Source organism: Phoca vitulina, unplaced genomic scaffold (genome assembly GCF_004348235.1).
Source record: "Phoca vitulina isolate PV1807 unplaced genomic scaffold, GSC_HSeal_1.0 scaffold53, whole genome shotgun sequence".
NCBI lineage: Eukaryota > Metazoa > Chordata > Mammalia > Carnivora > Phocidae > Phoca > Phoca vitulina.
The window spans coordinates 8,602,755-8,891,112 of NW_022589756.1; the positions used below are offsets into that span (position 1 = coordinate 8,602,755).

Below are 288,358 nucleotides of genomic sequence, written 5' to 3' on the forward strand. Positions count from 1 at the left end.
TTTTTTTTTTAAGATTTTATTTATTTATTTGACAGAGAGAGACACAGCGAGAGAGGGAACACAAGCAGGGGGAGTGGGAGAGGGAGAAGCAGGCTTCCCGCAGAGCAGGGAGCCTGATGCGGGGCTCGATCCCAGGACCCCGGGATCATGACCTGAGCCGAAGGCAGACGCTTAACGACTGAGCCACCCAGGCGCCCCTCTACTTGACAGTTTTATGTATTTAAAAATTTTTAACTTGAAATGTATTCAAGTTTGTTCCGCTGATATTTAATTTCGTAAATTCTAAACTTAAAAGAAAACCCCAAATATGTAATATATGCTAAGCACAGTTCTAAATGCTTTGCATGTATTGACTCATTTAATCCTCACAATTCTATTATTGTCTCCATTTCACAGATGGGGAAAATAGAGGAAGATTAAGTCAATTTCCCAAGGTTGCACAGCCAGTGTTGGTGGGGCTAGGATTTGAGCTATGCAATCTGGCTCCAAAATCTATGCTCTGAAACACTATGTCATACTGCCTCTCCAAACACTGAAACATTAATATTTCAGTATTGCATGAAATAAATACCCGTATTTTGCTTTAGCACAAGGATTATAATCAGCAATTCAAGAGAAATATATTCCAAAAGCTCCACAAATTCCCAATTCACAAATTCATTTGAGGTGTAGTTTATAGATCATCGGTTCAACATTTAAGAGATTTGCTTCCACATCTTGCAGGCACTTAGGGGCATACAGAGTAACAGCAATTTACGTACTCCTCACAACTACCCTTTGATGAAGGGATTATCTGCCCCGTCAAAAATGATCCTCAGCTCACAGAGTCAACGATGTTAGATCTGAGAAAGGCCCTTGGGTGACGTCTATGTGTACCTGATAATCTGCCGCACAACCAATAGCTGTGAGTTGCATTATCGCTGTGTTCCGCAGCGGCGGGAAGAGAAGGGGGAAGCCGCGCCTGCGCGTGGGGCATGGTCTCTAGCGAGGCATTTCCCCGACCTTACGCTTAGCGATTGGCAAAATGTTACCGTGACATTCAGCGATTGGGAGGTAGCCCAAGCTGTCTGCCTCTTTTTTGTCTAAGGACAATTTTTATGGCATAGATAGGTTTTCCCAGTATTATCACGTGTCCCTGCAATTCTCTGCCCCCCAACACTCTCCCTTTTCGCCCACCCTAAGTCACATGCATCCCTTACTTTCTCTTAACCTCCATGTCTTCCCTGCCTCTCTCCTACACCCTCTATTCTACCTACTCTTCACCCGTCCTACATTTTCATCCAATCTCAGCTTCAACCCCTCAGTCGTTAGGGTGCTCTTACAAGGTAAGAGCCCCTGTGTCTCCTGACCGCTCCTCTTTCCTTCTCCTCTCCTGGCCTCTCATGGAAGGGGCCTCCTCACATGCCTTTTTCCTCTGCCATTCCCATACATCTTCTCTGACAGAGATTCTATCTGAGGTATGAAACTGCTCCTGAGAACTTGGGTCTTGGGATGTTCAGTCTAAAAATCCTGCATAACGTTGCCCTTAAGATCCAAGAAAGATTGGCTTGACTGCCCCACGGAGGAGTCGAGAAGTTCGCCCTCATTTCTGTTATTCCCTGACTCTGAGCCCGCCCCCACAACTGGTGTAGCATGTGGGTCTCATGCTCAGCCTGTAAGAAGAGCACTGTACCCACCCAGAAATGAGATTCAGCCTTTCCTCCGTTTCCACCCAAAACCTACTTCCAGGAGGCATTTGTGTGAGGAACAGACCTAACTGAATGTTCAAGAAGAGGCGGGTCGCAATGCTTCAAGGCAAACCGTTTCAAAACGGATATCAGAAATGTCTGTTGTTAGAGAGATTGATGGTTGCCAGGGGCCGGGGAGAAGGGAGGAAGATGGGTGAAGGTAGTGAAAGGGTACCAACTGCCAGTGATAAGATGAGTAATGGACAGCATGGTGACTACAAGTAAGAGTAGTGTATTGGGTCTTTGAAAGTTGCTAAGAGAGTAGATCTTAAAAGTTCTAACCACAAACACACACAAAAGGTAACCATATGAGGTAAAGGGTCTGTTAACAAACCTTATGGTGGTAACCATTTCACAACATATACATATATCAAATTATCACAGTGGACACCTTAATTATATCACTAAGTCTGGAGAGGGGAAAAAAAAAGAAATTTCTGTTTTTAAAAGTCCATCAGCCTGGTTGCTGGCTCTTTGTTATCTTACCCCCCTTATTGCTCTGTCTTTGCCACATCTTATAGCTCTTCTCTTTCTTCCTTTTCCTGTCTCTCTTCCTCACATGCCTTTTCCCAGTTATCCTTGGGAACTACACATTTATTTTTCTCTAATTTACAGGGTAATTCAGCATCCTCACCCACTGTTTTTCAATCTGTGTCATAATCCATTAGTGGGTAGTAGAATCAGTTTAGAGAGTCACAGAGATTTTCTTTTAAATAAAATAGAAAAGATGAGCGTGTGCATAGGAAGAGTAAGTATTGTTTTGTGAAATGTGTTTTGATCATACTGTATAAATAATAAGAGCTATGGTTTAAAAAAAAAAAAGTCTGTAAGATGCTTTCTGGCTCTAAAGGATGATCTTAGCTCCAGGCCCCCCTTTGCTTAGCCATAACCATCAAAGAGCTCAGCAGAAGAGAAGGACCTGCCTCTGAGCATGACCCATTTTTCTTGAAGGCAGTTTGTAAGGTAATTTTAAAATACACCCTAACAGGATTCGCATTTTCTGAAGCGGTTGACTACTTTGCCAGCTTCTGAATATGACCGCAATAAAGCAGAACACTTTGGTCACTACCTATTTTTGCAACTGATCTGATGTTGCTGTTGGACTTTGGGACTTGGTCACATCCGTCAGCAGTGTCCAGCTGTAAAACTGTTGTTTGCTTGTCTGTTTGCTTTCTTACTAAGTAATGTGCAGGGCTGACATCCATCTGGGGACGGGAGATGGAAGTCATCAAAGGGAGTCTCAGGGAACAAAGGAGGATAACTTCTCACGTTATTGGTGTTTCTTAAGGTAGAAAAACAATGATGGCATTTTAGGCCATATTAAAATGCTCCTACGTCAAAGCAGCTGCAGCAAACTGTCCCAAGCCCAGTAGAATAGGAGAGGCCACCATGCCAGAAACAGGCTGGTCCTGCCTACCTGGGGGCAGTATATCTTGATTGCAGGCCAAGGATTCTGGAGTTGGGGGCAGTGTATCTTGATTGCAGGCCAAGTAGTCTGAAGGAAATAAACTTACCAACTCATCTTTTTTACGGGACATGGGATGGAGTGGAGTGGGATGGGAGTGGGAAGGAACTAACATTTATTGAGCACCTGGCACTGTATCTCATTGAGCTCGCAAAACACCCCTGGGGGTAAGTATTATTATTCCTAGTTTTGAACATTTGGGAACTGAGAATCAGGTTAAATGGCATGGTTCTTCCATATTCCTACTGTGGACATTTTTTTTTTTCTTCCTACTGTGAACATTCTAAAGGGTCCCACAGTAGCTATCCGCAGAGCTGAATCAAAGATGGGGCCAATTGTAGTTGCCCGGACATCATCCTCTACAGAGTGCTGACACCTACTGGAAATGTAGAGAGGTGGAGAATGTTTTATTTCCAGTACTTCTCTTGGGGGAAAGCAGAGCGAACAGCTGTAACAAATAGTTGGTGGGCTGCTAAGGTGGGTGGAGTTAACCCCTGGTTGCCAGAGGGCCTTCTGGAGTGTGGGGGAGGGTCGGACTGACGCAGGTTCAAGTTTGCTGGGTTGGTGTGCTGGGTTAAAGATAGAGCTGAATTCTTCGGGACAGCAGAGGCAAAAGCTGAGCAGCTGCCGCCAGAGGGCGCCCGTCCCTCTCCCGGCCTCCGGACCCCTCCACACCTGGCAGCCCTTCGCCCTCCTTCCCAGTATTGAACAGGTAGTTAGAGACTGCGGGGTTTGAAGGCCAAGTAAATCGTTAGCGTCCTGAGGCAACTGCAGTCCAGCCTTGGCTCCATCCGTCGCTCACCTGCCTAGTCTCCATGCACATCCTTTTCATTTCTGTAGTCTGGCCCTCCCCCCAGGGAAGCCCCTCACCTCCCCCCTTACACCACCTCCCACTCCTCTCCCTGTGGGCCATAAAGTAGAAATGAAACAAATTTCCCATAACTGCTTTCCTACCACTAGGCATTTTGTAAGTTACTGTGTATATAAATTGAGGTCATTTAGAAATTTTATGTGACTTTCACTTGGAGTAAATCTTTTTAGTACTTAATAACAGTGTTGCTGGAAATTGTTTTCCTAGGGAGAAAACAGCAAGCCCACCATACCACAACCCCAATAGGCTTCATTTTTCTAACTTTAGAGTGACAGCTATTCAGTTTAAATAGCAAATGTCCAGGGGTGCCTGGGTGGCTCAGTCGGTTAAGCCGCTGCCTTCGGCTCGGGTCATGATCCCAGCGTCCTGGGATCGAGCCCCACATCCGGCTCCCTGCTCAGGGGAGAGCCTGCTTCTCCCTCTCTCTCTGCCTGCCGCTCTGCCTACTTGTGCTCTTTCTCTGTCTCTCTGTCAAATAAGTAAATAAAATCTTTAAAAAAAAAAAAAATCAAATGTCCATGTAATAATGTAGATGAGTCTAAATGAACAGGAAAATCTAGATTTTCCCAAATTCCTTCTTTTAAATTAATTAATTCAGAATGCTGTAGAAAATCCTTAGATCTTTCTTCCACGTTGTGGAAGAAAGAAATGACTGAGAAGATTGGAAAGAGAGAGGGAATCACAGAGGGGTGGGGATAGAAAAAGAAGTAGGAAGGGGCGCCTGGGTGGCTCAGTCCTTAAGCATCTGCCTTCAGCTCAGGTCATGATCCCAGGGTCCTGGGATCGAGCCCCGCATCAGGCTGCCTGCTCAGCGGGAAGTCTGCTTCTCCCTCTCCCACTCCCCCTGCTCGTGTTCCCTCTCTTGCTGTGTCTCTCTCTGTCAAAGAAAGAAAGAAAGAAAAAGAAGTAGGAAGATAAAGAGGGATATAGTGGGAGGAAGGCAGGGAGAACGCTGTGAGGAAGAGGGTAAGAGATGAAGGGGAAGGAGGAGGGAAGAGAGGCATGCTGGGTACTGTACCACCGGCCATGGTGGATTCAATGGGTGGAAAGTAGAGCATGGGTGTTGGTGCTTTAAGAAAGAGTTTTTCTTGGGGCGCCTGGGTGTCTCAGTTGGTTAAGCATCCAACTCTTGGTTTTCAGCTCAGGTCAGGATCTCAGGGTGTGAGATTGAGTCCAGCGTGGAGCTCACACGACGCTCAGCCTGGAGTCAGCTGGAGATTCTTTCTCCCTCTGCCCCTCCCCCAGCTCATGCACTCTCTCTTTCTCTCTCTCTCAAATAAATAAATAAAAAGAGAGAGAGTTTTCCTTGACTATGAGGTAGAGTGTGAGGGTGAAATCAGAGGAAAAGCAAGGGGGAAAGTAATCATAGAGAAACTGCCTCTTCCACCATCTTTCTCAGGGCACATGCTCATCTTCTATATCCACAGCTGAAGAAATTGCAAAAGGAAGGTCCAGATCTATTCCTCTCACAAGGTGAGTGTGCTCCCATCTGTCACGCTGTCTGCTTCCTTTGCACATTTTCCCCACGTCATATGCTAACAGCAGCATCGTACGCCATCCTGGCACAAATACAAAAGGAGGACGCGAAATTAGAATGTGGGGGTGAGGGATAGAGTACAGCTTGTTTTCTGTTTTGGAAGTTGTGGTAATACGTAGGTTACTTTATTTTTTTAAAATCTGAATGTTTTTTGGGGCCCCTGGGTGGCTCAGTCAGTTAAGCATCTGCCTTCAGCTCAGGTCATGATCCCAGGATCCTGGGATCAGGCCCCACATCGGGCTCCCTGCTCAGCAGGGAGCCTGCTTCACTCTCTGCCCCCCACCCCCCACTTGTGCTCTCTCTCTCTCTCTCTCAAATAAGTAAATAAAATCTTTTTTGAAAATCTTAATGTATTTTCTTTTTAACTAATGTGTAACTTATGTAAAGTGCACTAAACATGACAGCTTTTTACATGTGTATTAGTACCGTGTAACCACCACAAACTAGATTAAGATACATGATGTTTCTGGACTCTGATAGGATCCCTATGCCCCCTCCCAGTCAGGAGCTCCCCAAAGGTAACCACTTTGCCAGTGTCTGTCCCTACAAATTGGCTTTGCCTGTTTGATTTACACATATTGGGGGGGGTGGGGAAGAGATCTGTGTGTTTGGGCTTCTTTTTCTCATCATTGTCTTTGAGATTCACCCATGTATGGTGTTGTATATAGTGGTAATTCATTCTTTTTCACTGGTGTGTATCATTCCATTCTGTGAACATATTCATACTTTATCCATTTTGCTGCTGATGGGCATTTGGTTGTTTCTAGCTTTGGGTTATTATGAATAAAGCTGCCGTGAACATTCTTGTACATGTGTTTGGTGGACATAAACACTCGTTTCTCTACTATATATACCCAGGAGTGGAATTACTGAGTCAGAGGGTATAGGCATGTTTAGCTTTAGTAGGTAATGAACCCCTGGTTACTTTAATCCAAAGTGCCTTGGAGAGATAAGAATTCTCCATAGAGATTCTTATCTGTGGTTTTGTAGAAGACTTAGTAAATTATCAGAGGATGGGAAATAGTGAGGGACAGAAGGAGTAAACCAACGGGAGACTATAAAAGAAAAGAAACAGAGAAAGAAAGAAAACAGAAGGAGGAGACAGGAGTCCAGCACATGAAATGAAGATTTGGCTGTGGAATGTTGAGGTCAAGGCAAGTGAAGGTGGTAGAGAGGACACTGTGGCTATTTTTGGATGGTTCTGAGGAGTATTGAATATTCTCTTGCTGATCACAAAAGAGAAAAAAATGGAGAAGACAAAGCTTTTATAAGAGGATAAAATCATTTGGAACCATGTCATTTGCCTGTTAAAATGACTAAATTCATTTCCCCGAAGACAAAAACAAAAATAACTACCCCCTGAAATCTTGTTATGTGGCCATCCTGTGGTGCTGATGGTGACGCCTTATTGTAGATCAAAATTTAATGTCCCCAACATGAATTTTCCGGTCTTATTTATCTGAAATGTATGTTTATTGAAACAGTTTAACTTAATTATTTTAGAGATCACATCCTAGAACAACTTTGTAAGCAAGTACCAAAGTAAAGTTAGACATGTTCTTCATTAACTTAAAATTTTCATATATAGATAGACAGATCCCATCTTACCAGTTAATCTTCAGCTTTCAGGATGACTGGACATCATGTGCCTTGGATACCGTTGGGGGAGGTCTGTTCCTCTTGTCTGGGTTAATTGAGCGAATCATAGCAAGGCTTTGGTTTGCCTTTTCAGATTCCCAGTGCTAAGAGGAAAGAAGGTAGCGTGAATGTGTGTAAATGCTGTCAGAAGTTTAAGATCCCCGCCCCCGTCTGTTGTTCTCAGTCCTAAATTGGTGGTTGGCCACACCTAAGTAGGAGTAACACTTTTCTCTCTTATTCCTTTATTCATTTTACTAACATTTACTGAACACCTCCTCTGTATAAATAACTGTGATAGTTGCTCAGAGGAGATAAAAAAAGAATGACATGATTCTTCCCTCAAGGAACTTATAATCTTATAGGGTAACTCTAGGCATATAAAAGTAATTATAATATAAGGCAAATAAAAGAAGTAATATAATGGATTTATATAAAAAAGGGTAATGGAATCTGGGAAAGCATTGGCTTCTCAAAGAGTTTCTCAGAAGCTGTAGCATTATAGTTGTGCCTTAAAAATGAAGAAATAGGATTTCAGTAGGTGGAGAGTGGAGGTGGGGCGAGAAAGAGCCTAAATATAGGCAAAGGTATGAAAGTACATGGCATGTAGTGAAAATAGGAAAAGTTCAGATTTGCTTTAGATAATTGATCTTTCTTAACACCTGCTAAACCCTGGCTTGAGAGAGCCACTCCCATTTGGAATTATCTCATTCAAGAGAGACCACAACATTTATATAGCAGAGAGCATTTGGAATACAATTGAACTGTCTTTTTTGGGGGGGGAGGGACAGAGGGAGAGAGAGAGAGAAAGAGAAAATCTTAAGCAGGCTCCACCCCAAGCACAGAGCTTGATGCGGTGCTCAGTCTCACATCCCCGAGATCATGACCTGAGCTGAAATCAAGAGTCGGATGCTTAACCGCCTTAGCCACCCAGGTGCCCCCAATTTAACTGTTTTAAACAGATATTTGAGTTGGTCCCATTACAGAAACACATGGAGAATTACATTTCCAGAGGTCTCCTGGTGGAGATGCCTTTGGATGTCCAGCCAACTGAGATCCTTTAGAAGAAGATTCTTTTGCACTTGCCCACTCTCTTCTCATTCCTATCCTGCTGCCTGGTTGACCTGGTGAGTTTCTGAACATTGGCAACATTTTGTGAGACAGTCTTGGGATTCAGTTAAAATGAACACTCCCTCAAGACAAGGCTCTTTAGTTCACTTTTGGTGGTTTGGAGTTCATTCCTTTGATTCAATTCAATCAACAAGTATTTGTTGAGTGCCTACCATGTGCCAGACCAGGGTCTGAACCCTAAGGTACAGTAAATAAGGTAGATTGCCGTCTCCTAGAGCTTCCCTTCTAGTAGAGTGAGACAGATGATAACTAAAGAAATAAAAAAGAAAATTATCAACAAGAATAAGAGCACACACAGAATGAAAATAAGGTGACATAATAGTGAATGGGTGGCTTCTTCTATGGGTCATCCGAGATGGTGACATTAAACTGAGTTCTGAAGAAGCCCTCCATGCAAAGCTATGAGGGAAATGCATTCAAGGCAGAGGCCCAGCTAGTGCAGAGGCCCTAAGGCAGGACCAAGATTGGCATACTGGAGGAACAGAAACAAGGCGAATTTGTCCAGGGCACAGTGAGCAAACAGAGAGTGGGTATAAGATCTTAGAAAGACAGCCCCGAGCAAGGTCACTGAGGACTTTGTGACTCAGGGGAAGGAATTTGGAATTTTTCCTAAGTGCAGTGTGCAATCACTGGAAAGCTTTAAGTGGAGGGATAATTGGATCTGGCATATATTTTTAAAAGGTCACTCTGTTGGGTTTGTGAAGAGGGGACAAGATTGGAATCAGGGAGACCAGCTGGATTGATACTGCAATGGTAAAACAAAGACTAATGGTGGCCTGGACTTGGGTAGCTAGTGGAGCTGTACCCGTAGAGATGGAGAGAAGAGAAAGGATTGGATGCCTTGGGGACATAGATTCTACAAGCAATAAGGAAGATGAAAGAAAAAGATCTGGAAAATTTCTAGATCTTTGGCATAAGCAACTGAGTGGATCGTGCTGTCTTTTTCTGAGATAGGGCTGCCTGAAAGAGGAGCAGACTTGGATTGGGGAAGGGTAGAATCAAGAGTTCGATTCTGAGCAGGTTCACTTGAGATGCCTGGGAATCCATTCAGGTGTCATTCTAGAGTTCTGGGCAGAGGTCAAGGCTGAAAATACAGATCTGAGGAGCCATGAGGCAATAGGGTGAATAACCTAATGCTCTTCATTAAGCTGCTATTGCCTCTGTCTTCCTCTGCCAACACACTCTTCTTTCCAAACCCCTAACCCCACTCTCTCAAGCTTGGGAATCTGCCTTCTCTCTACAAATACAAGGACCTGAGCTGACCAAAGTCCTTACTGACCATGATCATTTTTCCATTTAGAATAGGATCACCTCCCCATCCATTCCCAACACCCTTTTCTCCATTCCCAGTCTGAGATACACCTGCACACACACACACACACACACACACATTCTCGTTCTTGCAGCAAATGTAGACATAAATACAGATTAAGGAAAGTTCACTGAATTTAACAATTGGGAAGGCTTCCAAAATACCAGATAATATAAATTTTAATGATCTTTGTACTGTTACTCAGATGGAAATATTGAACTATAGGTGGATCTAGGTTCTCATGCATAGCTTATCAGTGGCAGGGGCAGACGCTGAATCCAGTTGAGTGTCTCATGTGGGAGACAGCAGAAGCATAGAACTACTATAGCTCACCCGTAACCTCTTCCATCACCAACTTGACCTGATATCTGCATTACACTACCTGTTGCTGTCATTTGGACCAGAGGAAGGAGGAATGAACTGTGATTCCAGAGCCCAGGCACCAAGTGCTGCTCTGAACCCAGAAACCAAAAGAAAGGAAAACAGTTATTGAGTACTTTTATGTAGCAAGAACTATGCTAGGTGCTCTGCAGGTTTCCTATCTTAGTTTCCACACACATCCTGTGAAATGATTCTTCTTCTTTTTTTTTTTTAAAGATTTTATTTATTTATTTGACAGAGAGAGAGATAGCGAGAGCAGGAACACAAGCAGGGGGAATGGGAGAGGGAGAAGCAGGCTTCCCGCTGAGCAGGGAGCCCGACGCGGGGCTCAATCCCAGGACCCTGGGATCATGACCTGAGCCGAAGGCAGACGCTTAACGACTGAGCCACCCAGGCGCCCGTGAAATGATTCTTCTTATCCCCATTTCACAGATGAAGAAGCAGGGACTCCGACTGGTAAATGACATCTTCAAGTTCGGAAATCAAGCCCAGCTCTGTTTGCTTCCATCATCCTCTGTGGTCTCTCCTCATTGTGTGTCCTTGGCCAGGCTTTTAACCTCTCCGGGCTGGGGTTTTCTCATTTATTAAGTGGGACATGGAAAAAAAATCCATTTTTATGGCCTCGTCTAGCTCTAATAGTCTGGGTTCTAAATGCCTTTAAATGTGTTTAATTTGTCAGTTTTCTGAGCGAGAGTTTTGAACCATACTGTGACAAATGCTTTAGCCCGAGCATGATTTCCACCCCTTTGAGGCAGGAGAGGATAATGACCTCGAATTTGGAGCATCTGGCACAAGGGGTTTGTTATTCTGATGCCCAGAAGTAAAAGGCCACTGAGAAATACAAAGGATACTGTCATAGCTTCTTTGTTCCCTTGTTTACAGCTCTTGATTTCTTCTTTCCTTTCTTCATCACTGGAAAAGTCCTTCTCATTTTCTAAATCCTTGTGCTTTGAAGACCCGGTTGGCCAGAGGGATGTCAAAGGAGGCACAGGGTTAAATACAGGAGTGATTTTGTTCACTTCTAGCCGCAGAAGCTTGCCACCGTCACCCCAGACCTTGTGGGTGCTCTTGCCTCCAGTGTGAGGGCAGATGCTTGACGTTCCAGGGTCATCATTTCCTGTAGGCTCTGCCATCAGCAAAGGGCAAATGGCTCTTTTCTTAATTGATGTTTGCCGGCTTGGGGTCAGAAGAGCGTTCTGATGGCAGAAAGGAAAAGCTGCGCCAATCCAGCGGCGTGATGTTTTGGTCACAACCTATCTTCAGGGCAGAAGTTATCTTAGGGTTTGAATAAGTGGTTGTCCATTTATAACATGTTTTAAAACTCTAGAAAGGCAAGCTTTTTCCCTCTGAGTATCCTTTATTCAGGTGAAATTTATTATCCATCTTATTAATTTTTTTAAAGTTTATTTATTTAAGTAATCTCTACACCCAACGTGGGGCCCAACTCACAACCCGGTGGAGATCAAGAGCCACATGCTCCCCCAACTGAGCCAGCCAGGCGCCCTTACCTTATTTTTTATAAAAGATCTAACATGAATGTCTTTTGTCATGAATGGATGTCATGGACTTTTTCTGCCTCTATTGATATGATTGTATGATTTTTTCTTCTTTAGTCTATTGATATGCTGGATTACATTAACTGACTTTTGCATGTTGAACTAGCCTTGTACACCCGGGATAAATCCCACTTGGTTGTGGTGTATAGTTCTTTTTATACATTGTTGGAATCAATTTGCTAATAATTTGTTAAAGGATTTTTGCGTCTATGTTCAGGAGAGATATTGGTTCGTAGTTTTCCTTTTTTCAATGTCTTTGTCTGGTTTGGTATGAGGATAATGCTGCCCTCAGAATGAATTAAGAAGTATGTCCTTTGCCTCTGTTTTCTGGAAGAGGTGGTAGATAATCGATACGATTTCTTCCTTTAATATTGGCAGTCATCAGAGAAACCATCTGGGCCTGGTGCTTCCAGGTTTGAAAAGTTATTAATTATTTATTCCATTTCTTTCATTGATAAAGCCTATTCAGATTATATATTTCTCCCTGTGTAAATTTTGGTAGAAATTATTTTGGTAGAAACGCTTGTGTCTTTCAAGGAATTGACCCATTTCATCTAAGTTATCAAATTTGTGAGCATAGAATTATTTATAATATTCCCTTATCATCCTTTTACTGTCCATGGGGTCAGTATTTACGATTTTTAATTATGTATTTACATAATGTATTTATTAATGTACATGGGATCTTTCATTTCTGGTATTAGTAATTTGTATCTTCTCTTCATTTTGCTTGGTTAGTCTGGCCACAGGTTTATCGATTTTATTGATCTTTTCAAAGAATCCACTTTTAGTTTTGTTGATTTTCTTTATTGATTTTCTGTTTTCAATTTCATTGATTTCTACTCTAATTTTTGTTATTCCTTTTCTTGTGCTTACTTTGGATTTAATTGGCTCTTTAGGTTCTTTACCTTTTTTTTTTTTTTTAAGCTCCATGTTGGGCATGGAGCCCAACACAGGATTTAAACTCATGACCCTGAGATTAAGAGTGAGATGCTTAACCAACTGAGCCACCCAGGTGCCCTAATTTACTCTTCTCTTTGAGTTTCCTAAGGTGGAAGCTTAGATGATTGGTTTCAGGTCTTCTTTCTTTTCTAATATATGCACTCAATGCTGTAAGTGTCCCTTTATGCACTGCTTTCACTACATCCTACAAATTTTGATAAGTTGTATTTTCATTTAGTTCAAAATATTTTAAAATTTCTCTGGAGACTTCTTTGACCCATGTGTTACTTAGACGTATGTTTGTTCTCCAAATATTTTAGAATATCTTTATGTTATTGATTTCTAGTTTAATTTGGTTATGCTTTGAGAGCATGCTTTGTATAGTTGCTATTTTTTTTAATTTGTTAAGATGTGTTTATGGCCCAGAATGTGGTCTGTCTTGGTGAATATTCCGTGTGACCTGAGGGGAATGTGTTTTCTGTTGTCGTTGAGTGAAGTAGTTGGTAGATGTCAATTATGTCCAGTTGATTGGTGATGTTGAGTTCACCTTTGTCCTTACTGATTTTCTGCCTGCTGGACCTGTCCGTTTCTGGCAGACGGCCATTGAAGTGTCCAACTGTAATAGTGGATTCATCTATTTCTCCTTGCAGTTCTGTCCATTTTAGTCTCACATATTTTGACACTGTTGTCAGGCACATACACACTAAGGATTATTATGTCTCCTTGAAAAATTGACTCCTTTAGCATTATGTAATACCTCTCTTTATCCCTGATCATTTTCCTTGATCTGAAGTCCACTTTGTCTGACAGTAGTGTAGCTACTCTAGTTTTCTTCTGATTAGTGTTAGCATGGTATATGTTTTTCTATCTCTTGGATTTTTTTAAACTATTACATGAAATCTATCCCTGATGAAATTATTACTTTGGAAAATATAACTACTCTTGCAGTATAGTAAGCTATTTTCAGTCATTCATACTTTAGTATGAATTAGTATATAAGATCCTTTTAAAGGTAAAGATAATTTTACATGGAAGGAAATGGGGAAGCTGTAAGAGATTAAGGGTCTGTAACTGAGACAGGAAGATGGAAGCTCCATAGAGAGAAAGGAGAGGTAGTCAGATGTAAAAGGCAAATCTTGTGCTCTTTGAGATTTATGCACAAGGCTGATATAGCCTGAATGCTTTAGAGCTTTCCTTTCGAAGTGAGTTAGCAGTTCTGCACTGAGTGTAGACTTGGGTATGGAGGGGTAGTTAGGAATGCACAAGGGCTCCAAGGAATGACCTGGTGACACCTAGTGGCTCCTCATAGGTCTATCTTAGAACTTGCTGTGGTTTCTCTCACTAAGCTTGGGAAATTGAGGGAAAGACAAAACTGATTCCCAGGCTTATTCCCCACGGTTCCCTTTTGCTTCCTTCTTTTAGCCACATCCTCTTTTATCATCCTAAACCCTTTTTACTCAGACTGCATCAAGATAGCACCAGTATGTCTAGCTGTGCTCAGCTCCAAGAAGCAGGACGTTCTTTCAAAGCCCACTTCCTATCAGCGTCTCAGGTTTGAGAGGATCTGTCCAGGCAGGACTGGCCTTCCAGCCAGGCTGAGCACGTGTTGTGTCCTGATGGTGTGATCTGAGGAGTGCCAGCAAGGTTGCCACATCCAAAAAATTTATTTTCTACGCATGCCTAAAATTCCACTCTTAATGATTCAGACCTGTTAACACCTGGTGCCTGGAAGGAAAAGACACAGAAAGAAGATACTGGCTGTTTCCTTCCAATTTTGCTTCATGAATACCCATGACTAGCATTATAAAGGGACTTTTTTTTAAGATTTTATTTTTAAGTAATCTCTATACCCAATGTGGGGCCCAAACTCACAATCTTGAGATCAAGAGTCCCATGCTCTACCAACTGAACCAGTCAGGTGCCCCTAAAGGGACCTCTGAGTATACAAATTGGAATGCCTTACAAATTGGCAGTAAATGCCAACAATATTCAGTACAAGGCCTCGAGGCTTTGGGGCAGGAGAGACAATCAAAGAGGCTTTCAGTGACTATTTCTCAGGGGAAAGGGTAACAGCAATGAGCTGGGTTTGACCAAATTCAGACTAGATCATGCCATTTAATATATGGTCAATTAAATATCCTTGTTTGTATTCAGTATGCTCTATTACTTATATTCATGTAAAAGCAGACGAAATAAAGTTGCATGCTCGCATCCCGCTATCTACTTTGTCTTTATTGCACCATATTTATTGTTACAGTATGATTTGGTAGCTTGACTAAAGTTCTGCTGAGTATTCCCATGACCACTTACTCTAATCTTTCTTCTTCCCATCTGTCTCCCATTCTTTTCTACTCTTCTCCTGTCAACCAATTCATATATAGATACCCCACAGTGATCCACACACATTGTTACTTTATGAAAATGGCCGCCTGTGGACATTCATGAAGATCAAATGCAGACCCATTTTTGCCAAACTTGGCCCAGGCCATAGCTCTAACTCCTATTTCTGGAGCCTTCTAACCAGCCCCCTCAGGCTCTGCTACCTGCAATCCTCCCACGTGCATTTTGATAGCCCATCTAGGGAAGCTTGTCATTCAGCGGGGCAAAGTGGAAATATCCCTGGTCACAGTCAGGAGGTTTGGGTTTGGCCTCCTGTTCCACCATTTTCTACATATAAAGGATTCTCTGACATAAATAGAAATTAACTACTTCTACAAGAGAAAGAAGATCTTACCACGTGGAATGAAAAACGTGAAGAATATGCCAACGTTCAGAGCAGCATTATTCACAATAGCCCAAAGGTGGAAACAACCCAAGTATCTATCAACAGATGAATGGATAAACAAAATGTAGTATGTTTATACAATGGAATATTATCCAGCCATGGAAAAGGGATGGAATTCTGAGACATGCTGCAATATGAATGAACCTTGAAAATATTATGCTATGTGAAAGAAGCCAGACACAAAAGGACAAACATTGTATGATTCCATTTATATTAAATATCTAGAATATGCAAATTCCTAGAGACAGTAAGTAGATTAGATGTTAGTGGAGGTTGGATGAATGGGGGTGTGGGGAATTATTGTTTAATAGGTACAGCATTCCTGTTTAAGGTGATGAAAAATTATGGAAATAGTGGTGATGGTTGCACAATATTGAGAATGTAATTAATGGCACTAAATTTCTCACTTAAAAATCGTCAGTTTTTTTAAAAGATGTATTTATTCACTTTAGAGAGAGACAGAGAGAGAGTTGGGGGGGAAAGGAGGGCACAGAGTCTTAAGCAGACTCCATGCTGAGTGTGGAGCCTGAGGTGGGCTCGATCCCACGACCCTGGGATCATGACCTGAGCCAAAACCAAGAGTCAGACGTTTAACTGACTGCACCACCCAGGCATCCCTAAAAATGGTAAGTTTTATGTTATATATATTTTGCCACAATAAAAAGATAGTAAAAAAAAAAAAACCCTAGGAATTTAATAACAAAACTATAGATGTAACTTAAGATGCATGGCGTGGGCATAGACTCACAGAGCTAGGAAAAGAGTAAAAACTTAGTGGAAACACAAACATGAAGGCCTAGAATCAAGAAAACACAACTTGTTTGGGAATGGCAACCTAGATAAAGGGAAGTTACCAGGAGCAGAGCAACAAGTAAAGCTGGAGGGATGAGTAGATGTCAGGTCAGGAAAAGCCTGTGTGCTGAGTGAGAGTGAACCTGACCCAGGAAAGGGTTCTTAAGTAGGAGGAACATACGTATGATGAGGCTTGCCTGTGAAACAGAGCGTTCCTGCAAGTGTGGGGCATGGAGTGTACAAGAATAATAGTAAAGCAGAGTGATGAGCATGAACACTACCAGGTTAAGCTAGGCAAGAAATAGTAAGTGTGGCCCATGTGCACCACTCCTCTGCACCATATACAAGGCCCCCAAGATCCAGGTTCAGTTATCTTGGTTTTCTTACCTGCCTTCACATAAGCTTTACTCTGTTCTAACGGGGAGGAAGTCCACGTGGGATTTAACTCAGTTGACAAGAATGATCTGTGTGAGCCCTGGAAGCTCTAAGCTAAATGTCTCTCTTGCTGGCAAGGTTCTACCAGGAAAAGGCCCTAATAAGGGAAATACAAGAGGGGTGTTTCCCTGCAGTCTGAGAAAATTCTGATTGCCTCACCCGTGCCCTGAAGCTGCCTGTCCTACTTCTCCTACCCAGACTGGGTGAGCCTCTCTCAGCTCTGAAAGAATGTACTGCCTCCCTTCTGCCGCCTGCTAGGTTTGGTCTTCCTGCCCATTTCCCCTCCCCACTGCCCTGGGACATGTGTGTGGACCCTGCTTCTTACTGAGCCACCCTGCTGCCCATGGCTTGCCACTCACTAGCCCTGCTGTCCTGTTGGAGCCTCTGCTCCTAACCCACAAGGGGCTGCCCCTTCTGTCCACCTTTCACTGGGGTGCTCCCAGCTTGGCTCCGTGCCAGCAGCCTCCCAGCCTTGAGACTCTGTTAAACCACCTCCCCAGGTCTGGTGGTGTGCTGGAGTTCCGACTCTGGGTTCAGTGACCTCGTGTTGGTAGCTTGAGATCGGCCACGGCGGGAGTATCTGCACCACAGAAATCCGTAAACACCACAAATCAGAGCTTTTCTTTCTGGAGGTCCTTTTTATCGGTGCACCACTGACCTGGCTTCTGGTTCTTTCAGAATTTAAACAAACAAACAAACAAACAAACAAACTGATCCAGAAGTGTCAGACAGGGCTTCATTTATCTCAGAGATCTCCTGGGTCCTCATCACCTCAGAAGGCAGGAGGCAGGGCTCAGTGAAAATCTGGAGCTTCTCATCCCACCCATGTAGTAAGGTTAATTGGAAGAGACTGGCTCCGTTCAGAGACCACATTCCACCCTTGTGGGGCATCCTCCCCAAGCTGCAAGGGCTCTCATCAGCCTCTTGCACTAAAGCTGACTTCTTCAGCAGGAGGGCATTTGTGTGTGCCCTCTAGGGATGGGGGTCCTGCTTCCTGGAATTCTCAACCCATATTCTTTCTGCCCATGCTCCTGAGGTTCAAATGCGAGGGGTGCTGCCCTCCTCCCAGGCATTTGGACACATCTTCAAGCCCTTCCTGCAGCAGGCTGGACACATCAGATACATTATTTATGAAGCCTCTAGGCTATTTTATCTCATTAACATCCCTGGTTTCAACTAAAAAGGCCTGGATGGTGTTAAAGGACAGAAGGAAGAAAGTTGTCATCAGTTTGGTTTGACTGGGTTTAAGTTGTTCGGGTTTTGGTACATGTGAGATGGTATACATTCTACCATTGCTCTTGCCATTGGGTGGGTGCAATTTTCATGAGATTACCCTTGAATCCTGTGATGGGTTGAATTGTGTCTTCTCTCTGCTCCCCCAAATTAATAGATTAAAGTCCTAATCATCGGTACCTCAGATCATGACCTTATTTGGAAATACGGTTGTTGTGGACATAGTTAGAGAAGATGGAGTCATACCGGAGTAAGGTGGGCCCCTAATCCAATATGACTGTCCTTATGTAAGGGGACCGTTTGGAGACAGGCACACGTATAGGAAGAACATCATGTGAATGTGAAGATGGCCATCTACAAACCAGGAGAGGGGCCTGGAACAGATTTTTTTTTTCCTCACAGCTTTCAGAAAGAACCAACCCTGCTGATACTTTGATCCCCGACTTCCAGCTTCCAGAACTGTGAGAAGATACATTTCTGTTTAAGCCACCCAGTCCGTGGTACTTTGTTAAGGCTGTCCTAGCAGAGTAATACACCTCCCCTACCCCCCGCCCCTCAAACTTATTTCCTTTTGTGTCCCACCAGGGTTTGCAGACAAGTAAAATTATCATAGTTCACTACAGCCTGAGAATTTTTTCTTTTTAGATAACTTTTTTTTTATTACTTAGAGTGAGCTGAAACTGACGTATTGCAATGTCATCCAAAATTAGAACTAGTCCCAACACTTTGGCAGTGTTTAAAAAGTTATTTAATGAAAATAAAGGAATCTTAAGACATATTAAACTCTATAAACTATTTATATTCCTCCAAAGTTTCTTTATATTTGTGAACACATACATTTTCACAGGGTTGGAATCAATGGCCATGCGCTTCCTTTTGTTTTCTTTTCTTTTTTTAAGTAGGCTCCAGCACCGCGCAGAGCCCCGAGGCAGGGCCTGAACTCAGGACCTGAGGAGCTGATCAAGACCCAAGCTGAGATGGAGAGTCAGGTGCTTAATCCACTGAACCACCCAGGTGCCCCAGCCATGTGCTTTCTTGTGTTCTATGTTTTTCATTTAACGTTATTTGTTAGAAACCATTCGACACAATGATACTATTCATATTATTTAAAGAGCTACATATTGTTTTTGTGCCTTTCACGTATTATTAGTCATTTGTTATTTTCTAATTTTTACTATGAATACTTTTGTATAAGTTCCCTTTTTTACTCTTTTGAACTATTTCCTTGAGGTGTATGCCCAGAAGAGAAAACCCTGGATTCCAGTTTCCTAGTTCCTGTTACATTTTTTCCCATATTCTCTAGACAGATTGAGCCCATCTGTGGTTTTACCAGAAATAAAAATTAAGTGCAGATTTCTCCATAATCTTGACGTCATTTCGTCTTACAATTAAAAAAGTATTTTCCCGAGTTTAAAAAGCTTTCCTTAGTCTCCAAGTTCCTTTAGTTTTTACTTATGTCACTACTGGGGGCGGGGGGGCCTCAGGGACTTTTAAAGCATCTGGGTTTATTCTGATACTTTACTGAGATAAGAGCGATATGCAACAGACGCCAGCTCGCTGGGGTGGCCCTGGGTGGTCGGCCTTCCCTCCGGGCTGCAACTCCCACCGCCGCTGCGAGCGCCCCCACCCCGAGCCCCGGTGCTCCCTTTGGAACGGCGCCCACCAGGGGTCAGCGTCCGCCCAGCCTTGGGCTCTGGCTTCCCACAATGCACCGGGCTCCGTAGTCCGCGCGCCGGGAGGTGACCGAGCGGCGGCCGCAGCTGCGGAGCCGGGTGGAGGGTTTGCGGGGCGCGGGCCTGGCGGCAGGGGGGCGGGGCGTCCTGGGGGCGGGGCGGGGGCGGGGCCAGAGGCCGCCGCCTCCACTGTCGGCGGCAGCTGTGCCCCTCCTGCGGGCAGCCGCCGGGGCTTAGGTCGCACCCTTCTCAGCCTCGGAGACCTGTCCACCTGGCGCTGTAGCAAGGTAGGGGGGCTTCTCAGGACCATCCTTTTTTGGGGGGTGGGTGGGTGTAGAGTCTTTTCTTGTTCAAACTGGAGAAGACTTCAGCTGCCAAAATTTCGGCATGGAGCAATCAGGTTGGCTCAGAGAGGTCTGTTTTAAAACTCTTTTGTTTGCATCCCTTTCTTGGTTCCCTCCAGTCTATTGGGCTATGGGAAGCCTGATTTGGGGAGTTTGTGCCTGGGTAATTTCAAGCTCTTGGTTCATCCGTTTTGCCTTGTGTGTGGATGCAAACTCCGGGGTGGGGTTAGAATGTGGGAGAACTTGTGTGGGTGTGGGCTGGGTTTCTTCGGATGTGTGCATGTGTGAGAACTCAGGAAAATTTAGATGTCTGTCGGGGTCTGTTTCACTAGCGGGTGGGGATCCTGAGCCCCCGCGGTTTCAGGTACTCAGCGAGCGGTGTCTGTCACGTGCGCCGCCTGCGCCACCCTATCCGGAGGTGGCTATCCTGTGATAGTGGGTGTCCTCGAGTTCTAATGGACCCAAACACACCGCACCCCAGGACTACTGCCCAGGACACTGCTTCCTGGCAGTCCCTGCTGCCACAGCCAGAGCCCCCTCACATCACAGCTGACCCTAGTTTGGAGATCCTACAATTTGAGCTTTCCAAAAAATAAAGTTTGGCAGATTGAATGCACTGGAATAGGGGGGCACCTGCGATAACTTAAGCTTGTTGGTGTCTGTCCTCCTCAGCCTGTTTCTGGGTCACACCGCAAGGCTCCATTCATTCAGCCTCACTTCCTGGTAATAATACTCCCCCTGGTAATAATGCCAACCCCAAATAATCCCAACCTGAAAACTCCAGGCTGCGGTTCTAAAAATGAAGTCCTTTTGCCTGCATCTAAAGGCTCAGAAAAGCTCTTTAGTCCTCTGATCCCTATCCCCAATGTAAAATAAATTATATTTTTAAAGGTATATATATATATTTTAAAAACCCTCACCCTATGTTATATCCATTCCAATAATTATCAATTGATTGATTTTACTTGTGAAATCCAAGCAGTTTCATTTATTGTTTAATAATAAAGATTTAGAAAACTGAAAGATATATTCTTCAGATGAACACGATCCTAATTAGCAAATCAGCTTATCATAAAAAGCAGAAGCTGGGAAATCAGACAAGCTTGATTCTAAAACATTTCTGCCTCTAAGAAGAGAACGTTGGATGATTAAATTTTCTTTATCGTTCCTTCCAAATGTAAAATGCTACGAATGCACACAGATTCCTTTTTTGCTAGATGCACCTCTTGACTGGAGATAACAATCAAAAATAAGAAAAGTCTTTCAAACTGTTATCACCTTTTAAAAAAAGATTTATTTATTTTAGAGAGAGAGCATGCACAGGGGGCCGGGGCAGACGGAGAGGGAGAGAGAGAATCTCAAGCAGAGTCTGCACTGAGCTCAGAGCCACCAGGGGTCTAGATCTCACCACCCTGAGATCAGGGCCTGAGCCAAAATCAAGAGTCAGACTCTTAACTGACTGCACCACTCAGGCACCCCTCAAACTGTTATCACCTTACCTATGTCCAAGGAAAGAGGGTAGGTCTAGAAATTGTTAGGATTCTAAATTTTTGTTAAGCAGAAATTCTTAATGGTCCTTAACCCTGTCTCTGGGTACTTTGCTCCAAAGTGTTAGTTCTCTATCAAAATGTGAAATTATGAATTTCTCATTATGTATAAAATTCTTTTTGGAAAAGATTTGTATTCTCCACATTTAACATTAATATTTATTTTTTTAATATTTTATTTAGTTTATTTGAGAAAGAGGGACAGTGAGCAAGAGAGAGAGAGAGAGAGAAGGAGCCAGGGAAGGGCAGAGGGAGAGGGAGAGGGAGAAGCAGACTCCCCACTGAGCAGGGAGCCTGACATGGGGCTCGATCTTGAGAATCCAGGATCATGAGACTCTGGGATCATGTCCTAAGCTGAAGGCAGACGCTTAATCGACTGAGCCACCCAGGCACCCCAACATTAATATTTATTTTAAAGCATTGTGTATTTATGAGTAAATACATACAAATCTTTAAAAAACTAAAAAGAAAAAAATTGTCTTAGTATACATCAGTGCTTCCCATCACGAGGTCCTCAGTTAGCGTCAATAAACCCAAAGATAAAACCAAAATCTAGTTAAGTCATTAATAGTCACCAACACCCATAAGAACTAGAGGGCACTGTGTGAAGCTTAAAAGGAGCAGTTTAAGGAGATGTTAAAGATAACTTTGCACAGTAGATTATAAGCATCAGTGAGCCCGTAGCCTCAAGAGAGTCATATGGAAAGACATTGACACCCACGAAAAGAAACTTAAATACAAATTCATGGGCTCACTAAAAATAAGCAGATCAAATGTTTCCCACATCAACTGTAAATCTATGCATTTTAGGTTAACTTAAACAGTTAGCCCATTGCTTTTACAATCTTCCAATGTCCTTATGACTTCAAAAACAGCATAGCCGACATAGTTCTTTCTTCTGAAGGAGGTAAATTGAAAAATTGACCCCTAGCCACAGGCTGGAGTTTACAGGAGTTAGCACAAATGAGCAACTCATAATTTACTCCTTTCTTGAGCATTTATCAAGCACCTACTAAATGCAAGACTGGACTCACTGCTTTAGTCCACTCTTAGTGAAAAATAGCTGTAGGTAGGATCTCTTATTGGGGGCTGTGTCTTCAGGACCATATAATTAGGGGCCAGGATATTTCTCACTCACTAAGGAAGCAAAAGCATCTTTCAGAAGAACTGTGAAGACCAGAGGACCTCAATTTAAAGACACACCATTTATTTTGGAAGGAGACGGGATAGAGGCAGTACCTCTAAATATTTCCCCTTTGGTTTCTAGCCCTTGTGATGCCAGTTAACAACAACAACAACAACAAACCCTCTTCATTATATAGCATGATACTAGAATTATTCTAATAATAGAGTCATGTAATATGACTTTGTAATAATCCCAACTTTGTAATAATAAAAACACCACCCTATTTATTCGTATTCATATATTTATTCAATAAACATCCTAACACTGTGCTAACACTGGAAATTCAAACAATCATCTAACTGCTGGCTTTAAGAAGCTGATTTAGTTGGGGAAATCAACCCACAGATAATTATAAGACAGTGTGTGCTTGGTATGGTGATATCTGCTCTCGCTGCTGTGGGCTCCTCTTCTGGTCTGGTGGGGTCAGAAAAGGCCTTCTGGAAAAGTCAGTGCCTGAAATTCATATTAAAAGATGACTTTTAGCCAGGAATGGGGGAGGGGTTCTCCAGGGAGAGGGGACAAGTATGAATAAAATCTTGGCGGTAAAGTGGCAAGATAGGAGGCCCGGAAAGATTAGAAATAAGACTGAAGAGAGAGGTAGGGGTCAGATCAGAGAAGGCATGTAAGGGTGAGGGGAGCCACTGAAATCTTTAGTGGGAGAACGACGGGATCGTATGTGCTTTAGACAGTCCCTCCGAAACCTGAGTGAAGGCTAGACCTAGAAGGCCAGGAGGCAGGTGGAGTAATAGTGATTAGAAAAGCAATGATAAGGGGCCTGGGTGGCTCAGTTGGTTAAGCGTCTGTCTTTGGCTCAGGTCATGATCCCAGGGTCCTGGGATTGAGCCCCGAGTCGGGCTCCCTGCTCAGCGGGGAGTCTGCTTCTCCCTCTGCCTCTTCCCTCTGCTCATGCTCTCTCTCTCGCTCAAATAAATAAATAAATCTTTAAAAAAAATAGAAAAGCAATGATGAGGGCTTAGCATCTGTAGAATGGCTTTCTCATATATTATTTTGTTTGGGTTTTAGAACCACCCTTTGCAATCAGTAGGGTAAGATTCATATCTTCATTTTCTAAGTGCTTACCTCAGTGCTTTGTGCAACATCATCCTTCACCCTTGTAAAAACTCTGCAAATTAAGCGTTATTAGGTCACTTTACAGAAGCTGATACTGAGACCAGGTCCAGTGTCTAGTGAGGGATTCATTCTGAACAGCAAGTGGGTCCTGCTCCTCTCAAGAATGAGGCAAGACAACCCTTCTCGGCAAATCTATACCCTAGAAACAGCTCTCAGGAGTCAGCATGGCGATGAGCCTATTGCAATGCCCACCTTCTTATGTGGCTCTGTCTCTGCATTTAAAAGTCCCATTGAACAAAACAGTGTGGCAGTTCCTCAAAATAGTAAACAGAATTACCATGTGATCCAGCAATTCCAGTTCTCAGTGTTTAGCCAAAAGAAGTGAAAGGAGGGTCTCCAACAGATGTTTGTATGCCTGTGTTGATAGCAGCATTATTCACAATAGTCAAAAGGTGGAACGACTCAAGTATCCACCAGTAGGCGAATGGATAAATACGATGTGGTCTGTCCATACAATGAGATATCATTCAGCCTTAAGAAGGAAGGAAATTCTGACATGTGCTTCAATATGGTGAGCCTTGAGGCCACCATGCTAAGTGAAGCAAGCCAGTCACAAAAGAACAAATATTGTATGCTTCTATGTATGGTAGAGTCAGAAAGGAGGCTGGTGGTTGCCAGGCACGGGGGAGGAGGAGAATGGGAAACTGCTGTTTAATGCGTAGAGTTTTTGTTTGGGAAGATGAAAAGAGTTCTGTGGATGAGCGGTGGTGACAGTGGCCTGGTAGTGTGAACGTGCTTAATGATGCTGAACTATACACTGAAAAATGGCTGAAGTGATCAATTGTATTTTACCACACACACACACACACACACACACACACACACACACATAAGTCCTATTGAGCATCACATTATGGTCAGATGACCAAAGTCCAGAAACTTAATAAATTTGTGATAAGAAGACTAGGAAGTGCGAGTCAAAAAGTAAAGCAGACATCTCGGAAAACCCAGCCCGAGAAAAGAATGCTGGCTGGATTCCCGGAGGACAGATCACAGAAGTGTAAAGTTAGAAGGTTCCAGAAGCACCCACCGTTTAGTTCAACCTCCACCTTTCACAGATGAGCACAGGGAGGCCCAGAGTCACCGAGTGGCTTGCCCAGGGTCACAGAGCCAGTTCAGGCAAAGGGAGAAGTCAAAGCAAAAAGCTGGCCTCTGCCAGACAGTCGTGCCTGCTATTGACAAGGAACCTCTTTGAACTGACAGAGGTTTGCTCTGGCTTTCTTTTTCTTTTCTTTCTTTCTTTTTTTTTTTTTTAAGATTTATTTATTTATTTGAGAGAGAGAGACAGAGTAAGGGAGGGGGCAGAGGGAAAGGGATAGAAAGAATGTCAAGCAGACTCCCCGCGGAGTGCAGAGACCAACGTGGGACTCCATCTCACAACCCTGAGATCATGACCTGAGCTAAAATCAAAAGTTGGTCTCTTAACCTACTGAGCCACCCAGGTCCCCCCCCCCCCCCCCACCTTTTTTTTCATCTGGCTTTCTTTTTAAGCAGAGAGAGAAACCAAGCTTTCCGTCTTGATCGGTCTTGCTGCAGTCAATTCATAGGATTACAATTACTGAAGAAATTTGGGTGCTTAGAATTGGTGTTGGGTTGCTGGCTTTGTCTAGGTAGCAAGGTGGGAAAGTGCTGATGGGTTAGAGTTTATTCATTCATTCATTCATTCATTCATTCTCAAATATTTGAGGGCCTATGTCATTCCAGATATCCTCTCCAGTTTCCAGTCTTTTTTCATCAAGTAACAGCTATCTGGCAGCTTTATTCTAGATGCTGCCCTGACAGTCACCCTTAGACATAAACTCTAAGTTACATTAACCTTCACTGACTTACAGAAAGGTCAGTAAGGGAACAGATATAATTGGAGGGGAAGTGACATGAGGGGAAGTAGGAGGGTGGCAGATGCCCAAGAGAGTTGTGATTCCAGCGAGGAAGCCACACAGAGCTAAAGGATTCTCACTGGGACGTGTGTCTAGGGGCTGAGGATGCAGCAGGATGGGAGTCCTGCTCATGTAACTTGCCCCTGGCACAGACGAGTGTGGGGACTGCCTAACGTTCTTAGTGCCTGCATGGAGGACCAGTGATACCCACAGTGGGAACTCCAGAAGATAAACAAAAAGAATGATACACGGAGACAAGCAGAGGTAGAAAGAGAGAGATGGGGCAGACAGTGCAACCCGGAAAAGCCCTACGGGTCATGGTATGACACCCCTATCAGGTGGCCCGTAAGGATAAAGCCATGTTGGCTCTTCACAACTATATGCATAAAGGTGAACAGAGCTTTGTTTCTTTTAAATCCAATATTTAGACCTGCCAGCTTTCAAGAGACCTTAGGTATAGGATATGAGGTAAAACAGAACTTAAAAAAAAAAGGAACAGGGGGCACCTGGGTGGCTCTGTCGGTCAAGTGTCTGCCTTTGGCTCAGGTCATGATTCTGGGGTCCTGGGATCGAGCCCCGAGTCAGGCTCCCTGCTTCTCCCTCTCCTCCCTGCTCGCGCTCTCTCTTGCTATCTCTGTCGCTCTCTCTCTCAAATAAATAAATAAAATCTTAAAAAAAATAAGGCACTAGGGTAGTTTAGTAAAACAAGCACTAGATTTGAAACCACTTAAGAAGGAAGGGCACAGGGCCTGGCATAGAGGAGACACAGGGTATATTCTAAACAGATTTAAGATTGTAAAACATAAAAGTGGCCATAGCAGTGAAGCAGAAATAGATTCTACTAGGCACCTGGGATGAGATGCTTTGGTATGGAATTTGGCTTTATGTTTCTTGGAAGCCATGATATAAAAGGAAACAGGTTGGGTTACATCATATTCTTATTCTGGCAAGATAAAATATACAGATTCAACTATAGAGAAGACTTCTTTTTTTTCTGGAACTAAATTAAAGGAAGGATTTATCACATGAGCTCCCTTGAATATAATTTTGAAGCTGTGGACGGTATCTTCAATACCAGTTTATGGTCAACTCTGAAAACGTCATGCAGATGAGTGGTTTTTATGCAACAACCCTTTTAGCTTTGCATAGACACTATCTGGAGTTATCCCTGAAAGTGTAAAGTATTTTTCTGTTAGAACGCTGTTGCAGTAGGATCCCAGGGGAGTCACTTTCAGGAAGTTACCTAAGGATGAGTCATCAGAAGAACCTGGGGAAGTGGGCAGAATTGGACACCTGAGCAGGAAAAGGCTTAACCGTCCATTGAGCTTAGTCATCTTTACTGTCAGAGAGAAGAGTATCCCTTGGCAGGGAACAAGAGCTAAGTGGTCCAACAGGCATTTAAGCTTTGAAGCAAGAATAGAGTAAGCGCTGTGCTAGTCTTGACGCAAGATGGCCGGCTCCAGGGATGATAAGCCCTGCTGCTCATGGGTGGACCGGCAATTAACAAGCAGCCAGTGAATTTACTTCACAGACACTAAACAGAAGGTTGTGAGGTGGTGGAAAGGCCATGGACTTTGAAGTCTGATAAATCAGGTTCAAATCCTAGCTCTGCTACTTACTAGCTATGTGATTTCACAAATTACTTAATTTTTCTGATCCTCCATTGGATTTTAGTATCATCCTTTTATGAGTCATTTTACCGATCAGAGATAAGATGTATAAACCAAAAGAATAATAGTAGCTAACAATTATTGATGCTTACCTCAGATGAAGCATGATGTTAAATGCTTTACGTGCATTATTTTGTTTATTCTTCAAAGCAGTTCTCTGTGGTACATACCACCTGGCACCTAGGTACATATTAGTATTATTAGTATCAGTTATAATAATAGACTGGATAACAGTGAAAGGGGCCATTTTTGCCCTGGGAATTAGTGCCTGGAATAGGGGTCGGCAAACTTTCCTCCACAGGCCAAGTCAAGCCCATATCTGTTTTTGTACAGCTGGTGAGCTAAGAATGGTTTTTACATACTTAAATGGTTAAAAAAAACCCAGAAGAATAATATTTTTGACATATGAAAATGATATAAAATACAAATTTCAGTGTCCATAAATAAAGTTTTATTGGAACACAGCCACGTCCTTTTGTTTACATATTATCTATTCATGATACAACAGCAGAGTTGAGTAGTTGTGACAGAAATACATATGGCCCAGGGGCGCCTGGGTGGCTCAGTGGGTTAAGTGTCTGCCTTCGGCTCAGGTCATGATCCCAGGGTCCTGGGATCGAGCCCTGCATCGGGCTCCCTGCTCAGCGGGGAGTCTACTTCTCCCTCTCCCACTCCCCCTGCTTATGTTCCCTCTTTCGATGTCTCTCTCTGTCAAATAAATAAATAAAATCTTAAAAAGAAAAAATACATATGGCCCACAGTGCCTAAAATATTTACTAGGTAGCCTTTTACAGAAAGTGTTTGCTGATCCCAGATCTAAAAAACAAGACCTCCAGGTGCCAAGGCAGCTAAGGTTAGAAACTCACTCAATCTCAGTGTAAGCAAGACTGCCCAGGAGTGAATAGTAAGAGATGGGATCTAGAAGGAGCAAAACTTCCATTGGCCTCATGTTTGGGCTAGTGGACAAAACGTACAATAGGCTATTCCAGTGCCAACGTAGATGGGTTGAGGAGAGAAAGCTTGGGATGGACCATCTATCTATGAGGAATATGAGCAAAGCTGGTCTGGGGCTGCAATCTTGGACCTGTGAGCTGTTCATTTTTATGCTTTTGTATGTTTGCTTTATGTTTTTGTATTTGTTTGCTTTTCCCTTTGTGTTTCAGCAAAACCTCTCTTTTAAAAATTTGAATCTTATCCAATTTAAGCCAATGGAAAAAAATACTGATTCACACCTGGGCTAGGATAAAGTCCAAACTCTTAACTACTCTTAAGCCCTATAGTGTCTGGTCTGGTCCCTTCTCACTTGTTAGACTCATTTTCTGTCTTCTCCCTACACTCTGTGCTCCATTCATGCTGTGTAACTACAGCCCCCAGAAGTAAGCCTGTTCTACATGCCATGCTTTTTTATACTCTGCTGTTCTGCTTTCCAGGCTTCCTCACTTTCCCTTCCTGGAGAAATTCTCATCCTTCAACACTCTGCTAAAATGTCACCTCCTCCGGGAGGCCTTCCTGACTCTGTCCATGCTGGAAGAGATGATCACTCTCACCTTTTTGCCCCTCTACCTCCTATCACAGCACCTGTCCCTCTATATTTACTTAGTCTACGAATCTTTCAAAGTTAGGGAAGATGTTGTAATCGCTTACTTCTGGGACATGGTAACCTCAGTGTGTGAAGGCTGAGAAAGAGAATCAGAGTACTCTAAAGGAGGAATGAACCTTCCAGCTCAAGAACCAGGAAAGATAGGTAAGAAATGGGGCAGATAAATGAAAATCTAGGCAAGGAGGGCCTAGGATGGCAAAGTTCCTGGTTGGGTTTCTGTTTTTTATTGTTGTTGTTTGTTTTTTCCTTTGTGAAGAATATTGAATAATTCTGTTTAGGAGATACCCTCAACCCTAAAAGACAAAAAACACTATTCAGAGTATTGTTATCATAGCCTCCTGAAGATAGATATCACAAGACTGCATTGTAATTCAAAGAAGACATTTCAGGAAGGGCTGAGATAATTTGGTCCCCACATCATATGATGATGATGATAAAATGGGGTATATGGATAGAACTTGAACACATAAGACAGCTAATTGGCTGGGAGAGGCCATCTTTCGATGCAGATGTCTCATGTGAGCTCTTATCACTCTCATCTGAAACTTAAGAGTCTTGACACTGCAAAGGGACCTTATCAGTAGCCTCTTGGTATTTGGCATTTGGTCAACCCAAGGGTTGTGTCTATTCTTAAGAGAACCATTGCTGGTAACGTGGATCTCCTCATTGGGCTGTCACTAAGATTTAAAAACCTTTATTTTACAAGCACAGTTTGAGTTTGATTTGTTTTGTAAACCCAGATTCCTTATCCTATTCCAGCCTGTTGAATCTTATTGGCCACTTTGGGCTCTGTCACACCATTTTGTGAGAACTTCCTGTGGTTTATCTCCATCATGTTGGCAGTTTCTGGTGCAGAAAGGCTGAGTGTCATCAGCAAACCTAATAGTTCCTCTTTTAGATTAGTAATGAAGAATATTCCAGTACTAACATATTTTTTTTTTAATTTATAAGAGACTTTTTTATAAAGGTGTTTTTCATAAATCAGTTGTCTCATTGTAAGCAAACATTTAGTTTCAGATTCCATTCTTTCTTCGACTACCAGATTTGTGTAAAACGAGGGAATGGTCTCTCTCATCAAGTGGGCTCTTGTAGCTTTCAGTCAGCTCTTTTTTTATTATCCTAGTCTCTCTCCTGTTCCCCACAGCAAGTTTCCAAACAGATCCATTCTCCTTAAACCTCCCACCCCCCAGGTTTCTGCAAAGGACCATGCCCACTACTTTTGGAGAAGATAGAGGCTGGCCAACAGTAACTCCTTGGGTTCTTGCTGCCATGTGAACTCATCTGGTTAATTCTGCATGCATCCTGTGCTCTTTCTATTCAGTCCCAACTCAAGAGGTACCCTTCCCTTGAAGTAGGGCCAACCTTTAAGTCTGTGCCGGGCTGGTTCTCTGAACCTTCTCCCCCCTCCTTCTCAGGGACCTCTCTCAGTGATTGCTGAGTCCTTCTCATTAGCCTTTATATATGCTTCTATCCCATCCATTTGAAAACCTATCCCTCAGGCAGCCCTCCTCTTCACAACTCAGCTTCTTAATTTAGAGCTGTTTCTATTCTACTTCCTCATCTCAGCATCTCAGCTCCCTTTTAGTCTGGCTTGTATTCCCATCACTCCACTGATACTGTCCTCACAAAGGCCACCAACTACTGCCTTGTTGCTAACCCCAATGCTTTTGTCTTATCTCTCAAAAGCATTTGACTTTACTGACCACATGCTTCTTTTCCAAGAATTATCTTCATCTGGCACTATACTTTCCTGGGTTCCTTTTTCCTCTTGCTTTCTTCTTGGGCTCATCGTCCTGTGTTATCTCTTCAATGATAGTTCTACCCTGGGCTCTGTACTCCCACTGTCCCCACTCTTCCCAAGGCTTTTTTGATTACAAGTAATAGGACCCCAACTCAAACTTAACTAAACAATCTACCAACCAAACCACCATCACCACCACCAAAAACCACAGCGAAGCAAATACACTGATTCATGTGCCCATAAAGTCCAGTGGTAGAGCTGGGATAGCTGGTCCAGAGATGTAAAATAAGGACATCACAGCCTCACTCTCTCTCTCTTAGCTTTGTTTTCGTCTCTGTTGGCTCCATGCTCTTTCCAAATGATGGCAAACTGCCTGTCAGCAACTCCCGGCTTATATCCAATTCTCTTAAAAAACAATGGAAAAACTTCTACCCAATTTCTTAATTTGGAATTCTAGGAATCATTTTTTGACTCCTCTTCCCCTACTGGTTAATCACCATGTCCCATCCCAACTTCTAAATCTCTCTTCCTCCCTGCTGCCAGTATTTTAGTTCAGATCACCACTTTTTGTCTAGATTCCTGCAACAGCCTCCCAGTGATTTTCTCGATCTTTTCTTTACATCACAGCCAGGGTCATCTTTTTTTTTCTTTTAAGATTGTATTTATTTGTTTGTTTCTTTGTTTGTTTACTTATTTATTTATAGAGAGGATGATCCAGGGGAGGGACAGAAGAAGAGGGAGAGAGAATCTCAAAAAGGCTGCGTGCTGAGCACAGAGCCTGACGCGGGTCTCTATCTCACTCCCCTGAGGTCATGACCTGAGCCAAAATCAAGAGTTGGATGCCTAATCCACTGAGCCACCCAGGTGCCCCAGCCAGGATAATCTTTTTTTTTAAGATTTTTATTTATTTATTTGAGAGAGAGAGAGAGAGAGAGAGAGAGAGAGAAAGAGCACAGGCAGGGGGAATGGCAGGCAGAGGGAGAAGCAGACTTCCCACTGAGCAAGGAGCCTGATGCGGGGCTCCATCCCGGGACCCTGGGACCATGACCTTAACCGACTGAGCCACCCAGGGTAATCTTTTGAAAATGTTAATTTGATCCTATCACTTGCCCATACAAACTTTGATGACCCCCTGCATTGGTAGGAAGTTAAAGGCGAAACTCCCTTTTAGGTTCTGTAAGCACTTGGGTGATAGGGATCCTACTTACTCCACTTTTTTTTTTTTTTGAAGATTTTATTTATTTATTTGACAGAGAGAGACACAGTGAGAGAGGGAACACAAGCAGGGGGGGTGGGAGAGGGAGAAGCAGGCTTCCTGCAGAGCAGGGAGCCCGATGCGGGGCTCAATCCCAGGACCCTGGGATCATGACCTGAGCTGAAGGCAGATGCTTAACGACTGAGCCACCCAGGCGCCCCTTACTCCACTTTTCACCTCATCCCTGTTCCAGGCAGTTCGGCCATAGATGCCAGATTAGCCACCTGTCTCTAGCTACGCTCCCCTTCACGTACTGCTCCCTCCACCTGGACCATTTCCCTCTTGAGCGCCCTCCTCCTGAACCTCTACTTATCCTTTCAGGTCTCACATTAGGTTTAACTGTACTGAGAAGAGCCTTCTATACTGTATGATGTACATATTTCTTCCTGTTAGAACATTCTAGTTCTCCCGTTTTAGCAATGATCATACTCTATTGTAATTGTTAAATCATCCGTATCCCTCAGCAGACCATGAAGTCCACGAAGGCAGGTATTTCCCTTGTTTTGTGAAATATCCCCAGCGTCAGAGTAAGACACTCAATAAATATTTGTTTGAATTGTGAGATTAAATGGGGTATTTATTATTGTGCTAGGGGATTTTCCAGTTTTCTTCTAGATTTTAGAATCTGGATTGATTCAATAAACTACTGGAAAATCTAGAATACAATGTCTACTCCTTTTTTTAAAAAAAATTTTATTGAGAGGGAGAGAGAGAAAGTGCGAGCACAGAGGGAGAGTGAGAGGGAGAAGCAGACTCCCCGCTGAGCAGAGAGCCTGAGGTGGGGCTCTATCCCAGGACCCTGAGATCATGACCTGAGCTGAAGGCTTAACAGACTGAGCCACCCAGGTGCCCCTGTCTACTGCCTTTAAAAAAAAATATGCTTATTGATCCTCCTTAAAGAATAGTAGAGTTTTAGAACTGAAGAGAAACCTAGTCATCATCTAGCACTATTTCACTTCATTTGGTAGTTGAGGAAGAGGGAACTCAGAGGGTCTGTAACTTGTACAAGCCACAGACCTAATTGGACTTGAACTCAGTCTAGAGTGGCTTCTCCTTCCATGATATCATGATATCAGCACTATTAACAGACTAGTGTAGTATGATTTTTATATTAATTCAAAGAACTCTTATTGCCTCTAGCCTCACATGTTCTACTTTTTATTTTTTATTTTTTATTTTTATTTTTATTTTTTTTAAAGATTTTATTTATTTATTTGAGAGAGAGAGAGAATGAGAGACAGAGAGCATGAGAGGGGGGAGGATCAGAGGGAGAAGCAGACTCCCTGCCGAGCAGGGAGCCCGATGCGGGACTCGATCCCGGGACTCCAGGATCATGACCTGAGCTGAAGGCAGTCGCTTAACCAACTGAGCCACCCAGGCGCCCAGATGTTCTACTTTTTAAAATGTACTTACTGGTCTTGTACGTCTCAATAGATTCCAACAGTTTCTCAGGATGAAAAACCACTCCCTGGTCTGTAGAGGCCCACGTGTCTTCTGGAGTCCTGCTCCCAGGTAGGGTTGATATGTATGTCACTGGCTCTCTAACGCACTGCCCAAAGCACTAGAAGTTACACATCAGATTCAGTGGCTTCACTGTTTTGTCTCAGAAGGGTAATTACTAAGTAGATGCCATCTGGATTTGATCTGAGGAACACTCATGTTGTGTAAAGGAAGTAACAGACTTCTGTTTAACTCGTATGAACTCTGTTCTCCATTGCCTCTCTGAGGCTGACTGACTGATGTCCATTATGAAACAGGAGCTTGAAAAGAGAATTGCTTCTCTAAAAACCAAGTTGAGGTGTGGAAAAGACTGGATGAGAGTAACTTACTAAGAATAATTATAATGGAACTTGGATATGGGTGAGAAGACAAATATGGGGGAGAATTGTTAAGTAAAATTTTTTTTAATTTAAAAATTTAATTTATTAACAACTTTTTAAAAACTTTAAGGAAACCAAAAATGGGCCCACTTAACCAAAGCATTATGACACTCTAGTTAATGGACCTATTCCAAAAGAAAATCCTTGATGGTTCATTCAGAGATTGTGTATAAATGTTCTTCAAGCATTAATTTAGAATAAAATGTGCAATATATTTTCATTATGATGCCCTGCTTCTCAAGGGCTAGAACTAGCCCTACATATTTCATTTCTTCTAAATCTTTCTGTGCCTAATACAACATCCTGCATATGCTTCTGATGATGGAATTTTATTTCCCTAGCGATTAGTGGGGCCAGCTACTTTCTTTTTTTCTTTCTTTCTTTCTTTCTTTCTTTCTTTCTTTCTTTCTTTCTTTCTTTCCTTCTTGATTGGCCATGCACTTTTATTATTCCTATTTGAGAAGAGACGGTACTATCAACTAGTCTTTCTTACTCTGGGTCAACATTATTGTTTTGTTTTCATCTTTACTTCCTTCTTTTAAACTTGCAGACACTATTTCTTCCAAAAAGGAGAGAGAGAAATGGAATATATAAGGAGATGTTCAATCAACCAGTCTCTATCGGGGCTTGGCATGTATTTGTAGTTCTTGATACTAAAAAAGAAACTAAAAATGAAGTGAAAGACAGTTAAGATATATTTAAAACAGATGTTCGTGCTTAAATTAAAAAATTCCAAGTGCAACCCTTTGACCTAGCAAGTCTACTTCTGGAAATCTATCCTATGAAAATAATTAAACACATGCAAAAAGATTTCGCTCTAACATGTTCAGCTCAGCCTTGTTTATAATGGAGGTGAATTAGAAACAACTTGAATTTTGAGCCATGGGGACTTAACATATAAATACAAGGGGATTCCTTAGTTAAAAATGATGTATTTACTGACATATAAAGATAGTTACACTTTATTAATTGGAAAAATGTAAGCTATAAAGTATGTACAGTTTCATCCCATTTTTGTAGAAGAAAAATATGCAAAAATGACTAGGAGGATAAACAAAGATTATATGTAATGAAATTAATTTTTATCCGTGTTTTAAACTTTTCTACAATAAATTTCTATAAAGTTATTTTATATGACCTTTTTCTTGAGAAGTAATTGGTTATAAATAAATATGGAAATATTTGAGGTCTTATGAATGGGAAAGGGTTTATTTTACTTTCTTGCCTTGATACCGTTCTTTCCTAGATGCAGTGGATTCTAAATCAGTAGCTACGTTAGTTGGAGTCTTGTGAGAAGAGAGCAGGTAGCTTGGGTTTTATTTCTAGTTTACTTATTAATTCTCCTTATAACCTTGGGACATTTCTTTTTCAACTTTTTGTCCAATGACTCTCTCTGTAAAATGTGGAGGACTTCCTCATTACTACCCCAGCAGAGATATTGGAAATATTATTGGGCTCTACTCCTGGACTAGAACATAGATACACATAATAAATACTAAATTAAGAGTAACCAATTTAGGGACGCCTGGGTGGCTCAGTCGGTTAAGCGGCTGCCTTTGGCTCAGGTCATGATCCCGGGGTCCTGGGATCGAGTCTCACATTGGGCTCCTTGTTCAGCGGGGAGCCTGCTTCTCCCTCTGCCTGCTGATCTCCCTGCTTGTGCTCTGTCTCTCTCTCTGACAAATAAATAAATAAAATCTTAAAAAAAAGAAAAGTAACCAATTTCTTGTAAATTTCATAAGAATTCACCTGGCCACCCAGAGTAACTTGTCATTCTTACCCTAACTACTCTGAACATGCACTAAATTGACAAGTTAATTCTGAGCCATTACTTATTAATGAATTCAACAAATATCTGAAAATTGACAGTCTGGATTCAAATCCTGGCTCTTCCCTTTACCTCTGTGAGCTTGGGGAAGCAAGTTAATTTCTCTGGGCCTCAGCTTCCTCATGTATAAAACGGATAGTATAATACATTGTTGTTGGGATTAAAGGAGATACAAAATGTATAATGCCAGGTACATAGTAAGCTCTCAATAAATAGTAACTATTAAGTGCCTAATATGTGCCAAATACTGAGATTCACATTCATTCATTCAACAAACATTTATTATTTAGTATGGGCCAGAGTTCTAGGTGCTTGGGTCACATCAGTGAACAAAAGAGACAAAACAGACTCTCCTGTTACTGTGGAGTTAACATTCTAGCAAATGCAAAGATTAAATACAATGTAGTCCAACCCGTGGTTATTGATAATAAGAATTTCTATTATTACTATTAATATGTCATGTGCCAGCCACTGTGTAAGTGGTTTTTATATATAACCTTATTTTCTCATTAACCATGTGAGGTAGGAATTATTGTTGTTATTTGCTGGTTTGGAAACTGAGCATCAGAGATGTAATAAATTGGGCGCCTGGGTGGCTCAGTTGGTTAAGCGACTGCCTTCGGCTCAGGTCATGATCCTGGAGTCCCTGGATCGAGTCCCGCATCGGGCTCCCTGCTCGGCGGGGAGCCTGCTTCTCCCTCTGACCCTCCCCCCTCTCATGTGCTCTCTCTCTCTCTCTCTCATTCTCTCTGTCTCAAATAAATAAATAAAATCTTTAAAAAAAAAAAAAAAAAAGAGATGTAATAAATTAAGTCAGCAAATAAGTAGAGGAGTTGGTATTCAAACCCACTTAACCACCACACCTTCCTGCCTTCACTTGGTGAATCATTCATTTTTTGCTTATGGTTCCTTCTTCATATTCTTGCCAACACTTTTTGCTCTGCAGTAGGAGCTGCAAGGAAACGACATTTGAGTTTCCCTTATTTTGTATTAAAATACTTAATTATCTCTGCAGGAAATGCTGGGAAGGAATAAATGACTCCCCTCCATGTGTAGAAAAGGGGTCACAATTAGCGGGAGAGAGAAGTCGAGATGCAGCCTTGAGAGAGGCGCATGGAGGGGGTCTGGGGGAGATTCCCAGGGGGATTCCCTTGATGCTGATCATCCTCCCAGGAGGTAAACAAAGAGTTGATGCCTCCGGTTTGTATCTCTTGGTGTTGCATCATCTACATTTCCTGGCTCCTCCAGCTCTAAATATCTCTCCTCCTCTGCAATTGCCCAACTATCTGGAATGTTCATGTCCTCAAAGCCATGTTAGATAACTATCGCTAGAATTTCAGAAATTATTATGATGAAATATTTCAAGGATCTAGAGAAGTGTAAAGAACATGATGTACTCACAACTGTTTGGTCAAATCTTCACATTTTGCCTTTTTGTTCCAGTTGCTTTTTTTTAAATAAAAAATATGAATGTAGCTGAAAACCCCCTGTGTACCTCTTTCCAGTTTCTCTTTCCTCCCTCCCTCCCTTCCAAGAGGCCACCACTGTTCCGAATTATCATTACGGTGCATGCTTTTGTCCTGTCACTTTCTACATATAAATGCGTGGATAAATACACTTAAACATGACGCTCTGAGGCACATTCTTATAGCTGTGTCCTTGTCCACATGGGTGGGAGTTTCTCTAGCATGTTTGTCTAGAGCTGCAATGCTGGGTCATTGTGAATGCACACTGATTTGGCCAAATTTCTCTCCATACTGATTGTACCAGTTGATGGTGTATGTGACAGTTTTTGCTTCTGCACTTAGTTGTGCTTACTCTTGTCTGATTTTTAAATTTTTTTTCCCGGATCTGATGCATGTGAAATGATCTCTCATTAATGGTTTGTATTTACCTTATAATGATGCTGAACATTTTTTCATGTGGTTATTGGCCATTTGTGTCTCCTCTTTGTTGAATTATTTGTTCATACTCTTGGTTTTTTTGTCTGTCATGTTATTCTTTTTCTTGTTGGTGGAAGTAGTTCACTGTATATTCTGGTTACTGATCTTTTTTTTTTTTTTTTTTTAATTTTATTATGTTATGTTAGTCACCGTACAATACATCATTAGTTTTTGATGTGGTGATCCACGATCCATTGTTTTCGTATAACACCCAGTGCTCCATGCAGTACGTGCCCTCCTTAATACCCATCATCAGGCTAACCAATCCCCCCCCCAAAACCCTGTTTGTTTCTCAGAGTGGTTACTGATCTTTTACCAGTCATACATTGTTCAGGGATCTCCATGTCTCTTGCTTGTCTTTTGCTTTGTTTATGGGGTATTTCAGTATACAGACAAGTTTAATTTGAAGGTAGTCAATGATTTCACAATCTTTATTGTGTTTTCAAGTATTATTTAAAAATGTTTTCTCTCCCACTCCAAAATCATATGTGTATTTTTTTCTAAAATTGTTTTCAAGTTTTGATGTTCACATTAATCATGTAATCCATCTAGAATTTATTCTGCGGTTGGTATCAGTTAGGGATCCATTTTTCTTTTTCTTCCATACAGACTCATCAATTGGTCCAGCACCTTTATTGTATAGTCTGTTCTTTCTCCACTGATCTGTTATATCTGTCTGAAACCAAGTTTCCATACAGTTGGGTTCGTTTGGGGGCTTCTTTGGTTGATTGATCTAGATGTCTATTCCTGGGCTAATATAACACTGCCTACATACTGTAACATTTTTTACATCTTGATATCTCATAGGGAGAGGGGGACTAGGTTGTTTTCATTTTGTTCAAAATTATTTTTTGTTATTCTTAGTTTTTTACATTGGATTTTAGAATCAGCTAATTTAGTGTCAGAGAGGTACATGTGTTACAATCAGTGAACCTATACCAATGCTTCATAATCATCCAAAGTTTATAGTTTACATCAGAGGTCATGAGCTTTGATAAATGTATAATGACATATATCCACCATCATAGTAGCATCTAGAATAATTTCGCTGCCCCAAAATCCTCAGTGTCCCACCTATTTATCCCCCTCACTTCTACCTCTCCCTTTGCCCATTTTAAGACTGCGTTGTTTGTTTTTGTGCTGTTGAATTTTAGGAGTTCTTTATTCTGAATATTAAACTTGTATTGGATGTATGATTTGCAAATATTCTCTCCTATTCTGTGGGTTGTCTTTTCACTCTCTTGATAGTGTCTTTTGATGCACAGAAGTTTTAAATTTTTGTGAAGTGCAGTTTATCTATTTTTTTCTTGTGTTGTCTATGCTCTTGATATCATATTTAAGAAACCACTGCCAAATCCAAGGTCATACAAATATGCCCCTATGTTTTCTTCTAAGAGTTTTATAGTATTAGCTCTTAAATTTAGGTCTCTCACTCATTTTGACTTAATTTTTATAAATGGTATAAAGTAAGGGTCAACTTCATTATTTTGCATGTGGATATCTGGTTTTCCCAGCATCATTTTTTGAAGAGATTGTTCTTTCATTTTTGAGAGGTCTTGGCACCCTTATCAACATCAACTGACCATACATCTGGGGGTTTATTGCTAGGCTCTAAATTTTATTCCATTGGTCTATATGTCTATTCTTATTCCAGCACTACAGTTTTGATTACTGTGGTTTTATAATAAGTTTTGAAATCAAGTGGCATGAATCTTTTAACTTTGTTCTTCTTTTTCAAGGTTATTTTGGCTATTCTGGGTCCCTTGAAATTCTATACGAGTTTTTAGGATGGGTTTTTCCATTTCAAATAAAAGATCCTTGGGATTTTGATAGAGACTACATTGAATTTATGTGTTGCTTTGGGTAGTAGTATCGTCTTAACAACATTAAATCTTCTAATCCATGAAAATGGGCTGTTTTTCTATTTATGTAGATCTTTACTTTTTTTCTAGAGTGTTTCACATTTTCTTTTCACAGATTACTTATGTTGGTTGTTTGCTGATACTTGCTAGGAAGATAGTAGCAAATCTCTATAATACAACAGAAGAGGTTTTTCCTGAGATGTAAAGTCTTATAAATGTTACCTAACATGGGAGAAAGCAACATAGTATTACTTTTAGCACCAGAATTGGTTTCCCTAGTGATGATCTTTTAGGAATAAGGAAAAAGAAATAAAAACTTCTCTGGTTTACAGATTCTCAGGAGATTTTGTTGACCTCATTATCCTTAGTAGGTCACAAGAGATTCGTTTCCTCTATGTTGAATTTGATTAAAACAAAAAAAAATTTTTTTTTCAGGAAGATTTTTCTTGTTGAATCCATGTTCAATACTGCAAAATCTTCTCTAATTCCATCTTCTTTTTTTTTAATTTTTAAAGATTTTTATTTATTTATTTGACAGAGAGAGACACAGCGAGAGAGGGAACACAAGCAGGGGGAGTGGGAGAGGGAGAAGCAGGCTCCCCGCGGAGCAGGGAGCCCGACGCGGGGCTCGATCCCAGGACCCTGGGATCATGACCTGAGCCGAAGGCAGACGCTTAACAACTGAGCGACCCAGGCGCCCCTCTAATTCCATCTTCTATCATCATATTCCCATTGCCATCTCTATCATATAATAATATAGGATGAAATACTCCAGGTGTTTGATCCGAAGCCCTATCTTCTGTCTCATACCCCAAGTTAGTCCTCATCCTTCAAACATTTAAACTTACTGGCACATGCCACACCCTCCACCCCCACCCTATCATTAAGTCCACAATATGCTGTGAAAATGACTTAAATTACTCAAATTTTACTAAAACCTTCAGGGAATTAGTTTTCTCAAACTTTTCTGTCTCCTTAAATACAGAGTCTAGCTATACCCAGTCCCAAGAAACAGTTCACATAACTATTCTGCATCAAAGCAGTGCTTAACAGGGAAAACCAAGAGTTACTATTTAGTCAGATCTTTCAGGCTTAGAGGAAAAAATGGCAGTTCTTTGTTTGTGAGCCACAGCAAGACGGGAGGAGGGGAGCAGATTTAGTCTCTGGCCATCTGCATTCCCTTGCATTTGCTTATTGACCTCTGTAAGTTCAGCATGAGTCTTCTAATGTCAGAAGCAAATATGAAATATTCCCTTAATATTCTGGGCAATTTGAAATCTGTCACCTGTTTTAATTTTTACAATAAGTCTACAAGACAAATATTATTATGCCAATTTTATAAGAAAATCAGCCTCAGAGGGATTGAATAACTGGCAGTGGTCAAGCAGAGAGTAAGTGACAGGGCTGGGTTCAGACCAGAGCAATTTCATTCCAACACCCATGCTCTTGTCATTTTCCTAGTCTTGGCTTCATTAATCTTAAACTTTGGGACTAAAAATCATTTATTCCTCAAGAGGTATTTGGCAAACAAGACTCCAGGCATCGTATTTCTCTTTCTGCTATTTATAGAATGATTTAACCTGGTTATAATGTCCTGAACCAGGACAGTGGAAGAACAAGGGGAAGGGACTAAAGGGAGGGCTGCTATTGACGTAGAAACAATAGGAGTTAGTTGGTGATTGAGTGGGTGGGAAGGAGCAGGTGGTGTGAAGATGAGTCAGAATACGGGGTCATTGAGAGCCATTCTGCCTTTTCATATAATCTATTCATTTCAGGGAAGCACCTGCCATTAAAAATGCTTTTCTCTGAGGCATTCTAGACCCTTGTTATTTATAATTTACCATCTGTGAGCAGTCAGAAGTCCATGACACATAGCAGTTTGGATTGAGCTAAGGTGGAATGATCTTGAATTGTGTGTGCTATGAGGCTGGTATATGGGAGGGAGGATCTTAGCTTCTGAGAGCGCCCAGGCAAAGGCCCAGCCTCTTTATCCCACTGCAGCTTTGCTGCATAAAAAATAAAAAAGGACTCCATAAAGGTTGAAATGTCATTTACGTTTTTGAGTTTTAGAATAAACTTTTATACTGGAGTGTAATAGCCCTCTGTTTTTGTTGGTTTGTTTGTTTATTTTGGTCTGTCTAGCACCTTCTGAGTATTGAGATCAGGTGTTCTTCACTTCAACCACGTGATTCTAGAAGGAACTGCCATGCTTTTATCTCTCATTGGTCCAGGGTGGACACCTGACCGTTGCTGGTCAGTCAAAGACTCTTCTCATGATATTTGAACTTAAAACCAGAAAAACATTTGAGCAACTCCTTGCCAGTGGTGATACTTGCCAACCTTTCAGTGGCCGTATTTCCTACTATATGGAGCAGCCAATGAACATGGCTTGTGTGGAGAAGGATAAATGGGAGATGGACAGAGTCTTGCTGGTGTATGTGTCCCTGGGTCCTGTTCTTGTGGTCGCCTACTGCACCCCTGTCTTTTAAGATTTTGTTGTCTAGCCATTCCTTGAATTCTGTCCTCCAACACACTATCTTTTCTGTCATTTGAGTGCCTATCATTTATAATCAAAAGACTAATAAAGGGGGAAGTTTTATGTGATAGCGCAGTTCTCACTTTTGGGATTCAGGGAGGGTTTAGGATAGATCCCTTGCAAACATCAAGGTCCACTCTATTTTTTTTTTTTCAAGTATTGAGGGGCTCGATGTTCCATGTAATTCTACTGACTTTCCTTTAAATAGAACTGTTTTTTAAATGGTACGAAACTTTGTTAACCTCAACTATGCCCAAACCTACTCAAGTAATTTGAATATTAGCTTGTTTCCCACGATTAATAAGGAGCAGATAGAAAAATTGGCCAACTTTCAAAATGTATTTGTTAAGGTTCTGAGATGAATAGGACCATCATCATCATTTGAGTTCGAAGAGCGAGATACTGAGTTTCAAACCCAGTGAGGGTAAGACAGAGGAGGCACTGTCTGTGGCCTGGAGACCTAGGACTGAGGCAGCCATCTCTTAAATGATTGCCCTTTCCTGCCCTGGAACCATGGACAGTTCCACTCTGCCCAGCCTGGCGAGGCAGGTCACACTGACATTCAGTCAGGTAACATGTTCAGCATTATAGGAAAAATTTTTAAAAAATATAGTAGTCTTATTTTTACTGTTTCCAACTGTAAAATTCTTTTTTTTGAAATTGTATTTTATTTTATTATTTATTTATTTTTTAAGGTAAGGTTCTATGCCCAACATGGGGCTTGAACTCGCGACCCCAAGGTTAAGAGTCACATGCTCTACTGACTGAGTCAGCCCGGTGCCCCTACAGCTGTGAAATTCTTATGCTGCCCATTTGAGCTGCCTTTCTTTATCTTTCAAAGTTTCTGAACTATGTAAGAATGGTGGTTTGGTTTTTAATATATACATCTTTCACATTGTGTGCAATATTTTTTGTTTTCTAAGAGTAATCTATGCTCATTTAAAAATAAAACTGGAGGGGCGCCTGGGCGGCTCAGTCGGTTAAGCATCTGCCTTCGGCTCAGGTCATGATCCAAGGGTCCCAGGATTGAGCCCTGCATCAGGCTCCCTGCTCAATGGGAAGCCTGCTTCTCCCTCTGTCCCTCCCCCTTCTCATGCTCTCTCTCTCAAATAAATAAATAAAATCTTAAAAATTTTAAAATAAAAATTAAATTGGAAAGCACATCAAAGCCTAAAGACCAGAAAAAAAAAAAAAATTACCCGTGATTACATGACTTGAAGCCAGCAGCATTCCCATTTGGGCAGATTTCTCTGGTATCTTTGGGGAGTAGTTTCTAAGCTTGACTTGGCAGCCAGCCAGGCATCTGTCCCAGACTCTTTGACCTCCTGCACTTTACTCTTCCCTTAATAGAAATTTACTTCATCGACCCTGCCCTCCCGCTTCTACCCTCCCACAGCAAAAATTAAAGCCAGCTGCTTGAGGATTCTGGTAACTGATGAGGATGGCTGGGCATGAGCCTCCTGGCAACAAGGCAGGCAGGGAGGGGTGGGATCCAGGCTCTGGGGAAGGAGAGGCACCGGGCGGGGAAGGATTTCAGCTGGGCAGGGGCTCAGAGGCCTCAGACATGATGGCACCAGTAGAAAAAACCCTGTGCTGCCATGCAGAAACTATGTGCTCTCGGTCCCTTTCATTTTCCCTGCTGTTCACAGAGCTGGCCAATGCTTAAGTCCATGCCCAACACAGGACGAGGAGGAGTCCCGTGAAAACCAGCCTCATCCTCATTCTGCTGGGCCTGCTGGGAGGGTGTTTTTACATTATTCTCTTCTTAGTTGTTTTAAATAGGAAGACCCTCACATGGTTCAAAATAGATCTATGCCCTTTTAGGCAACAAAAGTCTCCTTCCTTCCCTTCCCTATCACCCTCTTTTCACCCTCCCTCAACTCACTGCTGGTCTCAGCTTTTCGTTTCTGTGTGTATTCACCTAGAGTTTACTTATGAATATTAAAGCAAATACAAATATATTTTGCATTCTTATTTTTCCCTCATAAACAAAAGGATGCATCGTATACATATTTTCTGCAACCTGCTGAGCCTTTTTTTTTTTCTGGTTCTTTTTTTTTTTTAATTTTTTATTGTTATGTTAATCCCCATACATTACATCATTAGTTTTAGATGTAGTGTTCCATGATTTATTGTTTGTGCATAACACCCATTGCTCCATGCAGAACGTGCCCTCTTTAATACCCATCACCAGGCTAACCCATCCCCCCCCCCCCCCCCAGAACCCTCAGTTTGTTTTTCAGAGTCCATCGTCTCTCATGGTTTGTCTACCGCTCCGATTTCCCCCCTTCATTCTTCCCCTCCTGCTATCTTCTTTTTTTTTTTTTCTTAACATATATTGCATTATTTGTTTCAGAGGTACAGATCTGAGATTCAACAGTCTTGCACAATTCACAGAGCTTACCAGAGCACATACCCTCCCCAGTGTCTATCACCCAGTCAGCCCATCCCTCCCACCCCACCCCCCACTCCAGCAACCCTCAGTTTGTTTCCTGAGATTAAGAATTCCTCATATCAGTGAGGTCATATGATACATGTCTTTCTCTGATTGACTTATTTCGCTCAGCATAATACCCTACAGTTCCATCCACGTTGTTGCAAATGGCAAGATTTCATTCCTTTTGATGGCTGCATAATATTCCATTGTATATATATACCACATTTTCTTTATCCATTCATCTGTCGATGGACATCTTGGCTCTTTCCACAGTTTGGCTATTGTGGACATTGCTGCTATAAACATCGGGGTGCATGTACCCCTTTGGATCCCTACTTTTGTATCTTTGGGGTAAATACCTAGTAGTGCAATTGCTGGATCGTATGGTAGCTCTATTTTCAACTTTTTGAGGAACCTCCATACTGTTTTCCAGAGTGGCTGCACCAGCTTGCATTCCCACCAACAGTGTAGGAGGGTTCCCCTTTCTCCGCATCCCCGCCAACATCTGTCATTTCCTGACTTGTTAATTTTAGCCATTCTGACTGGTGTGAGGTGGTATCTCATTGAGGTTTTGATTTGGATTTCCCTGATGCCAAGTGATGTTGAGCACTTTTTCATGTGTCTGTTGGCCATTTGGATGTCTTCTTTGGACAAATGTCTGTTCATGTCTTCTGCCCATTTCTTGATTGGATTCTTTGTTCTTTGGGCGTTGAGTTTGATAAGTTCTTTATAGATTTTGGATACTAGCCCTTTATCTGGTATGTCCTTTGCAAATATCTTCTCCCATTCTGTCGGTTGTCTTTTGGTTTTGTTGACTGTTTCTTTTGCTGTGCAAAAGCTTTTTATCTTGATGAAGTCCCAATAGTTCATTTTTGCCCTTGCTTCCCTTGCCTTTGGCAATGTTTCTAGGAAGAAGTTGCTGCAGCTGAGGTCGAAGAGGTTGCTGCCTGTGTTCTCCTTTAGGATTTTGATGGACTCCTGTCTCACATTTAGGTCTTTCAACCATTTGGAGTCTATTTTTGTGTGTGGTGTAAGGAAATGGTCCAATTTCATTCTTCTGCATGTGGCTATCCAGTTTTCCCAACACCATTTGTTGAAGAGACTGTCTTTTTTCCATTGGACATTCTTTCCTGCTTTGTCAAAGATTAGTTGACCATAGAGTTGAGGGTCCATTTCTGGGCTCTCTATTCTGTTCCATTGATCTATGTGTCTGTTTTTGTGCCAGTACCATACTGTCTTGATGATGACAGCTTTGTAATAGAGCTGGAAGTCCGGAATTGTGATGCCGCCAGCTTTGCTTTTCTTTTTCAACATTCCTCTGGCTATTTGGGGTCTTTTCTGGTTCCATACAAATTTTAGGATTATTTGTTCCATTTCTTTGAAAAAAGTGGATGGTATTTTGATGGGGATTGCATTGAATGTGTAGATTGCTCTAGGTAGCATTGACATCTTCACAATATTTGTTCTTCCAATCCATGAGCATGGAACGTTTTTCCATTTCTTTGTGTCTTCCTCAATTTCTTTCATGAGTATTTTATAGTTTTCTGAGTACAGATCCTTTGCCTCCTTGGTTAGATTTATTCCTAGGTATCTTATGGTTTTGGGTGCAATTGTAAATGGGATCGACTCCTTAATTTCTCTTTCTTCTGACTTGTTGTTGGTGTATAGGAATGCCACTGACTTCTGTGCATTGATTTTATATCCTGCCACTTTACTGAATTCCTGTATGAGTTTTAGCAGTTTTGGGGTGGAGTCTTTGGGGTTTTCCACATAAAGTATCATATCATCTGCAAAGAGTGAGAGTTTGACTTCTTCTTCACTGATTTGGATGCCTTTGATTTCTTTTTGTTGTCTGATTGCTGTGGCCAGGACTTCTAATACTATGTTGAATAGCAGTGGTGATAGTGGACATCCCTGCCGCGTTCCTGACCTTAGGGGGAAAGCTCTCAGTTTTTCCCCATTGAGAATGATATTTGCTGTAGGTTTTTCATAGATGGCTTTTATGATATTGAGGTATGTACCCTCTATGCCTATACTCTGAAGAGTTTTGATCAAGAAAGGATGCTGTACTTTGTCAAATGCTTTTTCTGCATGCATTGAGAGGATGATATGGTTCTTGTTCTTTCTTTTGTTAATGTATTGTATCACGTTGATTGATTTGTGGATGTTGAACCAACCTTGCAGCCCAGGGATAAATCCCACTTGGTCGTGGTGAATAATCCTTTTAATGTACTGTTGGATCCTATTGGCTAGTATTTTGGTGAGAATTTTTGCATCCATGTTCATCAGGGATATTGGTCTGTAATTCTCCTTCTTGATGGGGTCTTTGTCTGGTTTTGGGATCAAGGTAATGGTGGTCTCATAAAATGAGTTTGGAAGTTTTCTTTCCATTTCTATTTTTTGGAACAGTTTCAGAAGAATAGGTATTAATTCTTCTTTAAATGTTTGGTAGAATTCCCCTGGGAAGCCATCTGGCCCTGGGCTTTTGTTTGTTGGGAGATTTTTGATGACTGCTTCAATTTCCTTAGTGGTTATAGGTCTGTTCAGGTTTTCTCTTTCTTCCTGGTTCAGTTTTGGTAGTTGATACACCTCTAGGAATGCATCCATTTCTTCCAGGTTATCTAATTTGCTGGCATAGAGTTGCTCATAATATGTTCTTATAATTGTTTGTATTTCTTTGGTGTTGGTTGTGATCTCTCCTCTTTCATTCATGATTTTGTTGATTTGGGTCCTTTCTCTTTTCTTTTTGATAAGTCTGGCCAGGGGTTTATCAATCTTGTTAATTCTTTCAAAGAACCAGCTCCTAGTTTCGTTGATCTGTTCTACTGTTCTTTTGCTTTCTATTTCATTGATTTCTGCTCTGATCTTTATTATTTCTCTTCTCCTGCTGGGTTTAGGCTTTATTTGCTGTTCTTTCTCCAGCTCCTTTAGGTGTAGGGTTAGGTTGTGTACTTGAGACCTTTCTTGTTTCTTGAAAAAGGCTTGTATTGCTATATACTTTCCTCTTAGGACTGCCTTTGCTGCATCCCAAAGATTTTGAACAGTTGTGTTTTCATTTTCATTTGTTTCCATGAATTTTTTAAATTCTTCTTTAATTTCCTGGTTGACCCATTCGTTCTTTAGTAGGATGCTCTTTAGCCTCCATGTATTTGAGTTCTTTCCGACTTTCCTCTTGTGACCGAGTTCTAGTTTCAAAGCATTGTGGTCTGAAAATAGGCAGGGAATGATCCCAATCTTTTGGTACCAGTTGAGACCTGATTTATGACCTAGGATGTGATTGATTCTGGAGAATGTTCCATGGGCACTAGAAGAATGTGTATTCCGTTGCTTTGGGATGGAATGTTCTGAATATGTCTGTGAAGTCCATTTGGTCCAGTGTGTCATTTAAAGCCTTTATTTCCTTGTTGATATTTTGCTTAGACGATCTGTCCATTTCAGTGAGGGGGGTGTTAAAGTCCCCCACTATTATTGTATTGTTGATGTGTTTCTTTGCTTTTGTTATTAATTGCCTTATATAATTGGCTGCTCCCATGTTAGGGGCATAGATATTTACAATTGTTAGATCTTCTTGTTGGATAGACCCTTTAAGTAGGATATAGTGTCCTTCCTCATCTCTTATTACAGTCTTTGGTTTAAAATCTAATTTGTCTGATATAAGAATTGCCACCCCAGCTTTCTTTTGGTGTCCATTAGCATGGTAAATGGTTTTCCATCCCCTCGCTTTCAATCTGGGGGTGTCTTTGGGTCTAAAATGAGTCTCTTGCAGACAGCATATCGATGGGTCTTGTTTTTAAATCCAATCTGATACCCTGTGTCTTTTGATTGGGGCATTTAGCCCATTTACATTCAGGGTAACTACTGAAAGATATGAATTTAGTGCCATTGTATTGCCTGTAAGGTGACTGTTACTGTATATTGTCTGTGTTCCTTTCTGGTCTATGTTGCTATTAGGCTCTCTCTTTGCTTAGAGGACACCTTTCAATATTTCTTGTAGGGCTGGTTTCGTGTTTGCAAATTCCTTTAGTTTTTGTTTGTCCTGGAAGCTTTTTATCTCTCCTTCAATTTTCAATGACAGCCTAGCTGGATATAGTATTCTTGGCTGCATATTTTTCTCATTTAGTGCTCTGAATATATCCTGCCAGTCCTTTCTGGCCTGCTAGGTCTCTGTGGATAGGTCTGTTGCCAATCTAATGTTTCTACCATTGTAGGTTACAGATCTCTTCTCCCGAGCTGCTTTCAGGATTTTCTCTTTATCTCTGAGACTCGTAAGTTTTACTATTAGATGTCGGGGTGTTGACCTATTTTTATTGATTTTGAGAGGGGTTCTCTGTGCTTCCTGGATTTTGATGCCTGTTTCCTTCCCCAAATTAGGGAAGTTCTCTGCTATAATTTGCCCCATTATACCTTCTGCCCATCTCTCTCTTTCTTCTTCTTCTGGGATCCCAATTATTCTAATGTTTCGTCTTATGGTATCGCTTATCTCTCGAATTCTGCCCTCGTGATCCAGTAGTTGTTTATCTCTCTTTTTCTCAGCTTCTTTATTTTCCATCATTTGGTCTTCTATATCACTGATTCTCTCTTCTGCCTCATTTATCCTAGCAGTTAGCGCCCCCATATTTGATTGCACCTCATTAATAGCCTTTTTGATTTCTACTTGGTTAGATTTTAGTTCTTTTACTTCTCCAGAAAGCGTTTCTCTAATAACTTCCATGTTTTTTTCAAGCCCAGCTAGTGTCTTTATTTTTTTTTTATTTATTTTTTTTTAAAGATTTTTTTTTTCAAAGATTTTATTTTATTTATTTGAGACCGAGAGAATGAGAGAGAGAGAGCACATGAGAGGGGGGAGGGTCAGAGGGAGAAGCAGGCTCCCTGCCGAGCAGGGAGCCTGATGCGGGACTTGATCCAAGGACGCCAGGATCATGACCTGAGCCGAAGGCAGTCGCTTAACCAACTGAGCCACCCAGGCGCCCCCAGCTAGTGTCTTTAAAGTGATGATTCTGAACTCTAGATCTGACATCGTACTAATGTCCGTATTGAGTAGGTCCCTGGCAGTCGGTACTACCTCTTGTTCTTTTTGTTGAGGTGATTTTTTCCATCTTGTCATTTTGTCCAGAGGAGAATAGATGAATGAGAGAACAAAATGCTAACAGGGTAACAAGTTCCCCAGAAAATATACTCTAAACAAATCAGAAAAGACCTGAAGCAGTGGGAAAAGAAAGGGAAAGAGAGAAAAAAGGAAAAAGAAAAAAAAGAAAAAGATAAAGATAAAAACAAACAAAAACAGAACAAACCAAAAAAAAAACCAGAATATGATCAAATATGATCACGCTGGTATATAGATCAGTGCCACACACTAGATTTTGGGTGTATTTTGGTCTGTTAGAAGAAAGTGCCTCCCAAAATTTTAAAGAAAGAAAAACTTATATATGTACAAAAATGAGGGTTGATATGATGAAGGGATGGAATATGACTGTAAAGATGGAAATTATAAAAAATTTTATAAAAGGAATTGCTAAGAAGTTGTTTGAAAAAAGAAAGAAGAGGATTTAAAAAAAAAAAGAAAAGAAAAAGCAGAGAATGTGATCAGGCAGGGGAGTAGAAAAAAACCATACACTAGAGATTCAGGGTATATTTTGATCGGTTAGAAGAAACTATCTCAAAATTTTAAAGAGAGAACAACTTATATATATATGCCAAAAATACGGGTAACTACTATGAAGAGATAGAATATGACTCTAAAAATGAAAAATAAAAATGTTTTTTTAAAAAAGGGATTGATAAGATGTTGGTTGAAAAAGGGAAAAAGAAAAATTCAAAAAAAAAAAAGGTAAAAAAAAAATTAACTTTGAAAGACTACAGAATCATGGTAAAAAAGCCATGGATTCTATGTGCAGTATTCCCCTAGCGCTGGAGTTCTGCCGTTCTCATTGATCGGTAAACTTGGTCTTGGCTGGCTGTTCTCGCTGATCTTCTGGTGGAGGGGCCTGTTGCCGTGGTTCCCAAATGTCTCTGCCGGAGGCGGAATTGCCCCGCCCTTGCCGGTCCGGGCTAAGTAATCTGCTCGGGTTTGCCCTCGGGAGCTTTTGTTCCCTGCAAGCTTTCCGTACAGCTTTGGAGGCGGAGAGTGAAAATGGCGGCCTCCCAATCTCTTCCCCGGAGCCGAGAACTCGGGGCCCCGCTCCTCAGCGAGCCCCCAGAGGAAAGCAGTCAGTCACTCCCGTCTCCCCGGTCTCCGGCCTCACTCTGTGCTCACTCGGCCTGTGACCGAGCATTTCTATCTCTGGCACCCGACCCCGTGTGGAGTCTCCAAACCCCGCAGATCCCTGCGGTGCGCTCCCGCGCCACTCCTCCCAGGGGAGGAAGGGAAATCTCCCTGGATCTGCTGCTTGTTGGGTCTCTGCTGGAGGAGCAGTGGCCTGACTGTGTCGTGGATCACGGTTTATGGCAACCCCAAGCTGAGAGCCTGCTCCTCGCTCCTCGGCTCCGTCTCTGCAGCTGGCTTCCCCGCTCCGATACCTGGGAGCTCTGCCGCACTCAGGCACCCCTGGTCTTTCTGTGACCCCGAGGGTCCTGAGACCACACTGTCCCATGAGGGTTCCACCCTTAGCTTAGCCACTGGAGTGACGTCCCTCAGTGGAGCCGACTTCTAAAAGTTCCGATTTTGTGCTCCGCGGCTCTATCACTTGCCAGAAGCGGCCGATGGAGGCCCATCCCCCGCCGTCTATCCTCCTGAATATCGCCTCGGATTCACTTCTCCGCACGTCCTACCTTCCAGAAAGTGGTCGCTTTTCTGTTCAGAGAGTTGTTGCTATTCTTTTCTTCGATCTCCTGTTGAGTTTGTAGGTGTTCAGAATGGTTTGATCCCTATCCAGCTGAATTCCTGAGACCAGACAAAATCCAGGTCTCCTACTCCTCCGCCATCTTGCTCCGCCCCCTCCTGAACCTTTTTTTTTTTTTTTTTTCTCCCACCTAATAGACTTTGGAGACTTTAAAAAATATCTGTACATTGAAAGCTTCCTTGTGCATGTTTATACCTTCAAAATATTCCATTGTATATATGTAGCATAATTTATTTAACCTTTCCTCTACTCAAGGGCATTTAGGTCCCTTCCAATCTTTTATTTTGAATAATGCTGCAATGAGTAACTTTGTATATATGTTATTTCTTAAGTATGGCCTAAAGGATACATTCCCAGAGGTTAAATTACTGGGTCAAAGGGGACACTTAGTTTTAATTTTGATCTATGTGCCCAAATTCCTTCCACAGGGGATTGTACCTAATTTATACTTCCACTGGGGAAGTATGAGAGTAGTTGTTTCTCCTGGGGGATTATTACATGCTTCTTATATGTGGCTTTGAATTTTTCTTCAGTTGTTTTAACTTGGATGTTGTCCTCCTGGTTAGATGGTAAGTTTATTGAGAGCAAGGGCCAAGCGTTTACTGCTTTTGAATCATCTGCATTTATAAAATACTATCACACGGCAGCCTAGGAATACAATAAATTTGTTTGCAGTGCGATTTGGAAAAAGAATCCAGTTAGATCTTAACGATAAAAGATTTCCGCACTTGGTAAGAGTTCAGCTGAACTGACTTCTCCCCACCCGCAAAGTAATTATGAGGCTTGTTTCATGTAGTTATGGAATGAGTCCTGAGATGAGGTGCTTTGATCTGGGCTTATGGGAGGACTGCACGTGTATGTGGGCTTCTATCCTGGAACCCAGGGTCATTCTGCCAGCTTCAATCCGGTGGTGCCTCAGCATCAGCAAGTCTAACCGCGTGCCTGTCCTGTCATCTCTTTTCCTTCACATGTGCTGGTGCCTGCCCCACAGTAAGCAGGAGAACAAAGAGCTGCTTTTAAACTTTTTGTGTCTACTGCATATGTAAACATTACGTCACTGTAATCTAGCTCTCCTATATCCTAGTAGCAAAAATGTACTGATTGTTCCTTTGTTCTCTTGATGTCTACTCTGTTGGCTTCACCCATATGTATTGTCCCGTACTGGCACCCAGGGGTCTATAGACTTTTTGGCTTGCACATCCTCCAGAGGGATTCTGTAAAATTACATGCCCCCCTCACACGTTTATAGGCTCTATCTAAAATTTTAGGTTTAAATAGTTGTGAAGGATATGTTTTATAGTTTATTGTCAATATTGACTTTAAAAAACAATTGCTGAGTATCCATGTACCTGCATACATGTGTGTGTTAAGCCATTATATACACACACACAAGATATTTATTGATCAGTCATACCAAGAAAATATCCTCTTTCTACTTTTTGCTTTTTTTTCTATTCCTATCTTAATGGGGAGGGTTTTCTTCTCTTTGTTTTGTTTACATACAATGATATCTGTCAACTTTAAGTGTACAGTTTGATGAATTTTGGTAATTGCATATAATTACATAATTTCACCACAAAGAATATTCGTGTTGAGACTTTTGTGTGTGTGTGTATGCATAATACGTGTGTGTATTTACATACCGTGTGAAGCCTCAGCATAAATATAAACGTGCATATATGTATGCATGCACGTATATGTGTATGGGTATTTATTAAAATATACACACCTAAATGTAAAGTCTTAACATGAATATACGCAGATCTATCTATATAATATGTTGGATAAATGTAAACACACATGTATGTATGGTACATTTGTTCTAGTGCACATATAGGGCACACGCACACACTTATATATCCCTATTGAAGCTGTAAATTATATAAAAATATATTTATATTTTGTGTACATATATAAATAATGTATATAATACAATATAAAATATAAATGTATTTATATAAACTATAGATGCTAAACTATAGAGCATTAACACAAATACATAGATAGGTCGATTGATCCAGATGTATGTGTATATATGTATGTGTATGACACACACACACTCAAAACTGTGACATTATTCTTTTATATGTATACAGAGGAATCTAATAGTGTTTGATACCCACCATCATCCAATAAAACAATATAGGAACAAGCTCTCCTTTAAACATCAGAAATTATATATCACTCCTTTTTTTCTCTGAATTTGAATTTCCATTCCACTTCCTATATGGACTTTTCTCGTGTATATTTTTATGCTTGAAAATCTTTCAGTGGTCACCCTATTGTACTGCAATAAATATATATGTATGTATATATATATATGTTAATATTTTTATTTCCTGTGACTGTAGCTCCTATGACCATTGAATAACCTCTTCTGATGGAGTTATCATTATAATTATTAGCAATATACTTGGTCAAAACAACAATATACATTTCAAACCCGTAAATAATTACTAAATGTAAAGTTATATTTTAGTGGAAATATATCCTTTAATGCGAGAGATGGGCTGTTTACCACAATGAGGTTACGTATCTGGGCTTGGTTACTATTCACTGCTAGAGTGGGTCAGGGTTCAGTATCAATTGTGTTTCTCAGTGGAAATGCCGAGGAATCTTGTTCATATGAAAAGAAGATAGGAATGGAAAGAATTGTCTTATAGCACTCTCAGTTAATTCTTTGAGCTCCTCTGAGCCCGAAATCCTATATTGACCTATTGTCAAAAATCATTTTGAACGCTACGTTTGCAACTCTCTTAGGCCTCCTTCAGTTTTTTGAACCCAAGGCATCGGAAACCCCCCGACTTGCACAAGTGCGTGCTACTCAGTCCTTACAGCTGTTTGTTGCCTCGGCACCAACACTGGTGTTCCCAGTCTTTCTGTTTGGTGCCCAGAGAAGTGTGCCACGGTGAGATTGGCACAGGTGAGAGGTGTTCTCATCCTTCATAGAGTGGAAGAAAGCCTGTTGGGGAAAGGAAGAATCTGCTCCTGCCGCACAGGCAAGAGCTCAGGCAGGGAAATTGTTGAATTTAGGTTGCATGTTTATGTTGCGTATATTACGTTGCGTACTGATTCCCTAAACTGCTGGCGTCTCATCCCGTGTCAAAGGTGTTTGCATCCCCCCACTTGAAGACCACTATTTGTCAAAACCCCTCATTTCTTCCACTTTACAAGGTCTCCTTTAAGCCTCCCCTCAGCGGAACATGTTTCAGATAGAGGCTATGGTTATCTCTTTTTTTCCGCAAAACTGCTGGTCCAGGCTGGTCACAGGACTGCATACACTCGATCTGTAGATTCTCTCTAAGCTTAAAAAGGCAGATGCCGGAATTTGGCTGCTCCAGTGGATAAGAATTATGAAGAGACTCTTGGGAAAAGAAGAAGAAAATAAATGAGAAAATACCGCTGTCTCCTTATCCTTTCAAAATACAAGTGGGGCTTGACCTGGTGTTAGCTTAGTCTTCTGTCTTAGCACTGTCAACAGAGTGAATGTGCTCACTTGTCCATTTAAATGGATTCTCAAGGCTGATACACAGTGAAAAGTAAAATTACATTTTATAGCATCTGTGTACTTGTTTAAGCCATGGATATTTTCAGAAGGGTGAATTTGATGTTTAAAATCATGATAGAGGGCGCCTGGGTGGCTCAGTCAGTTAAACGTCTGCCTTGGGCTCAGGTCATGATCCCAGGACCCTGGGATCAAGCCCTGCATTGGGCTCCCTGCTCAGTGGGAAGTCTGCTTTTCCCTCTCCCTCTGCTGCTCCCCCTGCTTGTGCTTTCTCTCGCTCTCTCAAATAATAGATAAAAAAATAAAGTCATGATAGATATACACCTAAAACTAATACAATGTTATCAATTATATCTCAATAAAAATAATAAAATAAAATTATGATAGATGTTCTGTTGAGTAATGGAAAAACAGTCACCTCACCACAAAGCTAAAAAACAGTTTGGTGAAATTGGGTAGAAATATAGTTGCTGGGGGGGAAAAGAAGAAAAAGTCAATTCCATAACTCTGTTATGAATTTATGAATATGGGCTCTTTTAGAGATGCTTGCAAAAGAGGCAGAAGCAGAATAAGTAAGCTTATGGGGCTTTAATACTAAAATATGAATGTTTATTTTATAGAAAGAGCTATTCACTTCAGATAGTCAACATCTCTATCTGTGACAGAGTGACCACTAATAAAAATGCACTTGACAAACAACTGATTCGAGAATGAACAGAGAGAAGTGAAATGGGATTTGGCTGAGTGTCTTAGTCTGTTTGGGCTTCTATAAGAGAACACGATAGACTGGGTGGCTTTTATAGGCTTATATGCCCATAAAAAAAAAAAACAGGCATTTATTCCTCAGAGTTCTGGAGGCTGGGAAGTCCGAGATCAAAGCAACGGCAGATTCACTGTCTGGTGAGAGTCTGCTTCCCCATGGATGCTGTAACCTCACTGCAGAAGGGGGCCAGGGATCTTTCTCGAATGTTTTTATAAGGGCCCTAATCCCACTCATGGAGGGCTCCACCCTGTCAACGGTCCCACCTCCTAATACCAACCCACTGGGGATGAGGTTTCAACACTTGAATCTGGGGGAACACAAACATTCAGTCGATAGCGATCTGCTTAGGTGGCTTCAACAACAGAAATTTATTTTCTCACAATTCCGGAGGCTGGAAGTCCGAGACCAAGATGCCAGCATAGTCAGGTTCTGGCAAGAGTTCTCTTCTGGGCTTGCAGGCACCCCCTTCTCCTTGTGGGTTTACATGGCCGTTCCTCAGTGTGTGTATATGTGGAGAGAGAGATTGAGATCTTTCTTTCTCTTCCTATAAGGCCATCAGTCCTATCAGATGAGGATCCCACTTTTTTAATTAAGATTTTATTTATTTATTTACTTATTTATTTATTTATTTATTTGAGAGAGAGAGAGAGAGGCAGAAGGAGAGGGAGAGGGAGAATCTCAAGTGGATTCTACGCTGAGCACAGAGCCGGACGTGGGGCTCGATCCCAGGACCCATGAGATCATAACCTGAGCTGAAACCAAGAGTCAGATGTTCAACCAACGGAGCCACCCAGGCGCCTCGAGGATCCCACTTTTATGACTTCATTTAACCTAAATTACCTCCTAGAAGCCCTATCTCCAGCTACAGTCACATTGGGGGTTAGAGTTTCAGCATATGAATTGGGTGGTGAGTGGGGGCAGGTGGTGGTAGCAAAATTCAGTCCATAACACCAGGAGTCAGAATATGAGGGTTCTAACCAAGACTCTGCCACTAAGTGGCTATGGTCCTGGTGGGCATGTCACTTGATTGTTTTTCTGGGTTTTAGGGCAAACGTTTTGGTTATGGGGAATGGTGATCCATTCCCTGGTAATACCAGACCCTGAATTGAGGAACAAGTTGCATTTTGTTCACTGTATGTTTACTTTGGCAAAAGAGAGGGCTAATACATTCAAAACTACTTTAAAAATTATGAACACTGAAAGAGAATCAGGAATTTTTAAGGCATTAGCAAGAAAAGTTCAATTTTCCAGAGAGCCCTCTGATAATTAGGATTTTATAGTATGCCAGCACCAAAAGTATGGGGGAGAATCTGTGTAGGGTTGGAGTGATTAAAGAAAGGAATAAGGCCAAAGTCCAAGTTTGAGTTTGGTGACTAATCTCTCGGTGAGCACCAAGGTGGAAAGAAAGAGCAAATGATCCACAGAAGAATACTTAGCATCTCATTCCTAAAATCGCCTGCTGTGATTTCATTCTGAAACCCATGTCACTCTCTCTCCTGGATTTGTTTCGTTTGGTGTGAGCAAACACCTGAAGTAATTTTTTCAGATAGGATGAGTGTTGTAAACTGTCTGAGTGTTTATAGATCTGAATATATTTTGAATGATTGTTTAACCACAGAATTCAGAGCTCCAAGTATTCTTTCTCTTAGGAGTTTGAAGATACTGTTTCATTGTCTTCTAGCAACCCATATTGTTGATGAAGTTTGGTGCTAGTTTAATTCTCTTTCCTCTTTGTATATGTTTTTTTTTCCCTTTCATTGGAAGATTTCAAAATTTCTTTTTTTTTTTAAGATTTTATTTATTTATTTGACAGAGAGAGTGAGAGAAAGCACAAGCAGGGGGAGCAGCAGAGGGAGAGGGAGAAGCAGGGTTCCCACTGAGCAGGGAGCCCGACGAGGGACTTGATCCCAGGACCCTGGGATTGTGACCTGAGCTGAAGGCAGACGCTTAACCGACTGAGCCACCCAGGTGCCCCTCAAAATTTCTTGAAGTTTGAACTTTCCCAAAAAGGTCACTAATTAGGTGTTTGTTCATTCACTCAGCACAGCACTCAGTGGACCCATTTAATCTGAAGACTTGGGTCTGTCTTCAGCTCAGAGACATTTTCTCTAATATCTTTGATGACCTCCTTCCCTTCCTTATTTTTCTCCATTTTGAATTTCTATTGAAGGAATATTGGGCTACCTGAATCTATCATCCATGAGCCTTATCTTTGCTGTCTTATTTCCATATTTTGGTCTATTTGCTCTTTAATCTGAAAGTTTTCCTTTACGTCCAGATCACAAATTGAGTCCTTGCCTGTGTACATTCTAATAAATTCAGGCCTTCTATTGGATTTCCTCCCCCCCCCATAATTATACTTTAATTACCAAGCACTCTTTTTTGTTCTTTTCTAGATCTGTTTTCCATGTATAGCTGGAAGGCAGAAGCTAAATTTGTTTAGGCAGCGAACACTGGAGGTCCCAACTTCCCCAGTGGCTCAGAATGCTGCTTGTTAACAAATTACCCTAATAGTTGTCTGTGGGGCACTTCTGTACTTTTGGTTGCCACCCAGTTTAAAGCTTCTGTGGTACTTCTTTTCAAGACCTATGTTCCCCCGAAATGTTTCACCTGTGGGGCCTTAGCTCTTTCTTTGTCAACCCCATTCTAATGCTCTCTGTGCCCTCTAGGAGTTCTTAGGCTTTCTGGTCCTCTGATGGCTACCTTTCTTATTTTTGTATTTCTGTTATTACTTCATTCTTTCTCAAAATATCTTTCCAGCAAAATATCTTTCAGTGGGATTTTGGATGGGAGAGGGATCTTGTACCCAATTCCTGATTTAAACTGGAAGGCTTCTTTCTTCCTTAAAATTATAGCCTGGTCCTCTCCTCCCCTCCTTCCCACTCTTTGGCTTATCTTCTTAGCTTGCAGGAAGGCTCCCACAGTCAAGCATTCTGGACAATTCTCTAGGCAGGCTGGATTGGGAGGTTTGTAATAGTAGGTTTGTTGAGTCATCACCAGGCACTCTGTGACTGCAAGGATGAGAGAATATGATTGCACTCAGAGCTCCTCCAGTGTTTACCTATGCCCTATCGAAGGAAAATTGTATCAGACAAATTAAATAGGCAAGGAAGACTTTATTCAAGACTAATGCATTAGGGGTCAAGATTTGGGATAGGGGTGAGAGATGGAATTCAACTTTGAATACACAGGAGTAGTGGGGGGGGGTTATAGCCAACAGGCAGGATGAGAGGCATCAATGGATGGAAAATTAGTAAGAGGAACTTGGGGAGCTACCAAGGGTTGGGGGATTGTGTGAAACTGGTCATAAGCAGGCTGAGGATCTGACTGGGACACAGCCTGGTCAAGAAGAGAGGTCAGAAGAGCTGGACCAAAGTTTGGTCAAAAAAGGGATCCTTGTCAGCCCCTTCCTCATTCTGTGTACAGGTACTGAGAATATTTCTGTTCAGTACTGGGATTCTTGGCCTTCTGACCAAGTGGCTATCACCCTAATTGGATGAATAGCCCAGACATAATGTGATACCTCATTCTTATTTATTTATGTATATTTGATTGGTGACATTTCCTTAAAGATTAGTCATTCCTTTGGAAGGCAGAAATGAATTGTGGTTAAGAGAGCATGCTTTGGGGGGCGCCTGGGTGGCTCAGTCTGTTAACCAGCTGCCTTCAGCTTAGGTCATGATCCCAGGGTCCTGGGTTCAAGCCCCACGTCTGGCTCTCTGCTCAGCAGGGAATCTGCTTCTCCCTCTGCCCCTCCCTCCACTTGTGCTCACACTCTCTCTCTCTCTCTCTCTCACTCTCTCTCCCTCCCTCTCTCAAATAAATAAAATCATTTTAAAAAAAGAGAAAATGCTTTGGAATTGGAAGCACTTGGGGGTCAGATCTTTGCTACTTATTAGCTGTATGAATTTGGGCAGGTCACTTAAAAACACCGTCTTCTTAGAGTTAACTATTAATGTAATTATCACTGCTCATTAAGTGGAAGCTACCATTAATATTAGTTTGTTTTTTTTTTTTAAGAGAGGGAGGGGGAGAGGGATAGAGGGAGAGGGAAAGAGAGAATCTTAGGCAGGCTCCACATCTAGTGTGGAGCCCAGTGAGGGGCTCGATCGCACCACCAGACACTCAGGTGCCCCTAATGTTAGTATTATTTTGACCCAAACTCACATCATGTGGATCTCCTCAGGTTAGCCCCAGCAGTATTTCCCATATCATGACTAATATACAAATTTCCCTAGGCCTGGCAGATTGGTGAATATCTACTAGATACCAGTGACCTATAGAGTAGCCATGTTTGTTCTAGTAGAAGCAGAAATGCTGAGGCCCTCAATGGAAGCTATCTTAATTTGGATGGTATTCTAGGGTTCCTTCAGCTTGCATGGCTCTAGCTATAAGGAAAGCATCCTAACTTTATTCCAGTAGGTTTGCACATCAAGGCCATTGGAACACTCTTGTTTATGGCATAATTACCGAAGTGGGTACCTATGTTAGTACTCAGAGTGGAGTGTTAATGTTATACAGCTTATCTGCTCTTTCATGCTTATCAAATGCTTCTCTTCAAGTTACCATCTCCTGCAAAATGCTGGTACTCTTTTTAATGAATTGATATGTCCTCCATGGCTTCTTTGCTTTCAAAAGTACAACAGAAGCTTCCAGAAGTTTGAGAAGGAGTGTGTGTGTATGTGTGTGCGTGCGCGTGCACATACACACAGAAATGGAACAGGATCCTTGCAAATGATGACAACTGCAAATATTATTTCTGCCTTTGATATCACTTCTAACTTCTCTACTCTCTGATAATAACAAAGGAAACTCAAAACCTCCCAGGTTATTACAGTGGGTATCTTAAATGAGCACATGTTCCCCTTTCAGCAAGTCCCAACCTTGATGTCACTTCCAGGGCTGACAGCACGACAGGGCTGAGATCACCACTGAGTCACTGAATCAGAATCACCTCTACTGAAATGTCAAGTCACAGACATCCTTTAATAAAGGGACTTCAGTAGAGGTTGCTAGGAATGGTGCTGATTTTTAGTGAAGTAGAAATTAAAGCGGAAAACAGGTGATTTAGAAAGAAATTTTTGTCCAGTGCTGTATTAGGATTCTTCGGAGAAACAGAATCAACAGGAAGTGTGTGTGTGTGTGTGTGTGTGTGTGTGTAATCTCTTATAGATATAAATAGATTTATTATAAGGCATTGGCTCATGCAATAATGGAGACTGAGAAGTCCTAAGATCTTCAGGCAGCGAGCCAGAGACCCAGGAGAGCTGCTGGTGTAAGTTCTAGTCCAAAAGCCATGAGGCTTGAGACCCAAAAAGAGCCAGTGTTTCAGTTTGATGGCAGGAAAAGACCCATGTCCCAGCTCAAAGCAGTCAGGAAGGAAGAGTTCCCTGTTACTCACCCTTTTTGTTCCATTCAGGCCTTCAGCTGAGGCTCACCCACATTGGGGAGGGCAGGCTGCTTGACTCTGTCTACTGAGTCAAACGTTAAGTTCCTCCAAAAAGACCCTCACAGACACACCCAGAATCGTGTTCAAACATCTGAGCCCTGCTCCCCTCCTGGCCCAGTCAAGGTGACACATAAAATTAACCATCACAAATGCCTCCTCCTCTGTATTATGTTGACATTTTGGATAGTCCTTTCAACTTTTGGAAACATAAAGGAGTGAATAATGTGACAGCAAATCCTTAATTCTTGTGCTCAGAGCCTCATGGTGCCTGCCTTAAATGTTTATTGGACCCTTTACTTAAATGCACTGGATGTTAACACATCAGTCATTAATGAGGTCTTTTTCCTGCCATCAGACTCAAACTGAATATCAACAATTTGATATTGCGATAGTCTTTCAAAATACATATGATCACTTTTCCTTGCAGATCTAAAGACTGCATCTATTACCAAGGGCACAATAAGATTACCTCAAAACTGATTTAGGTGCCACCCCATGTAACTCCCTAAGCTTATCCCTCCTGTGTAGCATTGGGTACACTGTTAACATTATTGGCTTACTTGTCAGCTTCCTTATTGGATGATAAATTCTTAGAGGGCAGAGAGTTTTTGTCTTGCTCATTGTATCCACAATGCTCCTTCCATGATATATGTTCAGTGGATTTTTGTTGGGTGAATGAATCAACATAAGGAGAATTTTTTTTTATTTTTTATTTTTTTTTTTTTTAAAGATTTTGTTTATTTATTTATTTGACAGAGAGAGAGAAACAGCATGAGAGGGGATAGGGTCAGAGGGAGAAGCAGGCTCCCCGCTGAGCCGGGAGCCCGATGTGGGACTCGATCCCAGGACTCCGGGATCATGACCTGAGCCGAAGGCAGTCGCTTAACCAACTGAGCCACCCAGGCGCCCGAGAATTTTTTTTTTAAACCCCCTTGATGTCAGAGCCTGAGCTTGGTGCTGACTATACAAAGGCAAATCAGGCAGGTTTCTGGCCATCAGGGTGATCTAGTCTTATTGAGGAGATAGACATTAGTAAGTACTCTGTAGTATAAGGAAGACTTCACAGAGGATTTGATCTTGGAGTGAAGTTTTAGGGGTTGACTAGAAGTTTGCCAGGAAGACCAGCTGAGGTGGGAACGCTTATAGGAGGAAGGGCATATCAGACTCAGGTACCAACCAGCAGGTGCCAAGACACAAACTTGTGAATTGGCATGGGCCATTCCAAGAACAGGGGGGGTAATTTGCTATTTCTGAAATACTGGTGTGTTGATGAAGGGGAGAATGGATGGGAAATACACTTGGAGGCGAAGCCAGGTTAAGGGGCTTAGAAGTTATCAGGTAAACAATCGGGATTCACGAAGGGGATTTAAGTGAGGAGGTGATGGGGTGGCAGCATGAAGGACGGACTGATTAGGGAAGATGGGCATTGAGAGGGCACACGCTGGGGAAGTGGTGGATGTGGACCTGTTTGTGCTTGCAGACTGGCCAGGGGTGGGTGAGAGGAAGCAGGATGCCAAGGAGTTCAAGGTGACTACGTGGGTGGCAGTGCTATCCTACAACCCAGTGTGTTAAAATAGATGCAAAGTGGGTGTAGGAGGAGATACTGGGTTTGTTTTAGACAGACCAAGTTTAGAAAACTGTGCAGCATTTTGGTAGAAAGGTCCAGAAGGGGACTGGACATGCTGGGGGCTCAGAGACCAGGCCAGGGATGGAGTAATTCTCAAATTTATGCACACCTGTGTTCAAACAGCTAAATCAATCTTTGGGTGGCTGAGATCACTTAGAGAAAGGGGATAGCTCAAGGAAAGAAAAGGCCAGGACAGAGCCTTGGAGCATCAAAATTTAAAGGGACAGTGGGAGGCGTCCCAAAATGGTGAGGAAGCAGAGGCATGGCAGACAGGCAGCGAGCGCTTCTCAAACTCGGGTGTGCCTCAGAATTACCTGGAGATTGGGCGTCTGGGTGGCTCAGTCGTTAAGCGTCTGCCTTCAGCTCAGGTCATGATCCCAGGGTCCTGGGATCGAGTCCCACATCGGGCTCCCTGCTCAGCAGGAAGCCTGCTTCTCCCTCTCCCCCTCCCCCTGCTTGTGTTCCTGCTCTCGCTATCTCTCTCTCTGTCAAATAAATAAATAAAATCTTAAAAAAAAAAAAATCACGGAGAGCATGTTAAAGCACAAGCTCTTGGACCCCCACCTACGGAGATCCTGATTCAGTAGGTCTGACGTTGGCCTGAGGATTGCATCTTGAATGTACGCCCATGCGCTGCCAATGCTGCTGGCCACGAGCCACACTTTGGGGGGCACGAGGATACTCAACGAGGAGGCAAGAGAGTGGTCACTGGAGGGTAGTTTGAGGCTTCTGGGGATGTAAGAACCTTGGGCACGTTTACAGGTTGAGCTGAAGGAGACAGGGAGGAGTTGGGCATCCTGGAGGGAAAGGCAGTGAATCGTGGATAAGATTAAGGGAGTGGACTCACAAGACGATGGAGGTACCAGCGATGGTCCCAGTAAGCATATTAAAGGGCTGTGGTGTCCACTTTAAAAAACAAAGCCCCTTATAAGTAAGCTGACTTTCTTGTGGCTTCTCCTTCCTCTGTTTTGTTTTTAGTACCTACCTCCTCGAGCTGCTGTTCACTTTTACCTTTCTGGCTCTCCCACTGTGCCTAGGAGCCTTTGTCTCTGACAAAATCCTCCCCGTGCTGTCACTTCCATGTACAGATACATAAAGAGATGACTCGCTACAGATGAATGATCAGTAATGAATAGACTTTCAGCAACACAAGGCATTTCAAGGATAAAGGAAAATTTCAAAAACTGTTTGATCATTATTGCTAAAATTGTGTTTCTACCACCTTCTTGCTAGAATTGCCATCAAGAGCTGCTTGACAGCTCCCCTGGGACCTCACTCCCTGGTATTGCAATCATAGTGAAGCACAGAGATGCAGCTCTCTCTCTTCTACTAACGAAAGCCTGCTTCCTTGTAGCCTCAGAGCCCTTGGACAAACTAGAAAAGCTTCAAAAATCACTTTGTATGATGAAAAAACACAACCCCCACCACGATGATAGCTGTGAGCAGTCATATGCCTGTGTGTGCGTCACATTGTCTGAGTTCCAGACAACAAAAATTTATTGAGGGCTTCTCATGGAACAAGCCACCACTGAGATTCAAAGATTAGTAAAATATTGTGGGGATTCTGAGAGGGCCCTTCATGTCCCTTTCTTTTCCAAGTGCTGGACCAAAACGATACAGTTAGAAGAAACAGACTGGGACTGAAATATCATCTTTCTTGCTTGCTAAAGCTGGTCTGGACAATGTGGCTTGCACCTGAGGCCAAAACTGGCTTCTCATTTCTTCCTCCAGGAATTGGACTTTCCCTCTGGACATAGGCAAGGTCACTGGAAATGGCTTTACCCGCCACTGCATGAGGAGAGAAGAACACATGGCCTGTGGGGCAGACATCTCTGAAAGAGGAACTCGAAAGGAGGTTGGGTAGTGCGTGTATAATGACCCTGTACACAGTCTCATCCATCATAGAAGTAATTTGTGTCTTTCCTTGAGGAGTAAGTAAGGGAGGTAGGCAGAGAGAAGGATAGAAGCTTTCTTCTCAGTACTATGGAGAAAGACATTTTCCTATATTCATGATCAAAGCAAGCAATGGGGAGATAGGAGGAGCATGGTTTCACCTACACTCTCCAATAGTTTGATCCTCTAACGCATGGGTTTTATAATTAGCCTGTGGCCAGCCAAGGATGGGGCTGCCCTCTTGTTACACAAGTGTTGGAAGTGATAAGACAGATACATGGGCGATTGTATTCCAGGAATCAGGGGCAATTTGGCCCCACTATCATGGGACCCTCCCTCAAACATATGGCACCCTTGTGTATCTGCCTGGGACCAGAGGGCTGCCCAGCTTTGCCAGCAGAAGTCTCCATAGAGGGATTTACATTGTAAATAAACTCCAGCACTTTCCTATGCTCTGTTCTAGTTCTCATCTCAGGAATGTCCAGCATGTTTGGCCATGAGCCCAAACTGTAGTGTCAGAATACTCTACTAATACCATGTCAGCAAATAAAATGGCCCTGAATTAGAATACTTCTCCCATTATTAAATTCCAAAAGGCAATTTAAGTTCCTGCCCCGAGAAGCTCTCAATCTAATAGAATAAGACAAAGGCTTAAATAAATAATTACAACCCAATCTGAGCATTTTCAAGTCAAAATTAAAACATTTATAACAGCTTAGAGGAGGCAGCATTAATTCTATCTGGGAGAGTGAAAAAGATTTTACATACGTGGTGGCTTTTTAAAAAACCATATTTTAAAAAAAGTTCAAACATGGAAAAGTTGCAAGAAAGGTAAACATTAACTCAGATTCACCAGTTGTTAACATTTTGCTATACCCTCTCTCTCAATACATGCATTTTAGTTGTTATTATGAATTTTGCTGAAACAAATTAAAGTTGCAGACATTACTATCATTTGCCCCTAAATTCCTCAGGATATATCTCTTAAGAACAAGAACATTCTCTTACATGCTCATACAGTGCAATTTTTAAATTCAGGAAACTTAATATTACTATAATGCTATTCTATAATGAGTCCATTTTCAAGTTTCACCCCTGTTTCTATAATGTGTTTTATAGCAGTTTTTTTCCAATTTAACATCCAACCCAGGGTTACACATTGCATTTAGTTATCATGTTTCTTTAGTCTCCTTTGATCTCCCAACATTTCCTCAGCCCACCTCCCACCTCCCTCCTTCCCTCTCAGCTTCCTCTCTTTTTTCCCAACATTGACATTTTTAGAATCTAGGCCAGTTGTTTGGTGAAATGTTCCTCAACTTGGGTTTGTTTGATTGTTATGGCATGGTTAGATTGTTTCATGATTTCTTCTTTTTCTCTTTTGAAATAATTTCAAACTTACATAAAAGCCAGAATTATATAGAGTTTTGCAACCTTTTTTGTAAGTTCCAAATGATTCTTACCCAGATTCACCATTTTTTAACATTGTGCTACATCCACACTTACCATTCTTTCTTCCTCTCTCCTTCTCCCTTTATGTGTGTTTGGTGTGTGTGTGTGTGTGTTGTGTGTACAGAATAGTTATTTTGTTTTTTTTTTTAAGTAAGCTCTACACCCAACATGGGGCTAACTCACATTCCCGAGATCAAGAGTCGCATGCTCCACTGACTGAGCCAGCCACCTACCCCTAGAATAGTTGTATTTGGTTTTTTAAAATTCTGAACCAGTAAAGAATAGGTGTCACCCTTTTAATGACAGCTTAAATTTTTTTAAATAAAAAATTTATATATTTAAGGTATATAACATGATTTTATATGTATATTCATAGTGAAAGGATTATTGCAGTCAGGCTAATTAACAAATCCACTTCTTCACCCAAAAAGAGTTACCCATTTTTTTCTTTTTTGTGGTGAGAGCACCTCAAATCTAACCTGTTAGCAAATTTCCAGTATTCAATACAGTATTATTAACTATAGTCATTATGCTGTACATTAGATCTGTACACTTATTCATCCTATATAACTGCAAATTTGTACCCTTTGACCAACATCTCTCTACTTCCCCCACCTCCCAAACCCCTGGCAACCACCATTCTACTCTCTGCTTCTATGTATTTGACTTATTTAGATTCTACATATAAGTAAGGTCATGCAGTCTTTTTCTTTCTGCATCTAGCTTATTTCACTCAGCTTAATGTCCTTCAGGTTCATCCGAGTTGTCACAAATGGCAGGATTTCATTCTTTTTTAAGGCTGAATAATATTTTATTGTGTATGCACATAAACACATACATAATACAATTGTAGCATATATGTATATCATTTTTAATGCATTTGTCCATTGATGGATAATTAAGTTTTTTTCCCTATCTTGGCTATTGTGAATAATGCTGCAGGGAACATGGAAGTGCATGTATCTCTTAGAGGTACTGATTTCACTTCTTTTGGATATATACCCAGACTAGGGATTGCTGGATCATATGGTAGTTCTGGTTTTTTTAAAATTAAATTAAGTTAAATTAAATTAAATTAAATTAAATTAAATTAAATTTCTTTAAAGTAGGCTCCACACCCAGCATGGAGCCCAACACAGGGCTTGAACTCACAACCCTGAGATCAAGACCTGAGTTGAGATCAAGAGTTAGACGCTTAACCGACTGAGCCACTCAGGCTCCCCAGTAGTTTTGTTTTTAAGGAATAGTTCTTTGGAGGGGGGGGGTGTGGTGACCTCCATAGTGTTTTCCAAAATGGCTGTACCAAAATTATATTCCCACCAACAGTGTACAGAGGTTCTCTTTTCTCTACATCCTCACCAACACTTGTCATCTCTTATCTTTTTGATAATAGTCATCCTAACAAGTATGAGATGATATCTCATTATGGTTTTGATATGCATTTCCCTGATGATTTGTGATGCCGAGCACCTTTTTTGTACTTGTTGACCATTTGTGTATCATCTTTGGAAAAATGTCTATTCAAGATTTTTTCCATTTTTTAATTGGGTTGTTTAGTGTTGTTGTTTTTTCCCACTGAGTTGTAGGAGTTCTTTATATATTTTAGATATTAACTCTTATCAGATATATGATTTGCAAATATTTTCTCCTAATCTGGAGATTGCCTTTTCATTTTATTGATTGTTTTCTTTGCTGTGTAGAAACTTTTTAGCTTTTTTATTTCTGTTTTTGGTGGCTGAGCTTTTGTTGTCATATAACTGACAGCTTTGCAGGTAGGTCTTGAGGAGGATAAAGAAGCTTGCCAGTTGGACAAAAGAACTTGGGCGTGGGAAGGGAATTATAGCCAAAGGGATCTGCATGTGCAGAGATGTAAGCCAGTATGTACATGAAATAGTTGGCGAACAGCCAATATTTTAGAGTAACTGGTCTGGAGGAGAAGGGACCAGAAAGCCAGTTGGAACTTATCATGTTAAGGAATTTGGACTTTGTTCCATAGGAAAAAAAGAAAATGTTGAAGATTTTTAAGCAAAGAGATGATAGTATCACATTTATTTTTTTAGAAAGATGAACTCTAGGGCAATTTGGAGGAGAAAAGGGCAAGACAGACCAAATAGGCAGATAATGCACTGCAGCAGGTGGTGAAGAGACCTGAAGGAAGGGGTGTAGGGGAATGTTTGCTGAATTCCTACTATGTGCTGGCCATTTTGCTATCACAAAAACCTGAGGTCAGAGAGGTTGAGTAATTTGGCCAAGAACCATTGTAGTTAATATTTAGACCCAGGCCCATGAGACCCTAAGGCCCACTCAGAACTACAGTGAGGTCATGAGGAATGGAGACAGGAATGATCACAGCTGGTGTTAATTATGAAAATGACTACTAGGGAAGGGAAAGAACTGGGGAAATCAGAGAAAATGATGGTTGCGTTAACAGTACTTATAAACGTGGTTTAGATGGGTGGGTTTATGAAACACCTAGGGTGAGATACCTAGTGGGCATTTTGGCTCAAGAGCTCAGAAGAAGGGTCTGGGCTCACGGTAGAGATTTGGCTGCTAAAGTCATGAATCCGTGCACCCAGTGAGTGCTGAATGAGAACAGAAGATGGCGAAGGGCAGAATTCTTGGCACACCTACATTTAAAGGTGGTGGGGAAAGAAGAGTCAGTGGGAAAAAAGAGAAAGGGTGGTGAGAGAGTGATGTTATGAGAAGCCGGGATTGGACCATTTCAAGAAGCTGGGTGACGAGGACTACCAAGTGCTGCAGAAGAATTGCAAAGGGAGGCCTGAAAAGATTCATTGGCATTTACTCAATGAGGAGGTCTCTGGTTACCATAATGAAAGCAATTTTAGTAGTTTGGCAGAAGCCAGCCTTCTGGATATTACAGAATGAATGGTGGTAGAGGAGTGGACATAGAGTAGAGATGACTCTTGAGAATTCTGGTGAATGAGGATGATGATAACAGTTAAGAGGGCTTACTTACTATTTGCCAGGCACTGGGCTGACAATTTACACTCATTAACCAATTAATGAGTTAATCCTTACCACACTCCTATGGGGCATATACTATTATTATCCCCATTTTCTGCTGAGGAAATTTTAGCCAAGAGAGTATATACAGGTTAAGTAATAAGCCCAAGGTTTATACTACTAATAGTAGATCAAGGATTCAAAATCTAAATCTTTTAGAGTTCAAATCTGGTGTTGCAAGATGGTGGTAGTTTGGGCTTGAGCCTGGGTATAAACAGTGGGGGAAATCCCGGTAGTGAGGAGAGTATTGACTATATGTATTAAAGAGAATAATTGATGGAGCAAGGTCACAGGATGGAAGGATATCAGAGCACCTTAAAAAACAGAGTGCCCAGTTTTGGACATCTCTTTTTTGTAAAAGACCAGAACAGATGAGAGAAGAACCCATGAATATGGACCCAGATGTCAGCTAAGGTAGATTTTTTTTTTTTTTTTTTTTTTTTTAGATTTAAGTAAAATTGGCTTACTTAAAAAAGTTCCCATTCCACATTGGGACTTCATTCGAAAGTTCAATGTCTACTCCAAGATTTTTGTTAATTCCTGGAAGTCCATCGTATGGTTTCTTTGGCTTTTGAGTTTCTGCTTCCACTCTTCATCCACTTCTTCATCTCACTTGTAATTCAGTTTCCATGTTCCTATTCCTTGGTTTCATGTTGAACCAGCTGTAGAACTCAGACCAGTCCCCTCTGCGTCTTTTTTCCTATATTTCCCCCAAATCACTCACATAAGGCATTTGTGCATGTATCAGATATTACTGAAGTCTTCAGGGATTTTATATCCTTAGCAACACAAAACAACGTGAAGTCCAATAATAGAAATTTCTATTTTAAACATGCTTTCAGCTCGCCCATTGCTGGAACTCTCTCCCCAAGCTTCAACCTCCCACGCCATCTCTCCTTACACTCCTCCCATTTCCTCTCCTCTTTGCCCTGTTCCAGTCTTCATATTCTTCTTCTTTTTTAAAATGCAGATCTATTTATCGATCTCTTTGTTTCACAATTTTATTACAAGCCAAGCTTTCTTCTTCCATACTCCAAGTGTCATATCAAGGTAGTTTCTTCAGTAAGGCATTTTCTATCCCTGAGAGGAACTCTGGCATCAGCTGCTAAAACAATAATCTTTTCACCTCAGTACTTAAAGATGGTTTAAATGTGGGAGGAGAGAACTTAAAGGGATTATGTCTGTTGCTTCTATTTTCTCAGTGAATATGAGATATGCTCTTCTCTTGAGGTAGGGATGGGTCTAGGAGAGGTCTGACAGCTAAGGTGAGGGTTTCTGTCAATAGAAATTTACCGGGTTTCTAAACTATGATAAAATACCATATTTACATAGAATGATTCCTTAAACTAAGCCTACAAAAGTGTAGAATTGATTCTCTTGCTGGAGATGGATGATTCAGTTTACTGAGTGCTCTGGTCAATATGAGAAAAGTAGAAAAAGCAATGGAGAAGGAAAAAGTCAGCATAAGTAAACTAAAGTCAGGATACTGGAGATCACAGTCCTTGCTAATCCTTTCTCTCCCCCAACACAGACATGAATACACACACGCTCAGCAGTTTCGGCACCACCCTGGGGCTAGATAGCTATTCATCTTGCAGCTGAAAAAGGATAAAGGAGTCGCATAGTTATTTGTTGTCCCATAACAAATGACCTCAAATGTAGTAATTTAAAACACAACTACTAATTATCTCTCAGTTTCTGCAGGTCAGTCATTTGGGAGCAACTTAGCTGGGTGGTTCTGGCTCAGGATCATTCATGGGCTGTGTCATCTGAAAGCCAGACTGGGGCTGGAGGATCTGCTTCCAATCCCATTCACATGGTTGCCGACAGGAAGCTTCAGTTCCTCACCACATGGGCTTCTCTACAGTGTTGCTCATGACACGGCCTCTAGCTGCTTTCAGAGCGAGCGATCGAAGAAAGAAAACCACCACAGTGAAAGCTGAAATGCCTTCTGTAACTTAATCTTAGGAGTGACATACCATCACTTCTGCAGTGTTTGGTTGGTCACAGATCATCTGTGGTACAGTATGGAAGGGGACTACATGAGGGTGTGAATACTAGGGGCAGAGATCACTGGGGACATTTTGGAGGCTGGTTACCACAGGAGTCTTTGCAAAAACATTTTGTGTGTGTGTGTGTGTGTGTGTGTCTCTGTGTGAGCTCATACCTTAAAATGTGTCGAACTACACCCCATACGAAGGGGATGTAGTTCAACAGTTAGTTGACTTCTGGATTTAATAATACTAGGACTGGGTAAAATAACAAATAATTGGTGGGGGGGGCACTAAAATATGTCTCAGGATTTTGTCATGTAGGGAAGATTTTTAAAAAGCTGCCATTTGGGCGCCTGGGTGGCTCAGTTGGTTAAGCGACTGCCTTCGGCTCAGGTCATGATCCTGGAGTCCCAGGATTAAGTCCCGCATCGGGCTCCCTGTCAACAGGGAGTCTGCTTCTCCCTCTGACCCTCCCCCCCCTTAATGTGCTCTCTCTCTCTCATCCTCTCTCTCAAATAAATAAAATCTTAAAATAAAATAAAATAAAATAAAATAAATAAATAAATAAAAAGCTGCCATTTACCATCACTTCTATTTTATAAAAAGGAATTTTGACATAAGAAAGGGGAAAGGACATAATCTCCAAATAAAGGACAATCTTTAAATTGAATAAATTTAGCTTTATTAAAAGCTCAATAACTTGCCTTTGCTTTTCTCATTTAACTGTGGACTGACAAAAATTTCATCCTATCTTGGTCCACAGACTGTCATTCAGGAACTACTGAGAACAGACATGGAATGTTCTAGTACCTTTAGTGATGAGTATGAGAATCATGTAGAAACACGCAACAATCCATTCAAAGTAAGTTCAAAAAGAAGTTGAAATGGTTGATACATAAAGATAGCAATTTTATAAAATTATGCTTGTGAGTTGGAAGGGAGCAACAGAACTGGCAAATATTTATCAGTTTTTGTGTTTTTTTGCTGTTAATTTGTGTTCCTACCAATATTTAGATGTTTATTATTTAAGATAATTAAAGATGAAATATAAAAAAATTGACCACTATTGCAGCATATTTAAATGTACCTAAAAGTAATACAAATGCATGGTGATGTTTGAACTTTTAAAATATTTTCATATTTAGTATATTTTACATTCATTCATCCTTTTTCTAAAAAATCAGCTCTTCATTTTATAGGTATGCATTTCTTTATAACCCACACAATGTTATTATTTGTGTCCCTTATTACAGAAGATGAACTATGTGGGGGCACTGACTGGCTCAGTCAGCAGAGCACTCTTGATCTCAGGGTTGTGGGTTCAAGCCCCTGTTGGGTGTAGAGATTACTTAAAAATAAAATATATATAAAAAAGATGAAATATCTGACACTATCCATTAGAGGTGAACTTTGGATTGTTAGCTGTGGCCCCCAGAATTGATGGATTTGTAGAAATAAACCATTTTCATTTGGTTTCATTTTTGACCTATGGCATAGTGTTTGCAAGGCTGAAGGCATGGACTGAGGAAGGGATCAATGATTAGCTTGTTCTGGCATTGACTGGATCCCACTAGAATCATGGTCTTCTCATTTAGGTTGAGAATTAAACTTGAGCAATATTTAGGAAAATAGTGAAAAACTTTCTCTTCAATAAAATCTTACTGTAAACATTCATGAGTTGGTTTAAAACCTACACATTTTTCTTTTTTTTTTTTTTAAGATTTTATTTATTTATTTGACAGTGAGAGAGACAGCAAGAGAGGGAACACAAGCAGGGGGAGTGGGAGAGGGAGAAGCAGGCTTCCTGCGGAGCAGGGAGCCCAACGCGGGGCTCGATCCCAGAACCCTGGGATCATGACCTGAGCCAAAGGCAGACGCTTAACGACTGAGCCACCCAGGCGCCCCTAAAACCTACACATTTTTCTCTTGATAATCTGGTAGAAACTACTGTTTTTGGTTGTTTTTTTTTTTTTTCAAATATACATGAACTCCATGTTATTACCAAGTTATATATATATTTTTAAAGTTTTACAAAGTTTTTTTTAGCATTATTACTTTTATAAATTATGCTTTCAGTTTTGATTTTATAACCAAATTGGTTAACTAAGAAATTGATGTTCTGTAAGTACTTCTATGACATTTTGCCAATTTTCAATTGGAGTGCTTTGTTTACTTGAGGTATTTTTAAGTGAAAGTAGCGAGCATTTGATTTTTTGAATCTATGGGTAGCTTTTTTGGTATAAGGACAATCCTGAAGTCATAGAGCTGCATAGAGTGAGACATTGGAACTCAGCTGTCAATGCTCTCCCTAATTTTTCTTCTTTTTTTTCTGGTTACAACTCTCATGCTAAATTCTGCAGACACTCAGACATGCCGTGTTGTGGCATGTTGTGTCTAACTGAGCACATTTTTGCTACTCACTGGCATAAGTTAGGGTAAATGTTAGGTGCCTGTATTTTTGCCATGCGGGAACATATGTACCATTATTTGGAACTTCCAGGAGCAAGCTTAGGACATTTTGATGACATTTTGTTATCTACCGACCATCAAACATGACTGCCCCTGCAAAGCTATGCTGACATGGTGGGGAGAGAATAAGAAGTCACAAAGGAGACAGCACTTGAGGAAGAAGGGACCTTAGAGACAGATACATTATATTTTAGGGATGATAGCTAATTTTGAGAATGTTAACTGGTCATTACAGATTACGTGTCTTATGTAGATAACAGGTTTGAGCCAGGCTAAGCTTCCTAATGAATGTGAAACTAGTACAAAATTTCTTTTTCACAGCCACATACAAGGTAGTGAGTACTATGACATGAGGCAAGGAGTTAAATCCTTTTTTTAAAAAAAGATTTTATTTATTTATTTGAAAGAGAGAGAGAGCATAAACAGGGGGGAGAGGGAAAATCAGGCTCCCTGTGGAGCAGGGAAGCAGGGAGCCAGGACCCCAGGATCATGACCTGAACCAAAGGCAGGCGCTTAACTGACTGAGCCACCCAGGCGCCCCAACAAATCCTTTTTTTGACAATAATGTGTGCTCTGTCTTAGAGGTTATGTTAACTGAGTGTTCTTAGTACAATCTATTTGCAAACCATCAAAACTATTCCAGGTTTTGCCAGATAAAAGACAGCCTCTTTTAAAGGATAACATCAAAGCCAGGACTTTCAGAGTTAGCCACTTAGCAGGCTGGTGAGTGCTATCCATGGAGCCTCAGAAGATGACCTTTCGTCTTTTTAGCATTGATGGACCAAAGAAAAGAGTAACCTTGGAACTCCAATCTAGAAATTGTCATGCATTGTTCTAATTATAAACCACAAAATTGCTCAATCATTTATATATAGAAAAGATCTTGAATAGTGGCTGTCAGCACTTTCCTTTAAAATCAAAGCACTACAGATAGAACAAGTTCTTATCTGACTTAAACTCACTGATAATTCCTGAATCATACCTTTTGAAGGTTGCTGGGGGTCACCAATGGCTTGCTGGTGATTGATCTGGAAGCCTTGCTGAGTGGATTGTGGGTCTGGCAGTCATCATCATGGAAAGTGACCACCGGCGTATCTCTCCCTCTAAGACTTGAAGTTAACTTTTATCGATTTCTCTTTCCATAAGAGTAAACCTCCCTTCTCCTGGAGATTAACATTTTGGGAAAAATAGGTAATCAGCGGGGATCTTCTAAGGGAGTTCTCTACTGAAATCTATAAAATAAATTTCCTGGTATAACATCACAGTCTCATTAGTATAATCTGTCACACTACATGCATTTTCTCCCTAACATGTACGACTCAAAGTATAATTCCCTTGTGAAAGAAATAAATACCAACTTCTTAGGCAGCCAGTCTTTCAATCTTTGTACCATTTCTACGTTTGAACTCATTTAACAGAATCAGAGGCTTCCGTTAAATCCATTAATGCAACATACAATTCACATTGTCATTTTCAGCATTTCTCTTGCACTGCAGTATAGTATAGTTAGATTTCAGGCTCCAGAGTCAGACTACTTGGGTCCAAATCCTGGCACCACCAGTGACCAACTGTGTGATTTGGACGAGTTACATAACCTTTCTGGGCTTCAGTTTTCTCAGTTGTGAAATGGGAATCGTAACGGTACTTACTATGCAGCGTTGTTAGAAGAACTAAATGAGATAATACATTCCACAAACAGAAATGTATTCACACTAGCTTAAATAAGTAAGGTTTTCTTTTCTTTCTTTTCTTTTCTTAATAGTAAAGCTACGTGAGCAATCCCACGGATACCCAGTGACAGCTGGGATATATGTGACCAGAACTGGAAAGTGAGCAGCCTCTGAGGCTTCTCCCTCCATCTCCCACAGGCTTGCTAGCTTCCCTCTGTATGTTGGCTCTATTTTCTGCAGACCAGTGTTCTTGGCCTATCACTTGCCTATATCCAGAAATTCTTTCCTCCAAATCCATACAATTTATTAGATGAAGCACTCTTACCACCTGACTTCTGCTCCCAAGTTTCTAGATAAGAAGAAGTCCAATCAGCTGGGGCTGGAAGGGATGAAGCCTTGCGATAAGAATGGTGGCTATTTCCAAAGGCTGAGAGTGGCTTGGGGTCTCTAAGGAGGTGGTGTAATGGTGGGGGCGGGGTGGTGATAATTGGCAATGCTAGGATATTCATAGTGACAATGTTCCAGAGTGCCTAAAGGCTCCTCGTTTTGAGCATGAATTACTTATTTGAAAAATCTTTTTATGGAAGATAATATACCTATAGAAAAGGACACTAACATAAGTGTACAACTTGATGAATTTTGATAAACTGATAACCAGTGTAATCAGCATGCAGCTCAAGAAACAGAGCGTGACCAGCACGCATGTAGCCCCTTTTGCTCCCCTCTGGTCACTGCTCCTTACAGGTAGATTAGTTTTGCCAGTTTTGATACTTTGTACAAATGGAATCATAGCCTATGTACTTTTTCATGTCTGGCTTCTTTTGCTTAACATTGTTTGTGAGATAAATAATACATTATATGTTAAAAAAAAAAAGGAGAAGATAGCAGGAGGGGAAGAATGAAGGGGGGGAAATCGGAGGGGGAAACGAACCATGAGAGACTATGGACTTTGAGAAACAAACTGAGGGTTCTAGATGGGAGGGGGGTGGGGGGATGGGTTAGCCTGGTGATGGGTATTAAAGAGGGCACGTTCTGCATGGAGCCCTGGGTGTTATACGCAAACAATGAATCATGGAACACTACATCAAAAACTAATGATGTAATGTATGGTGATTAACATAACATAATAATTAAAAAAAACAACACCTTTTGCACTGAAAAAAAAACACAAAAAAATAAACATGCAAATACCACACAACCTAGCAATTGAACTCTGAATGTTTTTCCTAAAGAAATGAAGAGAAAAAAAAAAAAAACTGTGCACAAATCTTTTTTTTTTTTTAAGATTTTATTTATTTATTTGACAGAGACAGTGAGAGAGAGAGAGAGAGAGAGAGAAAGCGCACAAGCAGGGGGAGTTGGAGAGGGAGAAGCAGGCTTCCCGCTTAGCAGGGAGCCCGATGTGGGGCTCGATCCCAGCACCCTGGGATCATGACCTGAGCCGAAGGCAGACACTTAACGACTGAGCCACCCAGGTGCCCCAAACTGTGCACGAATCTTAAAAACAAAACAAAACAAAACATTGTTTATGAGATTCATCAGTATTGTATATATTTGTAGGGCATTCTCCTTGCTGTAAAGTATTCATTTGGGTGAATACACTACTTTGTTGATCTAGTCTATCACTGATGGACGTGTAGGTTGTTTTCTGTTTCTATTCCTCATGGTGTTGTTGTGAATTTGTTTTGTTGACCATGCACACATTATTACTGATTCCTTTTACCACCACAGGCTCATGCAGGGTGTGCTGAATTATTTTCCATCACATATAATTGAATCGAGGGTCTCTTCCAGGTGAATATTGTTATGCTTTTTATCTGGTGATTTCTTTTTTTTTTTTTTATGTTATGTTAATCACCATACATTACATCATTAGTTTTTGATGTAGTGTTCCATGATTCAATGTTTGCGTATATCACCCAGTGCTCCATGCAGAACGTGCCCTCTTTAATACCCATCACCAGGCTAACCCATCCCCCCAGCCCCCTCCCCTCTAGAACCCTCAGTTTGTTTCTCAGAGTCCATAGTCTCTCATGGTTCGTCTCCCCCTCCGATTTCCCCCCCTTCATTCTTCCCCTCCTGCTATCTTCTTCTTCTTCTTCTTCTTTTTTTAACATATAAGGTATTATTTGTTTCAGAGGTACAGATCTGTGATTCAACAGTCTTGCACAATTCACAGTGCTCACCATAGCACATACCCTCCCCGATGTCTATCACCCAGCCACCCCATCCCTCCCAACCCCCACCACTCCAGCAATTTCTTATCTTTTTATGTTATGAGTTTCATAGTGTGAGGGTAGGGTTATGTTTTAAACATTTTGCATACATGCAAAAAACCCTGCATATATTTTGAGAGGGTGCTCAACTATTTGTTGATGGAATGAATGAATAAACAAGTAAACAATGGTGTATGCCTTTTCCTTTTCTGAAAACATGCCCTATTTATAGGAGAGGCTCTAATTGCTGTATTTAGACAAGGCTGACCTGCTGCTTAGCCAAAGCTGATTGATCAAGGGGTCAGCACAGGACCCAGGCCAGGACAATTGTGTCTCTTTTCCAGGAATTTAAAATCTGGAACGAAAAGAGGGAGACTGGGCACTGCAGACTCCATATGACTGTGCTCTAGAGAGAAGACCCATAGGCTCCTGCTGTTTGGTACCAAAGGCACCCTGGGTTCCTTGAAGCATATAAATATCTGCATACATGACAGTTAAATAACAATGCAAAACTATTTGATTGAGTTCCAAAATGCAAAGTAGAGACAATAAATGCTGTAAAACGTCACAATATGGGGAGATCAGTGAAGACTAGCGTCACTGTATATCCTATTGTCTTAGCTTTCTTTTTTCAGGACAGCCACTGTGAATGTGATTGTATTTCCAAGCCAGAAACTGCAGAGTTAAGACAACAGGACTTGGATCAGGGAACAAAGTGTGGGACTGCAGAGAAGAGGTGGTAGAGAGCCTGTAGGTGAAATTGTTAAGTCTTAGAAATTGATTTAACATGAGGGTAAAGAGAGAAATCAAGATGGTGCCAGGTTTTGAGTTTTTATGTTAGGACAGGTAATGGTAACACCATTACAAATAAGGACATTTGAGGAGAGCAAAGGCGAGGGAGTAAAGATGAGTTCAGCGTGGGATATATTAAGTTTAAAGTCCTGGTGAGACAATCAGATTGTTCTGGTCAAGAATACTGGCTTTGGAGTCCAGAGGACTTGGAGTTCCATTTGTACTTTGCATCCCACTCTGTGATCTTTGGCATCTTATTTATTTGGCTTCTTTAAGTCTCAGCTCCCCATCTATACATTGATAAGGGTTAAAATGAGACAATGCCTATAAAGGGTTTAGCTTATTGCTTGGCAATTAAGTATTCATAAAATATGTATTAATAGGATGATGATGATGATGATGGTGTGCTGATGTCTGGAATGCAGCTTGAAGACAGGGACCAGAGTGCTGTAGGGAGGAATCTGCTTAGAGGTACATGCACATGATGCAAGGGAGCTGTTGACACTGGCAACAAAGAGAGTGTGGAGAGGAATCAGAAAGTAGCCCGTCATATCTTTTCAGGGAACAACACCTCTTAGGAGTCAGGAGAAGGAACAGGAGCCAGAGGAAGAGACTGAGCTAGCACTGTTTGAGAGGAAGAAGGAGAAGCAAGAGAGGACAGGCTCAAAAGATCCAAAGGAAGAGGATGGTTAGCACCCAGGGCTCCAGTGAAGTCAAGGATACACCAAATTTTGGTTGGGTATCCTTTTTCTTTTTAAAGCTTGACTATCTGAAGCATCAAAGAAATCAACCATAGGGGCAACAATGTGTTAAGTCACTCAGATGTGTAAGGAGATATTTAGGCTGAGTCCTCCAGGTAGCAGCTATCTGCAGGTCCTCTCTTGTCACTGTGGAGATGAACCAATACCTTCTAATTCTTACCGTGGCTTCTGGGCTTCTGTGTGTCTCCTCCCACACTGCCAGACTTCTGCCTGCTGCCACGGAGCCCTGGAGGAGAGCCAGGAAGATGAGCTGTTTAAAAAGAGAGAGAGAGAGAGAGAGAGAAAGGAAAAAAGACAGCTTTAGATTATTCAGGGTATTTGGGCAAGTCTTCCTCATTTTCATTTCCTGGAATGTTTCTGATTTTTAAAAATTTGCTTCTCCCCGCCCCCACCGCCCCGCCCCTTTCTTGAACACACCGGTAAAAGTTAGTAAGGTTTTTGTACATACATGACGGTGGTAGGACTTTGAATATTTGTTCATAGAGATAAATTATTACCATAAAGTAATAAAGGTGAGGAAAACAGTGAGGTATGAGGAGAAAGGGAAATAGGGGTGAGTAAGGAGGTGTCAGGAAAGAAGAAAAAGGAGGATCAGAAAGAGGGATGAAAGGTGTGTTCTGGAAAACAGTTTGCTAAGTTTTTAAAAGTTTTGTTTTGCGGATGGAATCCTGAGCTCAGACCGTCCCCTGTGGGAAACTAATCAATCTTCAGTGTTTTCTCGGCCTCCTAGCTAGCGCGTGGGCCTGGGCTCCCCCAGGAAGGGTGTACGGGTGGGATATGGCAGCTGTGGAGCGGTCTCGGGGGCGGGGGGTGCAGTTCGGCCAGAGTGCCAGACCACCCACGGACAGGGATAGGAGCCGGCCCCTGGCCCTCCGCAGCTACTCCAGGTTCTGGTGTGGTTCGGGTTCCCTACTCAGGAAACCCTGGAGTAGAAGCCCTGCTCATTTGGGGATTAAAAACACGTTAAGAAAATACCGAAGCAAATTTGATCTTGGATTCTATTGCATTTATAGATCTTAAGTAACGTTTAAACTCCTTCCTGAGTTAAATATAATGGTCAGGTGTGTCTTTTAGGATTGGTAGAGTTCCTTCGCCCACCCCGCATTGTTTCAGTTAGCCAAAAAGTCTCGTCCTGACTTTGCAGGTGTGAGGAGTGTCTTTTAGGACTGTGGAATAGGTGCCCTTTTAGGTTCACAGGGATCGGCTCTTCAGTATTTCAAACGGTATTGCTTTTTCCTCCTAGTTTTGGTTGATCTTGCCACACGACTGGATTAAGCTATTGTTTTTGTAAAGCCCCGGGGGTTTTTGTTGTTTTGTTAAGCATCCAAGCTGCCTGGCCTTTTCTTTGTTGTTATATTCAAAGTGTTTTCAAAACTCCAGACCATTGCTGGCGACGGTCAGCTCTTTTAGGAAGGCCTTTTCTACCGATATGGGTTTATTTTTGGACTTGGTTTCACCGGGCCCGCTCGAAGCGGCTGAGGCTCTCGGAGTCGGAACCCGTTCCAGAACTGTCGGAGACACTCTCTCCGCACTCCCTAGGTAGGTTTTTCTCAAGGGCGCGGGGCATTTGTAGGGCGCTGGCCTGAGGGCTCAGCGGGGCCCACCGCGCCCTTTCTTCCCGCTCGCCCTGCCAGCCGCCCTCGTCCTCGCTTTCGCCGCGCGTTTCCCACAATCCCCGGCGCCGCCGCCGCCGCTCCCGGACTCAGGCGAGTCCCGCGGCGCAGCCCGAGGCCTCCGCGGCCCTTCGGGCGCTGTCCGGAAAGTCGCGACCGCCCCTCCTCTCCACGCCTCCTGGGCTCGTGAGCGCCCAGGTTCGGCCATTTCCGGCCCCGCGCACTTCGGCAAGTTCCGCAGTCGCTTGTCGGAAATGGCTGCTCGCCGGCAGGGGGAGCGGGGGATCCGGCGCGGCCTGGAAGGCGGGCGGCAGGCGGCGAGAGCGGCTCTTGGGTACCCGAGTTTCGCGCAGGCGGCGGCGGCTCGTCCCTGAACTGGAAGCCTGTCGGACTCCTGGCGGCGGCGGCGGCTGGAGCTCCGAGCAGCCGGGGGCGGCGGCCCGGAAGCGCTCGTGGTAGGGATCGGGGGCTGGCCCCGAGCGCTGGGCACCGGGCGGGAGGGTGGGAGGGACCGGGTCTCGCAGTGCCGGGGCCGCGGGAGCCCGGGGGAGGCTGCAGCCCTGCGCGGCAGGGGCGTGCAGCCTCGGAGTAGGCCTTCCCAGCCGTCTCGGGGGCTTGGGGAGAGGACGTCCAGGGCCTTGGCCACCAGCGAGGAGGGGTAACCGGGCTCCGGGGGCTCCCAACACGACCCTCCCTTCTCCCCGGCGTCCCTTGTAGCCCCAGTTCGGGTTGCCGCGTACCCACCTCCACCTCTTTTTCTGGAAGCTCGGCTTCAACTGTGCATCCTCTTCTGCTGCCTAAGCCTTCCACCTTTCTTTTGCCCCCTGTGTTTGTCCAGGTGCTTGGGTAAGAGCATCTGTCGACGAAGGGGCTGCCCAGGTCTGCCCCCCTCCCATGTTCCCCGTGCACACACTCCCACCATCTGCTTTGCGCTGCGTTCAGACACAGTTGCCTGCAGCTGCTCCTCCTTTGGTGCTTTTCACGGGGTTCACCTCCTTTGATCGTAAGCCCGCAATCAGAATAGCCACTTCCTGTCCGAGGGTCCAGGTGCCACTGTTCTCTGCATCTGGGACTCTTGGAGCACAGGTCCAGCTCTGTAGCGATGGGCCTAGTGCTGCCTGGACAGGAGAGGGGTTGCGGAGTGCTTGTCTACACTACTGAAATCTTAGCCGGGTGACCCGACCCGCGCGCTGCAGGGGAGAGGACAAATCCCGAGCCCTTTGAAGATCAGGCAGGGCTGCCAGACTGCAGATAGTGTGTTTCTCTCTTCTCCACATTGAGCCAGTGGTTCAGTTCCACTTTGTATATCTGTAGCTCTCAAAAGACTTGAATTTGGTGGATCTGGACTTCTTTTCTTTCCTTTTAAAAAATTCTAAGGGCTTCGTCAAGTCCTCTTAGTTCAACTCCTATGGAGGAGGAGGAGGAAATGCAGAACAACATATGTCCATTTTTTTTCCCATATGTGATTACTTAAGAGGTGTCTTTAGTAGTTCTTCCCCTCACTTTGTCCTTTTTTCTCTCTAATTAGGTAGCTTCAGTTTTGAAGGCTGGGCTCCCCATGTTTTCTTTTGTTTTAAAAAGATCTTTGTGTGTTGCGGTCATGGAGACTATCTGCATTTTCCCCTGTTTTGCTCAAGATTAGTCTTGCACTCTATCTACAGTTATTATACGGTATATCCGGAGTTCCTGGGATAGTAACCTGTAGGGCCTTGATAGTCTTGAGTGAAGGTAAGCATTCTCAACAACTTATTTAGCAGGGGGACTTTTAAATATTTCCTGATGAAGGAAAGGCTGTCATCTAAAACTCTAATTTGGTGAGTTAAAAATACCTTATCCTGTGGGAATTTCCTGATCTTCCACCCCTGGGGGAGCCTGAGGAATCATAAGTACTCATAAGTGTGTGGGAAACTCGCTAAAATGCTTTCTAGAGGAAAATTAGAATTGTGGATCATTGGAATCTTGAAACATTTATTTAATACCTAAGATATGGTCAGTGCTCTCAGGGGGCATGCCTCCTAACCAAATGATTGTCAAGAGTGTGTCTTCATTCCTTCATATTTGTCTCCATTTTCTAGGGAAAAAACTGGCATTAAGTGTTTGGCGTGTAGTTTGAATCTTTTAATGATTAGGCCTCAGAGTTTTAACCTATGAGTAAAAAGACTTTAAATGAACAGGTTAGAGAGAAATAGGTAGGGATTAAGCCTGAGTAGTGGACTTCTAGGACACAGTGGAAGGTTCAAAGGATGGTTGGAAGCTGTCAGAGAATGTGGGGATTAGATAAGGACATGCCCTTTCCCTCTGGGCACTAGGCTATCTGTTGAGTGAAAAGTCATTGAGGGGTGGTGCAGGAGTGAGGTGGTGGCAGGGCTGTGTGTGTGTCTGGTCCCTATCAGAGGTGAGACCGGCAAATAATGCCCTGGAGGAGGGTTGGAAATAGTGCCTGAAAAGTAGAGTCAGGTATTAGGAAAATGAAGATCCCTCTAGATCTACTGTTGGTAGAGATTTGAGTGACTCTGCATGTGATAACTTCAGAGTGAGGCAGGGAATGTGAATCTTTCATAAAGTCCTAAAACTGTGCACTTATTTCTGCTGGATATTAAGTTTATATCAGAAAACTTCTGTTAGCATATTTATTTCCATTTTATTTTTATTCCCTCTTAAATTTCAGTAACCCTTTTGAAAACCTGTAATGATCGGATAACTAAGAGGAAAGAGGATTTTTCACGCATATGTATGTTTCATGAAAATATTGGAGCTCAGACACATGTGAGTTTGAGAACTTAAGAGGGACAGAGGTAGGTTCACCTATAAGCATGATCTTTTCCTGCCTGAGCCAGTCCCACACTCCTTGTACATTGGGAATTTTTCACATATCTTTGGTGATGTTACTAGGTGGAAGAGAGGCAGTATTAAACATTTTATAATCTTGAGTGTGTAAGAGGAATATGGAGTCTCTATTTAGCGCACATTTACTTCCTCTACACTCAGACCATAATGTTTAGTGTGGGATTTTGCTCACATGCATCAAAATGACCCAGTAAAATCCTAGGGAGGGAGCCATAGGAAGATGAACTATCTCAGCATTCAGCCACCTGTGTGGTTTGTAACCTAAGAGTGCTTTTACAGAAAAGTAGGTAAACTTTTTCTGTAAAGGACCAAATAATAACTATTTTAGGTTTTGCAGCTATTTAGCTCTGCTGTTGTAGAGCGAAAGCAGCATATACATAATACATATATACAATAAGTACATACAGTAGTACTTACATATAATCCATAACTGAATGAGCAAGGCTGTGTTCCAGTGTAACTTTATTTACAAACCAGGCAGCTGGCTGTAGTTGACCAATGCCTGCCCTAGTGCATCAGTCCCTCATACACATGACCTTACTTTTGTGAATTCCTCCACTTCTGTGCAATACCTTTTAGACTGGTCAGTGATGTTAATGATTACCATCCTGGATGTTTGCTTTGGTGACTGTTTTCTCTGTTATCCTGTCTTCTTATATTGTTATCATTTTAACCTTGTTCTCCAACATTTAACATATTTTAAACATTTTTTCAACAAATGTTTGATATTCTGTGGGAGGAAATGAATTAGATTGGGAATATAGCCTTAGCTTGTATAATAAAAGAAATACATAAATACCTTATGATGGCAGGTTACAATAACGTCTTTTTTTTTAAAATATTTTATTTATTTATTTATTTGACAGAGAGAGACAGCGAGAGGGAACACAAGCAGGGGAGTGGGAGAGGGAGAAGCAGGCTCTCTGCTGAGCAGGGAGCCCGACGTGGGGCTCGATCCCAGGACCCTGGGATCATGACCTGAGCCGAAGGCAGACACTTAACGACTGCGCCACCCAGGCGCCCCAATAATGTCTTAATTACTGTAGTTCTTTGCCATCATACAGTACTTTCATATATTTCTTTGTTACATGGGTTTTGATCTTTACAGTAACTCTGAGAGATAGGAGGCTAAATGTTAACACTATTTCTTCTTTTGAGGGGAAGGGAAGGTAAGAAAGAAAACTGAGATGTAGGGAGGTTTAGTTATTTGATCAAGACCAGTGGTAATAAGTGCAGAATTCTTAATCTGGCCACTATTACTTACTGACCTGTCTCCATTTGAATATGTACAATGACATGAACCTTCCTGGGCAGCCCACTGGAATTTGTAGACTAGTTTTCTTTTTCCTTGTTGAGGTGCAGTTGGCCTCTCTGTAATTGTCACCTTTTAGGGCAGTATAAAACAAGTCTCTGCCTCTTCTCTATGACAGTTCTTCAGATGTTGGAAGGTAACCATCATGTTTTCCCAAGACACAAATTGCAAACTGGTGTGCATGGGTCAAATGATGCCTGCACATGTATCATTTGGCTGCCCAGCTTATGCAGAAACTTAAATTAGGAGTGGACTTTTAGAAATGGGGAGATTTCACATAAAAATTTCTTTCTGGCTTTTCTTGAGAAAAAAAATTAGAGGATTCAGTGATACAGAGCTCGCATTTCTAACAGTAGTAATCTCCCTTAGATGGTAAATATACTCTCCATTTTGCTGAAGTCTCTACCTGCTGACTTCACTCATTTACTTCACTTTGAGGGCTTCTGTAGTTATTAAGATTGCTCTCCTTTTCCTAGGTCTTCTGTTCCACAGGATAAATAGTCCCATTTCCTTCAAATGTTTCTTATTCGACAGTTTCAAATGCCCTCTCCAGCTTCTTAGTCCTCTGCCCTCCATTTACTTTGTTAATGCCCCTCTTAAAGTGGACTCAGCACAGCTTATAGTAGTCAGCATGCAGTGTCACCTTACAGAGAAGAGAGTAACCTTTACTCCTTTCCATTTTGACACAAGGTTTAAAAAAAAAAAAAAAAGGACAGCAGAAAAGCAAGATGATAAGGTCTGTGTTTCCCTAAGCAGTCCTATATTCTTGACTACCTGAAATTATAGTCAACTGAAATCACAACTCTGTGTGTATGTGTATGCTACTGTTAAACCACATAATTTCCATGTAGTTTTGGGATCTAGTGCTGAACTTTGCCTTTATCTCTATTGAATTTCATCTGCTTGGATATCCCAGACTGATAAAATCTTTTTGTATCCTGAAGTTTTTTCCAGCCTTGACTTACCCTTCCCAGCATGAGTTCTTTATCTCTGAAGTGGAGGTGTAAAGGATAAAAGCACTGTGGCTTAGAAAGTAATTGATGAGGACCCTGTTATTAATGGATTCAGTGGAAAATTAAGGGGATGTACCTTCAAAGAGAGCATTATGCTTAAGATCTTGGAGATGAAACAAAAGGTCTTGGGAAGAGCCTTGCTGCCGTCAGTTGACATGTGGGTAATATTTTACCCCCCAGTAAAATATGTATGGGCTTTCTGTGTGCCAGTTGGTTGTAAATCAGTGGAGTCCAAGAATCTAAAGGATCTTTGAGGTCATTTGGTTCAGTCCTTTAATTTATGATTTAAAAAAGGATGAGGAGTCAAGAAGGACAAGAAATTGTGAAGTTAGGGGACCTGATGAATCAGACGGTAATGAGAGAGGGACAGCAAAACTGGAGTCTCAATTTGAATTCACCCGTGAAGGTTGCAGTTGGATGCCTGAGTCATAAAGTTGATTTATATATGACTTAGCACACTTTTACTTCAGTTCTCTGTCTCATTCATAGCGTAAAATAAAAACCATGTTTTCTCGAGACACGGAAACCTTAGAGAAATTAGTTTACACCCTAGGCACTTGCACATCAAGGTGACTGTTCCAGGAAGATACTTTAGCAAAATCCAGCGGAAAACCTTATTTTTGAAAACCTGTTTTTCTTCCCCCTCCCTCCAGTGTAGTGGAATCTGTATTTTTACACTTTGCATTATATTGTGAACATTTTCAAATTTTATATAAAATGATTGAAAAGCTTATCGACAGCTTGATAGTCATTTTAATGACATGGATTTTTATCATACTTGATACTTAACCATGCTTCTAATTTTGAACATTTAATTTAAATTTTTCTTTTTCTTTATGCTATTAAAAAGAATGCTGTGTTCACACGGAATACATTCCTAGAAAGTGAAATTGCTGAACATTTTAAAGACTTCTGTTATAAATGGCGAATTACTTTTCTGTTTACCTTCCAACTGATACAAGCAAGAATACCTGCCACAGTGTGTAGCTAGTGCAGTGCGGGGATGTATAGTACTTTGTTAAGTGGTACACTTTGTAATGTTGTAGTGTGGATATTCTTGACGTTAAATCCTTTTTCTCATTTGTGATTCTTACCTAATAATAATTTCTGGAAGTGGAATTGTAGGGTTAGAGTTGGGCGCACAGTTTCAGGGCATTTATCACTTACTGCCAAATTGTGTTCTGGAATGTGTGCCAATTTTCAGTCATAGCAGCAGAGTGTGGGAATGTTATCCTTGATCCTGGTTAGCACCATATATTATAATTTTACAATTCTTTGCTGATCTGTACGTGGAAAATGTCATTGTATCTTGTTTTATGTACGTTTCTGTGATTTCCAGGATAATTAATCATTTAAAACTATTTATTATTTGGGCCCCTTCTTTTTGTATATCGGCACACCTCAGAGACATTGCAGGTTTGGTTCCAGATCACTGCAATAAATACCACAATAAAGCAAGTCAGATGAATTTTTTTTGTTTCCCTGTGCATATAAAGGTTATGTTTACACTGCAGCGTAGTCTATTAGAATAGTGTACAATGGCATTATGTCTAAAAAATGTACATGCCTTAATTAAAAAAATACTTTATTTCTAAAATATGCTGTCGTCTGAGTTTTCAGCAAGTCAATCTTTTTGCTGGTGGAAGGTCTTGCCTCAGTGCTGACAGCTGCTGATGGATCAGGGTGGTGGTCCTAAAGGCTGGGGTGGTTGTGGCGGTTTCTTAAAATAAGACAGCAGTGAAGTTTGCCACATCAGTTGACTCTTTTCTTTCATAAACAATTTCTCTGTAGCATGTGATGCTGTTTGATTGCATTTTATGCACAGTAGAACTTCTTTCAAAACTAGAGTCAGTCCTCTCAAATCCTGCCACTACTTTATCATCTAAGTTTCTGTAATATTCTAACCCATTTGTTGTCATTTCTACAATCTTCATAGCATCTTCGCCAGTAGTTTCTATCTCAAGAAACTACTTTCTTTGCTCATCTGTAAGAAGCAATTTCTCATCCATTGACGTTTTATCACAAGATTGTAGCAGTTCACTCCCATCTTCAGGCTCCACATCTAATTCTAGTTCTCTCTTTCCACTACATCTGCAGTTATTTCCAACACTGAAGTCTTGAACCCCCCCTCCCCAAGTCCTCCGTGAAGATTGCAATTAGATTCTCCCAGACTTGTTCATGTTGATATTTTGACATCTTCCCATGAATCACAAATGTTCTTAATGGCACCTAGAATGGTGAATCCTTTCCAGAAGATTTTCAATTTACTTGGCCCGGATCCATCAGAGAAATCACTATCTATGGTAGCTATAGCCTCACAAAATATATATTTTTTTAAATAATATGACTTGAGAGTTGAAATGACTTCTTGATCTGTGGGCTGCAGAATGGATGTTGTGTTAGCAGGCATGAAAACAACATGAATCTTATCATCCATCTCCATCAGGGCTCTTGGTCAGGGGTGACCAGGTGCATTGTCAATGAGCAGTAATATTTTGAAAGGAGTCTTTTCTTCTGAGCAGTAGGTCTCAACAGTGTGCTTAGAATATTCAGTAAACCGTGTTGGAAACAGATGTGCTGTCATCTAGGCTTTTTTCCAATTATGGAGCACAGGCAGAATAAATCTAGCCCAATTCTTAAGGGCCCTAGGATTTTCACAGTGATAATTGAGCATTGACTTCAGCCTAGCTGCATTGGCTCCTAACAAGAGAGTCTGTCCTTTGAAGCTTTGAAGGCAGGCATTGACTTCTCTTCTCTAGTTATGGAAGTCCTAGATGACATCTTTCAATAGGCAGCTATTTCATCTACATTAAAAATCTGTTGTTTAGCTTAGCCACCTTCATTAACTATCTGAGCTAGATCTTCTGGATAACTTGCTGCAGCTTCTACAGCAACACTTGCTGTTTTACCTTGCACTTTGATGTTATAGGGATGGCTTATTTCCTTAAACCTCAGGAACCAGCCTCTGCTAGCTTCAGACTTTTCTTCTGCAGCTTCCTTGCCTCTCTCAGCCTTCACAGAATTGAAGACCGTTAGGGCCTTGCTCTGGATTAGGCTTTGGTTTAACAGAATGTTACATGGCTTGTTTGATCTTCTATCCACACCACTTGCTCCATCTATATCAGCAATAAGGCTATTTTGTTTTCTTATCATTTGTGTGAAGACTTTTAATTTCCTTTAAGAATTTTTTCTTTGCATTTACAACTTGGCCATTTGGCACAAGGGGCCTTGCTTTTGGCCTATCTCAGCTTTCAGCATGCCTTCCTTACTAAGCTAATCATTCCTGGCTTTTGATTTTAAGTGAGAGACATGTGACTCTTCCTATCACTTGAACACTTACGGGCCACTGTAGGGTTATTAAATGGCGTAATTTCAGTATTGTTGTGTCTCGGAATAGGGAGGCCCGAGGAGAGGGAAAGACAAGGGAACAGCATAGGTGGAGAAGTCAGAACACACACCACATTTATCTATTAAGTTTGCCGTCTTAGCTGGGCACGGTTTGGTGATGCCCCAGAGTAATTATAGTAGTAACATCAACTGATCACAGATCACCCTAACAAATAAAATAATGATGAAAATGTTTGAAGTATTTTGAGAATTAACAAATGTGACATAGACACATGAAGTGAGCAAATGTTGGAAAAATGGCAGAAAGACTTGTTCGACTCAGGTTGCCACAAACCTTCCCCTTGTAAAAAACACAGTATCTGTGAAGTGCAATTAAATGAGCAAAATAAAATGAGGTATGCGTGTAATTCCTGTTTATTTTCTTTGACCATTGTTGTATTGCTTTACTTCTCTTAAAGTAATGTTATGTTTCAGATGCTTCCCCCAGTCTTTTTATTGAATCTAAACCTTTTAAAAAAATAAATATACAGAAGCCTTTGATTCGTATGTAGTCGAACTTCTACAGATTCTGTTTTTCTTTGATTTCTTATAGACGTGGCTGTACTTTAAGATGATATTACATGTATTCTTTTTGTTCTTTTTGTGGTTTCACTTATTACAATTCCCTCTAGAATCCATCAGAATTTATTTTTGGATTTGGTTTGTCATGCAGGAATCTGACTTTATTTTTTCCAAAAAGCTAATTGTCACATTATTTATTGAAAATCTAGTGTGGTATACTTTAAAGCGACTGCAGCAAGCTTATACTTTTCTTTACAAAACTAATACATGCTTATTGTAAAATGAAGACAAAACGAGTGTTGAGTAAACAAATAGTAAACATGTGAGTAGTAGGGTATAGGTCAATGATTCCCACTTCTTTATCTGTAAAAGATAAATAATACCTAACCCCAGATGGTTGATGTGAGGATGAAATGAGATAATATGTGTAAAGTGTGTTATCTGGAGTACAATGTAAATATAAATAAATATAATTATAACAAATGGAAAGTCTCCCCTACCTTCCATGTCTTCCAAAGGTGTATAATGTAGTCTGTAGAATTCTTACATGAATAAGGTGTTTTGTTGTTTGTCTTCCTTAGTTATCTATAATTACATTGATTCAGATGTCATCAGTCTGAATGAGGGTTGTCATTAATTCTTTGTTAGTCAGTGGTTTTGAGTTAAGAGTTGAGTGCCCTGTGTTAAAATCACCTGGGAGTTTTGTCAAACTACAGGAGCCTGGGCCCCGTGCTTCAGAGTTCTCATTCAGTTAATGTAGGCTGAGCCTGGGTCTGTCATTTGAAGAAAATTCTTGAGTGAGTTGTGAATCTGGTTTGTAACCTTAGTTAAAAACTGACTGGGTGAGACAATATGATTTTGGTTTGTGGGATGTTACCAAACTGGTGGGAAGGGAAACAGATATAGGAAATGGCATAATTTTCAAATTGAAGACTTACCCAAGGTGTTGAGAATTCTGGTTTCAGGTTTATTACTGACTAAACAGGTGACCTGGGTTAGTCAAGAATCTTTGTTTACTTGTTAATACCTTGATTTGTCTGCGCGTGGTATTTGTGGAACATCTTTGGCCTTAGAAATCTGCTCTTGAGTCCAAAGAATACTAGTTTTTCTCTTTCTAAAAACCCTGTAATAAGGGTGGCTTAATGGTGGTTCTCTGTGATTGTATCTTAATCTTGACTCTCAACTCAGTAGGTCAGAGTACAATCAGTTTTTCTTACCTGATTTTGGTTTTTAATTGGTGACAACTTTCTGTTTCCCTTATTTTATATCCAGATTGAGTTTATCCAGTAAATAAGCTACTGTGGTTGTTATATTGTGAAAAACACATGTCCCAAAAACCTGCTAGAACTGATACATACATTCAATAAAGTTGCAGGATACAAGATCAATGTACAGAAATCAGTTGCATTTCTATACACTAATAATGAAGCAGCAGAAAGAGAAATGAAGGAATCAGTCACATTTACAGTTGCACCAAAACCAATAAGATACCCAGGAATAAACCTAACCAAAGAGGTGAAAGACCTATACTCTGAAAACTATAAAACACTGATAAAAGAAATTGAAGATAACACAAAGAAATGGGAAAACATTCCATGTTCATGAATTAGAAAAACAAGTATTGTTAAAATATCTATTCTACCCAAAGCAATCTACACATTTAATGCAATCCCTATCAGAATACCACCAGCATTTTTCACAGAGCTAGAACAAATAATCCTAAAATTTGTATGGAACCGCAAAAGACCCTGAATAGCCAAAGCAACCTTGAAGAAGAAAAGCAAAGCTGGAGGCATCACAATTCCAGACTTCAAGCTGTATTACAAAGCTGTCGTGATCAAAACACTATGGTACTAGCACAAAACTAGACACATAGATCAATGGAACAGAATAGAAAACCCAGAAACGAACCCACAACTATGTGGTGAATTAATCTTCAACAGAGCAGGAACGAATATTCAGTGGGGAAAAAAACAGTCTCTTGAACAAATGGTGTTGGGAAGACTGGACAGCTACATGCAAAAGAGTGAAACTGGACCACTGGCTTATACCAAACACACACAAAAAAACACCTCAAAATGGATTAAAGACCTAAATGTGAGACCTGAAACCATAAAAATCCTAGAGGAGAACACAGGCAGTAACCTCTTTGACAGCTGTAGCAAATTTTTCTAGTTGAGATGTCTCCTGAGGCAAGGGAAACAAAAGCAAAAATAAACTATTGGGACTACATCAAAATAAAAAGCTTCTGCACAGCGAAAGAACAATCAACAAAACTAAAAGGCAACCTATGGAATGGGAGAAGATATTTGCAATTGACATATCTGATAAAGGGTTAGTATCCAAAATCTATAAAGAACTTTTCAAGCTCAACACCTAAAAAAACAATCCAGTTAAGAAATGGGCAGAAGACATGAGTAGACATTTTTCCAAAGAAGACATACAGATGGCTGACACACATGAAAAGATTCCCAACATCACTCATCATCAGGGAAATACAAATCAAAACTACAACAAGATGTCACCTCACACCTGTCGGAATGGCTAAAATTAACACTGGACACAGATGTTGGCAAGGATGCAGAAAGGGAACCCTCTTGCAGTGTTGGTGGGAATGCAAGCTGGTATAGCCACTCTGAAAAAATTAAAAATAGAACTACCCTACGATCCAGCAATTGCACTACTAGGTATTTACCCAAAGAATACAAAAACATTAATTCAAAGGGATACATGCATCCCAGTGTTTATAGATAGCAGCATTATCTGCAATAGCCAAATTATAAAACTAAGTGTCAGCCAAGTGTCCACTGACTGATGCATGGATAAAGAAGAGGTGGTATATATATAGACACAATGGAATATTGCTCAGCCATAAAAAAGAATGAAATCTTGCCATCTGCAGTGACATGAATGGAGCAAGAGAGTATTATGCTAAGCGAAATAAGTCAGAGAAAGACAAATACTATGGATATGATTTCACTCACATATGGAATTTAAGAAACAAAACAAGCAAAGGGAAAAAAAAGAGAGGCAAACTGAGAAACAGACTCTTAAGTATAGAGAACAAACTGATGGTTACCACAGGGGAGGTGGGTGGGGGAATGGGTGAAATAGGTGATGGGGATTAAGGAGTGCACTTGGTGTGATGAGTACTGAGTGTTTGTATGCAAGTGTTGAATCACTATATTGTACATATGAAACTAATATTACACTATGTGTTAACTAACTGGAATTTAAATAAAAGCTTAAAAAATAATCCTAGTGGAAAACAACAACAACAACACATGGCCTCTGTCTCCTTTAGCTTGTGAAGTGCCTACGTGCAGTTCTTACCAGCCATGCTTTATCTACAGTTAGCTTCTCTGGAAAGTGCCTTTTGTTATTTTGAACAATAGAAGAGAGTAGTCAGATTCTTAACAGTAGTGCTAGTATTGGGGAATTGTTTTAGTGCTTATTAACATACTTCCTGATTTTGAACTCAGTACTACCTTGCCATAACAGGCTGTTTGTCATGCCTGTGTTTGGTAGGAAATCAGGAAATGGTGTTCTTTTGGGTTGTTAGTATTTAAAAACAAAACAAAGCCTCTGAAATATTGGTTTCAACAACCTTGCTGAAATGATTTCCTGTACAGAACTATGTTTACCTAATTTGAAGGGCTTGTGGCAGTAACAGCAGCAACGTACAAATAATTCTGTAGAACCTGCACCTGGGTTGTAATGACATTCTGCTTCCTTGATGGACCAATTTGTCTTACATGAAAAAAAAAAGTAGTACTACATGCCCCAGATACACAGGTAAGTCATAGGTACACCGGCAAAGAGATTTTGCTCTGAGTGTATTATTGTCTTTTTTTTTTTTTTTTTGGCAGATAGATTCTTTTTTTTTCTTTTTAAAAAATTTTTATTTAAATTCAATTTAGTTAACATACAGTGTATTATTAGTTTCTGGGATAGAGCAGTTAAATATTTCAAATATGAATATAGTGTTAGCTTTAGGTTCTGAAATAGGATTACTGGGTTGTAATTATAATTATTATCCACGGTTACAGTAGAGCAATAGTAATATGGATAATTTTAAAATAATTTATGCATGATATGCATGTGCAGTGTGTTCCTTGAATTAATATCACAGCAGTTCAGCATAATGGTTAAGGGATTAAGAGTGTGGGCAACTCTAAAATCAACCCTCACATCAAAGCAGGTCTAAGAGTTTGATTTGAAGCCAAGTTTTATTTAGTATGGATGATCTTAGGCAAATTACGTAACCTCTGTGCTTTGGTTTCCTCATGTGAGAATTGTAGTAGTATGTATTTCATAGGATTGTTGTGAAGATTAAGTGTATTAAGGAATATAATAAGTTTAACTGGGTACACAGTAAACAGTAAATGTTAGCTATTATAATTATTGACAATTTTAAAGTCAGTTGAAAGTTTCATTTGGGAACATCTGGGAAGTGTTGAGTTTTTCCATTTCTTGCCCCATTCTCTCTTCATACCTTTCAGATATGATATATGATCGCAGCCCGAATGGAACCAGCCATTCCCTTCTTTCCTCCCTTCTGCTTTTTTTCTCTTCCATTGAGTGTTTTACTTTAGTTTAGTATAGTTTTGCTGATTTTTTTCTGGTATGAAGAAAATTATACAAGTTTACTGAAAAGCATAAAAGAAGACCTGAATAAACAGAGAGATATCCCAGATCCATGATAGGGAGTTTCAGTATCAGAGTGTTTTAGTTTTAAAAGAAGAAAAGTCCAGTCAGTAGGATGGTTTTGTATCCTCAAACTCTTAAAAGCCCAGTCCTGATCATAAGTAATGTTCCTGCTGATAGTTTGCCAGTTGTGATAAGGAATGTTAGAAGAGAAGGCCACTGCAAAGAAAGAGCAATAATAGAGGGCATTGGTATGTTGAGGTATAGGCATGAGAAGATGAGAGGGGAATACAAGTGCATGCAGAATTCTGAATTAGAACTGTAAACCCCAGCTTCTCAGCTCACCTTTTGGACTTTTGGTTTCTTTTGTTGTTGTTTTGTTTTGTTTTTTAAAGACTTATTTATTTGAGAGACAGAGCATGAGCAGGGGGAGGGGAAGAAGGAGAGGGAAAGAGAATCCTGAAGCAGACTCCCTGCTGAGCATGGAGCCTGATGCAGGGTTCCATCCCAGGACCCCGAGATCATGACCTGAGCCATAATCAAGAGATGGATGCTTAACTGACTGAGCCACCCAGGCGCCCTACATCTTAGACTTTTGAATTGAGTTATTGACCACTTCTGCTTTCCAGGAACATAGCTTGTTTCAAGCCCTGGAGTGAGTGGCTAACGGATGCAGAATTCTACTTTGCATTTACCAGCAAAATTTTTTGATTAGGGAAAGGGTAGAAAGTAGGGCATCAGCCATGATTTGAATGGTAAATCTTTATGTACAAGTATTTAGAATTTTTTTTTCTTTCTTTGCTGGGAGAAGAAACTTACTACTGTAACCTCCTTGTAATCATAGATGTACTTAAGGTGTGGATGTCTCTGTCGCTGACCATGGAAAAGAGGTATCAGGAGGAGGTCAAGTTTAGAGAGGTAAATTTGAGTCGTTAAGTTAGGAGGGATAATTGAAGCTAATTAGCTAGGTCCAGTAAGTGAAGACTGAGAGAAGAGGACAAAGGAGGAACTGGTGAAGAACCACTGTCTTTATTTTTTTTCCTTTCTATTTATTTATTTATTTATTTATTTATTGTTTAAATTTTATTTTATTATGTTAGTCACCATACATTACATCATTAGTTTTTGATGTAGTGTTCCATGATTCATTGTTTGTGTCTCACACCCAGTGCTCCATGCAATACGTGCCCTCCTTAATACCCATCACTGGGCTAACCCATCCTTCCACCCCCCTCCCCTCTAAAACCCTCAGTTTGTTTCTCAGAGTCCATAGTCTCTCATGGTTCATCCTCTCATTTTTCCCTTCCTACTGTCTTCTTTTTTTTTTTTTTTTTAACATATAATGTATTACTTGTTTCAGAGGTACAGGTCTGTGATTCATCAGTCTTACACAATTCACAGCACTCACCATAGCACATAACCCTCCCCAGTGTCCATCACCCAGCCACCCCATCCCTCCCACCCCCCACCACTCCAGCAACCCTCAGTTTGTTTCCTGAGATTAAGAGTCTCTTATGAAGAACCACTGTCTTTAAAAGTAGTGAAAGGAGTCAGAGAAAGAGCTGTTGGGGTGGAGAACCAAGAGAGCAGATGATTAAAAAACATAAAATATAAATTAAGTTAGTATGAAATAAGGTGTGTGTGTTTGAGAACGACAGAACATTTTGATAGGAGAAATCAAGGAAGGTGTGAATAAATGGAGAGGATTTCATGCTTCTGGTAAGATTAACTATATGAAAATTATACTTCCCTACTTAAATGCAACATAGTTTTTTTTAATATATTACTGAATTTTGTTCACTAATGTTTTGTTAAGTAGTTTTGTGCCTATATTCATGAGAGCTATTTGTCTGTAGCTTTCTTTTTTTGGTGCTGTTTTTATCTGGTTTTGGTATCAGGGAAATGCTAGGTTTATAAAATGAACTAGGAAGTGTTCCCTGTGGTAGAGATTGTGTCATCTGGGGCTAGAGATTTCTCTTTGGGGAGTTTTAAAATTACAAAGTTGATTTATTTAATAATTATAGAATTAATTATTTCATATTGGGTAAGTTGTGGTAATTTGTGTTTTTTTAAGGAATTGTTCCATTTCATCTAAGTCAAATTTATGTGTGTAGAGTTTTTTAGTCTTCCCTTATTACATTTTTGTGTCTGCAGGGACTGTAGTGATATTCCCTGTTTCATTCTTGACACTGGTAATTTGTGTCTTTTCTTTTTTTGTTAGTTTTTTTTTTTTAAGATTTTATTTATTTGAGAGTGAGAGAGAGAGAGAGCGAGGGCATGAGCTTGGGGGAGGGCAGAGGGAAAAGCAGACTCCCCACTGAGCAGGGAGCCTGATGCGGGACTCCATAACAGGACCCTGGGATCATGACCTGAGCTGAAGGCAGATGCTCAACCAACTGAGCCACCCAGATAGATGCCCCCTTTTTTTGTCAGTCTTGAAGGTTTGTCAAGACAAACCTCTTTGTTTTATTGATATTTCATTTTTGTTTTTTTGTTGATTTTTGCTCTTTATTTCTTTTCTTCTGCTTATTTTGTGTTTATTTTGTTCTTTTTCTAGGTTCTTGAAGTAGGAGCCTAGGTTATTGATTTGAGACTTTCCCTCTTTTCTATTTTTTTTTTTAAAGATTTTATTTATTTATTTGACAGAGAGAGACAGTGAGAGAGGGAACACAAGCAGGCAGAGTGGGAGAGGGAGAAGCAGGCTCCCCGCCGAACAGAGAGCCCGATGCGCGGCTCGATCCCAGGACCCTGGGATCATGACCTGAGCCAAAGGCAGATGCTTAACGACTGAGCCACCCAGGCGCCCCGAGACTTTCCCTCTTTTCTAATGTAGGCCCTCCATGCATAAATTTTCCTCTCACCACTGCTTTAGCCATGTCCCACAAATATTTTTCATGTATAATATGTTATTGAATCCCCACAATAACACTGGAGGCAGGTAGGGATTTTCAACATCACTTTAAGGAGGAAATTATGCAACATTCCTAAATTATGAAAGTGTGTGGACTCCTGAGCAAGTCCAGGTGGCCTTCAAGCCTCCTCCTGGCTGTGAAATTCTCTTTTTATTTTACAATATTTTATTTTCCTTGAACTAAGACTAGGCTATAAATCTTAAACCCGAAGGAAAATGAATATGTAAATTAAAACTTGTAACTAGTATCATTTATTATTGAGCAGTGATCAGGTACCTGAACTTTGTAGTGTTCTGTAGAGGGGATTTCAAAAGTGGTGAGAAAAATAGTTTCTATAAGGAGGTTTAATCCAGCTGGTGAGAAATAAATTACTTAAATGAAATTAATGAAACAGTTGATTAAGTTCTGAATCCTCTGATACTGAATGCAATGGGTGTTTAGAGAGTTGAGTAATCTAGGGTAGTTGAAGAAACCTTTATGAAAGAAAGAAGTCTTTAAAAATGACCCCAAAGGGGGCGCCTGGGTGGCTCAGTCATTAAGTGTCTGCCTTTGGCTCGGGTCATGATCCCAGGGTCCTGGGATCAAGCCCCGCATGGGGCTCCCTGCTCGGCAGGAAGCCTGCTTCTCCCTCTCCCACTCTCCCTGCTTGTGTTCCTGCCCTTGCTATCTCTCTCTCTGTCAAGTAAATAAATAAAATCTTAAAAAAAAAAAAAAAAGAAACTTCAAAAAAAAAGGCCCCAAAGAATAAGTGCATAAGTGGAAAAGAGGAATAATGCCAATCCAAGTGTCTTTTGGTGTGGCTGTTGGGGAGGAGAGATGGAGAAGATTGGAGAAGGAGCACAACTTGAGCCAGCTCTTTCTTTGCATTGGGATAGTGATTTGAAATGTTTTATGTTTTTGTAAGCATGTCTATTCATGCATAGAGAAAAGACTGGAAGAGGTCTCTGGTTTTGGCAAAATAGCAGACTAGATAACTAGAAATCCTCCCACTGCTACAAAATGCATATTGTGCTCTCAAGAAAAAAAAAAAAAGTAAAATATGGTGGGAGCAGGGAAGGTTGGGGATTGAAAAAGCATGTGATGTGCAATTTGGTGTTACAGCCCCTTAGAGTGTTTGCTAGTTTTGGTAACTTGCATTTTAGTTTTCATAGAGACAAAAGAAAAACCTTCAGGCCTGTGAGTGTTAGAATTCAGATACCAGATAAGAGTATAGATATTCAAAGGGCTAAACATTCACTAAAGGACTAGATAAACTAGAAAAAAATCTGCCTGTGAGCACACAGAGAGATGTTTCTGTTAGCCTGAATCCTGGATTCATTGGAGAAGGGAATATGCAGAGAACTCAAGACCATGACTTTCCCTTCATATGGGTATTATATTCAAATTTGCAATACCTGTGGGATCTGGGAAAATCTCCAGATTGAAAATTGACATTAAAAAATGGTTTAAGGCTGATAATATGACAGGTATCTGGAAAACGGAAACTGTTCTAGAGGGACATATCCTCAACCCAGAACACATGTCTATTTCCCAGAATAAAGCACTACCAGAAATGAACTCAATGTAGAATTATAAAGCATGTGAGTAAACAGTCCATTATTCGTCTATAGGCAAGAATTAGCAGATAGAACAAACTAAACACATGAAGAAAAGGAATAGAAAACATGAGAAGGAATAGGTGCTATCATAAACAAAGGCATATTAAAAACAGAGAAGCCAGTAGAACTTCTGGAAATGTAAAATAGTCATTGAAATTAAAACCCAGGTAGTAGAAAAAAAAACAAAACAAAACCCAGTGGGTAGGATAAACAGCTGCTTAGATACAGAAGAGAGAATTAATGAACTAGATCTGGATTTGACAAACTATGGCTTATTGGGTGAATCTGGGATTTGGCTTGTTTTTGTACAGCCTGCATGGTAAGAATGGTTTTTTCATTTTTGTTTTTTATTTATTTATTTTTAATGTTTTTTCATTTTTAAAGGATTGTTTTTTAAAAAAAGGGGACAAAAAATATTCTTTTTTTTTTTTTTTTTTTAAAGATTTTATTTGTCAGAGAGAGAGTGTGCACAAGTAGGGAGAGTGGTAAGCAGAGGGCAAAGCAGGCTCCTGCTAAGCAAGGAGCCCGATATGGGACTCGATCTCAGGACTCTAAGATCATGACCTGAGCCGAAGGCAGACATTTAACTGACTGAGTCACCCAGGCATCCCGACAAAAGAAAATATTCTATCTACACAGACTGTATGTGGCTCCCAAAGCCTAATATATTTAGTTTGTGACTCTTTACCAAAAAAATTTCCTGACCCCTGAACTGGATAGATCTGAGGAAATTTCCAGAGGTAGCACAAAGGACAAAGAGAAAATTTTTAAAAGAGAGGCTTAAAGACATGGAGAATCGAATGAAGAAGTCTAACTTGTATCTAGTCATCTAATAGGAGTTCAAGAAGGAGAGAATGAGGGACAGCCAAAATTCAAAGAGATGATGGCTGAGAATTTTCTAGATTAATGAAAGACATGAATCTTAAGAATCAATATTTAATGAATGCTGAGTGTCCCTTCCCCTACTGCCCCCATTGTATATGTGGATACATACAGAACTCCATAGATGAAAAGATCTTAAATATAACCAGAATGAAAAGTCAGATTATCAATAAGATACAACCATTAGATTGACATTTCACTTCTCAGCAGCAGTGATGGAATCCAGAGGATTCTTCACTTTTGGTGGAAAAGAATTGTGAGTCTAGAATTGTATATCCAGCTAGATCGTCACCATGATTTAGGGTAAAATAAAGAGTTTTCACATAAAAACAGTTTACCACCAACAATCTGTCACTGAGAGGAACTACTTAAGGAAAAAGAAAACCAGAGGGAAGGAATGAATGCAAAAAGGAATGGAATTTTGACTAAGGAAACTGGTAAATATATGGGTCAATCTAAACATATGAATTCTAGTAATAATAAAGGCTAAAAACAATAAAATGTCAGCCAATAATGATGAAAAAGTCAGGAGTAGGTCAGCATAGGTGAAGAAGATCTTTTATTAATTGAGAAGAGGGAGAAAATATTAGAGATATTGTTAAACTTTTGTCTTAAGGATGCATGTTACATTTTAAGAGTAACCTCTGAAGAAGATAAATTGAATGTATAACTTACAGACTGGTAGAGGGGTTTAAAAAAAGGAATAAAAATCTTAATCAACTAACAGAAGACAGGAAAGGGGTGAGGAGCATAGACAAACATAACACAGATTAAGATTGTTATAAGTAAATCTTAATGTATCACAATAAGCGTAAGTGGACCAAACACTAGTTTAGAGAAAAAGATTGTTATATTGGAGTTTTATTTAGAAAATTAAATTTCGTTCTCAGATGTTTATAAGAGGTACCTGAAACACATGGATATAGAAAGTTTGCTAGAAAAAGAATGGAAAAAGTTAAGCAAGGCAAATATTAACTAAGACCTCAGTGTCTGAAAAGGTGGAAACAACCTAAGTGTCCATCAGCAGATGAATGGATGAACAAAATGGGTGTATATACATACAATGGAATATTGTTCAGCCATAAAAAGGAATGAAGTTTTGAGACATGCTACTACGTAGACAGACCTTTAAACATTATGCTAAGTAACATAAGCCAGGCACTTAAAGACAGATATTGTATGATTCTACTTATATGAATATCTAGGATAGGCAAATTCATAGAGACAGAAAGTGAATTAGAGGTTACCAGGGACTGGGAGGAGAGGGAGTTACTGCTTAATAGTTACAAGAATTTCTGTTTGGGATCATGAAAAAGATTTGGAAATACATAGTGATGATGGTTGCACAACATTGTGATGTAATAATGCTGCTGAATGGTACACTTAAAAATGATTTATTTTATTTTTTAGGATTTTATCAATTTATTTGTCAGAGAGAGAGAAAGCACAACGAGGGGGAGCAGGAGACAGAGGAAGAAGCAGGCCCCCTGCTGAGCAAGGAGCCCGATGCAGGACTCGATCCCAGGACTCTGGGATCATGACCTGAGCTGAAGGCAGACGCTTAACCAACTGAGCCACCCAGGTGTCCCTAAAAATGATTTAGATGGCAAATTATATATCCTATATATTTTACCACACAATAAGAAATTATAAAATTGCAAAGAAACAAGTAAATATGACCATGGTTAAGAGAGGAAAAATAGTTAATAGAATCAAATCTGCAGGTGCCCCAGTTGTTGCAAGTAGCAGATAAGAAACTTAATTTTTATAAATATGTTAAATAATGGAAAAGATGTAAAAAAGTGAGTAGATAGAGAACTTCAGTAGAGAAATAGAATCTCTAAAAAAGGGCCTAATGGACATTCTAGAACTGAAAAATAAAATACCTAAAATTAAGAATTTATTGGATATGGGGTGCCTGGGTAGCTCAGTCAGTTAAGCGTCTGCCTTCAGCTCAGATTATGATCCTGGGGTCCTGGGATTGAGCCCTGTGTCGGGCTCCCTGCTCAGCGGGGAGTCTGCTTCTCTCTCTTCCTCTGCCCCTCACCCCACTCATGCTCTCTCTCTCGCTTGCTGTCTCTCTCAAATAAATAAATAAAATCTTAAAAAGAATTTATTGGATGAAATTAACGATAGACTAGGTATAACAGAAGAATGGTTTGGTGAATTCAAAGGTCAATTAAAATTATTCAAGCTGAAGCACTATTAGATGAAATAAAAAATATTGATTTAGAGTAAAAAGGGATAAATTGATGGAGAGTGTGAGATTAGACATTATGGTTTGTTATGGTCCTGTACTAGAGTGAAGGCAGTAGGAATAAATGCAAACATTATTGCAAATTATTATTGCTATTATAAATATTACCATAATTATTATTATAAGAAAGAATGGATATACTTTGACGGGAGGTCAGATGTGGACATAAGCAGTTGGAGGAATTAAAAATAACTCTAAGGGGCACCTGGGTGGCACAGTTGTTTAAGCATCTGATTCTTGGTTTCAGCTCAGGTTGTGATCTCAGGGTCATGAGATTGAGCCCTGCGTCAGGCTCCATGCTCAGTGCAGAGTCTGCTTGAGATTCTCTCTCTCTCTGCCCCTCCCATTCATGCTCTCTCTCTCTCTCTCTCAAATCTTTTAAAAAATAATTCTAAGACGTGTGGCTAGTAAATAGCCTACTATATGTAGATATTGTGCAGGTTATTTTTTATTTACTATTCCTAATTCTCAACAACAATCCTGAGCATCACTGTTATTTTTTTAGTAATGAAAAACTGTGGTTTAGAATGGTTAAGTGACCATCTAATAGTTTACAAAGCTGGGATTTGATCCAGGTCTGGCTAGCCCTGAGGTCTATACTCTTTCCTATATATCACATTATTTCTAGTTGGTAAGACTGGAAGAATGTAGTATCATGGGCAGAACTGAAAGTTATTGGAAAGATGAAATATTTGGAATCATGACTGTGATATATATCCTAGGAGAGGTATCCTTCAGGGAGTTGGAAATGTTGGTCTACTAGTGCAAAACAGAAAGGCTAGAGTCAGAGTAATAGCTCTGGGGATTGAAGCCGTTTAAGTGGACGGATTCATTCCCAGGTTATGTTGAAAACCTTAGGGGATCATTTTCCATATGAGGTAGGAGGAATACTGGGTGCCAACAAAGCAGAAAGGAAGAACAAGTCAGGGAAATAGGTAGAGCACCAGGAAATATGGTTTCATGGGAAATCAAGTAGAAAGTAGAATGAGAAAATGATCAGTGATATAATTCATTAATTTAACAGATATTTATAGAGCATTTATAGTGTGCCAGACACTCTGCTGGGTACTGGTGATATAGCAGTGATCCAAGCAAATGAGATTCCTGTCCTCAAGAATTAAATGAATTAAATGAAAAGATATTATGAAAGAAATCAATAGATCAATGCCAGGAAGTGTCGGGGTAAGAAACTACTTTAAATAGAAACAGCAAGAAAGTTAAGAACTGAAGGATGAGAGTCAGCCAGAGAAACCCTGGGGAAGAGCCTTTGAGATTAAAAGAATGGTAGGTATAAAAGTTCTGAAGCAGTAAAGAGCTTGGTGTAGTTAAGGAACTGAAAGGAGGCCAGTGTAGCTAAAGTTGAGGAAGGAAGTGGAACAGTGATAGCAAATGAGATTAGATGGGTGGTCAGGATCTAGTTATGAAGAGCCTGGCAGTACAATGGGAAATTTTTAAGGAGGGGAGAGACATGGTCTAATTCATATTTGTTTGTTTGTTTAATTGATATGTAAATGACATATAATATCCTATTAGTTTCAGGGTACATCATAGTGGTTTGATATTTTTATACATTGTGAAATGATACCCACAATACATCTGATTATATCTGTCACCATACAAAGTTATTACAGTATTATCGATTATATTCCCTATGCTGTACATTATAACCCCATGACTTATTTATTTCATAACTAGAAATTTGTACATCTTAATCCCCTTTACCTATTTTGCCCACCCCTACCCCACCCAGGCCCCTCTGGTAATTAGCAGTTTGTTTCCTGTATCTATGAGTCTGTTTCTCTTTTGTTTTGTTTTTTTTTGTTTTTTAGATTACATCCATCTGAAATCATATGGTATTTGTCTTTCTGTGCCTGACTTATTTCACTAAGCATTATACCCTCTAGGGCCATCCATGTTGTCTCAGGTGGCAAGATTTCATTCTTTTTTATGGCTGAGTGATACTCATTGTATATATATACACACACCACATCTTTATCCATTTATCTATTGATTGGGCACTTTGATTGCTTCCATAATCTTGGCTATTGTGAAAATGCTACAGTGAACATGGAGGTGTATATATCTCTTCAAACTGCTGTTTTTGTTTTCTTTGCATAAATACATAGAAGTGGAATTGCTGGATGGTATGTTCCATTCTAAATTTTTTGAGGAACTTCCATACTGTTGTCCATTATGGCTGCACCAGTTTACCTTCTCACGATGTACTCTTTTCTCCACATCCTCACCAACACTTGTAATTTTTTGTCTTTTTTCATAATACCCAATCTGATAGGTATGAGGTGATATTTCATTGTGATTTTGATTTGCATTTCCCTGATGATTAATGATGTTGAGCATCTTTTCACGTCCCTTTTGGGCATCTGTATGTCTTCTTTGGAAAAATGGCTATTCAAGTCCTCTGCCCATTTTTTAATCAGGTTGTTTGGTTCTTTGATATTAAATTTTATAAGTTCTTTATCTATTTTGGTATTAAACCTTATCAGATGTATGATTTGCAAATATCTTCTCCCATTCTCTAGTTGCCTTTTCATTTTGTTGATGGTTTCTTTTGCTGTGCAAAAGCTTTTTGGTTGGGGGGGCGCCTGGCTCAGGTCATGGTCCTGGGATCGAGCCCCGCATTGGCCTCCCTGCTCCACGGGAAGCCTTCTTCTTCCTCTCCCACTCCCCCTGCTTGTGTTCTCTCTCTCGCTGTCTCTCTCTGTCAAATAAATAAAATCTTAAAAAAAAAAAAAAAAAAAAGCTTTTTGGTTGGATACAATCTCATTGGTTTATTTTAGTTTTTCTTGCCCTTGCTGAGGAGACTGATCCAGAAAATATTGCTAAGACTGATGTCAAAGAGCTTACTACCTATATTTCATTCTAGGAGTTTTATGGTTTCAGATCTTACATTCAAGTCTTTAATCCATTTTGAATTTATTTTTGTGTATGGTAGATATGGATCCAGTTTCATTCTTTTGTATGTGGCTGTCCAGTTTTCCCAACACCATTTATTGAAGAGTGTATCCTTTCCCCATTGTATATTCTTGGTGCTTCTGTTGTAAATTGACCATACATGCATGGGTTTATTTCTGGGCTCTCTATTCATTGATTTATTGTGTGTGTTTTTGTTCCCGTATCATACTGTTTTGATTACTGTATCTTTGTTTGTGGTATAGTTTGAAATCAGGGACCATGATACCTCCAGCTTTGTTCTTTCTCAAGATTGCGTTAGCTATTTGAGGTCTTTTGTGGTTTTATACAAATTTTAGGATTGTTTATTCTATTTCTGTGTAAAATGCCATTGGTGTTTGGTGGGGATTGCATCAAATCTGCAGATTGCTTCAGGTAGTATGGACATTTTAACAACATTAATTCTTCCAATCTATGAGCACAGTACATCTTTCTGTTTCTTTATGTTGTCTTCAGTTTCTTTTATCAATGTCCTATAGTTTTCAGAGTACACATCTTTTACCTCCTTGCTGAAATTTATTTCTAGGTATTTTATTCTTTCTTTTTTTCCAAGAAGCTTATTGAAATATTGATTCATAGTCCCACTGTTTTAGATGTCTATTAATGACTGCCCAAAAGCAATAGTTTTAGTGCCCCTCAGACTTCTGGAAATTTTAAATGATTCAAGAAGCTCTTGTGAAGATCAAGTTTTCAAATTTTTTACCGGGAACATCCTTAGATCACCTTTGTGCTCCCAGAAAGCATTCATTTAGCAGCAGTCTCTGTTTCAAGCATCCATCTTTCACCTGCAAAGTTGATGGTACTCATTTGATTTTTGCAAAGTCTTACAACTGGAAACAGTTATCAAGATCTAAACCTTAAATGCACTTTACTTGTATGTTGACTTGATTTCACGCTGTGATAGGGCAGGCATACGTGCAGTTATACAGTGAGGCCTCTCTCTTTCACACAGAAGAAATCTCTGCTTATATTAAAAACTCTCTGCATACAGTTGATGACTAGTAAACTAAAATGCATTCAAACCAATCTCCACATATCCTGGCATGGAATTGCAGACTGGGAGCCTCTTGGGACCTCTTAGGGTCCCATGGACAATGTGGCCTAGGCCAGGCTGCTGCCCTCCACACATTCAGGTCAAGGGATCCTCAGACCCATCCCAGCTACAGCCACATACCCCTGCCCTGGTGTCCTGCCTGGTGCCTAAGAGGCTGTGTATCCCAAACCACTTACCATTCTGGAACCAACAACACAGCACATCAGCAGAGAGCAGAGGCAAGGATAAAAGTGACATTTTATTCTTTTTGATGCACTTGTAAATGTGGTTGTTTTCTTTATGTCTCTTTCTGATCACTTGTTATTAGTGTATAGAAATGCTACTAATTTTTGTATGTTAATTTTGTATCCTGCTACTTCACTGAATTCATTTATTCTAGTCGTTTGCTGGTTGAGTCTTTAGGTTTTTCTAAATATAGTAATTACATCATTTGCAAATAGTGTTTTACTTCTTCCTTTTCAATTTGAATGCCTTTTATTTCTTTTTCTTGCATTATTGTTATGGCTAGGACTTCCAATACTATGTTGAATGAGTGGCAAAAGTGGACATCCTTGTCTTGTTCTTGATCTTAGGAGGAAAAACTTTCAGCTTTTCACCACTGAGTGTGATACTAGCTGTGGGTTTGTCATGTGTGGCCTTTATTATGTTAAGGTGCCTTCCTTCTGTGCCCACTTAGTTGAGAGTTTTTATCATAAATGGATGTTGAATTTTGTCATAGGCTTTTTCTGCATCTATTAAAATAATCATCAGATTTTTATCCTTTGTTTTGTTAATTTGGTGTATTATGTTGATTGATTTGTGGTTGTTGAACCATTCTTGCATTCCTAGAATAAATCCCACTTGATTGTGGTGTATGATCGTTTCAATGTATTGTTGAATTCAGTTTGCTAATATCTTTTTTTAAAATCTTATTTTATTTAAATTCAGTTAATTTAACATATAGTGTATTATTAGTTTCAGAGGTAGAGTTCGGTGATTCTTCAGTTCTGTATAACACCCAGTGCTCATTACATCATATGCCTTCCTTAATACCCCTCACCCAGATACCCATCCCCCCACCCTCTCCCCTTCAGCAACTCTCAGTCTGTTTCCTATAGCCGAGTCTCTTATGGTTTGTCTCCCTCTCTGATTTCGTCTTATTTTATTTTTCCCTCCCTTCCCCTATGATCCTCTGTTTTGTTTCTTAAATTCCACATATGAGTGAAACCATGATAATTGTCTTTCTCTGATTGACTTATTTCACTTAGCATAATACCCTCTAGTTCCATCTATGTCATTGCAAATGGTAAGATTTCATTTTTTTGGTGGTTGATTAATATTCCATTGTGTGTGTGTATATATATATGTGTGTGTTGTATATATATAGATAGATAGATAGATAGATAGATAGATAGATACATCTTCTTTATCCATTCATCTGTTGATAGACATCTGGGCTCTTTCCATAGTTTGGCTATTGTGGCCATTGCTTCTAAACATTGGGGTGCAGGTGCTCCTTCGGATCACTACATTTGTATCTTTTGGGTAAATACCTAGTGGTGCAATTGCCAGGTCATAGGGTAGCTCTATTTTTAACGTTTTGAGGAACCTCCATACTGTTTTCCAGAGTGGCTGTACCAGCTTACATTCCCACCAGCAGTGTAGGAGGGTTCCCCTTTCTCTGCATCCTTGCCAACATTTGTTGTTTTCTTATTTGTTAATTTTAGCCATTCTGACTGATGTGAGGTGGTATCTCATTGTGGTTTTGTATTTCCCTGATGCCAAGTGATGTTGAGCATTTTCATGTGTCTGTTGGCCATTTGTAATGTCTTTGGAGAAATGTCTGCTCATATCTTCTGCCCATTTCTTGACTGGATTATTTGTTTTTTGGGTGTTGGGTTTGGTAAGTTCTTTATAGATTTGGGATACAAGCCCTTTATCTGATAAGACATTTGCAAACATCTTCTCCCATTCTGTAGGTTGTCTTTTGGTTTTGTTGACTGTTTCCTTTGTTGTGCAAAAGCTTTTTATCTTGATGAAGTCCCAACAGTTCATTTTTGCTTTTTTTCCTTGCCTTTGGAGATGTGTCTAGCAAGAAGTTGCTGTGGCTGAGATCAAAGAAGTTGCTGCCTGAGTTCTCCTCTAGGATTTTGGTGGATTCCTACCTCACATTTCGGTCTTTCATCCATTTTGAGTCTATTTTAGTGTACGGTGTAAGGAAATGGTCCAGTTTCATTCTTCTGCATGTGGTTGTCCAATTTTCCCAACACCGTTTGTTGAAGAGACTGTCTTTTTTCCATTGGATATTCTTTCCTGCTTTGTCAAAGATTGGTTGACCATAGAGTTGAGGGTCCATTTCTGGGCTCTCTATTCTGTTCCATTGATCTATGTGTCTGTTTTTGTGCCTGTACCATACTGTCTTGATGATGACAGCTTTGTAATAGAGCTTGAAGTCCAGAATTGTGATGCCATCAGCTTTGATTTTCTTTTTCAACATTCCTCTGGCTATTTGGGGTCTTTTCTGGTACCATACAAATTTTAGGGTTATTTGTTCCAGCTCTGTAAAAATGTTGATGGTATTTTGTAGGAATTGCATTGAATGTGTAAATTGCTCTAGGTAGCATAGACATTTTCACAATATTTGTCCTTCCAATCCATGAGCATGGAACGTTTTTCTATTTCTTTGTGTCTTCCTCCATTTCTTTCATGAGTGTTCTATAGTTTTCAGAGTACAGATCCTTTGCCTCTTTGGTTAGATTTGTTCCTAGGTATCTTACGGTTTTTGGTGCAATTGTAAATGGGATTGATTTCTTATTTCTCTTTCTTCTGTCTCATTGTTAGTGTATAGAAATGCCACTGATTTCTGTGCATTGGTTTTATATCCTGCCACTTTGCTGAATTCCTGTATGAGTTCTAGCAATTTTGGGGTAGTCTTTTGGGTTTTCCACATAGAGTATCATGTCATCTGCAAAGAGTGAGAGTTTGATTTCTTCTTTACCAGTCTGGATGCCTTTTATTTCTTTTTGTTGTCTGATTGCTGAGGCTAGAACTTATAGTGCTGTGTTGAACAACAGTGGTGATAGTGGACATTTCTGCCGTGTTCCTGACCTTAAGGGAAAAGTTCTCAGTTTTTCCCCATTGAGAATGATATTTGCTGTGAGTTTTTCATAGATGGCTTTTATGATACTGAGGTATATTCCCTCTATCCCTACGCTGTCGAGAGTTTTGATCAAGAAAGGATGCTGTACTTTGTCAGATGTTTTTTCTGCATCTATTAAGAGGATCATATGGTTCTTGTCATTTCTTTTATTAATGTATTGTATCACATTGATTGATTTGCAGATGTTGAACCAACCTTGCAGCCCAGGAATAAATCCCACTTGGTTGTGTGAATAATCCTTTTAATGTACTGTTGGATCCTAGTGGCTAGTATCTTGGTGAGAATTTTTGCATCCATGTTCATCAGGGATATTGGTCTGTAATTCTCCTTTTTGGTGGGTCTTTGTTTGGTTTTGGGATCAAGGTAATGCTGGCCTCATAGAATGCGTTTGGAAGTTTACCTTCCATTTCTCTTTTTTGAAACAGCTTCAGAAGAATAGGTATTATTCTTCTTTCAATGGGAAAAATGAATTCTTCCCCTGGGAAACCATCTGGCCCTGGACTCTTGTTTGTGGGAGATTTTTGGTTACTCCTTCAATTTGCTTACTGGTTATGGGTCTTTTCAGGTTTTCTATTTCTTCTTATTTCAGTTTTGGTAGTTTATATGTTTCTTGGAATGCATCTGTTTCTTCTAGATTGCCTAATTTGTTGGCATATAGTTGCTCATAATATGATCATATAATTGTATTTCTTCGGTGTTTGTTGTGATCTCCCCTTTCATTCATGATTTTATTTATATGGGTCCTTTCTCTTTTCTTTTTGATAAGTCTGGCCAGGCGTTTATCAGTCTTACTAATTCTTTCAAAGAACCAGCTCCTTGTTTCGTTGATCTGTTCTACTGTTCTTTTGGTGTCTGTTTCATTGATTTCTGCTCTAATCTTTATTATTTCTCTTCTCCTGCTGGGTTTAGGCTTTATTTACTGTTTGTTCTCTAGCTTCTTTAGGTGTAAGGTTAGGTTGTGTATTTGAGACCTTTCTTGTTTCTTGAGAAAGGCTTGTATTGCTATATACTTCCCTCTTAGGACCACCTTTGCTGCATCCCAAAGATTTTGAACATTGTGTTTTCATTTTAATTTGTTTCCATGAATTTTTTAAACTCTTCTTTAATTTCCTGGTTGACCCATTCATTCTTTAATAGGATGCTCTTTATCCTCCATGTATTTGTGTTCCTTCCAAATTTTCTCTTGTGATTGAGTTCAGGTTTTTTTTGTTTTTAATTTGAGAGAGAGGATGAGAGGGGGGCAGAGGGAGAGAGAGAGAGAGAGAGGAGAGGAGAAGCAGACTCCCAACCAAGCAGGGAGCCCAGTGCGGGGCTCAATCCCAGGACCCCAGGATCATGACCTGAACCAAAGGCAGCCGCTTAACCAATTGAGCCACCCAGGTGCCCCTAAGTTTAAGTTTTAAAGCATTGTGGTCTGAAAATATGCAGGGAATAATCCCAGTCATTTAATACTGGTTGAGACCTGATTTATGACCCAGTATGTAATCTATTCTGGAGAATGTTCATGTGCACTTGAGAAGAATGTGTATTCTGTTGCTTTAGGATGAAATGCTCTGAATATACCTGTGCTGTCCATCTGGTCCAGTGTGTCATTCAAAGCCCTTGTTTCCTTGTTGATCTTCTGCTTAAATGATCTGTCCATTGCAGTGAGTGGGGTATTAAAGTCCCCTGCTATTATTGTACTATTATCAATGTGTTTCTTTAATTTTGTTATTAATTGGTTTATATAACTGGCTGCTCCCAAGTTAGGGGCTTAAATATTTACAATTGCTAGATCTTCTTGTTGGATAGACCCTTTAATTATGATATAGTGTCCTTCTTCATCTCTTATTACAGTCTCTGGTAATAAATTAATAAATCTAATTTGTCTGATATAAGGATTGCTGCCCCAGCTTTCTTTTGATGGTTCATTAGCATAATAAATGGTTCTCCACCCCCTTACTTTCAATCTGAAGGTGTCTCTGGGTCTAAAATGAGTCTTTTATAGACAGCACATCAATGGGTCTAATTTTTTTTTATCCAGTCTGATATCCTATGTCTTTTGATTGGAGCATTTAGCACATTTACATTCAGAGTAACTAGTGAAAGATAGGAATTTAGTGCCATTGTATTACCTGTAAAGTCACTCTTTCTGTTGTCTCTGTTCTTTCTGGACTATGTTACTTTTGGGCTCTCTTTTCACTTAAAGGATCCCCTTTAATATTTCTTGCAGGCTGGTTTAGTTTCTGTTTGTCCTGGAAGCTCTTTATCTCTTCTGTTTTGAATGACAGCCTTGCTGGATAAAGTATTCTTGGCTGCATATTTTTCTCATTTAGCACTCTGAATATATCATGCCAGCCCTCTCTGGCCTGCTGGGTTTCTGTGGATAGGTCTGCTGCCAGGCTTATGTTTCTACCCTTGTAGAAATGGGCCTCATGTCCCAAACTGCTTTCAGAATTTTCTCTTTGTCTTTGAGATTTGCAAATTTCACTATTATATGTCGAGGTGTTGACCTATTTTATTGATTTTTGAGGGGGGTTTCTCTGTGTTCCTGGACTTGAATGCCTGTTTCCTTCCCCAGATTGGGGAAGTTCTCAGGTATAATTTGTTCAAATAAACCTTCTACCCCCCCCTTTCCTCTTCCTCTGGGATCCCAATTATTCTAATATTGTTTCACATTTTATAGTATCACTGATCTCTCAAATTCTCCCCTCATGATCCAGTAGTTGTTTACCTCTTTTTCTCAGCTTCTTTATTCTCCATCATTTTGTCTTCTATATCACTGACTCTTCTGCTTCATTTATCTTAGCAGTTAGAGCCTCCATTTTTTATTGCATCTCAGTAATAGCCTTTTTGATTTTGACCTGTTTAGATTTTAGTTCTTTTATTTCTCCAGTAAGGGATTCGCTAGTGTCTTCTGTGGTTTCTTTCAAGCCCAGTTAGTATCTTTATAATTATTGTTTTTAAATCTAGTTCTGACATCTTACTTATACCCATATTGATTAAATCCCTGTCAGTGAATACTGCCTCTTGTTCTCTTTTTTTTTTTTGCGGTGAGTTCTTCCATCTTGTCATTATGTTCAGAGAAGAATAGATGAAAGAGAGAAAAAAAATAAAAAAATAGCAACAATGACACCAGAAAAATATATATTAAACAAATCAGAAGAGATCAGAAACCAAAAAAGAAAAAATAGAGAATAAAATCAAACAGAAGGTGAACAAAACAGAACGTTATAGTAGATCCTGGATGTATTTTGGTCTGTTTGTTAGAAGAAACTAGATCCCAAAATTGTATAGTAAGAAAAACTTGTATATACATATACAAAAATAAAACTGAGTACAATGAAAGGAAGCCAAAAATGAAATCTATATAGAGATATATATATAACATAAATGTAAAAATGGAAATTAGAAAAGACAAAGAGTTGACAAAAGAAGAAATTAGCTGAAAAGGGAAAAAAATTAAAACTGAAAGACTAAAGAATTGTGAGAAAAAACCATGAATTTTATATACTAATTTCCCCTAGTGCTGGAGTTTTGCAGTTCTCTGTGATCAGTAAACTTGGTATTAGCTGGAAGTTCCTGCTGGCTTTCTGGGGGAGGGGCCTGTTCGGCTGATATTCAGGTCTCTTTGCCTGAGTGGAATTGCAACCCCCTTGCCAGGGGCCGGGCTCAGTGTAAGCGGCTCTGGATTGCTCTATGGGGCTTTTGTTCTCTGAAGGCTTTCAGCACCAATTTGGGGGATGAAAACTGCAGCTTCCCAGTCTCCAGCCCTGGAGCTGAAAGTTTGTGCCCCCGACTCTTCAGTGTGCCCTCACAGAAAAGCAGTCAATCACTCTTGTCTCCCTGGTTTCCGTCTGCACTCGGGTGTTCACCCAGCCTGTGACCGAGCATTTTTATCTCAGGCATGCGACCCCGTTTCAAGTCTCCAAACTTAATGGACTCTTGTGGTGCGTGCCAGTGCAGCTCCTCCTGGGGGAGGGAGTGGGGTCTTGCCACAGTTTTGCCTCTTGCTGCGCCCCTCTCAGAGAGCAGTCGCTTGACTGGGCCTCAGTTTGCGGTTTATGGCAACATATTGAGCACAAAGCCTACACTTGGGCTCACTGTTTGCAGCTGGCTTCCCTGCTGCGATGCTTGGGAACTCTGCCACACTCAGGGACCCCTGTTCTTTTTGTGACCCTGGGTATCCTGAGACCACACTGTCCCACCTGGGATTCTGCCCCACTTTGCCACCTGAGCGCCCTTCATGCAGGGGCATCCCCTGCCCGAGCAGACTTCTAAAAGTTCCGTTTTTGTGCTCTGCTGCTTATATCACTTTCTGGTACCAGGCTTACAGAGGCTTCCTCCCCCTGCAATTTATCTTCGATGATATATTGCCTCAGATTCACTTTTCCACACATCCTACCTTGCAAAAAGTGATTGCTTTTCTATTTGTAGAATTGCAGCAATTCTTTTCTCAGATTGCCGGTTGAGTTCGCAGGTGGTCAGAATGATTTGATAGCTATCTAGCTGAATTCCAGGAACCAGACAGAATTAGTGTCCCTTACTCCTTCACCATCTTACCTCTCTCCCCAGTTTGCTAGTATCTTGTTGAAGATTTTTGCATCTGTATTCATCAGGGATATTGACCTGTAATTTACTCCTTTTTTTGTGGTGTCTTTTTCTGGGTTTTGGTATCAGGTTAATACTGGCGTCATAAAATGAGTTTAGAAGCTTTCCTTCTTCAGTTTTTGGGAATAATTTGAGAAGGATAGGTAGTAACTATTCTTTATATATGTTGTAGAATTAACCCGTAAAGCTGTCTGGTTCTGGACTTTTTTTGGGGGGGAGGGGATTTTTAAAATTACTGATTCAATTTCATTACTTGTTATTGGTCGATTCAGATTTTCTGTTTCTTTGTTATTCAGTCTTGGAAGGTTGTGTTTTTAGCAATTTATCCATTTTCCTATGTTTTTCAATTTGTTGGTATATAATTGTAAGTCTCTTATGATCCTTTGTATTTCTATGGTGTGGGTTGTAACTTCTCTTTCATTTCTGATTTTATTTATTTGGGTGCTTTTTTTTCCTTGATGAGTCTGGCAGGAGGTTTATTGATTTTATCTTTTCAAAGAACCAGCTTTTAGTTTCATTCATTTTTTCTGTTGTTTTTCTAGTCTCTGTTTCATTATTTTTGCTCTGATCTTTATTATTTCTTTACTAACTTCAGGCTTGTTTTGTTCTTTTCTAATTCCTTTAGGTGTAAAGTTAGATTGTTTATTTGGGATTTTGTTTGTTTGTTTCTTGAGATAGGCATATATTGCTAAGGACTTCCTCTTAGAACTGCTCTTGCTTGTCCCATTGATTTTGGAAAGTTGTGTTTCTATTTTCATTCGTGTTAAGGTATTTTTAAATTTTCTCTTTGATTTCTTCATTGGCCCATTGTTTTTTAGTAGCATGTTATTTAGTGTGCACATATTTGTGTGTTTTCCAGTTTTCTTGTAACTAATTTCTAGTTTTATACTGTTACTGTTGGAACAAATCCTTGATAGATTTCAGTCTTCTTGAATTTACTGAGACTTGTTTTGTGGCCTAACACGTGATGTATCTAGGAGAATGTTCCATCTGCACTTGAAAAAAAATGTGTATCCTGCAGTTTGTGATGAAATGTTTTGTATATATCTATTAAGTCTCTCTGTCCAATGTGTTGTTTAAGGCCAATGTTTACTTACTGATTTTCTGTCTAGATGATCTATGCATTGAGGTAATTGGGAGTATGATATTCCTTACTGTTATTGTATTATTGTCAGTTTCTCCCTTTATATCCATTAATATTTGTTTTTAATATTTAGGTGCTCCTATGTTAGGTGCATAAATATTTATGCATGTTATATCCTCTTATCAGATTGACCCCTTTATCATTATGTAATGCCCTTCTTTGTGGTTTTTTTTTTTTAAGTTTTATTTATTTATTTGTCAGAGAGCACGCACAAGCAGGGTGAGCAGCAGGCAGAGGGAGAAGTAGGCTCCTCGCTGAGCAGGGAGCCTGATGACTCAGGGCTCAGTCCCAGGGCCCTGGGATCATGACCTGAGCTGAATGCAGATGCCTAACCAACTGAGCCACCCAGGCACCCCCCTTCTTTGTGTTTTGTTACAGTCTTTGTTTTATAGTCTGTTTTGTCTGATGTGAGTATTGCTACTCCAGCTTTCTTTTCATTTCCGTTTGCATGGAATCTTTTTCTATCCCTTTACTCTCAGCCTTTGTGTGTCTTGAGATCTGCAGTGAGTCTCTTAAAGGCAGCATATAGATGGGTCTTTTTTTTTTCTTTTTTTAATTCATTCAACCACCCTGTATCTTTTGATTGGAGCATTTAGTCTCTACATTAAAATAAATATTGATAGATATGTACTTACTGACATTTTCTTAATTGTTTTCTGGTTGTTTTTGTAGCTCTTTTCTATCCCTTTCTTCTCTTGGTTCCTATTCTTGTGGTTTGATGGTTTTCTTTAGTGTTATGTTTGGGTTCCTTTGTCTTTACTTTTTGTGTATCTTTTGTAGGTTTTGGTTTGTGGTTACTGTAAGGTTCATATATATTGACCTATATACATAGCTGATAGTCACTTAGTTAGAACTTAGTTCAAACGCATTCTAAAAGCACTATGTTTATACCCTCCTCCCCCATTTTATGTTTTTGACTTCGTATTTTACATCTGTTTATTTTTTTATCCCTTAACTATTTATTGTAGTTATGGTTGATTATCTTGTTTCTAGTTATGGCCTTTTCTTTTCCACTTAAAGACTCCTTAACATTTTTTATAAGGCCAGCTGGAGTGGGCATGGGCCAAGCGGGCCTGTGGCATGTTGCACAGGAGCTGCCTTGGTGGGACACTGTGGGTTGGGGGTCTGGGGTGTGCTGGGGAGGCCCTAGCAGGCCAGCTAGAGCACCTGTACCTTGCTCCTGTTTGCTATCAAGGTGGAGAGGCTTGCTGGTGCCTCTGACCCCATAGAGTTCGAGCAGTTTTTCTCCTGTTTGGTGTACTCTCAAGAGTTAGTAAATGAATTTCTTTCACTTGTGGTGTAGTTGCCCTTGAAATCACTGTTTTCTCGCTGTACCTTGGTGTACATGAGTCATTGCACAGTTCCCTCAGTAATATCGCTCCCCACTGCAGGATGGTGTTTTGGAGTGCGATTCCTGTCATTATAGTGTCTCTGTCTCTCCTACCCTTTTCTGTGTGTTCCCTCCATCATTATTATTATTTTTTTTTTTTTTGTGTGTGTGTGTGTGTGTGTGTGTGTGCAGAAGCTGTTCAACAAGCCCTCAGTTCTTCTTCAGGAGGAATTGCTTTAAATGTAGGTATAGATTCAGTGTGTCCTTGGTAGGAAGTGAGTTCAGTGTCTTCCTACACTGCCCCCTTGAATCACCAAAATTCTAGTTCATGTTTTAAGATGATGATTGTGGTTGCTGTGTGTAGAATGCATTGTAGGGGCAGGCTGACCAGTTAGGTGTTCACTGCTGGGGCAGATGACAGAGAATAAGGCAAATTATATTGTATTTGGAGTAAAAAAAAATCTCTGGAGATTGTTCCTTATCAGTGTTTCAGTGACATTTATTTCTAGATCCTAAGAACTTCATTATCATTTTCCAGAGAACGACAGAAGAGATTCTGAGGGTTTTCTTTTTCTTTTGTGCTTGAGATAATTTAATTAGCTGTTTAGGAAAGAAAGTTCATGCATGCTTTTGGACACTGATGGTAGTTTTGCTTTATTCCAGTAAAAGGGATAGAACTTGATGGGAGAAATTCTTTTGACTTATTGATTCCCATTAGAACATTCGTTTCTATGTACACCTGTGTTCGTGTAAGTTGGTAGCACTAGCAATATTAGATTTAGTATAGTCAGTTACCAAATGACTTAAAAAAATATTTTGTTTAGACTCTGTGAAATATATTTTAGAGTTTTAAATATAAGAAATTCCAAGCATATGTAAATACAGACTACAGTATAATAAACTCCCGTATATCCCCATCATTCTGTGTCAACAATAGCTAGCTCATGGTTAATCTTGTTTCATCTGTACTTCCAAACACTCTTTACCACCCTCATTCATCCTGTTTATTTTTAAGCAAATTCCAGATAAATTGTTTTCTCTATAAAAGTCTCAGTATATACTTCTAAAAGGTAGGGATTATTTTTTTACAGTTCAGTGTTTAGTTTATTCCCTCTTCTTAGAGTACATAAACAGGTAACTATATATCTGGATGGTTTGTCTTCAAGTGTCAATTTATGCCTCTTGTTCCAGTATAGTTATTAATAGCTATTAATCACTTAAGAGTGTCTCTGTTTGAACATTAAATTCTGTGGTCACCTTATATACATAAGGGAAGGCTTTTTATAGTTGTCAATAAATACATTCATTTTATTTCATTTCATTTCCAGTATAGTTAGCATAAAGTGTTATATTAGTTTTAGGTGTATAATAGTATTTCAGCAATTCCATACATCACACAGTGTTCACCAGAAAGAGTTCACTCCTTAATTCCCATTACTTATTTCACCCGTCCACCCCACCCACCTCCCCACCGATAACCATCAGTTTGTTCTCAATAGTTAAGAGTCTGTTTCTTGGCTTGTCTCTCTCTTTTTCCTTTGTTTGTTTTGTTTCTTAAATTCCACATCTGAGTGAAATCTCATATGGTATATGGCATTTGTCTTTCTCTGACTGGCTTATTTCACCTAGCATTATACTCTTTAGCTCCATTCATGTCATTGCAAATGGCAAGATTTCATTCTTTTTTATGGCTAAATAATATTCCATTATATATATACACACACACCACATCTTCTTTATACATTCATCTATTGATGGGCTCTTGGGCTGCTTCCATAATTTGGCTGTTGTAAATAATGCTGCTATAAACATATGGCTGCATGTATCCCTTTGAATCAGTATTTTTGTATTTTTTTGGTAAATACCCAGTAGCATGATTACTAGATCATAGGATAATTCTATTTTTTACTTTCTGAGTAAAAAATAATTCTATTTTTTACTTCTGTTTTCTACAGTGGCTGCACCAGTTTGTATTCCCACCAACAGTGCAAGAGGTTCCTTTTATTCCACATCCTTGTCAACGTTTGTTGTTTCTTGTGTTTTTTATTATAGCCATTCTGACAATGTAAAGTGATATTGTAGTTTTAATTTGCATTTCCCTGATGATGAGTGATATTGAGCATCTTTTCATGTGTTTGTTAGCCATCTGTATGTCTTCTTTGGAAAAATGTCTGTTCATTTCTTCTGCCCATTTTTTAATTGGATTATCTGTTTTTTTGGGTGTTGATTTGTCTGATTTTTTTTAATATATTTTGGATACTAAGCCTGTATCAGATATGTCATTTGCAGATAACTTCTCCTATTCCATAGGTTGCTTTTTAGTTTTATTGATTGTTTCTCTTGCTGTGCAGAAACTTTTTATTTTGATGTAGTCCCAATAGTTTATTTTTGCTTTTGTTTCCCTTGCCTCAGGAGATATATCTAGAAAAATATTGCAGTGGCTGATGATCAGAGACCTTACTGCCTATACTCTCTTCTAGGATTTTTATGGTTTCAGGTCTCACAGTTGGATTAGGTCTTCAATCAGTTTTGAGTTTATTTTTGTGGATGGTGTAAGAAAGTGGTCCAATTTCATTCTTTGGCATGTTGCTGTCCAGTTTTCCCAACAGCATTTGTTCAAGAGATTGTCTTCTTCCCATTGGATATTCTTTCCTGTTTTGTTGAAGATTAACTGACCATACAGTTGTGGGTTCATTTCTGGATTTTTTATTCTGTTCCATTGATCTGTGTATCTGTAGTTTTTGTGCCAGTTCCATACTGTTTTGATTACCACAGCTTTATAATATAAATTGGAAGTCCGGAATTGTGATACCTCCAGCTTTGGTTTTCTTTTTCAAAACTGCTTTGGCAATTCAGGGTCTTTTATGGTTCCATGTAAATTTTAGGATTTTTTTTGGTCTAATTATGTGAAAAATGCTGTTGGTATTTTGGTAGAGGTTGCATTAAATATGTAGATTGCTTTGGGTAGTATAAACATTTTAACAATATTTGTTCTTCCAATCCATGAGCATGGAATATCTTTCCATTCCTTTGTGTCGTTTTCAGTTTCTTTCATCAGTGTTTTATAGTTTTCAGAGTACAGGCCTTCACCTCTTTGATTAGATTTATTCCTATGTATCTTACTATTTTTGATGCAGTGGTAAATGGGATTGTTTTCTTAATTTGTCCTTCTGCTGCTTCATTATTGGTGTATAGAAATGCAACTCATTTCTCTATATTTGTTTTGTATCCTGCGACTTTACTGAATTCATTTATCAGTTCTTGTAGTTTTTTGGTATAGTCTTTAGGGTTTTCTATGTCGAGTAATATGTCACCTGCAAATAGTGAAAGTTTTACTTCTTCCTTACCAATTTGAATGCCTTTTATTTTTTGTCTGGTTGCTGTGACTAAGACTTCCAGTACTCTGTTGGTAAGAGTGGACATCCTTGTCTTATTCTTGACCTTAGAGGAAAAGCTCTCAGTTTTTCCCCATTTAATATGATGTTCACTGTGGGTTTTTCATATATGGCCTTTATGTGAGGTATGTTCCCTCTAAACCTACTTTGTTGACGACTTTTATCATTAATAGATGCTGTACTTTGTCAGATGTTTTTTCTGCATCTTTTGGGAGTTGATCATGTGGGTTTGGTGTTTTCTCTTACTGATGTTATATATGATGTTGATTGATTTGTGGATATTGAACCACCATTGCATACTGGGATTAAATCCTACTTGATTGTGGTGAATGAGTTTTTAATGTATTGTTGGATTCTGTTTACTAATATTTTGTGAGGATTTTTGTATTGATGTTCATCAAAGATATTGGCTTATAGTTCTTTTTTTTTTTTGTGGTGTCTTTATCTGGTTTTGGTATCAGGGTCATGCTGGCCTCATACAATGAATTTGGAGGTTTTCCTTTCTCTTCTAATTTTTTAGAATAGTTTGAGAAGAATCGGTATTAACTCTTCTTTAAATGTTTGGTAGAATTTGCCTGTGAAGCTGTCTGGTCATGGACTTTCATTCTTTGGGAGTTTGTTTGTTTGTTTTTGTTTTTTTAATTTAATTTTATTACGTTATCACCATACATTACATCATTAGTTTTTGATGTAGTGTTCCATGATTCATTGTTTGCATATAACACCCAGTGCTCCATTCAATATGTGCCCTCTTTAATACCCATCACCAGGCTAACCCATCCCCCTAACTCCCCTCCCCTCTAGAACCCTCAGTTTGTTTCTCAGAGTCCATTGTCTCTCATGGTTCGTCTCCCCCTCTGATTCCCCCCCCTTCATTTTTCCCTTCCTACTATATATATATTTTTTTTTTTTAACATATAATGTATTATTTGTTTCAGAGGTACAGGTCTGTGATTCAACAGTCTTACACAATTCACAGCACTCACCATTGCACATACCCTCCCCAGTGTCTATCACCCAGCCACCCCATCCCTCCCACCCCCACCACTCCAGCAACCCTCACTTTGTTTCCTGAGATTAAGAATTCCTCATATCAGTGAGATCATATGATACATGTCTTTCTCTGATTGACTTATTTTGCTTAGCATAATACCCTTTAGTTCTATCCATGTCATTGCAAATGGCAAGATTTCATTCCTTTTGATGGCTGCATAATATTCCATTGTATATATATACCACATCTTCTTTATCCATTCATCTGTTGATGGACATCTTGGCTCTTTCCATAGTTTGGCTATTGTGGACATTGCTGCTGTAAACATCTGGGTGCACGTACCCCTTTGGATCCCTACATTTGTATCTTTGGGGTAAATACCCAGTAGTGCAATTGCTGGATTGTATGGTAGCTCTATTTTCAACTTTTTGAGGAACCTCCATACTGTTTTCCAGAGTGGCTGCACCAGCTTGCATTCCCACCAACAGTGTAGGAGGGTTCCCCTTTCTCCGCATCCTCGCCAACATCTGTCGTTTCCTGACATTAATTTTAGCCGTTCTGACTGCTGTGAGGTGGTATCTCATTGAGGTTTCGATTTGGATTTCCCTGATGCTGAGCGATGTTGAGCACTTTTTCATGTGTCTGTTGGCCATTTGGATGTCTTCTTTGGAAAAATGTCTGTTTATGTCTTCTGCCCATTTCTTGATTGGATTATTCTTTGGGTGTTGAGTTTGATAAGTTCTTTATAGATTTTGGATACTAGCCCTTTATCTGATATGTCATTTGCAAATATCTTCTCCCATTCTATCAGTTGTCTTTTGGTTTTGTTGACTGTTCCCTTTGCTGTGCAAAAGCTTTTTATCTTGAAGTCCCAGCAGTTCATTTTTGCCCTTGCTTCCCTTGTCTTTGGCAATGTTTCTAGGAAGAAGTTGCTGCGGCTGAGGTCGAAGAGGTTGCTGCCTGTGTTCTCCTCTAGGATTTTGATGGATTCCTGTCTCACATTTAGGTTTTTCATCCATTTTGAGTCTATTTTTGTGTATGGTGTAAGGAAATGGTCTAGTTTCATTCTTCTGCATGTGGCTGTCCAGTTTTCCCAACACCATTTGTTGAAGAGACTTTTTTCCATTGGACATTCTTTCCTGCTTTATCGAAGATTAGTTGACCACAGAGCTGAAGGTCCGTTTCTGGGCTCTCTATTCTGTTCCATTGATCTATGTGTCTGTTTTTGTGCCAGTACCATACTGTCTTGATTACAGCTTTGCAATAGAGCTATTTATTTATTTTTGATTACTGATTCAATCTGCTTGCTGGTAATCGATCTATTCAAATTTTCTGTTTCTTCCTATTGAGTTTTTGTAGGCTATATGTTTCTAGGAGTATATCCATTTCCTCTAGGTTGTCCAATTTGTTGGTATTAGTTTTTCATAATTTTCTCTTACAATTGTTTGTATTTCTGTGGTGTTGGTTTTTTCTCCTCTTTCATTTGTAATTTTATTTGAATCCTTTCTCTTTGTTTTTTTTTTTAAATAATTTAGTATTTTAATAATGGAGAGAGTGGGGGAGGGGGAGAGGGAGAGAGAGAATTTGGAGTAGACTCTACGCTGAGCACAGAGCCTCATGTGTGGGGCTCGATCTCATGACCCTGAGATCATGACCTGAGCTGAAATCAAGAACTGGATGCTTAACCAGCTGAGCCACGCAGGCACCTCTCTCTTTGTTTTTTGATGAGTCTGGCTAGAGGTTTATGAATTTTGTTGATCCTTTCAAAGAACCAGTTGCTGGTTTATTTACCTGCTCTACTGAGTTTTTTTGGTTTCTGTATCATTCATTTCTACTCTGATCTTAATTATTTCCTTCCATCTGCTGGGTTTGGGTTTTGTTTGTTGTTCTTTTTCTAGCTCCTTTAGATGTAAGGTTAGGTTGTTTATTTGAGATTTTTCTTCTTGAGGTAGGTCTGTATTGTTGTAAACTTCCCTCCCTTTTTGCTTTTGCTGCATCCCAAAGGTTTTGGACCCTTGTGTTTTCATTTTCATTTGTTTCCATGTGCTTTTTGATTTCTTCTTTGCATTCTTGGTTGATCCATTCATTGTTTAGTAGCATGTTATTTAACTTCCATGTATTTGTGGTCTTTCCAGATTTTTCTTGTGCTTGATTTCTAGTTTTGTAGTGTTGTGGTCAGAAAAGATGCATGGTATGATTTCAGTCTTTTTCAATTTGTTGAGACTTGTTTTTTGGCTTAATATGTGATCTGTTCTGGAGAATGTTCCATGTATACTTGAAAAGAATATGTATTGTACTGTTTTAGGATGGTATGTTTTAAATATATCTGTTAAATCCACTTGATCCAATATGTCATTCAAAGCCATTTTTTCCTTGTTGATTTTCTGATTGGATGATCTGTCAGTTGATGTAAGTGGGGTGTTAAAGTCCCCTACTATTATTGGAGCACCTAGCTGGCTCAGTTGGTAGAGCGTGCAACTCTTGATCTCAGGATTGTGTGTTCAAGCCCCATGTTGGGTATAGAGCTTGCTAAATAAATAAATAAATAAATTTCCCTACTATTGTGGTATTAGTATTGATTAGTTTTTTTAATGTTTGTTATTAAACTGTTTTATACATTTGGGTACTCTCATTTTGGGTGGGTATTTACAATTGTTATATCTTCTTTTTGGATTGTCCCCTTTATTATTATGTAGTGTCTTTTTTTGTCTGTTGTTACAGTCTTTGTTTTAAAATCTGTTTTAAATGGGTATTGCTACTCCAGCTTTCTTTTGATATCCATTTCCATGATAAATGTTTCTCCATTCCTTCACTTTCAGTCTGCAGGTGTCTTTAGGTCTTAAATTTGAGTCTCCTGTAAGCAGCGTATAGGTGGGTCTTGTTTTTTTATTCATTCTGTCACTGTATATCTTTTGATTGGAGCATTTAGTCCACTTACAGTCAAAGTAATTATTGATAGGGGCACCTGGGGGCTCAGTTGGTTAAGCGTCCACCTCTTGATTTCAGCTTAGGTTGTGATGTCAGGGTCCTGGGATCCAGACCCACATTGGGCTCAGTGCACAGTGGGGAGCTGGCTTGAGGATTTTTCTCATTCTCCCTCTGCCCCTTCCCCTGCACGTGCACGCTTGTGTGTGCACTCCGTGCAGTCTCTCCCTCTCTCTAAAATAAATCTTTTAAAAAAAAGGAATTGTTGATAGATACGCATTTATTGCCATTTTAGTCCTTGTTTTGTGGTTGTTTCTGAAGTTTTTCTCTGAGCCTTTTCTTTCTCTTTCATGGTTTACTAGTTTTCTTTAGTGATATATTTGGATTCCTCTCTCTTTATTCTTTGTATATATATTAGTAGTTTTTGTTTTTTTTTTAAAGATTTTATTTATTTATTTGACAGCGAGAGACACAGCGAGAGAGGGAACACAAGCAGGGAGAGTGGGAGAGGGAGAAGCAGGCTTCCTGCAGAGCAAGGAGCCTGATGCGGGGCTCGATCCCAGGACCCTGGGATCATGACCTGAGCCGAAGGCAGATGCTTAACAACTGAGCCACCCAGGCGCCCCTATATTAGTAGTTTTTGATTTGTGGTTACCAATAGGTTTATTTATTTATTTACTTTTAAAAGATTTTTATTTATTTATTTGTTAGATAGAGCACAAAGGGCAGGCAGAGGGAGAAGCAGGCTCTCCACTGAGCAGGGAACCCTGTGCAGGACTTGATCTCAAGACCCTGGGATCATGACCTGAACCGAAGGCAGATGCTTTACCAACTGAGCCACCCAGGCATCCTTACCATTAGGTTTATATATAACATCTTCTGCCTATGTTAGTCTATATTAAGTTGATGGTCGTTTAAGTTTGAACCATTCTTTACTCCTCTCCTCCCCACATTTTAGGTATATGGTGTCATACTTTGCATCCTTTTATTTTGTGAGTTCCTTAACTGAATTTTTACAGAAATATTCATTTTTTTTTAAATGCTTTTGTGTTTCCTACTTTTATACTGTCACTTTTGGTCTTTCCTTTCCACTCAAAGAATCCTCTTTAATATTTCTAACAGGGCTAGTTTAGTGGTCATGAACTCCTTTAGTTTTTGTTTGTCTAAGAAACTCTTTATCTCCCCTTCTATTCTGAATGATAGCTCTGCTGGATAGAATACTCTTGGCTGGATAGAGTATTCTTGGCTGGAGATTTTTCCCATTTAGTACTTAGAATATATCATGCCACTCCCTCTGGCTTTCACAGTTTCTGCTGAAAAATCCAATGAAGCCTTATGGGGTTTCCCTTCTGTTACTGTCTTCTTTTGTCTTGCTGTTTAAAAAAATTTTTATCATTACATTTTGCCATTTTAATTACAGTATCTCTTGGTGTCGATTCTGTTGATTTTGTTCATGGTTCTCTGTACTTCCTGGATCTGGATATCTTTCCTTCTCCAGATTAGGGAAGTTTTCAGCTCTTATTTCTTCAAATAAATTTTCTGCCCCCTTTTCTCTCCTTCTTCTTCTTCTGGGACCCCTATGGTAAATGTGTTTATGTTTGATGGAGTCACTAAGTTCCCTAAGTCTATTCTCATTTGGCATAGTTCTTTTTTCTCTCTTTTGTTCAGCTTGATTACTTTCCATTATTCTGCCTTCTATGTTGTTAGTTTGTTCCTTTGCTTCTTCCAGCCTGCTGGTCATTCCATCAAGTGTGCTTCTTCTTTCGTTTATTGAGCCCTTTATTTCTGCTATGTTATTCCTTATCTCTGTGTTAATCGTCCTGTTGATGTTTTCCACTCTTTTCTCAAGCCCAGCGAGTATTTTTATGATCATTACTTTAAATTCTCTATCAGGCATGTTACTTATATCTGTTTCACTTTTATCTCTGGCTATGGCCTTGTCCTGCTCTTTCCTCTAGGACACATACCTCTGTCATCTCATTTTTTCCTAAGTCTCTGTGCCTGTTTCTCTGTGTTAGGACAATCAGTTATGTCTCCTGTTCTTGAGAGTAATGGCCTTAGGAAGAAGAGGTTTCGTACTGCCCTTAGTGCAGTGTCCGCTGTTCCCCAGAGCCTGGCACTTCACGTAGTGTCTCCATTGTGTGCTGCCTGCGCTCTGCTGTTGTGTTCTGGTTACTTTATCCTTCAGGCCAGTCATCTGCAGAGGCTGTCTTTGCCTGTTGTGAGCAATGTTTGGTCCCTGGCCTGAATGTGACAAGATTTACTAAATGTGCTCTGGTTGGCTTGTGAAATTAGACCTGTTGCTACTGTTGCCTGAACGGAGGCCCTGCAAAACTCCTGGGTCAGGAGAGGTGTTGTGGGCAGGAGGTTGTGCCAGTCTTTAGGGGTTGGGGGCCCAATATGCTGGGATTGAGGCAAGCCTGATTGGGAAGGACAGTTCCACTGGAGCTCACCAGGGGCTGTATGGCTTGGTGTAAGCAAGTTAGGCAGGGAGGGGTGTGCTGGTTCTGCAGGTGACCCTGTGCTCATGCTGAATGGTGGGGGCAGGGGATGGTGCAGGGCAGTTCCTTCATTCCTGGACAGGTCTCTCTGCAAACACCACCATTTGGATGAGCAAACAACTTCCCCGCTGTGTGCCCCAGGCGCTTTTGAGATTGATGTTTCCATACTATATGTCCATGGGCTGTTTGCCCTGCCTTCTCTCCAAGAATAGTCCCAATGCTCACTAGGCTCTCCCTGAGCCAAGCCTGTGGACCTGTTTGCAAGAACTCATCAAATTTGGCCCCTCTTGAGTTCCAAGCCATTGCTACGGGAATTTGTCTTCCACATGTGGGTGCTAGTCTGCCTCTTGCTCTTTGCCACGGTGGCTCCCTGCCCACTGCAGTGACCAGGATCCATTTCTCTCCCAAACTGTGTCTCTGCACTTCATACCTTCTTTGTGTGGTTTCTTTTCTACCTTTAGTTGTGGAGTTTGTTCTGCCAGTCTTCAGGTCAATTTCTGGGGTATTGGGATGATTTGGTAGTTATCTAGTTGTGTTCATAGGACGATGAGGCAAGCCTAGGGTTCTCTTACTCCTCCGGCATCTTCCCCCTTCAGTAAATACATTCTTTAATAGCATCTTTAGTATTGAGTATTTTTCTTTTCTTTTTTTAAAGATTTTATTTATTTGACAGAGAGAGAGCACAAGTAGGCAGAGGGAGAGGGAGAAGCAGGCTCTCCGCTGAGCAGAGAGCCCAACGCAGGGCTCCATCCCAGGACCCCAGGATCATGACCTGAGCCCAAGGCAGACACTTAACTGACTGAGCCACCCAGGCGCCCCAGTATTGAGTCTTTTTCTAATAGCATGTCACTTTTCTATTTTCTATCAGGAGAGCAAACCCTGGACCTGGAGTTCACTATTTCAGGAAATTATATACTGAAGTAAAATGCTGCATGAGTTAGAAAAAGGAAGGATCCAGAAACATATGGTAAGGAGGGAATGAATCAACTGAATTTCCTTGATTATGCATTCTTTTATTTTCTCCACTTCCTTCTTTCTTTGTTATAATTTGATCGTAAGGTGCAGAGAGTACTCTTTTGGAAGCAGAGATTTTTAACATTTGAATTAGAAGGATAATGCTTTAGAAATACTGACTTATGTTCTCTGGGATATTTGCTTAGCTGTTTATCCAAGGTTTGATCCATCAAATTTAAGCTTTTTTGTGATCAATAGTTTTTGTTTTTTGTTGTCCTTATCTCTTGTTCTGCTTACTCAAGCCTCTTATTAATATTGGCAACATTTTTTATTTAAAGGAGAGAAGACTGTATCCAAACTTTAATAATTTTACATCTCTACCAAACATAGAAGCTAGAGAGAGTTCTGTGAAATGAGACCTGTTGATGGGCTACGTACATTATACTACCTTGTAGCAGTATCCCTGCTGTTTGCATATATCTTATATCTTAGGTTAAAGGAGGTTGCACAAGGTCAAAGATTATTTTGCATTCTAGCTTCTTCCACAGTTATACTGAACATGTCTTAGACATGTTAAGAGTATGGTAAATACTTTTTGGAGGAAGTGAATGAAAGAAATTGGGAGTATTCTTTGGCACAGAATATTAGGAATTCAGTTCTACATATGTTAAGTTTGGGATGAAAGCAAGTGAAAAGCTTTTGTAGCCACTGATAGTAAAGTTTGGTAAATGAACAGGAGTGGGAATGTTGTTTCAAGATTTATTAGCTGAAAGTACCCTCACATCCTTTGTCCTTTCTTGTCATAGCAACACAATATATTGTTTCTGTCTCAGTACACTTCTCTCCATTTTGGGAGATTAGGAAACTGAGGTATAAGGTTTGATAGCAAATCTGTCTCCAAAGGAGAAGAAATAATAGCCCTCATTTCTAAGTATAGTAGTCTTTCTTTCTTTCTTTGTTTTTTTTTTTAAAGATTTTATTTATTTATTTATTTGAGAGAGAGAGAGAAACAGCATGAGAGGGGAGAAGGTCAGAGGGAGAAGCAGGCTCCCCGCCGAGCCGGGAGCCCGATGTGGGACTCGATCCCAGGACTCCGGGACCATGACCTGAGCCGAAGGCAGTTGCTTAACCAACAGAGCCACCCAGGCGCCCAGTAGTCTTTCTAAAAGACCAAGTTACTATTTATATTTTAAGAAGGAGCACATGATGTCTGCTAGCAGAAGATAAATGAGAAGCAAACTGGGAAATACATTTTGTCTCTGGATTAATGCACCTACTACTGGGTAAAGATCAAAAGAGTTCTCTTCAACTCGTTTCAACTCTGAATATAAAACATTGAACTTCTCAGAGTCTTTTTTTTTTTTTTTTTAAGTAATTCAAAAGGAGACTCATCTTAGGAATAAACCTGGCTATCAAGCCCGGATAGGATGGTGTTTCTCTCCATCTAAAGATGCTGCCTTAGTCTTGAATAAAAATTGTTGCAGACATCTTTGCACTCTGTTGAATATAGTTGATCTTCATTTTATAGGCTCTAATTCTGCTCTATATCCAGTTAAATAGGAGGAAGGGGTATGTATGTCTGTGTGTGTAAAATCTGAAGCTGTTTTCAGACACTTATCCTTATCCATTTCTAATTAACCACAAGGAAAATACCCATACTGAACGCAACGTGAACTGAACTTAAAATGGTTCTGTGAGACACACACCCAATGTTCCAACTGTTCCTTTACCTTTTAAGATAGAAGCATTTTCTAGAAACTGAGGGAGGGTGGGTTGTTGGACATAATCTTTTCAAGACTGACATGGTTCTCTTTCTTTTGCAGGCCTGATTGTTGGCAATGACATCGATAAGAGGCTGGCATTTCTTTCTGTTCTAACCAGCTACTTTATAACTGTGAATAGTAACTATGCGTATTTGTTGGTCAGCAAAACCAAGGAACAAGAGCTATGGCAGTTGAAAAAGTCTGTCTGATTCCAGGTTATTTTTCCTGGGTTTCATCATCAGAGACCTCCTTTTCATCTCATCAACAATGTGGTATCTTTTACCATTCGATAAAGAGTAAGGACATGTCCATTGGTCAGCAACCAGAACTTAAAATCTGCTGGAATAAGGTCAGAGACCATTTCAATTACAGCTGAGGAAAATGAAATTTCCATTTTATTCCATGCCTTGTGCAGGGAGCACACTAACTCTTAACAGAAAGGTGTGAGTGAAAAGAGATTGAGTTTGTCTAATAGAAACTCACGGTTATGGCGAGTGACCCAACGTGATTAGAGGGGGCAAAAGCCACACAGGAACTCATGACGGGCTATACCATGTTGCGGAATGGGGGAGTGGGGAATGGAGGTCAAACCTGTATGTTACGGTGGTCCAACCGGATACGACTCACATGGCTCAGCTTTACGCTCTTCATTATTCTGGTGTTCTTCCCCCTGATTGCTCACTATTATCTCACCACTCTGGATGAGGCTGATGAGGCAGGCAAGCGGATTTTTGGCCCAAGGGCTGGTAATGAACTATGTGAGGTAAAGCATGTGCTGGATCTTTGCCGGATTCGTGAGTCTGTAAGTGAGGAGCTCTTGCAGCTGGAAGCCAAGAGGCAAGAGCTAAACAGTGAAATTGCCAAGCTGAATCTGAAGATTGAAGCCTGTAAGAAGAGTATTGAGAATGCCAAGCAGGACCTGCTTCAGCTCAAGAATGTTATTAGCCAGACTGAGCACTCTTATAAAGAGCTGATGGCTCAAAATCAGCCCAAACTTTCTCTGCCTATCCGATTGCTTCCAGAGAAGGACGATGCTGGTCTTCCTCCCCCAAAGGTCATACGGGGATGCCGGCTGCACAATTGTTTCGATTATTCTCGCTGTCCTCTCACCTCCGGTTTTCCAGTCTATGTATATGACAGTGACCAGTTTGCCTTTGGCAGCTACCTGGATCCCTTGGTCAAGCAGGCTTTTCAGGCTACAGCACGAGCCAACGTGTATGTTACAGAAAATGCGGACATTGCCTGCCTTTATGTGATATTAGTGGGAGAAATACAAGAGCCAGTAGTGCTTCGGCCTGCCGAACTTGAGAAGCAGCTCTCTTCTTTACCACATTGGCGGACAGATGGACACAACCATGTCATCATCAATCTGTCGCGGAAGTCGGATACACAGAACTTACTATATAATGTGAGCACAGGCCGTGCCATGGTGGCTCAGTCTACTTTCTATGCTTCCCAGTACAGACCCGGCTTTGACTTGGTAGTATCGCCACTAGTGCATGCCATGTCGGAGCCCAACTTCATGGAGATCCCACCACAGGTGCCAGTGAAGCGGAAGTATCTTTTCACCTTCCAGGGTGAGAAGATTGAATCACTGAGATCCAGCCTTCAGGAGGCCCGCTCCTTTGAAGAAGAAATGGAAGGTGACCCTCCAGCCGACTACGATGATCGTATCATTGCCACCTTAAAGGCTGTACAGGACAGCAGGCTAGATCAGGTCCTGGTAGAATTTACCTGCAAAAACCAGCCTAAAGCCAGTCTGCCTACCGAGTGGGCACTGTGTGGTGAGCGTGAGGACCGCTTGGAATTACTGAAGCTTTCCACCTTCGCTCTCATTATCACTCCTGGGGACCCTCACTTGGTTATTTCATCTGGGTGTGCGACACGGCTCTTTGAAGCCCTGGAAGTCGGTGCTGTCCCAGTTGTGCTAGGGGAGCAAGTACAGCTTCCTTACCAGGGCATGCTGCAGTGGAATGAGGCAGCCCTGGTGGTGCCCAAGCCGCGTGTGACCGAGGTTCATTTTCTGCTACGAAGCCTCTCGGATAGTGATCTGCTGGCCATGCGGCGGCAAGGCCGCTTTCTCTGGGAGACTTACTTCTCAACCGCTGACAGTATTTTTAATACCGTGCTGGCTATGATTAGGACTCGCATACAGATCCCAGCTGCTCCCATCCGGGAAGAGGCAGCAGCTGAGATCCCCCATCGGTCAGGCAAGGCGGCTGGAACTGACCCTAACATGGCTGACAACGGGGACCTGGACCTGGGGCCAGTGGAGACGGAGCCGCCTTATGCCTCACCCAAATACCTCCGCAACTTTACTTTGACTGTCACTGATTTTTACCGCAGCTGGAACTCTGCTCCGGGGCCTTTCCATCTGTTCCCCCACACGCCCTTTGACCCTGTGTTGCCCTCAGAGGCCAAATTCTTGGGCTCAGGGACTGGATTTCGGCCTATTGGGGGTGGAGCTGGGGGTTCTGGCAAGGAGTTTCAGGCCGCACTTGGAGGCAATGTTCCACGAGAGCAGTTCACAGTGGTGATGTTGACCTATGAGCGGGAGGAAGTGCTTATGAACTCTCTAGAGAGACTGAATGGCCTCCCTTACCTGAACAAGGTAGTGGTGGTATGGAATTCTCCCAAGCTACCGTCGGAGGACCTTCTGTGGCCCGACATTGGCGTCCCCATCATGGTAATAGAAAAATGAGCAGTTTGTTTTACTGCATGAGATAGCATTTCACTCGTAATCCCTTTTCCAAATGTATATAATGTGTATCTTTGTAGACATAATTTTTTTTTTTTTTTTTTTTTAACTATACAAATTTCCTTTCCCTGTGGAATTTCTGCTTGCTTCTTTTTTGGTCCTTTCAGGCCTTGCCAGTTCCATCTCTGCTACTCACTTCCTAAATCTCCCAAGACTCACCAAAACTGAAATCAGTATTGGCTCCATGAAGGTTTACAAAAGCCCTTTGGTTGCCCTGTTGATGTCTTCCATGTCATAACAAAGATGTTGATGAGAATGATGATGACAAAGCTAATACTTAGGAAGTGCATATGACCCAGGCAGCGTAATTTAGGATTTATAGAACTTACATTGTTATTATGGTTTCTTCACTTTCTGTCTGTGGAAACTGAGGCTTAGAGAGGTTAACTCTTTTGCCCAAGGTCATAATCATGACAAATCATGGACGAGCTGAGCTTTAGTATGTCTGATTCCAGAAGTTGCAGTTCCAGTCACCGCCCAGATTTAGCAAGAAGATCTGTTTCTTTATCAGGATATTGTAGAGGTTTTTTGGAAGATTGGAGTTGGGGTTTGAAATATTTGGGAGTTGGAGATCCTGAACCTTTTCTATAGTCTCTCACGGGTTCTTTCTCATTCTTTACCTTATCTTATCTGTCATGATTTGGATGCCGTATTTTACAGGAAAAATAATAGTCAATTATGCAGGATAGGGCTTTAGTTCTGAGGACTTTGTTTATCCACCTTCTGGCATAAATTTGGCAATCCAGAAGATTACCCATTTATCTTAAATGTGAGGCCTTAGAGCAAGTCATAAGCAAACAAACTGCCACTAGTTACCCTGTGGCATAGATACTTTCCAGAAAAGGGTAGCAAAGACAGGCAGAAGTTCCGATGGGCCTGCATTGCTAGAAGCTTGCTAAAGAAAATTAGTGTAGTTTTTAGGAAGAATCCATTTAGAAGGGGAATGTTTGTGCTAGACTGGTTTTTAAAATTATATCAGCAAGAAACTGATTCATGTGAAATATTTTCTGGGCAGCAGCATGGCATAATAGGATGGTATGAGTTTGGGAGTAATAAAGACCTGGGATTAAGTAGTCAGTTTTGTGATCTTTGATGAGTTAATTAACTTCTTTGACTTAAGGATTAGAGAGGAAAATAAAATAATACAAGTAAGGAATCTAGAAAGGTACCCAATAATCGTTTGATTCCTACTTATCCCTTCATGTCCAAGAAGATAAGTGTGGATATGCTGCCCATGTTATGGACAACTTTAACTCACTTCTATCCTCTGCATAATTTCCCTTTGTGTCGTAGCTGTTACTGCTTCTCCTATATAAATCTTTGTTTTAAATTTTCTATCACTGCTAGTCTTTTTTTTTAATTGAATTTATAATCTGAGTCTCTTCAGACTATGTAGGGTTCTAAAAACTTTTGATCCCAGAATTTATCTTGTATATTAAGAAAAGAGTTGTGAATGGGAAGATTTCTTTATAGGTTTCTTTCCAAATAAATTTCACTTTTTTCTTTGTTACAACTTTTTAAATGTCACTGAAATTAAAAGGAAAAAAAAAATTTGTTCTGTGAAAGGTGGATGCTGCTCAAATAGAATAATAAAGCAGCCTTTGTTTTCCATTTTTTCCTGAGTTTTCTTAGAATTTGGTAGGGATGTAGAGAAGCCGATGCCACCTTGTTAACAATGACTGAAATTTGTTAGAGAACTCACCAGAACTAATCCTTTCTTTTAACTCTGGTGGGAAATAAGTAGTCCTCTTTGATTACTGGGCAGCTCATTGCAATAATACAATGCCTAGTTGGAAAATGCCAGAAACTTTCCAAATGGGAGGCCATTCTGAATAGCTTGCTCATATTAGCGATACCAGTTTTTTCTAGTTCTTCTGAAAAAGAGGAAACAGTTTCAAGCTGGAGAATTCACTGTATTCTCTAAATATTTTGACTGTGCTTTCTATTTAAGAGAAGCAGGTTTTTTTGGGCAGCGGTTTAATTGCTGGCCTCTTGGGCATAGAGCCAACATTACCAGGTATTGAGACTAGGAGGGACCGGCAGCTCTCTCCCCTCTGGAGAAATGGCACTATTATGAAATGGCACTATTTATATCTGTGGAAACTGAGGCTTAGAGAGTAAGCCTCGTGGAGTAGTTTTCCTACCTGGGATGCAGACGTACCCTATCCATTATGTTATAATTAACAGGTCTTTCTAAAATTAGCAGTAGGGTGATTCCCAGGCAATCTCTCAGATTCCAGTCCTTCAGGGAAAATGATTTGAAATCAGCATATTTGAATCAACCCAGGAACCCACATACCATTTCAGAAAATGATGGGCAATTTGTGCTTCTCTTGTGCTCAGGTTCTCATCTAAGCATTAGGCATAAATGTTAGGTATTTGTGGGCTATGAAATCTATTGAGCCCTAGGTTTTTAGTAGAGAGGGATTGTCTTAGGGGTGCCTACTGGTATTTGTATATTAAAATCCCTCATTCTTGTCTATTATATAGATAACAAAGGGGAAACTACATTGGAAACGGCTTAGAGTAAATGTGATCTTTACTGCCACCATCCTTGGATACTCTTGCCCCGAATGCTTTAATTCTCTTCAGTTCAAATGGGATGGGGCCTGGGCAAGGTGACTGGATCTACCCAGAGAGATAGGGGAAGTGCCTTTAGTTGAAGTAGCTGTCTCTTCAGAATGGTGTGGGGCTGCTGAACAGACGTGGTGATGGTGGGTGACTGCTCTGTCTCTTGCCTGTTTTGTAAACAGTTGAATCAGATTCCTTAGCTCTGGGAGCATAACAACAAAGACTATCTAATGGAAGTCAAGTGGAGAGAAGTATTATGCCAAGGGATTTGAAAGCTAGTCCTTCCAAAAACTTACTGGGTTGGGTACGACCACTTCCATTGTATCTTAAAGATGTGCCACTGTTTTCAGGTCTCCCTTGTTTCTGATGGTATGTCAGTGGTTTTCAAATTTTTGTTTCCCCATATGGAATATGTTCTTTTTTCTCTGGCTGCTTTTAAGACTTTTTCTATTTGGTTTTCAGCGGTTTGAGTATGATATGCCTTGGTATGGTTTTCTTTGATTTGTGTTCTGACTGGGATTCACTAAGCTGCTTAAATCTGTCAATTTTTTTTTCATCATATATTGGGAAATTTTTACTTCATTATTTATTCAGATATTTTTTTCTTTTCCATTCTTTCTCCCCTCTCCTTTGGGGGCTTCATTATATGTATATTAAACATTTTGATTTTGTCCCACAGTTCTCAGTATCTGTTCATTTTTTTAAACCTTTTTTTTCTATTCTGTAGTTTTGATAATTTCTCTTGATTTATTATCAACTTCACAGACTTTTGTGTCATCTCTACAGTTAAGCTCATCCATTTAATTTTAAATTGCAAATGTATTTTCCAGTTCCAGAATATCCATGTTTTTAAAATAATAGTTTCTGTTTCTCTGCTGAGATTTCCTCTCTTTTTTTTTTTTTTTTCCCCATTCTGAGTATACTTTATTGTACATAGTTATAATAGCTACTTTAGCATCTTTGTCTGCTGATTCCAACATATAGGTCACTTGGTGGATTTGTTTTAACTGATTTTCTTTTTCTTGAAGCTCATGTTTTTCTGGTTCTTGGTACATCACATAGTTTTGTACAGTGTGAATGTTATATTGTGAAGACCGTGGATTTTGTTTTATTTCTCTGAAAAGTACTGATATTTTAGTTTTCACAAGCAGTTTATTCTGTTGGACTCAGACTGCAAGTTCTGTCTCTTGAGCAGCAACTCAAATGTTAGTTCAATCCTGTTATCTTTTGTTGGTCTCCTTACAGACAGCACCAGGCATGCACACATGGTTTAGAGGTGGGCCAGAGACTGGGTAGTTTATACATAGAACTTGGAGCTCCCTCTATCTGGCTCTCTCTTTTCTGGAATCTCCTTTCTTTCCGAGGGCTGTTTTTGTCCCAAACTCTTCCCTCCTGTTCTTCAGTCCAGAAAGACTTGGATGTTGTACGTGAGTTTAGCTGTTGTGCATCGTGCTGACTGTGGCCTACTGTCAGGGTAAAGGCAACGGTGATTCTACTCATGTTGGTAATTCCTTCCTTAATTTCAGCTCCTCTCTGGAATTTGCCACCTTCTGCTCACTGTCCTGTGCCTTCAGGTAATTGCTTTCTTGGTATTTTTGTCCAGAGTTTATAGTTACCATCTGCAGGAGGTTTGGGTCTGGTAGGAGCTTCTTCAGCCATCCTGAAAGCAGAAACCTCCAAGTAATCTCTTTTTGATACATAGTCCACCCCAGATTTAGGTTTGAGTTATTACTTCATTCTGACCAGTTAACACATCTTCCTCACTCTGCTTTGTATTCTGGAAAATAGTAATAAATAGGGTGGCCTTGTTTGGAGCATTCTGTGGAAATAAGAACATCAAAATCTGTCCTTTTCGAGTTTGAAAACTTGGGCTGTTATGAAGGAGGACGTGTCTCAGTAATTAACAGTGTGGTCTTGCTCACTCAGAACACCACTCATCTTCACACTGCATACTTACTCATTTCTCAGACAGTCTTGTGGGCAGCCAGTTCCCCAATTCTTAATTTTTAATTCTCTTCTCCGTGAAGGGTACAGTCAATTTACATAGGGTGCCTGGGAAGGCCTCTTTGAAGAGGTGACATGTGAGCAGAAGCCTGAGTGAAAGTGAGGGAATGGACCATGTAAATTCTGGAGGAATATACAGAGAATGGCAAATGCAAGAAGCTTTTCATGTTTGGGACATGGCAAGAATGCCCTGGGTATCTGGGGTGGAGTGATCGAGGAGAGCATTTGAAAGCAGGTTGGAGAAAGCGGAAGTCAGCACATGTAGGACCACGTAGGCCATGGTAAGGATTGGAGATTTTATTCTAGGTATGTTAGGATGCAGTTAGAGGGTTTTGAGCGAGGAGTAATATGATATGTGTTGGACTGTGGGGAAAAGAGCAGAACAAACAGTTCAAAGGCTATTTATTATTGCAGTAGCCTAGGTGAGGGGTGTTGGCAGCTTGGACCAGGGCAGTAGTGGTGGAGAGGGTGACTTAAACATATCACACCTCCCTTGTAGAAGTGGTAAGGCCAGAATACGCCCATTTTTCCAAATGAAAACTATATATAGAGATATGAGAGTATTTTTCACTGCCCTTTTCCCTCCTTCCCAGCCCTTGATATTAGAATTGAAAAAGGAGAATTCTATTTTGGAAGCCTGATGTCATGCCAGGGTGGTTATTGTCATGTCAGTCGTCATGCCAGTAGTCAACTAAGGGAAAAAGAAGGAAGACTAGAAGAGAATTCAGTGTCATTAATATTCAGGCTTGGGTCTCTGCCAGTCAGGCTGTTAAAGGCTTTACTTCTGGCTAGACCCCAGGCAACAGTAGAGATAATTCCAAAGGCTATACCTTAGAAAGTTGATACACTTTATTTTTATCTGTGCCCACTCTCCTTTAAAAAATATTACTTGAATATATCAGATGATAATTTCCTAAAATTGTGATTTTGAAGCACAACTAATAGGAAAAATCTTGTCCAGCTTTTCTAGGTCCAAGATTGTAGAAAGTCTGGTAGACTTCATTAGGTATTGGTGTATCTGGGTTTTTTTTGTTGTTGTTGTTGTTTTTTTACATCATGTTGCGTAAATGATTTCCTAATTGCTACAAATCAGTTCTTTAAGTAGAATCTTCCCCTCTTAGTCTATATGTACTCTTTTTATTAATTCAGTTTTAGTATATGTGCTGCCGAAGCGAGCACATCTTTTTATTAATTCAAAGTAAGGAATCCGAGACTGAGAATTTTATTGCTTTAGGTCACTCAACAAATTAATATTGAAATTAGAACTTAGGACTTCTGACCATGGTCAGTGCATATTTTTCTTTTTTACCAAACCTAAATTTCTTGAAAAGGCACAGTTTCTCTCCTTCTCTCCCTCTCCCCCATATATATAATATTCACAAAATAAAATAGGAAGAGATTGTATTAATCTTATGTAATAATAAGTGCTAACAATTTTTGAGTATTTTCTATGTGCTAGCTCAGCACTGTGTTGTGCTCTTGATGTGCATTTTCTCATTTGATGGTGAACCTCTAACCTATGCTATTTTACCTACAGTTTCATAGGGATCACGTAACTTTTTCTCTTAATGGGCGAGCCTCTAACCTATGCTATTTTACCTACAGTTTCATAGGGATCATGTGTAACTTTTTCTCTTACATGAATTAAAGCAGACTTATAACCTAAAATATATTATTTTTTAATACTGCATTAGAGCCAAATTTATGTAAGTTATAAATAGAAAACCAATTCACTGTGTTACCTTCTTATTCTTTTCTCTTCCTAATGTGCATTTCCTAACTTTTTGTCCTCACCACTTGGTGTTTATTGAATGAGTCCCTTGAAAAATCAATATATCTTAAGGCTCCTTGGCCTTTCTCTGTTGATCACCATTACCTCAGGCTGTTTCACATGGGTCCTCACAGGTAGGTGTACATGACTATGTGCTTCCTTTTGGACCTCATTTTCTTGATTCCTGAGCTCTATGATGGGTTACTTTTTTAAGTTAGAGGAAAGGGGAGGATGGAGGACAAAAGTTAGATGCTGTTTACCTAATTGCTTGTATGATGACTTGACGTAAGGTTCATTTTCAGAAATGTATTCATTACAGAAGTGCATTATACATGTGTATGTATTGAGGTTGGAAACTGCTGGCTTTGGCTGAGCAAAATTTGATCTTAAAGAGAAAAAGGGGGCACCCCAGTGGCTCAATTGGTTAAGTGTCCAAACTCTTGATTTCGGCTCAGGTCATGATCTCAGGGTGGGGAGATTGAGCCCCACCATTGGGCTCTGCACTGGGCGTGTAGCCTGCTTGGGATTCTCTCTCTCCCTCTCAAAAAAAAAAAAAAAAAAAAAAGAAAGAAAGGATAACATGATAAGTGAATTTAAATTGCTGAATTTAGTAGGTGGCATTATATGTTTGTATGAGGCTTTATATTTTCCACATACATTTTCTTTTCTGTTTTTTTTTTTAAAGATTTATTTGTTCTGAGAGAGAGTGTGCGTGCACATGTACGTGTGAGCCTGGGGAGGGGCATAGGGAGAGGGAGAGAATCTCAAGCAGACTTCCTGCTCAACATGGAGCCTGATGGGGGACTCAGTCTCACGACCCTGAGATTATCACCTGGCGTTGAAATCAAGAGCCGACTGCTTAACCAGCTGAACCACCCAGGAGCCCCTCCACATACGTTTTCTAATTTTATTTCTTCTCAGGTATGTTTTACCTTTTTGTGCTCTCTGTTCTTGGTCTGTTTGATGACTTGGGTTAATTCACTTAATCTCTTCATGCCCAATTTTTCTTGCCTACCAACTTCAAAGACCTCCCTGTGGCTAGTCATGAGCTACTTTTATAAAAGATTCCATATTTAGGTATTTCTTCTGTTTGAATCCAAATTCATCCTGCTACATTTAAGCAACTATCACTTACTAATTGTTGACATGTTCTATTGTTCCTTATTAATAGCAATAACTACTTATATTTCCATCCCTTACATATTTTTTTTTTTTTTAAAGATTTTATTTATTTATCTGACAGAGAGAGAGACAGCGAGAGCAGGAACACAAGCAGGGAGAGTGGGAGAGGGAGAAGCAGGCTTCCCGCTGAGCAGGGAGCCCGATGTGGGACTCGATCCCAGGACCCTGGGATCATGACCTGAGCCGAAGGCAGACGCTTAACGACTGAGCCACCCAGGCGCCCTCCATCCCTTACATATTAAGAGATATTTGCTAACTATTAATTGGGCATCAAATTTATCATGATAACTAATTAAATATTTGTGATATAAATTGATACTTTCCTACTTAACGTGGGTTTGCTGATTCTGTCTGGATTTAGAAGCCAAATGCCTTGTTAGCATACTAGGAGAAAGGATCCTATTAGAATAGTAGCTCTTTATCATTCATAAATTCCAGAATTCCTCAAGAACCAACTTGAATGTTACCTGAGGTTACTAATTACTTTTTGATCATGCATACACTTGTGTACATTTGCATATGGTAGGATTCCAGGCCATGATTGCTTTACTGTTCCATTGTGACAGGAAGAGAGTTTCAGTGAGAGAAAGTCAAGGCTTTTATGAATGATGGTAAACAGGACAACTAGTGAAGCATCCCCGGGAAGCATTGTATGTGAAACAAGAAAAATGAATGTTACTGAGCATTGCTCCTGACTTGGTAGTTGTAGGTTGATGGATTGTTGTGCTGTAGAAAACTAGATTAAATAGTAGGAGGTTTCAGTATATAGAATGTTATAGTTTTGATATATAAATTTAGCAAGTCTTTATTCCATATTCTGAAAATAGAATGGACAGGGCTAAATTAGGGCTTATTTCCTAGTCATTTGTTCATTCATTCATTTATAAAATGTTTGTTGAACACCTGCTGGAAGTAGTCTATACATTCTGGTCAATGTCGTAACCAGTAATTCACTTAGGAACATGAAGGTCAGTCTTCGTGTTCACAGGTTTCTAAGGTATAATCATAAGGCATGAAAAAGTAGCCAGTGTTGAGGAAAAAGGAGTTTTTTAATTTGAAAAACAAAACAATGTCAACAAAAATGAGAGTATTTCCTAAACATGACTTACTACTCTGGATGACTCATTTCTTTCATGTTTGATCTGCCATTTCTCAAACTCTTAGAGGCCAATGCTGATATGCAGGTCTGCATTACAAATATTTAAATTTTTTTGTCCTTATGATTTTGGTGCTAGAAGGGATAATGGTTGGTTTGCTGAGCTTTTGTCTAGCCAGTAAGCACTATAGCTCTGAAGCAGAACTGTTAGAAGAAAGCTTTTACTCTTTTCCCCTCCTCAATTTTAGTTTGTATGTGCAGTGTTTATAAGTGCAGAAATCTCTTTTTGGTTATGAGGAAAAGGTGATTGTTCTTAAATGACAAACTACATTTATTCTTTGAAGTTTGCTATACCATCTTCTGATTGTTGACTTTAAATCAGGGTGTCTCAACAGTGGCCCAAAAGACATTTAGGGCTGGATGATTCTTTGTTGTGGGGGCTTGTCCTGTGCTTTGTAGGATTTAGCAGCATCCTGGCCTCTGCTCATTAGACATGAGTAGCTTACCCCCTTCCACCACCAGTAGTGACAACCACAAATGTCCATAGATACTGTTTTAAATGTTTCTTGGTGGGCAGAATCACTCAGAGTTGAGAATCCCTGCTGTAAATTGTGAAAGCAGACTTATTAACCACAGTTGTTTGTGAGCTAACCAGAAATAAGCTGCTGCAATTCATGATGTTGTGTTTCTCTGAATTCTTAAATTATTTCTTTTATTCTGATGGCTATTGCATCAGTTCCCTTACCCTGAAAATCTTGCTTCCATTCAGCCCAGAGGAGTTGTGCCAGGATGAGCAGAGGTAGTATGTGTACTGTATTTCTGGAATCCACAATAGTTGTTCTTTTTTTTTTTTTTTTTTAAGATTTATTTGAGAGAGAGTGCACCAGCGCAGGGAGAGGCAGAGGGAGAGGGAGAAGCAGGCTCCCTGTTGATTAGGGAGCTGGACGCGGGGCTCGATCCCAGGACTCTGGGATTATGACCTGAGCCAAAGACAGACGCTTAACCATCTGAGCCACCCAGGTGCCCCCATAGTAGTTGTTCTTAATGGACTTTAATAACCTTGCTAAAAAAATGGATGTGAAATCTATGCTAAAACACATTTGGTATTAGATTTTCAGTTCTCAGTCTTCCAATGAACAAGCAGGTCCTCTTGATTTGATTTACTTTGTAAATTGGATAAAAATTTTGGATATGCCATAGGCATCAGATCACGACTATTTTAGTTTTTGTTGTTGCTTCTTGTTTTTAAAGTGAGTTAGATTGTTTATAAGATTGTCAAGTTTGGCTGACAAACAAGTTCCATTTCTGCACACAACATGGTGCTTGCTATATTCATTTAGCAGAGAGGTTGCTTCCTTACCTTTGCACAACAAGTAAGTAGTAGAGTTGGAATTTAAACTCAGGCTTTTCTGATTGGCTCCAAAGCCTTGCTTTTTCCTCTACCAACCCTCTCAAAATAGGAATCACCGGGGGATTTTGCAGGTTCTGACTTGGTAGGTTTGGGGTAGGCCTGGATTTCTAAGAGAGTCCTAGGGAGGACAGGGAGGCCCCTGTTGCTGGTCTTTGGCTCACACTTTGAGTACTAAAGCTCTGTGCTATGTTCCTGGATTACTAATTTTGCTGTAAGATAATCCTCCTGGTGTCTAACCTGCAAAACTGATGATCTACAATTGAATATTCAAGAAATGGATTTTTCAGTTATTTCTTCTTCATTTTAAGCTATGTGTATTCATTGCTAGAGTTGAGAGGGGAGCTTTGTTCACCTGAACTGGCAGAATTGCAGTTCTATATTAAGTGAATGCTAGGCATGTTAGGAAAGTAAAATGAAGGACCAAGGGTAGTTTGTTGGGTGTGGTTGAGCAAACAGATGCCATAGTCCATTGATTGTAAGGTGGACATTATTAACATTTTAACATCTCTAAAATTGGGTGCATCTTAAGATAGATGGCATTTTATGGTTGCTGAGGTTGGCATTTGGCTTCTACTTCCGGCCACTTTCCTGCTCCTTGGGGATGGAGCCCAGCAGCTTCTATGGTGAGTACTTGATCATCTCCCCCTCCTTGCTCTTTTCCCCGACCCAGACCTCAGTGCTTTATTCTATAACTGCTGAATCTGAGCTTGGGAGACGAGGCTTTAAGCCCAGGGATTTTTTTATACTGGCCAAACATGCTTCAGGGCAAGGTGGATTTCCGTGTCTATCACTTGGCTCTGACATCTGTTCTCTGTAGTAGCAAATCTATTAGAGGTCCTTTCTTCTCTTGCCTTGCGAGGAACTCCTCTGGGGCTGGGGCAGAGTCTTAAGAAGCTCTTTAATAAAGTAAGCATTCTAAGTGATAAACTATTTCACGTGCTTATTTGGCAGCATTTTTCTTTCTTGATGGTACACAATTAATAATGCATTTTCCATAGGGCTTTGGTTTGATGAGAGCTCTAAATTTAATGTAAGTTTAGCAGAAGAAGACTGCTTTGGAGTTAGAGCCTCAGCTCTGCCACTTGTCGTCTGTGTACAGGGGAGAGTTGGACCTTATGACCTCCAAGGCCCTTTTAGCTCTGAACTAATTGGATTCTAAGTGTCTTAGAATGATTTAATTGAAGTATGTGGACTAACACAGAAATGATTAATTTTGAAGACGGAGGAAGTGACAGGAGGCGTGAGAGCTGGGTCTCTGGGAGAGAATAATTTTGGTAGAAGAATAGGAGAAAAGTATTTTAAGCTGAAGAGACCATATTTGTGAGATCATAGGAGTACCTTTGAAAACATTCATAAACTTTTAGGCTGTGCATGTAATTCCATTCATCAAGCTAGGTAAAGCTTATTCTCAGTACAAGTAAAAGTTTCTGTTGAAAGTAAGGTGACCCTTCCAGTCTTTCTAAAAAGATGATTCTTCAGGAAGTTCTCTTTGTTTCTGTTTTTTTGAGAATAAAATGATAGTTCCTCATTAGTTGGATTAATTAGATATAGATACCATAAAAATAAAATGAGCTATTAAAGTATTGAGTATGGTCATCCTCATTTGAGTATTGGGCAAAGTGATTAACAAAGCTACTACCTATGTTGTAGTAAACTGTACTTATCTAAGGTAAAGTCTAAATAAAAAAATTTTTTTAATAATATAGTTCTGTTTGGGCACTAATCTTTGTTTTATGAAGAAAATACTGCTTTGCATTATGGGTCACTTTGGATAGAGATTCTTTGAATAGGGATTTGCTGTGGACACAGCAGTTAATTTTTCTGAATTAGGTACCTCTTGCAAGAAAAAGTTTTTGTATGTGTAGTCAGTGCTACAGGTGGGAATTGTAAAGGTGAGGTAACCTCTCCTGGGTGGGCTCTCCTTTTTTTTTTTTTTTTTTTTTTTAAATAAACCTTAAAATTAGGCATCAGAAATGACACAGACTCAGGGGATTTCTGAGTTGGGTTTAAAACACATAAATTTTAAAAATTTATGAGCAAGCCTGGGGATTTGAGCTGGGAATTATAATCTCAGTTCTACTCTGCCACCTTGTGTTCTCTTGGGAAAGTTATTTTTGATTTCCTGAGACTGTGTTTATCACTTATGTAAAATAATCCTCAGCTTTAGCTTGTTTCACAAGAAAATTAGTTAGCAAATGACTAAAGCTTAAAATGTGAACTCCTTATCCATTTGCTGAATTATAAGGCAGTTCCTATTCCTGAAAGACATGTGCTAGGTTTTACAAGCTGTAGGCAACCGGGCAAGATTAGTAAATTTAGCTACAGTCTCCTTTGACCTAAAGGCAGTTTTGGTTTTGCATTGTGTAATGCAGCATTGATCATTAGTGTTTTTACTTCCTCCTTACAGGTGGTCCGTACTGAGAAGAACAGTTTGAACAATCGATTCTTGCCCTGGAATGAAATTGAGACAGAGGCCATCCTGTCTATTGATGATGATGCTCACCTCCGCCACGATGAAATCATGTTTGGGTTTCGGTGAGCAGCTGACTTTCAAACAAGAAACACTTTTGTTTGCAAGTGACAGAAAACCAACTCAGACTTGGATTAGGCAGCAAAATGAATTTCTTGGCTGATAGTAACACAAATCCTCAGAGGTAGTAAGGGCTGACTTAGGACATAGCTGGATTTTGGGTCTTAGGTGATGTCGGAGAACTCCATTTTCTCTTCATCTCGAGGTTTTGCTTTCCTCTTTGTTGCCTTCGATTTCGCAAAGGCTCTTCCTCTGAGGCCAGAGAGATGGATTCTGTGATTGGCTGGACCAGGGTTATCTTCCTGGCCCTGGAGCTGGAAGTGCATCATCTTCCTACCACAAACCATAGGGACTGAGTGGAGGAAAGGGGTAGTTTCCTGAAGGAAATGTGAGGTTTTTGTGTTTACAGCAATGGGGAATAGCTCCCAGTCAGGCAGAAGCAACATGTTGCTATGTGTTAGGGCAATGGCACGGTGCCAGAGTCCTGGGGCTTGAAAGACTTAGGGAAAGATGGGGTTGGATGCAAAGATCCAAGAGGAAAAGGAGGGGGAGGAGATGGAGGAGGTGGTTCTGAGGATGACAGTGCATGACATTTGTTGAACCCATACTGTGTGCCGGAGACTGGCTGAGCACTTTGTGTGGTTTATCTCAGTAATACTAAAATTTGATGATGTAAGTTGTACTCATCTCCATTTTACATGGGACTAAATTGAGATCCAGGAGAACCAAACCATGACGCTAGAAAGTAAGTGGCAGAGCTGGAATTCAAGTGCAGGTTTGTCTGACTCCAGAACGTGGAGTCACCCACTACACTAACTATATTGTTTTTTTGACTCTTAGTAGTTCTACTGGGGCTTAGATATCCCAGTTGAGGGAGCATTACAGGTAAGAGAATGGAGTAGATCAGGGTTAGTCACAGTGTATTATGGACTGGTATGCAGGCCATGGGCAGTTTATTATCTGTCCACAGTGAGGTAAGTACAAAAATTGAGGGTAGGCCTTAGAGACTTTTGAAGCAATTTGACATTTACTGTGACATCCAAGTTTGTGATCATTTTCTCACAATTCAGTTTTGGTAACATTTATTAAATACAATTCACATGTCATACAATTCAGTCATTTGAGTGTATCATTCAGTGGTTTTAAGTGTATTTACAGAGTTATGCAACCATCACCATGATCTTTTTAGAAATCTTCATTACCGCCAAAAGAAATCCTGTGTACCCATAACTGGTCACTTCCCATTCCCTCCAACTGCTCTAAGCCCTAGGCAACCATTAATCTACCTGTGCCTCTATAAATTTGCTTTTTGTGGACATTGTCTATAAATGGTACCATATAATATGTGCTGTTTTGTAATGGTCCTTTCACTTAACCTAGTGTTTAAAATGTTCATCCATCTCATAGCATGCGTCGATACTTAATTCTGTATAGATATACACATGTTGTTCGTCCTTTTATCTGTTGATGGACATTTGGGTCATTTCCACTTCTTGGTTATTGAATAAGGCTGCTATGAAAATTCATGTACAAGCGTTTGTATGCATTTGTATTTCCTTTCTCTTGGATATATATGTTGGAGTGGAATCAGTGAATCATATAGGAACTCTTTAACATTTTGAGGAACTGCTATATTGTTTTCTACAGAGGTTGCACCATTTTATATTGCCATCAGCAGTATATTAGGGTTCTAATTTCTCCATGTCCTTGACAGTACTTGCTATTTTTGTTTTTTATTTATAGCCATCCTACTGTGTGTGAATGCTATTTCAATATTTTTTTTTTTTTTTTTTAAAGATTTTATTTATTTATTTGACAGAGAGAGACATAGTGAGAGAGGGAACACAAGCAGGGGGAGTAGGAGAGGGAGAAGCAGGCTTCCCCGCGGTGCAGGGAGCCCGATGTGGGGCTCGATCCCAGGACCCTGGGATCACGACCTGAACCGAAGGCAGACGCTTAACGACTGAGCCACCCAGGCACCCCTCAATATGGTTTTGATTTGCATTTCCCTAATGACTAATGAAGTTGAGTATCTTTTCATGTGCCTAGGAACCATTTGTGTATCTTCTTTCAAGAAATGTCTTTTCAGATCCTTTGCCCATTGTTATTTGGATTATTTGTCTTTTTATTATTGAGTTGTAAGACTTTCTTAACAATCATCGGGAATTTGTGGTTGAGCCTCTGGTGTGGAACTAGAGGATTATTTCTGGCTGTACTACCTGACCTTTCATCACCCTGACTCTTCTCGTTTGTTTGGGCATCCTTTGATCTATAAGCTTTTTCTTATCTCTTCAGTTTGCTTATTTCACCCTAATGGGAGTGGAACAGACCTAGGTTCAAAAGGAAAAGGCAGGTATAACAAGAACTACCTCCTCAGGCAAAAGATAATATGGGTTTGGCTAACTTCAACTTATGTAACAAAGAAAGAGGCAGATAAGTTCTTAATGGACAGGTAAAACAAAGGGGACCCACGAGAATTGAAATGTACGCCCATACAAAAGCAGTACATGAATGTTCATAGCAGCATTATTTATAATAGTCAACAAGTACAAGCAACACAGAAGGATAAATATCATATGATTCATATGATTCTACTTACGTCAGATTCACAGCGACAGATAGTCGAATGGTGGTTGCCAGGGACTGGAGGAAGGCAGGAATGGGGACTTAAGTGTTGTTGTTATTTTTTTTTTTTAAGATTTTATTTATTGGAGAGAGAGAGAGAGAGAGAGAGAGAGCAGAGGAGGGGGAGGGGCAGAGAGAGAGAGAGGGAGAGGCAGATTCCCTGCTGAGCAGGAAGCCCGATGTGACTGGGGGCTCGATCCCACTGGGATCATGACCTGAGCTGAACGCAGAGACTTAACCGACTGAGCCACCCAGGCACCCCAGGAGTTTAGTGTTTAATAGGCACAGAGTTTCAGGTTGGGAAGATGAAAAACTTCTGGAGTTGGATGGAGGTGATGGTTGTACAGTGTGAATATATTTAATGCCATTGAACTGTGCACGTAAACATGATTAAAATGGTAAATTTATGTTACATGTATTTTGCCACACACAAAAAAATCAGTTGTTAAAAAATAACAAAAGAAGTGTAAATAACCCAAACATCCATCAGCTAATGAATGGATTTAAAAAAAAGGTGATATATCCATACAATGGAATACTATTTAGCAATAAAAAGGAGTGAAGTACTGATATGAGTTATTGTATGGGTGAATCTTGAAAACATTAGTTTAATAGGGACTTTAATGTACTAAATGTACCTTAAATGTAATACTTTACATTAAATGTAAATGTACTTTAATATACTCTAATATCTTAAATATTTACTGATCTTTATTCAAAACTGTTTTGCCTAAGTTTCGAAGATCATAAAATCAGCTTTCACTTAAAAATTAACAGTAATGGGGCTCATGGGTGGCTAAGTTAGTTAAGCGTCCAACTCTTGATTTCAGCTTAGGTCATGATCCCAGGGTGATGGGATAGAGCCCTGCATCAGGCTCTGTGCTCAGCTGGGAGTCTGCTTGTTCCTCTCCCTCTGCTCCTCCCCCTTTCCTTCCCCCCCCCCCCACTTGCACGCACTCTCCCTCTCTCTCTCTCTCTCTCTCAAATAAATAAATCTTTTAAAAAAAATTAACTCGGGCTCCCTGCTCAGTGGGGAGTCTGCTTCTCCTTCTGCCCCTCACCCAGCTCGTGCTCGTTTGCTCTCTCTCTCTCTCTCTCAACTAAATAAATAAAATCTTAAAAAAAATGAACAGTAACATCTTTTGCTTCATTCAGGTAACTCATTAAAAATTGTTTTGATCTTGCATACTTAAAAATATGTCTTTATTTAAAATATGTAGTATTTGAACTGTTAACAGTTTTTTGTTTTTATTGAACTGACTGTACTAATATGGAAATGATGTGTGGTAAATGATGTGCCGAAGTTCATACCACAAAAAGGTTGAATTGATGCACTTATTTCCAAGGTGATAGTATTTAAGTTTGAAATGTAAATAGAAGAATATTACTCATGATTCAAATTCTTCAGTGGAATTCTATCTTGATTTCATTATTTCTAAAATTTTCCTTAGTTTTTTGAAGTTTCATTTATCTAGCGAATTTTTTATTTTGAAGTTTGAGCTATAAAATCACCTTTGAAACTTTTTTCCTGTTATAGTGTGTTGGGGGGCCCCTGGTTGGTGCAGTTGGCTGAGCATCGGACTCTTGATTTCTCCTCAGGTCATGATCTCAGGGTCGTGGGATTGAGCCCTAGGTTAGTTCTGAGCCAGGAGTCTGCTGGAGTTTCTCTCTCCCTGTCCCTCAGCCCCTCCCTGTGCTCTCTCTCTAAAGTGAATAAATAAATCTTTAAAAAAAAATACAGTGTGTTGGTAATTAAAATACTAACACATTTAAAGAACAATTCATTAAAGGTGAAGTATACCAAAGCCTGACCTATAATACGGCACATATGTTAAAAACATTTAGTGCAGTGCAAGTTTGAGTATAATTAAGGAACTGATTATGGGCAACATTTTTATGTAAATTGGTAGCATTATTTATATTTGATATTTTATTTATTTTAAAGATTTATTTATTTTAGAGCCCAGGCACAGGAGCAGGGGAGGGACAGAGGGAGAGGAAGAGAAGCAGACTCCTGCTGAGGGTGGAGCTGGATTCACCTAGATCTCAGAACCCTGAGATCATGACCTGAGCCAAAATCAAGAGTCAGACCCTTAACCAACTGAGCCACTAAGGTGTCCCTATATTCAGTCTTTTAAAATGCCTTACTTTCAAATATCCACTGAGACCATACTATCTAAAACTACTGATGTGCTGTCCCAGGAATTTAGTTAAGCCTTTATCTGAGTTTATCTTATACCATTGCTTCCATATGGACTTTTTTCCTTATTATTTAATAAATAATTAACACCCAGTTGACTGTATCGTGATTTGACAGCCCTTAACAAATTAGATATGTTATCTTTTGATATCATGTATGTAGCCAGTGAGATTCTGCCTTATTAAGAATTTATTACATTATATTTATTTAAATCAACCAAATCAGATGATTGAAATATTCAGTTTCCTATTCTGCTTTATGGGTAGTACTAGTAGGAGCAATAGGCATTTGAAAAGATCAGTATTTTTAGGAATATTGATAATAACATTTGGATGTCCCAGTGGTATTTATTAGCAATTCTTACATTCAAATATATCATGAAAACATCTTACAGCTTTTTAGGTTAGTAATTTGGAGCCATTTTTAGGAAATAAATTAGGACTGAGGTGTAGGACTTGGGTAGGAGATGGCAGAAGGCTCATCTAGAAGACTGTTATATTGTGATAGAAGTTGTGGTTTCTCATCTATCGGACTAGATTAATTGCTTTCAAACTTAATAGGAGAGGAACTCTTTTGGAATGAGATCTTCTGTCTTTTAGGAGTTGAAGTTCCATGTAAATGATGAGAGAGTTTCTCAAGCAGTTTAAATCTTGTTTGGGGGTTAGGCGGAGTGAGGATGTAGTGGTTCATTGTTTACAGGACTCCTGAAGCCCTTCTACAGGGCTATAGGTTTCTGGAGCGCGTAAGTGCTTTCAGCTTTCTGATTTTAGCCTGTGAAATTGGGGAATTGATTTTATTTGTTCTACATTATCTATAAGTTTGGAGATGATATAAAAGTTTATCCTAGAAATATACTGAATTTTCAGTTTATTATTATTATTTTATTATGTTATGTTAATCACCATACATTACATCATTAGTTTTTGATGTAGTGTTCCATGATTCATTGTGTATAACACCCAGTGCTCCATGCAGTACGTGCCCTCTTTAATACCCATCACTAGGCTAACCCATCCCCCCACCCCCCTCCCCTCAGTTTGTTTCTCAGAGTCCATCGTCTCTCATGGTTTATATCCCCCTCCGATCTCCCCCCCTTCATTTTTCCCTTCCTGCTATCTTTTTTTTTTTTTTTTTTAACATATAATGTATTATTTGTTTCAGAGGTACAGGTCTGTGATTCAACAGTCTTACACAATTCACAGCACTCACCATTGCACATACCCTCCCCAATGTCTATCACCCAGCCACCCCATCCCTCCCACCCCCACCACTCCAGCAACCCTCAGTTTGTTTCCTGAGATTAAGAATTCGTCGTATCAGTGAGGTCATATGATACATGTCTTTCTCTGATTGACTTATTTCGCTCAGCATAATACCCTCCAGTTCCATCCACGTCATTGCAAATGGCAAGATCTCATTCCTTTTGATGGCTGCATAATATTCCATTGTATATATATACCACATCTTCTTTATCCATTCATCTGTCGATGGACATCTTGGCTCTTTCCGTAGTTTGGCTATTGTGGACATTGCTGCTATAAACATCTGGGTGCACGTACCCCTTTGGATCCCTACATTTGTATCTTTGGGGTAAATACCCAGTAGTGCAATTGCTGGATCGTATGCTAGCTCTATTTTCAACTTTTTGAGGAACCTCCATACTGTTTTCCAGAGTGGCTGCACCAGCTTGCATTCCCACCAACAGTGTAGGAGAGTTCCCCTTTCTCCGCATCCTGCCAACATCTGTCGTTTCCTGACTTGTTAATTTTAGCCATTCTGACTGGTGTGAGGTGGTATCTCACTGAGGTTTTGATTTGGATTTCCCTAATGCCGAGTGGTGTTGAGCACTTTTTCATGTGTCTGTTGGCCATTTGGATGTCTTCTTTGGAAAAATGTCTGTTCATGTCTTCTGCCCATTTCTTGACTGGATCATTTGTTCTTTGGGTGTTGAGTTTAATAAGTTCTTAATAGATTTTGGATACTAGCCTTTTATCTGATATGTCATTTGCAAATATCTTCTCCCATTCTGTCGGTTGTCTTTTGGTTTTGTTGACTGTTTCTTTTGCTGTGCAAAAGCTTTTTATCTTGATGAAGTCCCAATAGTTCATTTTTGCTCTTGCTTCCCTTGCCTTTGGCGATGTTTCTAGGAAGAAGTTGCTGTGGCTGAGGTCAAAGAGGTTGCTGCCTGTGTTCTCCTTTAGGATTTTGATGGATTCCTGTCTCACATTTAGGTCTTTCAACCATTTTGAGTCTATTTTTGTGTGTGGTGTAAGGAAATGGTCTAGTTTCATTCTTCTGCATGTGGCTGTCCAGTTTTCCCAACACCATTTGTTGAAGAGACTGTCTTTTTTCCATTGGACATTCTTTCCTGCTTTGTCAAAGATGAGTTGACCATAGAGTTGAGGGTCCATTTCTGGGCTCTCTATTCTGTTCCATTGACCTATGTGTCTGTTTTTGTGCCAGTACCATACTGTCTTGATGATGACAGCTTTGTAATAGAGCTGGAAGTCCGGAATTGTGATGCCGCCAGCTTTGCTTTTCTTTTTCAACATTCCTCTGGCTATTCGAGGTCTTTTCTGGTTCCATACAAATTTTAGGATTATTTGTTCCATTTCTTTGAAAAAAGTGGTGGTATTTTGATAGGGATTGCATTGAATGTGTAGATTGCTCTAGGTAGCATTGACATCTTCACAATATTTGTTCTTCCAATCCATGAGCATGGAACGTTTTTCCATTTCTTTGTGTCTTCCTCAATTTCTTTCATGAGTATTTTATAGTTTTCTGAGTTCAGATTCTTTGCCTCTTTGCTTAGATTTATTCCTAGGTATCTTATGGTTTTGAGTGCAGTTGTAAATGGGATCGACTCCTTAATTTCTCTTTCTTCTGTCTTGTTGGTGTATAGGAATGCCACTGATTTCTGTGCATTGATTTTATATCCTGCCACTTTACTGAATTCCTGTATGAGTTCTAGCAGTTTTGGGGTGGAGTTTTTTGGGTTTTCCACATAAAGTATCATATCATCTGCAAAGAGTGAGAGTTTGACTTCTTTTTTGCCGACTTGGCTGCCTTTGATTTCTTTTTGTTGTCTGATTGCTGTGGCTAGGACTTCTAATGCTATGTTGAATAGCAGTGGTGAAAGTGGACATCCCTGCCGTGTTTCTGACCTTAGGGGGAAAGCTCTGTTTTTCCCCATTGAGAATGATATTTGCTGTGGGTTTTTCATGGATGGCTTTTATGATATTGAGGTATGTACCCTCTATGCCTATACTCTGAAGAGTTTTGATCAAGAAAGGATGCTGTACTTTGTCAGAGGCTTTTTCTGCATGTATTGAGAGGATCATATGGTCCTTGTTCTTTCTTTTATTAATGTATCACATTGATTGATTTGTGGATGTTGAACCAACCTTGCAGCTCAGGCATAAATCCTACTTGGTCGTGGTGAATAATCCTTTTAATGTACTGTTGGATCCTATTGGCTAGTATTTTGGTGAGAATTTTTGCATCCATGTTCATCGAGGATATTGGTCTGTAATTCTCTTTTTTGATGGGGTCTTTGTCTGGTTTTGGGATCAAGGTAATGATGGCCTCATAAAACGAGTTTGGAAGTTTTCCTTCCCTTTCTATTTTTTGGAACAGTTTCAGAAGAATACGTATTAGTTCTTCTTTAAATGTTTGGTAGAATTCCCCTGGGAAGCCATCTGGCCCTGGGCTTTTGTTTGTTGGGCGATTTTTGATGACTGCTTCAATTTCCTTAGTGGTTATAGGTCTGTTCAGGTTTTCTATTTCTTCCTGGTTCAGTTTTGGTAGTTTATACATCTCTAGGAATGCATCCATTTCTTCCAGTTTATCTAATTTGCTGGCATATAGTTGCTCATAATATGTTCTTATAATTGTATTTCTTTGATGTTGGTTGTGGTCTCTCCTCTTTCATTCATGATTTTATTTATTTGGGTCCTTTCTCTTTTCTTTTTGATAAGTCTGGCCAGGCGTTTATCAATCTTGTTAATTCTTTCAAAGAACCAGCTCCTAGTTTCGTTAATCTGTTCTACTGTTCTTTTGGTTTCTATTTCATTGATTTCTGTTCTGATCTTTATTATTTATCTTCTCCTGCTGGGTTTAGGCTTTATTTGCTGTTCTTTCTTCAGCTCCTTTAGGGGTAGTGTTTGGTTGTGTATTTGAGACCTTTCTTGTTTCTTGAGAAAGGCTTGTATTGCTATATACTTTCCTCTTAGGACTGCCTTTGGTGCATCCCAAAGACTTTGAACAGTTGTGTTTTCATTTTCATTTGTTTCCATGAATTTTTAAAATTCTTCTTTAATTTCCTGGTTGACCCATTCGTTCTTTAGTAGGATGTTCTTTAGCCTCCATGTATTTGAGTTCTTTCCGACTTTCCTCTTGTGATTGAGTTCTAGTTTCAAAGCATTGTGGCCTGAAAATAGGCAGGGAATGATCCCAATCTTTTGGTAACGATTGAGACCTGATTTGTGACCTAGGATGTGATCTGTTCTGGAGAATGTTCCATGGGCACTAGAGAAGAATGTGTATCTTGTTGCTTTGGGATGGAATGTTCTGAATATATCTGTGAAGTCCATTTGGTCCAGTGTGTCATTTAAAGTCTTTATTTCCTTGTTGATCTTTTGCTTAGATGATCTGTCCATTTCAGTGAGGGTGGTGTTAAAGTCCCCCACTATTATTGTATTGTTGTCGATGTGTTTCTTTGCTTTTGTTATTAATTGGCTTATAAAATTGGCTGCTCCCATGTTAGGGGCATAGATATTTACAATTGTTAGATCTTCTTGTTGGATAGACCCTTTAAGTAGGATATAGTGTCCTTCCTCATCTCTTATTACAGTCTTTGGTTTAAAATCTAATTTGTCTGATATAAGGATTGCCACCCCAGCTTTCTTTTGGTGTCCATTAGCATGGTAAATGGTTTTCCACCCCCTCACTTTCAATCTGGGGGTGTCTTTGGGTCTAAAATGAGTCTCTTGCAGACAGCATATCGATGGGTCTTGTTTTTTTATCCAGTCTGATAGCCTGTGTCTTTTGATTGGGGCATTTAGCCCATTTACATTCACGGTAACTATTGAAAGATATGAATTTAGTGCCATTGTATTGCCTGTAAGGTGACTGTTACTGTATATTGTCTGTGTTTCTTTGTGGTCTATGTTACTTTTAGGCTCTCTCTTTGCTTAGAGGACCCCTTTCAATATTTCTTGTAGGGCTGATTTCATGTTTGCAAATTCCTTTAGTTTTTGTTTGTCCTGGAAGCTTTTTATCTCTCCTTCTATTTTCAGTGACAGCCTAGCTGGATATAGTATTCTTGGCTGCGTATTTTTCTCATTTAGTGCTCTGAATATATCATGCCAGTCCTTTCTGGCCTGCCAGGTCTCTGTGGATAGGTCTGTTGCCAATCTAATGTTTCTACCATTGTAGGTTACAGATCTCTTCTCCCGAGCTGCTTTCAGGATTTTCTCTTTGTCTCTGAGACTTGTAAGTTTTACTATTAGATGTCGGGGTGTTGACCTATTTTTATTGATTTTGAGAGGGGTTCTCTGTGCCTCCTGGATTTTGATGCCTGTTTCCTTCCCCAAATTAGGGAAGTTCTCTGCTATAATTTGCTCCAATATACCTTCTGCCCCTCTCTCTCTTTCTTCTTCTTCTGGGATCCCAATTATTCTAATATTGTTTTGTCTTATGGTATCACTTATCTCGAAATCTGCCCTCGTGATCCAGTAGTTGTTTATCTCTCTTTTTCTCAGCTTCTTTATTCTCCATCATTTGGTCTTCTATATCACTGATTCTCTCTTCTGCCTCATTTATCCTAGCAGTTAGAGTCTCCATTTTTTATTGCACCTCATTAATAGCCTTTTTGATTTCGACTTGGTTAGATTTTAGTTCTTTTATTTCTCCAGAAAGGGTTTCTCTAATGGCACTTTTTTCAATCCCAGCTAGTATCTTTGAAATCGTCATTCTGAACTCAAGTTCTGACATCTTACTAATATCCGTATTGATTAGGTCCCTGGCAGTCGGTACTGCCTCTTGTTCTTTTTTTTGAGGTGATTTTTTCCATCTTGTCATTTTGTCCAGAGGAGAATAGATGAAAGAGAGAACAAAATGCTAACAGGGTAACAACGACCCCAGAAAAATATACACTAAAGAAATTCGAAGAGACCTGAAACCGGGGAAAAGAAAGAGAAAGAAAGAAAAAAAGAAAAAGAAAAAGATAAACAAGCAAACAACAAAAAAACAGAATATGATCAAATATGATCAGGCTGGTGCATAGATCAGTGCCACACACTAGATTTTGGGCATATTTTGGTCTGTTAGAAGAAAGTGCCTCCCAAAATTTTCAAGAAGAAAAACTTAAATATGTAGAAAAATAAGGGTAAATACGATGAAGGGATGGAATATGATTGTAAAGATGAAAATTATAAAAGATTTTATAAAAGGAATTGATAATTTGGTTGAAAAAAGAAAGAAGAGGATTTTAAAAAAAAAAGGCGGGGGGGAGAGAATGTGATCAGGCAGGAGACTAGAACAAAGCCATACACTAGAGATTTAGGGTATATTTTGGTCTGTTAGAAGAAACTGTATCCCCAAATTTTAAAGAGAACAACTTACCAAAAATAAGGGTAACTACTATGAAGGATAGAATATGACTCTAAAAATGAAAAATAAAAAAGATTTTTTTAAAAAGGGATCAATAAGATGTTGGTTGAAAAAGGGAAAAAGAAAAATTCAAAAAAAAAAAGAAAGAAAAAAAATTAACTTTGAAGGACTAAAGAATCATGGTAAAAAAGCCATGAATTCTATGTGCAGTATTCCCCTAGCGTTGGAGTTCTGCCGTTCTCATTGATCGGTAAACTTGGTCTTGGCTGGCTGTTCTTGCTGATCTTCTGGGGGAGGGGCCTGTTGCCATGGTTCCCAAATGTCTTTGCCAGAGGCATAATTGCCAGTCCCGGGCTAAGTAATCTGCTCAGGTTTGCTCTCCGTAGCTTTTGTTCCCTGCAAGCTTTCCGTACAGCTTTGGAGGAGAAGATTGAAAATGGCAGCCTCCCAATCTCCGCCCCGGAGGAGCCGAGAACTCGGGGCCCTGCTCTTCAGTGCACCCCCAGAGAAAAGCAGTCAATCACTCCCATCTCCCCGGTCTCTGGCCGCACTCTGTGCTCACCTGGCCTGTGACCGAGCGTTTCTATCTCTGGCACATGACCCCACGTGGAGTCTCCAAACCCAGCATATCCCTGCGGTGCGCTCCCACGCCACTCCTCCCAGGGGAGGAAGGGGAATCTCCCTGGATCTGCCACTTGTTGGGTCCCTGCTGGAGGAGCAGTGGCCTGACTGTGCCACGGGTCACGGTTTATGGCAACCCTGAGCTGCGAGCCTGCTCCTCGACTTGGTCTCTGCAGCCGGCTTCCCTGCTCCGATACCTGGGCGCTCTGCCACACTCAGGCACCCCTGGTCTTTCTGTGACCCCGAGGGTCCTGAGACCACACTGTCCCAGCGAGGGTTCCACCCCCTGCTTAGCCACTGGAACGACGTCCCTCAGCGGAGCCGACTTCTAAAAGTTCCGATTTTGTGCTCTGCTGCTCTAGCACTTGCCAGTAGCAGCTGACGGAAGCCTCCTCCCCTGCCGTCTATCCTCCCAAATATCGCCTCGGATTCACTTCTCCGCACGTCCTGCCTTCCAGAAAGTGGTCGCTTTTCTGTTCAGAGAGTTGCTGCTATTCTTTTCTTCTGTCTCCTGTTGAGTTCATAGGTGTTCAGAATGGTTTGATTCCTATCCAGCTGAATTCCTGGGACCAGATGAAATTTAGGTCCCCTACTCCTCTGCCATCTTGCCTCAGTTTATTATTTTTTAAAGATTTTATTTATTTGAGAGAGAGAGAGAGTGCATGCACTGGAGTTAGGGCAGGGGGAGAGGGACAAGCAGGCTCCCCCTTGAGCAGGGATCCCAATGCAGCACTCAATCCCAAGACCCTGAGATCATGACTGAGCCAAAGGCAGATGCTTAACCTCCTGAGCCACCCAGGCACCCCTCAATTTATTATTTCTTGCATTTATGAATCTTTCATTTGTATGGTCCTAAGATCACTTCTTTTGATGGTGTACATACCCCGTGTTGGAAACTCTTAACTTCAGTTATTTCCTTCCCATGTTATTCCAGCTTGTTCTTTCTGTAAAAGCTGGAGAAGTGCTGGCGGCCAGAAGTTAGAAGAGCAATAAGCAGGTGCTTATTAAAGAGCTACATATAGCACTGTTTGCTTGTTTTTATCCTGTTTAGCCTGTGACTAATTTTGTTATTTTAAAAATTTTTAAGAGGGGGTGCCTGGGTGGTTCAGTCGTTAAGTGTCTGCCTTCGGCTCAGGTCATGAGCCCAGGGTCCTGGGATCGAGCCCTGCATTGGACTCCCTGCTCAGCGGGAAGCCTACTTCTCCCTCTCCCACTCACCCTGCTTGTGTTCCCTCTCTTGCTGTGTCTCTCTCTCTGTCAAAGAAATAAAATCTTTAAAAAAAATTTTTTTTGAGGGACGCCTGGGTGCCTCAGTTGGTTAAACGACTGCCTTCGGCTCGGGTCGTGGTCCTGGGGTCCTGGGATCGAGTCCCACATCGGGCTCCCGGCTCGGCGGGGAGCCTGCTTCTCCCTCTGACCCTCTCCCCTCTCATGCTGTTTCTCTCTCTCTCTCTCAAATAAATAAATAAAATAAAAAAATATTTAAAAAAAAAATTTTTTTTTTTGAGAGGAAAAATGATTAGCTCAAGGGCCAGAGCTTGCAAGACAGAGAAATAATTTTAAGTGTTTCTGATAATCTTAGAGCTTTGTACTCAGGTGTGTGCATATACTTGTGTTTTCTGAGGGTGTGGAGAGAAGCACGGGATCGCATTGTGGGTTTCCCTGGCCGTTACCATGCGTGGGACATCCCTCATCAGTCCTGGCTCTACAACTCCAACTACTCCTGTGAGCTGTCCATGGTGCTGACAGGTGCTGCCTTCTTTCACAAGGTAAGAAAAAGCTTGGTAAGATTGGTGTGAACTTGGTTAAGAGTTGAGCCTTTGTGTGGTAGTGAAATGCTGCCCTAAAGTTAGCCCTCCTCATGTTTCTTATATGTCCCTTGTATGCTAGACATGTAAGTTATTTCTGTTTTTAAAGACTGTATTCAAGAATAAACTCTGGGATAAAATGTCAGGGTGAGAAGGCTCCCTGCATAGTTGCATGTAGGCTATTAGGAAAATTAGTTTGTTCTTTCTGGGCATTGGCTCTCCTGTAAAATTGAGAGCTTTGGGCTAAAATACTGTTATTTTACCATTGTTGTCCCAGACATGGCCTGCCCAGCAGAAAGAAGGCTGGTTCTCTTTTGACTCAGGTTAACCCACCACTATCTCAAGCTCCACCATGAGCCTCTGTTGTGGTTATGCAAGTTTTGTTTATTCCTTAGAGCTTTCACCATGGCACACATCCCAGTTCTTATTGGATATCTAACATGCAAATCCCTCCAGTCATTACTTCTTTCCTGTATTGTTATTGCTAAGCTTTTTTTGCTCCTGACTCATCTTTCCTCTGTACGTTTTCTGTTCTATAAAGTAGCCACTGGCCACACATGGCTATTGAACACTTGAAATGCGACTGGCCAATATTGAAATGAGCTGTAAGTGTAAAGTGCATACCAGATTTTGATATGTTAAAATGTAATTATTTTGGATACACTGGGTTAAATAAAATATATTCTAATTAATTTTACTGTTTCTCTTTTTAAAAATGTGGCTACTAGGGATATCTGGGTGGCTTAGTCAGTTAACAGCTTCTGACTTCGGCTCAGGCCATGATCTCAGGGTTCTGGGATCGAGCCCTGTGTTGGGGCTCTGCACTCAGTGGGAGGTCTGCTTGTCCATCTCCCTCTGCCCCGCTCGTGCTCTCTGTCTCTCTCACAAATTAATTAAATCTTTTTTTAAAATGTGGCTACTAGAGAATTTAAAGTGACAGTTGTGACTCACATATCTTAGATAGTGTTGCTCTATACCTTCCCTCCCAAGTACTTCTTCTGGGCTCTGAAGAAGCCCTCTTCTGAGGTGGTCAAGTTGCCTGCACCCCAACCCCCCCGCCACTTCACAGAATGCCTCCTCTATCTCTTGACCTGATTAAAACCTGACTTTTCTCTGAGGACAGTGCTTCCCCTTTACCTTGTTCCTGTATTTCTTCTAGGGACAGTGATTGAGTCTACTCATTTCCCCAGATATGTACTTTGGAGCAGGGAAGGTTATAAAGAACCATTTTTATTGCTTACTGATGACACTTCCAGACAGTTCTCGGCTATCATATAAAATCTCATTTGAGGCTTACAGCCTCTGTCTTGTTGCTTCCATCTAGCAACCTCCTAGCCATTTTTCCTGGTCATCAAAGACCTTGGCACATGGCCCATCCTCCTGATCTCCCCTCCATGCCCTCTCTCATTCTGGGCAACTTCATTGCTCTCATGGAAGACCCATCCACCATACTGTTTTCCCCATAAATGTTGAAGTATCTCAGCCTTCTAACTTCTGTATCTAGTGCTCTTCTTACTTTGGTCTTCCCTAGATGTTCTCTCATAGCTCAAGGTCTTGGGGCTGAGCACCTACAGGCTGGCAATTTCTGTGTCTATATTCCTGTCTTGGCTGTTCCCTGATGCCTGTACTTATATACCTAATTGTTTTTAGGACCCCCCCCCCCCGTATGTCCCTCTGGTACCTCAAACTGACATCCCAACTTTCTCCAGGCTTTGTCCCTTACATATTTCAAATTTCAGATGGTGGCATCTTTCGACCCACCTCAAACAGAATTTTGAAAGTCATCTTACTAGGGACATTTTGAATCAGGCTAAGAAATCATTACATTTTCAGCTTTTTTTTTTTTTTCTTTTTACAACTTAATGTGTGACGCTGATATGCTTGTTCCATTCTTGAACCTCACCCTCATGCTTATTTTCCAAATGTGGGTGGGCTTTGGTTGGGATGGGGAAAGTATCTGGCTGAGAAACCATACCTAACTAGTAGTCCTTTATTTTCACACTGGTCATCCAAGAAAGAACCACCAATTTCAGCATTGTCTATTCATACCTTGAGAATTTACTTGTCTTCTGAAAAGTCTGCCTGTTCCCAAATTCTGAAGTTTAAAAGTTACAGTAGTGAGATCCCGTCATTTTCAAGTAATAAATAATTTATTTAGTAAACCTTGGAGTTTTTATTTTCTATTTGAAAATCTAGAACAAAGGTAGCAGCCCTCAAGCCTGTGATTTACAGAAATGTTTATTTAGTCCCCCAGTGCTCCCCACCCAACATGGAGCCCAACGTGGGGCTCAATCTCATGACCCTGAGGTCACAGCCTGAGCCGAAATGAAGAGTCGGATGCTTAACCGACCACGCCACCCAGGCGCCCCTTAAGTTTTTGTTTTAATTCCAGTTAACATACAGTGTTATATTAGATTCAGTATATTATTTTTTAAAATCCTGAATTGATACTGTGCTATGGCAAGTCAGAGCTCTATTTCTAAATTAAACATGTTTTTGATACTTGGTTTTAGTCACTGTCCCTGTAAGAAATACCATATTGCTGTGCTTATTAAGTCATGATACTCATCCACTAAATTGTGTTCAAATTGGACTAGAATTTTCATCTTCTGTAATGCCATTTAATTTTTTTTTAGCAAACTAACGAGAAAGTGTTACTTTTTCTTAGAGTAGGTTCTAAATCCATTGAAACCTCATTTAAAATTTTTTTTTTTTTTTTTTTTTTAAAGATTTTATTTATTTATTCATGAGAGACAGAGAGAGAGACAGAGGCAGAGGGAGAAGCAGGCTCCCCGCGGAGCAGGGAGCCCGATGCGGGACTCGATCCCAGGACCCTGGGATCATGACCTGAGCCGAAGGCAGACGCTTAACCGACTGAGCCACCCAGGCGTCCCTCATTTAAAATATTTTTAAACAGGTTACAAAGTTTTTATATGTTTTAAAATGTGCAGATATGAAAGTGTTTATTGATTTATGGCATCAGTCATAATCACAAAATGGTGGAAATACTTCTAAACGTTTGTTTTCATAATGCTTTCTCCATTTTTCTAAAAAGGCAGTTCTTTCTTCTTGTTATGTCTTCTTTCCCTTGTTGAGGATATGGATTGTGTTCAGTAAATATATTCTCATTAGCATCCTAATGACAGCCACTGGCCATTTAAAGGGTCAACAACTTTCAATCATCTGTCTTTTTATAAAAGAAAAATGTATAATTCATCTTTTAAGTTCACCATCCTTTAAGTACTTTGCCACAAGATAACCAGCAAACCACTGTGTGGTACAAAAAATTTTATGATCAGTATTTCATTACATAGATTCTAACTATTTAAGGTAATAAAATATATATAAATCAGTTTTATTAGGCACCTCACCTATTCATTCATCAGCAACATTGCAACACATCATAGTTGACATGTGCCTTGTTTATAGCATTTGTCCATTTCTGTGGTATAAATATTTTTAGCATGGCTGATTTCAAGTTATAGATATGAGTCACTGAACTTGGAGTTGGAAAGGGATGGGCAGTTCTATATTTTCACCATACAGATATGATAGACATAAATAACTTCAAGATAATAGTAAAATGTAATAAACAATAGTAAAATGAAGCTAATTAATTAAGAAGTGATGTGCTTTAGCTATTTATTGGTTTTTAATATAGCTTATTTAATTTTAAGTTTATGTAATTATATTTTTAATAATGGCTATTTTTCGTAACAAGCTCACAAAATTCCTAAATAGTCTCATAAAATTCCTGAAAATTTAGCAGTTGACATTCATTAGCAGATGTGAGCCAGCTTTAGCACACCATTTTGTGGGCCTTTCAGGACATTTTAAGAACATAGGCCTTTACTCTGAGTGAGATGAAAAACCGCTGAGGTTTGGAGTGACATGTTCAATTGCACTTGTGTTTGAACATAGTCACTCTGCTGTGCATAGAATGGACTGGAGGGAAGAAAATATGGGAGGGCGCCTGGGTGGCTCAGTCGGTTAAGCGACTGCCTTCGGCTCAGGTCATGATCCCAGGGTCCTGGGATCGAGCCCCGCATCGGGCTCCCTGCTCCGCGGGAAGCCTGCTTCTCCCTCTCCCACTCCCCCTGCTTGTGTTCCCTCTCTCGCTGTCTCTCTCTCTCTCTGTCAATTAAATAAATAAATAAAATCTTTAAAAAAAAAAAAAAAAGAAAATATGGGAGCAGGGAAACTGTTTAGGAGACTATATGAGTAATCAGGCAAAAGATGATGGTGGCTTAGAGCAGGGAGTAGCCAGTGGCAGTGGTTAAGAAGTGATCAGATTCTAGAATCCATAAGTGGAGGAACTGAGGGATTGGATTTTTATGGCTCTGTAACCAGGCTTTCCCCTCACTTATCCCTTATTGGCATTGTCACAGATAGAATGCTGTTCATCTGAACCACTGTCTGACCTAATTTGATAAATCTTCATATTGTTGTAAAATCACTGAGGTGCCATGGACCTCAAAAGGGGGATGATAATGGCAATTTGGGTGGGTTAATTATTTATTGCAGAAGATCTGCCTTGTAGGATGTTTAGCATCCCTGGCCCCAACTCCCTAAATAAAGGGAGTGGTGATTCCTCTAATGATCGTCACACCCAACCTCCTCCCCACCCCTCCGCTTCCTAACAGCCCCTAGATCCATGTATATTTTGGCTGAAAGCCAAAGAACTGTGGCCTCTAACAGAATATGTGATTCTTTTTCTATCCCTGACAGTATTATGCCTACCTGTATTCTTACGTGATGCCCCAGGCCATCCGAGATATGGTGGATGAATACATCAACTGTGAGGACATTGCCATGAACTTCCTTGTCTCCCACATCACTCGGAAACCCCCCATCAAGGTGAGGGTCCCAGTACTTATGGGACTGGGGGTGCATGCATACTTAATTCACTTATTTTGCAGTAATGCAGTACGAAACTCATCATACCTCAGAGTCCTCATCTGTAATTGTCTTTGGGTTAAATGAGTTGTTAATATAGGGACTCTTAACTACTAAGGCGTAAATGGACAGAACTCAGAGGGTTTGGAACTTGGATGGGAAACATGTTACATCTTAATTTTCACTAATCTCTAACGGATTTAGCATTTCCTTCAGTTAGGAAACATGTGACAATTCCTAAGAGTATTTGCAGTAGCTGTGATTTGTCACCAGTAGAACTCATAGATATTTTCATATCACATTACTTTTGTTCCTACATCTTAAAGTATTATTGACGTCCATCAGTGCTTTAAAACTACTGTGTTTTCCATAGACCCATGGCACAAGAAATTTAAGGTTTCTGAGTTAATCTGTGTAAAGACATTTACTCAAAAACAAAACCACAGGTGCCCTCAGAATTCTAGAAATTTGAGTTCTGTCTTTGTCTTTGAGCTAGTGAATATATGTGACCAGAATATAATAATTTCATACTCAGTGTACAGAAAGACCAGTTACGTCACCTTCTATGTCATCATTGCAGGTTGGAGACAAATGAAGGCTCTTCTGGTGGGGATTAGGGTAGGCCTGGTAAGGACCTTGCAGCAGTTAATACTTGAGAATCTCTTTGTCAGTTCAAACTAATTGTATCTATGACTATGGTCTGTCAGTATTTATGTGATGGAGTCATACCTGATGTCCTTAGGGTTAATAAGCTGATTAAGATCTTATTATTGTTAAAAAGGCATATTATTTAATTTTATAAAATAACAAGTTTACCTTCATGTATATCATTAATAATAATTAGGTGGATATTTCATTCTTCTTATATTTTGAAGGTAAGTTATAGATGAAGTAACCACCAGCCTATGCTAATGATACTCAAATCATATCTTTAGTGGTAGTAGAGCGGTAAACAGAAGACATTGGGTCCACGCAACAAAGCATAAAAAGAGAGAAAAGCAGTTGGGGGCCTTATGCATTCATTTATACCTAATCAAACCTTTTCAACCAAGTATAGCTTGGCATTATAACTTAACTTCTGATTACCTCATAGTTTTTTCTGTTTCTGGGCCTTCTGCTAAAGTCTCACAAAAGAAAAATAATTAGCAAAATAATGCACCAATTTTTTTAAGCTGTGATTAATTGTTATAATTATATAAAAGTGTAGTGTGTTTCCCAGGTGCAGTGATGGCTATTAAAATAAATAAATATTAAAATATTTGTTTTCATTTTATGTGATGTTAAATGAAAAGCCCACTTCCTTATAAACTTTAAGGTAGGGAGATAGGGTCTTAGAAAGAAATTAATGATTGGTGCAATTTTCTTTTCTTTCTTTATCCTTTCTTATGTAGCCAGGGACTAAACTTCATCTAAGATGTATGCTTCTATTTATACTTCCCTAGTAGATCAGAAGACATTATCCATGAAAATTTAAAGTATCTGAGTGATTAGGTGCCTAATAATATCATCAGTCACCTGAAGCACTCACAGACATGATGAATTTTTCATCCTTATTAAAATGTGTTTGTCTACCATATTATTAGACCGGTGTTTCATTAGCCAAATCGTCTCTTCAGTGTAGAGAGTAAAACAGAAATATTTTGCACATAGTATACATGATCCTTACCAAGTGAAAACTTGAAAAATGAGTATTCTCTGTGAATTTTCTCAATCTTATGGGAACATAAGAAGAGTTCAACTCAAGATTAGGATGACTTTTTATTTTATTTTATTTATTTATTTAAAAAGATTTTATTTATTTACTTGACAGAGAGAGGGGACACAAGCAGGGGGAGTGGGAGAGGAGAAGCAGGCTTCCCGCTGAGCGGGGAGCCCGATGTGGGGCTCGATCCCAGGACCCTGGGATCACAACCCGAGCCGAAGGCAGACGCTTAACTGCTGAGCCACATGGGCACCCCAGGATGACTTTTTAAAATCAAAAGCTCAATAGGGGCGCCTGGGTGGCTCTGTCAAAGCGTCCAACTCTTGATCTCAGCTCAGGTCTCGTTAAGCATCCAACTCTTGATCTCAGCTCAGGTCTTGATCTCAGGGTCATGAGTTCAAGCCCTGCGCTGGACTCCATGCTGGGTGTGGAGCCTACGTTTAAAAAAAAAAAAAAAGAGCTCAACAAATTAAGAATGTCTTCAAATTCTGAGTCCAGTTATGTACTATAGAACCAGTTTGAGCTAAATATTTTAATTAATTTACCTAATTTTATCAGGTATTTATACTATTTTATGTTCTAAAATAGTCATTCTTTTTTTGCTTTAACTACTTCAAATTTTCACTATCAAACTATATTCTCTCCCTTGTTATGATTAAGAAGGTGTGACTGTTCTATGTGATTAGCAGTGTTCTTTCAAAAATGTTAATGTCTTCACAGTACTGAGTAAATAGAGAACAGGGAGTTAATTTCATATTATTGGTTTGAATAATGTTATCTTTTAAGAAGGAGAAAGATCTAGAATGTAAACAGGCTTCATTGAGAACAAAGGATTTCAAAACTCAGTAAGCATTTAGAAGACAGGTGGCTTAGGTGATAAGGAAGTAGAGGGAGGCAGCATAAGTACACATCTTAATTCTCTGGTAAAGGAGGTTCTCAACATCTATTCAAGGATTTTCCTTACTATTACTGTGCATGACACTAATACTTCTCTTAGACTGAATAACCTGGAACATTCCCACATAAAATATAATCCATGGTATTGGTTAAGTAAATGTTTAAACTTCTTTTTATAGTTTAGCTGTTGCTTCATCTTTCTTAATTCCTTTCTTTGTACGTTTTATTATGTAATACAGTTTTCTATAATATATAAGTATATATACAAAAATATATATAAATGTACTTTATAAATACACTGGGGTTGCAGTGTCAAAATTTTTTTTACTGATGGGACACATGATTAGAAACCACTGCTTCAGTGAAAACAGTATATCTTTTTGTGTCAAATGAAATCATTTGCAAGGTAAGGGGCTTTTCCCCTGTGGTTGGATGCTGGCATCTGGGATGAGGAGAAAGATTGTTAGGTATTGGGAGAACCAAGGAGAATACCATACATAGATGCTGTTTGATAATATCCTTCTCTTGACAAATTCTTGACAGGGAGGATGGTGGGAAGAGTGGTAACTCATTGCTCCCTGTAAACCACAGGAGTCCTGTGAGAACTGGAGAAGTGGGGAGTCTGGTGGGAGTGAGAGGGAGAAGTAGGGAGCCTGGTGGGTTCCTTCACAGAGACCGCTACTGCGGAAGTCCTGACTCCCTCAAACGTGCGGCTGCGTGGTGAGCTGCCCTTGGGGCACTGACCAGTGCATTCCCCTGTTTCAACTCTGGAGACCCGGGTTCTGATGGCTCTTACTGGCTAGATATGTGATGTTTACTCTTTAGCTAAAAATTATGGGATGGGCCATTGAATCTTCATTTTTTCCTCAGTTTATGATAGTAATAATCACTTTTAAATTATTTGGGAAAAGATAGATGTATTCAGAAAGAAATAAAAGTTACTCAGGCCTAGGGGCACTTGGGTGGCTTAGTCAGTTAAACATCTGCCTTCAGCTCAGGTCATGATCCCAGGGTCCTGGGATGGAGTCCCGCATCGGGCTCCCTGCTCTGCGGGGAGTCTGCTTCTGCCTCTCCCTCTGCCCCTCTCCCTGCTTGTGCGCTCTTACTCTCACTCTCTCTAATAAATAAATAAAATCTTAAAAAAAATTACTCAGGCCTTTGGCATATTTCTTTTGGTTCTGTGGTTCCCTGTCTGTGGTCGTAGCTTTTTTATCTTTATTTTTTTTAAATATGTACTTTTTTTGTAGTCTGCTTTTAAAGTTAACAGTAAATTTTCTGGTTCTGGCAATATTGTGGACTAGGTAACCTAAAACACCATGTTTTTAGTGTTCACATAACAAACTTTTTTTCAGTGTATAGTTGGGCTTATTTAATAAGTAATAAAGTAAGATAATTGCCAGAAAGGAAGGGGGAACTAAAAATCAGAGTGGCAAACATGTAATGTGTCACTGGGGCTCCTTGGGTGGGGTGCTGTTAATTTATCTTCTAGAGGCTTGTGTTTTATCACTCATGTGAGAAAAGGGTGAAGAACCTTTGGGCAGATAATTGGAACTGAGATCTACCTGTTGGCCCAGGAAGATGGCAGGCAACTTGTTTATTTTAACCTGGATTTTGGAGGGTAGCGGGGGGAAACTATAGATTGAGAATTTTAAGTAGTCTGAGCTTTCATGGGTTTGGAGACTCATGCTATATGAAAATTAGACCTAGCCATTGATATCCTTTGACTATTTGACAGAATAAGACCAAAAACTGCTATCAAGAGACATTCCTCACCTCAAGCCACATAGGACACCCACAGGTAGAACCTCATTGAAGATGAGCTTGAAATCTGAAAGTACCAGTCGCGTGAGGGGACAGGCAACCCTGAGCAAGAGTTAACAGATACGACAAAAAGTAAGGTTAGCTCCCCAAGAATTCCAAGTAATCAAACCATTGGCTAGACTATAAAATAAGTAGGTTTTAAATGACTAGAAATAAAGACTAAGGAATTGAAAACATAAAAAGCAACAAATTACTAAGAAAAAAAAGAACAAGTGGATTTGAAAAACCTAACTAGAACTAAGGAAATGAAAATTAGAATTACTAAAACGGAAATCTCTGTGAATGGGATAAAAAGACCAGACTTAGCTGAAGAGAAAGTTAATCAGCTAGGAGATAAAAAAGTTTCTGAGAAAGAATTTCAGAGATATGCAGAGATAGAAAATAAGAAAGAGGTTAAGAGGCACAGAGGATATAAGGAGAAGGTCCAACATGGAACCAAGAAAGGAGGAATAGAGAGGATAAGGGACAGGCAATTTTGAAAAAGAGAATGTGAGAAATTTCTAGACTTTATTAAAAACATGAACATTATAGCAAATATTATACTTAATGGTGAAACTTTAGAAGCTTCCCATTTGAGTCAATATAAGGGGAGATAATCCACTAAACAAATGGGGATAGAGACCATGTCCATGTTCATGGACAAAGACCCTGTATTGTCAGAATAGCAGTTCTCCTCAAATCCAAAGTTTCAGTGTAACGCTAATCAAAAGCCTATTAGGATGTCTTTGCTTTGGTGTGGAACTTGACAGACTTCCCCAATTCGTATGGAAAGGCAAAGGACCAGAGTAGCCAAGGGACTAGTGAGGAAGATGTGTACTTGTCACAGATCACGATGTGGTAGGAGCTCAGACAATGCGATGTCAGCACAGGGATGACAGACAGACCAGGGGCACAAAGTGGAGGTTAGACACAGATCCATGCATATATGGAAACCCGACATACAATATTTACAAGTGAGGGCTGGGGTAATTGGTTATCCGTATGAAAAAGAAAGTAAGGAATTTTAAGAAATAAAAAGTGCAAAATATAGAGGAAAAGACTGATTGGTTTGAATACATTAAAATAAAAAACTTTGTTCAACAAAATTCAATATACGAAAAAACAAGCCACACACTGGGATGGCAATGCCTATAAATGACAAAGAATTGACACCCAGAATAAAGAATTTCCAAATGAGAAAAAGAGTAGATAGATCGATCTAAGTATCTACATTACAGAACCAGCACTGCAGATCACTGAGGTCTGGATGAACTGAGCGTGTAATGCAAACTAGGTATGAGGAAAAAATGAAATTGGGTTCCTGTCTTACACCATACACAGAATCATGTCCAAAATGATTAATGATTTAAATACAAAAGGGCAAAACCTAAAACTTTGGAAAAGTGTGGAGGACGGCATTTTTAAGACTTTGGGGCAGTGAAAATTAATGAACTGTAGCCGCAAGCATCAACACTAAGCTCACATACACTGTTTTTAAAAAGCTAACTGCAGAGGGATGCTTATGGTTTGGTTTCATTTACCTAAAGTCTAAAACATGCCAGTCATTTAGGGATAAATGCACATATGGTAAAACCACTTTTTTAAAGGGGGGAGGGGAAGGGAAGTTTGAAAACAAAATTCAGGATAGCAATTTCTATGGAGGGAAGATGCACAATGGGATTATGGGATTGTGGGTACTGAAAATGTTAGACTTATTTTTACACAGGTGTTTAAAGACAGGTATATATTTAAAGGATTCTATATGTCTATACATACAGGAAGTATTTATATATATATTTGAAACACTTGCTTACTACTGATTTACAACGTATGAATGAAATGTTTTTAAAAAAGGGAAGACTATAACAAACATGCATACCCAACAGTTTTGCCGAATATTAACATTTTGCCCTGTGTCAGATTATACATGTTTCTTCTTTTTTTAAAAGAAACTTGGGACATCTGGGTGGCTCAGTTGGTTAAGGGTCCGACTCGATCTCATCTCAGGTCTTGATCTCAGGGTCATGAGTTCAAGCCCCGCGTTGGGCTGCGTGCTGGGCGTGGAGCCTACTTAAAAAAAAAGAAAAAGAAAAAGAAAATAAATTAAAACATTATAAATAGAGTAGATGTCTAATATCACCCTCCCCCCATCCATTCCTCTCACTGATGTACCTTCAGTTATACTTGATAATACCAAACTTTCTTCAAAATAGACCCACCAGTGTACATACTCCCCGGCACTGTATAATAGTTGCAGTTTCTCCACATCCTGATGTTTGGTACGGCCACATTTCCATTTTTGCCTATCTGATGGGTATAAGCTGTATCCCACTGTTTTCATTTACGTTTGCCTGGTTTTTACGGAGGTTGAGCGTCTTCCCCGCATTCTTGAGTCATTCCCCCACACCGCGGCCACTGGAGGGAGGGCAGGGCGAGGAGGACGCTGGGTTCCTGCAGGCAGGAGAGCTCAGCTGGCGGAATGACAGCGAGTCAAGGTCTTTTTTCTCTTGCAGGATCAGTTTTGCCTCTTTTTGAACTTCATCTAAATGGAATCATACAGTATCTCTTCTCCATGTCTCTCAATCTTGCTTTCCTATATTTTAAAGCTTTCAGTCAGTATTTTCTATTCTGGGTAATAATTTTAGTATACTTTTCCTCACTAGTTTTCTCTTCACATCCATCCATTATCTGATTTAATTCAGTATGCTTTTCATTCCTATTCTATTTGGTTCTTTTTCATATCCACTAGGAATTTTTTTTTTTTTTTTAAAGATTTTTATTTATCTGACAGAGAGACAGCGAGAGAGGGAACACAAGCAGGGGGAGTGGGAGAGGGAGAAGCAGGCTTCCCGCGGAGCAGGGAGCCCGATGCGGGGCTCGATCCCAGGACCCTGGGATTATGACCTGAGCCGAAGGCAGACGCTTAACGACTGAGCCACCCAGGCGCCCCTCCACTAGGACTTCTTTGAGAGTCCCTTCTTTCTTTATCAAACTTTAAGTAGTCTTTCAAAATTTCAGGGCACATATACACTTACTGTTCTAGTTACCAACTGAGAATCCTGCGATTTTGGGGTTTTGGGGTCTGATTCTGTTGTTTCTGCAGATTCTCCCGCATGTGGCTCATTCCCTTTTTTTGTGACTTTTGATTGTGAAATCATATTCTTTGGGATTTTACTTATAGAATTTCTAGGAGGCCTGAATTTATACCTGAGAGGATTTGGATTTGCTTCTTCCACGTACCCTGGGTCAGTACCTACTTGAGACCTGTTTAAACTAAATTAGCATCTTTTCAGGACACACAGGTAACAAACCCTAGCCTCAGGTGGGTGAGGGCCAGTGTGTGATTATACATTCTTACAGGTGATGTTTCTTCTTCCACTTAGAGCTAAGACTGGGAAGAAGACAGCTTTCTGTGGAGCTGCCTCCAACCTGTGCAGCCTTCCACCGGGTCCTGGTGTTTAAAAAATCTCCAGTAAAGTTTTGTGGCTCTTGCCTCCCCAGCCCGTTAAAAACCAAAGCTCCTGGCTATCTCATTGGATTCAGGCTTTTTCATTATTTTGGCCTCTGAGGGTTTAATTTCTTTCTTTACATTTCATTTCCTTTCTTTCCTTACAAGTTTTCTTTCATTACTCTCTCTAAAGAGTTAGTTTATATAGTTCATCCTGCATTTTCAGGTATTCTCTGCTAAGGGAGTTTTTATGTTCTTTGGTCTGCCACATTGCTGGTAGTGAAGCTGTGGTATTCTTCTTTATACTCTTCTAATTGCTTGAAATTTCATCAGCATCATCATAACTACTACTACTGCTGCTACTATAATATAACCACTTTGCCATGTCTTCAGATATAATTTTCCTAAATATCTTTTCTAGTGGATGTGTAGTATTTCATAATTATTTAACTGGTCCCCTTTTGATGGGTACTTTTCCAGTATTTTGCTACTAAAAACATTGATGAAATGAACACCTTTAGACCTACATCTTGCTGTGCGACCCAGATAAATGCTAGAGGCTGAGTTACTGAGACAAGTAATGCTAAACCTTTTCAGGCTTTTGATACCTACCATTTAGGTCATTTGGAAAGAGCACCCTTTCCAACGATACAGCTACATATGCGGCAGGAAGGGAGCCGAGGCTCTGGCTTCTGACTCCCCCAGGGGTGAACGTGGCCACCTGCGGTCAGTGCCTTCCCTGGCAAAATGGACACGGCGGGTTGGTGAGGTGGCAGGATTTCTGTCTGTCCTGGTCCCTGCGGTTCTCACTGTGCTCTTTCTTCCCTGTTCCCAGGTGACCTCTCGGTGGACCTTCCGATGCCCAGGATGCCCTCAGGCCCTGTCACACGATGATTCCCACTTTCATGAGCGGCACAGATGTATCAACTTTTTTGTCAAGGTGTATGGCTATATGCCCCTGCTGTACACTCAGTTCAGGGTGGACTCTGTGCTCTTCAAGACCCGCCTGCCCCACGACAAGACCAAGTGCTTCAAATTCATCTAGGGGCATTGCAAGTTTTGGGGAGAGGATGAGCAGAGTGGGGGAGACGGTTCCTAAGGTTCCTAGATGTTGAAGGGCGTCAGGGCCACCCGCTGGGCGGGTGGCCCAAACCGTCTGCTGGGAGAGGCGGCAGAAAGAGTGGAAAGGACATAGCCTTCTTAAAGTCGGCCACACTGGGCCTGGAACCCTGGTCGGAGGACATGGGGGTTCCCTACACAGGGCACTGACTGATAGCTTACACTGAGGATCATGGGGACTCCGGGGAGTCACTCACGCAGTTCATAAGCCCGGGACAGCTGGTTTGTGGTTTTTAAATTCAGTAACAACTATTATTATTTAAAAGAAAGTTTCAGATTTGCCATTCGAGGCTTATTTATATATATGTGTGTATATATATGTATATATATATGCACACACACATTCTCACATACATATACATATACATATATATATATATAGATAGATTTGGGGGGCAGTTTGAGATTTCTGCCTGTTTCACAAAGTGAGGGACCCACTGAGTTTCCTGATGTTCTGTACGTTGGTGGAGATGGATCCTGGCCTTATGGTATCTGGCTCATCCTTAAAGATCATCTCCGTATTCCCCAGGGCATCTGTGTGCAACAAGAAAGGGCAGGCTTGGCCCTCCTAGGGGGCCCTGGACGAGATAAGCCCTCTTGGTTTGTTTCTTCCTCCATCTGTTGCCAACAGGTGATCTGGAGCTCGCGACCTCCTGTTGCTTGAGTCCGTGGGGAGGACCTGCACCTTTGGGAACAGCGGGGCTTCCCTGTGCTGGATTGAGTGTTTTTGAGGATTCATCGCTAGGTCAAGCTGTCCCAGAACTTGTCCTTGCGCACCCATTCTCTCCCGTTTGAAAGAGAAGAATGAGGAAGGAGTGAGACCTGAAGACAGTGCTCCCAGATGGCTCTTTTTGTTCGGCCCTCCTTTTGAAACACATGTTGTGCTTTGGCTTCAGGCTTTCCTGGAAGTTCTCTCTCATGTAAGAGAACAGAGAAGTGGCAGGCCGCACCTCCAGCTGTGATCTGAAGTGGTCTGCAGGTTGGCCTACTCTCTCTGGTATAGAACGAGCGAGCATCCTTTGTGGACCCCCACCCGGCTGGCCGGGAAGTCTTACAGCAAGGCGCCTGCCTTGGGATAAATACCTTGGTGAAATTCACCTTCCCTCCACCTTTGTCTGGACCTATGCCCTATGTTACCTGTAGTTTTTAGATCCCTCATGCCAGGTTGTCCCAGGACCCCTTGAGATTTGGTATGTGCCAGAATGATAAGAAGATAGGCTCCAGTCCGGCCTGAGATTCCACAGGCATTCATACACCACTTTCCACTCTGGGTTTACATTTCTATTCCCTGGCTGAAATGGAAATAAGCTAATTTTTTTTTTTTTTTTTTTTTTTTTGGTGGTGGTGGTGGCAGTAGGAGAACCGAAGAGGGTGTCGGTGGCATCTGGCAGGGATTTAACCCATGACTTCTACCATTTTCCTGGACCCCACTTTCTTGCAGTGAAGTTGAACACAGGTGGTTTCCCACAGCTGGACAAAAGCTCAGGTCTGTCCTGGTCATGTACATGCCTTAAGCCAGTTCCGTCTTCCCCAGACCGTGACACCCTGTGCATCTCTTTCTTGGGGGCACATTCTCCTCTGACCTGTCTGTCTCAGTGGGTCTCTTCAAGTATCATTCTGAAGCCAGGTTCTGTCCTGTAGCTCCCACCCGGGTAGAGGGCTAGCTGGACCTGAAGGACCTCTCCTTATTGGCACACAAGACCAGGGCTGTGGCCTCCAGAGGTTCCCACTGGCATCTTCTTGTCGCTCTCCTACAGAGGCAGCTACCCAGGAAATCCAGTTTTGCTTCTCAGCAGCCCAGCAAAGGGGTCCAGACTCCCTGCACCCTAACTTTCTAACTGCCCTTTCCTTGACTCCTAACTTTATTCTTTTTAGCAGTAGCCTTCTTCCCTCTGGGGAGCCAAAGAGTGTGGTGTTTTGAGCTATATATGTGGCTGCTATTTTTATCTTGTTTATTTTAATGTGAGGAACTCACAAACTGGCTTTCAGTGGGACCCGGTGAGAAAGGCGCAGTCTGTGTTAGGACCCCCTGTCGCGGAGCCAGGCTGGTGGGTCCCCGAATGCTGTTGGGAGATCCAGGAGTAGCCGAGTGGCCTGAGATTCTGGATGACATCAACGTCTACTGCAGGGAGGGTTATGGTGTCAGAGCAGCCAACAAGGCGAGCGCTGTTTGGACCTAACAGGACACTAACCTGAGGGACTCCAAGCAGCAGGCTCTGCTGGACACTGGCCATGTGCCTAAGGGACGCCGCTCAGGAGCAAGAGGCTGGGCAGTCAGACCTTTTATGTTGCTCGGTTAGGCGCTCCTGGAGAGTGACTGCTGTTTTCTGCGAGGTGGCCGCGGGGAGGCCCAGCCACACGCTTCGAATGCCCTCGGTGCCCACCTGTCCCGCTGGGAAACTCAGACGGCCTGTACGCCACGTGACTGGGACTCCTGCAACACGCGAACGGCTCTGCGGGCTCACGTGGGTTTCCCCGGCCGCCCGCAGGTCACCCCTTGTCGCCTGGGCCCAGGACGTCCTCGTCCCCAGCTAGCCAGTTTGCTCTTCACCCCGGGGGGCACTCCCCTACGTGAGAGCGTCCCCAAGGTGCTCCCGGGGCCGTCTGAGCGTCTGCGCCGCCGACGGTGGTTTTCCGCGCGGTGCGCGCCGCTCCTCGAGCCCAGGCCTGCGCGGCCGGCGGGGCCCTGGCTGGACGGGCGGGAGCCCCTCCTCGGCCGCGGCCTGTGCGTGTGCGCAGGCGGCTCCTGGTTTGAAATGATGCCGTTTTGCAGGCGGAAGCTCTTTGATGTCCATGCCATGTCCATCCCACCCCCTTTTCCAGTCATGAGCACAATAGTCTTATGTTGGATTTTTGTAAAAAAAATAAAAATAAATGGAGACTTTAACTCAAGCAGTGTGGAAGTCCTTTGTGATTTTCTTCTGCAGGGACAGAAGAGTGACCCGAGAGAAGGGGCCTGCCAGATTGCGGGGAGCCAGCTGCCCCCCCCATAAAGGTTTTGGGCTGCGAGATTCGGTCTTGGAGCTGCCTGCGTGCTTGAACCCGCGTGATGCTGTCTGTAAACATGAGCGGACGTGGGCAGCCTTGCCTGGGCCCATTTGTGGGATCAGTCGTTTGATGACATAGGAATTTAGATGTCCTTTACCTGATGTGCGTGGGATGTAGGATGGCATGTGCCACATCCTCCCTCCTTCCTTGTTTCATGGTAATTTTAAAATGTGTGTGTGGCGTGGTGCTGGGGAGCTAGTGTGTTTAGATCTCAAAGAGAGGTGGAAGTTACCATAACCAGTGCGAGGCGTCTGCCGTTTGGCCCCCTTTAGAAACGAACGCTGACTGGGGTGAGGTACGGAGAATTTCTCAGCGGCTCTTCCTGCATTCCCCGTGTCTTAGCGCCAGCTCATTGTGGGAGCCTCTGGACGCACTGGCTGCAGGAAGCCTTCCCGGGCCAGAAGCCCCTGCCTGCCGCCGGCCCGTCTCCTGTTCCAGCAGCTCGCCCAGCCCGGCGGCCCCGCGCATGCTAAGCCGCTTGAGAGCCCGGCACAGAGTCAGTGCGGAATGGTTTTTTGATGAATGAAAGACTTGACAAAATATCCAAAGAGGGTCACATGGGAATCCTAGCGGGCAACAAGCTGAATGGTAACCGGGACCGTAGTGCTTTTGGAATAGAGCTGATGTGGTATTATCAGAGAGTTAAAGAAGCCTGGCACACACTGGCTGAGAAGTCTTATTTTTATTTTTTAAATCTTCATTGACAAAGGAAGACGAGAGCATGCCAAGGAGAATTAAAGACACAGAATGGATCCCAGAAGACATCATCAATGGGTGGGAAGCCTGACCATAGGGCCAGGTCTGGTTTATTATTAAATTTCCCGTTTCTTGATTTGTTTTGGTTTGTTCATTTTTCAAGTTTTTATTTAAATTCCTGTTAGTAAACTCTTGACTAGTTTTAATTCAGCAAATGATTTTATCTTTCTCGATTTGTCTTCGTATTTGTGAAAGTACAAATCCTGGTCATATTGCAGGGTTGTCATGTTAGGGTTTAAACTATGTAGATTCTATTTATTTAAACAGTTGGTCCCAATATTTCATCATGAAAAATTAAGTGTATTATTTATAGTATAAACCCATATACCTAGCAACCATTTTACTGTACTTGCTTTGTCACTCTCTCTGTTTCCATCCCCCTATCCATCTGTCCGTCCTTCTATTCACCCTTTTATCCATCCTATTTTTGGTGCATTTCTAAGTGAATTAGTGACATTAATATACTTCCTTCCAAATACATAAGCACATATATTATTAACTGGAGGTCAATATTAGTTTCTATGTGATTAATATAAAATTTAAATATTTATACCCTGAAGTGCACAAATCTTAAGTGTACATTCTTTTGAGTTTTGACAAATGCATCTACCTGTGTAATCCTATGCCCTATCAAGATACAGAACATTACTGGGGTGCCTGGGTGGCTCAGTCGGTTAAGCATCTGCATTCGGCTCAGGTCATGATCCCAGGGTCCTGGGATCAAGCCCCAGATCGGGCTCCCTGCTCAGTGGGGAGTCTGTTTCTCCCTCTGCCCCTCCCCTCCACTTGTGCTCTCTCTCTGGCTCTCTCTCTCTCTCTCAAATAAAATCTTTTTAAAAAGAAAAAGAGAGAACATTACTGTCAAACCCAGAAAGTTCCCTATGTTCTTTCCTGGTCAATCTCCGCCTCCACCCCTTAGAGAAAACCAGTGATTTGATTTTGTTTTTTTTCACATTGGATTTGTTTTCCCTTTTCTAGAATTTCATATAAATGGTGTCATACAGTTTTTACTCTTTTGTGCCAGGCTTCTAGAAACTCAGCATATTTTTGAGATCAACCCAATGTTGTGTTTATTAGTGATTTGTTCCTTTTATTGCTGGGTAGTACTCCCTCGTACGGCAACATCCGTCCATTCTGTTGCTAGGCACTTGGGCTGTTTCCATTTTGGGCTATCAGGAATAAAACTGCCATTACTATTCATGTCCAGGTCTTTTTGTGGATTTATCATTTTCTCTCAGGTAAATACCCAGGAGTGAAATTGTGTGACAGAGAAGGTAGGTATAATACACATTTAGTTTTTTTTTTTTTTTTTAAGATTTTATTTATTTATTTGATAGAGACACAGCGAGAGAGGGAACACAATCAGGGGGAGTGGGAGAGAGAGAAGCAGGCTTCCCGCTGAGCGGGGAGCCCGATGTGGGGCTCGATCCCAGGACCCCGGGACCATGACCTGAGCCGAAGGCAGACGCTTAACGACTGAGCCACCCAGGCGCCCCAATACACATTTAGTTTTATTTAAAAAAACTGCTGGACCTTTTCCCAAAGTGATTGTACCCATTCTGTACAACAACCGAAAATGTTTAGAGTTCCAGTTACTCACATCCTCACCAATCTATGCTGTCGTCAGTCTCTTTAGTCATTCTGGTGGGTGAGTAATGGTATCTCATAGTTTCCATGTGCATTTCCCTGAAGACTAATGACATTAAGCACCTTTCTACATGCTTTGTATGTATTTCCTCTGTAAAGTATCTGGGCAGATTTTTTTGCCTATTAAAAAAATTTGTCTTTTTTTTTGTATTGCTTAAAAAATACATTTTTAACAGATTTTCTTTTTTTTGAGCGTTTTAGGTTTACAGAAAAATTGAGTGGAAAAGTAATTTCTTCTCTCTCTTACCCTTAGTATTATCTTGCATTAGTGGGGCACATTTGTGACAATTGATAAGCCAGTGTGGACATATTAACTAAAGTCCTAGCTTATGTTAGGGTTCATTCTTTGTGCAGTATATTTGGTGGGTTTTGACAGAAGTATGATGACCTGTGTCCACTATTATAATACTCTACGGAAGTTTCACTGTCCTCAGCATCCTCTGTCCTCTACCTGCTCTTTGCTTCCAACCCCTGGCAGCCACTGATATTTTTACTGTCTCCATAGTTTTACCTTTTCCAGAATGTCATCTGATTGAAATTGTATAGTATGTAGCCTTCACATATGGGCCTCTTCCACTCAGCAATGTGAATGTCAGTTTCCTCCACCTTTTTTGTGGTTCGATAGCCCATTTCTTTTCGTTGCTGAATAATATTCCATTGTATGGGTGTATTGTCTTTTTATTGTTGATACTAGCCCATTGTCAGACATACGTATTACACATATTTCCCCCAATTTGTGGTTTGCCTATCCATTTTCTTGATATCTTCTGATGAGCAGGAGCTTGTAATTTTGATATGGTCTAATTTATAATGTTTTCTCTTAGTTATTGCTTTCTATAACTCAAGAAAGCCATGCCACGAGTTCTAAAGATCTTCTCTATGTTTTCCACTAAAAGCTTTATGGTGTTAGCTTTTATACTTTGGTCTTTCTTTTTTTTTTAAAATGTTTCCTGAACTTTTTTATTCATGGGACTCTTTTTTCTCAGGGAACATCTGATAGCACTGGTATGTTCCCTGGATCCCACTTCTCTCCTAGATGATAAACTCCTAGAAGGCAAGGGACTGTAGTTGGTATTTCTTCATTATCTCACAGTACTTGGTTGTTGACTGATTTTAAGGTGATCTTATAGCAAGAGCAGGACATTGGAGTGTTAGTTCTTCTGTGTCAGTGTTTTATAAAAGATGAGTTTTGTGGGTGTTTATAAACACTGAGAAAACCAGAGGGTTTTTTTGTTTGTTTTTGTTTTTTAAAGAACAGGCTAAAATAAAGACGTTCTATGTAAGATCTTGTGCATTAATTTGACATCTGTACCAGGACTGAGTGGAAAGTGCCTTCTTCAACAGATCATTTTTGGAGGAATAGAAAGTCGCCATCATTTAGCAGATTTTATATGCTGGGTCTAAACATCTGTCCAAAAAACAAAACTCCCATTGGAATATTATCAGCCAAATTTTCAAGTGTTATTCTACTTTATTCATTGACTTAAAAAAAATAATTAAAATGGGGCCCCTTGGTGGCATAGTTCATTTGAGCGTCCGACTCTTGGTTTCGACTCAGGTGGTGATGTCAGGGTCATGAGATCGAGCCCCACGTCGAGCTCCACGTCTCAGTGTGGAGTCTGCTTAGACTCTCTCTCCCTCTCTCTCTGCCCCTCCCCTGCTCCTAAAAAAAATCTTCAAAAGAATCAGGTTAGTACTCAGGATAGAATTATCTTCCTTCCTTCCTTCCTTCCCTCCCTCCCTCCCTCCCTTCCAAGATTTTATTTACTTATTTGACGGAGAAAGAGAGAGCACAAGCAGGGGAAGTGGCAGGTAGAGGGAGAAGCAGGCTCCCTGCTAAGCAAGGAGCCCAACTCGGGACCTGATCCCGGGACCCTGGGATCATGACACGAGCCGAAGGCAGAAGCTTAACCGACTGAGCCACCCAGGCACCCCTAGAATTGTCTTTCTTATATAATCAAGAAAAAAATGCACCTCTCTTTTGGTGAGGTGGTTGTCTGTCCTGGGGGAGTTAGCCAGCAAGGCCGCTGGAGGAGTGGGTAGTGGGGCTGACTTACAGTCATAGTACTGCACATCTCACTTGCTTCTTACACTCAGAAGAGGGGCGCCTGGGTGGCTCTGTTGGTTGAGTGTCTGAATCTTGATCTCAGCCCAGGTCTTGATCTCAAGGTCATGAGTTCAAGCCGGGCACTGGGCTCCACGCTGGCCATGGAGCCTACTTAAAAAGGAGAAGAAATAGAAGAAACATCATCCCTTCTCATCTTTGCAAAAGCAATGAAGTAAGAGCACAGGTGTGTCTGAAAGCCCATAGACAGCCATACTCTAATTTCGTTTTAACAATATGCTTGCATTAAATGCTTAAAGATGAGCATTCTTGCCTTGAAAAATCTCTAGTTTCCTATTTAAATAACCAGAGGGACAACTCTTTGACATAAAATAATTTTGCCAGTCAAGGGCCAATGAGGCAACAAAAAACACACTAGTTATTTTAACAAAGAGAATATAAATAGAGTTTTAGAAAAAACAAAACATTTTGTCCCATACCAAGACATGTGGGAAGAAGTTCCACAATCTGAACCGAAGTTCAGCGCAAAGACATTATACTTAGAACAAAAGAGTAGCAATTTATCTAGTTTTAACCCCGGGACAAAGTGAGTGATTAAGAAGGTTTTTCACTGTTGACATTTGGACTGGATGATTTGTTACTGTGGGGCGTGGGGGTGTGGGGGGGACCTGCGCAGTATCGGTGGCCTCAACCCACTAGATGCCCCTAGTGCCCCTTCCATCCCACTCCAGTCATCTCCAGACGCTGTCAAATGTCCCACGGGGAGCAAAATTACCCCCAGTTGAGAACCATTGGTTTAGGTCATGTTACCTTTAAATTTACAGTAAAAGGAAAGGAACCAAGTTCACAACCAGCTTTATGGATCACTACGCATAAATATATATTCTAGCACAAGCAACTCTGCCCACACAAAACACAACCACAAATCCTATTTTAGATCAAATTACTACAGAGCACCTACAATGGTATTGACCTGTGCAGTTAGTATGATAGCCACTAGCCTGATAGCCGTATTGAGCACTTGAAACATGGCCGGTATGAACAGAGATGTGCTGTATAAGTGTAAAATTCACCCTGGATGTCAAAGATGAAGTCCCAAAAACATAATACTCTTTTGTATTGATTATATGCTAAAATAATATAATTTTGAACATAATGAGTTGCTTAAAATAAACTTTTTTAAAATAAAAAAACAAAATTAGTAAAATTAATTTTAGTTATTTCTTTTTGATTTTTTAATAATTTTATGTATATAAAATTATACATGTGGCTTTTATTTATGGATTGCACTGTATCTCTATTGGGCAGTGCTGGGTCTAGAATCACGGGTACCGCTATTCAACCTTACTCTAACTTCTTTTTTTTTTTATTAAAGATTTTATTTGACAGAGAGAGAGTGAGAGCAGGAACACAAGCAGGGGGAGTGGGAGAGGGAGAAGCAGGCTTCCCGCCGAGCAGGGAGCCCGATGTGGGACTCGATCCCGGGACCCCGGGATCATGACCTGAGCCGAAGGCAGACGCTTAACGACTGAGCCACCCAGGCGCCCCTTACTCTAACTTCTGAGAAACTCTGGACATCAGGTTTAACAGGCATATCTTCTTGGAAGACAAGTTACCACCAACGCCAACTCAGGCATACATGAAGTTTATGACTGTTAGAATGTGTCGTTCAAGGTATGAGTTTTTTTTTTTTTTAAAGATTTTATTCATTTATTTGACAAGAAAGAGCACAAGAAGGGGGAGCGGCAGGCGGAGGGAGAAGGAGAAGCAGGCTCCCCAATGAACGGGGAGCCCGACCTGGGGCTTGATCCCAGGACCCTGGGATCATGACCTGAGCCGACGGCAGACGCTTAACGAACTGAGCCACCCAGGCGCTCCCAAGGTATGAGATTTTTAATCAGGCCACTCAAAGGCAAATCCAACCCATGGCAAGATTATCATGAGAGGACACACACCCAAAATTTGGTTGTTGAAGATTTAACAATGAAAATGGCTATCGATGTTCTTAGGGAATTCAAACTTCCCCTTAGTCTAATACTTCTTTTGTTGCATAATATCACTCTCAAAAAGTTACTGTTAAAAGTAGCGTATCCTTGGATTTTATAGTGTTTGCTATTTGAAAACATTAAGTACATTTGTCTAAGTATTACTTCCTATGTTTTTCACAAAAGCCCTTGGATATAATTAGGGAAAATTACTTACATATTGAAAATATAGCCCAAATTTTGTTTCCAGGAGGAAGATTTTGGCCCCAACGCCCTACATTCTTCCTACAAATGACTGCAGTTGGTCTGTGTTTAGACTCCACTTTTATGTATTTGCAAATTTCCCTATACACTTTTCTAATCAGAAGGAAAACAGGCCGGGGAGCCTGGGTGGCTCCTTCAGCTAAGCGTCCGACTCCTGATTTTGGCTCAGGTCATGATCTCAGGGCCGTGAGATCAAATTCCACATCTGGCTCCGCGCTGGGCATGGAGCCTGCTGAATTAAGATTCTCTCTCTCCCTCTCCCTCAGCCTCTGCCCCTCCCCTCTAAAAAGAAAAAAAAAAGGAAAACAGGCATGCATGCTTTAAAATACTTAGAAAACAACCTAAAAGTTCTTAAGTTGTTCAATGTCTTCCAAATCTGACATAACCAAGGGCTTCTGTTATTCATGTTTATTTATAAATGATTCCTATGTAACACGATTTCTACAAAGACACTGCAAACTAGGAATCCGGGTGAGTCCGGGGCTACCCCTGCCGGACCCTAGCGCCACTCTCCCTGGAACTTGGCTTTCCTCCCTTACTGCAATTACTTACTCTCTGCTCCTCTAGGCTGCGAGTGCATCTTCAAGGTAGATGTTGTCTCTTACTCTTTTCCCCAGAGCACCAGAGGAACTTGTTTGTTGAAGGGTCGAACTTTAAAGTCCTTTTCTAGCTCTGAAACCGAGCAATTCTGTCTCCACAAGTGATAATCATTTAAATATCCCCCGATGTATGACGGTTTGACTTAAGATTTTTCTTAAACGCTGTGAAAGCGTTATACATTCAATAGAAGCCACTTGGAATTCTGAATTTTGATCTTTTCCCATGCTAGTCACACACAGTACCGTGCTCCCCAGACGCTGGGCAGTGGCGGTGAGCGGCAGCTCCCAGTCAGCCCTACAGCGGGAGGGTAAGCAACGACACACAGAATTATTCTGTCCCTACAGGTGCCTTGGGTGGCTCAGGAGGTCAAGCCTCGGACTCTTGATTTTGGCTCAGGTCATGACCACAGAGCCCGAATGAGATCTGAGATCACAGGAGACTGAGCCTCGCCTTGGGCTCTGCGCTGGGCCTGGAGCCTGCTTAAGATTCTCTCTCTCCCTCTCCCTCTGCTCCTCCCTCCCTGCCGGTGTTCTCTCTCTAAAACAGAACAAAACAAAAAAACAACAAAAGAAATTCTTCTGTACCTATACAACCATTCCATTTTTCACTTCCAGTACAGTGTTCAATAAACTACAAGAGATATTCAAAACTTTTTACAAAATAGGCTTTGTGGTTAGATGATTTTGCCCAACTGTAGGCTAAGAAGTGATCTGAGCACATTTAACGTCAACTAGGCTAAGCTCCGGAGGTTAGGTATATTAAGTGCACTTTCGACTTACCATTATTTTCAATTTACAGTGGGTTTAATCCGGAGGTAACCCAATCGTCAATCAAGGAAGATCTGAACTTAGTGATGTACATTTCGATGAAATAAACTATGCACCTGACCTAACACATAACGGCGCTCCATTACAGCAATAATCATTACAACTAAGGTGAACTCACCAGGGCAGCCCAACAGACTCTAGCGAGACATACTAATTCAGCGCAACCCACACCAAGCATCGTGCTTTCTTTAGAAGCCAAGGCTTCAACTACAATACCTTTTCCAAAACTCTGTCAAAACCGGGGACACAGGTCATCAATTTCATCAGCTCTAGCAGATTCTGTGTCAAGCGGCTCATCGTGGACCCTTGCGGCTTCTGGGCACGATGCAAGAACGAACTCTGGGCGAGCCGGGAGCCCCGAAGTTCGGGAAGGAGCAAGGACAAGCAGGGCAAAGAAACCTGAGTCTGTCCTCTCCACCCACTGGGCACTCCGGGTCTGGCTGGCTCGGGCTCTGACCTGCTGCCGCCTTGGGTCTAGGATCTATCTCAAATTAATTTTGGTGGTATCGAGTGTAGTGGTCAACGTTCTAATTCTTATTTTCTATTATGAATGTCTAGTCATTCTAACACCATTTGTTGAAGACCTTCTTTTCTCTATTGAATTGCTTTGGGGCCTTTGTTGAAAATGCAGCAACTGTGTGAGTGTGGGTACTTCTGAGCTCTCTCTTCTGTCCTGCTGACTTGTCAGTCCTTGTTGCTAGCTCTGTCCTGGCTGGATTCCTGCAGCTCTCCACTTAGTCTTCAAGGAAGCAGAAGTTCACCAACTTGTTCACTGTTCTCAAGATTGCTTTGGGTTTTATTGTAGTTACTTTGTAGTTCTATAAATACATTTGAGGGTTATTAATTTCTTGTAAAAAACCTAGAATTAAAATATTTTCGGGTGCCTGGGTGGCTCAGTCGTTAAGCGTCTGCCTTCGGTTCAGGTCATGATCCCAGGGTCTTGGGTAGAGTCCCTCATCGGGCTCCTTGCTCGGCGGGAAGCCTGCTTCTCCCTCTCCCACTCCCCCTGCTTGTGTTCCCTCTCTCGCTGTGTCTCTGTCTGTCAAATAAATAAATAAAATCTTTAAAAATAAAATAAAATAAAAGATCTTTAAAAAATATTTTCATTTTGGTAAAACTTAAGGTAACTTAAAAATGACCTTTTAACCTATTTTTTAAAAAAAGATTTTATTTATTTATTTGACAGAGAGAGACACAGCGAGAGAGAGAACACAAGCAGGGGGAGTGGGAGAGGGAGAAGCAGGCCTCCCGCCAAGCAGGGAGCCCAATGTGGGGCTCGATCCCAGGACCCTGGGATCATGACCCGAGCCGAAGGCAGACGCTTAATGACTGAGCCACCCAGGTGCCCCCTTTTAACTTATTTTTAAGTGCACAATTCATTTACCTCAAAGATACAAATGTAGTGATCCGAAGGGGCACCAGCACCCCAATGTTTATAGCAGCAATGTCCACAATAGCCAAACTATGGAAAGAGCCCAGATGTCCATTGACTGATGAATGGATAAAGATGTGGTGTATATATACACAATGGAATATTATGCAGCCATCAAAAAAAAAAATGAAATCTTGCCATTTGCAATGACATGGATGGAGCCTGAGGGTATTATGCTAAGCGAAATAAGTCTATCAGAGAAAGACAATTATCATATAATCTCACCGATATGTGGCATTTAAGAAACAAGGCAGAGGATCATAAGGGAAGAGAGGAAAAAGTGAAACAAGATGAAACCAGAGAAGGGAGACAAACCATAAGAGACTCTAATCTCAGGAAACAAACTGAGGGTTGCAGGAGGGGAGGGGGGAGATGGGCTGGCTCGGTGATAGACATTGGGGAGGGTATGTGCTATGGTGAGCACTGTGTGTTGTGTAAGACTGATGAATCACAGACCTGTACCCCTGAAACAAATAATATATTATATGTTTTTTTTTTTTTTTTTTTTTTAAAGATTTTATTTATTTGAGAGAGAGAGAATGAGAGAGAGCGAGTACATGAGAGGGGGGAGGGTCAGAGGGAGAAGTAGACTCCCTGCTGAGCAGGGAGCCCGATGCGGGACTCGATCCAGGGACTCCAGGATCATGACCTGAGCCGAAGGCAGTCGCTTAACCAACTGAGCCACCCAGGCGCCCAATAATATATTATATGTTAATAAAAATTTTGTACAGATCAGACCTCACCTCAACAAATGTTGTAAAAAACATTTTCAAGCCTTAAAAAAAAAAATCAATTCCCTGAAGTAAATTACTAAGCCTGCTTCTCCCTCTCCCACTCCCCCTGCTTGTGTTCCCTCTATTCCCTGCAATAGAAATATGCATTTCTATTTTTAAGCTATTGATCAATTGTTCTACAATTTGTAATAATTTACATGTCTCTCAGAAATATTAATAAAAATGACATAATGTGTTTAAAAAAATGCACAATTCAGTGGTGTTAAGCACACTCACAGTGTGTGACCGTCACCACCAGCAATTCCCGGGACTTTCTCATCTTCCCCACAGGAAGTCTGTGCCCATTAAACAACAGCTCCCTGTTCCTCACTCCCTTCAGTCCCTGACAACCTCGGTGTTGTCTCCATGAATTTGTCTATTCTGGACATTCATGTAAATGAAATCATACAATAGCTAGTCTTTTGTGTCTGGTTTATTTTACTCAGCATGTTTTCAAGGTTCATCATGTTGTAGCATGTATCAGAACTTCCTGTTTTAATTTTTAAGTAGGCTCCACGCCCAGCATGGAGCCCAACACAGGGCCTGAACTCATGTCCTCGAGATCAAGACCTGAGCTGAGATCAAGATTCGGATGCTTCACCAACTGAGCCACCCAGGTGCCCCCAGAACTTCCTGTTTATGGCTGGTAATATTCCATTTTACACACACACACACACACACACACACACACACACACGGTCTTGGAAATTTGTTCCTCTCTACTTATGAGAAATTTAGGAGAAACTTATGTTTTATCTGTTATTCCTGTGAGCTCAAATCAAAAGAGCACAGTGCACAGATTATAACAGGTGCCTATTAAATGTTCATTGATGATTGGAAGGGCCTATTGATGACTGGAAAAGACTTTATAACATCAAAATTCACTATTTTCAAAATACTGTGAGTACTGTAACTAGTTACTAGATTAAAAATTTATATTAGATCATCTCGAAAGTGTCAGCAAACTTTTAGTTGATCATGTTTTTAGTAATCCAAAATTTGTATATTCAGATTAAAGTTACTTTTTATTTGTGATTGATTTCCTAGTCAGATATCAGGAAGACTCATAAATGGGTTAGGAATTATTACCATGGCTTGTCGTAGAGAAGGGTAAAAGATCAATTCTGCTAGCACAAGAATTATTGTGCACAGGGTACACCTCCGTTTTTTACATAACAACATAAGAGAAACAAGAAGCAGCCTGTATGCCTAATGACAAGACGTGGGCAAAACACTCAAAGACCTGCGGTACTATGACTCAAAAAATGCTTTAAGTTTAATACATGTAAAATAATGTTTCACCAGCTTTACTGCTATTATTGACATACATACCATGTAAGTTTAAGGTGTACAACGTGATGATTTGATACACGTACGGACTGAGAAATGATTACCATGATAAGGTTAGTTAACAGCTCCATCTCCTCATGTAATTACCATTTTTGTGGTGATAACTTTTAAGATCCACTCTTTTAACTTTCAGGTATATTTTACAGTATTGTTAATTAGTCATCATGCTGTACATTAATCAGAGCCCCAGAACTTCTAATCTTATAGCTTAAGTTTGTACCCTTGGAACAACATCTTCCCATTGTCCCCACCTCCCAGCCTCTGCAAGCACTATTCTACTATTTCTTTGAGTTTGCATTTTTTAGATTCCACATATGAGTGAGAACAGAAGGGAACACCTTGGAGATATTGCAGGTTCAGTTCCAGGCCACTGCAGTAAAGCGAATATTGCAATAGAGAGAGTCAAATTAGGTGTTTGGTTTTCTAGGGTGTATCAAAGTTATGTTTATAGTGTCGTCTGTTAAGTGTACAACAGCAGTATATCTAAAAAATACATCCCTTAATTTAAAAATACCTCACTGATAAAAAATGCTGACCATCATCTGAGCTTTCAGTGAGTTGTAATCGTTTTGCTGGTGGAGGGTCTCATCTTGACGCTGATGGCTGCTGATGGATCAGGGTGGGGGTGTCGAAAGCTGGGGTGGCCGTGGCAATTTCTCAAAATAAGACAACAGTGAAGTTCACCACAGTAGTTGACTCTTCCTTTCATGACTTCTCTGCAGCACGTGATGCGGTTTGATAGCATTTTACCCACAGAACTTCTTTCAAAACTGGAGTCATTCCTCTCACACCCTCCTGCTGCTTTATCAACTAAGTTTCTGTAATATGCTAACTTCTTTGTTGTCATTTCAACAGTCTTCTCAGCATCCTCACCAGTAAGTTCCATCTTAAGAAACCACTTTCTTTGCTCACGCATAAGAAGCAACTCCTCACCTGTTCAAGTTTGATCATGAGCTTGCAGCAGTCCAATCCCATCTTCAGGCTCCTTTCTAATTCCAGTTCTCTTGCTGTTTCCACCACATCTGCAGTCACTTCCTCCACTCAAGTCTAGAACCTTCAGCTTGTAAAAAATGCAGTATCTGCAAAGCACAGCATGAGGTGTGCCTGGACAGTATTTGTCTTTCTTGGACTTATTTCACATAGCATGATGCCCTCCAGGTCCATCCGTGTTGTAAAAGGCAGAATTTGTGTTTTTTTATGGTTGAATAATATTCCATATTGTGTGTGTCCCACCTTTTCTTTATCCATTCATCCATCGCCGGACCCTCAGGCTGCATCCATGGCAGCTCCTCTGCCTTCTGCTGCAGTGAACATGGGGGCTGCAGATGTCTGAGACAGTGACTTCATTTCCTTGGGCTATCTGCCTAGAACTGGGATGCTGGGTCATACGATAGTTGTATTTTCCATTTTTGGAGGTACTTCATACTGTTCCGCAATAGTTGCACCAATTTACATTTGTACCAACAGTGCACGAGGGTTCCCCTTTCTCCACATCCTCGCCAACCCTTGTTATTTCTTGTCTCTCTGAGGATAGCCATTCTGACAGGTGTGAGGTGCTGTCTCATCGGAATTTTGAACAGTTACATTTTCCTGACAATGAGTGACGTTGAGCACCTTTTCATATACCTGGTGGCCATTTGTACGTCTTCTTTGGAAAAATGTCTATTCAAGTCCTTTGCCCATTTTTTAATCAAGTTGGTTTTTTGTTTTTTTTTGCTGTTGAGTTGTTTGAGTTCTTTATATATTTTGGGTATTGATTCCTTATCATATAGATGGTTTGCAAATATTTTTCCCCATTCAGTAGGCTGCCTTTTCATTTTGTTGATAGTTTCCTTTGCTGAGCAGAACTCTTTTTAGTTTGACATAGTTCCACTTGTTGATTTTTGCTTTTGTTGCTTATGCTTGGTGTCATATCCAAAAAATTACTGCCAAGGCCAGTGTCAAGCAGCTTTCTTCCTATGTTTTCTTCTAGTGGTTTCAGGTCTCAAATTTAAAGCTTTAATCCATTTCAAGGTATTGAGTGGTGTGAGATAGTTCAATTTCATTCTTCTGCATGTGGTTATACAGTTTCCCATTTATTGAAAAGACTATCCTTTTCCCAATGAGTATTCTTGGCTCCCTTGTCAAATATTAGTTGACTAAGTGTGGGTTTATTTCTGGGCTCTGTACCATTGGTTCATGTGTCTATTTTTATGCCAGTACTATACTGTCTTGATTACCATAGCTTTGTCATAAAGCTCGACATCAGGAACTCCAGCTTTGTTCTCTTTCAAGATTACTTTGGCTGAATATTCAGGGTCTTTTGTGGTTCCACACAAATTTTAGGGTTGTTTTTTTCTATTTCTGTGAAAAATGTCATTGGAATATTGCTAAGGATTTTATTGAATCTGTAGATGGGAAAATAATGTTTTTATGATGTGACTAAAACCCATACTGTGCTACCAAGCAGCAGTAGAGACTGTGGTATTTAATCTTCAGTAAATACACTCATGATCGACGCTGGCTCTAGCGTCTGGCGAGATTAGACATTTTTGGCCAAGTTCTACACGGCCTGTCTCTAGTTTTAGTTGCCACTTCCTCGGGAATTATAGTTGGTTATTTCTAACCTCATTGGGTTTAAAGAAGAGTAATGTTGTTTACCCACAGTTCCACTGCAGTGAATTAGAGAACATCAGATGTTTCCTACCTACCCACAGTGTGGCATAAAATGATGAGACAACATTCAACTTTCTTTGTGGCCGCAGGGGAAAAACTGGACTCGGGGCCAGAGAGAAGTGTCTCCCTTTCCTATCCGCCAGTTTGCTTGGCTCATAGGAATGTATCATCAGACAGCTTTGGAGGTTTCTTCACTCTTGTTTCTGTGGATACTTCACTGTAGTTTGGAAAGTCAACTCCTGCCTGTGTAGGACAACTGTGACGTCCAGAAGCTTCAAGCTCCCAAGGGATCAAGGAGAGGCTAAGTAGCTGTTACCTTTACTTGAAAGGAAGTGGACTAACAGGGACGTCCCCCCTTCCCGGCCTGCTTCTGATCCCTGATACTGACATGTGACATTATGGTAAGGCAGATACCACCTACTGGCTATATTTTGGGGAAAGCTGCTTAATCTCTGTACCTCAGTTTCCCCATCCAACATCTTAACTGTAGCCCTGTGGAGAGAGAGCCCTGAGGCAGGAGCGCCCAGCCAGGCCACACCAGATTCTTGACCCACAGAAATGGTGACATAATGCATGTTGCTTTAAGCCACTGAGTTTTGGTGTCATTTGTTACACAACAATAAATACACCACTTCTTAGATTAAAAGAAATAATAAAAATGGGTTCCTCTTCACTAGTAATGGTTTTTCTTTTTTTTTAAGAAAGATTTTATTTATTTGACAGAGAGAGGGGGAGAGCACAAGCAGGGGGAGCAGCAGAGGGGGAGGGAGGGAGAAGTAGGCTCTCTGCTGAGCAGGGAGCCCAATGTGGGGCTCGATCCCATGACCCCGGGATCATGACCCGAGCCGAAGGCAGACGCTTAACCGACTGAGCCACCCAGGTGCCCCACAAATAATGGTTTTTCAATGACTATTTCATCATTAGGATTTTGCTGGGCTTGAGTAGGAACTGTTCTAGACGTCCAACTCTTCACCAGGTCAGTGTCAATAGTCAGTGGGCTGCATTTCCAACAGAGCCACCATCAGTGGTATTATCATGGCGCGGGGAGGCAGGTTCTGCTGTTCCTTCTGGAACTTCTACTAACCAACCTAGTTTGGTATCCAAATATCTGAACTCTAGGCAGTTATTCATAACTGCTCTCTCCTGATACTTGTTTAAGAGCCAGCTTTAGATTTTCTCTCTGCTCTAACACAGGATTCTTTGCTTCTTCCTGCCTCTCTGACTTCTGCCACTCAGTAGGTGGTGGTGACTTGATGACAGTTTTTAGAATTTCTAAGTTATTACTGGCCTGTCAGTTTACGGACTGATTTGCATTTATATACTGTTTGTTTCTTCAGTAATCACCTCTCAAGGGATCAATGCCTTGGGCTCTCTGAGCAAGCCCATTAACAGAAATCAAAGTTGGCCAAATCCAAGTAAAATAAGCATTTTGATTTTCTTGAATTTATATTGCTTTCTCATTTTAAAAGATGTTTGAAATTTAACTTGATTTCTCTCAAAAGTTTTATTAGGAGGTATTCTACATGTGGTGCATATTTACAGTCTCCTCCTAAAAACAAAAGTAAGCTTTCATAGCAATGGCACGTCAATCTCTTGTAACGTCAATCCTCCCCCAAGGCTGTAGGCCCCCCCAGTTTATTCTGTAGATGCATCCTAGGCCCCGATTGATTGGAATGACCCGTACCCTGGAAAACGGGGGCCTGTCAAAGGTGAGCATTCCTGTGCCCGAGTCTGGCAAGGGAAACTGCTTGTTTTCCCTCTCTCATGAAGAATCCCTCCTTTGGCAGGGCCATTCCAGAGACAGAATGGTCAATCAACTCTCTCTAAAACCTGAGCCAGTAACAGGATTGTACATAGTTCTTGGCTCACTAAATTCCTTTGTGATGCATAGCTGCTGGCCAAGTTGGAGGACTGACTACTGACTGAATTTCAACCAGTCTTAAAAGATTGTGGGAACAACAGGCTGAACTGGGTCTGCTTCCGAGTTGACAATTTTAAGACGTGCTCTTATCCCCCTTCTTCCAATAATACTCACAAAATTGGCACATGCGTCACAACTGATGCTATCTTAGATGTCACCTGGTAAATATCGGCTTTAAGAAGTTAAGAAGCAGCATTATTGTAAATGTACTAGCTTACTATTAGAAGGATCTGTGGGCATCCGAGTTTAATGCTCTGCTTAATGCAGAGAATCCTGATCATCTGTGGCAAGGATTAACTAGCGGAGCCTGGGCTGTGTGTTCTGGACCTTTCCTCAGAAGGTTAAGGCTCCTGTTACCAATCTGTGTTGGTTTTTTTTTTTTTAAGATTTTATTTATATCTATCTTTATTTGAGAGCGCACAAGCTGGGAGAGGGGCAGAGGGGGAGGGTGAGAGACAAGCAGACTCTGTGCTGAGCATGAAACCCAACAAAGGGCGTGATCTCAGAGTCCTGAGATCATGACCTGAGCCGAAATCAAGAGTTGGATGCCCAACATACTGAGCCACCCAAGTGCCCCTGTGTTGGTGTTTTTTATACAAACACAGCTCAGATAAAGTTAAGCACCGTTTCATACAATTTAAGAAGAACATATCTGAGTTTTCTAAATAATGTTGGATTATATGCTTGCATGCACCAAACTAAAATTTGCTATGGTATTTTTTTAAGTAGACTCCACACCCAGCATGGAGCCCAACATGGGACTTGAACTCACGACCGAGATCAAGAGTCAGACACTTAACCGACTGAGTCACCCAGGTGCCCCATTACAGTATTTTCTAAATGTATGCTGTTCTGTATAGTTTCATATTTTTTCAGATACTAAATCAGTGTATACATTCTAGGTTCAACAGAGCACAGGTACTTCTATAAAAAATAAGTTTTATTAACAAAATGGGCTCACAGTATAAAATACATATAGATGGTTCATTATACCAATTTTTTGGATCATCTTTCTCATTAGGTGTAGCACTGTAGACAAGTAAATAAAGCACAAGCAAAGACTAATTCCCCCTGCCCAAGGCCTATGAAACCATGAAAAACAAACACAGACTGCTAAGTCGGTCATCTTTTACCTCCCCTTCCACCATTAACCTCTTTCTTGGAAAGCTGCTTCTGTTACTTACGCTACTCCTCAGCTTGCTGCCTTACCATCTTGGCCACCCGAGAGAGGCAGAATTGGGAAGAAAATGAGTTTAAGTTTAAAGCAAAAGCTCTTGCCCACAACAGTGCTAGAAATCTAGCCCAGGAGATTCTGGCTGTAACTGCTGATAATCACGTCCCTCAAGGGCCACTTCTTTATTCCTTAAGCCAGAGAACACCACAAAGACATGACCAACTTTTTATGCCCTTCCTCAGTTTGGGCTGGGCAGCCCCAGTGAAGGACGGCAGGATTTCAGTGAAGTAGAAATGGCTTAGGTGTTCCTTTTAGAACTTTTGTAGGAATTTGAGAACGAGGTCCCGCAGTCGTACCCTGAGCATCTCATCATTGTCACAAATGATATGAGTCGAATCTTCCTCAATCTGGATGAGCGTCTCCGCTTCCTGGAGCAGGACAATATGGCCCTTCGCTGTGTCTTCCACCTTAATATCACTGAAGCCATGCTGCTCCAAAAGAAGAGAAAGGAGGATGATGGATACTCTGAAAGCAAGGGGCTGACTGAAAGGCAGGAGGATATTGCAGCAACTGATGGTTCTAAGAAAGGACACTTCCTAGACTTGGCTAAACTGAACATTCTAGAAACTATCATTTTTGACGCTCCCCAATATAATTCTTCAGACTCGTCACAGGACCTCCTACAACAATAGAATTCAAACACAGCTGCATATGCTTTAAAAGAAGCCTCCAAACATGCAAAATCTCATACAAAACACAACAAAACTTCTATAACTTGCGTAAGCTTTTGTGAATTACCTGAGGAGCACATCCAAGCGCCTGGGTTCAGCCCATACTGGGCTGTCCATCACCCAACCACACCAAGGTCCCTGATTTAAAAAAAAAGCTTCATCCCATCCCAGGAAAACGCCATTCCTCAAAGCAAGATACCAATGGCCTTGTGATTTGGCAAATCCTTCTCAAGAGAGAAGGAGACAAGGCAGCACAGAAATACTTCTCTAACTACCTTAACGTGAGTTATAGAATTTTCTTACACATCACACATAAAGTTGAGAAAGAGGAAAAGAAGTAGAAATAAGACTGCTCTGCCTGAAAGGGACAGGTGCTAAGGGTCAATTTCTGGATGAGCCAGGCCGAAGAACTAAATGAAGGTGTTTCTGGGAAAGCAAGCTGTTTCAAGCTTTAAAAAGAAACAAGTCAAGCTGAGTCCTACCAATAGGGGCCGGAACAGTGCAAGGTTCCGAGGAAGGAGCTGCTGCCGTGTTCACTGCGTCACACGGGACACTCCCAGGCTAATTCCCATGCAGTGTCCCCACCCTCAGGGGCCAGGAGGGCTGCACAACGTGGCCGCAGTCTTTCCTTCAGGGACAAATTAAACCACTGATGGCCGGCTGCTGATCCGGCGAAGGGCCAGTGTCCTCCAGAGGACCGCTGACTTCCTCCCTCTCTTCCCACCCATCTGGGAGTTGCTGGGCCTGCTTCTCCCACTCCCAGGGATCCAGCCACATGGGCGCCTCTGCCCTCACTGCCCCCCAGTCCTGAGCCTCTTGTCTCTTGTGACACGGCCATGCTGGCGCTCTGACAGCAAGGGGTCTTCTTGGAAAGTGAGGCTCGAAGGGGCAGACCTACAAAGTCGTCTTTACCTGGCCTTTCCCACCTCGCTCATCGGTCGCATCTAGGTTTCTGAAGGGCTCCCCTGGCTAGTTCCCACAAGAAACGGTGGGGTGAGGTGGTCTCGCAGCCGAGTCTGACGGGAAGGGGCTGGCAAAGAAGAAATGGGGGACCTACAGGGAAGAAGGGCATGGTCTTCTCTCACCTCTCTGGGACCCTGCCCCCGTTCTGTTTCCCGCTTCAGGGACAGCAGCTCAGCCTGTGGAGCCCGAGAGAAAAGCAGCGACGCGAGCGAACAGCAGGGAGGCCGCTCCCGCGCGGCCTGGGTAGCGCTCACCTTCTCCAGTGTCTGCACGAACTGCTCTACGGGGATCGAGCCGCTGAGCAGGGGCTTCAGCACTTTGCAGTCCGGGATGTCCTCGGTCGCCCGCTTTCTCTTCTTGCCGCCTGTGGGCTGGGCCGGCCTGGGCGGGGGCTAGAGCGGGAGACAGCGCAGATCCCATCAAGCACTCCCCCCGAGAGCGGGCAGTGCGGGGCCACGGCACGAGCCTGTCTGCCCATCCCGCCCAGGGCCCCGCTGCCCGGCCCGCGCCATCCCCGTGGCGAGGTCGGCCAGCTCTGGGGTTCAGGGCCGCCGTGGCCTGGGGGCTCCACCTGGCGTTCTTCGTAACAGAAGCTAACGCCAAAGCACCCACACGGCATCAGGACCTTTTCTGGCAGAGGGATCTTCCTTTGATCATGACTCATTTTTGAGTTTTAAATGATTCATTTCAGTATTTTCTGAGTAAATTCTTTAAATAATAAACTGTGTTGGCAACTGCTGGTGTAGCCGAGGCCACCAGCGGTGGGGGCAGACTGACGGGTTAAAATGAAGGTCAGAGACACTGTCTACAAAGTGGTGGTAATGGAATTTGGTGAGGATGAAGTGGGAAGGTGAGAAATGATCATGGCAAGGGGCTCACATGGCGCACATACTTTACGTGGCAGAACGGTCCAAGCCTGAAAGGAGTTTTTCTCGGTGGCGGGGGGCGGTGAGGACAAGGGCCTACAGAGCGACGCCACGAGGCCGTAAACATGGTGAACTGGGGCACGAGGGGCCGGGGACAAGGTCCTGCGGCCTGTGGGCCGGGTTGGCTCCCAGGTGCCCAGGTGCTGCCCGCTTCCGCAGGCGTGTTCCGTAGGGGAGGCCTCCTCCGGGGGGTGGGGGGTGGGTTTTCCTGCTGCTCTGGGGGCTCCCCCGCCCCCGCCCCGCACTCCGCACTCCGCACTGCGGGTCTAGCGAAGGCGCCCGCCGGTGCTTGGAGCCGGGAAGGGCACTTAGGATGATATGCGGCCCCAGCGCTATGAATAATAGCCGCTCTTCCCATTTCTCTCTCTGAGGCATGTGGCCAGAGAATTAAGTAGGGAAGAATTTATACGCCGTGTTCTCTCTGTTTCAAATCTAATCCATTAAGGAGTCTCGTCTCTCACTTGTGCTGGCTGGAGTGCTAGGACCACTGGTGGGGGTGGCCTGGGGGGTTCCTCGTCTTCCCAGGCTCCAGCGGCAACTCAGGGGGGCAGGCCCAGCCCATACCTGAAGGACGTCCCCCATACCTGAAGGACGTGCTTGTTGTCTTTCGTGTGCAGCACAGCCGAGACGGTTGCCAAGGAAATGCCAGGCTTAATCTCCATGGGCACCAGTGTGTCTGCAAGCTGGAAGCAAACAGCGGTCTCAGCTGGGCTCACCTACGTGTGAGGGACGAGGTGCTGCAGCTGCGCCATCCGAAGTCAGCACCAGGAGGCCACACGGGGAGCTCACGGGTGGCCGGTGATAGCCAAGGCCAGCTTTCCACAGCCACCAGCTCGCTCGCAGCGCCGCGCCCCTGCCAGCCTGGTGGGAAAGGTGTGGCATCTGGCGCCGTGAAGCTGAGCCATTAGTGACCGCCATTCCTCCTTTTCTTTTCTTTTGAACTTTTGTTTATATCATTGCAGTCTAAAATGATCACATGATTTTAAGGAAGAAAGAAGGTAAAAAAATTTAAAAATACCTTTAATCAAAAATACATTACACATACAAGAAAGAAGGAGGTAAGAGAAGCAGAGAGAAGGGGGTGGTGGCGGTGGGTAAACTGGGCTGAGAAGAGGAGGAGAAGGAGCCTGAGCCCAGCGTTCTTTGGCCTGTCCTGGGTGCTCTCCCTGGAGGCGGCCCACGACTCTCAGCAGCCACCTTGCGCAAGCCTGTGCCGTCGCATGCTGGGACCCAGGGTGATGACGCTTCTGCTTTACCCTTTTGTTAGTCAACCCCCAAATGATGCACCACCAACACCCTGCCACGGGCTCGTCACCCGAACTGCCACAACCTCACATCCACCTTTCAGGTGGCTTCCAGACCGCTCCTGACACTTCCACAGGACCTCTCGGAAACTGCTAAGGGCTCCTCCTTACTCAGAATACCTATCAGGTGCTGACTTTCCATGCAGGCCTCTGCCTCTGACCTCATAACCACTAGGTGACTAGTATCAGGCAGGCAGGACAGGACAGCAGCATCTGGACTGAGTGAGCTAATTCCTCGAAATCTGACTTCTCCTAAAGGTGGAACACCCAACCATCTCTTTCCCTACCACCCGAGTCTGATGTGCACCCCTTCTCCGAGGCAGCTTTGGAGCTCTCTGACCCCACCACTGGCAGTGATGTGTGATCTTGTGAGAAGCCCTCGCTCCAGGGTTGAGTCGACTATCACTCTGACACATGTAGACCCCGAGCTGTCCAAGTCTCCTTTGTGTAAAAACAAAAGTGAATAAATATGCAAGACTCCATTTATGTAACTATGAAAATCAATATCCCATGGACAGAGGACGCCACTTAGGATATTTAAAAGGAATGTGAGAACTGTTTCATGAAATAAGGAAGCACACACAGCATGAGTGTGAAACGCTCCCCCCGGGAGACCCAAGTCTGCTCCGGGCCCCCGACAATGCCCGTCCGTATGCGGCCTGGCAGCACTGGCTTGGGAGGTGTGGGGACGGCATTGTGGGGACATGGGCAGCCCTGTGAGTGAAATCTAAGACTCCGAGGGACGTCTACCCAGAGCCCACAACCACCACCACTCAGCTCAGACACGTCTGTGAGCAGGGGACGCTTCCCTCGCTGCCCAAGACCAGAGAGAGAGTTTTCCCACCAGAACACATCCACGAGGGCTGGCACATCAGGTCGCCTGTCTTGCACTTACAGGGACAAAGGAGGAGCATTATGAGGAAGCTGCAGAGGACACACTCAGAGGACACAGAGGAGAAATAAGCATTCCTTAGCAGTAGCAAAACCTGAAGAATGGTTTTAACCCCTGCATCTCACGCAGGCCTCTCCCAGGCAAAACTCAATGATGCTTTTAGTTCCCTCTACATTCCGTATAAGGACAAAGATTTCTGTAAAAGAATGTTTCTGAAAGCATGATTTATAATATAGAAAAAGCAGAAATCATAAATGTCCACAACTGAAGAAAGAGTTATGAGATGCACTTATGATGTTAACATCTGTTACTTCATTACCCGAGAAATGAGAAGGCTCTGAAGACCCCACCTCCCTTCCCAGGTCCTTGCTTAAGAGTCTTTCTGTGGCCAAAAGACAGCCACTTCTGGGACAGTCCTCTTCTGAGACTCAAGTGGAAAGCCCAGGTTTGACCATGAGAGAGAGAACGGCTCACCTCTGGCATGATTTCGATCTTCTCATAGCGACGCTTGAAAGGCAAGGCGAGGACCTCGGCCCGCCGGTACGACATGGCAGGCGGCTGGCAGTCGATCATCAGGTCCATCCGGTGGGACTGCGCGGGGGGTGGCTGTGTGTACTGCTCGGGGCAGACCACGTGGAGCGGCTGAGAACCGACGGACAGGGGCGGGTGAGGGAGGCAGCCCGGCCATGGCCTTGTGCGCGCATGCTCGAACGCACCACTTTCGCGCCATCTGACCTCCCCTCCTCTCAAACCCAAGTAACCGGGAGCAGGACAGGTGAGCGCAGTGCGGGGAAAGAAGAATAAAAATTTCAGGGCAAAGCCCTCAACTGCCAGCCACATAGACTAGTGGGGGAATCCAGTGCCTCTATTTGCATTTGTTTTTATTTACTATTTTTAAGGCACTTTGATGGTGACTTCCATGGGTCTACTCTCAACTGGTCCCAAGCCCCTCGAGGGCATAGTCTTGTCATCACACCCACCGTCACTGACTGGTGGGGACAGCCGGTGGCCAGTGGGCAAGGACTGCTGACTTCCAGGCTAGTCTGGTGCTCCGGGGTTGGGCTTTTTTCTGGTATCAGCAGGTCCGCTGGTTTCCGACAGTGGGCACTGCTCAGGTCACACACTCAATTGTGTAGGACAGACTGAATCAGAGCTTTTTTCCAAAATACCTCTCTTTGTTATTTTGAGAGACAAAAATAGTAAACCAACGTCTACTTGGGACAAATACCATGCAACTGAAAATTGACCCTGGCCGGCGGTCCTGAATCACTGTATTGCCGCTGCTTTTGCTTAAGAGCCTGGAGCGCGCCTCCAGTTCCTGGAAGGAGGCCTTCCTGCAGGCCACCCAGCTGCGTTCAAAACAGCGCTTGTTCTGTTGGGCTCATCCTTGTTCTCTTCCTGGCCTGGGTGGTATGTTGTAACTCCTCTCAGAGCCGGCCGACGGCACGGTCTCAGCCTGAGGCCTCCAGCCGCCTTTCCCCCTCCTCCCGTCCCCACTGCCCCTGTCCTCCCAGGGGATCCATGAGCACAGCACTGCTGTGGGGACGGCAGGGGGTGGGGGGGGTGTTACTTAGTCAACTGTCTCCAGCCGCATGCTGACGCGTACACGGTGGGCTACTGAATTGCCAAACCAGCCCCAACTTATCCACTGCTCTGATCATGTCTAGAGAAAGCCCATATTCTTTCCTGTAGGGCCGGCAAGCGAGGGATCACCGTTAGCCATGATCTCTGCATTCCTGAGGCTCTTCAGCTTCCCATTCCTTGCTACCCTTCCTCAGAGTTCTGTGTTAGTGCCTCAACCCGAGGTCAAAGATTCTGGGAGGAGGAAAGCAAACTTCTGACCTGGGCTGAGGAAAGTGAGGGGAGCTAATTATCCCTTGCTAAATTACTAGGTGAAGCGACAGGAGGCGTGCCAGGGCACTGTGGTGCTCATTTGAGCTCCCGAGGCAATGGGGAATGAGAAACCTTCCTCTGGCCTCGCTTCCTGGCCAGGCCCGAGCAGCCTCCCCACGCCCACTATCAGACGTGCTGCCGAGCGCTCGCTCCCCACTCCCCCTCTCAGTTCTCCTGCTGTGCAGACAGCCTTCCTTTTACCGACCCCTTTACCCAACTACTTCTGCCCTTTCTCTATGGCAGAAAGTGCAAAAGGAAAAAACAAACAAAAGCAACAAAAAACCAAACCAAACCAAACCTCTCATAAAAAGCAAAGTAACCCAGTGTGTGGTTACAGTGTGTCCACATGTGCAACAGGGCCCAATCCAGGTCTCAGCTAAACTGTCTTTTGGCTCCATAAGGAGGTTTCTAGAACGACTTTTTTGAGGGGAGAGGGGGCAACTTGCTTTTAACTGGACACAGAATTTTCTCATCAAAAATAATAGACTGTTTATGCCTTTTTTTCCTTCCACTTTTGATTTCTTTAGAACGGAAAGTTGCTTTCCGGGTGTGAAGCTCAGTGCTGTGAGGGGTAATTAAGGAGCAGACGCATGAGAAGTGAGCCAGGCAAGAAATGCAGCAAGGCAGCCGGCCCTCACCCCACAGACGCACGAACCCCCCGGCGGTGACAGGGCCGCGCGGGGACACCCGCGAGGGGTCCCTTCCTTACCTGCACTTCCTTAAGCAGCTTGGACACTTGGATGAAATTCAGCCGTGTATCAATGGGGCAGTAAATGCATTTCATGGCCAAGGGCTGGTAGGGAGCCAGTGCTTCCAGGTAGGAGAAATCGGGTTCTAATGGGAGCACAAAAAACAAAATGTGAAATGCACACAACGGAGTTGCCGCCAAGTGAGGAGGCGGCTGGTGTGGTTAAGGCCAAGCAGACGGCCGCACGGTTGGGAGGCTGAGGCAGTGTAAGGCCGGTGGGAGCTGGGTTCCTTATCACTGGGGAGGAGGTCTTTCCACATAAGGACAAGGAGAGGCCCGAGTGAACAGCGTAGGGTGGATGCAGAATTGGAGGGATGGGTGTGAGCTCAAGGCTTTCAACACACAGAGACAGAGGAGATAAACAAGCGGTAACTAAGTAAATGGGGGAGAAGGGAAAGCTCTTCTTTACGACAAAAGGCCAAATAAAGGTAAAAGAAACAATGAAGGTAAAGAAAAAAAAAAATCACCATTTGGCAACCATCACAGTAATAACTTTTTCTGACCAGGATCATCAATAGATGCTAAAAAAATTAGATAGAAATCTGGGGAAGACAAGGATATGTAGTCTCAAAGTGTCCATCTCCCCCGACCCCCAAGATAATGATTACATATAAAAATAGTGACCTCACAGTGGAGAAATCTGGCGCAGGCCACGCGAATCGAGTGCTCAGAGTTAACACGCAGGGATGAGACAAGCCACACACCACCACTTGACAGGATGCCCCAAGAGGAAAAGAAAAGGACCCTGGCCCCACGTCACCATATGCTTCTGCTGCGGCCACTGTGCTCCTATCAGCCAAGCCCCCACGCAGCCCTCATGGCCCATCTGTTCCCTCCAGAACCACTCACCGCAGCCTGCTTGGCAGGAACAGTCAATTCACTCGAGGAGGCTGTCCACCCTGAGCCAGAAGAACCGGCACATTTCTGGTGTGAAAAATAATACTCAGATTCCCAACAGCCTGTGCGCCCACAAAGACATCACTTCTTACAGCCCTCAGGCGTACACTCACCTGTCCCACTAACTTATCCAGTGCATTTGGGAAAACTGATGGAACTTCCAGATTTTTAAACTACTCCCCATCCAGCAGCTCCTCTTTCCCGAGAAGAACACCCCCAAATGAGGCAAGCATTTGGGAGGATGACAGACTCCCTTTTGACGTGGACTACGTGAGCTTCAACTGTGCCACGGCTGTAATGTGATCTGCAACAGGGGTCCAAGACTCCTGACACTACCAGACCTCACAAATGACCTAACGGCCATTCTGAAACCCCTCAAAACCGGTTGAGATTTAAATTCATTATCCAAGGTGGTCATGGACCATCGCACAGCCCTTGATTCCTTCCTAGCTGAAGGAAAATTCATACCATAGCCAATGCCCTAACTGTGCCTGTGTAAACACTGTACCCACTGTCCTATCAGAGTCAACAACTCCTCAAAAAGAATAGGAGAGACCCCCGCTTAGTCCTACTACAATGTTCTCCAGATTGCCTCCCGCTTAGCAAAACTTGGCAATGGTGAGGTTCTGGGTACCATGAGTCAGTGTCTTGTGGCCTGACTTCCTCTTGGCCAAAGGGGCCCGGGAAAGAGAGAAGCAGCCCCTGCCAGCTGCTTTTCTGAGCTCTCGTGACCCTTTCTACTGGGCCTTGCTGTTCGCCAGAGCCGGCCGATCACTCACGGCTAGGCCACGGTGTTCTCCGGCTGGACATACAGTTTCACTGAGCACTCACACCAGACACGGCCACTTGTGACCACAGTGGATCAAGACAACAACAAGAACCCTTCTGTAATCATGCCTGAACACAAAACCACAACACTGTTCCAACCCCAGAAGAAGCAAATATTACCCTATCCTGGCTCCATTCTTCTTGCCTTCTAGATAAGAATTATTAAGATACTCAGTCACATAACCACTCCTGTTTCCTGACAGCAGCCAATCCAGAACAATGTCCCGCAGCTGTGAACCCACCTCAAAATCAGCCAACACAAGCCCAAATCCGTAGTTCTTTTCAACATGCTCTGAGATGCCTCCCACTTCCCCATGGTATGCGTCCTTCCCAGCTGCAGTGAGTCGTGAAGCCAACTTTGTTTGACTAGTCATGTGGTGGAGGCCTCTGGCACTCCTCACCAACAGGCTGAGCCCAGGGAAAGGCCCCCGTGTCCCTGATCCTAAAGCGCTGGGGATGGAGTAGACTCCCTTCCATCATTCAAGTCTTAAAAGCAATGAGAAAGAAGTCAATTGATAACTTTCTTAACAGCTTTTATGTGCCAGGAACTACATGAAGTGTCTTCTTATAACATTTCACTAAATGCACAGGGCCACTCAAGGAAGGAGCCAGCAATAACGCCATTTGATGAGGAAGGAAACGAGGCTCAGAGACATGGGTAACTTGGCTTCGGTTACAGTCCATTGGACCAGATTCGGATCAAGGTTTTTTATTTCACTGCGCATAAGATTTCCAAATCCCAAGGCTGACTAAAGATCTAAAATTGATAAAATAATAGAGTGATTAAGTAAAACCCCTGCTTAACCTCATGAAAGGATCTGTTCTACTTTGAAGGGTTTGTCTCCAGAAGGAAAACTGTAAGCCAGGGAAAACTATAACCAAAGGAGAAAGGCCCAATTCAGGAAATAATTCCTAAAGGGTAAAACAAGAGTGGTTACTAGAATTATTGCCATTCTTGAAACAGCATACAAAATCCTCACAAAAACATTTCAGTAGAAATCTGCCTCAGGGAAAAATCTCCAAAAACTGCTATGAAAGTTTTGTCCAGTATAGTTTCCTAACAGTCCATCTTGCTCTAGTCCTACTCCTTCCCTTGTGGTTTCTTCACCGTTGGTATCTACGACAAATGAGTGTTCATATTTCTGTCTCACTGTAAAATTCGTCCGTTGGTCTCCATTTGGTCGGTGTGTTGAGTGATGGTCCCAGGGGAAAGGGCAAGCTTTTGTTTGTTTACCTGTAAATATGACAGTGTTGAGACTCGACTTCCCCCAGAGCTCCATGAAGTGGACCACGTCCCCAAACCGGAGGGAGGGGTGCCCGGTGAACACCACGCACGGCTGGCGGAAATCACTGCTGAAGTCTCCGTGCAGGCTGGGGTAGTGCTTCAGCTTGTTGGTCTGAATGAGCTACAAGACGTACAGAGAAGCACACGGAGAGACGTCAGCCCGTGCAGGCAGAGGCAAGAACCACACAGCATGGCAGAGGGAGCAGAAGGAAATGAAAAATACAAACAAATCTGATTAATATTTGTCAAAAACGGACATTTTCTACCTACAAGGTGACTTTCTGAACAGATGAGGCCTTCTGGTACATAGTAACCTACTCAGTGGGTACTTCTGTTCAGGCTGTTAAGGCCTGATGGAGTCTAAGTCTTCCTTTAGAGCTTCCTGACACCCCAAGCTCTGGCCCCAGAAGTTCCCAATATGAGTTATTATTTGAAGTACAAGTAACTTTCCCAAAACATGTGAATCACTAAGTTCTGTCAACAATAAACACCTCACGCAAGGAAAATTATTTAGCCGCATAGGACCACCTCTTGAGAAGTTGCAGCTGTAAGTTACTGCAGCAACTTCATAAAGACAAAAGCCAAATTGGCTTTCAGAAATTTAGATGTGACGTGCTCACAACACAGAGCTGTGGGAAGATGTGGGCCATGCGCAGCCTCAAACTTGTCTCAAAAGTGTATGCTTTGAACTAAAAAGATCTCCCTTCCAGCACAATACCTGGCACTACTCTCCCAAAGTCATGCCCAACCCAAGGCAACACCACAGACAGCAGCCCCACACGGCGTCCTGTGACATGGCTCAGGAGCTCTTCCTGCTGCCCCGGCCGTGCCCTCCCCCTCCCACTCCAGCACCAAAAGGTCAGATGACAAACACCCAGACTTCAGAGACCCTACATACCTGCTAGGTCAAAGGGAGTACTGCCCTGAGATATTGTCTGATGGATAAAGAAATGGTCTGTGACACAACTTAATCCTGAAGCAACCCATCATGCGTAAGAGGGGAGCCCAGTCAACAACCCCAACTCCAAGTGAAGTCACCCCAACAGTGAGATGTGGCCACAATGGGACAACCCCCAAATGGAAGCCAAACTCTCTTCACTTTAAAGATTTAATCTTTAATTCAGAGAGACTGCTTTTACTAGTAACACTGCGACACTGCCCCGGAGATCCTAATCAGGTGTCCGAGGTTGGATGGGACATGCATAGTAAACATGGAGCAAACGCTGAATTCCCACCTTCCTGCCAAGTTATATACAAGTAAGCTGACATTCTTTTTATAACCGATCTAGCCAAAATCATTCCTTGTCCCAGTTAAATAAGGGTGAGCGCTGTTTAGAAGACTAAGCCGACTGTATGCATTGCTGTCAAGGAGATGAATGGGATTCTAAGAATAGCAGTGGGTCTTTGCACATAACTTAAATCACTTTCTAGTCATTACCTACAGTTCCTGAAGTTCTTTCTTCTGATCAATGCACAGAAACTAAGATAAATTCATCTCTCTCTCTTTTTTTTTTTGCCAATTGGATCTACCTTTCCAGCTGACTTACTATATTTGACAATCCAGAATTACCACTGCACTTCTTTAAGGTCTAAACTGCACAGGCAATGAAGCTGTAGGGTAGGAATTCTGTAATTTTTTTTTTTTTTTTATCAGTACTAAGGGCAGAACTGTATTTTCTCATGGGCACTGGTCACAGTACCCAGAGTCAACTCCATCATGCCCTAATGTTGGCAAGTGCATTTCAGGAACCCTGTTCACGCCACTATGGTCTTTTCATGTTCATAACTGTAAACAGGACAAAGGTCATCTGTGACATATGTGGGTAAGAATGTATAGCAACACTCTTAGAAAACAAAGAAAGGCTAATTGTTGATAGGAGGGGAGAAAAACAGACTTTCAGTGGTAAAATCAGCCACAAAATATGTTTTGCCACACTTAATTTTCTGACATTACTTCATTTCTAGCCTGAATTTCACTGCGGTAATGGCAGAGCTTGCAAATACCGTGGCTACTATAACAGCGTGTGGACTGAAAAATGACTTTCTCAGAAACTGCCATGTGAAATTCTGGTTCGGTTAAAATCCTCCAGAGTAGGAATAAGTAAGAGTAGTACGAGTTGTCAAGTTTTAAATAGTTAGCAGGATGTTTGTTGCAATTTTCTCAGAAATTCCCCTTTGCCCCTTTCCAGTTACTGTTGCTCCATCCCTACCTCCAGGGTAACCACTGTGCTGGCTTTCAATACCATAGATGAGTTTTGTGTTTTTGAACTTGTATATGAAGAAAATCACACGGTGTCTACTCCCTTCTGTCTGACTTATTTCATTCACATCGTGTTTGTGAACTGTGTTTACACGACTGCATGTAACTGGAGTTCGTTCATTCTTACTGGTGTAAGATATGAATATACCACAAAATCCACTAGACTGTTGAGGGCATTTGGGTCTATTTCTGAACTACTACTAAGAGCGCTCTCAACATTTCTGTGCATCTTTTGGTGACATACCTATGTATTTCTGTTTGGTATGTACTTCAGAAACAAAATTGCTGAGGCAGAGAGTACGTCATGTGTTTAGCTTTAGCAGATACTGCCAGTTTCCTAAAGTGGTTATGCCAATTTAAACAACCTTTTAAAAAATATAACAAAAAACTGGGCGTAACTCTTGTCAGATAGTAAGAGAATGGTTAAGTATATTACAAAATGTCCATATGATATGCTCCAGAATACTAGGCAGCAATAATAACGATATGAGGCACACAGAAAAATGTCCATGATACACTATTTGGTGAAAAACATAATGAAAACAAAACTGGGTACAAAGCTATATAAAAACACTCATCTGTTCTATGAGAAAGGTATAATTTTTCCATTTTTAAGAAACAGAGGTATAACTGACATATAATGTTGTATTAGTTTCAGCTGTACAGTATTTTATCTATTGTGAAAAAATCACCACAGTAAGCCTAGTTACCATCCATCACCATAAATGTTACAAACTTTTTTCTTGTGAGGAGAACTTTTAATATCTGCTCACTACAGTCACCATGCTGTATATTACATCCTATGACTTATTTATAAGTGGCAGTTTGTTCTTTCTGACCCCTTATTTTCTAAACACTTAAATGTTATTATTTTCATCATTAAAGCTTCAAATATATGGTCAACATAACTAACTGGAAAGAAGACTTTACACAATAAATAAATCTGTCATTATGTAAAAAAGTTAGTAGTAGATGTTAGATAAAATTCCTCACCCGGTCAACAGAACAGAGGTAGGTTATGAACTGCAGACACATACTGGTACTATAATGTGTTAATGAGAAGAGAGAGTAGTGAATCTTGAGTTAGAGTACTTCCCAGTTGTCTCACATGGGAAACAAAGGGCTATATGAGCTTATGTAAGGATTTTTTAATTTTTATTTTGAGAGAGAGAGATAAAGAGAGAGAGAGATAGGGAGAAAGAGAGAGACAGAGGAGGGGGAGAGGGAGAGAGAGAGAATATTAAGCAGGCTCCATACCCAGCATGGAACCCGAAGAGGGGTCTCATGACCCTGAGACCATGACCTGAGCCGAAATTAAGAGTCGGACACTTAACTGACTGAGCCACCCAGGCGCCCCAGGATTTTTTAAAATCCAATGACCTACTATCTCCATCTCGAACCATTTATCTACAGTTTTTCTTGCTCTGACCCAATAATGCCATTTTCTTACCTCTGCATGAGGAAAAGGTGGTTCTGGGAGATACACCTTAGTCTGTTTGTTGTGACAAAGCCTTTTAAAGAGGAAAAGCAGATGAGCATGTTAGGTAGAGCACACGGGGCGTTTGCTGCCACCTAGTGGTAGCAGCGCAAACACTAAATACTAAAGGTTACTTAAAATCTTCCTGTTAGCGAATCTCGCTGTGACTAAAAAGCCAGCGTCTACAGAGTATTCAGAACATAAATGTCTTGTGTGCATTTTTTAACTCTTAAAATTCCTCAATACATTTTTGCCTTAAAAAATAAGGCTGTTATTTTGGAAAAGTTTTAGATTTACACAGAAAAGTTGCAAAGACAGTCCAGACTTCCCTTGTGCCCTATACCCAGAGTCCCCTTCACGTTAACATCTTACATAACCACGATCCGTTTGGTGAACGAAGAAATTAACATTACTGCATTACAACCAACTAAATTCCCATTTTGTTTGGATTTTACCAGTTTTTCCACTAATGTCCTTTTCCCATTCCAGGATCCAATTCAAAGTATCCTTTGATTCTATCCTATCCTAACCTTGCATTCGTTGTGATCGCTTTTGAGGACAAAGTGACAGGTTTTTTTCAGACACACAACTTGCTGTTTTGCACACCCACTAAGCAGCACTGGTAACTCAAACTGGAGAGCAATGAAGTATCTCAGTCTGGAGACACTGTGAATGTTTTAGGTAGTCTATGCTCTTTCTTGGCCAGATCTGACATTTAAAATATGGAAATGTCTGAATAAAGCAATTGTGGCAAAAGTTAACAACTGATAACTCAAGAGTCATGGGTGTTCTGTAGGTTTGGCATTTTTAAAAGTTAGAAAAAATATATGTAGTGATGTATGTTTGTTAGAGCCCATCTGTGAGAATTCTACTAAAATAGTATTAAAGTATTTCAATAGTTCTAACAGATACTACTTTTGGGGGAGTAGTTCAGGACTTCAGGGTTTGGGTTTTATATTAACTTCATTAATACTACTTTTTAATTTTTCCTACACTTCGCTTTCTTTAATCTTGATTAAAAAATCACTTTATATCTCTTTTGGAGGAAGATGTAAATATGGAAGGAAGATACTTTCGGAGGGTTACTTTATATTATATATATAGTTCTATACAGGAAGATAAAACTCTTAAACTCAGGAAGAGAGGCAAATATAAGATGTTCATTTAAGGTTTCTTAGATTGTTGCAAAGGATATTATGCTGCCTTAGTTAGCATCAATATAGAAAACTAAAGTATTTCTGTCAAAAAAAAAAAAAAACAACCAAAACCAAAAACCTAAATGCCTTGTGGTATCCTGGACTAGATCCTGGGACTGAAAACAGACATTAATGGAAAAATTGGTACAATCTGAATAAAGACTGGAGTTCAGCTAATAATAATATGCTAATGTTCATTTCTTAGTTTTGGCATGTGTATATGGCCACGTAAGATGTTAACATCAGGGGAAGCTAAGTAGAAGGTATATAGGAGTTCTCTGCACTATCTTTGCAACTTTTTTGTAATCCCAAAATTATTCCAAAATAACAACTTTATTATTTAAGAAAACAAAATCAAAGACAAAATCCAAAGTGCCAAGATGGGAAAAAATGTCTGCAGAAATATAACAAAAGAATAGAGTTCAGATAAAATGGTAAGAGAAGTATAACACCTCTAATATGTAAAAAGGGCACAATTTACAGAAGCCAAAAATCTTTCTGGAAAGCAATTTAGATCTGTATAATGAACATTAAAACATATTTATACTCTTTGTTCCAATAATTCCACATTTAGAATTGGCCTAAAGCAGAAGAGGCAGCCATATATACATAAAAATGATATTAATTGAAGATTTATTACTAAAAAGAAAAAACTGGGCCAAGCCTGTCTGTCCAACAATAAGACAACAATTAAGTAAATTATACGATATACAAATGAGGTACAAATAATGTAATAATGCAGTCATGTAAAAACTATGTTCTCGAAGATTTTATAATGCTCTAATCTCATATTAAAATTTTTAAAAGCAGGATCCAAAATTAAATAATCAGCATGATCCTCATATAGAAAGAAAAAATCCATCAAAATGCCAACAGTGATATTATTTCTGGAGATTGGGCTTATGGGTTCAGTTTTTTCCTCTTTCCTGTAACTTGTATTGTTTTCTATAGTAAATGTGTTTACACATATATTAGAAATGAACAAATAAAAAGACCCAGAAACACAAGAACAACCTACATTAATTCTCATGGTCCTGATATCTCTCCCATCAGATATGCTGAGAAGAACAGCATGCAGTGGGGGAGGGACGGCCTTGGGGAGCACACCAGCACCTGGGCCTCGCAGGGCTGGCCCTGGAGTGTTTTACTAAGGATCTGGATGAGGAAATTCCACATGCTGACTAATTGTGCAAGTGATACTTAGGGTGGACTGCTAATTATTCAAGATTAACTTCCCATGTTGGGGGAGAAAAGACCCTATGCAAAGGATAAAATTCAATAGGTACCAATAAAAGTGACAGCCCTAAGGACAAACATGAATAACATGCACAGGGGATGGAGAAGCTTGTTTGAATTGAGAGAAAGAAAAAAGGACCTTGACTACAACTAAAAGGGGAGGGAAAAAAATGCCCTTTAAAAAGGAGGAGTGGGGGAGGCAGTACCGAACAAGTTACGACAGAATGACATACAAATTCCTTTTTAATGAGAAACTCAGTAGAATACTGTGTCCACTAGGCTCCCACACAACAAAAATATATTAAACACACCGGTGTATGTGTCACACCCCCGTCTAGAAACTCCACTCTAAGGCACTGTTAGGTTGACTGTAAAAGCTAATGTATTTCCCCCATCCCTCCCTTTTCTTGGCCAGGTGAGTTAGATTCAGACGTGCATCTAAATAATTCTAACAGGGTTCACTGATTTCATCCTATACAATCATTTACCCACCTTAGGACTGGATCAAATAATTTCCTACTGTAATAAAACTTAATTTTGTCAAGTATCATGCTACTGAAATGAAAAAAATCCAGCCTTTCTTATCAGATTTGGTGTTATAAATTCCAGACAACATGAGCTTGGGCTTTGAGCTTCTAGAATGTCACTTCACTTTGTAACAGGCAGAGGGTAGCATGTGAGAGGATAAATGCATATTTTTATCACTGATTTTGAAAGTGCTGGCTAAGTTAAATCTTTGCCTTTCATCCTTCTCTCCTTGATCACTATTCTTCTACACCCTAGCAACATAACAGATTTGGCTTTCACTAATACAATTTTCACATCACAGACATGGAAAGACAACCAAATGTAAGTCTCATAATAATGCAAGGAAAAAAAACCTATTTCTATTCTTTTTTAATTAAAAAAACTTTTTACATTTTCATTCTTATTGCTTGAATGTACTGAATCATGGAGAAGAACACAGACATACCACTCAGCAAAAATCTGGGAAAACTCAAGTGAACTGTTGGCCACAGGGGAGATGAAGTAGAAAGGGATGTTGGAGAGGCCGGCTGAGTCAATGTACTGATATAGACATTCCAAGAGGTCATAGATCACGCCGGAAGGGTAACAGGGCACCAACACGTTTCCTCCATTCCGGACTGTCAGTGCTAGAAAAGTTGAAGCCAGAGAGAAAACGGTGGCATTAAAAGAATAGTTTTATAGAGGTAGAACGAAACTTTAAAAATAATATTTGGATTTCTTTCATTTTCCTACTTCTGTTCATAGAATTCATTTCCCATGGATAATGATCTGTTTCTTTTGAAGAACAGCACAGGGGTGGGAGAATCCAGAGGCTAACCATCAGCTGGGTTTTTACTGGATGTCTCAGTCCCTGGGAACAGGGTGTGCAGTGAAGGATTTGGGTTTTAAAGGTTACCAATGGCAGCCGAGCTTCAGGACAGACCCTCCAAGCTCCTTTTCTTTTTAGCTCCTGCTCAAAACTTTGCTGGATTTGTCTCTGCTCAGTCTCTGACCACTGCTGAATGACCTATAAGGAAATAGGCCAAGGTTTTCCATTTGACTCATTTTAGGCATTTTCTTTCATTAATGTGTTATCTGTAAGAAAATCCTCCATACTTTAAATACTTAAAACAAGTTATCAAATGAGGAATTGCAACTTATGGGTATAATCATATTAGAAGATATAACTGGCTAAAAAAGAAAAAACAAACCAAAGCTCTTCTAAGTTTGTTTTTTGTTTGGTTTCCAAAATAAACTGAAACACACAGCTTTTGGGTATAGATCTTGAAGCCTCTGATGTCTTGGATCCTCTTCGTTCCCAGGTCTGACACACAGGCTCTCCCAGATGCGGTACCCCAAGCACGGCTGACTTGCCATTACGAGACTACGGTACCGTGGTGGGAGACAGTGGTCAGGGCTCCAGAGGCCTGGCTTTACTCCCACCTTTGTCACAAGCTATAGGATCTTGCATAAGCCACTGATACTTGGCTGGGCCTGTTTCCTGATTGGTTATGAGAGGAGTGAACTAGATCAGTGGTCTTCAAGCTTTAGTGTACATGAATATTGCCAGGGAACATGTTGAAAATGCAGGTTTTCTGCTGGGTCTCTCCTCTCCCCAGAGAATCTGACTTACTACGTCTGTGGCAGGGACTCCAAATTGCATCTTTAATAAGTGGCCTCACTGATCTTGAGGCAAGTGGTTAGTGGACTTTGAGAACCAGGAGATTAGATGTAAGGCTCCTTTAAGATCTAAAGTTCTTTGAGTCCATGATTCTAGATTATAAACAAACAAACATACAAATCAAAGATGCTATTTGAGACAAGTCCAATAATTTTTTCAAGGAAGAATAAATTGTGTTTGGCTTAATATCAGCAAAGAACAAAAAAGTTTGGCATGGGCAGGTGAAATTTCAAAGGATACTGCCTTTCATGTATATATGACTATTTCTTTCCCCCAGAGCAGAGGCGACAGCACTTACAGTTGCTAGGGTGGAAGGTCTGAGCTCATTAACCCCTCTTTGGTAACCGTCATGGACTGAAGGTCTGTGTCCTCCTAAAATTCATATATTGAAGCCCTAACTCCCAATGTGATGGTACTGGGGGTGGGTGCTTTGGGAAGTAACGGGGTTTAGAGGAGGCCATGAGGGTACAGCCTCCATGATATGATTAGTGCCCTTACAGGAATAGGAAGAGACATGAGAGTTGCTTCTCTCTGCCAAGTGAGGACACCCTTGCGGGCATCTACAAGCCAGAAGGAGGGCCCTCACCAGAACCTGACCATGCTGGCAACCTGATGTCAGACTTCCCAGACTCCAGAACTATGAGAAATAAATGTTGTTCAAGCCACCCAGTCTATGGTATTTTGTTACAGCAGCCCAAGATAAGACAGTAAGCAACCTATACTTTTCCATAAAGAAGGGCAGGATTTCTAGATTTTACTGACAATTATATCCAAAGAAACATACATTTCTTCTAGGTAGCAAACACCCAAGTCTCTCCCCCAAATTTAGTCTTCTCTCAAAGAAAAAATAACACGAACCAAATACTGGTGGAAAAAATTGATCTGTTCAGCGTCTCGCTGTTGTGAATGCAAAGCATTAATGGTCTTTTCAATCTGCTATTATCTGCAAAGCAAAGATGTGATTCTTCCCTTTTTTGACAACTGCTACCTTGTATGCACGACCGTCCTGCCCCCAAATCCCACCACAAAGCAAGAAGAATAAATAAGAATTTTCAACATAAGTCAAGTGGGAGAGTGTTGAGTATTTGTTGCATAAAAGTGCTAAACACTTGCATTGACTCTTATGACAACAATTCTGACATTCTTCAGATTTCTGTTGCTTAAGAATTGCTTTTGCTGACAACAGCAAGCTTTGAAGGACAGGCGAGAAGGGTGGAGTAGACGGGGGAAAAACTGAAACACTGGAGGATGTGAATGTGAAGGGAAGGAGCACAAACTACTACAGAAGCAAGGTATCAAAAAGTGAACCTAGCACACCTCACCCTATTCACAGTACGAGCTGGCCACATACCCAGATTGCTGCAGAACTCTCCCACCATGCCGTCTGGGTTCGCGGTGGGGATCTGGGTCAGGCCTGTCAGAATGAGAACGTCACTGTTTTTGAGAGAAGCTTGGTCCATGGGCTGAAAAACCAGAGAGAACTCTGCTTAGTAATTCAAAAAGAAATGATAAGTATAAGTAGTAAAGGAAAAAGAGAATACAGTCATTGTTCTGTGATCAAATCATTGTCGTGTCCTCTTATTTCCTCTAATGAAGTTTGTCCGTGAACAGCAGTTGCCCAGCGGGGATGAGGACAGATCAGAGGAGGCAAGAGGGAACTTTACAGAATGATGAAAGAGTTCCATGCCTCAACTGGTGTGGTGATCACATAATGTGAAAATTCATAGAACTGTATGTCTAAGATCTTTGGGTTTCACTATACATAAATTTTACCTCAATTAAAAAAAAAAGAAAAAAAAAGAACAGGGTGGCTCAGTCGGTTAAGTGTCTGCCTTCGGCTCAGGTCATGATTCCAGGGTCCCAGGATTGAGTCCCGCATGGGGCTCCCTGCTCAGCAGAGAGTCTGCTTCTCCCTCTGCCCCTCACCCTGCTCTTGTGCTCTCTCTCACTCTCTCTCAAATAAATAAAATCTTTAAAAAAGGAAAAAAAAAACAGCTTCCTATCTCAAATTTCTAGAACACATTGCGCTTTTCAAAATGCTATCTCACACATATCGTTGGTGAGTCTCCAACCTGAGTGTGTATTAGAATCACCTGGCGGGTCTGCCAAAACATGGATTGCTGGGTGCCAGACCCAGAGTTTCCGATTCAGGTTTGAGGTGGGCCTAAGAATTTGCATTTCTAACAAGCTCCCAAGAGATGCTCCTGGTGCTGGTCTAGGGATCATGCTTTGAGAACCACTGCACTGTATAATCTGATTCTCAACACAACTCTGCAAAATGAAAACAAGCGTAAAAACTTGAAATAAATACATGAAATAGGTTTACATTATGAAAATGCAAACTGGGACTCAGAGAGCCAGGCGATTTTCCCAAGTATCCATGGCAGAGGAGCCAGGAAGAACGCTGAATTAGGAACCAGAAATATAAAGCCTCACTCCCAGTCCTTTACTAGTCATGGGACCTCAGCTAAGGCTCTGAGCTGGGTTTCTTACAACACGGGCGTATTTGTTGACCCATCTTCCTTCACTGATTTCTGAGAGTCTCATGAACTAATATACACAATCTTCTTGTAAACTATGAAGTCCCACTGTGGTGCGCTATTATGTGATCCTTTGGATGTTATATTTTTATTTTTACCTGGCACAATTTGAATTTAATTTTGATTGTTTTCAGAGCACTTAAAAAAACCCAAAACACTAACTACCCTTTCCAAAGAAATCAGGATTCAAACTGAAAACAAAAATGAAGGCCCATGGATTTGAGATGCTGGCGCTATTTTGTAACACATCTTTTCCTCATTGTCATTTCACATACTCACCGGAATGTAAGAAGAAAAAAGCCAGAAACCCAATTTAGTAAGAGACCTCATCCCTTCTTTCTCTATTCCACCTGGATTTTCCAATAAAGAAAATTCCAAACAGTAGCACAGCAAAGGCCCACCACCTGCAATGTTATCTGAATATATGTGCCTTTTGATGTATATTCCTTTAGCATTTTATATAAACATGGATATAAGGCCTTCATTATTTTTAAATAACATGATTGCAGTTATATAAGCTGTTTTATAACCCGAGAAACATTTCTTTAACATGAAGGCAGAAAAGCATGGTCGTGACAGCTATACTGAATAGATTCTAATTCCTACTTGCACAGATGTATTATACTAATGCATACAAGAGCTTTTCCTCTGCCTGGGCAGAACTGATCTATCTATTTGTACTTCTCTAAAAAATACATATGCATTCATTGTTTCCAGAGAAGGAAGAAGTACAGGACAGTGGTTTATAGTAACAGATGTGCAATGAGCCTGGAAATGTTCACTGTGTGCATGTGTCAAACAGAAGAACCAAATGGTGACAAAAGGGATCAAACTTTGTTAGCATATTTAGCTTAAAATGACAACAATTTTGTAAGAACCTTATTAGAACAAGCCAACAATGAGTCACAGGGCTGATGGGGGAATTCAGAGGGTCTAGGAACTCCCTAAATAGTATATACAATTCTGTGTGTGCCTATGTACACTTTCCCATAGATTTGATTGGGTTGTCATATGGGGCTGTGACCCCCCAAAAGGTTAAGAACTACTGACTGAAATGAAAACATATAAGGGAGAGCAAATGTGGTCCTGAAAACGACATTATCTCTGAACCTCAGCCATCAATGTGCCTTCCTTTGAAAAATTAATGCCCACAGTAAGAAACAAAAGCAGTACTACAACATGAATACCGTGGAGTTGGAAGTTATGAGAAATACTTCATGATCAGATCAGACTAGATGTTTGTTATTTTAGCCCTATACCTGGAGGCACTTGTTGATTCACAAGGCTACTGTAAAGAATCAGCTTTCAAAGCCTTTTATTTTTTTTATTTTTATTTTTTTTTTTAAAGATTTTATTTATTTATTTATTTGAGAGAGAGAGAGAGAGAGAGAAACAGCATGAGAGGGGATAGGGTCAGAGGGAGAAGCAGGCTCCCTGCCGAGCTGGGAGCCCGATGTGGGACTCGATCCTAGGACTCCGGGATCATGACCTGAGCCGAAGGCAGTCGCTTAACCAACTGAGCCACCCAGGCGCCCTCAAAGCCTTTTAGTGACACTCTCAGAACCAAGCTGGTACCGCCAACATCTCCATTTCACCACCAAAGGGCAAATGTGTATATTATTGGTGTCAATGGCAACTCACTGAGTGCTTTGAGCGGGAACATTTTGTTCAAACACACACAACAGAAAATTCCATTGTGTCCAAGAATCAAATAAAAATACCTTCCAAAGTTGACAGTCACAATCAAGCTTGTGGAACAAAATTTTGAAAAGCCCTAGGCCCAAGGAAGCTGTGGTCATTGTGTTGGGTCCTCTGCTGGTGAATTTACATTGGACACTTTGCACAGAGTATGAGAAAAAGGATACTCAGTCTCTAGGTCCTAGAAAGTAGCCTATAATCTAGTTGAAGAGAAAACATGTATGTATTGTCAAAAAAGAGGATTTTGGGGTCGCCTGGGTGGCATAGTTGGTTGAGTATCTGACTCTTGGCTTTGGCTCAGGTCTAAGCTCAGGGTCGTGGGATCGAACCCTATGTCAAGCTCCACACTCGGCACGGAGTCTGCTTATGTTTCTCTCTCCTCCCTCTGCCCCCCCACCCCAGTTCTCTCTCTCTCTCTCAAATGAATAAATGTTAAAAATAAAAGAGGATTATTCAAAAAGCCATAGAAAATATAATGTGAATTTCAAGAGTTTGTACTGGGTCTATAAGGGCCAAGAGGAATGCAGAGTAGAGGGCCCCACCAGGCCAGGTGGGGCCACTTATACACGGCTTTCTGGCAGGTAAAGTTTTGCGTCTAGTTTTCTTTCTTTGGCTAAGGAACTTTAAAATATCCTTTGGAACGGCTGCATGACACCCCTTCTTTCCCACAGCAAGATGTCCCTTCTACATATGCCCCCGTGGCCTCTAAGACTTTCTATACCAGCACTATTCACACTGCTTTGTAACTCCCTATTTACTTGTGTCCCCCACAGGACTATGGAGCTCCCTGAGGGCAAGGATTTGGTATCCCTAATTCCTAGCAAAATGCCTGGCACACAGCAAATAGTAAACAAACATTTGCTGAATAAATGAATGCACAAAAAGAACATGGTCTGGTAGGAAATGTGAGAGCATTCCATACTGGGAAATAGTTCTCTAGAAGTCAGCAAGGTGAGAAACAGCAAGTTGACTTTGGCAGGAGGGCCGGAGAGAGGGTGGGCAGAAGGCAGAGAAAGGTGAACTGTAGATGCCAAATGAATTTATTTGGTTGGAATGGAAAGTTTACTTTGGGGCTGAGAAAAGAGATTAGTAAAAATGAGGGAAAGTGTAACTAGTAAAGAACCAAAAAGGTCAGAATCATGAAGACTGACAGAGTGGATAGTAAGGAATCAACAGTCTGAAGCACATGACAGCTGAGGAGGGGGTGAGACCAAAAAGAGGGACAACACTCAGAAGTCCCCTGTAGCAGCCTGGACATAAAGGGGGAAAAAACTGTAATTTTATGGCACTTGAGGAGATGGAAGAGGCAGATCTACACAGTATCACAGAAAACCGTTAATAGACAGGTGGGAGAGGGGCAGATGTACTGGACAATGGACAAAGTGAGACCTTAAGATGGCTCCAAATTCTCAAGTCAGAAATGTAGACAAAGGGAAATTCGGGCGCAATGATTTAAAAGAATAAGGAGGCAATAATAAGTCCAGTGTTGGACTGCTGCAGGTGTTTAGGGGATAACAAATGGATTTATTATGAGAATAAAAGATAAAACAAAGATGCGTGATAGATATGGAGATTTGCTAGGTACCTTTATCAAAGTATTTAACAAAAATGTCAGTTTGTTTTGAGTTGAGGAAAGTGGAGTGTGCCTAGGGCCAAGGCTGTGGGACCCCATAAGGTAAGTGGGGAGAGAAGCAAGTAAACAAGTACATAATGCACTGCAGAGCTTCCCTGCCGGTAAAAATGAGCAGTTTGGGAAAGATAGCTTTCTGGTGCTTGCACCCTATAATATAACAAAAGATCAAGTAGAGTTAAGAAAACAGCAAGACTGCCCCAGAAGCCGAGACTAAACAGAATTTTAACAAGAGAATGATGAACAGTGTCAAATGCAGCTGTGAGATGCTGGGGAAAACAGAAAAGAGTAAATTTGGCTGGAGGCTGATTGCTGTTGGGCTAGAGATGTGAACCAAATCTATGAGGTAAAAGAGGGAGAAAGCCAGGTGCACAAGACTAAGCTGAGCAAGGCAAACAGGAGAAATCTCATCATGGTTAGACAGAGAATCCGGTAGTGAGGCAATGAGACAGGCCACCGAAAGCCTTTTTCTGTATTAAAATTCTTCAGGTTTACTTAGAGGCAGAAAAGAAGGAATGAGTGAATGATCCAATGACCTACACTTCTTTGATGAGAGAAAGGAAGACATAAATTTGAGATCATGAAGCACATTGTCTCTTTTTTTTTTTTTTTTAAGATTTTATTTATTTGAGAGAGAGAGAATGAGAGACAGAGAGCATGAGAGAGAGGAGGGTCAGAGGGAGAAGCAGACTCCTTGCTGAGCAGGGAGCCGGATGTGGGACTCGATCCCGGGACTCCAGGATCATGACCTGAGCCGAAGGCAGTCACTTAACCAACTGAGCCACCCAGGCGCCCCGTCTCTAGCTTTCTAAGACCAATTCAAAGCCCGCTCTCCCATGAGATCTCCCTAATCTGCCCAGGAAGGGGGGGATATCCCTCGGCACTTTAGGGGATTTCTAATCTGACAGGATTAACCACCTGCACCCCGAAGAAAAGTCCTGTAGGTCCGCATCTTACTCCCCTATTGTAACTTCTGTAAATGTAAAACCTACCCCTCCTCGTTCCCCTTCCAGCCTAGCATATTCCACTGCCCAAAGCAGGGGTTTAAGAGATGCCATAGACTAAGTGACGGAAGGGGTGACTGAACAAATCAATCAATGCATCTAAGTAGCATACGTTATTTTTGAGAGAAGGAAATAGAGTTGACCTTTGAACAACATGGGGTGGGGGAGTCCGCATATAACTTCTGACTCTCCCAAAATGTAACTACTAATAGCTTCCTGTGGATGGAAAGCCTTTCTGATAACGTAGTCGATTAATACACAGTTCGTATGTTGTATTATAAACTATGTTCTTACAATAAAGCAAGCTAGAGAAAAGAAAATATTAAGAAAATCATAAGGACAAGAAAATACAGTACTGTAAACTTCCATACATAAGTGGACTTGTGCAGTTCAAACATGTGTTGCTTAAGAGTCAACTGTACTCTGCAGAGAAGCTGTCCACAGGTAAGAAACAAAACAGCACGTGTGGAAAGTAATAGATAGGAGTCCAGCAAGTTGTCCAGTTTCTCCCTCCTTGCTTCATGGTCTGCTTCCTGAGCCCAATTCTCCAAACTAATCATGAATCATCTGTAGTTCAACTTTTCCACCACCCCCAAATATAACAGGTTAAACTTTTACTGGTTGGGACTGTGTTGCCAGTGAGGACAAGAGCTTTGTTTCTTCAGGACCGACCCAAGGAGGTGCGACCGAGGCTTTTGGGACTACTTGTGGCTGTGTCCACAGGGAGAAAAAAGCTTCTTGTCTGTGGCCTTGACAACTGGGGAGGGAGCTGGATGTTGTGTGGCTTGTCCTGAGGTCTTTCTTTTCTATTAAAAAAATTTTTTTTTGAGAGAGAGAGCACGTGTGAGCAGGAGCTGGGGGTTGGGGAGGGCGGGGGCAGAAGGAGAGGGAGAGAAAGAATCTCAAGCAGGCTCCAAGCTTAGTGTGGAGCCCGATGCAGGGATTGATCTCATGACCCTGAAATCATGACCTGAGCCAAAATCAAGAGTTGGATGCTTAACCCACTGAACCACTCAGGTGCCCCCTGATGTTTTTCTTAAATACCACTTTGAGGATGTGGTCATGTCCTTTACTCAGGAAGAGTGGGCCCTCCCGGACATACCTCAGGGAAAGCTGTGCAGAGATGTGATGCTATAGAGTATTAATCACCTGGTCTCCATAGATGAAGTGAAGTTTTATCAGCGCAGAGAAGTAAAGTGAAAATATGCTGCCCCCTCTTGAGTGGAAGGGTCAATACTGGACCCAGAACTGGGTCTGATACCTCACAGAAGAAAAGAGTGGATAAATGAAGCCCAGGTGTTCCATGGGAGCCATGTGACCAGGGGTGCACGGGAAGCCTCAACCAGCTGTGTTAAAGTCAGAGTTTTGTGGATGCAGGAAAATGTCTCCTGTATTGATACTACATCCCAGCTCTGCCTTGTGCATAAGGCTGACCATGTGGCTTTAATTCCCCAGTTCCATACAAGAGAAAGACAAACACTCCCAGAAACTTCCCAAGGACTAAACCTGATTGTGAGAGCCTCGTAAGGCCAGGCCTGAAGGGAGAAGTAGCGGTCTACAGATATCTCCCAGGGATATCTAGAAGGAAATTAATTTTACATCAGAAGACTAAGGAATGGCTGTGTACATCCACATGAAGATTTGGAACGAGTCACATATTTATTATAATAAAATAAATTAAAAAATCCAAAACCCAAACTGCAGAACATCCAGATCAAAGCACTGCATAAGTAACAACAAAACATTTGGGGAATTGAGAGGGAAGAGAAAAATATAAAAAAACAAAACAGAGCAAAACAAACAAGCCTACCCAAGAAACTGCCTTAGCTCTAGAAACCTATTCAAGAGTCCAAATTTAAGATAATTTCTTTAGATTAAGAGAAGAATATACATTTATTACTGCCAAAGTCTTTAAGACCTCAGGAGAACAAAGCAATAGTTCATCCTGAACTCCCACGGGAGAAGGATGAGGAAGAAGAGGCAGAGTGAATGCTGGGAAGTGTGTGCTACAAAGGAGACTTTCATAGGCCAGGTACCAACCTTTTCCAGCCCTGTCAACAAGAAGGAATTTCCATTGTGAACATCACAGGCTTCAGGGAATTGACTGAGTAGAAATTACCATTTTTTTTTTTTTTTAAGATTTTATTTATTTATTTGAGAGAGAGAGCATGAGGGGAGGCAGCAGAGGGAGAGGGAGAAGCAGACTCCCCGCTGAGCAGGGAGCCCGATTCAGGGCTTGATTCCAGGACCCTGAGATCATGACCTAAGCCGAAGGCAGATGCTTAACTGAGCCACCCAGGTGCCCCACTAATTAATTTTTTTTTTTAAGATTTTATTTATTTGAGAGACAGCGAGATAGAGAGAGAGAGCACACAATCAGGGTGAGCAGTAGACAGAGGGAGAGGGAGAAGCAGACTCCCCACTGAGCAGGGAGCCTGATGCGGGGCTCTATCCCAGAACCCTGGGATCATGACCTGAGCCGAAGGCAGACGCTTAACTGACTGAGCCACCCAGGCACCCCCACCAATTAATTTTTAAAATTAATTTTATTTCTTAAAAAAAATTATTTCCAAGTTCTAACTCAAAAGAGATTCTCAATCTGAGACATAACAATGGGCTTCTGAGGGCTCTATAAACTTACAGTCTCCAAATAAATGCAAAGTCTTGTGTAGGTGTGCAGATATATATAGTATATTTTAGTCATTCTTTTTTCCTTTTTTTAGATTTTATTGGTTTAGAGAGAGAGTGCATGAGCAGGGGGAGGAACAAAGGGGGAATGATTCTTAAGCAGACTCTGCACTGAGTGTGGAGCCCGATGCAGGGCCCAGTTTCACGACCCTGAGATCATGACCTCAGATGAAACCAAGGGTCAGAGGCTTAACTGACTCAGCCACCCCAGGTGACCCTATTTTAATCATTCTTGTCAGATTTTTGGGTCCAGGCTTTTGGGTCCCTGGCCCACAAAATGTTAAGAACCACTGCCCTAAGGCAGAAGTTCCCATCTGGAGCCCTTGCTTTCAAGCCATCTCTCTTCTCATTGTCCCTCATAGCCATCACCCACCTTGCAAACCAGAGAACCACCTGTCTTGGCCTCAAGGCCAGGAGTGCTGAAGCAGTGGGATGGACAACTTTCTGGGTCTCTTTCAACAGTCAGAAGAAGGATGGGAATAAAATCAAAACAATAAACAAACCAAACTTAAACCCACTATCAATAGTAACAACAACAAAATATCTACCACACAATACAATTTTCTGTATTTCAAATCTCAACCTTAAATGGGAATCAGTGTCCTGTTAGTTTCTAAAACTAACCCAAAATTCTGTAGCTTCCCATGTCCAGGTATATGCAGTTTTGTTCTATTATGCTGGTGATTTTCGTATCTAAAACTCAAGTCCTGCCCCTGAAGTGAGGCAGCGTAGCCAGGAAGCTTTTGAAATAATGACTATAACGTTGTTTTTTCAACCATCGTAATAAATACTATATATATATATATATATACACACACACACACACATATATATATACAATAAATAAATATATATAAATAGAGTTGGTGTGCAAATGTAAGTTCACAACCCACAAGCAAATCCATTAATTTGATTCCTAAGGCCAGGAAGGCTTGGGCTCTAATATTAACCAAAAGTGCTCACTAGTTGCAGCTAACGCATTTATGGGATCTATCCAACAGCCACCATTTGTTTTGTTCTATTAGTTACTGTCTTTAAACTGTGTCCTATGTCCTCTTTTTGGGCAGAATGCACATCTATTTGGAGTAGATGTTTTTCAGGAAAAAAAAATTTTTTTTTTTTAACTTAAAATAATTTAAACATCTATGAGAAAACAGATACCTTCTCAGATATCCATATGATGGAATACTAGGCAGATATCAAACGTGTGGAATACTAATGAACTGAGGAGTGCTCATTATATAGTTAATGGGAAAAAGCAGAAAAGCAGGCTGCAAAGGGTTATCTCTGGATATTAGGATTATCACAATTTTTATTGCTTTCTCTGAGATTTTTGTATTTTCCAAAACCACTACAATACAAATTAATCTTCTAATCAGAAATATAAGGAAATAATAATACCTTAAAACAAAACAAAAATTCCACTAGAGTTCCCAACAAGATATAGTCAACATAAGCTGCTGGCCCTCTTGTAGAATCTAAGCTGAGAGAAAGCACAGAAATAAGGGCATCTGACAATTTTGAGAAACTAAACCACCATGATGAATTCCTGGGGAAACCATGGGTGCTGGAATGGGAACAAAATGGCAAGCAAGAGCCAAAGAGGGCTGAGCACTGCAGGAAGAATACAGGTTGGCAAGGAACTCTGTCCTTTTCTCTCTCCTCCATACTACCACTGGCAGATTGTGGCAGGCTCCAACGTACTGTGAGGTAGAAAATACCAGAAGAATGGGATAAGTGTTCAAAAAAGGTATAGGCAGACCTTCCAGCCCTTCCTTGCTCCCTCATACTATGAGGCTAAGTGGTACAAGACTTAGGCTTAGTGGTAACAAGTAAGGAAGACAAATTCTGGGGAAAAAAAGCAGTGTCTAGAGCAGAGGTACAAAAGGATTTCCCTGAAGGCCAGCTAGTAAGAGCTGACAGGGAAGTAAAACAAGATCACCGAGGAAAGCAACACCTACTAAATACAATAAGCTAAAAACTGACCCTACATGGAGAATTAATAAACTAGATGGAACGTAGAATATGCATTAAAAAAGTCCACACACAAATAAAAATAAGTAAAATAAAAATGATTACGTATAAAAAAACACTTGAAAATATTATGTATAAAAATACAGTCACTGCCATAAAGAATTCAACACATAGGTTAAAGAGCAGTATGTATATGCGTATGTATTCATTCAAGAATGAATTCATGAGCTGGAAGATCAAGTTGAGGAGTCTTTTCAGGAGGCTTCAAGAAGGAGATGGGGGAAAAAAAGAGAGAGAGATGGAAAACACAGAAGTGTCAATACCTGTATACTAGAAGTTCCATAAGAAGAATAAATAATTTTAACAACAATTAAGAATCCTTCTGTATTAAAGGAAATTGGAAGATTTCTCAAAGTATTATAGAAAAAAAATACACATTTAAGATACATCACAGTAAAACTTAAGAATACTGAAGACAAAGTGAAAATTCTAAAAGCAGACCCCATAAAGGAACAAATCTAAAGTAACACAAAGCTCTGGGGCACCTGGGTGGCTTAACCAAAGGAGCCACCCAGGTGCCCCAGGGCTTTGCAGTTCTTAAGTTGCAACAAGGGCACAAGTGGAAAAGGAAGAAATACTTTCAAAACTTTATAGTTTCAAAGTTCTTTTCCTTGAATTTTGTATCTATCCAAGCTATCATTTAAATGTGAGGAAATATTAAAGATATTCTTAGTACTTCAAGGCCTCATAAGGTTTACCATTTTAAGACCCTCTTGGTGAACATTCCTCAAGTACTCCTGGAAAAAGGAAAGTAAATCTAGAAGGATTATGAGATACATGGGAAGTAAGGTTGAAAAAAAAAACAAACTCAATAAGGTTCACTGTTATCTATAAATAAGCAATATATTCAGTACTCTATGTATATTCTAAATAACCCAGAACTAAAATTCCAGACAGTATGAACATGGTGGGAGGGTGGTGGGGGGGAGAGGAAGAGGAAAAAGATGGCAGAGACAAGAGGAAATGTGGCTTTGGAGGGAAAGAAAAAGATACTGATAAGTTCAGGATACTCAAAGGAAAAATAAACTAAGGAACAACCCAGAAGAATAAAAATCAAATACATGTGTTCAAACTTACATTTAGCCATCTAAAAGAAGGGAAGAAAGGACAGGGGAAAGAATAAACTAAAAATACCATGAAATAAGGTTGCAAAAATAAGCCCTTGATACAATAATAATTACAGGACATATAAATAGTTTCATTGGGGCACCTGGGTGGCTCAGTCGGTTGAGCGTCTGCCTTTGGCTCAGGACATGGGGTCCTGGGATCAAGCCCTGTGTTGGGCTCCCTTCTCGGCGGGGAGTCTGTTTCTCCCTCTGCCCTTCCCCCTGCTTGTGCTTCTGCTCTCTCTCTCTCAAATAAATAAATAAATAAAATATTTAAAAAAGAAAAAAGAATCAGGGTGCCTGGGTGGCTCAGGTGGTTGAATGTCCGACTCTTGGTTTTGGGTCAGGTCATGATCTCGGGGCTGTGGGATTGAGTCCGCATCAGGTTCCACACTCAGCGGGGAGTCTGCTTGAGGATTCTCTCTTCCCCCACTCATGTGAACGTTCTCTCTAAAATAAGTAAATAAATCTTAAAAAAAAGAAAAAAAAAATCTCTATGCTGTCTACAAGGGATTCACTAGAAAAGGATACAGAAGGAATGAAAAGAAAGGGATGGAAAAGAATACCAGGCAAATATTGAAGGGGGAAAATGTCTCTTGGCTTTTAATGCAGTTTTGATAGAGAAAAAAAGAAATCAGCATCCTGATAAAACATAATGATCATGAACATATATACCTCTGATTATACAGCTTAAAACTATAAGAAGCAATAACTGGTGGAAGTATAGGGAGAAACTGATCAACAAATAACACATCTTTTCAGAAACTGGAAGCTAAGCAAAGATATGAAAGACCAGAATAACATAATAAACTCAAATGAATACATACATATAGAAAATTTTTCATTCAACAGTGAATACAGTCTTTTCCAGCATACACAGAACACTTAAAAAACAGACTGTGTTTCAAAATAACACTTCAATGAATTAGTATACTCTTATCCAAATGCAAAAGAGAGAGAGAGAGAGAAAGAGAAAGAAAGAAAGAAAGAAAGAAAGAAAAAGAAAAAGACAGAAAGAAAGAAATCCAGAAACATTTAAGTATGACTTGAAAAAAGTCTCTCATCTAACCCTAAGTCTAATCATATTGGATGGACTAGAAACAAAGACAAGCACTATAAAACAACCTTTGGCTACTTACATTATGAACATATGAAGGAAATTATGATATACGTAGAGATGACTGACAGAGCACTACGTATCAACAATTTAACAGAGTTAAATGATACTGAGAGAAACTCATAGCTTTAAAGTATACTTATTGAAAAGCACAGAAGGATGGAAGCAAATGAGGTAAGTATTAAAAGAAAAGCAACAGAGTAAACCCAAAGATGGGAGGAAGGAAATAATAAAGGGCAGAATAGAGAATGAAAATACAACAAAAACAATTAAAAGCAAAAACTTATTCTTTGAAGAAAATCAGTAATGCAGACATACTGATCAATTTATTCCAGGAGCGTATTTTAAAAAGAATAAATCGTGATCAAATAAGACTTATCCCAAGACCACAAGGACAGTTAAATGTAAGAAAAGCTAGTATTATAATTCACTACATTACTGGTCTAAAGGAAAGAAATCACGTGATCATCTCACAGACTCAGAAAAAGCATTTGCTAAAGTACAACATCTACATTTGATTTTTAAAAAGCAGAAAATTGGGAACAGAGGAGAAACTCCTCACTTGATAGCTAAAAACAAGGAGTAAGCCATCCTATTTAATGCAGAAGCTACCAAAGCATTCCCTTTACAATCCAGTATAGACAAGGCCTCCACTGTGATCACTTCTGTCTACCTGGGACTAGAGTATGTAGTTGTAAGACAGGAAAAAAGAAAGAAAAGATAAAAGGATTGGAAGAAAAGTGACAAAATTGTTACTTCTTTGCAGATAATATTACCATCAATAGATAAACATTAGAATATAAGAATTCAGTATGCTGTTGAATATCAGATCCATCAGAAAAATGAATACTGAGACATTCTGCTCAGTAAAAGCTAGCTCTCTCCTTCCATTTGGGATGCTGTATTTTTATGGGCCTCAATTCTCCTCTAACTCTCCATTCTTATTCAAGATCATTTTTCTCCCTTCCACTTTCTATTGGTAAATGTTCCCCACAGCTCAGTTTTTCCCCTTCAGCTCTTTACATACTTTAAAAAATCTGATGCTCCTCCAATTTGTCTCCAGGCTTGCCTTCACATCCAAGTTCCAGTTCTATATTTTCATCTGTCCCCAGTTTTCACTCAAATTCCTATTCATCATAGCCACTACCCCTCCTAAAACCAGAAGCCCCTCTGCCAACTCCTCCTTGTCGACTGGATTAGTATCATCATCACCATTCTCAGTATCATCTAAGCATGAAATCTGTATTATTCCTTCCCTGAAGACAGAAAGCAATCAGTAAGTATTTGTTGAATTAAAGACCTGCCAGTGTTTTCTCTGTCACTCCATTCTTACCACGTCAGGCTTAATCCAACTCCCCACTCCCCTCTGCTTATTAGCTTGTTAGATCACTACGGCAGCCTATTCTTCCCAGCTCGGAGGGTTCCACTCAAGTAGGTCAGCGGTTGGCCTTTTCTGTGAAGTTTAACTCTAAAGCAGAACTTTGCTGTTATAGTGTGCAAGCAGCCATACACAATCCATAACTAAATGGATGTGGCTGTTCTGCAACAAGATATTATTTACAGAAACAGGTGGCAAGCCAAATTTGGTCCATGGGCCATAGTCTGCTGACCTATGAAGCTGACTATTAAGTTTTTCCAAATCTAAACTTTTCTTATCCCTGCTAATTGAATATAGAATCTAATTATCTGGGTAAAAGAAAATCTAATTCATTATTATTATTATTATTTTTACATACAACACTGGTTGCCAGCTAGAAATTAAAATGAATTACTTAGGTATGTTGCTCATTACTTTCAAGACCTTATTTTCCCTTTAAATTTACAAACCTTGGAAGAATAATTTACTGGAAATTGCATCAGTAGTAGGGTAAAGGCTTTGATTTAAGCAGGACAAATCAGAAGAGTTGGCAGCTAAGTAATCTTTCTGTCTTTTACAGAAGAATATATCAAGAATGATAGAAGCTGCCAATAAAGTATTTTGATTCAATGAAGCAGATTAAGATGACATTGATGGGCTTTTGATTTCAATAAGCGGGAAAGGCCCAGAATTCTGCTAGCTATAGGAAAAAACAGCAACTTGTCCCCTCTAGACCTTGAGATGAAACTTAATTATAAAAGGTATGAAAAAAGCCAATACAAAGTGGTAGCTCAGATGCATCTTATTGTTCTAGACCTACAGCAGTCATTTTTTCCCCTTCATATTAAAACAGGATATGGACTTACCCAAGTTATCTACATTTGTACCCATCCAACAGCTAACTATCTAATCTTCTCTGCCCCTCCCTTACAAACATGGAAAGAATCAGGATTTAGGAAATGAACAATTATACCTAAAAAGGAATAAAGAATATATTTGTAACAATGGTTATGTACTTAGCTACTTGCCAAATAAGATTGTTAACGAATGACTGACTTAAAATCTTCCAATAGCTTTCCTCTACACATTAAAATAAAATCCAGGGGTGCCTGAGTGGTGCAGTTGGTTGGGCGTCTGACTCTTGGTTTCGGTTCAGGTCGTGATCTCCGGGTTGTAAGATTGAGCCCTGAGCTCAGGGTTGTGAGATTGAGCTCCGTGCTCAGCATGGAGTCTGCTTGAGATTCTTTCTCCCTCTCCCTCTGCCCCTCCTGCTTGTGTTCTCTCTCTAAAATAAGTAAATCTTTAAAAGTAAAGTAAAATAAAATCCAAATTTCTCATCACGGTCTACAAAGTTCCATATCACCTGGCTCTGCTTACCTCATGGACACCCCTGCTGACTATACTCAGCATGCTGCAATCACAATGGCACTCTCTGCTCTTCTGAACATGGAATCATGAGCTGGGACTTTGCCTGTGGGTCACCACTGATTCTCTAACACCTAGATGAGTGCTTGATACATAGTAGACCCTCATTAAAGAAATAACTAACATTTGCTGAGTAAATGAGTGACCATTTCTGTTCTGTATCAGGCTATGGTAATTGGAAGTGGTGGAAAATCTCAGAATCCTAGAGATGAACCTAAAGACAGCAGGATCTTACAGAGGAACTTGCAGTCCTAAATACTGGGACACGAAAAATCTAACTTTCATGAAGAATATCTACAGAACATAAAGTTTCAGTTAAGCAAGATAAGCTCTAGAGATCTATATATATACAACACTGTACCTATAGTCAACAATAATGTATAGTACAAAAATTAAGAGGATGGATCTCATGTTAAGCATTCTTACCATAACAACAAAAATTAAAAAAAATAAAAGGATACATGTAGAAACCAAAATTAGGAAGATTTAAAAACAACTGATGATACTCTGGATATATTAGAATTTGGGTTAAATAACCAAAAAACTGAGTTGTTAAAAGAGATTTAGAATTACCTGGGGATGTGTGGTAAGTAAGGAGGATCCGGAAACATATGATACTTTCTCATAATGGGATTGGATAATCCAGTTGGAGCTTCCAAGGGCATAGCCTGAGCTTAGCGGAGTCACCTGGACTGCACCAAAAAGCTCCTAGAAAAGAACCACAGTAAGAATGTGTGATGAGCTTTCAGCAGTACAGTCACACCAGATAAGTCTTTGCAGGAAAAAAACCCAGAAATATCTTTATCCACTTAAAGAAAATTTAAAGCAAAACAAAGTATAAAATAAAGCAAAAAAACCAAAAACCAAAACAAAACAAAAAATGGAGACCATATGGTAGACCCAGAAAGCAATCCTAGTCTTTACTTGCCCCCTCTCCGAGTTTCAGCCACATGTACCACGAACCCAGGCCTGACTCATCAAAAGACAGAGAGAGACGATAGATGACCAGAAAGGCCAAAGAGAAAATTACTTGGGTTTTCTTTTTTTTTTTTTTAAAGATTTTATTTATTTATTTGACAGAGAGAGACACAGCGAGAGAGGGAACACAAGCAGGGGGAGTGGGAGAGGGAGAAGCAGGCTTCCTGCAGAGCAGGGAGCCCGATGTGGGGCTCGATCCCAGGACCCTGGGATCATGACCTGAGCCGAAGGCAGACGCTTAATGACTGAGCCACCCGGGCGCCCCTTCTTTTTCTTTTTTTAGGCTAGGCATTAATCTCTTGGTCATTCTATACTGAGGGGCTCTGGGCACAAGTTAACAAAATGGGAACCCTTACTATCAGGTCAAAGTTCAAAACTTATACTTGACAAATTGCTTCTTGATCTGTTATATGCTGTTTCCTATTTCACCTGTCCAAAACCTATAAAGTTGCACCCACTGTTCTGAAGTGAATAGAGTGAGATGTCTTTCTCCTGATCATTACAAGCTGGTCAAGAGAAGGCTAACTAATGCTGGGGAATGTGAGTGTTAGGAAAGAACACCAACAAGAACCTGGAGGATGGAGGATAATGACTGTCTGTCTTTTCACCTCATACTCGTACAAGATTCTCAGTGACTGAATGGCTAAAGAAAGGGAACTATAAGATCCTCCCAAAGGGTAACAATATGAATCGAAAGCATTCATGCATCACTTAAAATCATATTAACACTCACAATTTTCTGAGAATATCCCACCAGCTGGATTTTGCTAAGGGCAGAGTTCACCTCTTGCATCGTATAGCATCTTCTCCAGGTTGACACTTCCACTGCGTCCTTGAGTGGAGAAGGCAACAGCCTGCAAATGCATCACAATGCCAACTTTTTATGTTATCGAGGATTCCTTTCAAGTAATTTGTCCATTTCATCTAAGTTGTCCAACTTACTGGCATAGAATTGTTTATAGGATTCCTTTCTCATCATTTTTATTTCTGTAAGGTTGGTAGTACTGCCCCTCTTTCATTTCTGATTTTAGTAGTTTAAGTATTTTTTTTTCGTCAATCTAGCTAAAAGGTTTGCTAGTCTTGTTGATCTTTAAAAAAAAAAACACACAACTTTTGTCTATTCTTTTTCTATTTTCTATTCTGTTTATCCAGCATATAGCTGGATACTGTGTTCTGTTTTTTTTTTTTTTTTAAATCTAGTCTGGTCATCTCTGCCATTTGGACTATTTAATCCATTCACATTTATTATTGATATAGTTGGGTTATGTTTACCAATTTAATTTTGTTTTCTCTGTATCTCATGTTTTTTTTTGTTCCTCTGTCCCTCGTTTACTACTTACCCTTTGATACTAAGTGAATATTTTCTGACGCAGCCTTTTAATTTCCTTCATGGTGTTTCACTACATTTTTCTGAGTTATTTCCTTAGTGGTTGTTCTAGGGCTTATCATATACATCTTTACCCCAGAGCATTTCTATATGACATTTCAAATTCTCTTTCCTGTTCATGAATGATAAATGAAATACACTTCATTCATGGGCCTGCAAAGCTATAGAAAAGGACTGAGTTAAACACAGTTGAGGCTTGGCATGAAGGAGGAAAATAAAACACAATTTGTGACTTTTCTGATCAGCATCAGGAGTATCCCTTAAAACAAGCAAACAAAACTCTGTTACTAAAAAAACACTGTGTCATTTGCTCTAACAGAATCAGGAATAGACCTGGGAGAGTGACTTCCCTGAGCTTCTCTGTTTAAATAGGTCAAGGGACTTCTGGTCAACTGAAAAGTGTGCATTAGCTCTGCTCTCTCTCCTGAAATACCACTGAACATAGTAAAGGGCTTCACACACACACACCCCTTCAAGACAAAGAGAATGGAAGAAGCAACAGCAACAGCATTTTAGAAAGTGGAAAGTAAAAAGACAAATAACTGACTTAGCAGACACAGGAAAATTTAATTCAAATTAATTTATGCTGCAGAACCCATAAAAAGCTCAGCAATTTGAAACAATAGGCATGTCTGGAAGTGAGGTTGAAGGTGAGCCTAAAAACAAGGGGATTTTCTGGAAAAAAAAAAAATACTGGTAAGAAATAGAACCTTCTAGTTCTCTTCACCTATTCCAGAGAGCTCAGCAAACTGTCTTTCCCCTCCCAGGCATGTTGCTAGAGGTTATTCTCTGGAGAAATTAAAAATGAAAGTCTAGACTAGGGGAAACCATCAACAACTAGCAGCAGCTTCGTTAATAAGCAGAAGTTTATATACCAGAGTAACAATTTTCTTCTCTTCATATGGCTCCCAGAACACTATCAGTCAGGCTTATATCCTCCAGGGTAGGCGACTGAAAGAAACTTCTCTGAAAAATTTGATCTGCACCAAAGAAAAAAATCAACTAAAAGATACTGACACTGGAGGTTTCAGGATAAAATGGCTCAACCAGATTACTTTATGGTAAAGTCTAGAATTCAACAAGACTTAACTCATGGCACACAGACTTTCTAATCAGTTTTTTACTGTCCAACTCCTAAACATGGGCCAATAACCAAGGATCACCATATACTTGAGGGAAGTCTCTAAAATGATAAAGGCCAAAACAAATGGAGGGAGGAGGAGAAGAAATAAATTAGTCTGGTAGAATAAAACTTTAAAAATACTACTATCACTATCCTTAGAGAGATAAATAAGACTAAGAAATGAGAAGTGACTTCTATTAAAAAAAAGAGGAGCATTAAGAGAATAAAAAAGCTCTTGGGCAAAAAAATATGACAGCACACAGACAACGAAAGCATGCCAACAAAACCTATCAAAATTTCAAAATAAGTTAAAAACATAAAAAAAATTATACAAGACACAAAAGAGCCACATAAAAATCAGAAGAGCTTCAAAACAAGGTGATAGAACTTAATATTAAGAATTAGAAATTTGAAAAATCTTTTCAGAAATGAAGACTAATAGAAATATGAGTGGATAAACACACAACAGCTAACGCCATAAGAACAACACAGGAAGTAAAGATTAAATGCTAAAAAGAAATGAAGAGATAAAAAGAATTTGAAAGAAAGTGGCCGATAATGAAGACAGGCATGGAAGAAGCAACATACAGAGAACAGCAGTCCCTAACAGAAATCCAAGCAAGGGAACAGAGCAAATACTAAAAACTCTAATTGCTAAAATAAAAAGAGGCTTGAAATTACATACTGAAAGGACATACTGCATACCTGAGAACATTGACCCAGAAGAAGTAACACCAAATATATTCTGGGAAAATATTTACACATTTAAATAAACTAGGCGAAAAGAGTGAATGACTTACAAGGGAAGCTAGGCGAAAAGAGTGAATGACTTACAAGGGAAAAAATATGATACCAGAGTTTCAACAGCAATGCTGTTTTACTCAAAGAGAGTAAAATATTTAAGACATTCAAAGAAAGAAAATATAAGCCAAAGATTATACAATTAACAAAACTGACTTTCAAGACTTTCAAGCACAGATAAACAATTATTAACTTGAAAGGACTCAGGGAATATTGTTCTCATGATGCCATCCTGAGACATCTTCTGAAGAATGAGCTTCAGATAACCTAAATGACTATAGAAACATTGATACATCAGCTGGTAGTGAGCATTAATCATATAGTTATGTAGAAGTAAGACCAAATGAAGATTAAAAGAGAGAAAGGATAGTATGTAATGGCTGTATGTTCTGATAATATAAATGTAATAGGAGCATGAAAAAAAAAAAAAAAAGGGAAGGAAAACACATATGCTCTTTCCTCCAAATGATGACTTAGAAACAACGACCAATCCAGGAGTAATGAGCATTGTTAACAACCAGAATGGGAGCTTAAAGTTCCATTTCCCACTAAAAGAATACAGAGTTTTTTAGAGAAATGGGTGATCCCAGATTTAGGGTAGGTAATGTACAAGAGGAGTCTTAAACATCCTGTTAAAGTACATAGCAAGGAAACAATCAAAGGGTACAAAGGTCACAATAAAAGGACACAGTGGACAGCCCGAAGAGGCTCACTGTCCAAAGATGGGATAATCTGAGCTGCAAAAAAGACAGTATTGCAATGGGTCGAAATCCATGATATATGTGTCAGAGTGGGTTGTAATTAGATTGGGACACAGAGAGGGGCTTTTGCGTTATTGGAAATACTCTACTTTAGACCTGGTAGCAGTTATAAGGATGGTTGCTTTATAACAATTTATTAACTATATATTATTTTGGTTTTTGTTTTATATTACAATAAAAAAGTTAATTTAAAAAATAAAAAATGTATGCCAAAATAAGAAATTATGACAGCAGAAATGAAAAACTCATGGATAGGTTGGGAGGTAAATAGAATTTCTCAGGCAAAAGAGCAAACAAAAACAAAGAGATGGAAGAGGACAGAAAAAAAAAATCTGAGTTCCAGTCCAGGAGGTTAAACATCTAAGTAGTGAGCGTTCCGGAAAGAGGGAACACAAAACATGAGGGAGAAAATTTTAAAAATAAACAGAAAATTTTTTTTTGCCAAATTGAAGTTCTTGATTTTTTAGACTGGGGGTCAGCAAACATGTTTTCTAAAAACCCACAGATGTTTTAAGCTCTGTAGACCACAGTCTGTCACATCATTCAACTTAGCTGTGTAATGCCATAGACAATATGTAAATGCATGAGTGTGGCTATGTATCAATAAAACTTTACTTATAACAACTGTGGCAGGCCAGATTTGGCCCATTAAACAGGGGCTTGGCCACAGCTGGAACCTCTGTTCTAGATGGTAAGGACCCACTAAGTACTCAGCACATGAGTGAAAACTGTCCTTTATTAAGACACAGCATCATGAATTTAAGGAACAAGAGGATTCTTAAAGTTTCCACAGAGGAATAAGTGGGATACATAACAAAGATCTAGACTCAGAATAGTACTGGACTTTTCAACGATATTTCTGGAAGCTAGAGAAAATTGTATTAAATCTGGATTTCTACCCATTGGGGGGTGAGGGTAGAACAAAGGCATTTTAGACATGCAGGGTCTCAGAAAATTGACCTCCTGTGCACTGTTCCTCAGGATATGCCTGGCAAAATGAAGGAAAGAACAAGATAAAGACCCAGGAAATAGAGGTTCCAACAGAAGATAGAGGTGAAGATATCTTCAGGATAATGGTGAAGGAAATCCTAAACTGAGAGCCAAGCAGCAAGCCCAAGAGCAGCTGGGATCAGACTGGGGAAAGAGAGAAGGCTCTGGGAGAGGATTTCCAAGAAGATAAAATTGTTACAACACCCACTGAGTTTGAACATACTGAGGAGAGACCTGTACAAATGGCAGAGAGGTTGGGGATAAATTAGTAAGAAGTACATAGGAAACTAAGCAAATAAGCAAACAAAATCATCATCAACTCAAGGGAAAACAAAAAGTTGTGCAAGAAAGAAAAAATAATCCTAACAATGTTATGTGGCTAGTGAGTTGCATTTATACAGTCAAAATAATGAAAACACCGAATAGAGGTTTAGCTAACCTAGCATATAGATCACGTTGTTCCAATTCTCTTCATCTTTGTTTCTCCAGCAACAAAGTACTAATAATTCTCCTCTTTACCTTCTGCATAAACAGACACATGAAGATTTTATTTCACTTATCTGTCCTATGTACACTGGATTGCTTTAGGTTTTACAATATTTATTCAATAAATATTTAGCCCTGACTATGACCATAGCATTGAAGTCCTGTAAGGGATATAACAGGAACAACATAAAGGCCTCATAAGGAGCTTAAGTCTAGAAAATTTTTACAATGGTACAAGGCAATAAAGAGATGTCAAAAGCCATGAGTCATCCCTGCCTGCAGACTTGCCCTCCCTCACAGAAGAGTCTAAATGATATATTAAAAATGCAAATCTCAACACAAACACACACCTCCTCCCCTCCTTCACTTTAATGGCTTTCCATTAAATTCAGGATAAAATCCAAGGCTCTTAGCATGACTTTATAAGGCCCTTCTTTATCTGGGTCCTGCTTCAGCCTTTGTTCTATATACTGAGCTATAAACAGCTCTCTCGGCGCCAGGCTCCCTTGAGCCTGTAACGTACCCTGTCATCTTCTTCAGATTTCGTGTGGACAACACTTACTCCTTTAAAATCTAGACCACTTGTCACTTTTTCTCAGGGCTCGTGACAGCGGACAAGGCCAGGTGCACATCCTACGTGATCTTTGGGAACCTGGCCTGACTGTGTATCAGAGACAGGGAAGTGGCACAGAAGGCCCCTCTGGACGGCTACCGGTGGGGGCTGCTGATAACCGCTTCTCTTCTCCTTCCACATCCCTGCAGACTCTCTGCCAATGGCCTGGAGGAAGGAGAGGCTTCTCTCCGAGGCACAGGATGGAAAAAAACAGGATTTACAGACTTGTCTGCATATAAATTCCAGTGTTAGCTCTTCACCTTTGAGCTCAGTTTACTCATTTGTGAAATAGGCAGAGCAGCACCTTTCTTTTAGAGTTGTTCTGTGAGAGGTAAATGACAAAATGTACGTGAGTGTCTGACAAAGAACAGATGCTGAATAATGATAGTCTCTAACAGCCCCCCATACCCCAGATGCAGCCACCACAGCTCCAGGAATATATGCAGTTTCCCACAATACCATGGTAAATAAACTTCAACCCAGGGTGAATTATTTCAATGAGCAGCAATGACTCTGAACCTGAGTGGCCCAAGCACTGCTCTACACGGTCTCAAGGAAAAACCTAAGCTACTCTCCTTCTTTAGTTCCTCCTTTGAATTCCTCGGGATCAGGGAGACCCATGGCTTGGGCCCCCTAGAGCTGACCTTCATTAAAAATAAAGACTTCCTACTTTGGGCAGAAGGGTTTCTTAACTTTATGCCAGAGCTGGAAGGCTATTATGGGAGTGGCCTGAGAGGGTGGGGAGGAAGAAAAGTAACACTTGCAGCCCAACCACATCCTTCATCCTAGTTGAATTTGTGTTACACTGTCCTCAGCTTTGCCAAGCTGCTGCAACTGAGTCACCTCTGTTAGAGGTTGAGCAAAAAGTCATACGCAAAGCTAGATTAGACTCTCTTCCCTTTCCTTCTCCCTTCCTTTTTCTCTTTCCTTCCTTCCTTCCCTCCCTCCCTCCCTTTTTCTTTTCTTTCTCTCTCCCTTTCTTTTCTTTTAAAATTCTTGATTTAAATTTAATTTAGTTAACATATATACTGTATTATTAGTTTCAGGGGTAGAATTTAGTGATTTATCAGTTGCATATAAGACCCAGTGCTCATTATATCAAGTGCCCTCCTTGATGCCCATCACCCGATTACCCCTTCCCCACCCACCTCCCCTCTAGCACCCCTGTTTGTTTCATAGAGTTCAGTGTCTCTTATGGTTTGCCTCCCTATTTTCATCTTATTTTATTTTTCCTTTCCTTTCCCTATGTTCATCTGTTTTGTTTCTTAAATTCCACATATGAGTGAAATCATACATTTGTCTTTCTCTGACTGGATTATTTTGCTTAGCATAATACCCTCTAGTTCCACCCACATCATTGCAAATGGCAAGATTTTATTCTTTTTGATGGCTGAGTAATATTCCATTGTATATATTAGACGCACTTTCTTTACTATGCTCCTTCTTCCCGTCCCTTGACAACCAGTACTGCCATTACCCAAATAACACCTGGGCTTTACTTTCTTCCCTTGATGGCCCTTCCCAGCATACTCTCCCCTCCCTTGCCCATCTAGGAAAATGTCCTACAAAAATTAAGCAGATTAAAATCTGGAGCAGTCTTTCTCAAAATGAGGCATTTGGCTAATGTTTCTACTCTCCGTTAGAGATTAAACAATCATATATTCAACCTCCAGAATAAGCCAGCAAATGCTCTGAGCCCTCGGTAAGGGAAAAAGGGAAGACCGAAGATGTGAAATGTTTACTACTTCGGTCTTCAACAGTCCAGAACCTACTTCTAGAGAAATTACTGGAGTGTTTCAGGTAGGGAAACAATTTCCCTAAGCCAAACAAAAGACTTGTAAAAATTCAGATATATTTCAACTTGGATCTTTTCTCATCTTCCCTTCAGGGTAAATGGCATAAAAATAATAAATTTATGTTCTGGAGAAACTAAAGAAATCATCTGTTTATAGAGAAACATTCATGATGATTTTTTAACAACAGTTTAGTGTGAAGCATTGTTGGAGAGAACAGCCTTGTTATACGCATATCATATTACTCACATAGTATCTTTTCGCATTTTTGTATCCTCAGCACTGAGCGGTGCCCAACACAAAAGACACTCAAAAGACAAAACATCTGTTCATTTGTTGCCCCAGGAAAAGTAGAAACAAGTGAGCCAATTATTATCAAGTTCTGTCTACAGTGCACCAGTAAATCTGGCTAGAGGTGAACCCTATGACAGTGTATGAGGAGGTGAAAACTTTCAGGAGCCAGAAGAGGAAGGCTGTGCAGGTCCCAATGACTCTGGTCTCGAATCTGACCAACTCAGTGTAGGGTTTTGTGGCTGGCAGCTCTGGACATGGCTCTGAAGGATCCTCTTGTATTCACCCCTTTGTGTGCTCCACTCCCCTTGAGGGGGGGCTGAACCTAGGGGTTTGCTGCTAGTGAAGAGAATATGACAAAAGTGAAGGGATGTCACTTCCAAGATTAGCTTACTAAAGACTGTGACTTCCATCTTGCCCATATTCTCTCTCTTGCCCTCTTGCCCACTCTGATGAAACTGCTGTGAGGTGCTCTGTGGAGAGGTCCACACACAGGGGCCTAAGGCAGGCTTCAATCCATCACCCCTGTGAGTGAATCCTTCCGAGGGGAGCTGGAGATAGCTGCAGCCCTTGTAGGAGACCCAGAATAGAAAACCCAGTGTTTTTTTAATAAGTTACACTTTTCTGGGCCATGTTCTAGTAGAGAAGCCATGTTTCAATACCTTAACTAAGTTTGGGCTTTCCTGAGGTCTCCTCAATGACATTTTTATAAACTCTAATTGTAGAACTTCTGCAGAAGGGTGTTCTTCGTATCCAATTTAACTCTGATTTTTGCTTATTTTCATTGCAATATTGAGCAATTCACTTAACCTTTTCTTCTCACCATATTTCTAAACTGAGGGTAAAATACTTCCTTCAAAGACTGTTGTGACGACTACAGCAAATGAGTAATTATATGTGTGTATATATATATTATTATATATATGATAATCAGTGCTTTATGAAATTTGGCTTTTTAAAAAAGATTATTTATTTTAGAGAGAGAGAGCGTGAGTGGGGGAAAGGGCAGAAAGAGAGCAAGAGAAGCAGACTCCCCGCTAAGCACAGAGCCCAACACAGGGCTGGATCCCAGGACCCTGAGATCATGTCCTGAGCTGAAATCAAGAGTCGCCACTTACCCAACTGCGCCATCCAGGCGCCCCTGAAATTTAGCTTTTTTATGAAATTCAGTGACTTTAACATCCCCCCTAACCTTTATGCTTAAATTCTTTGGGTATCTTATTCTGGTAACTTATACTGACTACACTACTTTCAGATTTAAAACTTAATTATTTGTCATTTCTCTATTTGGAAATATCCAGAGGTTTCATTTTTCGTATAGGTTTGGTGCCAAAATTTTCACAATTTTGGTTAATTTCCTATCAGCTAGAGAAAAGATTTAAACTAGGAATTAGTCAAATATACTGTTGGCTTTTTCAAAAGACCAAAGTTTCAATATTCTTTTGTACAATGTTGATTTCCAATTCTTTTTTTTTTTTTTTTAAGATTTTATTTATTTATTTGACAGAGATACACAGGGAAGAGAGGGAACACAAGTAGAGGGAGTGGGGGAGGGAGAAGCAGGCTTCCTGCGGAGCAGGGAGCCCGTTGTGGGGCCCGATCCCAGGACCCTGGGATCATGACCTGAGCCGAAGGCAGACGCTTAACGACTGAGCCACCCAGGCGCCCCTTGATTTCCAATTCTTTTCTCTCCTTCCTGGCGTGCACTGGCTGATTTTAACCAATCCAGTCACCTCTCAATCATCATCCCATGTTGCCATGTTTTTGCCCATACCCCTCCCTTAGAATCCTCTTTGAAACCCTACTTAATCCGCCAAGCCCAGGCTAAGTCTTGCCACTTAGTACATAATCTTTGCTTGACAAACTCCCTGGGGACTATGTCTTAAACTTTTTTGGGCCTTTTCCTGCAAACTTATCACGATGCCAGGCACTTGGCAGTTAATCAACAGATAAGTCGTCTGAATTCCCAATTTATACCCACAAATTCCTTTTGCTAACACCCTTTTCTTACTCCTTTGAGATAGTCAGTTTGTCACTATTTCCTTCTATCTCCTAACGTTCTGTCTAACCTAGCTTTCCCTAAAATTCTGCTTATGCTTACTTGGGGCCATAATTATAGAGAGGCATTTATAGAGCCATTTGAAGCCATTAAGACTATTGGCTGATTCAGGATAAGTTGGATAAGGAAACCCAGTGGAAACTAGTTCTAATTTTTCTGGCTTTCTAATTTATCAAAGTCAAGTTCTCAGAGTCTAAATGTTTAATAAGTACTTTCTAAAAGATTTCACTGTTTTGTTTTTTCTTATCACACTTGAGTGCTTAATCAACTTTCCCCCAGTGCCCTGACATCATGCCAGAGCTCTGCTGTCTCTTCTTCTATCCTACCAACATCCAACAAGCAGCAAAGACCATGTGCTTGTGTTAAAAAGTAAGACTTTTTAAGTCCACAGGGACAACTTAAAAAGCTTACAGATAAAACATTGGCTGGGTTTTTCCTAAGTGTGTGATGAATGAAGGAATCTGCAAAATGAATGTAAGAGCAGAATACAAAGAATATAAGAAGCAGAAGTCTTTTTCCTCTCATTACAGCAAAGTGTGCTTATTAATATACATGCGGATGGGGTGGAGTGGAAATGTGTTAGCAGAGTGATGACCTTTATGGAGTTTACCAAAGTGGAGCCTGATAATCAAGCATTTCTCAATATTAACTTGAAACTATATAATCCCTGATTTTTGTTTTAGATCAATTTATCTCTAAAAAGGACAAAGGCGATTGCTTAGGCTACCAAAGCACAACAGAAACAATTCTCCAGAGTACCTAAACTACCTCTGCCTTGATTCTATTCTTATCAAAAAACCCCCCCTCTTATCTATAACTTAATCTCTTAAGTGAACTTGCTGACCAGACCAGAGCGTCCTAGATAGATGAACCTTTTTAGTTCTGGAGCCAGGCAGATGTCTCAGTATAAAGTAATTAAATGGGATTTTTGTTTGTCAATCAATATCCTGGGAGTTTAGTTAGCCCGAATCAGTCCCTCAGAGGCTAATCAACTCTGAGTGAAATGAAACGATTAAGTTTCTGGAACTGCAAAGCTCAAGGACAAGCAGTGATGACCTCATCAAAGTACCACCACTCTATGAACGCTGGCTGAAGGAGCCTCTCTCCCTTAGACATCTTTAAAAACTATAACCTAAGTGAACTCAGAGATACTTGAATTCAATTCCCTTGTTTTACAAAAAAGGAGATTGAGTCCCAGCGTCTGGATGACAGTGCTAACAGGAGAGCAACAGCGGGATTAGAAAAATGGTTTTCCTTCTCTTATACTACCTAGCTTTCTTCAGGAAAGGTGGCGTCTAAAGACAAATTAGGCTGTGGAAGGCAGATGTGTGCTGATTACTGAAAGGGTGTTATGTGAACCAAGTGTATCATTAAAGGGGAAAAGGATGCTGGTGTTTATAGAGCACCTACTGTGTGCCTGGCACTGTTTTAAGGACTCTCATGCTGATTTAGTCCTCACAGCAACCCTGCAAAGTTGCTAATATTATTCTTATGTTATAAATGAGGAAACAGAGCCTAGAAGAAATAAATTGCTACAGCTCCTAAGAAGCAGATATGAAATTTAAACACTGGTCTATTTGATCTCCAAGCCCATAGTTTTATTTTTTTTATTTTTGAAGATTTTATTTATTTATTTATTTGACAGACACAGAGAGAGAGAGATAGTGAGAGCAGGAACACAAGCAGGGGAAGTGGGAGAGGGAGAAGCAGGCTTCCCGCCGAGCAGGGAGCCCGATGTGGGGCTCGATCCCAGGACCCTGGGATCCTGACCTGAGCCGAAGGCAGATGCTTAATGACTGAGCCACCCAGGTACCCTAAGCCCATAGCTTTAATTTTTTCCCTACCATATAGTTAGACCTGGTAAATTCCTCTATAAATACCCATGGAGCATCAGAGCGAGGAACTTCAACTATGTCTTCTTTCGTGTCTTCTATAAGGTATGAACCCACATTTTAAGCTCTGACTATTGAAAACTGCCATAACATTTCAGCCAGGAATATATCGGTGCACAATTCCTTAATGCTTGCAAGAGGGTTATGACAATATCCTGTAATGATTTATCCTTAATTATAACTATAGATTTCTAGTCTTATACAGAAAAATCCTACCTGCTGGTTTAGTTTCTTAAGTGGAATATTCCACTTTAAATTTTCCTATTACAAACCCTAAACTTTAATGTGGGTATGAGAAAGTCAGAGACTCAAAAATTACATTGCAAAGGGAGTCTCCTTTTCCTACCCTTCAAAATCTCTTTTTCAAGAAGAGTAAACTGCAGCATCAAAATGAGGAAGAAAGATGGCTAACTTCTAAATAAATCTCAAGGAGCAGTGTCAACCGAGGCAGGGAGTCAGACAGCTGCCAAAAAGCAAGAGTAATAGCTTCTTTTGGTATACATACTAATACTAAATCAAATGCTAACTCAAACTAACTTCAAATGATTTAAGAGAATTTGTCAGGTCCCTTTGACCAATGAGTCTGAAAGATTTTAATTTATTATTTTCTTTAGTTCGTGGTCTTATTAAATAACTTAAGCTACTAAAATGCATCAATTCTAGGCACTTAACCAAGAGACAGCCTGTGTAAAGTTTAAGTCAAAAACTGGGGGCTTGAGTCTCCAATCCAACTCAAGAGGTGTTTTGCTTGGATCATACAGGATTTTATTTTAACGTGCGAGCCAACATTTTAAAAAGATGGAAAAAAAAAATCACATTTAAAACATCCAGATTTTGAGTTTCTCTTAAAAAAAGAAAAAAAAAGATTTGGCAGCAACGGACTCACGTTTCCATATGGCCATAATCTGCTGAAGCTGTGTGTCAACTGCCCCTTTAGACGGGTGTGGTCGCTGGCCCACAGTTACCCACAGTCCACCTCACTCCTGTATTTACCTTCCCTATCCCCGGAGACATCGGAGTTTGTGATCCCTACCTAAGACCCCTCTTGACAAGGTGAGTACAGGAATTAAAGAGGAAAAAAAAAAAAAGAGGGAATGAAAAAATAAGACACAGCTCATATCACTTGAGAAAAATGTCAATGTAACAGACAGCAAAAAAAGTGTTTCTCAATTTAGTTTTGCCACAGTACTTTGGGACACTAGATAGAAACTGGCGTGTGACAGAGAGAAATTTTATAGTGATGTAAATCCTTCGGCATAAATGTTATTCAAATGAAGCACTTTTAGTATTCTGGCCCAAGGTTAAATTCTAGGTGAGTATTTCAAAAGAACTCTTCTGTCTGATGTCATTTACAAAATAGCTCTTCAAATTCCTCTACCACTTGTAATATTTATGCTGAGCTTATCCAGGAGAAAAAGAGGACACAGCTTCCTTAGTTTGGTTCTCTAATACTGTAGCATATTCTTTCCAGTAATTAGACTCTTCTCTTTCTCTCTCAATAAATGTGGCTCATCTCATGCTCAAAAGCCAAAACAAAATACTTGACCAGAATCAGAAATATGGTTATGATATATGAAATAAGGAAATCAGGTCTTCTCCAATAGTGCAGGTTATTCTCCGTGCTCCTCTACCAAGTTAGCTTCCAGCAGTTTCAGATTTTTGCCCACCAGGTGGCGAGATAGCAAGTTCAAGGTTTTATCTCAAGGAGCACCCCCTTTTTTTTTTTTTTAAAGATTTTATTTATTTATTTGACAGAGAGAGAGATAGCGAGAGCAGGAACACAAGCAGGGGAGTGGGAGAGGGAGAAGCAGGCTTCCTGCCGAGCAGGGAAGCCCGATGTAGGACTCGATCCCAGGACCCTGGGATCATGACCTGAGCCGAAGGCAGACGCTTAACGACTGAGCCACCCAGGCACCCGGAGCACCCTTTTTTAAAACGGAGATTTTTGGGGAGCCTGGGTGGCTCAGTCGTTAAGCGTCTGCCTTCGGCTCAGGTCATGGTCCCAGGGTCCTGGGATCGAGCCCCACATCGGGGTCCCTGTTCGGTGGGAAGCCTGCTTCTCCCTCTCCCATTCCCCCTGCTTGTGTTCCCTCTCTCGCTGTGTCTCTATCAAATAAATAAATAAAATCTTAAAAAAAAAATAAATAAATAAAAGGGAGATTTTCTAAGCATCCTAGGAAATAACTTTCAGGCTCCCCCTGCAACCCCATCCTCCCCGCCCTCTGCTTCTTCCAGTTCAATTCACCCTTCTTCCTAATAAACGATGGCACTTCTTTTGTAAGCCAGTTTTCTTGTATTTTACAAAGAATGGGAGGCAAAGGAAAACTGGCAAGGACTCTGCCCAAGGTCATAGAAGAAAAGGCAAAAATAAGGACGTGGGACTTCCTAAGACTTGGCCCAGGGTTTGGGAGCCAGGAAACAGTGACCTTTAAACATCACCTCTGGTGTGCCAAAATTATTTGTGGCAGAATATAAAGGGTATAAATTTAAAAGGAGGAAGTAAGGGAAGCCAAGGCTTACATGTTCCACAGGGAAAGAAAACAAAGTCCTAAAATTTCTGAGGGAAATGTAGACAACTAGGTCTGATGTGGTCCAGTGGGCATACGGGAGAGAGAAAGAAAAGGGGAAGGAGGGATAGCAATGGGCAGGAGGAAAGGCAGCTGAGAATAAGAATGCAAAATGAGAAGGGGAAGGGACCTTGTCATAAGCAGATGTGTGGTCAGATCAAGGAAGTCATTCACATATACACAGAAGACTCAAATGTGTTTGTGTCCAGAAAACATTTCTTACCATGAAGACATATGGACACCATATCCCCAGTCAAGGAAATAGAGACACAAAGAAGATGCATAAAACAGAAGAGAAAACGTGCAGTTCCACATACTTCCCCCTTCCCTCACATGAAGGGGCTCACACGCACTCGAGAAGAGACATGTGTGCCCAAGAGGCAGCCCGGCATAATGGTTAAAAGCAGAAACTCTGGAACTAGACTAGACTTACTGCATGGGTTTGAATTCAAATCCTACCGCTCACTAGTTGGCTGACCTTGAGCAAGTTACTTAACCTGTCTGTGGCTGTTTTCTCTTCTGTAAAATGATGTTAAAGAATTATGTGAATTAAGTAAAACATTGAGAATAGTGTCTGGCACACAGCAAGTGCTGTGGAAGTTAAATAAAACAAATAACACATATACAAAGGAACGCACAGAGGACACACAGATGCTCAGGCGCTGAAACACAGTATAAGAAGGAAGCATATTCTTAGCTACACATACATATTCTTTTTTTTAAAGAAGATTTATTATTTTAGAGAGAGAGAGAGAGAGAATGCATGCATGTGTGTGCAGGACAGCGGGGCAGAGGGAGAGGGAGAAGCAGACTTCCCGCTGAGTGCAGAGCCTGACCGGGGCTTGATTCCCAGGACCCTGAGATCATGACCTGAGCCGAAGCCAAGAGTAGGAAGCTTGACTGAGCCACCCAGGCGCCCCTACACATACATATTCACAAAAACTAAGACATTCCAAAGTTCAGATAACTAGAGAGCTAACAAATCACTGACCTAGAGGGAAAGAGAACTCGGTGGCAAGGTGGCTGGAAAAGAGTGGACGTGGGTAGGCACGTATGGGACACCCACTACCTAAAAAGCCAATGACAAGTTTTTACTCCAGACTCTGGATGCGAGGCCTGCAAGGCTGGGACCACTGTGGTGCCGGGAGGTAGGGCAGTGGTTGGGAGGCTCAGGGAAACTGCAGTAAGCTAAGACTGGCCGGTGTCCTCCACTGCCAATTAAATATGAGAGCATGGAAGAAGAATCAAACTGCCTCCTTCCCTCCGCCATTATATTTCTACTTCTGTCACCTCTTACAACCTGGCTTTTGTCCCTAGTACTCTACTGACACTAATCTCTCTAGGATTTCCATAACCAAGGGTCTCATCTTCACTTTACGGGATGATATTTCTGCAGCATCTGATACCACTGACAGGCCCAGGTTTGGGGAAACTTCCTTTTTCCCTTTGCTTCCACTCAGCTCTCCTCTTACCTTCCTAAGGATGACTTCACAGCCTCTTTTTACAGTTCTTACCAATTGTTTTCAATTCTGTCATAGAAATTTCTTTTAAGTCAGATTCTTCATGCTCACTACTACTGCCCCAGTTCAGGCTTTTGTTCTCCCCCGCTGGGTTTCTCACAGTCCTACCCCTGGTCTTCTGCCCCTGTCTCTGTACCCCCATTCCTCCCCTGCGCTGCTTCCAGAGTTACTTTCCCCCAAACAAATGTGATCACAACACTCTCCTCCTTATAAACCACAGAGGGACTCCCCACTCTCCATATTATAAAACTCAAACTTTACACAACAGATTCTTCATTATCTTGCTCCAATGTACCTCTCTAGTTTCAACTCTCACCTCTCCTCTCTGCTTTCCCACTCTAATCCACCCTGCACTTCTCCCTGGTCCCCAAATATACTATATCCCATCATGCTGCGTCTGGATGCACTTACTGACCTTTCCTATCAGGAAGAGTCCTTTTCTTCCTCCAAGACCCACTTTCATTGTCATCTCCTAAGGAATGTCCTCCTCAGCTTCCCTACACAGAAAGTTCTTCATTTTCTGAGTGTCTACAGCACCGTGACAGGCACCTCTTACAATACACGCCATCCAAGACTGTAATTTACCTGTTAATGGTCTGATTTCCCATCAACCCCTGAGCACCTCAAAAACAGTGCCAATTGTTTTACTAATTTTTAAAAACTCAGACCCAGCACAGTACCCACAGGACATGGCATGGTTGCCTCTCACGGTATATTGGTTGAATCAAACATAACCCTTCCCTAAAACAGGGAAAAGAGAATCTCCAGTTACAACAGTATAAATGTTAAAGCATAACGTAAAAAAACAAATGAGACTGCTTTGCAAAGCCTAAGGGTCTACTGTCAAGAGGAATAAACAGGCCTACTGCTCACCGCTGAATATCCTTGTTCTTCCACAAGGAGGCAGACTGAGCCTTGGGCACTCTTTCAATGAAATTCACCAGCTCTTCCATGAGAAGCCTGAGTTTAAAGAAAAAAGTGGTGAACAGTCATTAAAGAAAAACACCATACAGTTAACATTGTAGCCAAGACAAATGGGCTTGCCTGCCTTCCCTCCACCCCAATCATCTTTCTCTCTGTTGCATATAAACTTGGACACTCTTTTACATAAACCTGAACAAAACCCCAACCATCTCATTGAACTTCAACAATGTTAAACATTTCGAACATAAATGATTTAATTCACCTTTAAAACAAGCCTGGCATGCATCTTATCTTTCAACACTGAAATATACAAACCTGTGGTTTAACTATCACTCTTAAGATCTCTGCCTTTATGTAACTAAAAATCTAAAAGGAGAAAAAGTCAAATGACTGTGAAGTACCTGATTTTGATGGCAGCAGGGGTGGGGTAGGATTTTCTTTTTTTTTTTAAGATTTTTATTTATTTACTTGAGAGAGAGAGCATGAGAGAGCGAGAGTACAAGCAGGGTGGAGGGAGAGAAAGAGAAGCAGACTGCCCGTGGAGCAGGGAGCCCGATGTGGGACTTGATCCCAAGATCCTGGGATCATGACCTGAGCCTTATGGCTTAACCGACTGGCGCTTAACCAACTGAGCCACCCAGGCAACCAGGATTGTTTTTTTTTTTTTTTTAATGACAATATTAAACGGACATTTTAAACTGGAAAAGTACGTTTTCTTGACACGTTTTGTGAACTTACAAAATTCCATGTGGAAAAATACTCTAAGGATTAATCCTAAAAGCCTAACTCAAGGATCTGCAAAAGGACAGGTTCTGTGTGCAGATCACAAGATGGACTGTGATGGAATCGCAACTGAGGGAACCTCACTCGAGTGGATCAATGATGCATGTGTTCTGAGGAATACCTGGCACAGAGAACTGTTAAGAGTCCTGCATGGCTAGAGGACGACCAAAAAGTGAGAAATAGATTTTTAACCTCTTGAATCCCCTTTCAGAATCCAGTATGGATGATCCATATTGACTTAAATCCTCTCCCAATGAACAAAGAGATATGGCAAGCCATCAATTTACTGGCATTTGAATGTTGAACAACTTCATTTCATTTCCATTGGATTTATTTATTCCTAATCCCATGTCCTCCCTTCATCTTGAAGGAGCAGCACTAGTTCCAGCATTCAAAGATCTGGGGGCTAGGCACGTTAGTGTTCTGGCTGTAGCTCTCTGGAGAACAGTCTGGTATGTCCTTGCTCACACCGTAACTTTTGCAGACTAGAGTCTCAGGTTTTTGGCTTATCCTCTCGTTGCAACTGATCCGTTGCCTTGTGTTTCACTTCCCTGTAATGTCTCTTCCTCAGATCCCTGATGTTTCTCTGTACACATTACATGCTCTTTAATGGGAGCTGACATAAAAACCAGGGCATATTTTGTTTCATCTCTGGTAATTCCATCTTGGTGTACTTCTGCAAGACAATGGAACCCAAAGCCAAGAGTCCATATTAACACCTTCATCCCCTCTTTTGAGTCTTGATAGCTTCACCTTTCACCATACTTGTTAGTTTGCTTCAACTCTTTTTTCTGGGGTAGGTTTTTTTTTTTTTTTTTTTAAGATTTTATTTATTTATTTGACAGAGAGAGAGAGCAAAAGCCGGGGGAGCGGGAAAGGGAGAAGCAGACTCCCCGCTGAGCAGGGAGCCTGATGCGGGGCTTGATCCCAGGACCCTGGGATCATGACCTGAGCTGAAGGCAGATGCTTGATGACTGAGCCACCTAGGCATCCCGGTAATTTTCTTCACGTAACTTTTCTCTCACTGAATGATGCTAGGGGTATTTGAAGCAACCACCCGTGTCATGAAGGCTTGGGAGGGGCAGAGGGAGAGATGGCAGAGTGTTCTCAGAGTCAAAGGAAGGCTCCTTTGACTCCTTAGAGCTCTGAGTTGCACTCTGTCAAAAGTACAGTCAACTCAACCATCTAATTACTTATTCTGTTTTCTGCGAGCTGTCTCCATTTATAGTCTGCACTAAATCATAAAGGGGGGAAATTCTGAAAGCAAAGTAATAAAATTCCTTCTTTTTCTTAAATGTGCTATGCTCCTTTCTCCTGAAGCTCTTTGCCTTGCAACTCTGTGGCATCTTACTCAACGTTACCTCCCCTAATTAGTATCATCTGCACAGAGGAGCTGTCTCTGCGAACACCTTCCTCCAGTCTTTGTTTCAAAAACAACAAGAAAGACTAAGAGTACTCGCCGCATTAATCTCGAGGCAATTCCAATGAACACTTGTTTTTATTTAGAGAGTTGTCTATTCATGCTAATTCTTTGGTTAGCTGCTCAGGAGGAGACACCAATCACTCCTGGCACAACACTCTATTTATTACACGGTCACCACTGAAGGAAGGAGTGCTTCAGCCACTTCCTCCTGGGGTAAGAATAACTGCTCTCACCTGCCGATCTGAACGGTGGGCTCCGTGGCGTACACTGTGCCTGAGAAACCGGTGTACTCAGTGATGTAGGGCAGCGCCATCATGCAGTGGTAGTTAGAGATGAGGATTACATCTACCGTAGACAGATCTATTAGCTCGGTCTGCAAAGAAAGGGGAGGGAATGATACATATCTGTTCAGGGCACACAGACCAGCATGATGTGACTGAAAAATGATGCTGTCAGAATGCAGAGAAGTCGTTTTTGTACTACAGAATAATGACGCCTTTCCTGCAACACTTCCATTCTCTCATTTTAGGAGGTTTCCTAATACTGACATTAAGTAGCGGGACAGGATGGCTAACGGCGAGAGTGCAGGAGTGCACCAGCAGCGCTCCGATTTTACTCAAATAGAGTTCTGAGTTTGACATACGAGGGTAAATGGCAACAGGGACGCTCAGCAGCGGCTGCCTGACAAGTGCAACCAGTTACCAGGAAGCAGAGAGCACACAACAGAAGCTGTGAGGGAACTAGAATATAAGGCACCACTGCTACGGATTTACCGGTAACAGAGGGAGCGGCGTGCCGAAACCGGCTCTTCAGCAGTCAAATGCAGAAGGAAACTTTTTTTCTTTTTTTGAGATGATTTTTGACCACTAGTGCTGGATACAGAACAACAACAACAAAAAATTTAGTGGCAGAATCACAAAAGGAAATTATACCCTCATATTCTGCCCTAGCCTTAGCCTCAAACCTACCTTTTACTTCATTATTAAGGTCATGTGAAAAGGGAAAATCCAACTCATGTTTAGGAAATTTTATGAAAACCCTTTTCGTAGAAGGAATTGTCTTTCCCATATATTTAAGCCCCACCTGTCTTTTAAGGCTCCATTCTCTTCTTCCATTAAGCCTTCCTGATTTGCCCAGAAGAAAAAACAGAAAACAAAAAACAAACAAAAACCCAACATCTCTTCCTCAGAACTGCAAAGGCACTTTATGGATGTCCCTCTTAGGACAGTTACCATTCCATGCAATAGCTCCTCAAAGCACCACTCTGTCCCTCCAGTACTAAATGTCTCCGAGGTTAACGATCCTGTGTGACTCATCTCTGTCCCCTCCCAGCTATGGTGGCCAGTGCAAAGCAAGCCTTGGTGCACTACGGTTGGAGCGATGCAACATTATAACTGGCACCCTCTGTGGGAAAACATGAGTCGCCCTGGCTCAGAGACATCATCTCAATCACTGAAGTTCCCTCTGAGAAACTGTATGGTGCGCTAAGGACAGCATGCGGTAAGTCAAAGAAGTGTTTTAGTTAGGAGAATGGGTTATTGAGCTAATATGTCTCCCACAGAGAAGAAGTAACAAAGATGTCTGTGCCATCTTTGCAAATAAGAGAGACAGTGTGCCATTTGGGCTGTGGGCATTTTCTAGTTCAATGACTTTACATATGAAATAAGTTAATTTAATAAAGCCACCAAGACATAATCAGCTCCTGACAGCAGTAGATTAGAGGTCAGAAGCTACTCATTGCTAGGGCAATGGCAATCTGTGTGAATAAAATGCCTAATGACAGTAATAGCCAATTTACACCACCCTTAACTCCATTTTGTACACGGCATTTCCAAGACAATACCCTCATAACGAAGGGTCATGTAACATTCCACTAGTTCTGTTCCCTACGACCCCTCTAGAACCATTTTTAAACAAATAAGAAAATTAAGACATAATCACAGGGTGACAGATCCAGAAAACAAGGGAACAAGAGTTGAAGCAACAAGAAAGCTCAAAAGCACCTCTACTTTCCCTCTTGAGTATAGAAACCGGGTGAGTTTGAAATTTCTCTTAAATATATAAGAATCAGCCCACAGAGTCTAGAATGATGAGAAATCTGGTGAGGACAGCTGGAAGAAAAAAATATATATATACACATATATATATACACATATACATATATATATACATATTCTGTCTGTATATATATCAAGAGTGCCTACATAAACATTTTTCCTCTGAGAAATAAATTTAACATCCAATCCATGTTTATATACTCACATTTATATATTTGCTTACATTCTTTCACTTGATGAAATCCAATGAGGATTAATTTTCAACTTGTATACAGACACACTTGGGTTCTACAGACCATGAATCGGGTCAAACACTCATAATTTACTGGCTGCTTACTATACTGCCATAGACCTCATACTCAGTCTACAGTGTGGACTTTGGGGGTACAAAAATATTTCAGGTAGTTGCACTAGATTATCAATTCTGTGAAGACTGGGAGCAGGTCTTCCTGGCTCACCTACACGTCTGGGAAGACTGGACTGGAGTAAGTACCTCTCTCCTGATCCTGTGACTCTCCTATTTTCTCCCAGTCACCCAATGCCCTACCTCTACCTTAAAATAGTGACTATTATTAATTTGACACAAACTACAAGACAATACAAGTGGAAAAATTTTATACAGCTCTAGAAGCCTAAATACATCAATAATCCTTTAGCGCAGCAAAAGATGAACTGTGAAATGGCAACTGTTTAATTCCAAGTCTTGACTGTTTAGTGCTCTGTGGAACAGGTCAGAAAGTCATTAGAGCACAATTCATAAATTCTACACTGTTGTCCATAAACTGAAGGTTGCAGCAGTCATGCCATATGTAGAAAACTGAAAATAAATGTAGCACTTGGGATTAGGAATCTTTGAACAGATGGGGACCTGCCCCACCAATTCCTAAATGACAAATGAAGTTGACAAAAGATTTGAATAGCAGTTAGGAAGAGCTCAGGACTCCTGGTAACTCTTTACCTTCACCCTTATTCTTACTACTTTATCTCAAACTTGTTCCCTTAACTGCCACCTTCAATTACTGTATCTTCTTCTCTTTCCTTCCACTATCCCAAAAGGGCACATACACATACTTCAAAGAAAAAAAGTTTATCTACAAAGTATCAAAGAAAGTGTTGAGACGGAAAGAGAGGCAGGAAGAGAGTACAAAAATAAGGGAAAAAGTACTCCAGATTTTCTTTTGGGATTGAACTGTGAAAGTATCTCCCACATGCACTGTAATCCACTGGGTGCATGGAAAGAACAGGATGGTAGCCTCTCTTGTTGATTTCCTCAGGAACCTGGGACTAGCTACTGGCCTCCCTATACTTTATCTGGCTGTTGAGAATGCCATCTATGCCGCTGTAGAGATCAGGATTGTCAGCTGAGATTAGCTGCCTTAAAATGAATGGAAATTCATCCTCATTTCCTTTAAAATGATAAAACTGGCTCCAAACTCTTATAACAAGTCTCACTGGGATAATAATATGTAAGCAATAGGTATCCATGGCTCAATTCAGAATCTGTGAATTTCAAGCAGTATTTGATATGATATTTAAAGTCAGCAAGAATTTTTACAGTTTACTGTATTGTCTGAATAACAGCAATTCCCAATTACCCACTGTAAACAAGACTACAAAAAGTATGGCTAATCTGATACAGGCATGTAATTACAAAACTGAAAGGCTTGAGTTCTTTCTGTACCTTGCTCAAAACTATGCCCTGGTACAAAGTGTCAGTGGGGATTACAGAAAGAGCAAGGAATACAAAAAGGAGAGTTAAATTTCTTACAGATAATATAAAAAGCTCCTAAATGATTATATTTTAGCTGTATAATAATGTGCCCGGAATAACAGATTCAATTTGAAAACAGAAAGCTAATAAGCCCCTTAAAATTATTTCTTGACTTCATTTTGAGAGATATGCTTTGTTTCTACAGTAAGAATCACTTTCATCTTACCTCTGGCAGGCAGAATTCAGGCACAGAATCCACAAATACGTGACCTGAGCACTCTTTTAGCTCCTAAAAGGAACAAAAAGTAAAAAATTCTAGGAAGAGATACCCAACAGATACAGCACCAAAGAAACTTCATCCCCAAACCAAACTTTCCATGAAGAATCACAGACCTCTAGAGAGTTGGAAGGCAGCCGGAAGGCTACTCAGGCCAACTGTTTTCCTGTTTAGGTTCAGGGAGGCTAAGTGTCTTATTCAGGATAAAAAACGCTGGTTGGTGGCTAACTCAGAATTTGAATGTACATTTCCTGATGCCTCTTCAAGGCATGTGTGGACATATGCTGCTTTCTAACTCATGATGCAGTGCTTTCCAAGTAATAGTTATATAGCCCATACCAGCAATATCAGAATAATCTGGGAATACTGATGGAAGTAAAGATTCCTGGGTCATCTAAGACCCAAGGGATCAGAAATCTGGGGATGAGGCCAAGCACCTCTAGTGATTTTGTTATGCAATCAGCTTGGGAGTCCTGGCCCTAGACTTACAGCCTCTTTCTCCTCCTACCAATGGTTGAGGGGCAGGGGGCAAACAAGGAGGGAGATGAAGAGTACAGGGTAGGGATTAAGTCACCACCATCGCCCTCACCTCTGTGAGCATAATCTTTGTCCTTGCGGAGCATACAATTTATTTGGGGTTGTAAACCAAATGTATTCATTCAAAAGAAAAAAGTATACTTATATAGAAAGAGAATATACTACAATTCCCCACTCTGCTCATGACCTACCATATTTAATATGTCTTAGTTTGGATTCCCTCACCAACAGACCTCGAGAAAAGGGTAAGTACGAGCTAACAGAGAAGTACTGAAAAAAGAGCAGGAGGACGGGCAAGTGATAAAGGGAAAGGAAGGGGGCTGACAATGGATATGTTACTGAGCTACACACCACTGTGCACAGCTGGGACTTATTCCCATGGGGAACTCTAAGAAATGGTGTAAAACATACACCTTGGAGTCACCATCCTCAGAGGCAAGTGATCCGGGATATTTACATGGCAACTCCTACATTTTGTGCAGCTTCAGGGAAAAAACTCTCTGGCAGACTCATACAGGTATTGGCGGCTGAAATTATGAGAGAGCAATGCAGAGAAGAGGCACGAGAGGGCCACCAACAGGGGCTGCTACAATGCCTCCAGAAGGCCATTGGAGTTGCTGTCTTCCCTCGCTCATACTTTACACTGAAATCTGTGGAGGATTTTTTGGCTCATCTAGGTTAAAGTTTTCTATGACTTTATATGGAAACCAGTAAAAGTCAGTGTTTGGTTGACAGTTTGCTCTTTCCAGAAAAAGAAAAATACCATTAGAATTTTGTCCATCATGTTTTCATTAATCACTGAACATGTATTTCTACATAGTCCTATATATGTGTCTTTATATATTAGAGTCTGCATGGTTGTGCTCTCAATCTTTATCTGAAATTAGGGTATTAACTCTGTGTGATTTTCCTTTTGAATTTTACAAGTCTCATATCAGAACCTGACGGAAGACTTCCTCCCCTTGCCTTCCACTGTAATAAACCGGTTCCTCTCCTTATAGGACTACCATTTAAACAGTGAAAGACGGAGCCAAAAACAGACTGAAAACAGTTCTTAATTACAATGTACCTGCTAGCAAAAAACAAATGAGCAATTATGTTTAATGGGAGAGGACTCCCAACTCCCTTAGGATGAGGCTAAATACGATTAAAGACAAATCATGGGAAATTTCAAAGTCCTGCCTGGTCTTAAATTGGCTATGTAATCTTCTTCCCCATAATGCTACACATCAGGGCATGTCCACCTCACATGACAACGCCTCCTCTGAGGCGCTCAATCCTTCCTGGCCTGGAGAAGCATATTTGCCATTCCACGCACTTACAGTGTCCCTGTATTTTATTCACCACTCCCTTCTAATGAAATGCTCCCACATACACATGCAAGTCATTTTCGCTCACAATGCACTGGTAATGGGATGCTTCTGAGCCTTTCTCAGGGAACAATGATTTACAACCAGCAGGAGAGTTAGGCTGAAATCAGGTGCACAGGTTCCTGAATGTCACATAATTTTACAGTTAGCTAGGAGGGAAATCTGGCTTCAAATTATGCATTTGACCTGCACTGGAGGTTGGGGTGCAGTTACAGAAATTAATTCTGTAAAAAGAGCATCTCTTTATTTAATAATACCTATTACAAGAAGGAGATGCCTTATGCGGATGATTCTTTTTAAGGATCTTTAAATTTCTTGTTTTTCAATAGTGAAATTTGAGTGAGGAAGGATGATTTGGAGGACTAAGAATGGCATGCATGAGCTTTACAGTTTTTAACCTTCCTTTACCTCTGATTTTTTTTAGTAGAAAATGTAACTAGATGATAGTTTTAACATTTTTGTACCTTTGGTCTCTGATTTGTAAATTAACTGCCTAAAAACTGATCTGAAGAAGGAATTACTGTGAAGAGAATCTAATGTCAAAAATCTAACAGCCTCGGAAGAAAATTTATTTATGTCATTTACTGTAGGCCTAGTCAGTGATTAAAGTCAGAATAGAACCCCAAATCCTAGATTCCTAGAACTGTGCTCTTTTTTCATGACCTATATAAGGCTGTCCATTCTAGGCTACCAGGAAAGGTTGGAATAAGATGATAGTTCATAGTTTAGAAGGCCCTCTATTTAAATTTACCCAAGAACACGTTTTCCCTCCCATTCCCCCAAGAACACATTGCCTGGGAAGTTAAACACTGGCTTTGCAGTCTGTTCTACACATGGCAGCCAGAGCGAACTGATCAGATAATGACAATGCCCTCCTTCCATGGCCTCTCCTCACCCAAAGAGTAAGAACCAAACTTTTCTCAAAGCCCTACCTTACCTAACTGCTGACAGAAGCAGTTTAAAACTCATATTCTTGAGGATTTTAAAGTTGTTTTTAAAAAGTTTTACTCCTTCCAGTCATGGAGTCAGTACAGCCTGAAAATAGAACGAACTGGATGGAACTCTCTATAGGCATTACCTTTGAAACCCTCATTGCAATGCTAAAAATAAGTTTTCTTTCTGTGGTGATAAAATGTATTTGCAGCAGAAGTTCTTAGATTTTTACACATGAGCAAATTGGACCTGAATCTGAACACTGAGATTCCCTAAAAGGCTCGTAAAAATAATCACCACGTACTGAAGACCCTATATGGATCTTGGGATTTTTCAGAGAATACAAAGGGAAAAAAATGACCCCATCCATCACATTACTATAGGGTGGCTCTGGTATGACAAGATGGCTTTTGACTGGGTGTAGATATGCCTCAGTTATTATTACCTTGTCCAAGAAAGCATTTCCATCCTTTAGGGACCAGCCAGGAAGATTAGACAGCCTGGGACTGCAAAACAAAAGATTAAATTATCCTAAATAGATTATAGCCCTCAGTGATTTCATGGTGACTGTATCATCTCCATAAAGTTAAAAACAGTTTGAAATTACTGGCAGCAATGTCCACCCAAAATACTAATCGAAAAGATGAAAAATAACCATGTTGTAACAAGCTTAATAATTATGTGGCAACGGAACATTAAAAAGCCAAGTCGTTTAGCGCTAAATTGGGAAAATTAAAAGACTCCTACATGGAATAATAAAGAGAAAAAAGAAAGATTAGACACTAAAACATTTTATAGTTTGGTTCCAGTGACTGCCCCTGACTTCACCTTGCTTGTGCTTGACAACAAGCCTGAGGGGAGGGCTGAACCGGATCATCATATTGTGGATGAGAAAACAGACTCAGCGGGGTCAGGTGCTTTGACAAGAACACTTAGCTGCCTATCAGCCTGAATTCACTGCAAATAAAAATACCTGAATTCCAGTCAAGTCCACATTCCAGATTCACCGCTTATAAATATATTTGTCACTTCTCACCTGTGGCTTGGGTTTCCAATTCTGGAAAATGAACCTAGTCTTCCTAAGTATTACAAAATGACAGCATATGTAGGTGAATAATTTCTAGAAGATGAGGCTAATTTCACATATATGTGAAAAAGTCTAGATTCAGAAATCATTCACTCCCGGTAAACTCAGGATTTGAGTGTGTGCTATTAGTTGACTAGAAGAATTATGCTGAAGGATGAAAATGCAAATAACGTAGGGGAAAAATGCTGATAAAAAGAAAAACTTAATGACCAAGGTGTTATGTGAAGAAAAGCACATCTGAAGTACAAGTTGGATGGCAAGAGGATGTTAGCACTTCATCCCAAAATTAGTCTGTAAAGTAAAAATTAAGGGCAAAGTAATAGCATGAGACTAAAAGACTCTATATTAGAAATCAAATTAGTATACAGTCCCTCATCCTCTTGCCAAAATAGTTTTATCAAGTTTAGATTTTGTAGTTAGGTGAAAGGGTATGAAAGTCAAATAGAAACAAAAATATTGTGAATATTTTCCAATCTTCCTGGAAATGTTAAAAACTTGAGTAAAATATACATTCATCTAATTTTAGAAAAAAATAAGAATTTGGGGATAACTTTTAATTTTGACATAATTCCAAACTTACAGAAAAGTTGTAAGAATGTAAGGATAATGAAGTCCCATATGCCCCTTGCCTCTACTTTCTGTTTATATTTTGCTTTTATTTATCAAAAAGTGAGAATTTTGGATTTCACACTTGGGAACGAAAATTACTAGTAGCAGAATAAATTTGGTTTGTATAAACTATACCTGATAGGCTTGTTTTTTAAACTTTGGGAGTTGTCTCAGAAAAATATTCTATCATTAGCTGTTTAATTCCCATCTCATTTCATAGTTACATGTATGTTTTCACTTCTAGACTTGTTGAAAAATATATTTACTGTCAGATCAAATTAAAAAACCAAGCACTCAAATGAAAGTATGACAAAACAATGTGAATACTGTTCTCATTTCATGCACACTAACTCTCTAAAGGAAGGCTGTAAATATCCACTTCCCTTTATGAAGAGACCTGGATCACAGGACATGTATTCTGTCTGTTCCCCATCACACACACACAAATCAGCCTTCAAATTACAGACGACTGATTCAGTTAGTTGTCTACAACAAATGACTAGAATGGTACACTGCTTATCAGATAATAATTTTTTAAAAAGTAAAGTTTTCAGATGCTGTAGGTTTGTTTTTTTTTTAAGATTTTATTTTTAAGTAATCTCTACAGCCAATGTGGGGCTCAAAATTACAACCCTGAGATGAAGAGTCACATGCTCCTCCAACTGAACCAGTCAGGAGCCCCTCAGATACCGTAGTTTTAACTCCTGTTAAACGCTTTTTTCTTTTTTTAAAGATTTTATTTTTTGTCTTTTTGACAGAGAGACACACAGCGAGAGAGGGAACACAAGCAGGGGGAGTGGGAGAGGGAGAAGCAGGCTTCCCTCGCAGCAGGGAGCTGGATGCGGGGCTTGATCCCAGGACCCTGGGATCATGACCTGAGCCGAAGGCAGATGCTCAATGACTGAGCCACCCAGGCACCCTAAACCCTGTTTTAATAACATCAAAGCCTTCTATAAAACACCTGTAGTTATTCTGGATTTGAGAAATTGCCAGTAGATGGGACTGATTGCTCAAAGAGCAATGACCATGTTATAACAATAGTGCCAAAGGTGAAGTGCCACAGAAATGTGTCACCAAATGGCAAAGGGATGCTGACTACAGAGATAAAAACATTTGGTTACTGAGTTCCACTCGGTTAATGACTAAATCATAGAGTCAGTATACTTTAAGCTACCAAAGGGGAAGGGATTTATTATGTTGCTTTTAATTATTACAGAATTTGACGTGTACATTTTTTTTTTTAGAGAGAGAGAGAGCACATGAGCGTGCATGTGCATGTCGGGTGTGGAGGGGCAAAAGGAGAGGGAGAGAAAGAATCTTAAGCAGGCTCCACATCCAGTGTGGAGCTGACGCAGGGCTTGATCTCACGACCCTAAGATCATGACTTGAGTCGAAACCAAAAGTTGGACGCTCAGCTGACTGTGCCACCCGGGCGCCTCTGACTCTGTGAATTTTTTAAAATAAGAGACAGAAGTCTCTACAGAAATCTACTTTAATAAAATAGGGGAGGTGAAGATAATAGAAAAATTATGATTATTGATGAAACATCTTTCCATCTCCTATTTAACAATAATTTCTTAGGAAAAAAATGCCATTAAAAATGTTATAGTCAAAAAACACATGTATACAAGATCTGCTATTTATTTTATATTATTGAAGTATAGTTGACAGAGATATATTAGATTTAGGTATACAACATATTGATTTGGCAGTTTTATACATTACTAAATGCTCACTACGGAAACTGTAGTCACCGGATGTCACCATACATTATTACAATATTAATAACTATATTCCTTATGCTGTACTATTCATCTCTGCGACTTATACCTATACCTCTTAATCCCCTCCACTTATTTATTTTTTAAAAAAATAGGTAAAACATTCCCATAAGTAAATAAATAACCTAAGGCATTTAAAAGTAATCTATTGCCTAAAAAAATAGTGAAAGGTAAAAAAAAAAAAAATAGTGAAAGGTAGAACGAACATGATATGCAACTCATTTTCTCCTTTTACTTTTCATTTTTCCACCTTCCTACTGAAGGTTGAAATGCATTACTTTTATAATCAGAAAAGAATGTAAGAGGTATGACTACATTTATTCAAAAAATATTTATAAAAGCTTACTCTGAACAAAGTATACAAAGTGCAAGGCTATGACAGTACATAAAATAATCCTTGAGTTTCAGGAGTGTGCACTTTAGTACAGGGAGATGGTCAACAGCAATTACAACAGAATAAAATAAAAGCTATGATGGGGTAAGCAGAAGTGTTATGGGTTCACACAAAAAGGGCACCTTTGCCAGCGTAGGGTGTTGTGGGAGAGCTGGGAATAGCAGTTAGGAGGTGAGGGCAGAGAAGGTGTTTCCATAAAGAGGGCACAGGGAGGGAACAGCCTCAACATGTGGTAATAGTGCTGGAGGAGAATGAGCTGTTCACTTTCACTCATTCAGTAATGAATCTCTATTTATGTGTCAGGCATGCAGCTACTGGTGCTGTGACCATGAACAAAACATACCTGTCCTGAGTAATCACACAAAGACAGTTAAAAATGATGATGCAGTCGTTAAAAATGATGATGCAGTCTAGTACAAAGTTCCCTAAAGAGGGACTGGTCAAGGCAGCATCAAAAGACTTTCCTGGGTCTATGATGATTGAGGTGAGATCTGGACAGTTCTAGATTAAAGGGGAAACTGAGTCAAAGGGCAGGGTTTGGAGGGAACAGAGAAAGACAGCTACAAAGTGCATACTTTCCTTCAGTCATTCTGACCAGTCTTTGGTATGGACATCTTACATAAAAGGTTATTCAAATGAAGCTTCAAGAAGAGGCCCACTTACACTCTCCCCCCTCATCCAACCAGAACGCTACCTCTATGTCCTTCCTATATAGAAACTGGAGGCATAAAGGCTCTTGATAAGTAGGCTAAGGGAAGGAGGGATGGGGGAGGGGGAAAAGAGCCTTTATGGCTGAAGGAAAAATTTGTGTGACTGCACCCAGGCAGGAGATAGGATTTCTTTGAAACTGAAAGGAAAAAAAAAGTGAGATACTGGAGGGGTAGGCATAAACCATAATATACCAAGATGAACTTGGTATTTATCGTAAGAGCAATGTAAACTACTGAAAGGTTTTAAACAGGTGAGAGACAAGATTAGATATGTATTTCTAAAATATGATTCTGAAGAAAATGTGCACTCTGATAATATATGCCACTATTTGTGTGGTATTCCTATCAAAATAACCCCAACCTAAACATGAGGATACATCAGACAAACCGAAACTGAAAGATGTTATATAAAATAATTAGCCCATACTGCTAAAAATGACAAGGTCATAAAGACAGACTGTGAAACTCTTCCAGATTAATGGAAACTAAAGACAGGACAACTAAATGCAATGTGTGATCTGGACTGGATCCTGGACCAGTATTGCTATTCTTTTTTGCTATAAAACGCATTATAGTGAAATATGAATTGGTGTAACCTAGGAAATATGAAAAAGGTATACAGCTTAGATACTAGCATAGTGTCAGTGTGAGCTATTTTGATTCACTGATTTTGATTATTATAATGTGGTTATGTAAAATGATTTCCTTTTTCTTAGCAAACAGGCCCGCAAGTATTTAGGTGGTAAAGGAGCATCCTGTCTGTATCCTTCAAATGGGTCAGAAAAAATTGTATGCATACGTATCAAGAGAAAATGATAAAGTACATGTGATAAAATATTAACAAGGGTAATTGGGAGTTGTCTGTACTATTCTTGCAACTTTTCTGTAAATCTGAAATGATTTCAAAATAAAAAAGTTACACAAAAATGGCTCTGGATTCAGACGAGGGCAAGGTCAGAACTGAAGAAACTGACTAGGAGGCCTTGACAGTAATGCCTATAAAGATGGTCATGCCTACAGCAGGACTAAAGAGAAGTGACTGGATTCTAGAGTGTTTGGAAGGTAAAAATAACAAGGCTTCATGAAAGATTGGATATGGGCAATGAGAAAGAGTGGCATATCTAAGTTAACTCCCAGTTTTCTGGCTTTCATATCAGCATGCCAGTCACTAAGATAGGGTACTGTGGAGAAAACCAGGTCTGGGAGGGTTTTCTCTCCTCTTCTGAATGAAGTCTACTCATGGACTCAGTTTGGGGCATGCTGAGTTTTGAAGTGCCTTCAAAGCCACATCCAAGGAGAGAAAGAAACTCAGTAGGTGTTTTGTGTATATGAATTTGGAACTCAGAAGAGAATTATTAACTAAAGATACACATTTGTAGCTTATTGTTTAGATGGTTATCAGAGCCCTGAGCACTTAGGAAATTGCCTTGGTGGAGACTCTGATGGCCAAGCACTGGATATTGAAGAATTCTGGTATGTGACTGTTGTTAGAGAAAGACAAATCTCCCAAGTATCTTAGAGAGAAGAGGAAGAGTTAGAAAAGAGGAAAACCAGGAATGCATGATCCTGGAGGGCAGTTCTGCCAAATGGCCAAGTGGGATGAGAACTGACAACCATACCTCTAGTGATACAGAAGTTATCTGTGACTCTGGCGGGCAGTGTTCCGGTAGGTGATATGGGCAAAGCATAGACTGGAGAGGAGTTAGTAATGCTGAAGGGGAAAGTGGAGTCGAGAGAAGGTTAAAAAAATTTTTTAAATATTAAGTTAGAAGTAACTGAGCATAGTTAAATGAGAAGAACTGAATCAAGATGGAAAGGTTCAAGATAAAAGAAAGATTACAATTAATAGCAAAATTGCTCTCAATAAGGGTTGGAATCCAGAGAAGATAAAAGGATTCATTCATATGACAAATCTTTACTGAGTAGCTACTACATGCCAAGAACTATTTTAGGCACTGGGGATTCAGTGGAGAACAAAAAAATCCCTGCCCTTATAAAACTTTTAGTGGAGAAGATAGATAATACATAAACTAAATATGTATATATAATGTAAGGATAAATGCTATGAAGAAAAATAAAGCAGGATGAGTGGTTAGGGAGGGACTGGGGGTACTATTTTAGCCAAGTGTTATCTCCAAGGTTTCTGGCCTGAGCAACAGAAAATACTTTTTGTAAGGAACTATATATGGGCTGCCAATCATCCCACTAGCATAATCTCCCTCTGAAAGAAGAACAATGATAAGGGGAAGAGAGTGGAAGTGGATTCCAATGCTGAGTCAGGGCTGTGAGAACACAGAATTAGGTAAAGACAAGAATGAGCAGGAAAGGGAAAATATGCAGCTAGAATTGTCTGCCCAATTCAGGACTGGAGCAGCAAGATAACTCATGACCTTGCAGTGTGTGTAGGCCCCCTTTTGGAAGCTCTCATAATACCTTATTTTTAAGCTTTTTAGTAATTATCACAAGTATGTAGTTGTTCTCTTAACACAAGTATAATGAAATCTTCAACTGTAGAATACTTTCTCCCCAACAGACTATAAGCTCCATGAAGAAAGGAAAGTTGTCTTATTCATGTCTGTATCCCCTGGTCCGGCACAGTGCAGATTCTTAATAAACACCAAATAAATGAACATTGTAATCTCTGGGGGGAAAGAGACAATAAAAATATCAGGCTATTTTAGTAAGAAATAACCTGTTAATCATTTTTTACAGAAATATATGTGATACCTATAGTTTCTGAAGCAATTGTAAATATATATAGATAGATAAATAGAAAGATAATATCTGTGGATAATAAATGTATTTCTAAGTGTTGGGTAGGACTATAACTGAATTTTATCAGCTTTGCATAAAATGTAATCTGGAATTATCTCTGAATTCTCTCTGTCCCCTTCACCTTATTGTATCCCTTATCTCAGAAAAAAAAAAAAATCAAAGGTTGAGTTTTAATTATACTTTTTCTAGAAGATTATCATTATGAATAATCATTGCACACAGTGATGTCTTCAGGAATGAATGAGATATATTAGATGGTTTGCCCAGGTTGCTATGCTTTTAAGCTCTTAAATCTGCTTTAGATAGCTTTTCTGTCTCTCCTATGTGATATCACTTTTTGTTACTGGGAATATATTTGCTTCTGTAAGTTACCCACCTCTCTTATAAATTGCTGTTTTCAATTAGCAGCAAGCTGGGAAACCGATTTCTTAGCCAAAGTCATAGTAAGAGTAAACAGTGGTGACTACAGACTTCGGGTAATCTATCTGCTTTAAGACAAGGACTTTGGCTTCATATATGATTCTATGATATCTATAGCTGACTATTATGAAAATAACACATAGATACCTATCAAAAAGAAATGTCAGGCTCTGTGATGTCAAGTCCCTGCAAAGGCAATTAAATGATTCTAAAATCCAATTCTTGGGTTCATCAGTTGACCATTTATCAGCTCTTACATGAATTAGCAAGAAAGATGAAATATACATGACCTCACTTGCACGGAGCAGTTGCAGGGACATTTTACAGATGCTCAGAAGAAGTTATAATAAAGAAGTCAATCAATAAATCAATACAACACTTTCCATCAACCCAGTCAAAGGAAATAATTCTGATGAAGAACATTTTTAAGGGAACAAAGTAAACTAAGGACAACACACAAGGTACTGGTAATCTTTACGCTAATCGGTACAATTTTTCAGCAAACTAAAGCTCATTTTGTCCCAGATACAGCAGCACATACCTTTGAACAAGTGGCAAAGGAAGGAAATTGAGAGTGGAAGTCATGTCCAGTCCACAGTCCAACATAATGGTAGTTGATTTGAATTTGAGCACATTGCACGGTAAGGTCGGGTGCCCTGACAGGCAATACTGAAAAAAATTAAATCATTTTTATCAATAATCAATTACAGAAAAAGTCTAAAAAGTACAGTGAATTAAGTGGAACCGATCATCTTCTCTTATAAAAGAGCATGTAAATTCAGCTAACTTTCTATGCAGCTTCTAGATACTACTTCCCTCAGCAGTTCAAAAGTCTCAGGTCATAATTTTTCATAGGACACCAAGTTCTATCTCAGGCAAGCACAGTTTTGGAGGGACCAAAGTTATTCCAAGTAGAAAGTTTACAGGGTTTAGTCATTTGCCCCCCTCTCACATGACACTTCCAAATCCCCACTATCCCATTGTACCTAAGTACTGCCTAAAGCTGTAGAGGTCAATTAAGTTCTAAGCTGGATCCTCAAACGGTGTTATAGGTTAGGTTTTCTTCTGTGAAGAGGTCAAGGGATTTTCCTCAAAGAGGAAGTGACTGGAAAGGGTTAATAAGCCAAGTATCAGTAAGGAGTTATGGCCCATCCTTGTCAGAAGAAATGACTCAAAAGGACAATGACTTCCCTGATGTGCAGATACTTAGGCAGGAGTGAGGGACACCTACTCCCAACCAATCAAGAGTCTCTTGCCTGTGGCGGCAGACCTCAGAAGTCAAAGGGGCACAAGCCACAGTGGCATATTCAAAGGAGAGTGATGAGGCAAGACAATACACTGACCTCGAACATTTCTCATGTCCTCCTCGATGTAGTGGGGATGACAGATATGCCACACTGAGAATTATTTATATGGGATGTACCCTGTCACCTTTCATAATTCTGTTGCTGCTCTGAAGAAAAGAAATGAAAGAGGGAAAAAACCTTTTCCCCCATTTTTAAAGTCATCCTGTAGAAGCCTCCCTTGAACAGCAAAGCCCAGAAAATAGAGGGATCGATGCTCTCAATCCCTCAACAAGTACATTCTCTCTTTCTGATTTAAGTACAAGTCCAACACAAGTCAGTGTAATGTGACATCAATGCCTGGCCCCACATGGCCACAGTAGCTCAGGCTGTCTTTCTAGGTATTTGCTGCTCTGTTGGTTCTGTCACTGGATAAATTTCCTCCTTTTCTCCAGAGGATATTACAGGGACTGATGATTTTTTAAAACTGCATGTTCTAAAAATGATAAGGACCAGCGCCAAGAAATTGTGGTTATTCTGTAAGCTTTTTCTTTATTCCAAGTTTATGTATGATGACTATATTTTCCAAACCAAAATTCACAACTCATGGTCTGAAACGGTACAAGATAACTTGCAAAGAAAACATCACAAGTTATTTAAAATTGTAATTGTCCTAAAAAAAAGTCCAGGAAGCATGATTTGGGTAATTCAACTTTACGTAAGTTCATTCTTCGACAGGTATCAGAATTACAGAAAAAACTGTCCTACTAATTAAGACAGAGATATCCCTACCCCCATCCTCCATCTGGTTCCTTATTGCTAGCTGGGTCTTTCTCCCTATATAAGAATCAATTATTGAAGGTAAACTATCTCAAAACAAACACAAAATATCATATTAAACTTGCCCCCAAAATAACAAATGTTCTAATAAGAGCTTTCCTACATTTCTCCTTTAAAAAAATCAGATATTCAGAAAAAATTAAAAGGAAATAAAATGAAATGTGTAATGGTTACTTCTAAGTGGAAAGATTATGATATAATTTTCTTCTTCCAGCTTTCTGTATTTTCCAAATGTTTGACAATGACCATTTACTATATTTTTATATGGGAAAAAAAGATTAAAACAAAACTGAAAATTTTTCAAGCCACACTGAATGACAAAGCTTTTCTTCATCCTTAACTCTAAATTAGAGATAACAAGTTATGCCAGAAGATCGTCATGTAAAAGCTGCTGCTCAAAAGAAGTTAGCTGAAGACTTTAGATTTGCTCTTGTCATGCAAGGATAAAGAAAGGTGAGGAACACTTTATAAGGGCTGTACCTGCATGGAAGGAACATTTTCAGAGCCTCTACTAAAGGAGCGCCAGACCTTGATCTCACTAGCTCTGTTTTTATGGATGAGGAAATTGAGCTTTACAAAGTTGGAGCCACCTGTCTAACAGCCAAAGACACACAGCAAGGTCCCGACTCCAAAGATTCCACTCATGTTTTGCAAATTGCACTGCTCACTTCATGAGTCAAATGAGTCAACTGAGACTGACTGACTGGCCGAGGTTCATGCAACCAGTAAATGAGGCACCTGCAAGGTGCTCGAAGTTTGCCTGTGTCCAGCTATGCTCTTTTTAAACATGCAGCTTATAATCTAGTGAGGGTTACGAGATGAATGCACAAAAACAGTAAGTAATCATGTGACTTAAATCTTAAAATTAGGAATAAATCTATTTTACAAAAAGCTTGAAAAACAGCAGAAAGAAAACTATCACCCGCAACATTGTTCTATTCCATCTTCTTTTTTAAAGATTTTATTTATTTGAGAAAGAGCGAGAGAGAGTATGAGCGGGGTGAGGGGCAGAGGGAGAAGCAGGCTCCCCGATGAACAGGGAGCCGGATGCAGGGCTTGATCCCAGGACCCCAGGATCATGACCTGAGCCAAAGGCAGGAGCTTAACCGACTGAGCCATTCAAGTGCCCCTCCATCTTTTTTCATATTTGTAAAAGCTGTAATTTTAGTTCAGATACAGCTGTGTGCTGCTTTGAAAGCTCAAGATGACTGTGTTTTCTTTGTCTATGTTGCATCACACTTCATTTTTATTGGCTGCCTAAGTAAATATACCATGGTGTGTTTAATCATTCCTTTATTGAGAACATTTAGGGTTGCTTCCAGTTGCTCTAATACAAACATAGCTGTGGTGATCACTTTAGTGCTTACGGCTTTTTCCATATTAGACTATTTCTTTAGAGGATTCCCAGAAGTGGCATTAACTAGGTCAAAAAACATGAGCATTTTATGGCTCTTGAAATATGCTGCCAAAATGCTTTCCAAAAAAGGCTGTACCTATTTACAATGTCATCAGTTATATATCAGAAGATCTGTTTCACTGCTTATTCCCATCAGCATTATGGTCAAAGCCGTCTAGAATCTATACTAAAATGAAGCTGTAATGTTAGTAGTAGCTATCTTGAAGCAATTAAATGGCCCTACACAGGAAAGTCAACTACTTGATACATGGCTTTCATTTTGAGAGGGAGTTTGGAGAAATGATTTAAAAAGCAGGGGGTTTGAAGATTGCCTGGGCTCAAATCCTGAGTGAGCTCATTATTAATGTGTGATGTGGGGAAAATCACTTCCCTTTGCAAAGACTGAGTTCCCCCATCTGTAAGATGAAGTAATAGAAACTACCCTCCTGAAGTTGGGAGGTCTGAATGATGGAAACAGTGCCTGACCTGTAATATGTGTTCACTGCTAGTTGTTACAGAAATATCAAGGGGCCAAAAAGGCCACCTATACTGGGGGGCCACCTAAGTTTACAGCATTTTAGAGAAGTAATTCTATTCTTTAGTAGCATTCACTAATGTCTTAGACACTTGCGTATCCCACAGACTAGGTTAAGTGAGTGAACGATTTTATAAATACTGTCTATTGCTAGTTTTCCCTCTAGGAAGACACAGTCACACTACTGAGTACAGAAGTGAGTAGTCTAGCCAACGTAAGGTTTTATAATTTTTTTCTAGTTTAATAAATACACAGCAAGGCTTTCATGTTAAATTTATTCCTAACTAATAACAAAGCTGCAGGTTCTTCTGTGTAATGATTTATTATCAACATTTCCTTTGTCTGCCTGTTGATCTCCTTTTTCTACCGAATAAATGGAATGTGGTTACGAAACTTATATATATGTTTGACATATATAAGCATTGTATTTTTGGATAAAAATTTTTTCAGTTAAACATACTATATATCTTTCCCATTCTTTTACTTTAATTAAAAAATTATAGAAAATTTCAAACATACAAGTAAGCAAAATTAGTATAACAAACGCTCATGACTCAAAACATGCATAAATTTAACAACTACCCATTCTTTCTTTGCTGCTTTCCTTTTGATATGGACACATTTCAGGAGAATAGCTATTATGGTAACAAACTTAACTGATCTCTGAAAATACTGTTTTCGTAAATAGTCCTAAATTAATCTCTTATCCATAACTGGGACAAAAACATAAGTCCATTTTCCTCAATGCCCTAGCAAAATTCATGAAAGGTGATTCCTTTCACCTCTAAGTTATTCTTGGTTTGTAACTTACACCTCCAAGTCTTGTAACAGATTATATATATATACATATATACATATATATATATTTTAAAGATTTTATTTATTTGACAGAGAGAGACACAGAGAGAGAGAGAACATAAGCAGGGGGAGTGGGAGAGGGAGAAGCAGGCTTCCCGCTGAGCAGGGAGCCCAATGCGGGGCTCAATCCCAGGATCCTGGGATCATGACCTGAGCCGAAGGCAGACGCTTAATTGACTGAGCCACCCAGGCACCCCAACAGATTATATTTTTGAAGTCTCTATTTTGTCCACGGGGCTTGTTTTTCATTTTTACTCCCAATGCTGTAACTTTTATACTTTGCAATATTTTCAAGTAAGTTAGATTGACTAGACTTCAGTTCTAAAGACATGTTTTCCCAATGGTGTCAATGGAGGCTACATTCAATCTATATATTAATTTAGGGAATGCTGCCATTTTTCAAAAAATATATTTTTTAAAGATTTTATTTATTTATTTGTCAGAGAGAGACACACAGCGAGAGAGGGAACACAAGCAGGGGGAGTGGGAGAGGGAGAAGCAGGCTTCCCACTAAGCAGGGAGCCTGAAGCGGGGCTCGATCCCAGGACTCTGGGATGATGACCTGAGTCGAAGGCAGACACTTAATGACTGAGCCACCCAGGCGCCCCTAAAAATATTTTTTTAAAGATTATTTATTCATTTGAGAGAGAGAGAGAGATAGAGAGCACAAGCTGGGGGAGGGGCAGAGAGAAAGGGAGAAGTAGACTCCCCGCTGAGCAGGGAGCCCCACACAGGGCTCGATCCCAGGACCCTAGGATCACCTGAGCTGAAAGACGCTTAACTGACTGAGCCACCCAGGCACCCCTGCCTTTTTTATTATACAGTAACATTTCTCTGAGCCAGGAGCAATGCAGTATTTTCTCTTCTATTAATTTTTTTTCTTCCTTTACAATTTAAAATATTTTCTTCCTTTAGTTCATAAGTAACTATCCAGTTATCAATAAGTAAGTTTTTGCTTTTCAATTTCTATTTAATTTTTGCTGTTTTATTGTTCTGTTTTTTAAATTGCTACATTTTAAAAATTCCTGCAGTTGAATGTGTAGCTGATTAAAATCTGCATGCAGGCTACAAATAGCCCTCTAAGTGATGCTCTGGATGCGTTTTACAAGTTTATATTGTGTTTTCAATGTATGCATTTCTAAATACTATGTAATTTCCATTGTGATTTCTTTTGTGAGCCACAAACTGCTTAGAAGTGTGTTTGGTTTAATCTCCAAATATACAGGTGGTAATGATTATCTTTTGGTTACTGACTTCTAATTTTATTATGGTCAGAGAATAGAATTTGTACATTAATTTTTGCATCTTTATTGAAACTTGCTTTATGACTCTGTGCACTGTAAATAGTTGATTTTTTTTTACAAATGACCCAATTATCAATGAAAATTGAAAAGACATAATCTAATTGTGTATACAGAATAGATTAACTTTATTATCTTATTTAAATCTCCCATTCTCTTATACTTACTTGAGTCTTAGGAGAGAAAAACTTGTCAATTTCTAATTTTGTCAAATGTTGCTTTATATATTTTGAAGCTTCACTGCTAAGTAAATAAGAGTATTATTACTAGTGAATGGTTTCTTTTATCACTATGTAATGCTCCTCTTTGCTTAAAATCTATTTCTACATTTATTTCTAAATAATATAGCTGTACCAATTTTTCCTTTAGTGAATCATTGTCTCATGTGGTATTTTAAGTGAAGTTTCACACATACACAGTTTACAATGAATCAAATAGTTTTATAAGCTATAAAAAATCTCATAGTCCCATTCTGAAAGGTAACTACTTTTGACTCTTCTAGCTATTTCTTCTAGTTACCTCTGTATTTCTCAGTAATGTGGTTATACTGTTATTTCTTGATTTATTGAATTTTAGTTATTGAATTTTTTCTACTCTGGAAGCTATCCACAAGTTAATGAAGCTTTGCTAGGTCCTGTAACTAAGATATGTATAAAAGGATTCCCTATCACATTCAAAGCAATTCACGTGAAGGCAACTGCCAAATTCCTTTGACTAGATAAAAGAAATTTCAAAGGAAAGGGAATTTAGTTTAACAGATTAACGTAATGATCAGTGCCATCATTAAAGCACCGTGTCATGGTTTAATTCTCATTGTTGTTTTGTTCTTCCTTGATGCTGTGTAAATAAAAGATATGTCTTAACAATAGTACTCTTGAGTCAATGATTTTACACTATTTTTCACAGTTAATGATTATTTACCAACATTTTAACTGATCTTTGGTCACCAATCCTTTTTTTTTGCTTATCTCTTCCTTTCGGGTTCAACTCCCTTCTTCCTGAAATAACATCCTTTAGTATACCTTCGGTGATGGTGTTCAGAAAGTAAACTCTTAGTCATTACTGGTCTGGAAATTTCTTAATTTTAACTTTATTCCTCAACAGTGATGAAAGTAGAATTACAGGGTAGCAAATTACCTCAGAACACTAAGGACATAAATATTCAACTTGTCTTCTGGCATCTATTATTGCTGATGAGAAATCTGCTGCCAGTTTAACTGGTGTTCCATTACAGGTTGCAATTAAATTCTTTTCTTTGCCATTAGTGTTCTGATCTTTCATTAAAATTTACAAAGGTATAACTTTCTTTCTGATTTATGCTTCTAACATACAAGGGTTTGTCTTTCATAATTGTAAAAAACCTGCCAGCTGTTATGATTTTGAATATTGTCTCTTTCCCATTCTTTCTAGTTTCCACTAGTGAAATGCCTATTAAGTGTATGTTGTAATGTTTCATTTTACTCTCCATCTCTGTGACTAAATTATCCTTTAGTATTTTGCTTTTTGAGCTCTGTGAATTCTGGATACTTTCCTCAGCTCTATCTTATGGTTTGCTAGTTCTTTCTTCAGTGGTGTCAAATCTGCTATTTAACTCCTCTGCTGAAATTTTCTTTGCAGTGTCTGTTTTTCATTTCTAGAAGTTCTCTTTTTAACAGGTCTTTTTTTTTTTTTTTTTTTTTTTTTGAGAGAGAGAGAAAGAGTGTGGGGGGGGGGGGAGAGGAAGGGGGAGAGGGAGGGGCTCTTAAGCAGACTCTGTGCTGAGCGTGGAGCCTGACATGGGGCTCAATCTCACAACCCTGAGATCATGACCTGAGCGAAAACCAAGAGTCAGACACTTAACTGACTGAGCTACCTTGGCATCCCTAGAGGTTCTTTTTTAAAAAATAGCATCTTGGGCGCCTGGGTGGCTCCGTCAGTTAAGTGTCTGCTTTCGGCTCAGGTCATGATCTCAGGGTCCTGGGATCGAGTCCCACATTGGGCTCCCTGCTCAGTGGGGAGCCTGCTTCTCCCCCCAGCTTGTGCTTGCTCCTGCTCTCTCTTTCTGTCAAGTTTAAAATAAATAAAAAATCTTAAAAAAAAGAAATAGCATCTTGGGTGCATCTGGCTGGTTCACTCAGTAGAGCATGCAACTCTTGTCTCGGGGTTGTGAGTTTGAGCCTCACGTTGGGCACAGAAATTACTTAAAAATAAATTTAATAAATAAATCTTAAAAAATAGCATTTTCTTCCTTTCTAGGTTTGATATCTCCATATTTGTCTTTAATCACTTTGACATATTAATTTTAGGCTCCCCATCAGATTATACAATTTTCTGAAGTTCTTGGGAGTCTTGCTACACCTGCTGAGTCTCACAGTGAATTTCATTTGTTGTTGTTTTAAAATTTTGGAAGACCATCTTCAGTGGAGCTATATCTATGGGAATTCTATGCAGAATGGGTTGGGGCAGGTCCCCAGAAATATTACCATCTTTAGATCAATTTTTATGTTGATTTCTCAGCTCGAATATCTATAACTATATAAAGGAGCTAATAAATTTGACTTTTAACACTCTCAATGCATTGGCTCAAGCTCCTTGCAGAGACAATCTTCCTTACCGACCTCTTGAGCAAGTGAATGATACTTTTCTAGCACTCCTTTCACTGAGGTACATAGTCCTTAGGGGTTTTGGTTTACTGATTTTAAAATACGTGTTTGTGAATATTAAATATATTACTAAAAAGACTCATATCATGACCTCAGGTTTCAGCAATTCTAATACTTTAAAATCTGTTATGAAGACAAAATGACGACCAGTCAACTTAACCTCACAAAACTTCAAAGGCAATATGAATTGCTGTAAACTTCATAAAACAAAAGATTTAGTAAATTAGTACATTTGTTAAACTAGGCACTTTGGTCATGGCAAACTGAATTATAGTGAACTGGCTTTGGGGAATAAATCTGTCTTTTGTAGAAAGAAGCATGGACCAAAATATCATATATATTCTCCTATTCCCTCGTCTTATTTAAAAATAATTATAATATACACAGTTATTATGATATGTTGTTTATGTAGTGTCAGGCACTCTGCAAGAACTTTACATTTAATTCCTTTAATCTTCCTAAAAATGTTATTAGGTAGGAAGTGTATTCTTATCTTACAAATGGAGAAAATGAGACATAGATATTATGAAATTTCCACATGGTCCCAAAGCTCTAAGAGCTGTACCAGGACTGAATCCAGGACAGTGAGATCCAGAAAGAATACTCTTAACTACCATGGCATTCCATGCTACACACACAAAAAGGGATCATCAGAGAGGATAAAAAAAAAGTTTTTTGTTATGTGCTCTAAAATGATGTGCTCGAAAAGGCCATACTTTGAATTGATAAGAACGTAGACTGAATTTATAATCTGGTCGTGACCAAAGAAAATTAGTTAGCTAGCTAATGTAAGATAAAGCAAAGGTCCCAAGTAAATTAAATTATTAAATTGGTCTATAATCCATCATAGCAATGATTTTCTTTTGGTGGGTTTTCTCTTGCATTAAAAAAAAGTGATAGGATTCTCTCACTATAGTTTTGCTGAACTACTTTTAATTATCTTTAATATAACCTATAACCTCTAGGTTGAGTTAATACCTAAAGCTCTTTAATATTGTTTGAGAGAATTACATAGCACCATAAAGGAACTGCTTTTTATAGGCAATAGTGTTAATGAAATAAGTTATAAATGGTATCACCAATTTTTTCCTTTTTCTCCTTGGTCTATTTAACTAACTCATGGAGATCTATGAGCAAAGAGAAAACAGGTTCAGTTTGCTTTTCTCCCTGGTAGTGGAATAAAGAAGTAACTTAGGTTGTTTCTGATTCAAATACAACATTAAAACAAAACAAAACAAAACTTTTAGCCAATGGATTTTTGTCTAATGGTTTTGCTTCCTGGTACAACATCAGAAAACCTATTAGTATAATTCACACATAAATGAATATAGGAAAAAACAAATCTCAATAGATTCAGAAAATGTATTTGAAAAACACAACATTGATTCTAGGCAAAAACTCTTACCAAACTATAAATGGAAGGTATTTCTTTAATTTGATAAAAGGTTCCTAACCAAATCCTACGTCACAGTTAATGATGAAGTATGTGAAACTATTTCCTTAAAGTCAAGAACAAAACAAGGATACTCACTATGACTGCTTAAATTTAACACTATACCTGGAAATGCTATATAATGCAATATGGCAAGAAAAGTAAAAAAGATAATTAGGAATGGAGAAATAAAAACAGTCATTGCTCACAATTGATATAATTAGAAGACATTCTAAAAACAAACTTACAGTTAATAAGAGCATTCCTCAAGGTTGCTGGACACAAAAATCAATGTACCAAAAAAAATTTTTTTTAAAGATTTTATTTATTTATTTGACAGAGAGAGAGCACACAAGCAGGGGGAACAGCAGAGGGAGAGGAAGAAGCAGGTCTCCCGCCAAGCTGGGAGCCTGATGCAGGGCTCAATCCCAGGGCCCTGGGATCATGACCCGAGCCGAAGGCAGACACCTAACCAACTGAGCCACCCAGGCGCCCCTCAATGTACCAAAATTAACTGAGTTCTTATATGCCAGCAACAATTAGTAAAAGTAATGAGTTAAAAATTAGAATACCATTTATATGGCAAAAAATTAAATGCACCATAAAAGTCAAAAAGAAGTGTAAAATGTTTACCAAAAAAATTATAAAACTCTACTTAAAGATAATATTAACTGGAAAGGAAAATAAACTCTTGCAAAAAATAGCAATTCTCATTAACCTACTTTTTATAAAATTTAAGAATCGTATGGAAGAGTCAAGGGCTAAGATTACCTAGGAAAATATTAAAGACCAATGATTGAGAAGAATTAAATTTTCTGACATTATAACTTACTGTAATGTAATTAACAGCTGGATGTTATACTAATGGAGTGATAGCTAATGGACCAGTGAAATAGAAATAAACAGTCCAGAAAAGAGACACACATACACATACCTCAGGGCCTGACATATGATAAAAGTGGCATTTTCAATTTATGGTGCTGGGGAAGTTTGCAATCCATTTGAAAAAAAAAGATTTTACATCATACACAAAACTTAATTCCAGATGATTTAAATACTGAAGATATGAAGGCAAAAACTTTAAAACTTTTACTGAATAATTAAAAAAGGGATAAATACTTTATTACCCTGGGGTAGTGGAGAATTTCTTAAGAGACAAAAAAGTACAAACCATTAACAGATTAAGGAACTTGACTATAGTAGTTTAAAATGAAAATATTCAAAGGATACCATTAAAGAGTGAAAACACAAGCCAGAGACTGGGAGAAGATATTTCCAATACATGTTACTAAAAAAGCACTATTAACGCATTCAGTATTAAAAACTCATACAAATCAACAACAAAAAAGATTTTAAAACTCAAATGAGGAAACAAGAGTGGGCAATAAATGTAGATATAAAAAGCTCAAAATCACTAGAATCAGGGAAATGCAAAATAAAACAATAATGAGCAAACAGACTGATGATACTAAGTATTGAAGAAAATATAGTAAAAATGGAGTATAAATTGGTGTGACTGGAGAATAATTTGGCAATACCTAATAATATTGAATACATACTATAACATATACTAAACTAATAGAAGCATGTACACGTATGATACACATCAACTTGAGGAAAGCAGTAACCTAGGAAGAGGGAGGAAAAGTGAAGGTTGGTGATCTTAGCTTTTGATATAACTTATGTCTTTAAAAAGGGGATGGGAGGGGAGATCTGATTACAAAAAAAGGGCACATTATTAACATCTATTTAATGTTAGTAACGAATACTAAGGTGTTTGGTTTTTTGGGGTTTTTTTTGTATTGTTATCAGACACTTCCTCAGACATTGGAATTATGTAACTATACCTTTCCTGCTATTGTCAAAATCTGTAGTGCTATTTTCCTTATAACAAAAGTTTCATGGTACAAAAATAAAATTCAAGAGATCATAATGGATAAATATTTTAGGATTAGTATACCATTTGCTAGATACATTTGTTAATTTTTAAGGAACTGTGCTGACTAGTGATAATGGTCCATAATTTTCATTTTGATATACATGTCCTGATGTAAAAGTAAACAAGACTTAAAACTGCTGACATGGCAATGGAAATGGAATAAATGAGAATGTTACCTCTTGAGAAGGATGATTCAACAAGATATGGCCTTTGGCAGGGGTAGGAAAGAAACAAAGACAACTCCCACATTTTTAGTCTAAAATTTTGAGATTACATTAGTACCGTCAGTGAACTCCTTGATGCTTTCCTACTCTTAGGAAGTTTGGCAAAACACTTCTCTAACAAGATTCGGCAAGGTTTTATAATTTTACAAAAAATTTTTCAAATCATGTTGGTCATCATCTAATTAGCAGAAATGTTATATTAACACAATAGCTATATTTATAAAATATACATATTCATAAAAATACACATTAATGCTGACACTTGAAAAGGAATTCTAATAATAAAATTAGACCCTAGCTTAGGAAGGAACAGCAACTGGAAATTTCATTGTATGAATTACCTTCACTAACAATAAGAATTACTGACAAATATTTTCTACCCAGTATTTAATTAGCTCTTTCCCAACAACCGAATAAAGTAAGTAGTATTGATACCAACTCGACTGTCAAGGCCCAAGATCACACAGTTAGTAACAGACTGAATTTGCTCTCAAAGTAGCACAAGTTTTAAATGCCTTCTCTTAAATCATTCTACTAATATACTAGAAGAAAACCTATGGGTTATAGAACTAAAAGGAAGAGCTAAAACAAAACCTCTGGAAACGTACATGCAACAGAAATACAATGCATGCCACATACATAATTTTTAATTTTCTAGGAGCTAATTTAAAACAGTAAAAGGAACAGGTAAAATTAATTTTAGTAATATATTTCATTTAACCCAAATATTTTTAAATTTTCATTTCAACATATAATTTATATAAAAATATTAATGAGACATTTTTACATTACTTTCATGGTACTAAGTCTTCAAAACCTAGTGTGGATGCTATACTTGCAGCATATTTCAATTCAGATGTTAAATTTTCATCTGAAATACTTCATATGCATTTAGATTGCATAAAACTTAGTTGAAAAAGTAGATCCACATACCCAAGTTCTTCCAAACACATTAAAAATTTTCTCAATAACTGAATCAAGTATCAACTTTTAAAGTTTAATTAAAATAAAATACCATTTGGGGCACCTGGGTGGCTCAGTCGGTTAAGTGTCCGACTCTTGATTTCAGCTCAGGTCATGGTCTCATGCTATGGGCTCTGCGCTCAGCAGGGAGTCTGCTTGAGATTCTCTCTCATTCTCTTTCTGCCCTTTCCCCAGCTCCTGTGCCTGCACGCTCTCTCTCTCAATAAAAAGTAAAATCTTTAAAACAAAATAAAATACTATTTAAAATTCAGTTCCTGAGGCACCTGGGGTGGCTCAGTCGGTTAAGTGTCTGCCTTCAACTCAGGTCATGATCTCAGGGTTCTGGGATTGAGCCCCACATCAGGCTCCCTGCTCAGCGGGGACTCTGCTTCTCCCTCTGCCCCTCCCCTGCTCGTTCTCTCTCTCTCAAATAAATAAAATCTTAAAAAAAAATTAAATTCAGTTCCTTAGTCATACTAGTAACACTGTGTTTAAAAGCCATATGCTGGGTGCCTGGGTGGCTCAGTTGGTTGAGCGACTGCCTTCGGCTCAGGTCATGATCCCGGAATCCTGGGATTGAGTCCCACATCGGGCTCCTGGCTCAGCGGGGAGCCTGCTTCTCCCTCTGACCCTCTCCCCTCTCATGCTGTTTCTCTCTCAAATAAATAAATAAAATCTTAAAAAAAAAAAAAAAAGCCATATGCTAAATTAAAAAAAAAAAAGCCATATGCAGCTGGTGGATACTGTACTAGACAGGGCAAATCTAGAAAAACAGAGGAAAATCTTTGTGCTTTAAGTTAGGAAAAATTTCTTAGATTAAACAAATTGTCCTTCAAAAGACATTCTTCAGAAAATGTAAGATAACTCAGACTGGTAGAATATATTTGCAAAACACATATCTCATAAAGAACTTAAAGGCAGAATTCTTACAACTTTAAATATATTCAAATGAAAAGATGCTAAACATTAATTAGTCCTTAGAGAAATACAAATTAAAACCACAATAGGATACCACTATACTCTTAGTAGAAGGGTCAAAATTAAAGACTGACAAGCACTGGCAAGGATGCAAAGAAATCAGAAATTTCATATTTTATGAGCATAATGCTTTTGAGGTTCATCCTTTTTGTTGCTATCAATAGTTCATTCCTTTCATTGCTAAGAAGTATTCCAATGTATGGATGTACCAGAGTTTGCTTATCCATTCACAAACTGATAGACATTTGGGTTGTTGTTTCCAGTTTTTGCTGAATATTAAAAAAGCTGTTATAGACATTCACATATAGGTTTTTGTAGGGCATATGATTTCAATTCTCTTCAGTAAATACTTAAGAGTGACATTGCTGGGCTATATATGTTTAATTTTATAAGAAATTACCAAATTGTTTTCCAAAGTAGAAATTTATTTTTAGCTTAAAAAATCAGATTTTATTGCTGGGCTGTGTACCACAGTATCCAATATAAAGCATTAGTTCTAGGCATAAAGTATTAGTTCTAACTTTGCCTCTAATTTGTTATTAGTCCAAACAAATCCCTAAATTCTTTGGGCCTCAAATTTCTTCACCTGACAAATGAGGAGACTTAACTAGATTATTTCTAACCTCTCTCTTAACACAAAAATGTTGCTTCTTATTATTCTGTCATTTCACTGGGTTGACCAAAACTCCTTGGTCTTTTATATAACCTTTCATCGAGATGTGTTTATGCCACTGTGTTCTTTACAACTGACTTTGTGCAAATATAAGACATTAAACAATTTATAAGCTGAAGGAATTCTAAGATCATCTTTTAAAATAAATGAGAAACCTAGCCCTTACACGGCTTGTGAACTTTTCTCTGTACCAACACCCCTGAGTATACATGCATACATATGTTGCCATCAATAGTTATAGCTCACCAGGAGATACTCCATGCCCCAATAAAATGTATAAGATTCTTAGTGTGGCAGGGAAAGAGGAGAGCACACTCTATTGAGAATCTCTGCCTTAAACCACACCATCCTGAGTTAAACTGGCTTCCACTGAGCCAAATTTGCCTAATTTGGAACTATTACCCCTGCTAAGAATTTTGGGCCAGGCCCTCCAACACTCAGAGACTTCTATAAATACATCTCAATTTTATTTGGTAATCTTTCACTTTCTTTCACTTTATATCTCGATTTTATCTTGCAGGAGAGCTGTTAAACGTGCCAATCATACTGTCAAGCTGACTACACAGCTGGATAGAGGGATAATTTTCCATATGAGCAGAAAATCTGCAGCATGCATGGTGGAACACAGTGAAGCCACTTTCTGGTTGGAGAGTGGCTAGATAACACACTCAGCTAGGTAACTGACACTTACGGCTGCTCCTTCATGCTTATCCTCTTCCCTGACTTGGCTCTCCATGCAAATGAGTAAAAAAGCAGAGAGTGGTCATAAAAACACAAACAGCACAACCCCAATGTAAGTTCAGGAACGGTGCGAATGTTGACAGTAAATACTAAGGATGGGAGAGGGAAAATAGGTAGGGATTGGCTTGGGAACAAACATCACTGCTTGTCTGGTACCAGAACTTTAAAAATGTTAAAAAGTAATTAGAGTTGATGGGAAAAAAGTTCACAGAGCTATGTATATGACCTCATTTATGTAGATATATATATATATATGTAATTAAAAAAAAAAAAGCACATACCATGCTGGTAAAAGTCATTACTGCAGGGGAGAGGGTGGTTGACAATACTGCAATTTTCACTTTCTACTTTAGATAATTTTGAGTTTTTTTTTTTTTTTAAAGATTTTATTTATTTGACAGAAAGCTGGAGAGAGAGAGAGAGAACACAAGCAGGGCAAGCAGCAGAGGGAGAGGGAGAAGCAGGCTCCCCGCTGAGCAGGGAGCCTGATGCAGGGCTCGATCCCAGGACCCCAGAATCATGACCTGAGCCGAAGGCAGACACTTAACTGACTAAGCCACCCAGGCACCCCTCTTGAGTTCTTTTTAAAACCAGATTTCGACCAGTTTTTTTTTTTTTGGATCAGAATTTTTTTCTCTTTTGGAATACAGAGTAATTACCATAGAAGTTTCTATTGGCAACAAAGTTTTTTTTTAATTACCATATAGTGTATTATTAGTTTCAGAGGTAGAGTTCAGAGATTGATCAGTTGTATATAACACCCAGTGCTCATTACATCACTTGCGCTCCTTAATGGCAACAAAGTTTTAAAAGAGGTTGAGAGCAGAGGTAACAGCATTTGGAGGAAAGGAAATAAGAAATATGGGAGACAGAGATAAGGGTAGAAATAGCTAAGGATAATAATAAATTAAAATAATAAGTACTACTCTAACCTAATCTTTCAAATATCTATTATTTAGAGAAAGCGGGGGGGGGGGGGGGGCGGTGGGCAGAAGGGAGAGGAAGAGAGAATCTCAAGTAGACTCCCTGCTGAGCCAATGCGGGGCTCAATCCCAGGACCTGAGCTGAAACTGAGAGTTGGACAGCCAACTGAGCCACCCACGTGTCCCTCTAATCTAATCTTTCATACCAACTATGTATATAACTACACTTCAGAGTAAAAGCTGTGCTCCACCACCACCAAAAAGAAATTGCATTAAAGATCATATATGACAGGACTATGAGCTGGTTTTGTTCTACAGTGTTTGTTTTATTTGTGATTGGTTTTCAGGTGTTTAATGAACATTATTAACCCAGTATGTCCTCTAAGAACAAAAGCAGCAAGAGTGATAAAAGTGCTAGTAAAAAGCAACATATGATTATGATGGATAAAGGTAAAGATACCTTTAAAAGGAGAAAGAGATATGGGAATGATAAGCATTATTTATGGGTTGAATTATGTAAAAGTAGAGGCAATTAAAGGGCAATGGAATTTATACAAATTGTTGAAAATTTGCAGCAATGACTATGAGCAAGAAAAAGGGAAAAAGATTAACAAAATAGTAAACCTGTAAGTGGCTAAGATCATCATCAACAAGGAGACTTATTAGTTTAATATTAATTCAAGAGTAAGCTAGGAGTTCATTCTAGTCATATTAAAAAAGTTGTATACTTTTTCTCCCCCTCAAATCACAGATAATGCATTGGTTCAAGGTTCAATAACCAGACAAATGTGGACACAGAGTCAACCATTAAGGAGAGAGCATAGATACCCTGGTCACAAGGGAGTTTCCTGGGCATTTGTGTAGATAACTGGGAAGAGGTGTTACCTAACAAAACAGACTTTCTTTTTTCTTTCTTTTTTTAAGATTTATTTATCAGAGAGAGAGAGAATGAGGGGAGAGGGAGAGAGAATCTTCACGCAGACTCCCTGCTGAGCGTGGAGCCCGATGCAGGGCTCATTCTCACAACTCTGAGATTATGATCTGAGCTGAAACCACGAGTTGAACGCCCAACTGACTGAGACATCCAGGCACCCCTCGAACAGACTTTCCATGTTGACAAAACTGTTCTACTTAGGGGGAAGGTGCCAGAAATAATGCATATCAGCATAGAGAAGAATATTCCTAACTTAACCTTTAAATGAGTATTTTTCTGGGTGGATTGGGGGAAAGCCCCTTTCAGTCACTTCAGATTTTCAAAGAAATGGATTTATAAACTGCTTTTCATTAAGTGAAGAAGTTTATAAAAACAGCTACCATTTATTGAGCACTTCATGCTGGGTTCTTCACATACATTTATGTGTGGACAAAACCCAGGCTATCAGCAATTAGCTTTGGGGTCTAGAAAAGGCTTTTCAACCAAAAAATTTCCTACGAGTCACACAGTTAACATGTCAGAGGTCAGAGTAAAGGAAAGAGTTTTCCTTTGCCTGTACCATCTGGATCCTTGGGAGAGAACAGAAGCAGCAGCTTCTTTTACTAATTAATACCGATCCTACAAAAATGGCAGCAGGGAGACCCATACTTACTAGAGGAAGTAGTTTGATTTTGATTTTCAGTTTGTTGTGGTTGATAAAATACTTCTTTAAAAACTTTGTATGGAATCCTAACAGAGAAATTCTAAAACTTTAGGGAAATATTTGATATAATCCTGGCGTATAAAAGGACTTTTAAATGCCATCCTAAAACCATGATCTGAGAAGAAAATCATGACAGATTTGTTTATTTATACTAAAAACTTTGGTATGGCTGAAACTACTCTAAAACAAGACAAAAAAAGATACACTGGCAAAAACCATTTATAAAACCAAGACAAAGAACTGATATCCTTAATATATAAAGAACTCTAATAACTGAGTAAGAAAAAGACAAAGATTCCAACTGAAAAACGGGGGAAAATCACAACCAGGTAATTTGTAAAAGAATATAAAGGGGGCCCGAAAAATACCCAAATCACAAACACCAAAAATAAATGCAAAGATCGTCAACCTTCTACAAGTAATAGAAGTGCAGATTAAAACTACACTGTGAGGAAATGGTCTGTCCAATACTCACCTGAAGAAACTAATCATGAGGATGTGGGGAAATGGAAACTCTCAGTTACTCTTGGTAGGTGAAATGAAAGAACTTCTGAAAAGCAATCTTGAGTCAAAATTTAAAATGTGCATGTATAGTCCTTGACCTCACAATTCTACTTAAGGAATTTACTTACACTAAGCAAAAAACCAGATGGGTGCAAAAAAATAAATAAAACTATGTTCTCTTCAGCATTGTGCAGGACAGTTAGGGGATGGAAACCAAAACGTTCAAGAAGCAGAATAAATCCACATAACGTAATACTATAAAAATACCCCAAATGAGCGAAACAAGTATTTAAAATGGAAAGGCTTGTGACAGAGACAGTTGTCTCATTATCTGTATCCCCCTCTGTCCTTTTATAGGAGAACTCCAAATCTCAGCTGGAATTATAGCCACCTGGAATAAAGACTATTTCCCAGTCTCTCTTGCAACTAGATGTAGCAATGTAAGTCCTGGCCAAAAAGATAGATCAAAGGGGTGTGTGAAACCCGGGAAACCAACAAAGGAAAGGGGCATCCTTTCTTTGCCCCTTCCTCCTGGCTGGAAATAAGGACCTGATGGCCTTAGCTGGTAAAGTCATATTGGATCACAGAGAGTAAGCCACATATTGAAGATGGTGGGGCAGTAAGCCAGTAGGGAGAGTTTGGGTCTCTAAGGATCATGGACCTGCCCTATCAGCCCTGGACTATTTAGTTCAGACTTCATTCATATAAGAGAGAAACAAACATCAACCCTATTTAAGCCATGGTTATTTCAGGCTTCCTATCACTCAGCGGAATCTGATCCTAACAGATTTTTAACATCAGAGTTACTGATATAGAAGGATATTGCACACATCCAGCAGAGCAGATTACATACCAAAATGTTAAACAGTGATTATTCTAGGTAGTGAGATGACAGGTGATTTTTGTTTCCTTCTTTATAGCTTTTAATTATATTCTGAAAAAATTTTTTATGAGTATTTATTGGTTCTATAATATTTTTGAGAAAAGCATTCCAAAAATTCGAGTGAATTAAAGAAACGAGCTTTATTTAGTCCCTCTGCAGAACTCTGATAGTTCAGTCAGACTGATTTCTTTTTAAAAGAAACCATGTTTTGTTTGCCCGACAGTCTCCCACTGAATTGCAGCAACTTGCCAAACCCAGAAATAGGTTTCACCAGGCTGAATTTCTCAGGGTCCCTTCTAGAAACCTACAAAGAGATGGTAATCCCACAGGCAGTTTACTAGTCCTCTAGGAAGTTGCTCTTTATACATGGGTGACATAGGTTAGCCAACAAGTCAACAGTTTTTATCCTTCAGAACTTTCGGGTCAACAGCGTGTTGAATTAAAGCCAGATACAAATGAGAACATACATGGAAGTGTAACAAGATAAAAATTCATCAAACTATATGCACACTTGAAATTTATGCTACTTTAACTGTATGAAAATTATATGAAAAAAAACTGAGGATGGCATCACACTTTCTAGTGATTTATCTATATTCAAGCTGTCGATGTAACCAAGAATATTCTATGCATTTGTCAGTTCTGCAGGAAAGGTACCCTTGCCCAGCTTTTTCTCAAGAAAGGTGAATGTCAAGGAATTCACTGTCTGTCTCTGTTCTTTCCTTTTATCCTATCTGGGTATTGTTCTTATATGGTGCCCATCAACAGGTCCCATGGATTCTCTGGATCTGTTTCACTGATGTATCTGTGAATTCTGTTACGGCTGATGAGGTCCCCATAAAGTGCTTAGAAAAATCTTGTCCTAAGTAGGGTAAATTCTGACTTTGCTTTTGCTTCGATGCATTTGCTAAACTCCCTAATGCTTCTTGTTTTGATTATATTTCACTTTTCAAAATATTTTCTGTAACTGCAGTGAATCATACTTTTTGATTTCACATTCCAAAGTTTTTCTTAAGTGTGTAAAATACAGTTCTTCCAACTCCTTTGTCCTAGATTTCCCAAGGGATAAATTTAAAGGCTTCAGGTGTTTAAACATTCTTACTTTAAAGTAAAGGTTTAGGGAAGCCTGGGTGGCTCAGCCGGTTGAGCGTCTGCCTTCAGCTCAGTTCGTGATCCCAGGATACTGGGATCAAGTCCCGCATCGCTCCTTGCTCATCAGGGAGCCTGCTTCTCCCTCTGCGGGCCACTCCCCCTATTTGTGTGCTCGCTCTCTCTCTGACAAATAAGTAAATAAAATCTTTAAAAAAAAAAAAAAATCTTAAAAAAACAGTAGAATTTTAAAGCTCCCAAACTCCCTTGAAATATATGTTTTTCAATATCCTTATTCTGCTACTCTCCAAACCACTAAGTCTCATATTCAAAGTCACCACTGTGGCTTCAATCTACCTTTTTAACTTTCATTCCTGATAACCCCCAGCCAGCAATTCCACCCCTGACCCCAATGGCAGTAACACAAAACTCTTCCTCTGACATATCTTCCAGCCAACATATTTTTCAAAGCGAACTCAAATTTTACTTCTGCAGGCAACCTTGACTTTCTGGTTGGAAAACATCTTTCATAATCCTAAACTTACATACCCCACTATTGCTTTTATCACAGTCTATTACTAAAACTGCATACAGTCAGTCACATACATAAAGAGCTTGTTAAATAGTCAGTTACTGATAGTAGGATCTATGTCTTATTCATCTTTAGTATGTCCCATGGCATCAAGGAGGTTTTGTATGAGATAGGCATTTAATAACATTCATTGGATCACACAGCCAAACAAAGGATTTTTGTTATTGCTTCTCTTATCTGTTAATTTTAACTATCACATAGCTGTTCATCAACAGTTTCTTCCTACTGGATCTACATAGCTTGAATCAAATTCAGCTTAAAATAAATAAGCCCTTGCCTAGGGCTCTGAACCCTTTTTTTGTTTCTACAGAGATTTTTTTTTTAATTTTTTTTTGGTGTGGTAATTATGTTTATTTTAACAGACTGATTTGTTTACATTTCTTGCCTTTATCAGGCCTGTCTCTTAAGTACAGAGAAAGAAACTATTTCTGGCTGTTCTGTTTTCCAAGGAAACCCTGCAATTTTCTCTTAAGGTCATAGAAGTCTTTTACTTCTGTGAATCTGCTATACACCACCCAAGACTTTAAGTTATAAAAACCATTGTTTTCTCAAAAGTCTGGAAATGGCTTGCAAGATATAATTAACTGCCTAGAACAAACAATACAGTACAACACAAATAGATTTTCCCCTTACAAAATAACTTATTGTTGGTCTTTGTCAAAGAATCTCACTTTATTAGTGACTAGAAAATTTTGGAGCAAGAAAGTAGTTAGCTATAGCATGTAAATTAAAATATATAAAAATTTCAAGCCAAAAGTTGATATAACAGTGACATGTTGAGTTAAAGCAGCATGTCCATTTATGTCAGAAATAGAACAGAGATGTCTACCACCACCACTCCTACTCCAAACTATCCTGCAAGTATAAGCCAATGTAATTACACCACAGAAAAAAATGAGGTTTAAAAGATTATCTGCAATCTGGCGTATTCCTATACGCCAGGAAAATCCAGGAGAATTAACTGGAAAAACTACTAAAAATTAAAGAATTCAACAAGGGGCCCGTAGAGAGAATACAAAAAAAGAAGTACCCTTCTTATATGTAAACTATGTAGGAAAAGATTCCAATCACAGTAACAATAAAAAAGATAATGTTTAAGAAAAGATTTAAATAGGGACGCCTGGGTGGCTCAGTCGTTAAGCATCTGCCTTTGGCTCGGGTCATGATCTCAGGGTCCTGGGTTCGAGCCCCGCATTGGGTTTCCTGCTCGGCGGGGAGCCTGCTTCTCCCTCACCCACTCCCCCTGCTTGTGTTCCCTCTCTTGCTGTGTCTCTCTCTATCAAATAAATAAATAAAATCTTGAAAAAGAAAAAAAAGAAGAAAAGATTTAAATAAAGGAAAAGGCATTTGTTCTTTAGACTCAATGATATGTTGAAAGAAATAAGTCAATTCTCTCCTTACATTTTATAAATTTAGCCTGATTCCAATAAAAATATGAAAAATATTGTACTGGGAACTAATAATTCTCAATTTTATAGGATATCTAAAATTCTAAATTTTATATGAAAAAAATAACTGTATGAGAGCAGTCTGGAAAATTCTGAAGTAGAGAGCAATGAGTGGAAACAAGTACTACAAGATATTAAAATACACTCTAAAACTACAAAAAATAAAAGTGTAGGACTGTAAAATAGACCAAGTGGGATAAGAGAGTTGAGAAGAAAATAGAAATACAGATGTTTTTGTAGCCACATGAAAAGATGTTCTACATCTTCTACACAGGAGAAAAAAATTTTAAAAAAGTATAATGACAGACCATTTCTTCACTTTTCAGTGAGAAAAAAATAAGACAGTTTGATGGTAACGTTGTAGTGGTACACTGGGTTATACTGCTGGAAACAGTGTAATCTGATAAGTCTCTATGGGGGCACTTTGGCAATAAAATGAAATAAAAAATGCACATACCCTTTGAACCATCCATTTCATCCAGAAATGTATCCTACAAATATACTTCCAGAGATGCTCACAAAGGAGATTATCACGCAACATGATTTCTGAACGCAAAGGATTGGAAACAATGTAATGCTCATCAATGAGGGTTTGGCCAGATAAATTATGGCATATCTAAACAACAAAACACTGCACAACTGATTTATTTTCTAGCAATGGTATGAACATATTTTTGAGATATGTTGACACTAATTTCATGTTATGTTTTGTATTAGTAACAAAGCCATGCCCTAAACTTTAACAATGAATGATTTTCAAAATCATCGTGAGGGGTGTAGGTGGGGGTAGTAGAACTTTATCTTTCAGCCTAACATCCATAATTCTAAACTCATCCTTTAGACAATGAAAATACAAAGTGTCTGTTAGAAATATTTAAAAAAATATCTGAAAGGAGAATTGAAAATATTTTATTGTCTACAATGAGAGAACTGTGAAAACAAATGACCCAAGATCTTATTAAATGCAGACTCTAATTCATTAGGTATGAGTATGTAGTGTAGTGTTTTATAAAATGAACCAGTTCTAGATACTGATAGGAAATGATAGGTAAGATACATTTCTAACTTAAAAAAGAAAAAGGAATTCACAAAACCAGTGTCGGTAGGATCTCACCATATATGTAAAAAATAAAAAAGGGATGGAAATTACGTAAATGTAAATCCACAGAATATCTCTGAAGGGTACACAAGAAACTGATAACTAAGATTGCTCCCGGGGAGGAAGATAAAGAGAGGAGCAGATCTCTTCACTTTTTTTTTTCTCTTAAACTTCTACAATGTACATGTATTACCTATCTAAAAAAATACAAAGAGATGCTCAATATCACTAAGCATTAGGGAAATGTAATGAAAATCACAGTGAGATACTAGTTCACACCCATTAGGACGGTTATTATCAAAACAAACAGAAAATGACAAGTATTGACAAGTGGTGAAGATGTGGAGAAATCAGAACCCTTGCGTATTGCTATTGGGAATATAAAATGGTGCAGGTGCACATACTGTGAAAAACAGTATGTTCGTTCCTCAAAAAGTTAAACGGAGAATTACCATGTGATCCAGCAATTCTATTCCTGGATAAATATCCCAAAGAATTCAAAGCAGAGATCTGAACAGATATTTGTACACCCATGTTCAAAGCAGATTTATTCACAATAGTCAAAAGGCAGAAATGACATAAGTGTCCATAGATAGATGAATGGATAAACAAAATGTGGTATACACGTTTGATGGAATATTATTCCGTCTTAAAAAGGAAGAAAATTCTGACACATGCTACAACATGGATAAATCTTGAAGATATTATGCTAAGTGATGTCTGGAGATGGATGGTGATGGTCACTGAAACATAATGCCACTTAACTCTACTTAATAACTTAATGCCACTGAACTCTACTTAAAAATGGTTAAAACAGTTAATCTTATCTTGTGTATATTTTACCTCAATTTCTAAAAAATCTAATGCACAAACAGAAAATCTGAAGAGACCCACAGCAAGTAAAGAAAATGAATTATGTCAATTAAAAATCTGCCCACAAAGAAAAGCCCAGGCCCAAATGGCTTCCCTAATGAATTCTATCACACATTTAAAGAAGAAATGATATCAATTCTTTGAGCACTCTTCCAGAATACAGAGGAGGAGGGTACACTTCCCAACTCATTCTATGAGAACAATATTACTCTGATACCAAAACCAAAGACATTATAAGAAAACTACAGAACAATAGCTCTTGTGAATATATATGCAAAAATCTTCAACAAAATATTAGCAAACCAATTCTGGCAATATGTATAGAGGACTATACATCATGACCAAGTGGGAACTATACTTGGAATTTAAGATTGACTTAACATTCAACATTCAACCAAGGTAATACACCATATTTATATAATAAAGGACAAAAACTACATGATCATCTTGATATCCCCCCGAAAAGCATTTGATAAAATCCAAGACCCAGTCAGGATAAAAATGCTCAACAAACTAAGGCTAGAAGAGAACATCCTCAACTTGATTAAGGGTATCTACAAAAAACCTACAGCTCACATCATATTCAATAGTGAAAGACCAAATGCTTTCCCCTTCAGATTGGGAACCAGGAAAAGATTGACAAGGATGTCTGCTCACACCACTTCAATTCAGCATTGTACTGGACGATCTAGCCAGTATAATCATGCAGGAGAAAGAAATGAAAACATGGAGATAATAGAAATGGAAACCTTCCACACAACAAGAGCCCCAAAGTGAAAACAATCCAAATGTCTATCAAATGGTACACGGATAAACAAAGTGTGGTATACTCGTATAGTGGAATATTATTAAGCAGTATATGCTACAAGATGAGTGAACCTCAAAAACACTATACTAAGGGCAAGAAGTCAGACACAAGAGACGGCATACTGTAGTAGTTAATTTATATGAAATGACAAGAAAGGGCAAA

The 288,358-nt window shown here is 40.4% G+C and overlaps 2 protein-coding genes across 10 annotated transcripts in view; one reads left to right on the forward strand and one right to left on the reverse strand.

The window, feature by feature from the left end:
- The first annotated feature begins 19,632 nt into the window (after positions 1 to 19,632).
- EXTL3 (exostosin like glycosyltransferase 3) lies at positions 19,633 to 174,463 on the forward strand. Of its 9 annotated transcripts, none has more exons than XM_032388980.1 (8): positions 19,633 to 19,762; positions 33,261 to 33,338; positions 126,664 to 126,762; positions 128,573 to 131,198; positions 143,713 to 143,840; positions 157,518 to 157,662; positions 162,430 to 162,558; positions 171,280 to 174,463. In XM_032388980.1, exons 4-8 carry the CDS (start codon positions 129,051 to 129,053, stop codon positions 171,487 to 171,489), a joined length of 2,760 nt encoding a protein of 919 aa, XP_032244871.1. In that variant the 5' UTR covers positions 19,633 to 19,762; positions 33,261 to 33,338; positions 126,664 to 126,762; positions 128,573 to 129,050; the 3' UTR covers positions 171,490 to 174,463. The 9 variants fall into 9 exon arrangements, with proteins under 9 accessions (XP_032244871.1, XP_032244872.1, XP_032244868.1 ...); XM_032388981.1 differs by lacking the exon at positions 33,261 to 33,338 and adding an exon at positions 64,227 to 64,350; XM_032388977.1 differs by lacking the exon at positions 33,261 to 33,338 and adding an exon at positions 71,619 to 71,717.
- A 17,311-nt stretch (positions 174,464 to 191,774) lies between these two features.
- The window catches only part of INTS9 (integrator complex subunit 9), a 104,550-nt gene continuing 7,966 nt past the window's right edge, over positions 191,775 to 288,358 (reverse strand). The window contains exons 2-17 of the mRNA XM_032389006.1: positions 263,077 to 263,204; positions 255,205 to 255,265; positions 251,869 to 251,931; positions 248,108 to 248,247; positions 245,618 to 245,704; positions 229,195 to 229,315; positions 228,057 to 228,191; positions 212,236 to 212,347; positions 209,670 to 209,850; positions 206,238 to 206,298; positions 202,477 to 202,648; positions 199,479 to 199,603; positions 197,351 to 197,518; positions 195,265 to 195,363; positions 194,009 to 194,146; positions 191,775 to 192,548 (exon numbers count right to left, since the gene is read on the reverse strand). Of these exons, the coding sequence (XP_032244897.1) occupies positions 192,372 to 192,548; positions 194,009 to 194,146; positions 195,265 to 195,363; positions 197,351 to 197,518; positions 199,479 to 199,603; positions 202,477 to 202,648; positions 206,238 to 206,298; positions 209,670 to 209,850; positions 212,236 to 212,347; positions 228,057 to 228,191; positions 229,195 to 229,315; positions 245,618 to 245,704; positions 248,108 to 248,247; positions 251,869 to 251,931; positions 255,205 to 255,265; positions 263,077 to 263,204 (1,968 nt within the window). The 3' untranslated portion in view covers positions 191,775 to 192,371. The remainder of the gene's footprint in view (positions 192,549 to 194,008; positions 194,147 to 195,264; positions 195,364 to 197,350; positions 197,519 to 199,478; positions 199,604 to 202,476; positions 202,649 to 206,237; positions 206,299 to 209,669; positions 209,851 to 212,235; positions 212,348 to 228,056; positions 228,192 to 229,194; positions 229,316 to 245,617; positions 245,705 to 248,107; positions 248,248 to 251,868; positions 251,932 to 255,204; positions 255,266 to 263,076; positions 263,205 to 288,358) is intronic.

Coding starts and splice junctions, on each gene's coding strand:
- EXTL3 (XM_032388980.1), top strand. CDS start 129,051: ATGACGGGCTATACCATGTTGCGGAATGGGGGAGTGGGGAATGGAGGT. Junction 143,841..157,517: donor GAAATCATGTTTGGGTTTCG/GTGAGCAGCTGA, acceptor GTGTTTTCTGAG/GGTGTGGAGAGAAGCACGGG. Junction 157,663..162,429: donor GTGCTGCCTTCTTTCACAAG/GTAAGAAAAAGC, acceptor TATCCCTGACAG/TATTATGCCTACCTGTATTC.